This window comes from Bos indicus x Bos taurus, chromosome 2 (genome assembly GCF_003369695.1).
Source record: "Bos indicus x Bos taurus breed Angus x Brahman F1 hybrid chromosome 2, Bos_hybrid_MaternalHap_v2.0, whole genome shotgun sequence".
Classification (NCBI taxonomy): Eukaryota; Metazoa; Chordata; class Mammalia; order Artiodactyla; family Bovidae; genus Bos; species Bos indicus x Bos taurus.
The window spans coordinates 120,636,556-120,886,004 of NC_040077.1; the positions used below are offsets into that span (position 1 = coordinate 120,636,556).

A 249,449-nucleotide genomic window follows, 5' to 3' on the forward strand; every position below is an offset into this window, starting at 1 on the left:
GAGAAGATATGAGATGCCACCGAATAAATGGTTGACAAATATCAAGTTTTCCTCCCTTCCCTGGCTGTTTCAGTCCTCTGCGGCCACATATGATGTCATTCTGGGATGTTACTAAGGCTAAGGAACACACCTCTAGCTGGAGAAGTTAAAGGCAGTCAGTCCCAAGCTTTTCTGGAATTCCAGGGGAATAGAGGATGCTTGCTGCTAAGGTTCCAAATCTGGGAAATTGTAAGCATAGATCTTTCACTTCATGGACAGGGACAGCCTGATCTTGCCACCAGCACAGAGGAAGGCAGAGCTGAGAAATGGAGTGAGGACAAGAGACAGAGGCACCAGATGACACTGGGATTTTTTTGGTTATTGTTGTTGTTGTTTGACTGTGCTGTGCGGCTTGCAGAATTTCAGTTCCCCAGCCAGGGATTGAACCTGGGCTATAGTGGTGAAAACGAGATCCTAACCACTAGACCAGCAGAGAACTCCCTAGATGACATTGTTTTAATGCCAGGATCTAACTATGCTTAAGGCCTCCTGTAATCCAACAAATTCCTTCCTCCTACCCAAAGCCCGTTTCTGTCAAGATTCTGTCACCTGCAAGTGAAGTTCTGACTATTATAAGAAGTGGAGTGTTGCTAGTGATGTCCCTGACACGCAGAATTGACCGAGCTGAGGTGGGGTACAGATCAGATTTTCCAACTGTTGGGAATAACCTGGGATTTTCCATTCCCAGGAGGCTAGGAGGTAAGCATTCCTTGTAATGCAGCTGCAAAGCCAAGGGCCCCTGAATCTCAGACCATGTGTTTAACAAAGGCAGGAGTTCAGGAGACTTGGTAAAGAGATGTCAGGAGGTTGTGTGTGTTGGCTATTTTCCCAAGCCTTGAGCCAAAGAGATAAATTCTGCAGAAAGAATAATCAAGAATAAAAGCTAACATTTCTGAAGCATTCATCATGTGCCAGGCTCTAAGTGCTTCACACACATTAACTCATTTAATCTTCATAAGAACACAAAGAAATGGATACCATTGTTATTTCCCATTTTACATTTGAGGAACTGAGGTGCAAAGGATTTGCCCAAGATCATAAAGCTAGACAGGGCTAGAGCTCTGCCTTGAATCCAGGCAGCCTGACCTCTGAACTTAAGTGCCTACAGCTTTGCTGAGAAAGACAGCCTGTAGCCAGCGATCCAAGCTGATGCAGAGTCTGATGATCACATGCTTTGCAAGACTGAAAAAGCTCATCTATTCATGTCAAAGCTAAAGTGAGTGGGAATAAAGACAGGGAGGCAGGAAATACAACCCCTCCCAAGCCCTTCCTACCTGCCTACTAAAAAGACAGTCTCCCTATGTAAAGAGCCTTCCAATGGGATGCAGCCTAGGGATGGGGGCAGCCAGCTGTGCCAAGCCCCCATGCCGGGTGTTCAATGGCTCCAAGGCAGAGGTGAAGCTGGAGTCTCTGAGCTGAGGACTGGGAGCTCCTGTTGCTAAGACCCTGTATACCAAGATCAAAGTCTAGATTCAGGGGCTATAATTTATCATTCTTTTTTAAAAGATTATTTATTTGGCTGTTTGCTGGGTCATAGTGCCATGCAGAATCTTAGTTATGGCATGTGAGATCTAGTTGCCTGACCAGGGATCGAACCCCAGCCCCCTGCATTGGGAACCCATTGTGTTAGCCACTGGACCACCAGGAAAGGCCCTCATCATTCTTCTGACTTGGTTATTAACCCATGGAATTACCCAAATGCGAATACCCAGAAAACTTATACATCTTTTAAAGGAGTGGTTCTGTGAGAGAAACCCCAGTCCTGGTATAACTGAAAGTGGGGTTTAATTGCTCACCGTTCAGAAGCCAATAAAGAGGTAAGCCTGGTGGAAAGGAAAGTTTATTTCAGGCTGTCTTTCTCAGCAAAGCCAGCAATGGAGGGAGGGGGAGGGCAGATGCCTGTCCAAAGGCAGAACCCACCCCACTGACAATCGGGGGCAAAAGCTTTTATAGATGGAGGGAGGGGCTACATGTAGACACAGTACAGTCAGCTCTGACAGTCCTCTTGAAATTGGTCACGTGGTGGTCTGACCAGCGTCGTTTTGATTGTTTTAAGTACAGCTAATCTTCAGTTCCAGGCTCTCTTTTGTTTCCATTTTCTGAATGCCAACTGTCTGCATTGTGGCAGCTTTATGTCATGGCTGCAGTCTGGGCATCATGTAGTTAACTTCTTCCACCTGGTGGGAGTCTCAGTATTTACAAGACAGTTCACAGGATATGGCTCAGAATTTTATCTACAGTCCTTGAGAAGGAATAAAGGTCCTTGACTTTGCCTAATGACTAAACTATTATTATCTGGTCTCCCTTGATGGTTTTCCTTTCTTTCATTTTCTCACATCTCTGATTAAACTTACTCCTTTTCTAAGAAATTTAGATCGTATATAGTTTTATTTTTGTGTCCGACTCTTTGCGACCCAATGGACTGTGGCCTGCCAGGCTCCTCTGTCCATGGGGATTCTCCAGGCAAGAATACTGGAGTGGGTTGCCATGCCCTCCTCCAGGGGATCTTCCGCACCCAGGGATCAAACCCAGGTCTCCCGCATTGTGGGCAGATTCTTTATTGACTTAGCCACCAGGGAAGCCCATTTGTACTTACTTATTTTAATTCATTGGTTTTATTTGATTATGATTATTAATTTTTCTGTAGTTATATTAAACTCATTCTTAGGCCAAAGTTTTTCTACAGACAAAAGGCAGATGGAGGCCGTCGGGGGAAGGAACATAGTGTCCGGCTACATTTCATTGTCACATGGAATCCTGTAATTGATCAATCCCTGAGGCAGTGTCTTGGCTCCAAACAATACTAGAAATGCTCAAAATCCTCGTGAGATGTGTCCGCAGTTATGTTAGCCAGAGAGATCTCTCAGCATGGCAGAGCACCCAGTCTGCCTCATTCTACCAAGGCAGGGGATTCTGGCTGCTCTTTATCTGCAGGTTGCCACACCCAGTGCACACTGCAGACCAGTAGGTGTCATTGCCCCTCCTCTTCTGTTCAAAATGAGATTGTTTACTTATAATGACTTTGTTACCCCTTTGTCAATGTACCAAGGTGTTAGAGACTGATCAGATTTATTGCTCATCTATAGCAGTGTTTTCCAGCTTTTTGGTCTCAGGACCCCTATACACTCTGAAAAATTGAAGACTTGAAAGAGATTTTTGTTGATGTGGGTTACATTATTGATATTTATGATATTAGAAATTAAGAATTTTAAAAAATTATGTATCTGAAAGTAGGAAAATTATTTACATGAAAATAATAAACCCCTCAATGTTAACATAAATAATACCCTTTTCGATGAAAAGTAATTACATTTTGCAAATCAAAAAGATGAGTGAAATGAATGACATTGTTTGACATTTTTGCAAATCTCTTTAATGTCTGACTTAATAAAAGGCAGTTAGAATTCCCATAGCTGCTTCTTTATTCAATATATTGAGCTGTGTTGTTTTGGTTGAAATATATAAAAAATATTCAGCCTTGTTTGCTTGTCTATTCGTTTGTTGGAGGCTATTTGAGCTTCCCAGGTAACTCAGTGATAAAGAATATGCCTTCAATGCAGGAGATGTGGGTTCAACTCCTGGGTCAGGAAGATGCCCTTGAGTTAAAAAATGGCAACCCACTCCAGTATTCTTGCCTGGAAAATTCCATGGACAGAGGAGCCTGGTGGGTTACAGTCCATGGGATCGCAAAGAGTTGGACACGACTGAGTGACTGAGCACATTTGGGTTTTCAGTTTGGAGTTTTTCAAATAAAGCTGCTATGAACATTAAAAAATGAAATAAAATTCAACCTCACACAGGTATATAACTGGAAAAAGGAGGAGTATATTAAAAGGATATTCAGATAATTGTGGATATTCATCCTTGATCCTATACCTAAACTCGACAAATGACAGTTTTGTAAAATTTAGTTTCCATGTGGAATCTGAAACCATTATTGGTCAACTTTTCATTATATTAAAGTACATTGGTCTGGGACTTCCCTGGTGGCCTGGTGGTTAAGAATTCTTCAGCCAATGCAGGGGACATGGGTTCAGTCCCTGGTCTGGGAAGATCCCTAACGCCAGGGAACAAGGAAGCCCATGCACCACAACTACTGAAGCTTGTACGCTCTATGGCCCGTGTTCCACAACTTGCTGTCACGACAACGAGACGTCCATGCACCACACCCAAAGAGCAGCAGCCCCCCGGCTCACCACAACTAGAGAAAGCCCACCCTCCACAAAGAAGACCCAGCACAGCCAAAAAATTTTAAATGAATTTGAAAATGGGAAAAAAAATTGGTCTATCTTGCACTTTGAATTCATCCTCTACTTGTGCATGATTTTGTACCATCACATGTTAGTCACTTGCAAAGTATTGGTTCACTAAGTTACACAGATCTCCCAAATGTTGACACATTTTGTTTTACAACATAAAAATATCATATACGTTAGTGTCACCACTGAAAGTCTTGAAGTATTGGGAAGCTGCTAAGCTCACAGCAGTGGATACAAATTTTCCAAAAATCTAATTTTCACTCAAAAGCTCAAGTTTCTTCTTTGACAGCAAATATTGTCAATTTTTTCCTCTTGAATTGACAGCGCTCTTCCTTCATTTTAGAGAAAATGTCTGCAAAAAACTACATTTGCATAACCATAGTGTGTCTTTCAATCCTTCTCTCAAGTAGAAATGGTGCTCATGAAAAGAAGCAGCTAGTTCAGCTTGCAACTCAAACAGTTGCACAAGTGCTTTTCCTGGAGACAACCATGGTACTTAGGCAGGCAGCAGAATTCTTCCCATTCTGTCAAAATATTTAAAAGAGATATACTCAAGGGTGGAGAGTTAATAAAGTTAATAATTTTTACTGCTTCATCAAGTCGTTCTTAAGTGAATCTGGTATATTTACCTCTGTTGCTGTGCGTGCATGCCAGTTCGGGATACAGTGACTACAAGGGTGGCCTGAAGTCCTGCCTTGTTTAATGCTAAGGGGCCAGTTATTTGACCTGCCATTGCTTTTCCACCATCAAAACCACAAAATAACATCTTAGAATTATTATAAAAATAGTTTTGACTTCACAGACCCCATAATAAGGTCCTGAGGATCCTCAAAGGTTTGCAGGCCACGCTTGGAGAACCACAATCTTAACACTTTATTCATCAGTTAACAAATATGTATCATGACAGCATATTAAAAAACAGAGGCATCACTTGGCCAACAAAGGTCCATCTAGTCAAAGCTATGGTTTTTCCAGTAGTCATGTACGGACTGTGGTGCTGAAGAAGACTCTTGAGAGTCCCTTGGACTGCATGGAGATCCAACCAGTCAGCCCTAAAGGAAATCAACCCTGAATACGCATCGGAAGTACTGATACTGAAGCTGAAGCTCCAATACGTTGGCCACATGATGTGAAGAGCCCATTCTTTGGAAAAGACCCTGATGCTGGGAAAGATTGAGGGCAGGAAGAAAAGAGGGTGATAGAGGATGAGACGGTTGGATGGCATCACTGACTCAATGGGACTGAGTTTGAGCAAACTCAGGGAGATAGTGAAGGATGGGAAAGCCTGGTGTGCTGCAGTCCACGGGGTCGCAAAGAGTCAGACATGACTGAGGGCCAAAAAACAACAAATCACACACCTGCATTTCCCTGACACCAATCCGGGTCTTGAGCTCTTCGTTGATGTTGTCGTTTGTTTTGATTTCTGGCTAGGCGGGGTCTATGCACGGACTTCCTCTAGCTGCGAAGAGCGGGACTACTCCTCACTGCCGCGTATGGGCCTCTCATTGCAGTGGTTTCTCTCTTTTGTCGCGGAGCACAGGCTCCAGGGCAACAGACCTTAGTAGCTGGGCACTCTGGCTTAGTTGTGCCACAGCGCATGGCATCTTCCTGGACTAGGGATTGAACCAGTGTTCCCTGCATTGGAAAGGAGGATTCCTTTCTTTTTAAAAAATTATTTTAAATTGAGAGGAAATTGCCTTACAATGTTGTGTTGGTTTCTGCCATACACCAATGCAAATTAGCCATAATTATATACATATATCACCTGCCTCTTGAGCCTCGCACCCCTCTAGGTATCACAGAACACCAGGGTGGGCTCCCTGTGTTATACAGCAACTTGTCAACAGCTACCCATTTTACACATGAGAGTGTATTTATGTCGACGCCACTTTCCATTCGCCCCACTCTCTCCTTCCCCCACTGTGGACAGGAGGATTCTTATCCACTGTACCACCAGGGAAGTCCCCAGGCCCTGGATTTTGGGTGATGAGTTTTATATGAGATACCCAAGGCCTCTGCTCTCATATGGCCACATTCTCATAGAAAGAGCAGAAAATAAATCAATAAATGAATAAGGTTACTTCACCTAGAGAAAAGTGCCTTGGAGAAAGTAAAACTCTATAGTCCTTAAGCTTTATATAGTGATAGATGTGAATTATTTCCCATTAAAACTAAGGGCAAACATAAAAGAAAACTGGATAGTTTAACAGAAAGTGACTTGGGGTAATTTCCCTTCATGGTTAAATATGGTATCCACAAACCCCCTTGCTTGTTTCAATTTAAATTTTTTAATTAAGTAAATTAAATAGTTCAGTTTCTCAGTCACAATAGCCACATTTTAAGTGTTTGATAACCCTGTGTGGTTAGTGGCCACCATATTGGAGTGGATTGCCATTTTCTCTTCCAGGGAATCTTCTTGACCCAGGGATTCTTTACCGCTGAGCCACCAGGGAAACCCAGTGGCCACCGTATTGGACAGTACAGATATGGAGCCTTGCCATGATGGCAAAAGTTTCTCCTAGACAGCATTGATTTAGATGGTGAGACAGAGAAAACCTCCCTGAAGATTTGAGGAGAGAGTAATAGCAAAGATCCTGAGACAATCTACTTTGGCACCTTGAAAGAAAAAAAGAGAGGGACTTCTCTGGCAGTCCAGTGGTTAAGACTCAGTGATTTCAATGCAAGGTGCAGAGGTTTGATCCCTAGTTGGCGAACTAAGATCCATGTGCCACAGAGCGTGGCTGTGTGACTTCAGACAATGACTGCAGCCATGAAATTAAAAGATGCTTGCTCCTTGGAAAGAAAGCTATACAAACCTAGACTGCATATTAAAAAGCAGAGAAATCACTTTGCCAGCAAAGGTCTGTATAGTCAAAGCTATGTTTTTTCCAGTAGTCATGTAAAGTCATGAGGGTTGGACCACAAAGAAGGCTGAATGCCGAAGAATTGATGTTTTCAACCTGTGGTGCTGGAGAAGACTCCTGAGAGTCCCTTGGACAGCAAGGACATCAAACCAGTTAATCCTAAAGAAAATCAACTCTGAATATTCCCTGGAAGGACTGATGCTGAAGCTGAAGCTCCAATACTCTGACCACCTGATGTGAAGAGCCAACTCACGGGAAAAAATCCTAATGCTGGAAAAGATTAAAGGCGAAAGAAGGGGGCATAGAATGAGATGGATAGATAGCATCACCAACTCAATGGACGTGAATTTGAACAAACTCCAGAAGATAATAGAGGTCAGAGGAACTTGGCATACTGCAGTCCATGGGGTCACAAAGAGTCAGACATGACTTAGCAACTGAACAACAAAGCTGGAAAGATAGGAGAAGGATGTCAGAGTGCTGAAACATAAGGTCTTAGAGTTAGCATGGTAACTGAAAACGACGAGGTCAAGGGTTTGACCTCAGAATGGGGAATTGAAAACTAGACTTAGAGGTCCAAATCCAGGAGAGGGAAATCAACTAAAAGACCAGGGCTTCCCTGGTGGCTCAGTGGTAGAGAATCTGTCTGCCAATTCAAGGGACACGGGTTTGATCCTTGGTCAGGGAGGATCATGCCATGGGGCAACTGAGCCCCTGAGCAAAAACTGTCGAGCCTGTGCTCCAGAGCCAGCGGGCCACAATTACTGAAGCCAGCACACCCTAGAGCCCAAACTCCGCAGCAAGAGAAGCCAGCATGATAAGAAGCCCGTGCACTGCCCCCACCCACCGTAACTAGAGAAATGCCCTTGCAACAACAAAAACCCAACACAGCCCAAAATTAATAAATAAATAAAATCATATATAAACAAAAGAGACAAAGAATGAACAGCTACAGCAGTAGGAGGAAACTCTGAAGGGTGCAGAGTCACAGAAGCATGTTTTAAGCAAGACGTAGTAATGACCTTGCTTGACTATTACTGAGACATCTAAGATAAGAACAGAAGAGTGACTGCTGGCTCTGGCAACGTGGAAAACATGCATGTCCGCGGCAGGAGCAGGTTCAGTAGAGTGCTGAAGTTAGAAGCCCACAGAGAATGAATGGGTTGAAGAGTGATGAGATTTGAAAAAGTAGGAAGGGAGTGGAAAAATGAGTGGTAACTGGAAAGCAGGTAGAGTCCAGGAAGGTTTTGCTTTGTATTGTTTGAAGAGGGAGATACACAGCAGTTTGGGCATTGATTGGAGTGATCCATTGATAAGGAGAGGGTTCAGTCTTGGAAAGGAGCAAAAGTGGTCTTCCCTAATGGCCCAGCAGTGAAGAAGCCATCTGCCAATGCAGGGGACCTGGGTTCGATCCCTGGTCTGGGAAGATTCCACATACCATGGGGCAACTAAGCGCCTGAGCCCCAGCTACTGAAGCCCACCTGCCCTAGAGCCTGGGCTCCACAGCAAGAGAAGCCACCGCAGTGAGGGGCCCACGTGACGCAAGGCCTCTGCAACTAGACAGTAGCCCAGCTCTCTGCAGCCTGAGAAAGCTCAAGGGTAGCAACAAAGACTCAGCTCATCCAAAAATAAAATAAATAAATAAAATATTTTTTAAAAAGAAAGGAGCAAGAAGACTTCATTTATGATAATGGGGAAGAAGGCAGAGAGTGTGGGTTCCTATTCTGGATGTAGTGCTATAATTATGAGAAAAGCTGCTCTGAACATTCAAGTACAATTTTTTGTGTGAATATATGTCTTTATGTCTCTTGAGTACGTACGTAGGTTTTGCAAAATACCTGGACCATTTTACATTCCCACCAGCAGTACCTGAAGGCTCCAATGTCTCCACGACCTCAATTATCTAATTATAGATTTTATCTGAATTCTTCTACTGACCAATGATGATGAGTATCTTCATGTGCTTATTGGCCATCTGTATACCTTCTATTTAGGCTTCTCGGTGGCTCAGTGGTAAGGACTCTGCCTGCAAATGCAGGATACATAGGTTCAATCCCTGGGTCAGGAAGATTCCCTGGAGGAGGAAATGGCAACCCACTCCTGTATTCTTGCCTGGAGAAACCCATGGACAGAGGAGCCTGGCGAGCTCCTCATGGGGTCACAAAGAGTTGGACACTAAGCACACACACACACACACACACACACACACACGCAGACCTTCATTAGAGAAATGTCTCTTTGAATCCCTTGCCTACATTTCGGTTGCCTGTTTTTACTGTTGAGTTGTTAATAGTTCTTTAGTATGTTAATAGTATGCTGGATGCTAGACCCTTATCAGTCATATGCTTTGCAAATATTTCCTCTCAGTCAGTGGGTTGGCTTTCTTGATAATGTCCTTTGAAGTACGGAAGTTTGAAATTTTGATGAAGTCAAACTTCTCTATCTTTTCTTCGTGCTTTTGGTGTCATATCTAAGAAACCACTCTTAATCCAAGGTCACAAAGACTTATGCCTGAAGAGTTTTGTTGTTTTAGCACTGGTCTTTAGGTCTTTGATTCATGGAGTTCACTTTTGCGTGTGGTATAAGGTAAGAGACCAATTTTATTTGTACATGGATACACAGTTGTCCCAGCTTTATTTGTTGAAAACACATTTTTGTCTACCTTGAATCATCTTGGTACCCTTGTTAAACATTAGCCAACCATGTGTATTTTTATTTCTGTTTTATTTTTGGCATCTTTATTTTTGGTCTCCCAATTCTATTCCATTGAATTATTATGCCTTTTGCCAGCACTACATTGCGTTGATCACTCTAGCTTTATATAATAGTAAAATTTGAAATTGAAATATGTGATTCCTCCAATTTGTTTCCTTTTCAAGATATTTTGGCTTATTCTAGACTTCTGCATTTCCATATGAATTTTAGGATCAGCTTGTCAATATCTGCAAAAAAAAAAAAAAGCGGCAACTTTGATTTTGAGAGAGATTGCAGAGAATCTGTAGATCAGTTTGGAGAGAATTGCTATCCTAATAATATTAAGGCTTATAATCCATGAATGCGGGAAGTCTTTCCATTTATTTGTCTTAATTTCTTTTATGTTACTGAATTTAAGCAGAAGAGTGACATGATCAGGCTTCCCTGGTAGCTCAGTGGTAAAGAATCTGCCTGCCAATGCAGGAGACACGGGTTCGATCCCTGGTCAGGGAGGATCCCACATGCCGAGCAGCAACGAAGCCCGTGGGCCACAACTACTGAGCCGGTGTTCTAGAGCCTGGGAGCTGCAACTACTCAAGCCGCGAAAGCTAGAGCCCATGCTTGGAAACAGGAGAAGCCACTGCAATGAGAAGCCCGCCCACCACAACTGGAGAGTGGCCTCCCCAACCTTGCTACAACTAGAGAAAAAAAGCCCAAACAGCAACAAAGACCCAGCACAGCCAAAAATAAAATAAATAAGTAAAATCTACCAAGAAAAAAAAACCAGACTGGATCTTTCCAAATCCTAAAAAAATAAGAAGAGTGATATGATCTGATTTATACTTTAGGAAGATTACTCAGTAGTATGAAAAACCAGCTGGGGGGAAGAAATGCTGCATGAACGAGGACAGTAGTAGCAGAGACAAGGAGGAAGCACTAGTTACAGAAATATCTATGATGTAAACCGGCGGGACTTGACAATTGACTTATATAGAAAGAGAGGAAGGAGTAGAGAATGACTCCCAGGTTTTTGGCTTGCGTACATTGTGATGCCACCGACTCAAATGGAAAACACAAGAAGCAGTTTGGGGGAAAGTTGGTACATGTTCAGCATGAGGTGACTGGACACCCAGGCGGAGAGGCAAAATCACTGGATATTTATGTCTGATCCTCAAGGAAGCTCTCTAGTCTGGGAGAATCATTAAATAAAAGGGGAGCCATGAGACTGCATGAAATAACCAATGGGACCCATAGAGGAAGCAGAAAGGATACAAAAGAATACCAACATTCAAGAGTTGAGCTGATGACAAAAAGTCCAAAATGGAGACTGAGAAGGAATAACCAGAGGTAGGAGGAAATCCAGAAAGGAGGTGCGTAACAAGAGTGTGGAGAGTAAGTTAGGGACTGAAATGTGGCTTCAGCGTGGTCGGCAGTCGCTGGTGACCTAGATGAGGGCTCTTCCAGCGGAGGGCCGAATCGCACAGCTGTGGACTGGGGAGGAGATGGGAGTCGAGAAGATGGAAACAGCATGTAAAGATAATTCATTCCAGAAGTTTGGCGAGGAAGGGAGAGAAAGTTAAAAAGCAGTAACTAGAAACGTAAAGGGAGCCAAGGGAACGTGTGTTTTTTTAGAATAGAAGAGACTTGGGTATGTTTATTGGCTGATGGGAAAGACTTGGCAGAAATGAAGAGGATGAGAGATGAAGTGTGGTCCATGTGGAGCTGGAGGAGTGACTGAGAGCAGGAATGAGGCGAGTGGATTCAGAACAGGGCTTTTCAAATTGTAACATGCATCCGAATCATAAGTCTTACTTCTCCCCTCTTCTCTCCATCTTCACAGCCACCATCCTGGCCCAAGTCCAAGTCTCCTATACTTCTCACCAGATGCTCAACCTTGTGATGTAAGTTTGGTGTGAAGAGGCCAGGAGGGGGTAAGCTGAACAGAAGAAAGCAGAATAGGCCAGTGTCCTCTGGGAGGTCAGAGTACAAGGCCATGGGAGTCAAAAGACAGATATGCTGCCAGAGAGGCTTTTGTGGGATGCTCGAGGCTGAGATTTCAAAAGGGACCATTCAAAACCTAAACCCGGAGGGAATAACTGAGGTCATGATGAAGGTCAAGGGAGGGTATTAGAGGGTCCTTCACATGGATGAGCAGAACATGAGGAATGACTGCCAGATCTAGATCTGGAAACCCAAGTCCTTGATAGATAGAAGTCGGTGACACGGCGGGCAACAGACCAAGGCGATGAGAACGGGTGGCAGAGGAGGGGTGGCAGGAGTCACAGAGAAGCAGAAAATTACATAGGCACTTAGGAAAACATCCTCCAAAATGTGAACCATGGTTATCTGTGGGGCAGAGAAGGTTATGAGTAGCTCCAATTTTTTTCTTTATACTTTCCTGTTTTTCCTCTAAGTTTTCTACAATAAGCTTTTTAAAAAATCTCCAGTGGTTAGGACTCCACACATCCAGTGGTGGGGAGGGTAGGGTTGGGGGGTGATGTTTGATCCCTGATTGGGGAATTAAGATCCCACACAAACTCGGGATGGTCTAAAAATAAAAGAATACATAAGTAAAATAAATAGAAAGGTAAAAGGTGGAAAAAATACAAAGAATAACAAATTCCTCATTCACACCATGGAGACTTGGGCATTGTAAACAAGCCTCAGTCCCCTTCAACCACCTCCTCCTCTCAGACAAGCTTGATCACTTGGCTTTTTGTTTTGTGTGTGTGTGTATATACACACGCACAAAACTGAATATGGTAGGGTGTGTGTGTGATCGTTCTACTTACAGGCAGAACTGTTCTAATAATCAGGGAGGGAAAAGCCTTCCTAAGGTGAAGAGGACTCACTCAGGGACTGGAAGCCTGAACCCCTTCCCAGCTGAGCAGCCCTATGGGGAGGACCCAGAGTCCAATTTGAGTGTACTAGGCCACACCTGGTTGTTAAACGCTCTAGGAAGAGAGAGAATGTCTATTTGTATTTCTCTGGCTAGGTTTCAACCCACTCTCATATCTCTCAAGTCATTTTATCCCTCAGAAATCTGAGAAGGCTATCACTATCTCCATTTGACAGATAGGAAAACTGAGGCTTAGAGAAGGACAGTGAGCTCCCAGAGTGTCATAGTGAGTTGGTGGAGCACAGGGGGCTAGTTCTCTAGTCTAGGCTTCTTCCCAGAACCCCAGAAACCTAGGCCAGTGTGCAGAAGGGTGGGGCACAGGCAGGGGACACTGGGCAACTCAGATGAATGGACTTTGGCCACTTGGCAATAAGGAAGAGAAGTGGTGATAACTTCAGGCGGCTAAGGCTGGGCCGTGGCCAGGAAACTGGGTCAGAGGAGTAAAAGGTGGGTGGTTCCCTCCTCAGAGGTCCCAGAGAGCAGGCCTACTCCCTGGAGACTACGACCTCTCGTCCCCCCACCTCACTCAGAAGCAGCTTTCAGAGTTACATAGATCTGGATTCAAGTCTCAGTTCTACCATTTATACCCGCTGAATGCTATTTGAAAAGCCACTTTACCTTTCTAGGCCTCAATTTTCTCATTTGTAAAATGGAGTAATAATATTTAACTCTCAGTATTGGTCTAAGGTTAGAAAGAGAGAACTCTCTTTTATTCGTTTGTAAGCAATGACATTTAAAACGTCTGGGTCTCCAGCCCCATTCCAGAGTGCCCCAAATGTGCTCAGTGTCAAGGGGACTGCCTGACACGGATAGGGAAGCCACATACATGCACACGAGTGAGATCTGACATTGGCTTTGCAGTGACCACACGCACTCTCCAGGGCAGCCCCTGAGAGATGGACTTGGTCATCTGTAACTTGTGTGCCCTGCACACAAGGCACAGGCATCAGTGGATAGCTGGTGTTAGATGCATCAAGCCAGCTCCTGCCCTCAAGGCCACTGACCAGGGGGGTGCAGGGTGCAGACTGTGAACTGATGCTGCCTGGAGACCATAAAAGTGCTTCCCAGAGGCCTGCCCGAGGGCCAAGAGCACAGGCAGGCAGCCACAGCCCTGCCACATTAGAGAATGTGAGCACAGAGACCCTCTACTCCACCACTTCCCCTGGACACTCTTGCTTGCATCCATTTCTACATGTTGAGGATGAAACAAAGGAGGACTCAGGTCATGCTGGTACATTGAAGAGGCACAGTAACCAGCAGCCAGGAATAGTACAGCTCCTATTATGTGCTCCTGCTAGCTCTGCACTTTGTCTGTAAACATACTCTGGAGGGTTTGCAAAGTGCTTTCTCATCCCTTTTTTGTACTTCACCACAACTCGGGGCTTCCCTGGTGGCTCCCATGGTAAAGAATCTGCCTGCAGTGCAGGAGACCCAAGTTTGATCCCTGGGTAGGGAAGATCCCCTGAAGAAAGGAATGGCTACCCACTCCAGTACTCTTGCCTGGAAAATTCCATGGACAGAGGAGCCTGGCCGGCTGCACTCCATCAGGTCACAAAGAGTGGGACATTACTGAGCGACTTTCACGACTTTCAGATCAGTCGCTCAGTCGTGTCCGACTCTTTGTGACCCTATGAATCGCAGCACACCAGTCCTCCCTGTCCATCACCAACTCGCCGAGTTCGCTGAGACTCACGTGCATCAAGTCAGTGATGCCATCCAGCCATCTCATCCTCTGTTGTCCCCTTCTCCTCTTGCCCCCAATCCCTCCCAGCATCAGAGTCTTTTCCAATGAGTCAACTCTTCGCATGAGGTGGCCAAAGTACTGGAGTTTCGGCTTTAGCATCATTCCTTCCAAAGAAATCCCAGGGCTGATCTCCTTAGGGGACAAGAATTATTATCCTGGATTTTCTGAGAGAACAGAGACCGTCTCCAACCACACCCCACAAGTAAAGTGGCTTGTTCAGTGTGGGGCACAGAAGGATCCTGGGCCGGGGCAGCAGGAAATGTGATTTACCTGCGGTCATGCAGCAGGTCGAGGTCAGTCCCCAATTCTCTAGGTAGCTCTCTTTCATCACTCACCGTGGCATTTCCCCACCCTATAGAAAGAAGTGGATTCCCAGCCTTCACCCAGGGGCTTTCCTGTCATGTGCCCACCCGTCAGGACAACCAAGCACCAGGCCCCCATCTCACTCCCTAGCCAGGACGATCGCAGCTCCTCTGAGCCTGTTTCCATCTGTAAAATGGGCATCCCTGGAATGGGGTGGGCTGGAGGAGTCGGTGGCCGGGAGCTGGCCGGCATCCGAGGCCGGCGCAGGTGGGTGGGGCCAGCGCTGTGAATCAGCCGGGCGGGCTTTGGAGGGGTTGTCCAGCCGGTCGGACCGGCCCAGGATGTAAATGAGGTGCTAGGGCTCTCCCGGGGCCGGGTCGCCCGGGGAGTGACGGGAAGGGAGGCCGGCCGGGCGCCGGGAGCTCGGGGCTCCCGGCGGGAAGTGGGCGCGGCGCGGGCTCTGCAGGGCGCGCGGCGGCTGCGGCCCGGGATGGAGCCCCGCTGAAGCCGCCGCGGAGACGCGGCGCCGGAGCCAAGATGTGTCTCCGCCTGGGTGAGCGCCGGGGGTGGGGGTGGGGGTAGGGGTAGGGATCGGGGGGCGGCTCGGGAGGCCCGACGCCGCCCCAAGTCCTCCCGCAGGGGCGGAGCACTGTAGTGGGCGCCCGGAAACCCCCGCGGTCCAGGCCACCTTCTCTGCTGGTCACTTTCTGCTCTGGGCCTCAGTTTCCCCGCACTGAGCCGGCGAGAGGCGGGCTGCTGGTATCTTCCCGAGGTGGAGTCGCACCTTGCCCGCTTGCACTTTCCTTTCTTGCGGAGGAGGGACCCCTTCCCCCAGATGGGAGGAAAGCAGCGCCCGCTCCCCAGAAGCCAGAGCGGAGGGAGGGGTATCCAGAGCCCAGGGAGTTCTGAGCCTGAGGCTGCCTGCCCTTGGCTCCCTTAGCCTCGCAAAGGGCTCCGGTTTCCCTACCCTCTGCTCCCCAGATCCATACAGAGGAATGAGACAGACGGGTCCCCTCCCCTCACTCCCTGGACACAGTGATGCTGTTCGCCGTCACAGGACAGATCTGGGGAATCCCTACTCTCTAACCGAGAGAACTTTCAAGCCTCGGTTTCCTCATCTGTAAAGTGCTGAGGGCAGCAACCCCTCCTAGGACCTTCCTGAGCAGGACTGCCCCGAGACTCTGTCCAGTGCTCCAAGCACAGCCCCATGCTGGCGCTGTACCTCCGATTTGACCAAGTCTTGGTCCTGGGATGCTGCTGCTCATGAGCCCAGTTGGTGTGTCTGGGTGGCCAGGGAGGTGGGTGGACCGAGTGAAGTGGGTCAGGCTCCTGGGACAAGGCTGCCATGCCCCTTCCTGTTTGACCAGCACTTAATCTTCATGACGCCATCCAGTCCCGCGGTGGCTGTCCCGCCCTTCGTCTGCCCTCTCCTCCTAGATCTGGTATAGTTCCAGAGCATCCTGCAGGCTGCAGGGGTCTCAGAAACCGGCTAGGCCAACCCCTTCCCATTCTACCTCTGGGGAAAGAAACTGGGGCCCAGAAAGGAGAGAGGCTGGTGGGGGGTCAAAGAGGGGCTGTGACTGAGGAGCTCCAGCCCTCCCTGCTCCCTGGGGGCCTCCTCTTGGCATAGGGCCCCCAAGAACATCCAATCCAGGGATTCCTTCCTTCCTACCTCACACTCCCTTTTTTCCTTTCTTTCTGCAAAACCCCCATATATGAAATATGACCCAATCTGCCCTTCTGCCACCGATGGGGACATCGAGATCTGGAAAGGGACTCAGAGGCTCCACAAGGAGCAGCTAAAGGAAGAAGGGGGGGCTTGTTTAGTTCTAGGGGCCAGGCCAGTCTTTCAGTCTCACAGAGCTGGCTAGAGTGAAGGGGCTGGTGGGTCCAGGGGCCATCATATGCAGAGCCAGGCACCACAGGGTACATTCCAGCTATCTGGAACAGCTGCGAGGAGGACTCCCTGGTCCTGGGGGGTGTGCAGATGGGAGCTGAGCAGCCACCTGTGGGCGCTCAGATAGGATTTGCATACGACATTCTTTTGACCCCAGCCTCCCTACCTTGCTGTGTCCCTGCCCAGTGCCCTTGCACCCAGGGTATGCCCTCCTTTCCCGTCTATCTTCTCATGGGGACCCTCTTTCCCCACTGGGAAGCAAGGGTTATTCTTCCCATTTTGTAGATGGGGAAATGGAGACTCAGAAGCTTGAGTTTCTTACCCTGAGTCTGTTCAGCAGTTGTGAGCTGAGTCCCTACTATGTGCCAGGTCCTATCCACCAAACTGAGTCCTGCATAGTACCTGATCCCTGACCAGTGAACTGGGGGCTCCCTGGCGTTTAGACCAGTGACCATCAAGCTCTCTATGGTGCCTCAGGGCCTGGCATGGAACAGGCATTCAGTGAACACTGATGTAACAAATGTATGGATGAAAAAAATCAGGGGATGCAAAGCTTAGAGGATTATGGGTCTAGAGCTAGAGACCTGGGTTCAAATCCTGACTGTGCCACTCATGACCCTGAACACTAACAAAGACTATTACCCCTTATTATTAAGTACCACCTGTATGCTTTTCCAACCTTAGAGATCCAAGGATTCCCATGAAAGTAATGTGAACCCCTTTCCCTGATAAGGAAACTGAGACTCAGAGAAGACTGGCCCCGAATCATCCAGAAATAGATTTAGAACCTAATGTCCATCACTCCTGCCAGGGCCTCAGTTTCCTCCTCTGCCCAGCGGAATGAGTCCCACCCATGGCCCTGATGTGGCTGTCCCTCCCAGGTGGCCTGAGCGTGGGTGACTTCCGGAAGGTACTGATGAAGACCGGGCTGGTGCTGGTCGTGCTGGGCCACGTGAGCTTCATCACAGCCGCTCTCCTCCATGGCACCGTGCTGCGCTACGTGGCTGCCCCCAATGACGCTGTGGCTCTGCAGTACTGCGTGGTCGACATCCTTTCTGTCACTTCTGCCATCGTGGTATGGCCAGGCTGGGAGGATGACTGGCAGGAGGGGGCTGGCAGGGGCTGGCAGGGTCTTTGATGAGTCCCCACCCACAGCCTGGAGTGTGCAGGCAGAGAGCCCTGAGCACTCACCCCTATTCCACCACTACCAACCAGACCAGTCACTCAAGCTCTCTTTGCCTTAGCTTCCTCATCTATAAAATGGGGATGGTAACACTGTCCATCTGAGAGGGTCCTGATGAGTACTGAAGGCGATCATCCACATAAAGTGCTGAGCACAGTGCCTGGTACATAGTTAGCACTCACTACTGCGAGCAAGGATTATTACTGCAATAGGGAAATAGTCAAGGCACTGTTGGACAGAGGGAAGGAGCATCAGCTCAGCTTGGGAGTATTCACAGAGGTGGAGGCCCCCGAGGTGGGTCTTAATGGATGAATAGGAATTCAAAGATGATATGCTACAGTTACCATAACCCGGACAGGAAGCCTGCTGGGGCCAGCAGGTAGGAAAGGAAACTGGGATGGCATTTCAAGTATAGAGGATGGCAGATGCAAAGGTGTAGAGGTGGGAATGGATATGGTCTCCTCTGGAGACACTGAAAAAGCCAATTTGGCAGGAGCTTTAGCATTAGGCCCGGACTGTCATAAAATGGGCTTCCCTGGTGGCTCAGACAGTAAATCTGCCTGCAATGCAGGAGACCTGAGTTTGATCCCTGGATTGGGAAAATACCCTGAAGAAGAGAATAGCTACCCACTCCTTCATAATGAAGTGAAAATGAAAGTGTTAGTCTCGCTCAGTAGTGGCTGACTCTTTGTGACCCTGTGGATTGTAGCCTGACAGGCCTTCTGTCCATGGGATTCTCCAGGCAAGCATTATGGAGTGGGTTGCCATTCCCTTCTCCAGGGGATCTTCCCGACCTAGGGATTGAACCCAGGTCTCCGGAACTGCAGACAGATTCTGCAGGCATAGCCATCAGGGAAGCCCCGGACTATAATACGGGCTCAATAAATAGAAGCCGTGGGTATGACCGGATGTCAGTACCTGGTTGATGAATATAAGAATGAAGGGGTCTGGTATTCTCAAGTTCACAAAACCCTTTCCCAGCTGTCAGCAGCCTTTGGGGAACATTGTCACATCAGTGTCCGAGTTCCATCCCTGCCACCTCCTGGCTGAGGGACTTCTTTCTCCCTCTAAGCCTGCTCCCTCCCCTGCAAAGTGACGCTTAGATAGCTTGCTGCCCCAAGCCTTGGATAAGTGAGGATCAGAAGCCCCAGCAAGTAGAAGAGCCTCTGTCAGTGGGATAGAGCTAGGCCGTGCAGATACGTGTAGTGTGTTATTGTACTTTGTTCCTCTGACCAGCCTTGTGAGAAAGGCAGTGAGCCCAGGGTTGAAGGTCCACCAGAGATGGGCTCTGGGGTGGACCACTTCAGCTGTGCTCTTATTTCCTCAAGTAATCCCCACAGCTCCCTGCAACACGGGGCCGCTCTTATCCTCACTTTACAGATGAGGAAACTGAGACTCAGGGATTCACTCAACCTCCTGCTGATACAAAGAAGCCACCCTAGATGTGAAACAATGTGACCTACACCAAAGTCAGTGTCATTCTGACTGTCAAATGAGCTCATTCTGCTGAGCAGACTTAGTTTGCCCAGAGAGTCTGAGGCACTTTCTTGTGTCTGCACAGCAAATTATAGGCATTACTGGGCCCTCCAGAGTCTAAGCTGCCTCCTGTGGGTCCAGCCCAGGCCTGATAAAGTGAGGGGACTGAAGGAAGGAGTCTGGCTGAGTGGAACCCAAAAGATCCAGAAGGCAGCTGGTGGGCTTAATAGTGGAGTCACCCCACCTATTGGGACCAGGGCTGTTTAGGGAGGCCTGCAGGAGGAAGAACCCAAGCAGGTGAAGAGGAGCCGGAAAGGTGTTCCTGAGAAGGCGCTGTGTAGCTGGCATCAAGGCCAGGCCCTGCGTGGGTGTCCACATCCAGGGTGATGAGGGAAGAGCCTGGCCCAGGGTGGAGTTGAGAAACTGGTGGGACAGGGCCAGGTCACTGAGAGCCTGGGAGAGTTTAACATATTCTTGCTGCCACTAAGTTGCTTCAGTCGTGTCTGACTCTAGTGACCCCATGGACTGCAGCCCACCAGGCTCCTCCGTCCATGGGATTTTCCAGGCAAGAGTACTGGAGTGGGTTGCCATTGCCTTCTCCTAGGGATTTGGAATTCTACTCCATAAAGTGTCCTGCTGCTGCTGCTGCGTTGCTTCAGTCATGTCCGACTCTGTGCGACCCCATAGATGGCAGCCCACCAGGCTCCGCCGTCCCTGGGATTCTCCAGGCAAGAACACTGGAGTGGGTTGCCATTTCCTTCTCCAATGAGTGAAAGTGAAGTCGCTCAGTCGTGTCTGACTCTAGTGACCCCATGGACTGCAGCCTACCAGGCTCCTCAGTCCATGGGATTCTCCAGGCAAAAGTACTAGTCTATTTTAAAATAACAATTTTGTTTTTTTACTTCCTTGCCAGTCAAGTTACTTAGTTTCTTCCAAAACCTTTTCCACTCCAGGGAGACATGTCATGTATATCCTGTGACGTGCCTCTATGACCCTTGAGATACAGAGGTTTGAGAAATATAGCTGTAGGCAGTGGGGAGTCAGGGAAGGTTGTAGGCAGGGGGTGACAGTGTTTTAGAAGCGTCACTTCGGGGCTGGACCATGAAGAGACAGCGCCCCTAAACAGATGGAGGAAGTGAGATCAAAGCTAAGCAGGTGGTAGGGGTTTGAAGGGCTAGAGTTGGCGATGATGGACTCTTTACTGGAGAGCGGCCGGCCCCCCTGCCCATTCTCCCCCAGGAGGGGAGGGGGCAGAGCTGACTTGAGTCTCCCCCACAGGTCATCACCTCAGGCATTTCAGTCATCGTGTTGTCACGCTACCTCCCCAGCATCCCCCTGGTACGTGGTACCTCCTGGGACGGGTCTGCGGGGGTTGGGACAGCAGCTACCGCCAAGGGTCTGGCCTGCTTGGAGGGCGTAACCCCACGGGGGCTAGAGCTGCCCAGGGGGCCAGGCCTGATGTCCAATGACCAGTGGTCTTCTCCATCTAGCGCTGGACAGTGTTTAGCTCGAGTGTGGCCTGTGCCCTTCTCTCTCTGACCTGTGCTCTCGGCCTCTTGGCTTCGATCGCCATGACCTTTGCCACCCAGGGCCGGGCACTGCTGGCCGCCTGCACTTTTGGGGGCCCCGAACGCCTGGCACTGGCACCCGACTGTCCCTTCGACCCTACACGCATTTACGTAAGTGCTTAGGCCTGGGCTGGGGGAAGGGAGGGGGGCAACCAGGGGCTCATCAGAGGTGGGAAGGGTTCTTGGAGTCCCGCCCTTCACTCCCCAACCCCAGGTGACCATCTCTGCCCCTTTCCCCACCCTGCAGAGCTCCAGCCTGTGTCTCTGGGGCATCTCGTTACTGTTCTGTGTGGCAGAGAGTGTGTTTGCTGTCCGCAGCGCCCAGCTCGCCTACCAGGTGCTGGAACTGAGGCCCTGGTTGGGGAAAAGCAGCCATCGCATGGTAAGGCATGCTATCCAGCACCCTCCCCTCCAGCCCTAAAAACTCCCCCATATCCCCTGGGAGCCCCTGCTGGGGGGCTTAGGCTGATCTGCCCCCACCCCTCTGTAAAGGGCCCCCACCTTGAAAACTGGGGCAACAGTCTTCTCCCCCAGGACAAAAGGGAGAACACAGAGGCTCAGAGAACTCAGCTCTCCCAGGTAAGTCACACAGCTGACACTTGGCTCTCCCGAGCCCCAGGATGAGTCTTGAGCAGGGGGAGAGGTGTCTGGACAGGAACTGGGCGCACTGCAGGCATATGGCCTCGCTCTTGCATAGTAGAGAGTAATGGTATCCTTTCACCCCAAAGATCCTCTCAGGCCTCCCCTCCTCCCACTTCCTGGATGTCCTGACATCCAAACCCAGCCCCAGCCAGCCTGGCAGCCTCTGGTGTCTCCACAGATGCAGGAGAGTCCAGAGCCCGTGGAGGACCCTGACCTGCCAAGCCGCACTAGCTCCGGGCCCATGACTCTCTGACAGCTGATGCCTCATCCAGGCCCCGTGGCCGCTGGGGCCCTGCAACCAAGTCCACACTGCGATCAGGCCAGTATTCCTGGAACCAGCCAAGAGGGCTCAATGGCCACTACTCCAGGACCCGGGTGAGGTTTTCACCCCTCTCCTCCGGCCACCCAGCCCGCTGCACTGAAAGGAGACTTTATTCTGAAGTCATTAAAAAGAACAGAGATGCTCCACGTGGGTGCATGCAGCGGGGGAGGGGTGCGGCCAGGGGGGTCTGTTCTTTTCCATACAGGACGCTTTGGGGTTGGGGTGGGGGGTTTCCAATTGTGTCTGCCTGTCTGTCTGTAGGTCTGTGTGTGTATCTGAGAGATACAAAGAGGGGTCCATGGGTCTGTGTTCATCAGAATGCCAAAACGTAGGCGTAGGATCCTGGGCCTCACAGCTTGGGGGCCGGAAACAGGAGGTTTCCCTCTTGCATCAGGGCCTCCAGGCCAGCAAGGGCAGGAGCAGGCGGAGTTAAGGCCCTCCTGCCAGGAAGGATGGCTCAAAGATGGTTTCTCCTCAAGCCTCTAGGCCTCTGGAATCCTTCTCTCCCCTCCAAATAAAAAGACAAGCTCCTTACCTGGGTGCGATTCCCAGCTCCACCAAGGCTGAGATCTACAAGGGTCGGGGTGGAGGTGGGGGAGCCTGCCCCATGGTTGGGCGAGGGAAGTCTGGCCTCATGGCTGGGGGGTGGGGGTTACAGGGGAGGGGAGAGTGGCTTAAGTCCTGATATCTAGGTAAGGGAAGGCTGACTCTGAGGGGCAGACCAGGCCAGAACCCTTGTCTCGATCATTGCGGAAGGCTGATATTGCCTCTTGGATGGATAGGGTGGTGGGTTGGGACGAGGGTGCTAACCACTTGCTGGCTTGGGCCTCGGGGGGGACAGCAGGGTTCCATTCCCCATAGGCTCCCCACCAGAGTGCAGACCCTGGGGGTGGCCATCTGCCCCCCAGCCTGGATAGACACAAGGGCGAGGAAGCTGAGAGCCGGGAGAGGGTCAGTGAAGGCAGGGAGGGGAAACCTGGCTCCTCTCGCTCAGAACTGGGAGGCGCTGCTGGGGTCGCACTGCAGCAGACGCACGATGGACGGGTCGCTTTTGGCCCCGCGGATGAACTCCTCCAGGGACAGCTTGCCTGCGGGGCGAGGCGGGGAGCAATGAAGGGGGGAGAAGGCAACAGCAGCTAGGGGTGGCCGAGCAGAGCTGCGGCATAGGAAGTGGGAGTGGTGCCCGCCGCGCCCGCCCCTGCCTCCTCACCGTCGTTGTTTGTGTCCATTTGGCGGAAGATTTTCTCGGTCCTCTTTTCCGGGGTCGACTCGTCCTCCGGCATCTTCATCACGGACGAAACCATCTTGTAAATGGCCTGGGGGGCGGGTGGGGAAGGCAAAGCGTAAGGGGAGCCTGCCTGAGCTCTCCACCCCCAACTATGTCCAAAAACGCCCGCAGGTGCGCTGACGATCACCGCTCCCAACGAGGTGAGGCGGAGAGGGACCGGCGGAGGCGTGGGGAGCTGGGGGGTTCTGGAAGGAGTGACCGGGAAGGCTTCCCGGAAGAGGGGGCTATGGGAGCGGTCGGTCCCTGACCAAGTTCCTCTGGAGCGTTCGGTGGGAAACGAATTGCTGGCAGAGGAATTTTCATGCACAAAGGCCTCGCAGAGGGCAGCTCTGAGTGGGCACAGGGGCTGGCTGAAAGCAGGGGGTCAGGAGAGATGTTGGAGGACATCGGGGCCCAGATGGCGAAGGGTCCGGGACTCCCAGCTAAGGAGTTTGTGCCAGACGCCGAAGGTTCCCAGTTAAGCACCAGGTTAGAAGAGCCGCTTCTCAGAAACTTCGGGGCTCCGGGTGGCCCGCCCTCGATGGTCGACAGGGAGCGCTGGGCAGGAGCGGGTGGCACTGGACTGCGATGCGACTGTGGCTGGCAGGGGGCGCAGGGCCGCCCTAAGGGCTGGAGGGCGGGAGGCGACTAGGTCCACAGGGGGCGGGGCATGTTATGCAAATAAACGCACGGACCATCAGTCGGGGGCGGGGACAGCCTGGGCTGTGGCTGGGCGGAGGACCGCAGCCGCCAGGTACAGGAGCTACGGAGGCGACTCGAAGGAGGGGTTTTGCGCTAAATGTACACAGAGCACGTAGGACTTGGCCTGTGGGCTGGGTCCCGCAGTCCCGGAGCTCAGGGACCCAGATTGGTCGCCTCAGTCTGCCAGCTTTTTGCTACTGACACCTCCTCCGAGAAGCCTTCCTTCTTCTCCCAGACCATAAACTTCCCTAGCTTCAGATCCAGCTTTGGTCTCCGCAGTGGTCTCTTCCGGCCTCTCTCGGGTCTGTTCCCAGGGCCACCTCTGAAAACTCTTTCCAAACACAGATCTCCACTGCCACGTCCCCAGCCCAGGGCCGCCCCCACGTTCCCGTGATACACAGGCCTCCCTCCAGGCCTGCCGTGCACCCAGCTCCTTCTGGATGCTGCCCCACGCTCCTTCTGCTGCCTCCCACTCCTCCTTGGGACTCAGCTTACATGGTGCTTTCTTAGGGAGGCCTTCTCTGATGCATGCTGGGTCAGGGCCCATATGCTGCCCTAGCGCCTCCATTGGGGACCCCTCTCCAGAAGTACTTCTTTGCCTTTGCTCCTTACCCCCAGCATACAGATAAGAACAAAGTACCCAGACCTGCAGAATTTAGCAGGATGCCTGGCATCTGGCAGGGACTCCCCTCTTTAAAAGCCACTGGCACTTCCCACTGCCCTGTTACCAAGTCCAAACATTAGTCCCTTGGCATTCAAGGCACTTCACACTCTGGTCCCTGCTCTCCACCATCAGGCTTCCCCTAGTAGATGATTTTGCCATATCCAGATACCCCTCCACCTTTCAGGTTTTATAGCCTCTGCCTGGAACAATAATACTAGCTACCATTTACAGACACCCACTATGTGCAAGGTACTTTTACATACTTTATTCTCACCCTTGCAATAGCCCTGAAAAGCAGGTACTGAGATCCCCATTTTCCAGAAAAGAAATTGAGACTCAGAAAGGAAACTGATGGCAGAGACCAGATTAGAACCCTCTCCCTCTTAGTCATTGATAGATGATTTTGGAGGGCTAACGACCCCTCAAAACAGGGTCTTTGAAGTAAGGTTGACCAGGAATAGCATCTTGGTTCCACTAATCACTTGCTCTGTAGCCTTGGACAAGTATATAACCTCAGTTTCCTCATCTGTAAAACAGGGAGTAATCATATCTCCCTCATTTGTACCATCCAGAGTATTAAATGAGATAATGTACGTAGTTGGCTGCAGTCAGTGGTCAGTAAACAGCAGCTTATACTATAATCATTACTCACTCACCACATCCTCAGGTCTTCCCTGCCCTTTACTTCCCTGGACTCTCAAATCACCTTTGTACCCCTGTCCTGAGCTGGTCTGTGTGGCCTGCACAGTTGTCTCTCCCAGCAGAATGGGGGCTCCAAGAGACTGAGGCAAGATCTCTTCCCTTCTAGTATGCCCACCACCTGGCTCAGGGCTGGGTCCTGAGAAGGACTGAGTGAGTGACTTAGAGAGTGACTGCTCCCCGGTGACTGGCCTTCTCCTGGGCTTCCTAATTAATTGTCTGGAATTACTGCTCATTCATTGTTTCACTGGAGCCAACTTGTAATTAATCAGTCACTAGGGTTTGCAGAGTTCTGTCTGCACTGGCTGTCTGGGTCCCCTGGGCTGCTGTAAAAAAAACCAGGGTCTGTCTAAATAGCAGAGGCCAGTCTGGAAGGGATCCTGAGGATGTCCAGAGAATGGTGCTGGCTTGACCAATGCCCTGGGCTTGGAGCTTCCAGCAAGGCTGAGATTTACCAGTGTACACCAGTGCAACCACACTATGTGGTAAAACATGGACATTCATGTGGATTGGCTGGTATTGACCTGCTGCCCAATCCCTGAGAGATTGTCCACCACCCTGGCTACCCCAACCCTTCCACCAGGACCCTGAGAACTCCCCACTATCCATCAACTAGTGAGTTATTGCCTGGCCCAGGGGAGTTACTGACACTCATTAAGCCTTTTCCCTAGTAATAGACATAGGGAAGACACCACATCCCAAGGTAGCCCATCCTATTCTAGCTGGAGAGAGCAGACCCAGAAGCCAAAGTCAAAAGTCCAATAGAGACTGGATGAGTTGGGAGGGGGGCAGTCAGCAGTGCTGAGGGACCAGAAGGGAAGGGATTCAGAGAGACAGAAGGAAAAGGAACAAGAGCGTGTACAAAGTAGCACATTCTGAGGATGTTGGAAAGGCCATTCCAGCTGGAGTGGAGAATGTGCAGAAGAGAAAACAACAACTGACAATTACTAACGTTTACCGAGAACCAGATATCTGCCAGGCCCTCTGCTAGCTTTCCCATCTTGCTTTATACCCACAATAGCCTGGGGAGTAGGGGTTAACACCCTCATTTTACAGGTGAAGAAACAGAGGCTCAGGAAAAAAGTGAACAAGGAATTGACTAGGTAAAATAGAACCAGATCTCTGATGGACCTCAACGTGCTGAGGAGATGGGCACCCTAGAAGATTTTTGACATAAAGCTAACATGCTATACTTAAATTTGTACTAAGAAAGGACATTCCTAACAGGTCCTTAAGTTGCCCTGTGAGATATGCCTCACCATCCCCATTTTACAGATGAGCTATGTAAGAGTTGAAGCCAACTCCAGAATTGGAAGTCAGACTCCTTTAAAGAGGCAGCTCTGAGTGTTGGCCAACTTGAACCTGACTCCACTTATGTGCTGTGTGACGTTAGGCAAGCCACTTCACCTCTCTGAGCCTCATGGGGTTGTTGTAAGGATGTACTGAGCTTATGGGTGTAAGGATTTCACTCAGTACTAGGCTCTTAGTGGGCTCTCAATCAATTAGTTGGAAGATGGCTGGGGATCCAGATGGAATGTGGGCGACAGAGCCAGGTGGCCCATTCACAGTCTGTGTGATCTCAAGCAAATGTCTTTACCTCTCTGAGCATCTGTTTCCTCCTGAGTAAGTTGGGATCAATGAAACACAACTGGCCTGTACTCTGCAGAAATGTCAAGTCTTGAAAGACAAAGGAAGGCTGAGGAACTGTTACAGATTAAAGTGGCCTAAAGAGATGGGATGACTAAATGCAATGTGTGATCTTGGGGCAGAGGAAAAAAATGCTATAAAGAACATTATTGAGATAGCTGGCAGAATTCAATGTGGTCTGTAAGTTAGATAATAACATTGTTTCTATGTTAAACGTCCTGACTTTTGATAATCATATTATGGGTTATATAAGAGAATGTCCTTGTTCTTAGGAAATCTATCCTGATGTATTCAGGGGTAGAGGGTCATGTTTAGAACAACAGAACATCTCACACATACACACACACACACACACATATACACACACATAATGATAAAGCAAATGTGATAAAAATGTTCATTGGTGAAGTTGGGTAAGGGGTACATGGAAGTTTTCTCAACTTTTCTTTAAATCAGAAATTACTTCATATTAAAGACTTTTAAAAATAGGCTATAAGAAGAGCACCTGCCACTCGCCTACCCACAAGGACTGTTGGGAGGGTAAAGAGGGCTGGCGGGTGCAAGCTGCTGGGACCTGCGCCTGGTATTCTGAGGGGTCCAGGGGCCCACCTGCACGATCTCCAGCATCTCCTCGCGGCTGATGTAGCCGTTGCCGTCCAAGTCGTACATGCTGAAGGCCCACATGAGCTTCTGCTCCAGGCGGCCCCTCGAGGTCACGCTCAGCGCAATGATGAACTCCCGGAAGTCGATGGTGCCGTCGCTGTTGGTGTCGAAGGTGCGGAAGACATGCTCCGCGAACTTGGAGGCGTCACCATAGGGGAAGAAGTTGGCATAGATCTTCTTGAACTCATCCACGTTGAGAATGCCGGTGGGGCAGTCCTTGAGGAAGCCCTTGTACCACTCCTGCAGCTCCAACTCGGAGAACTCTGTGTTCTCCCGCAGGTCCTGCAGCATCTCCGGCCGCAGCTTGCTGTTTTGCTTGCCCATGGCCACGAGCCAAGTCCCACCTGGGTCCCCCAGGGGGGTCAAAGGACAAAGAGGAGAAGTCAGGCCCTCCTGGCCCTTTGACAACACTCCAAGAAAGTCCCAAGCCACCCCAGGCTCTCCTTTGACCCAGTGAGAGACAGAGGAGCTGGCCCAAGATCGCACAGCCTGCCAAGCACCCTGCCACTTTGTCAGCCCCACACCATTTCCCCAGACCTTCTACTTCTGCAGGGAACAGATCTGGAGAGAGAGGAAGAGAAGGGGCTCACCTTTCTGAAGCCCTTCTCAGTGCCAGCTACCAAGCCTTCCCAGGAGAACACCACTTCACCCTCACACAAGTGAAGCCTAGCGATTAGCCCATTTTACAGATGAAAAGGTAGGCTCAAGGAAATGAGGTGAGCTGGATCAGGTCACACAGCCATGGAGACACAGTGCTAACTCCCAGAGTTTCCAGCCAGGTTCAAAAAGGCCCTCTGATCTTCCTCCCTGCTGCCCACTGCCCCCCTATGGCATCATATACACCTGCTCACATAAAATACACCTGCAACCCAAACACTGACCTGTTCTCCCTCCCACACATGTGTGCTTGACAAGAGGCAGAACAAGATAGGTATTAGCCTGAGCTCCAGAGCCGGACCACGTGAATTTGAATTCCAGCTCTGCTTCTTACCACCTATGTAACCTTGAGCAAGTTCCTTAAACTGCCTTGTCTGTGAAGTGGGAGTAATAGTACCTACCTCATTATTGTTGTGAGGATTAAATTAGTTAATACATATGAAGAACTTAGATGCCTGCACATATAGTGCTACCTAAGTGTTAAATAAATAAAAGAGATTTACAGGTATCCAGATGCCAACAGTAAACAAATGAATACATACTGATGTCTATTAAGCCAAACAGCTCACCAAATCCACACACAGATTCCCCTGCCACTCACATGCCAGCACCCAGCACACACACACCCAGGGTCACCATGCCTCCACACACAGCAACATTCCCTCTGCTCCACAGCTCATACGTACTGACACAGCACCACACACACACAACTCCCATACCCTGTGCATCAAGACACACCAGCCCACGACCCCACATGTCTCATGAATGCATCATAAGCCAGCTCCCATGCCGACACCTCTCACATGGCCAGCTGCACGTGGGACCCTCAGACACCCTTGCCATCTTTCTTTACCCAGGGTGCCAGGTGCCAGGAGAGGGAGCTGCAACCCTTCTCAGACCTGTGAAGGTCCCCTCGTCCAGGGAGACCCCTAGCCATCAACCATCCCCCAACACTTAACCTTTCATCTAGTTCAGAAAGGCTCCCTCAGTGCAAGAGGTTAGACTGTGGAGGGCTAAGGGGAAGGTATTGGAGAGGAGGCAGCCAAGCAGTTCTGGGCAGGGATGCAGGGGTGTATGCAGGTGAATCTCGCCCCCCCCCCCAGCCTGGGGCTGTGAGATAGAGCAGAGGGGAGGGGGATTCCTTGTGTGTGCATGTGCACTTATGTATGAGCGTGTGTGAGTGCATGTGCTCATGCATGCATGTCTGTCCCTGGCTTCTGCATTGCATTTGTCTCCCTGCATGTTTCAATTCATATCTGTGCATGTGCATATATGTGCATGTGACTAGGTGTGCACCATCACAGTGTCAGGAGGATGTGCCTGTGTGGCCATTTGGAGGACCTCTGTGTGTCCTAAGCAGTGTGTCACACGCATGTTTCTGTAAGTTGGTGGCCCTCTTTTCTAAATCAGCCTTTCCTGCCCCAGGCTGTGGACCCACTGAACAAGTGTGTGGGAGGACACTGAGGAAATGCCAGGGGCCAGGGCGGCTGAGTGTGTCCCTTGGTCCCCTCCTCAAGGTCCAAGGAACTGGGTCATCTGGGCGGGGGCAGAGAGATGCGCTGGGCAGGAGAGATCTTCCAGTGCCCCCCTCCTCCCTGCCACCCTCAGAGTTGCCCCCCTCCCAGTTGGAAGACTTGGAAACGAGGGTGGCAGAAGGTTCTGCGGTCTCCGCGAAGACCCCCAGTCCCCAAAATGGGAAGGACCTAAGCTGAGTCTAAGAAACCCGCCTCGGAGACCCTCTCCAAACCTCTCCTCAGTTCTCGCCCTGGCCCTCGCCTCAATCCTTTCAGCTCTGGGAGAGCGCCAGGCGCGTGGCCCCTCCTAGAGGGGACGTCCCGAGGCGGCCCAAACGCCGCTCCCAGGCTGGCCACTCGGCGGTCAGGACCCTGGAGAGCGCCGCGCGTTTTCCTGGGGCAGCCCCACTCCCTGGGTCCCCGAAGGGAAAATACCTGGGAGGTCCGGGAGCGGCAGGATTGGGGAGTCCAGGACGTGGCCCCCCCGCCTCCGGGATGCCCCCTCCTCGCACCCTCTAGCCCCGGCCGAGCGGCCCCCACTCACCCAGCGACACGGAGACACCGACTGCGCAGGGAAGGCGGCGCTGCTGCGGCGCGCGGCGGCAGAGGCGGCCTGAGGGGCGGGCGGGGGGCGGGGGGCGGGCCTGCGAGGGAGACGCCCCGCAGCGTTCGCCCCGGGCCCCTCCCCTGGGGGGGTCCCCGTTCCTCCCCTTTCCCTCCAGCCCTGTGAGCGCGGGCAGCATTGGTCTAGGCTCCGCCCCCGCCCTGCGGGGGAGAGGGAAGGGGGCGCCCTCTCGAGGCAGCACCCGGCCGGGGGACGAAGACAAGAGGTCTCCATCTCAGCATCCGGACTCAGGTAGCCTGAATAGGGTGGGGATTGCGGGGAATTGGGGTGGGGGGGGGGGGCGGGCGGTCAGTGCCCAGAGACCTTTTTCTTAAGCCGAGAACAAGCCCCGACAGCCCCGCCCCTTGCCTTCCCAGTCCCTACCTGGCGTCCCTTCGAGGGCGGAATTTGGATCCTGGGCGGTTCGTTAGGCACTCTCCCTGCCCCTAATCCTCAACTCCAGAACTAACGGAGCTCTTCAGAGAAGGGGCAGCGCCCACTCCTCCAGTCTTTGAGGTCTGGGGTGGGGAGGGGGGAGCAGACACGCCCCCTACCTCACCTCTGCCTTAGAGAGCACCGCCCCCATTTCCTGCCTGCCACACCCGATCTCCTGCCCAGGACCCCATTCAGAATGAATCCCACCTCCTAACAACGACCTAAATTGCCCCTCCCATTTCCCCCCGACTCCAATCAAGAAATCCTCTCCCTCCCTCCCCAGCCAGTGCCTGCACTGGATTACACTAAGTGAAGGCTAGGGAGCGTCTCCAGCCTGGGGAATTCTGAGGTGTGTAGGCCCCCTGCCTGAAGACAGGAAAGCCCCTTTCCAGAGTCGCTAACCCTTATCAAAGCTTCTCCTGCCAAAACGGTGGCTGCATCCTCCTTCCCCCAGCCTGAGCAACAGTCCAACATCTTGGGCTCAAATTTTGCTTTTTCAGTATTTCCGGGGAAGGGGTGGTGATCCTTATTGTCCCACTTCACAGATGAGAAAACTGAGGTTCACAGAGGTTAAATGATATTTTCCAGTGTCTGACAGCGAACGAGTGGGCTTGGACTTGAATCCATGTGCCCTCATCCATTCATTGCACCAATATTTATCAAGCATTAGTTCTATGCCGAGCACTGTTCTAGGCAGTGGGGTCACAGGAGGGGACGGTAAGGCATGGATATAATATACAAGTCAATTCTATAGTGTATTAGATAAATGTTTTGGGGAAAGTTGAGATCAGTGTGTAGAGGTTGGGATAGTGGCAATGCAAGGACTTTAGGTGAGATGGGAAACTTGGGGTTTTGAGCAGATTGAGAGGGTTTGAGCTTACTCAGGCAGTCTGTCCTCAACTGACTTTGAGGAGTGGGGTGGGATCAGCAGGCCCTCGCAAGGTGAAAGATGAACAGGGTGGCAGAGATGGGTCTGCTCTCTGGACCTACTTTGAAGGTGAGCTGACGTCATTTGTCATCTGACCTCCGTGGCAGCAGCTGGGACCTTTCTGGCTCCCCAGGGCTCAGACCAAGCCTCTCGGGTCATCCAAGTCTAGCCGTGGTGTCTCCTGGAGGATGAATGAACAGAGTCTCAACCTCTCAACTGGAGGAGCTGGGGAGCCAGGCTGTGGGGGTTGGGGGCAGCTGGGCCCTTCAGAACATCAGCTCCTCCTCTGTGTGCCTTGGCTCTGGTGTTGGGACCCCCGTGGAGGTGCCAGACATGCGTGGGTGGTTCCCAGATGCCTCCTGCATGAGGACGTGGGGGTGGGGAGAGGCTTGCCACTCAGGATCCTTGAGTGACAAGCTCCCACCCCTCTCCCCACCCGGTCTGGAATCCTGGCTCTGCTTTGGGCTGGGAGAGGAACCTGCCCTTGGCTCCTCCTCTCTTTCCTCCTCTTTCCCCTCTCCCCTGCCTGAACCCTGAGAATCTTCCCAGCCAGGTCTGGATCCTCCTTTCCAGTGGGGTCTCAGTTTTCCCTCACCAGCGGCTGCCCTGCCACTCTGCTTCCTCCCACTCCCCCACCCCAGCTTCACCTCCTGTGGGCTGACTTTTCGGTTCAGCCTCTTGGGAGCCTACTTCCCCCACCCACTGTTTTTCTTATCTGTGCAGTTGACTCTGACGTCCTGCCCTCAGGACCTCCAGTCTGCAGCCTGACTCCCGAATAGATGGGGCTTCTGAAGACAAGGCTATGTCTTTTCCTCACCTCAGGTACCCCACATCCCTCTGACTTTCCAGTACCTCAAATGAGTAGGGTGGATGGTAGGGGGAGAGGGCAGTTTGAGCTCTAGTAGGCTCTGCTGATTGCTTCCCATTAGCCACCTCTCCCCTCCTGGAGTCCTGAGAAGTACTGGGAGATGCCTGAGCCAAAGGGAAGACTTGGGATTCCCCACACTGTCCACCAAGGCCACTGGCCCAGGACCGAGTGCCCCAAGATATAGTCTGGAAAAGGAGGGCAGAGGGGCAGCTTTCAGAAGGCCTGGGTCCCTCACTTCGGATGCCGTGGAGCAAGTCTCTTCCCCTTTGTGAGCAGAAAGGTGAAGTGACCTGCGTACGTTGACATCTATCAAAAACCCTAACCAGAGTACAAACAAGACCGGCTTCACTTATTGCCTCACTGGCTCCTGGGGGTTGGGGGTGGGTGATTCTGGACATGAGCTTAACACAGATGAGGCTCCAGCAACCCTGGAACCCTGTGGATTGGAAGGGTTCCACGAAAGCCTTTGGCAGGGGTGGAGGTGAGGGGTGTCCTTGCTGATGATACTCAGCCCCCTTCTATCCCAGACTGAGGCATCCAGAAGAGCGGACAATGCAGGAGGGAGTCATTGAGAGAATTAAGTGAGGGATGAATGAAAAGGGGACCTCATATCTCTTGAGCACCTACTGTATGCAGAGTGCTTTGCATATGTCACCTCCTTTGATCCAAATGGGTTTCCCTGGCGGCTCAGATGGTAAAGAATCTGCCTGCAATGCAGGAGACAGCGGTTCAATCCCTGGGTCAGGAAGATCCCCTGGAGAAGGGAATGGCTACCCACCCCAGTATCCTTGTCTGGAGAATTCTATGGACAGAAGAGCCTGGTGGGCTAACAGTCCCTGGGATCACAGAGAGTTGGACATGACTGAGTGGCTAACATTGATCCAAATTAACGCTGAGGAGTCAGTAATGTGACTGCCATTTTACAGATGTGAAGACTGAGGCTAGGACAAGTGAAGTCACCCGCCTGAGGTAAAAGAGCAAGAAAGTGACAAAGCCAGAGTTTGAACCCAGTTCCACGTGATTCAGGGGCCCAGGTCCCTCTCTGGAACCTCTTAGTGAGGCAGGTGGAGGGAGCCCCTCCCTAGCCCCCCTCAGAGGCACAGCCCCCACCCTCTCCTCTTGGGTCCCAAATGGTTTGGAAAATCCTGATGGGAGCAGATGGTGGGGACAGATGGAGGGAAAAGCATCTCAAGGGCTGAATTACACAAACAAACATTGATAAAGTGATTAAAACCTCAAGCCACCCCTTTCCAAAGGGCCCTGCCCACCCCAGTCTGGAGCACGGTAGACCTCAAGGTGGGAGCCTGGGGGGGCAGGTGGTCTCTGGATACCTTGCATCTCAGCCCATCTGATCTCAGCTTCTGCCTGCCCGCCTCACTGCCGGGGACCACCCCCGGACCAGAGCCCAGGGTGGCAGAGCTGCCAGGAGCACAGCCCGGGAGGGGGATGGGGTGGGCCTGGCTGTTCCCAGGGAGCTGGGTGAGCTGGGCTGAGAGGAACAGAAAGCAGAGAGGGTGGGGTGATGGGGAAGTCCTGCAACGCAGACCTGAAGTCAGTGGTGGGCGCAGGGGATTGTGGCGGGGTAGGAGGCTCTTGAGCCAGCCTCACTTTACAGGTAGGGCTCAGTTCCCATGGAGCAGGGCCAAACCTTATCCCACCACCCACCCCCACGGTGGAGCGGGGCAAGGCCCTTCACCTCTGGCAGATTTTTTTTAATTAATTTATTTATTTTAATTGGAGGATAATTACTTTACAATACTGTGGGTTTTGCCATACATCACATGAATCTGCCACGGGTCTGACGGGTTTCTTCATCTGTAAGATGGAAACAATAATATTAGCCCTTCCCTGGAAGGGGCCTATGAGGATTGAATGAGACGGAGCCTGTAAAGTTCAGGGCACTGAGCCTGACACAGGCGGCCTCCAGGCTGCTAACAGGGCCTCCCCGCTGACAGATGATCAGGAAGGCTGGGGCTGGTTGTAGACGGTCCCTCCCCAGAGCAGCAGGCAGAGCCCCTGAGGCTGCCGGCTTCTGAAACAGAGGCTCCTCATGGATAAGGCTGATCTCTCTACCAAGCCCAAAATCCAGGACCCCCAGGGAAAGGGAAGGGGCTGCGTCTCTGCTGGGCCCTCACTATGAAGGGACATACAAGGGACATACCCTAACTATGAAGGAGGGCAATAGACCCAGGCTCAGATCTTGAAGTGGCCCCTTCCCAGCCTTGATAAGTTGAACAAAAACAACTCTTCTGACCCTCTGGCTCCTTTTTTGTAAAACCTGCATTTCCAGCTGCTTTCTGGACTTGCTCCCAGAAACCCATAGACACACCTCAGACTCAAGCCAGCCAGTATCCAGTTCATCACCTCCCACCCCAGCCTGCCCTGTGCCTGGGTCCCCCTCCATCACCACACCAGGACCCCTTCCTGCTCTTAACTCCCACACCTGATTCCTTCCCAAGTCAGCCTGTCTACTAGGGACATCTCTCAGACCTGCCCTCCTCTCTCCTTGCCACCTCCTCTGCCCAACACCCTCGTCAGATTGGCCCTGTACGCTGGCTCTGGCTCTCTTACACTTCGTGCCTTCGGTTTCTCTAAATCTAATCCCGTTCCTCTCTGTTTAATAATCTTCCATGGCTTCCCACCGCCCACCAGAGTAGGTGGACATTTCAGGCCGAGACCCCTGTCTTGGCTCTTCTTCTTCACCTTCCTTTTACAGCTCCCCACCAGCCAGCTCCTCCTCTACCAGACGGTCAGGATCGCCCTAACACCTAGAAAAGGGATCTAGAGCCAAGGCAGGGGAAAAGGGGCTCCCTGACCCCCATATCCTGCATGTGAGTTTAACCTAGTTAGAGGTGGAGTTAGAGGCGAAGCAGTGACCTTGGGGTCAGGCCCCAGCCAACACTTGCCTGCACAATAATCCCTCTGCTGGTGTAAGCACCTCTTAGGTGGAAAGCCTTCCAGCTCTGCCAAGGAGGGACGGTGCCTTACCCGAGGTCACCTCTCCAGGTGCACCCTTTTGTCCCCTCCCCAAGTCATAAGTGACCCCTTCTGCAACAGCTTTCCTGACAGAGAAGCACTCAGATCTTTCTCAGGCATTTTCATTTCTGGCAGGTTTGCCCCTCCCGGTCCATCTCTGACTATCTGAAAATTGTTCCTGGGTTCACAGCAAATGGAATGTCACTCTTGAAAGTGGAACGAAGGGCAGGAGGCTGAGTGTCCACTTGTGACTTCAGAAGCAATTCTGCCTGGATGTATTAAAACCTGCAGATAGGACACTTGAGATTTGAGTTAAAATTAGAGTCAAGATTTTTAAAAGATGGTTCTTCCACTGGGACCTGCCTTCCAGAAGCCTTCTGGCAGCCCAGCTCTGCCCCAGGGGTTGCCTAAGCTGAAAGCTGCACCCAATACTCATGGCCAGTGACTCTCCTTCTGGGGGTCATGGGGACAGCAGACCTGACCCCACCCCTGGCCAGCGGTGTCTTCCTGGAGCCCCAGTTCCACTTCTGGGAACAGCCTCCATCCCAGAGTTGCTGGGAGGAGCCCACGAGACCCTGGGAGGGTTGTATACATGAAGGAGGCTGCTCTGTGGCATCCAGGGCTCTGCGGTGTACATTCATACAGCCCAGGGCCCCCAGCAAGAGAAAAGGTAACATCCCAGCTCAAGGCTTCTGCTGGCATGTGTGATTATTCCTATTTTATGGAAGAGGAAACAAAAAGACCACGTTCCCTGCCTGAGCCTGGGCACAGGGGTAGAGCCACATCCAGGATGGGACTCAGCTCTGTTTCCTGAGCTCTTTCCAGAAGGCTGGGATGCTGTGGGGGACTGGAATGCTGTGGAGAAGTGAGAGCTTCTAGAGGGTTCAAAAGAATGCAGAGTCCCAGAAGCCAACCAGCCCCCGGAGGCTGAGGTTGCCAAATCCCAAGGGCATCATGCTTTGGCTCTGTCTTTCTGGGAAGACAGGGTCAGCTCTCATTTCTGGTATCTTAGGCTCTTCCCGAGGCTGGGGATTGCCTCTTTGTTTCCATGGTAACAGCTCACAGAGGGGCCTCCCGAATCAGTGCAGGGGTACTGTACGGGTGCCCGCAGGTACGCATGTGCCCTGGGAACCCCTGGGATGGAGAGCCTGATGCACATGCATGCATACCCATGCACATCCTTGCATATGCTTGCACACCCAGTGCACGTGTGTGCATGCCCACACCCCCTGCACATTAAGTTACACGAACCATGTGCCCGCTAGCCGAGAAGTGGGTCAGGACACCACCCTGCCAGACATGATCCACTCTCACGGCCACCCTGACCCACTCAGGCTCAGGGAGGGACTTGGAGAAATGAAGCATTTCCACTTTGTAATGATATTTCGGGAAGATCCCTTGGATCAGGAAATGGCAACCCACTCTAGTAATCTTGCCTGGAGAATTCCATGGACAGCAGAGCCTGGCAGGCTACAGTCCATGGGGCTGCAAAGAGTCAGGCATGACTGAGCAACTTTCACTCACTTACACTATTTACTATGCGCCCAGTACTGCGTTTTCCTTTTCACATGTAACAGCTCCTATACTCCCCACAGCACCACTCTGAGAGGTGCCTGGTGAGAAAACAGGCTCAGAACAGGAAAGTGATTTGCCTGAGGTCACACAGTAGCCAAGATTTAGCCCAGGACTATTTGGCTCCTGCTCTCACCACCAGATCCCTTGGTGCCAGACCCAAGAGCACTCACACTGGGACCCACAAACACAGATGGGGTGCCTGGCAGCAGGTGGGACCGGAGCTGAGGCCTCCCACCTGGGATGCCAGGCTTCCTGAACTTACAGCTCTGAATTCCCGTTCCAGCCTCCAGCCATGGAGTGAAGGGAGGCCCAAAGGATGGCAAGGACTTGCCTTCTACTGATTTCTCCCAGTCAGTAGAAAAGAATACTGAACAGCCAGAGCAAGACCCACCGGGAATCTCCTGCTGGCAAAGCCACCTGGGTTCACTTGTCGGCTCCCTGCCCTTCCTGAGGAGGCAAGAATCCAGCTGCCAGCGTCCTGGTTCCCCAACCTCTTGAGCCTCTCAGGCAGAACTTGGGGAAACAAGGGGGCCTGAGGCCAGAGGCTAAGCCAGCCGGGTCATCCTGATAGGGAGCTGGCAGGTGAGCTGTCTTCCAGGAGCCAGCTTTCAGCAAAACGATGATGTGACCGTGAGAACAGGCTGCTGGGGAGGGAGTGAGCTCCCTGTCACTGGAGGCATCCCAGGTTGATAGGCACCGGATGCTCCCTGGTTAGGAAATTCAGGGACAGCATCATTCTCATCGTCACTGTCGTCATAGCACCAATGACTGGATACCCTTTGTGTCAGTCACTTTAAGGTACAGTAAGACTGCCACCACTGTTAATAAAAATAGCAGCTCCTGTGTATTCAGCCCTTATGTGGTTGATCATCACTGAATCCTGTGAGGCAGGCACTATTATTAGGCCCATTTACAAAGGAGGAAACTGAGGTTCCTCTGAGAGGTACGACAGCAAGGTTCAGGTTCTGCTTGGCTGGAGTCTGCGAGCTGGCCTCTTGGCACCCGGGCAGAGGAGCAAAGCAGGAGGCAGGGCGGCCTTCCCAGCTGGGGCTCTGGGTCCCCAGAGCTATTCCTATTCTGGGCCAGCACTGGCTTCCCTGTGGCCCTGGCTGGCACCCTCTGCTGGCCATGCCCTACTTCTGCAGAGTCGCTTTTTTTTTTTTTCCAGGCTGAGGGAGACCCTGAGATGTGGGAGGTGAGTGGGCTCTTGAACCTAGATCCTCACTTTAGATGGTGATACCTGAGGTCACCCAGCCAGTCAGGGGGCTGAGAGCTATCTTATTCTCAGGCTCTCACCCTTCCACCCCTCCCTGACGGGGAAGGAGTTTTATTCCTGCAGCCTTTGCTTCCCACCCCCTGCCACATCTGGAACCCCTAAAACAGAGCCTCCAGCCCCACTAGTCCTCGGGGATTTCAGTGACTGTGGCTTGTAAGCTGAGAATCTGTCTCCAAAGGCAAATCTGGGATCCAGGGTTTGAGGTAATTTAAGGCACGAAGATGATACTGACTGGCTGTGTGACGCTGGGCAAGATTCTCAACCTCTCTGAGCACTGTCAGATGGGAGTCAGTTCCTTTGTGGACTCTGAAGAATTGAAGAAATCTTTTTAAAAGAAGAGGTCTCTTTTACCCAATTCGAAGGCCTTCACTCAGACTTCTCCTCCAACTCCTCCCTTTTCCCCCTTGTCCCTCCCCACTCAACCCAGTCTTCCCTCTTCTTTATCTCTTCTCCCCACCCCCCACTATCTCTTCCACTGTTCTGCGGTGTGGATATTACCTTTCTTTTCAAGAGGAGGCATTTGAGGCTCAGAGCGGCAGAGTAACTGGCCCAGCAACACCCAGCCAGATGTTTCGGCTTAGAATCCAGACTTTGACAAGCTGCCCCCTGTCCCGTTCCCTCTCCATCTCCTCTCTCCTCACTCATCAGATCGCATCCATCAGCTTCTCCTACAAGGAGTGTCCCCAAATCCTCCATCAGCTCCTCTCCTTGTCCCTTGCCAAGACCCATCTGAGACCCATCATGATGGCTTGGCGACTGCAACAGCTTCCCTGCTTCCTCACAGGGCAGTGACTGTATGATGGTGGACTTCAGGATCATTTCCTACGTGGGTGAGCTGGTCACACAATTTTAAAAGCAGTAAGTGGGGCTTATGAAGAACTCCCAGGAGTGGGTGATTGGTGGAAGCCCCGGGACCTACCTCTCCGGAGCCTTGAGCAGGACCCACAGCTGAAAGAACAATGATAATTAAGGTAAACCTCCCGGGGGCCACCGAGGAAGATGGTTTCAGACGCACACATGAGCTTCTGCTCCATCCCAGCGTGACCATGAGGAACACTGTCTTGGTCCTGCCTTCTAGGATTTACAACCCAACCAGAGACAAGCCCTGCTATGCCTGCTGTCGGCATGCCTCGTGCCTTCCTCATGCAGGGACCCGGAGGGAAGCATCACTCTCCTATCTTAAAGGACAGGCTCAGGTTAAATACCCCCTTAAATACCCCCTGAAAGCTACAGAGTTAGCCAGGGGCCCAGCCAGGATGAAGACTCAGAGCTCCAACATCAAAGCTTGCTGCCGTACCCACTACTGCATGTGTGTGTGTGTGTGTGTGTGTGTGTGTGTGTGCGCGCGTGCGCGCGTGCGCGCACACGCTTAGTCACTATGTCTGACTCTTTACGAACTTTTGGACTGTTGTCTGCCAGGCTCCTCTATCTGTGGGATTTCCCAGGCAATCATGCTAGAGTGGGTTGCCATGCCCTCCTCCAGGGGATCTTCCTGACTCAGGGATCAGACTCGCGTCTCCTGTGTCTCCTACATTGCAGGGGAATTCTTTACCCGCTGAGCCATCAGGGAAGTCCAACCACTACATGGCCTCATCCAAATCTAAGGCAAAGCAGTACCAGACGATTTAAAAATCACCATCCCACGGTGATTTGGTCCTCGCACCGTCTGTCAGGCAGAGACCTGAATGTTCAGCAGGGCGAGGACCTGTCCGTCACATGAGAAAGTAACACTTTAAAAATGTCAATCAGATCACATCACATTTCTTCTAGAAGCTTTCCACTGCAGGCAGGATAAATCTAAGCTCTGTTCCACACCCCTGGTCCCTGTGCTACTGCTTCTAGCCACCTGCATGTCCTCCTTCCTCCTCACGAAGCCCCAGTCCCGTTGGCTTCTGTGAGTTTTCTGATGGTGCCAAACCTGTCATGTCTGTTGTACCTGCCTGCTTTTTCCTTCTTAGCTCAGATGTCACAGTCTCAGACCACACTTTGCAACATTTCCCCACCCATTTTCCCACTCTAAATCATGTTCCCCCATTTTTGCTACAGCCGTGTGAGTCTCTGAAGGTATTTTAGTTAGTCACTGGTATTGTCGTTCAGTCGCCAAGTCGTGTCCGACTCTTTGCGACCCCAAGGACTGCAGCACGCCAGGCTTCCCTGTCCATCATCAACTCCTGGAGCTTGCTCAAACTCATGACCATCGAGTTGGTGATGCCATCCAACCATCTCATCCTCTGTCGTCCCCTTCTCCTCCTGCCTTCAATCTTTCCCAGCATCAGGGTCTTTTCCATTGAGTCGGTTTGTCAATCAGGTGGTCAAAGTATTGGAGCTTCAGCTTCAGTATCAGTCCTTCCAATGAATATTCAGGGTTGATTTTCTTAAGGATTGACTGGTTTGATCTCCTTGCTGAGAGTCTAAAAGACTCTTAAGTCATTATCTCACTTGTTTATTGCCTGTCTCTCCCACTGGAACATGAGATTCATGGGGGCAGGGATGTTGTCATCCCCTTCACAGCTGTGTCCTCAGGACCTAGCAAGGAACCTGGCACTTAATAGGTGCACAATATATGCTTGTTGAATGCAGAAAGCCCTCCCCAGTCCCGACTTCTCTTGCAAGCTCAGAGCAGTCTTTCACACCAATCCTGTTTTTCCTGCTCCCACTGTCACAGCCCAGAGCTTATAGCGACCCCTCCCTGCTGCCCTACTCTGCCTCCGTGTTTCCCCTCCACGTGTTTCCCCTCCACATAGACGCTATGGCCTCAGGGCCAATGTTTCCTTTTTCCCCTCTGCCTCTTTCCCCTCATTTGACTAATTCCCACCTGACTGTCAGTACTAATTAAGATGCCCTCCCTGCTTTCCTTTTAAGTTTTATTTGTTTTTGGCTTTGCTGTGAGGCTGTGGGATCTTAGTTTCCCAACTGGGGATCGAACCCATACCTCTTGTGATGGAAGCACTGAGTCCTAACCACTGGACCACCAGGGAATTCCATCCTTTTACGTTAGTACTCTCTCCTGGCTCCTATAGATCTGTGGTCCCTCTTGGTCCAGAAGGCAGTCCTTTGTCTTTTAAGAGTGTCTGTCTCTTTAAGGAGTTCCTCAAGAACTTGGACCAATCTGGTTCATCATGATGTCTTTGGCACCCAGCCCCAGGCTGTCCTGGTGCAAACATTCAAGAAACATTAAGCTGGGTTGGCCTCATCATTGCTGCGATGGGGACTTTGGGAGATTAGACAGGCCAGACCATTGTCTCCCAGCTGTATGACCCATGGCAAGCTACCTCCTCTCTTTAAGACTCAGTTTCTACATCCGTAAATGAGTATAACATTCCCAACGTCTCAGGGTGGTGAGGACTCAGGAGAAGCTTCTAGAGTGTGTGTAATGCACGGGCACATAGAAACTGTTGGGTCAGTGGGGGGTCCCTTTCCCAGTATGGTCTTGGCATACTTAGCTTAGCAACTGCCTCTGTGAGCAACCAGCCTCCTCAAGCCCTCTAGGGAACGAAAATGTATATTCGCTGGTGGGACCTGGGCCCAGGACCCTTGAGGAGCCCCCAGAGCTGAAGGAAGGATATAGGCAGACCAGATCAAGCCCTGAACTGGAAGCCACATCACTGAATTTGAGCCATGGCTCCATAATTTACTGGCTGTGCAACCCAGAGTGAGTCCTCACACCTCTCTGAGCCTCAATTTCCTGATCTGGAACAGCAGCTAATAACACTTATCAGTCTAAGACTCAAAGTAACATGGACAGCCTTTCTGCCTCTGCAGCCACCATGGTGCCTGTGAAAAAGCTTGTGGTGAAGGTGGGCAAGAAAAAAAGAAGCAGGTCCTGAAGTTTCCTCTTGACTGTACCCATCCTGAGAAGACGGACTCATGGATGCTGCCAGTTTTGAGCAGTTACTTCAAGAGACAAAGTGAAAGGAAAAACTGGGAATCTTGGGGAAGGGTCAGTGACAATCAAAAGAAGAGTAAGCAAAATTACTGCAACTTCTGTGGTGCCTTTTTCCAAAGGTATTTGAAATATCTCACCAAAAAAATATTTGAAGAAGAATAATCCATGTGATTGGTTGCATGGAGTTGCTAACAGCAAAGAAAGTTACCAATTGAACTACTTCCAGATTAACCAAGATGAAGAAAAGGAGGAAGAGGAGGATGAAAACTCAGTTATCTTGGGGGGAGGGGCTTTCTTGGTGGCTCAGTGGTAAAGAATCCACCTTCCAATGCAGGGGATATGAGTTCAACCCCTGGTCCCAGAAGGTCTCACATGCCTCGGAGCAACTACTGAAGCCCACGCACCTAGAGCCCATGCTCCAAAAGCAGCCCATGCAACAAAAGAAGGCACCTCAATGAGAAGTCCACGCAGCAACCAGAGAGTAGCCCCCACGCACCACATCTAGAGAAAAGCCCACGCAGCAACAAAGACCCAGCACAGCCATAAATAAATAGATACAATTTTAAAGCCCTCCAAACTCAGTTATCTGGAATATTTTGTATGGGTTCTTGAATAAAACTCAGGAACCAAAATAAATAAATAAGATGGACAAAAAGCCAAGTTCTGGGTAGGTGCTTGATTACCCTCAAAGCAATCTCCTGTCCTTCTCCTAATTCTTCCTGTGATTTGAAGTGTGTGTACCCATGAGGCACCCTAGACAGGGCCATGACCATTCTAGGTGGCAAAGAGGAGACTTTCCATCCTAAATGTCTGCAGCCTGGGTTAGGCACTGGAACGCTGGAGAACTCGACACTCAGGAAGATCCAAGTGCTCATGACCTCACCAGGTGTGCCAATGTGTAAGTGATCAGTCAGCCCCCCAGGAGGTTTCTGTGGAGTCCTCCTCCAAATGGAGATCTGTGCAGTTTTGGGGGACAGAGGTACACCCCTCTCCCCCTCCCACCCACATCCCCATTCATGCATTCATTCATTCTTCCACTGCTGTATTTCCAGAATGTTGCACAGAGCCTGGGACATAAGTCTCAATAAATAAATGATAGAAGAACAAGTTTTTACATGCAACACACCCTTATTGATTGTCTGCTGCTCTTAGCCCTGTGCTAAGAGATAGTGTATGGTGCACATAAAGGAACTAGCCCTGACAGCTCTCTCCCAAGATCACCCAGGGGGCTTCTAAATCCTCCCAACTCTTCCCACCCCAGACCCAGCTTCCACTGGTTGCCACGCTTCAGGCATCAGGACTTTCCCCAGAACTGAGGTAATGCCCAAGCACCCCACGCATCATGGAACCCGGGAAGGCAGCATGCCCGCAGCCACAATTCTTCAAATCCTGTCTTTCATGCCCGGTCCATCCTCCAGCCACGCTTCCCCGTCTTCTCAAACCCTCAAACACAGCCATCTCCCGCCTCCCAATGCCCTACATCTACCTGGGGTTATACCCGACGCGGCCAGCAGGTGGCGCGGAGACTCCCTTTTCCCCTTCGCTGGACTGGACTCCGGACCCCACCAGGACCCCGTCCCTCCCTCCTCTTGTCCCCAGCAGGGACAGGCGTGGACTCTGTGACCTCTAACTGACCCCTCTCCTTCCTGCTGGCTCCTGCGATGAGGCCTGAGGAGACTCCAGTTGCTCCTGCAGGCCCCGGGTTTTCTTTTCCTGCCTGGTGGGTGAGGAGGGTCCCTAAGGGGCCAAGCTGCAGCTGGTGGGGCGGGGCTGGGCGGGGTTGGGCTGAAAGCAGCTGCCAGGGAGAGAGAAAGAGAAAGAAGAAAGGGGAGAGAGAGAAAAAAGAGAGAGAAGAGGGAAAGGAGAGGAAGGGCGAGGCGCTCTGGTTCCCGGCTCCTATCCCAAACAGGTGGAGATCCCAGCTGAAGCTCACCCCAGGATAAGGTATGTAGTTGAGTAAACAGAGGGGCGGGGGTGTCAGCTAGCCAAGCAGAGCAGGCCTGGGGGTACTGAGGGGCTGGTGCTCAGCCAGAACCCTTGAGCTCCCTCCCATCTCAGCCCTTCCAAGGTGACCAAATAGAGACTTGGGGGCAGTACAGGGAGTTGTAGGATGGGCATTAGGAGATGAGGGCTCTATTGCTGCTCTGGACTTGGCTCTGTGAATCTGCACCAAGCTCTTCTCCTCTCTGAACCTCAGGTTCAGAGAGACAGAGGCAGGGGGAATCCTGAATGTGTTGTGGGATAACTTTGCAAGATGTCCCCTTTTCAAAAAGAATTAGGTCTTCCAGGGGCTTCTGAAGACCAGAAGGCTTTTAAGACCCAAAGGGATGCTCATGGTGGGATTTCAAACAATGGGGGAGGGGGCTCATTGAGAGAGAAGGGTGGTCCCTCCCTGTCAGGGGCCCTAAGGCCCTGGTCTGTTCTTCGCTACTCAGCCTTGTTTCTCTGACTGGGACTCAGCGTGAAGAGTGACACAGGGTGGGGGGTGGGGGGGCTTTCCCAGGAGTCTGGTGCTCCAGAGATGCTCTCATTATTAGGGAGAGGGTGGTGGGTGCAGCGTGAGGGCGTTTCTCTGCCACTCCAAGATCAGAAGAGTGGATGAGACCGAAGGATGTGTGGGCCGAGGCAGGCAGTGGTAGGCATATGGATGTCCCCAGGGTGATGATGGAGGGGTACTCAAGCCCTTTCTGAACTGTGGCTGCCCTTTAGAGTCATTAGCTCATTCACTGCATTCAACCAGGGCCTGAAGGGCGGGGGTCGGGGGTTGCTGGAACAACTCCTCCCTCATCCCTGCTGTTGAGAAGAGATTGTTCCAGATTGTTCTCTCTCTGGGGAGAAGCTGGCGCAGGCAGTTCTAGGATCTCAGGGATCCCAAGTGGGGAGACAGTCCAGTCAGGCACAGGATGGGGAGTCAGATGGGCCTGTATTCCCATCCTGGCTCTGCTGTGGATCCTTGGGCAAGTCCAAGCTGCTGGCTCCTGTGCAAAATGGGGATAGCAGAGCGGGCCCTGACAGGGCCGCAGGCCCTCTCGTGCATCTGGCACCTCGGGGATGCTCACTGTGGAGAGAAAAACGGAGGCCCAAGAAGGGGAAGGACTGGCCTGGGGTCTCAGGCCCTGGCCCTCACTCTCCCTCTTCCCAGCCTCAGGGTAAACACTGAGCACCCTAGCACCTACTGAGCACTCTATAGAGTCACCCACATCCCTACTGGGATTGCTCCCCGCTGCTCCCTCCTGCCCCAGTCTGCAAAGCCTGCTTGTTCTGGGGCAGGGGCAGACTGAGGGTGGGGACCCCCAGGCGAGGGGGCACAGAGGAGAGTCTCCGTGGCACTCGCCCTCCCTCTCCCCGCCGACAAAGGGCAGCGGTGGCGGCCGGGTCAGGGCTGCGCGCGGCGGGCACAGGCGCTGCGAGGCCGGGGCTCACTCAGCACGGCGGGGCGCCTAGAGCCCGGCTCGGGCTCGGGCACGGGCACAGGCGAGAGGGTGGGAGCGCCAGCTGGCGCAGCCGCGCGGGCCGGGTCGGGGCCCTCGGGGTGGGGGTGGCTGGGGGGCGCCCTCCGGCCCTCACCCCGCCCCCGCGCCTCTCCCCGCAGCGGGGGCGCCCCGCCCCCCTGGGCGCCCGACGTGGACGCGGTCGCCGCCGCCGCCGCCGCCGCCGTGCGGGAGTCGCTGTCCGCGAAGCCGACATGCAGGCGGCGCGGGGCGGCGCGGGGCGGCCGGACCGGGCGGGCGGCGGGCCGGAGCGCCAGCGCGAGCGGCCGCCGGGCGCCGGAGCCGCGTCCGCCTGCGCCGCCCCGGGCCGGCCGGCCGGAGCCGCCGCCATGCACCCCGGCCCGCCCCGCGCCGCGCTCCGCCTGTGGCTGGGCTGCGTCTGCCTCGCGCTGGTGCAGGCGGGTAAGGGGGCCCCGGGCGGGGGCGCGGGTGGGCGTCCTCCGGTCCCTTCCGGGCTCCCTGGGGACCCCGTGTCTGGCCCGCTCACTGATCCCCCTTTGCCGCACCTCCAGCCCCTTTCCTGCCTACTTGACCCCCGACCCGACCTCCAGCTCTCAAACCCCCTCCCGCCACCCCTGGCCCTGGGATCTAGGGTCTTGGGATCCCCAGCCCCCTCCTCTGTTGCCCTGACCCCAGGCCTTTCCTTCAGGAGCCCTGGCTCCTTTCTGTGGCCCAGGGAGCAGCTGAGGACACGGTCCCCGCACCTCAGGCCTCTCTCCCTGTCCCCAAAGCCTTGCAGGCCAACTCTGCAGGTCGGAGTGGCCTGGGTCCTGCGGGGGAGAGTGGGGAGAGGATTGGCACCCTAGGGCACCGGGAGGTGGGGGGGTGGACCCCGAGCCTGGAGGCTGGTTGCCCCCTGGGGCCTGGCCTCCCGGGCACTCTGCCTCTCCTGATGCCCTGTGCCAGTCCCTTCTGGCTGCTGCCGCCTTGCTAGTATCCCTTCCTGCCCCCCTCCCTGGCCCAGTGCTGTCTCCCTGCTCCTGCCCTGTGTCTGTCCCCCGTCCCCCCTTGCCTCTTCTGGGGTGCAGTGTCTGCTGCCCCTGTCTGTGTATCTCTGTCTCTCTTGGACTCCACGTCTGGCTTTGTGTCCCCAGGCCCCATGCCTACGGGGCAAGGGGGGCGGCTCTAGGCTTAGGTCTTCTTCCCCTTTCAGCGCCTGCCCCTGGGGGATACAGAAGCTTCAGTGATTCTGCTGCCCCTCTCTTGGAAGGTTCTTGCTTCTCTAACCCCCACCATCCCCCTCACTCTCATTTCCTCTGGTCCTCTTTGTTCTGTCCCCACTTCCAAAAGGCCCTACCCTGTTCCCTTGACTCTCCTGTAGGGGCTCTGCTCTCAGTGACCCCGTCTTCCTCTGCTGCCTCCCCACCTGCTTCCTGGGGTTGGCAGGGTCTGGAGAAGGCCCTTCCCTGGGCTTCTCCTGCCTGGCCCTCCACAATCCTGGGGCTTCCTCTCTCAAGCCTCAGTCCCATCCCAGGGCTCGCCCAGCTAGACTCTTCTCGACCTCTGGGTCTTTCTCCTTCCCTCAAGGTCACTCACTTGACAGTGCTGTTTGTAGCAAGAGCCCTGGACTGGGAGGCCTTCTAACCGCTTTCACCAGACTCACCTTCAGCTCCTGCAACCCCGGCCACCTATGTGTCCTCCGTGCCTGTCCTCCACCCCACTCCCCACCTCCCACTGACCCTCCATGAGCCCTGGCCCTGGCCCAGGCTCATCAATTTTAGTTGGACTCTAGTGGGGCCAGTTGTGGCCAGCACGGGCCTCTGCCCTGGATTCAAGGAGCCTGGGGCTTCTCAGGCCTGGCTCTTCAGCCCCTAAGAAACTGAGACCACCCCGGGTGCCAGTCCCACCAGAGGCCTGGATTTCTTCCTTGTCACCACATAGCCACCTCAGGTTCGCCTTTCATACTTATGAGACGGTGGATCTGCACCTCACAGCAGGGGTGCTCAGACTCAGATGCCTCCCCACCCCCAGACAGCCCCTCGGCCCCAGTGAACGTCACCGTCAGGCACCTCAAGGCCAACTCTGCGGTGGTAAGCTGGGATGTCTTGGAGGACGAGGTTGTCATCGGATTTGCCATCTCTCAGCAGGTAACCCTCAAGGGGCCCTGGGAGGGAAGAACACATCCAGATACAAGTGATGGTTGGGAGAGGAGGGAAGCAGAAAGACAGAGGAACAAGGAGCAAGAGAGATGGGCAGAAAGCTGCATAGGGGGCTGGGAAAAGAGGCCCCAGAAGGGAAATCTATGGTTGGAACCTAGGAATTAGGGGCAGGATTTTGATCGTAAACAGACGTGAGTTTAGGACCTGGTTCCAGTCCATGGGGTCGCAAAGAGTTGGACACGACTGAGCAACTAACACACCAGTTCTCTTGGGTTTCCCTCGTGGCTGAGTGGTAAACAATCCACCTGCCAGTGCAGGCGACTCGGGTTCCATCCCTGGGTCAGGAGAACCCCTGGAGAAGGAAATGGCAACCCACTCCAGTATTCTTGTCTGGGAAATCCCATGGACAGAGGAGCCTGGCGGGCCACAGTCCATGGGGTCACAAAGAGCTGGGCATGATTTAGTAACTAAACAAAACAACCACCACCACCAGTTCTCTCAAGATATATGTCCTTGGACAGCTTTTGAAACCTCTCTGAGCCTATCTCCTGGCCTGTAAAATGGAGAGGTGGATACCTACCTGCAGAGGTGATGGGATGCTTGAGTCAGATTGTGGCTGTAGGGGGTTTAGCATGGTAGCCAGGGTGAAGCCTCATCACTGCTGGAGAGGTGGGCAGATGTGGCATGGTGGCCTGGGCACTGAAACCTGGGGCCCGGCTTTGCTCTCGGCAGAAGAAGGACGTGCGGATGCTGCGCTTCATCCAGGAGGTGAACACCACCACCCGCTCGTGCGCGCTCTGGGACCTGGAGGAGGACACGGAGTACATCGTGCACGTGCAGGCCATATCCATCCAGGGTCAGAGTCCCGCCAGCGAGCCCGTGCTCTTCAAGACGCCGCGCGAGGCTGAGAAGATGGCCTCGAAGAACAAAGGCAGGCCCAGGCCACCATCAGCACGGGATGGGGTGTGGGGAGGGGTGGTCCAGACTGGAAGGGTGCATGGCTGACAGAAAGCACAAAACCCGCCCCCCATCCCTCCTCAGGGCCCTGCCACCTAGTCAGACAGCCCCCTGAGAGAGGGAGGTCCACTCAGGTCCCCCAAACAATGGGACTCAAACTCGCAGCTTTAAGTCCAGTTACTGCCCCCTAAGTAGCCATCAGTATGTTCTCGAATCTCTTTTTGGGCACAAGTAGAAATAAGCCCTGATGCCGGGAGAGATTGAAGGCAGGAGGAGAAGGGGACAACAGAGGATGAGGTGGTTGGATGGCATCACCGACTCAATGGCATGAGTTTGAGTAAACTCTGGGGAGTTGGTGATGGACAGGGAGCCTGGTGTGCTGCAGTCCATGGAGTTGCAAAGAATCAGACACGACTGAGCGACTGAACTGAGAAATAGCACTTAAATTGGGGCTTGGCCCTCGATGGGTGGCTGTTGGAGGGGCAGGGAGTCCCAGACCTAGTGACCTAGCATCTCTATCCACGCAGATGAGGTGACCATGAAGGAGATGGGGAGGAACCAACAGCTGCGGACGGGCGAGGTGCTGATCATCGTCGTGGTCCTGTTCATGTGGGCCGGTGAGTCGGGCCCCGAGCTCCCCTTCACTTCACCTGGTGGGAGGGGGAAATGGGGGACCCTGACCAGACCCTTTTCTCATGGAAATGAAGGACGAGGGGCTTAGAGACAGTGAGAGAGGAGGATTTAGGAACCTAAGTTCTGCTCTGGTGGGCCAGATCTGATCCTTTCTGTAACTCACCCCTCACCAAAAAAAAAAAAAAAAACAATTCAGTAGCTGCCTGGGTGGGGTTGGCCAAAAGGTTCATTTGGTTTTTCCCAGAACGTTATATAGAAAACCCCGAACGAACTTTTTGGCCAACCCAATAGGATTCTGTGAGTGCTTGTCCTCCCTCGCCCTCAAAGCAGCCATGGCTACAGCAGCTTCTCCGTCCGAGCATCTCAGGCTTGGGCCCCCTCTTATCCCACTCATCTGTCTAGACACAGCTCTGAGACCGCCTGCATGAAGCCTCCCAATCCATGCATTAGAATGTTTCTCCTGCTTCCAGGCTCCCATGGCACACTGTGGTGCTCCTCTCTGAATGTAGCTCTTCCTAGCTAAGTTAGTTGGGCTCCTCCCTCTCTCTTTTCCCACTTGTCTGTGAGCTCCCTGAGGACAGAGACCCCTCAACCTAACCAGAATTTACTGAACAGCCACTCCATTCCAGAGAGAAGTGCTACAGCTGGGACCAAGAAGAGTCAGATGCTTGTAAGGATCTCAGCCTGGGCGATGCCAGGCCGATATTTAACTATAACTTGACGTGATGAGTGCGGTCAGAGCATCAGGCATGGGAGCAGAGGACAGGGACTTCATTCTGGGGCTTGGAGTAGAAATCAAGAAAAACCCAGAGAGGAGGTAAATGCGGATTGTGTTTTGAAGGATGAGTAGGAGTTCACCAAGCAGCCAAAAAAGAAACGGTGTTTGGGGCATAGCGTGTGTAAGAAATGAATTAAGCTCAGTCTGGCTCAGTGTAGCTGTGACCCTAGAGAAAAGGTAGAGAGTGAGAAGGAAAGGATGGTGAGGCTGTGGACTGAAGTCTTTTTGAAGGAATTAAATACCATGTCAAAGTTATATTAACATCCATGGTTGAGAGGGCATCCGTGGTCGTTGAGGCATATGGAAAAATATGTTCTATAGATGCAAAGAGAAGCAGACGCTTGAAAGAGAAAGGAAAAGCAAAGGATTGTACAAAAGGGGAGCTTTGCTTATGTGGCGTGCTATTAGACTTGGCACAGATAGTATTCACATAATTGAAACAATATAAAATAGTGAATTAACCCCAAATTGTGGTGTAATTCTGCTAGAATGATGGGGAAGGAAGTTGAGGGGGGTTGGTGGGCTTTGTCTCCCATGGAGGGGACATCAACAGATAATCTCTCAAACAGACCAAGAAGTAGCACTCTATTAGAGTTCCCTGGTTGCCTAATGGTTAGGATTCTGAGCTTTCACTGCTGTGACCTGGGTTCAGTCCCTGGTCAAGGAACTAAGATCCCGCAAGCCATGCCAAAAGAGAAAAATAAAAAGCACTGTAAATCAAGTATAGAGGTGAAAATAGGGAAGGCCTCTATGAGAGTTGGAAGTGGTTGCCTTAATATTACACTAATGGCCTTTCAAAAACTAAAAAAGTATTAGTTTAACAGCGTTAAACATTTAGGAGAGTGCAGGCCCCGGAGTGCACACCCCAGCTGGACCCTGTGACGGTGAGTGAGTTATCTGAGCTCTGCCTCAGGTCCTCCTTGGTAACCTGGGGAGGGTAATAACTGGTGCCCCCCGAGAGCTGTGAGGGCTCAGCGAGGTGGACTGTCAGGCCCTGGCACGTGCTAGATGGATGCTCTCATTGCTCTTTGCTCTAAAGGAAAGGGGAGCCCTCTGAGGTTTAGAAAAGGGAAGGGAGGAGACAGCCTCAGAAGGGTGTTGTGGGAAGGCCGGTGAGGTGAAGGGGTTTCGGGGCTAGGGACAGGTGGACATGGGAGCCAGAGGCAGCCTCCTGCAACGGAGCGGGTGAGAGGCCACCGCAGGAGAGCTCAGCCGGGTCTAGGGGGAATGAGGCGGAGGGGCAGGGACTGGGGCTCTGGCCTCTGACTCCTCCCCCTTGTCCCCTGCAGGTGTCATCGCCCTCTTCTGCCGCCAGTATGACATCATCAAGGACAACGAACCCAACAACAACAAGGAAAAAACCAAGAGTGCGTCAGAAACCAGCACACCAGAGCACCAAGGCGGGGGGCTTCTCCGTAGCAAGGTGAGGGCAAGGTCTGAACCCTGGGGCTGGCTCCCTGGTAGTCCCTGGGCTACCGAGGCGTCAGCTTGGGGCCTGGCGTGGCTGCCGCAGGACAGAGCCCAGCTTGGCCGCTGCCCGTGTGACCCAGGGCAAGCTGCAGATTGATTTTGGACCCTCTCCTTTTGCAGAGTGCCAGGGGCCAGGAGGGGTTTAACCAGAGTGCAGCAAATAGGGGGGGCAGAGTTCCTGGTTGACGCGGGATGACGAGAGTCGGGGTTCTGGGCTCCTTCTGCTCCTGCTCTGCTGTGTGACCTTGGGCAGGTGCTTCACCTCTTTGTACCTTCGTTTCCTCTCCTGTAAAACAGATATGAAAACCCTTTCAGTGCTTGCTCTGGGCAGCTCAGAAGGAAGACGTAGAGAATGGGAGAGAATCTCATGGTTCTGACGATGGTTGTCCAACAAACATCTGGCCCTCTCCACATTTCCTCCCCTCTCCGTCTCCTTACACCCTCTGGCTTCCTGTCCTCTCTCTCGGCTTCTATCTGGCACTTTCCTGAAGCCTCTTACTAACCCCCATCTCCAGAGGCACCTCAGCAATGTCAGTGGCTGAGGCTATGCTCAAGAGGCAGATCTGCAGGAGGTGAGAGAACCGGCCGGCGGGGCGGCTCTGCTGGGGCCCGTCCTGGCCATTCAGCTCAGTGAGGCCGGAGGCTGGGCGTGAGAAGGCAGAGACCAGGCACCCAGGCGGGGCTCCTGCTTGCCTTCCACCTGAGACAAGAGCCTGGCTTTTAGGCTGCAACCCTGCTGCTCCCTTCCTTCTGGCGTCTTCTCCCTGTTTCCAAACCTTGCAAGAACTCTGTTCAATTCAGCCCTGGCCGCTTCTCTCATTTCTTCCCTCCCAGTTTCCAAACAAGCCCTCGGTGAACATCATCGAAGCGTGACTGCCTGTCTGCAGGAAGAATGATTTTATTTTTCTTCTCTGCTGGTCCCTGGGTCCATGGTCTCAGGGAGAGAGGGGGCTGCCGAGGTTGGAGATGGGGAGGCCCCGCTAGCTGCAGTCTCCCTCTGGACTCCCATCCTGGTCTGATGACGAAGGCTAAACTACAGACCCCAACTCTGCAAAAAATAAAACAAGCCACCAAACTAAAAGGCCTGGCCCCATTCTGGAAAAGGCAAAGCTGCATGAGACACAGCCTTCTTTCTGCCTCCTCGCCTCTCCTGGACTGGCCTCCTCTCTGAGAAAATGCACAAAGCTCCTGGGAGCTGACACGCACCTGGACTGACAGAAGCTGTGTCTTTCAGGGAAGCTGTGGGGCTGCCTGCCGGGCAGAGTCCTGGCTGCCATCAAGCCTTCGCTGGATCCAGCCATCAAGGACTTGTTTGTGGTGCGATGCACAACTTTGCGAGTGTGTAAGATGTTTTCTGTTCTGTTTCTTTTGGAAAACACAATTGAAGGGCTTCACTCCAGAGGGCAGAGGGATTCCCCGACTAGTGGCCTGTATCTTCTACCTTCTTTGACCCTTGTTTTTGACTGTAAGATCATCAGTCTGGGGTCTGAAGAAGACAGAATGGGAAAGAGACCTTTGAAGGTATGGGCTCCATTTCTTTAGAAAAAAAATCTCTTGGAGTTGCAACAGTGCTGGCTTGCACAACTGAAAAGATACGTCCACATGGGATACCCTGGGGGCTGCTCATCACCCCCTCCGGGTTGGACTCTGCTGGAAGGCAGGCCCAAGCCATTCACCATGGACAGTCAGCAGTCCCAGCCTCTGGGGTCTCCATATCTTGCCATCTCATCCAGGGTTCTGTGAAAGCTCCCCAGGGTCCTCATGTCCTTCCCTAGAGCCTGAGTGGTGTGAGGTGATGGGTCCCTCCCTCCACTGCCTCTTTCTGGTTTAAAACACAAATGGTGCTTGCTAAGGGAGGGCAGAGCCTTCCCTGGGACTGACAAGTTACGGCTGCGGAGTGCCTGCGTGGGAAGAGACGGACCTCTGCGTCTTCCATCGGTGACTGAGGACGAGCGTGTGGGAGACCACGCTTGGCACAAGCCTGGCACACCATAGGCGCCCAGTGCATACCTGTGGAACTGAACGATAAGAGCAATGGCCCCCAAGCTAGAGAGCTGAAAGCCATTACCCCTGACCACCCCTTCCTTCCGGTCTACAAGAGCTCTCATGGCTGGGGCAGCCGCCCCTCTGCTTTGCCCAAGTGTGGAGCACAGGGAGGGAGGAGACACAGGGTAAAAGGCAGATGTCGACAACACTAAGGGCTTCCTCATGGGAGGGCATGAGGCTCTACTCATTGTCTTGTGACTTCCATCCCTGCTGAATGGGGCTGCAAGGCCAAGGCTCCTTAGGGCAGAGGTCCTTACCTCTGATCCAGTTAGAGCAATAACCACTTTTTAAATGTAAAATAAAAAGACAAATGAAAAGGCACATCCTCGTCTTCTGGTAAATGCCCAAATGTTGCCCTCTTTTTCTGGCAGTTGGCAGCAAGTCAGGATGTGTGGAGGAGGGAGGCAGTTCTCCGTTTTGGCCTGCAGCTTCTTTAGGGACAAGCCTGCCAGCCAAGCTGGAGTTGGAAGGGAAATCTCTAACAGATGGGGGTGCACGTGTAGGAGGAGAAAATAGCTGCTCTATCCTATGACTGAGCCCCTCCCCCCACCACCCCAACCGAGGTTGGGCTGCCTCATCACATAGGTATGCAGGCTGGAGCTCAGTTTTTAAAACAAAGGGTTTTCCCCTCTGGATGGGGTTGGTGCTTTCCCTGGCCAAAGGAATGCACACAGCCCTGCTTCTCCCAGCATGAGGGGGAAGTCAGGAAGAACTGCAGGAGCTGCTGGCTGCTGCAGCTCAGAATTCACAGCATGCTGTTAAGGCTGTTAAAGGAACATCATTCTGATCCCACAGCAGGCTGGAAGGTAGAGTAATGATGCCATTAGCCAATGAGCAGACCAGTAAATGGGGCACCTTGAACATTTCTGTCTAGAGCAGGGAGGAGCTTAGAAAACATCAAGTGAGTGGGGCTTAGAGTAGGCTATTCTGGAAGGTTTTGAGAGCAGAGGGAAGCAGGTCTTGGAGTCTGGGTAAGAAAGTGGGAAATTGATTAGCACACAGAACTCCAAGCCAGACCTCAAAGAGGTACTTCCCAGGCCCTCTGAGCCTGTCCAGCGCCAGAGGATGGAGAATGTCCAGGCTGGCATCCGGTATAGACGGCTATCCGTGGGGTCCTGGGAGTGCCGCTTGCAGTCTTCACCTTGTCAGTGCCTGAAGCACGTCATCTTAGGGCTTGAGGGGAGTGGCGCAAACCACACTCCTAACTCAGTTCCATTCCCTGTAGTCATCTCCCTAAACTCCCAAGTTCCCCAACAATTGAGCTGGTCTCCAGTTAACTGGAGTTGCGCAGTGGAACCCGACCACTGTGACTTGGGCTGTCCCCTTTCTTCAGCCCTCACTTCGATCTACAGATTCCCCACAGCTTGGGAAGGGCCCAGGCAAGCCTCCTGAGACTGAGACCCCTGCCCTGCAAGACCACAGCAGGCCTGCAGGCGGATTGCTGGACTGAGGCCGGAGACCTTCAGGCCAGTTACTTCTCTGAGGGGGTCCTGGTCTCCTCTGTCAAAAACAAGAGGGTAAGAACAGAGGATTCCCAGACCTCACCCCCGCTAGAGTAGGAGCCAAAGCACTTCCCTCTGAGAACAGCGGGGAGACCCCAGGGTCTGAGGAGAGGAAGAAGGACTGGTGAATCTCCACGGGGCAGGAGGCTTTCCTTTCTCCAGTCCAGTCCCCTCCCAAAGCTCCAGACCCCAGCTTTTCAGTGTGGGCCTTCCCTGACGCTGGGAAAGATTTAGAGCAAAAGGAGAAGGGGGCAGCAGAGGATTAGATGGTTGGATAGAATCACCAACTCAAAGGACATGAATTTGAGCTAACTCTGGGAGACAGTGGAGGACAGAGGAACCTGGCATGCTGCAGTCTGTGGGCTTGCAGAGTCAGACATGACTTAGCAACTGAGCAACAGCTCCTCTCAAATCCACTTTAAAGATGTCTAGTTCAGTCCTTTACAGAAATATGTGGGATCTCACCCCTCCAGTCATGTGATGTTTCAGACCTCTACTTTCTCATCCTCTTTAAATCTATTTGAGATTTTGGATTTTGCTTTTAAAAAGTGGCCTCCAAGAACAAAATGCTTCTGTAAACAGGACAACCCTCGCTCCCAAGCTCCATGGGTATAATATGCCCAAACCCTTGTTATTTGAAGATCTTTGTATACAAATAATTCCTTAATGATTCAGCATTTCAGGACTAGATGGCTTTAAAGATTATCCAAAAGATGACATTCCACTGCTTCCCAACAGGTGCTCGGATGGTCAGATTTTCTGTCTGTGGCACGTTCCAGTTGTCACAGGGTGAGGACAGGTGGGGAGGATTGACAAGGCGGGAGCTTTTAGTTAAGGAATTCCACTGTTAGCCAGCTGATACTTCCTGTGACAAATGGACATTTTTTTCCTGACAGGTGCTCTGGCCTACAAAGCAGGCATACCCTAGAATCAGCTTAGGAATAATTGCCTTCTCTTAGAAAAGCAGGACAGCACTAAGAAAAGCAGGGGACTCTGCTTTCTAGTTTTAGATGGTTGGGATTTTTTCTTCCTGTACAAGCTCACAAGAGGCTGGTTAGAAAATGAGCTTTTAGAGAAGGTCCACTTCTCCTCCTCCTTACTTCTCCACAACATAAACTGAGGGTAAGGGACATCACCAGCTCGGAGAACCCCGCCTGGTCTCTGAAACCTTTGATGCCTACAGTAACACACTGTTAAAAAGGAAATAAGCGGTTACTGGACAAAGGAACACCTACGCCTGCAAGGACAAAATGGGTATGTGTATATATGCGAGTCAAGAAACCCTTGGGTTCAGACAAGACTATCAAATAGCTGGGTATTTAGCAAATTAATATTGAGCCTTTCGCCTGCACTATAGAATACATGTTAGACAAAACTTACGGCACAGCAGGACAGAGACCCTGTCCAAACACGTTGCTCCTTATTTCCTCAGCACAAGCTGAGACGGTGAACGCAGGGGCAAATGCAGTGACAGCTTCTGCCTTCCCCTTCATCCTGCTCCTGAGGTGAGTCTAAGAAGCTTAGGTTCACAAAAGGGATCTAAGCAAGAAACGCTGTGTCTCCCGCACCTACCCACACTTATCTGACCTTCGCCCCAGGTTCTAGGAGCGGATTTCTGGAGAGGCTGGGTTAAGAACAACTATCAGTTCTGGTTTCTCACATCCCTTTCAAAGGAAGACGGCCCCAGGTAGCTTGGTTTCTTCCTCAGTCAGTGCTGGCGCTGGGGGCAGAGCCACAGGGGGCAGCTGTCCAGCCACAGGAAGGAATCACGGCAACGCCTGTGTGACGGGCCGAGCCCTCCCCCCACTCTGCAGAAACAGCAGCACAGGGATATTTCAGGCTCGCTCTGTGTCAGGCTCCTGACGTGCACTATATGTAGCTGCAAATCCCAATCAATCTCAACATTTCTTAACTGCTGGAACGCCTTTCTCAACACTGTAATTTACCCTCAGAAGAATTGGGAGCACACACCCTCGCCTCCCCAATGCCACGTTCTACTAACTGCCACCCCCTCCCACGCCCCACCAACCTACCTACGTAGAGAAGGAAGGAACCCTCCCTTAGAGGCCGCAACAGAAGGCCATAGTACATAAGCCACTGACAAGAACTTTTATTTCTTCTTAATGACATTAAACACAACTGCTACAGGGGAAAAACATGATACACAGGAGGCACCAAACTTCAGTTTCATAATTGATCCTGACAACAACCGAAGTAAACTGGGGTCGAATTAGATGCAAAACTACAGGTTATTTCAGGCTCTTTTAGTTACAAGTGAACTATGTAAACAGCACAAGTCTACTCTGCACTGTTAAGACCCCTGTGGTGAGAATGTCATCACAGATGAAGAAAGCTTGGTAGGCAGTTCAGTGCACAGAGCCCTTACTCAAATAAAACAATATGGCAAGAATTCTACACGAAAATTAGATTTAAGAGGCCAACACCAAATATGAGATACGTAGCGTTTAAAAACAAATTCAAACGCCAGATTCTAAGCACTACCATCTTTAAGGCGAACATGCCTGATAATGAGTTTTCTTTGGCTTTGTTTTTCTTCTTAAAGAATACCATGTTAACCGCTAGGGAACAGTTCTCTCCTCCCCCAGTCCAAGAGATTTAATTAAGCTGCTAAAGCTTTGGAAAAATAGAATTATTTGAGCAAAGAGGAAATGTGATTGTCACATTTTCAAGATAACCCATCACTCATTAGATTTGGCAAAGGCGATGCTCCCGTGACATGTCAGTCTTAGACCTTCCTGCACCAGGGAGGCAAGAGCGTGAGACTTCAGACTTCTGCCCAAGCCAACGGCCATCCCTTTACTCCCTGGTGATCGGTGGGCAATAAGACACTACAAGGCTAGATATTCCAGCAATACTTAGTTCTAACTATGCTATAGTTTCAAAGTTGGATGTTCGTCTGTCCCACTCCATCAAGCTGATTTACGCAAACTTGGAGAAGTGACTGACGTTGTAAATGCCAACTGAAATAACAGATTTTGACTCTTGCCTTTGAACAGAACTTCTCCTTTGCATTTTGGCCCCAGACTCGCAACCAAATTTCCAAGAAAAGAGACTCCTTGACTGGACAGAAATGGTAAACACTTAGGGACATCCATCTAAATTTACTGATAACAATGACTAAGTTTCTCCCAAGTCAGTTTCTAAAGCAGAGTAGGATGTTTATGTTAGATTACTTGCAGACAAAGATGGGGCTGATGGAGCAACAAAACCTGACAGGCAGCGAGCCCAGTATCACAGGCTGTGCCATAGCAACTAGGTACAACCTTCACAGAGAGTGAACAAGAGCACAGATGCCAAACTGCAAAATCTCCCAAGAGATGTCTAGAGCTGTCTGTAAAGAGAATAACAAACTCCAAAGACATTAAGGTAGCTGCACAAAGCTCGTCAACTTAGCTTAGAGTACTATTCCTTAAGATCAGGTAATGCTTTGTGCACCGGCTTCATCAAAACTATTTTTCATCAAAACTATTTTAAATCCACTTTAGTAGTTTTGTAAAACTGTACATCCTCTGACCAAGTGAGGAGGTGGTAACATCTGGATCAAAAGGCACCTCTTATTAACTAATAACGGAGACAAAGGACAGCTTCCCAAAGTCTCTTCCACAGGATGGAGGCTCACTAACTCGCCAACTCATACTCAAAGCTGGGTTCAGCAGATGAGACTGAAGACCAACTGACACCTCTCAATAGCACTGCCTTCTGGCCTGTCCTAGAGTCAAGACTCTGGGTGGGCAGCTCTTCAGTAAAGAGTGCAATGAGGCTGTTCTTAAGAGGCATCTCTATGTCAAACAGGATACAGGAATATGCCAGTAGAGCCCTAAGATCACTGGGGAAACAAGGAAGGAAGGAAAATCCTTGAAGAAAGACAGAGAAGGCAATCAGTCACAATACCACAAATCAAAAGAGGTTGTTAGTCACCAGTCTTCTGTTAAGAGTTAAGCTATCTAAGACTTAGAAACACTACTGTGCAAAATAAATTTAATGAAGAATGGAAAAAAAAAAAAAGCCAAAAAAGGCAGCCAGTAGGTACAAAAAGAAGAGAAGATTTACACTTTTAATTTGTCCTTTCAACTACTTCAGATGTCCTGGATTACCAACTTTAAAATACTGACAGGTATTCAGAGATGCAAATAAAAAAAGTAGAAGGGTTGTTAAAAGTGACTTGTATCCATTTATAAGTCATCAGCAATAATTAAAACTGGTTTGCAGCCTGATAAAGAACCTCTTCCTTCAAGAGATTAAAGAATGATTTCTTTTGGGCACCAGAAGTAGACTTCACCTCTGCACAGAGGTGGCTCTTTGCTTGAGCCGGGATGTTCTGACTTAATGCTGGCTTTCAGGAGGCAGCCACCTTTAATTTAAATTAAAAAATTAAAACTATGCCAACTCAACACTGCTTAAATGCACACACACACAAAAACAAAGGACCTTATACAAAAAATTTCAAGTCAGCAATATGCATTTCCAAAAGGTGACAAGTTCTTTAAATAAAAATATTGTGAAAAATAAAATTCGAAATCTACAAAGCATGGAACAGCAGAAGATGAGATGCTGCTCTGGACAGGACCCTGGGTAGGGCCCTTCACTGCTGATGGGAGGAGACAAATGGACCGTATGGGAAATCTGGTAGACGCTGGAACCGATGGTGGCTTCGCTTATTCCGGTCAACCCACTGGGTCAGACTGTATCTTTGCAGAGATTTCTGTCGGAACCGGGCGTAGTTTCTATCAGGAAAGGGGGAAAATAAAAAGAGGACAGATGAGGGTTTCGGCTGGAATGGCTATTTATACACAAAAAAAGGCCAAGATAACTATTTAAAGAATATTGTTATTTTAGAAAATTGGATATTCATATTTTGATTCTCACAATTTTAGAAATTTGTATTATCTTCCTGATATGAAAGTCATTCTGTAAGCATTTCCCTTCAATTTCCAAAGCCACCTAATTCCCATATAAGTATTATGGTAACATGGTCCACATACATGAATGTTCTAAGAAAAACCAGTGTGTAGTATATAGTAATGTTTAAGTGGGAAAAAACCATTTCTTTCCTCGGGAAACATTCAAGACAGGATTTATACTTTGTTGCTTGCATCAGATCCGTACCTCCAACAGGACCTCACTGTCTGACACAGCTCAAGGTTGCTCAGGACACAGCAGTTAAAATTAGAATAAAATTCCCAGAGAAGGTAAGGCATCACATGAGTATCACATTGTAAGTTAGGAGACTGAACAGACTCAAAGACTGAGAGCCTCCTTTAGTCTTATACTGGGCTAGGGCTTGGAGCAGGACCCTCTGAGTTAATTTCATCCCATTCTCAACTCAGCTGTTCCTAATAAACACCTGGGGAGCTTTTTATTTTTTTCTTTTTCAAGATACAGATTCTTGGCCCCTCTCTCCACCTTTAGACTTAATAACTTAAGAGTCCCTGGACATCTGTATTTCTAGGTATCTCCATAGGTAATTTTGTGGAAGAGCCAAAGTTGAAAGTAATTTTAGCAGCACTTAGCATTTATCTAGCCCTATATGCAAATACTTGCTGAATTCTTTAAACATGTCACCTCATTTAATCCTAATGACAATCCTACCAGCAAAGTTACTCCAATTTAAACTCCTTGTACAGATTTAGGAAACTGAGCCTCAGATAAAGTAACTTCCCCAAGGTTATATAGTTGAGTAAGTAGAAGGGCCTAGATTTGAATTCACATCTGACTGCATAATTTAATAACTATTACACAACACTGCTGTTCTAAGAACCGCTGTCATTTTGGTTACTATAGAGGAAATGCTGAGTGTAAAGGCCGGATGTGGGAGCACATCTGATATACTTGGAAAATAGCGGGGAAGCCAGTGTGACCAGAGCAGACTTGAGCAAAGTGAACAGTAGAGGAGAGGGCGTTGATGAGCTAACCAAGCCAGGTTAGACCATGCAGATAGGCACTTGCAGGGGATCATGGAGATGGGAAGCCACTGGAAAATTCTGAGCAAAGAGAATCTGACTTATGCTTATGGCCGACAATCTCTTTGGCTGCTCAAGTTGAGAACAGTACACAGGCAAGGGCAGAAGTAGGAAGATCATTTAGGAGACTTGCAACAACCCAAGTGAAAATGATTGGAAATGGTCAAGTTCTGGATAATATACATAAGAGCTTATAGGATCTGCTGATGCACCGACTATGGAGTAAGGACTTACAGGTGACTCCAAGGTTTCTGAGTAATTGGATCAAGTAACCGAATAGAACTGTAAAACAACAATGCATCAAGAAACCAGAAGATTTCAAGACTAGAAAGACCCTTTGAGGTCAATTAGTCTAATATCTTATTTTACTGTTGATAGGACCAGAGAAATGAAGTAACTGGATCACAATCATGTAGCTAGTTAAAAAGTGCAAAGCTAGGATCAAATCCCAAGTTTCCTGAATTGTAGTCCAATTCTTATTCCATTATACTATCTCACTTCTTTTCTACCTCTGTAGTTAAACAACAATTACAGCCCCATGCCCTACCACAATTCTCCCGCAGCAAAATTCTACCCTTTTCTTGCTTCTTCTAAATACCCACTTACCGCCTGGTGAGGTCTGAAGGGTGCTGCCATTTCTGGTTGTGCATGTGATGAACTTGATCCATCAAGGCACACAGCTCCCCCAAGGTACCTGTGACACAGAGAGATCAGTGGTGAGGAAGCAGCTCAGGGAACTACCATGTCAGCCTAGGTCAAAATATGTGCTTTTAGGAAAAGAGAAAATAGGCACTGGTTCTAAAACTATTTATGATTATCACAAGCACAAAAACTACAAGCCAGAGAGGAAACCTTGCTCTTGGATGATATGAAGATGAAGCAGCAATAATGACAGCCACCATTCGTTCATTCAACATTTATTAGCTCCTATAATATGTGAGAATCTTTACTGGGCCCCAGAATATGGTGCAGACGAGACACTGGACCTATCCAATGATGTTTATACAGGAGACAGGCAATTCCAAAGCTGTGCTAAGTGTAGTGTCAGGAGGAATACGTGATGCTATATGAACACAAAGACTGGAGAATGGGGGTTTAAAAAAGTCCCGTCCAGGGGAAGTAAATTATAAGCAGGGATCTAAAGGATGTATAGAAGTTAATGAGGTAAAGGGGTAGGAGGTAGGAGTAGCCAATAGAAATAGCTAATATAAAGGCCCAGAGACACAAGACAGTGAAACATTCAAGAAACAAGAGAAGTTGAGAATAGAAGGTGGGTGGGAGCTTTCTGCTTAACAAGAAAAATCACTGGAGGCAATTTCTCAAACACCTAGGATCCAGGCAAGGTCCTAGGCACTTTAGATATTATCTTACTAATTCTGAAAAAATACCTTGAATGGAGATAGATTTTATAAACATCATTTGAGAGATGGGAAACTGTGGCTCAGGGAGGTGAACCTGCCTTAAATGATTATTAAACTGGACTCAAAACCGGCTCCTGTTAGGTTCTATGCTTTTGTCACTTTGATAACACTTATTTTGCACTTAAGGGCTAAGACTTAGGCTGAAGCTCACAAAAGCAAAACTTATGGTTAGAATAAAATAATTACCCTTGACCAGTGGCTCTCAAATTTTAACACGCATCAAAATCAGCTGCAAATATAAAGCAGGTGCTGGGCCCCACCCCTAGCTTCTGTAGGTTTGGAGTGTGACAGGAGAATTTGCTTTTCTAACAAAGGCCCAAGTGATGTGCTGCTGCTGGTCTGGATATCACACTTTGAGAACCACTGTCCTAGACAGTGGAAACCTTTCTTCCAGCGGCTTTACATATTTCTCATTACCTTTCCTACTCTGCTCTCAGAAACCAAGAGCTGTCCAACTAGGCTACAGATCATCTTTTCAAGTTCTGGTGAAAGATATTTACTCAACTTTTACAACCCATTTAATTTATTTGAAGCCTCAAAAAGCCCAACTCTGTAGAAAAAGTATATACTTTGGAATTACGCATACTTGAGTTAAAATTCCAATCCAGCCACTAACTAGCTCGGTGACCCTGGGCAAATCATTTCACTTACCTATGAAATGTGGACAGTAGTAATATTTTGCTTGAAGTTGAATATTAGAGATATAGTACATAAAAGATCTAGCATACTTCCTGGCACACAGGCAGCGTGCAGTAAGTGGTAGCTATTATCATTATGTTACAGCCTCAGGACTGTTAGTTTGCAAAGACTCTTCCTATGATAGTCAATCACCTATTTACATGGAAAAATGCCTATTATATGCATCAGTCTACATATAAACTATGACGTTTTACAACACTCAGCTGAAATTCTCTAACCATAATGAGACGATACTTTTCAGGAAAAATTTAAGATTCATTACATTAAAAATTTCTATGCAGTTTAAAAAAGCACAACCAAGGGAAAAAGAAGGTAACTGACAAGATGAAAAGTATACTTGAAATGTATTTGCAAGGGTTTACTGTCCTTATTCTATAAAGATCAGTTTCCTCATGAAACAAGCAAAGGAGATCAAGGACATGAATAGGTAATTCACGAATGTAATATAGTAATCAAGGTTGTTGTTCAGCTGCTAAATCATGTCCAGTGCTTTGTGACCCAGTGAACTGCAGCACACCAGGCTTCCCTGTCCTTCACTATCCCAGAGCTTGCTCAAACTCATCCATGAGTAGATGATGCCATCCAACCATGTCCTTCTCCTCATGCCCTCAGTCTCTCCCAACATCAGGGTCTTTTTCAATCAATAAACACAACAAAAAGATGTTCAATTTCATTAATATAAAAATAAAACATATTAATCTCACTTCTTGAGAAGGAAATACAAATCAGAAATGAGTTTTCCCTTTAAGAGAGAGGTAGCTTTTGATTAGAAAATCCTTGGCCAATTTGATTTGTTAAGCTAAAATCAAAGTTTTCTATTCAAATTGCCTTTCCTTTATCATACTTTCACATCATTAGCGGCCCCCTTCTTCTACCCCCCACAAAAAGAACATTTCAATGTTCTTTGGCGAGGAAATCAGGTTTGTAAGAATTTCAAGATACATTTTTTTCTGACAAAGCATCATCAAAGGAGGGCTGGCAAGATATGAAAAGTCTAGTGTCCAATCTCAAAATGGAACATGATAATCTTCAAACCATGTCCTTCAGCTCACTCAACTCTTCCACCTAGACTCAACTGTCCTGATGATGGAGACTAAAGATACACCATAAACCTCCAACAAAGAAACTCATTCACTTTAAGAAAAGAAAATGGCTGATTGATTAGGCCCAAGTATTCCAAGTATTCAACTGCTAGCATTTACCATGTATCAGGCAGTATTCTACGTGCTTTACATATATTAGCTCATTTATTCCTTACAACAATCTTATAAGGTATTTCCTCCAATTTACAAATGAAGAAACTGAGGCACAGAGAGGAAATTCAAACAGCTAGTTACAGAGTCCGAATTCCAACAAAATAATACCATCACAGGGTTGAGTTTCCTTAAACATTTTCTAGGACTGACATTTCACTGTGGGGATTAGAAAACAAGAATCATATATTGCAAAATGTCTTGTATATCCAGTTGGTACCTAACACAGCACTGAATAAACAAAGGCCCAAAAATTAGCTTATGCATCAAGAAATGTTAATTTTCATTAGCACTATGAACTTATTGATGTACCAGGGTAAGCTTTATTATTAGTAAGACAATGATCTAGAGATACTGGGAACTAATATTTTTCAAGTATGTATTATGTACCAAGCACTCGGCTAACTGCTTTGCATTCTTGCTGTTGTTCAGTCACTCAGTCATGTCCGACTTCGCAACTCCATGGACTACAGCACACCAAGATTCCCTGTCCTTCATCATCTATCGGAGCTTGCTCAAACTCATGTCCAACGAGTCGGTGTATATATCCTATCATTTAATCCCAACACCTACATGAGGCAAATTACATAATCTCCATTTTATTCATGAATAAACTGAAACTTAGAAAAGATACTCATCTGTGTGTGCATGCTAAGTTGCTTCGTTTGTGCCTGACTCTTTGCATCCCTATAGACTGTAGCCTGCCAGGCTCCTCTGTCCATGGGATTCTCCAGGCAAGAATACTGGAGTGGGTTGCCATTTCCTACTCCAGGAGATCTTCCCAACCCAGGGATTGAACCTCCATCTCCTCCAGCTCCTGTGTTGCAGGTGGATTCTTTCCTGTTGAGCCACTGGGGAAGCCTGATACTCAACTATCATCAAGTAAATGGGAAAGCCAGCATTCAAACCCATATGGAGCTATTAATCCAAAAACCTTATTTCAGCTCATAGCTTCAGTCTCTTCTTCCTACAAATTTAGAGATGCTAACAAGAATGGAAACACTTTACTTTTCTCTTCTCTTCATAGTTTTTAACAGATGGGCTTTCTTGGACCAATAATCAGGACCACGGTTTTATTTTAAGTCGTGGCTAAAAGGTGGTGAAGACCGTCCTTTGTTTTGTGGCTAAGAATGAAATTCATCTAAGAATGAAATTAGGAGGAAAAAACCTCAACATTTCAAACATGGGATCAGCAGTTCACTGAAACCTTAATCTATAAATATGCAGCTGACTGATTTGAGGGAAAATCCAGTCTAGTAATTATCCTTAATAGGTTAAAAGTAAATCAATTATTGTAATATAATTGATAATGTTGAATGCTTGCTATGCCAATGGCCCTTCTGACAGGTCTTACACATCACCATACTTTGTACCATGTGACCAAGAACAAAGACTCTCTCTGCTGGCTAATGATCTAAGAGCTGGCCTAGCACCAGCAGATCATTAAGTGAATCAATCAGATCCTCTCCCTTGGAATGTGAACAAGAGCCTAAATAATAAGAAGACAGAGAACAGCACACACAGGCAGGGCTCTAGGACAGGATGGACACTTGAGATAGCTAGTAAAGAGCAGCAGAAGCACTAGTTATGGAGACAGATTAGAAGGATCAGGATCAATAACTCAGCAGGGAAAACCTATTATATAGGAAACAAAAGGCACTTGTTTTGAAGGGGCCTGGCTCTATGGCTGATTCTTCTTTAGTATGAGACAGAGCTACATTGTTGAGCCTCTAATCTTCCTCTTTTCCTATAAATCCTTAAATTCAGTTACTTAAAGGCAATCACAATGTCTCTATTTAATGTAATAAAAAAATACCTAGTACAGGGGAGGGAATGAAAAAGGAAAGGAAAAAAAACTGTGCTACAGGGTTACAGGCTACTGCTTTTCAGTTCATTTGCTCAGTCGTGTCTGACTCTTTGTGACCCCATGGCCTGCAATACGCCAGGCTTCCCTGTCCATCACCAACTCCTGGAGCTCGCTCAAACTCATGTCCATTGAGTTGGTGATGCCATCCAACCATCTCATCCTCTGTCGTCCCTTTCCCCTCCCGCCTTCAATCTTTCCCAGCATCAGGATCTTTTCCAATGAATCAGTTCTTTACATCAGGTGGCCAAAGTATTGGAGCTTCAGCTTCAGCATCAGTCCTTCTAATGAATATTCAGGATTGATTTCCTTTAGGATTGACTGGTTGATCTTCTTGCTGTCCAAGGGACTCTTTTACAAAGAGATTAATTAAATAGGAGTAGGGAATTCCCTGGCAGTCCAATGGTTAGGACTCTGAGCTCTCACTGCTGAGGGCCCTGGGTTCAATCCCTGGTAGGGGAATTAAGATCCCACATCCCACAAGTCATGTGGTACCATCAAAACAGAAAAAAGAAAAAAAAAAGATTAACCGGAAAGCAAGAATGCAAACATGTCACCTCCGGGTCAATGGAACTATGATAAGGGATTTTACTTGCAGTCCAGTGGTTAAGACTCCATGCTCCTAATGCAGGAGACACAGGTTCAGTCCCTGCGCTCAGAACTAACATCCCACATACCATGAAGTATGGCCAAAAAACCAGCAAACAAACAAAAAAAAACCCCTATGATGATTTAGTACAAATCTTGACTGGTTTTCCATGCACACAAGGCAAAAAGCGAAAAAAATAGAAGTTACATAATTCACTTCTGCAGTGATGTATTATATAGGGGATACTGAATGATGTATGAATGCCCTTAACAGTACTGGCAAATACAGAAACAGAATTTACATAACCACTGCTGCTTATGATCTTCAGCAAAAATCAAAGCAGAGACTTCTAATCATAACGAATGGGCATATCTCTACTGCAAGCAACTAGAGACTAGGCAAAATGTATGAAACAACTGTTTTCAGACTGCTCAGAATTGTGATCTGTAAGGGAAGGTAACAGATTCCTTTAGTCTTAAAGGAAATCAGTCCTGAATATTCATTGGAAGGACTGATGCTGAAGCGCCAATACTTTGGTCACCTGATGCAAAGAACTGACTCATTGGGAAACACCCTGACGCTGGGAAAGATTGAAGGCAGGAGGAGAAGGGGACTACAGAGGATGAGATGGTTGGATGGCATCACCGACTCGATGGACATGAGTTTGAGCAAGCTCCGGGAGTTGGTGATGGACAGGGAAGCCTGGCGTGCTTCGGTCCATGGGGTCGCAAAGAGTCGGACACAACTGAGCGACTGAACTGAAATGAAAGGAAGGGAAACAAGTGAGATGAGACTCGAAATTTCCTATGAGTCTAGGAGCTTATAATTTTTTAAAATTAAAATACTGTTTTTTAAATGAAGGCCCAACAAACATAAAATAAGTAAACAAAAGCAAAGAGACTTCATCACCAGCAGATCTGCACCATGGGAAACTAAAAGGAGTTCACCAGGAAAAAAGAAAATGTGAGACGGAAACAAATCAAGAGCACTGGAAATGGAAATATGTGAGTAAATATAAAAATCCTTTTCTCATTTAAAAAACATTTTAAAAAGATATCTGTCTTGGGACTTTCCTGGAGGTCCAATGGTTAAGACTTCTCACTTCCCGTGCAGAAGGTGTGGGTTTGATCCCTGCTTAGGGAACAAAGATTCTGCATGTCATGCAGCATGGCCAAGAAATTAAAAAAAATAACTACTTACATTAAAAGCAATAATATATTGAAGAGTTTATAATATATGTATATATGAAATCAATAGCAAAAAAGTGCAGATTTGGAAGGGTACTGCTGTCAGGGCCTTCCAGTATATGTTAAAGTGTTAGTCATTCAGTCCTGTCCAGCTCTTTGAGACCCATGGACTGTAGGCTGCCAGGCTCCTCTGTTCATGGAATTCTCCAGGCAAGAATACTCTAGTAAGTTGCCATTCCCTTCTTCAGAGGATCTTCCCGACCCAGGGATGGAACTCAGGTCTCCTGCATGGCAGGCATATTCTTTACCATCTGAGCCACTAGGGAAGCTTAACAGTATAAGTGGTAACTATCTGAAGGTAGAGTGATTAAAGATGTGTACTGTAATCTATAGAGCAACAGTTCTCAAAGTATGTCCTATGGTCCCCAGGAGTTCTCAGTTCTCTTCAAAGCCTTCACAAGATCAAAACTATTTTCATAACAATACTAAAATGTTATTTGCTTTTACTACTTGTAACTTACCAGTGTACTGGGGAGTTTTCAAGAGGCTACATGACATGATATGGAACCCAGAACCACATATGAGAATCTGGTAGTTTTCTATTAAGCCAGATATTAAATGTAATCATTGCATTCTTCTCCCTAAAATTTTTTTAAAATTCTTTTTATTTATTTAATGAATTTATTTGGCTGTACCAGGTCTTAGTTATGGCATATGGGATCTTAGTTTCCTGACCAGGGACTGAACCCAGGCCCCCTGCGTTGGGAGCATGGAGTCTTTTTAGTCACTGGACCACCAGGAAAGTCCCAAAATTTTGGCTTTGTTTTGAAAATTACAGTTATTTCTAATAAAAACACTATGTTAACATGCAATGAATTTGTTACCTTAAAATATATGAATAAACATTTTAATAATTTACCAGTTATCTGGTTGCATAAAGATAGATACAATGCACACAAACAAACACTTTGGGACTCTCAATTTTTAAGAGTATGAATAATCTGTAAAACTGCAAATGAGTCCTGAGACCAAAAACTTTGAAAACTACTATCCTAGAACCACCACTGAAAATAAAACAAAGAGGTATAGGTAGTAAGTCAAGCATGGAGATAAGAGAAAATACTTAAAAATACTCAAAAAAAGCAGGAAAAGATGAAAGAAGAAACAACTGGTAGACAAACAGAAAACAAGTGATAAATGTTAGATTTAAATCCAACCATGCTGATAATTATATTAAATATAACCGAAATAACACCTGAATTAAAAGACAGACTGTGAGACACTAGGGGAAAAAAGCAAGACCTAACTATATGTTGTCTATAAGACATCCATTTTAAACACAAAGATATAGCTAGGTTAAAAGGATGAAAAAAAACATACCATGCAAACACTAGTCAAAAGAAAGCTCAAATGGCAATATTAATATTAGACAAATAAGACTCCAAAACAAGAAATATTACTAAGAGTATAGAGAGTTCATAATGATAAAGGAATCAATTTTATGTCAATATTATGTCACAAGGACGTAATATTCCTAAACATATTACGCATCAAATTGCAGAGTTTCAAAATACATGAGGCAAAAATGACAGAACCGAAAAGAGAAATAAAAACATCTTCAACTAGGGTTAGAGATATGAACACTTCTTTTTTAATAAAAAAATCTGTAAGGATATAGAATTGAACACCACTATCAACCACCAAAACCTCATTGAAATTTATAGAACACTTTACCAAAATCAGAATATACATTTTCAAGTACACATGGAACATTCACCAAGATAGACCATATGCTGGCCTATAAAGTAAGCCACAGTTTATTTAAAAGGACTGAAATCACACCAAGTATATTCTCTAACCGTAAGAGAATTAAACTAGATATAATAGGAAGATAGCTGAAAATTCCTAAATATTTGGAAATAAAGCAACACACTTCAAGAAATCACAAAGGAAATTAGAAATTGCTTTGAAAGAAATGAAAATGAACACACATCAAATTTGTGAGATGCACCTAAGTAGCACTTAAGAGGGAAATCTGAGACTTTAAATGCTTACAGGAGTTAGAAGGTCTCAAACCAGTGCTCTAAGTTTCCACAATAAAAGCTACAGAACAAGAGCAAATTAAACCCAAAGTAAATGGAAAAGAAATAATAAAGTGAAGAAAAGAAAATAGCCAAAAATAATATAGAAATATGAAACTAAAGACTTACTTTTTAGGAAAAAATAAAATTAATAAAGCTTTAACTAGATTTAAGAAAAAAAATGACAAATTACCAATATTAGAAATGAAACAGTGAACATCACTACAGATCCTACAGTAAAGAAATAATAAGGAAATATTAAGAATAATTTTATGCCAATAAAGTAATCAACTTAGATAAAATGGACAAATTCCTTGTAAGAGAAATTACTAAAATGGACTCAAGACGATAAAGAAATTCTGAAAAGCCCTATACCCACTATTAATACATCTGTAGTTAGAAACCCTGCCAGTAAGAAAAGTCCAGGCTTTATGAGTAAATTCTACCAAACATATAAAGGAAGAAACAATACCAATCCTGCAACAAACTGAGAAACTGAGAAGAAAACAATTCCCAACTAATTTTATGAAGCCAGCATCACCATGATACTTGAACCAGAAGAGGACAATACATACAAGAAAAATTAAAGACCAATATTCGTTATGAACAAGACAAAAAAAAAACCTAAAAAGACTAGCATATTGACTAAAGATAATTCATCAAGACCTAGTGAGATTATCCCAGGAATGCACATTGGTCTAACAGACAAAAAAAGGTCAATAAATGTAATACACATTACAGAAAAAAGGAGAAACACCACGACTCAAGTAAAGTTCATTCGACAAAGTTCACTTATTCATGATAAAAACTCCCACAAAACTACTAATAAAAAGGGAACTTCCTTACCTGATAAAGAGCATCTATGATAAAGCTATATCTAATGTATCATACTTAATGTACTAGAGGTCCTAGAGGTCCTAATAATGTACTAATGTATGATAAAGGTGCTATCAGGCAAGAAATAAAAAGCTTACAGATCAGAAAGGAAGGAGTAAACTGTCCTTATTTGCAGATAAGGTCATGTTAACATAGTCTAAGGAGTCTATTAAAAAGTTACTAGAAGTTAACAGAAAAATTTAGCATGGTTGTAGGATGTTAAGTTCAACATAAAAAATCAATTGTAAAAAAACCCAACACAACCATCTCATCCTCTGTCATCCCCTTCTCCCAGAAAAGCCAAATAAATAAATACTAAATATATATATATATATATAGTCTGTATATGCTAGCAATGACCAGCTAGAAATTGAAATTTTATCAGTTACAATATCATAAAAAGCATAAATGCTTATGAATTAATTTAACAAAGTATGTACAAGACCTGCACAAAAAACTGCTAAGAAATTAAACACAGAAATAAATGGAGATATATCCTCATCCATGATCCTCATCATGCATTGGAAGCCTCAAAATCATTATAATATCAACTTTCCCCAAACTGCTCTACAGATGCAACACAATCCCAATGAAATACCCAACAGGTATTTTTTTTTAAACAAATTGACATGCTAAAACTGATTTTTTAAAATTATGGAAATTCAAAGGACCAAACAATTTTAAGACTTACTATAAAGTTATAGTAATATTGACATAAGAAAAGATTCATGTACCAATGGAACAGACAATTCAGAAATAAATCCATGGAAAATATAATCTTTTTAATGTTAGAACTAGATACTCATATTTAAAAACAAAACAATCACAACAAAAAGCCTAAGACTTTGCCTTACAAAAGCCATAAAATAGTATAATCACTTTGGAAAACAGTTTGAAAGTTTCTTATAGAGTTAAAAAAAGACAGATATTAAATGACTCAGTAATTCCACTAATTATTTACCTTAGAGAAATGAACACATTAACACAAAAATCCCATATATGTATGTTCATAGATGCTTTATTCATAATAACAAAAAACTAGAAACAGAAATGTCTATCAACAAATGACTAAACTGTGGTATATTTATACAAGGAAAAATTCAGCAGTGAAAAACTACTGATATAGACAACAATATGGAGTCATTTGTTGTTGTTTTAAAAAAACTATTTCAAGTAAAAAACCAAACACAAGAGCACATATTGCATGATTCCATTTATATGAAATCCTGCTGCTGCTGCTGCTAAGTCGCTTCAGTCGTGTCCGACTCTGTGCAGCCCCATAGACGGAAGCCCACTAGGCTCCCCCGTCCCTGGGATTCTCCAGGTAAGAACACTGGAGTGGGTTGCCATTTCCTTCTCCAATGCACGAAAGTGAAAAGTGAAGTCGCTCAGTCGTGTCTGACTCCTAGCGACCCCATGGACTGCAGCCTACCAGGCTCCTCCGTCCATGGGATTTTCCAGGCAAGAGTACTGGAGCGGGTTGCCATTGCCTTCTCCGATATGAAATCCTAGAAAAGACAAATCTAATCTACAGTGACCAAAAACAAATCAGTGCTTTCCCAAAGCTGGAGTTGGGGCAGGGACAGACTGACTGGGATGGAGCACAAGGGAAATTTTTAGGGTGATGGGAATCTTTTATCAATTGTGATTGCTATGATGATCTCACAAGTACATAAAACTGTCAAAACTCACCAAAGTGTACACTTAAAAGGGGCTCATTTTATTGCATTAAAACATACTATAATAAAGTTGATTTAAAAAAAGAAAAAGATAAGGCTTATTTCCAGATAAACATACCAGGTTGGCATGAGTTTATCTCCTCTTGCCCCTAACATCCTTCACTAAATTAGAAATGAAAGGTCTGAAATCAATGATCTTAGCAACCATCTAAAGAAAACTAGAAAAAGAAAAGCAAATGAAACTCAAAGTAATCAGAAAAAAGGAAGCAATAAATATCTATCAGAATAGAAATTAGTAAAACAAAAAAATAGAAAAAAATCAATGAAAAGGCTGTTTTTAAAAAAGAAAAAAAAAAGAGAATACTACTGTTTATAAAGTTTTAAACCAGACTGATTAGAAGACAGAAAACACAAATGATCAATACTAAAAATGGGAAAGATATCACTAGATAATATATAAAAGGCTTATAAGGGAATATTATTAACTGTGAGCCAATGAATTTAACAACTTAAATGAAATAAATTCCTTGAAAGATTACCCAAGTTCACCCCAAAAGGGATACCAGTTTTTCTATACAAATTCTTCCAGAGAATTCTCAATTCATTCTGTTAGGCCAACATTACTTTGCTACCAAGACCACACAAAGAGATTACAAGGAAAGTGCAGACCACATCCCTTGTGAAGATAGACTCATAACAAAATTCATGACAAAATTTTAGCAAATCAACCCAATGCTATTATTATAAAGATAATACTTTAAGACCAAGTACAGAATGCATAAGACCAGGAATGCATGATTGGTTTAACAATGGAAAATCAAAGAATATAATTCTCTAACACTGTATGATTATCTCAATAGATGCAGAAGGATTTAATAAAACCCAACACCCATTTCTAATAAGACCTCTCAAGAGATCTTAAATATGAGGGAACATTCTCAAGTTGATAAAGGGTATTAAAAGAAACATAAAGCTAACATAATAGTTAATGGTGAAATACTAAACGTTTTCCTCTTAAGAGCAGCAGCAAATTACTTGTATTACTTGTATTCAGCACTGTACTGGAGGTTCTAGCCAGCCTAATAAGTCCAAGAAAAATAAACGGCATCCAAATTGGAAATGAACAAGTAAAATGTATTTATTTGCTAATGACATGATTACATATGTAGAAGCTGATGGAATCTACAAAATAGGTACCAAAACTAATAAATTGATTTAGCAAGGTTGTCGGAGAAGGCAATGGCACCCCACTCCAGTACTCTTGCCTAGAAAATCCTATGGACGGAGGAGCCTGGTAGGCTGCAGTCCATGGGGTCTCGAAGAGTCGGACACGACTGAGCGACTTCCCTTTCACTTTCCACTCTCATGCATTGGAGAAGGAAATGGCAACCCGCTCCAGTGTTCTTGACTGGAGAATCCCAGGGACGGGGGAGCCTGGTGGGCTGCCGTCTATGGGGTTGCACAGAGTCAGACACGACTGAAGCGACTTAGCAGCAGCAAGGTTGTAGAATATAAGATCAATGTACAAAAATAAATTGAATTTCCATATACTGCTGCTGCTGCTAAGTCATATCTACCATATCTACCATATGACCCTGTCATTGACAGTATATCCATACAAAGATTTGTACATGAAAGTTTGTAACAGCTTTATTAAATAGCCAAAAACTGGAAACAATCCAAATGCCCATCAACAGAGGAATGGATGGATACACAAACTGTGGTATAGCTATTCAGGGAATACTACTCAGCAATAAAAAGGAGTAAACTACCAAGAATATGATGAATTTCAAAATAATTACTTTTTAAGAAAGAAGCTATGCTCAAAGAAGTGCATAAAATGACAGCAAACCAGTGATGGCCTGGGGAGTGGAGGGAACAAGAAAAGACAGAAAGGGAAGAATTACAAAGGGGCACAAAGAAATTTTGGGGTGTTACAGTAGTTTTATTTTGGTTGCAGTTAGTTTCAGGGTGTTTACATATGTCAAAATTTAACAAACTGTATTTAAATTTGTACAGTTTATTGTATTTCATCAATTATAACTCAAAAGAGAAAAAAATATCTGGAGATAAATAAATTAATTCATAAAATAAGAATATTCTAAGAAAAAAGGAAAGAAAAACAGGAAAGAATTCTTGGAAATCACAAATGTGAATGTAAAAATAAAGAAGTCAATACAAGAATAGGAAATATCCCAGAAAATATTAACAGAAAAAGAGACAGGTAGAAAAAAGGAAAGAAAAGATAAGAGACATAGAATCAGTTCCTGGAAATTCAATATCTAACTATTAGGAATTTCTTAGAGAACAGATTATACAAAGAAGAAACAATTATCAAAGAAATATAAGAACTTCTCAGAATTGAGAAATACATATCCAAATTAAAAAGGCCCACTTAGTGTCTATAAAGTACAAAGAATGGAAGAAAGAAGAAAAACAGCTACATGGACTTCCCTGGTGGTCCAGTGGGCTAAGACTCCGTGCTCCCAATTTAGGAGGCCTGGGGTTCGATCCTGGTCAGGGAACCAGATCCCACATGCTACAGCTAAGAATTCCCATGCCCCAACTAAAGAATCCCACATGCTGCAACTAGAAAGATCCCACAAGCCACAACAAAGATCCTGCATGCCACAACTAAGACCTGACACAACCAAATAAATAAATACTTAAAAAAAAATGTTAAAAAAAACTGCACCAAGATATCTCAATAATCAGTATAAATTATCAGATACAGTGGATAGAAAAGACTAAAAATTTTCAGAGAGAAAAAACAGGTCACATACAAAGAAATAAAAATTAAACTGAGGGACTTCCCTGGTGGTCCAGTGGTTGGAAATCTGCCTTTCAATGCAGGGGATGAGGGTTCGATCCCTGGTTCAGGAACTAAGATCCCACATGCCCAGGGTTACTGAGCCCCCAAGCTCTAGAGCCTGCAGGCCACAACTAGAGAGAAGCCCACGCCCACAACGAAAGATCCCGCAAGCTAAAACTAAGACCTAGTGTAGCCAAAAACAAATAAATGAATATTTTTTAAAAATTAAACTGAAACCAGATTTCTTAATAGCAACACTGGATGTATGCCTTCAAATTTCTAAGCAAAAATGACTTTTCAATTTAGAATTCTCTATCAAACCATCAATCAAATATGAGGACAAAGACATTTTCAGATATGAAGGAGCCCCACAAATTTATTTCCTATATGCCCTTACTTAGAAATTCTCAAAAAAGAAAAAAGAAATTCTCAAATGTGCTTCACTAAGACAAAGATCAAGAAAGAGGAAGAAATGGAATTTAGAAAACAGGATTTAACCCAAAAGGGCAGTAAAGGAAAATACTAAGATGACAGCTCTGCAGCAGGCCTAGAGAACAAGCAGTACAGATTAGAGCAGGAGAACAGAAGGCTCGAGGAAGAAAGTCTCCAAAAAATAATTAAAAATGAATTGATAATTATTGGGTATATCTGAGCATTTCCAGGGGAAGAAGTGAGTAAGTGTGAACAACAGTCGCTCAGTCGTGTCTGACTCTTTGCGACCCCATGCACTGTAGTCTGCCAGGCTCCTCTGTCCATGGAATTCTCCAGACAAGAGTACTGGAATGGATTGCCATTTCCTTCTCTAAGGGGAAGGGGAAATACTAATAATGTAAGTTGTACTTGTAAAAAAAATAAACTCATTTGTAATTTTTAAAAAGTGAGCTAATTAACAACTCGAGAAAAACAAATAAATTCAAGAAAAAAAAATGAAGCCATAGTACTATACCACTTGGCTTTGCAGTATACAGTATTTACTTAGTTGTAATACAAATAATGAATACTGATTTAAGACTCATTAGGAAAGCTACCACAGAAAACAGAAAATAACAAGCATTGGTGGGGATGTAGAAAAGCTGGAACTCATGTGCATTGTTGGTGAGATTCCAAAATACTATGGTACAATCACTGTGTTAAACACTATGGAAGTAAAAAATTAGAAACAGAACTACCATATGACCCAGCAACCCCACTTCTGGGGACATATCCAAAGAACTGAAAGCAGGGTCTCAAAGAGGTATGCACACCCATGTCCATAAGCAGCACTATTCACAATAGCCAAGAGGTGGAAGCAATCCAAATGTCCACAAAAGGGGGAATGGATAAACAAAATGTGGTATATTTTATACACACAATGGAATATTATTCATCCATAAGGAAGGAAATTCTGGAACATGCTATACCACAGATGAACCTTGAGGACATTATAATAAGTCAAATAAACCAGTCACAAAAAGTCCAGTATGGTATGATTCTATAAAGAATTAAAATTCATAGAAACAAAATGGTTACTAGGGGCTTTGGAGGAGTGTTGGGGGAAGTTAGTTATTTTTTAATGGGTACAGAGTTTAAGATTTGCAAGACAGAAATGTTTTAGAGATTTGTTTCACAACAACGTGAATAAACAACACTACTAAACTGTACACTTAAAAATGGCTAAAGATAAATTTCATGTTTTGTTGTTGTTCAGTCACTAAGCCATGTTCTACTTTTATGTTACTTTTTAAAAATCACAATTAAAAAAAAAGACTTACGGGGTCATGTCAGAAGACATAAGAGCTCACTTAAAGGATTTCTCATTAGTCAAAACCGGAACAAATGAAGCAACAAAAAGGGTCATGACTATAACTGATTAGAAGATACTGATTTTTTTAAAAAACCATAATAGTGATACTAAAAAAACATTAAATTCTTTATACAAGAATTAACAACTAGTAATTCTAGAAGAAATGATGTATTTAGGAAACAAACATTTCCTACACAACTCTCTGTGTAGTAGCTAATTCAGACCGAGATCACCAATGAATGTTCAAACCATTAGATGAATAACAGTTGTGCAAGGATTTTCAAATGGTACCAAAGCATCACCCCCAGATAATTTACTAATTACAAAGGGGAAAATGTACCTTCAAATGGAAAGATGTAGCAGTGAACATTTAACAAAGTGATCAAACTTAGCATCTCTATCAGTGGACCAATCTGTCATTAGATGGTGCCTCCTTACTTGATACAGGATGTATACACAACGGTATCTATGAATTATTCCAGCTTATTTTAAATGCTTAATCTGAATCTAATCCCTCCTCTAGGCCCAACTTCCAGTTTACAGGAAATACAGTGGATGGAGGAACAAGTTAAACAACACCACAAGGAAACAATCAGACACAATTCAGAAGGAGGGACAATCTACAAAACAAGTGACCTAGATTATGAGAGACTAAGGAGATGATAACCAAACACATGATCCTTGATTAGATTCTGTTTGAACACTTTACAAGACATTTTTGGGAAAACTGGATGGAATACAGACTAGATATTAGATAATTTTAAGGAATTATGATTAAATATAAATTACCAAAAAACATGTGAAAATGTTTAATCTCACTAATTATTAGAACAAAATGTTAAAATTTACTCTTAAATTGGTGGCAAAAATTAATACTAGTTTTTGGGGCAGGACAATCTGGTAACATTTAACAAAAGTTTTAAAAATGTTTATATACTTTACCCAGCAATTCCACTTCTAGGCATTCATCCTATAGAAATAAGAGTTGTACATAAACATTTATGAACCAGAATGTTCACTGCAGCATTACTAATGAAAATGGACATAACCTAATTTATCAAGATGGAATAATAATTATATGATTCTTTTAATCATTAAAAACACTTTGAGATATTTAATATGGAAAGGCCCTTAAATATATTAAGTAAATGGAAGAGAGTAGTTATTTTTTGTGATCCTAGAGGGCAGAACTAGGAACTACCACTGGAAATTATAAGGAAGCACAAGTTGGTCAATGTAAGGACTAATTTTCTAACAATTAGAATTTTCTGAAAAGCATCTGAAAAAGAATGAATATATGCACATGTGTAACTAAATCACTTTGCTGTACACCTGAAACTAATACAACATTGTATATCACATTAAATAAAAAAGAATTTTCCAAGCAATAAATGGCCTGCTTCATGAGGTAACGGGTTCTGCACTATTAGACGCTAAGCAAAGGCTTAATAATCTTTTTTGGCAAAGATATATGGCATAGATTTACATGGTAGGAGATTAAGGAGAAGATCTTAATGGTACTTTCCAACTCTAAGAATTTATAATCCAATATAAAGTTATCTGTTAGCGGGGATGACAGAAAGGAAGTGGTAGGTATTTCTCTGTAAATGCTATTAATGACCCATGTGGCACTAAACTAAACAGAGATTATACCTATAATAATGGAGTTGAAGGATGATTTAATTATTATATTCTGTATCAGTAATATACAAATTACTGATAAACTGAGAAAGATGATTTAACTTAATGCAGAGGGTTCAAATTGAATTGATAGGAACTAATTTTGAATCTGCCCCCTATTATTTTTCTGTGTCTAATAAAGAGCCTGCAGAGTTAAGCTCTTCCAAGGTAAACAGCACTAAACATCTCAAAAAGGACAAGGGGTGCTCTGCTCCTTCTGTTTGCTTCCGGCTGCCCAGAAATTCATATATAAAGAAAGGAGAGAAAGAATATGCCCATATCCCCCCTGCAATATGATATATAAAATCTTTAAATTCTTGAGATGTGGAAAGTGACACAGAATTTAGAATCACACTGGGTTTCTGGAAGGCAGAAGAAAACACTTGAGGCCTATGAAGATTTTAGAGTAGCTGGTAATGTTGAAAATTCTTAGATGTCAAAAAAGAAATTCCCTAAAAGATGCACTTAAAAAAACAAACACCTTTTATCATGGAAAATTTCAAATATACACAAAAGTAGAGAATAGCATATAATAAGCACCCTCACCCTCAATGACTCAGTCATTGAGCTTCATTTATCAACATTTTTGTAAAGCTGTTTTCTCTAATTTTTCAGATTGTTTTTTTATATTGTTTTGTTTTTAGATTTAAAAACAAATACCTGACATCACATTATTTTACCTATAAAAATTTCAGTATGAAAAGACACAATTTCTTGCTAATAATACTAAATATTCAATAAACTTGCTATGGCAATGTACTGTTCTATGTATTATACCACCACTTACACATATAATTTTCATGTCAGTTAGGCTTCACTGTTATCTTCATCTTATAAATGAGAAAACGGAGTTTTTACTGGCTCAAGGTCACAAAGTCAGTAAAGCAGTGGTGCTAGGGTATGAAACCAGATGTTAACTCTAGACCAGACTTTGTTCTCCCAACCATTAAAGCAACTGACTTTTCTCTTAGTTATTCTAGTTGTTCCTTATGGGATATAGATTGTTGTGATAAAATGGAAGAGGGATTGCTGAATGAGGAAGAGATTGGGAAAGATACAGTAATATGAGCAGCTACTCACTGCTCTTCCCATGAAATTTTCTTTTTAAATGCCCCAAATGAGAAAGGAAAATGTGACTGGATATGATCATTGTCAACTACCTAAGATATAAAAGAAAGTAAGTCACCTTAGAGAGGGGAGCAATGATCAAGTCTCTTCCACAAAGGTTGAATATACATGAACTACTTTTAATCTGCCCCTTTAATGACAGCAGGGGTGGGGTGATGGGGGTGGCGGTGGGGATGTCTTTAGTTTCACACATCCTTTTAGTTCAAGCAAAGGGATCTCACAAGTAGAGGGCCAAGCAATCAGTACAAGTGTACTTAATTGCTTAATGAAATCTGAGGAAAAACATAAAAACCTGGAGTAAAAATTCTTCTGGCTGATATCTCAGAGTTCTCAACCTTTAGCTCATAGCCTTATAAAACAAAAAAGAAAAAACTACCAAGTAATTCAAGATTTGTCAAAGAAAGGAGAGTTCTCCTTGGATCTTTGGCCAAAAATCCTTCTAAAATCCTCCCTACTGATTTACAATACATCTTAGAGTAACTGAACTAAATTATCTTCTGAATGGAGGCTGCTTAGAACATCCTTCTTTACCAAACACAAACTCCTTCCCTGTTCCTACTGCACTTCATTCATAGTTCTATTAGAACACTAATCAATATTGCAGGATAATTATGTTTTCTTTCTTTGGACTATCAATTTCCAGAGTCCAAGACCCACCTTACTCTTTACATTTTCAATCCCTTACCTTCAAACTGAGCACTACTGAAAGTACCTGAGAAAACTGTGCTGAATGAACAGAGAAAGAAGCTAAGATGATAGAATATGAACTGATCTTTCTGAGAAGCAATTCTTTCATCAGTATTTTCTAATCTCCATACCTTCAGTATAATTTACAAGCTTCCCTTTAGGAACTAATAGTTTAGGATGAACAAAAACATGAACATGAGGCCTGGAGAAAGAATCTAGCCATTTTGGTTTACAACAGCTTTTAATCAACTAGGAAAAACTCAGACTGAAGATTCTGAACGGTAGTCAACCCTTCCAAGAGCTTTTATTCAGATGCCAAGATGCAAGATGGTATCCAAAATACCTGTTTTTTACTTTTAAAGGCTGAAGGCAACAAGGATAAAAATTTCAAAAAACAAACAAACAAAAAACCCCAATGATTACTAAGCAGTGCCTCGTTGTTGTCATTTCTACTATCTTTCAGACCAAAAAAATCCGAAGCAAAAAAAATCCCAGACAAAAAATGTCTGGTTATAGACCTCAACCATGAGGGAGACTCTTTTCATGTACTGGTATGAGTTGCCTTGGATGCCTCTCTAATACCAGTTAGCCAAACAAGTTTGAGGATTATCTGGTTAGGCAATCCCTTAAAGTGAAAACCTTTGGATAAGGAAATTACCTTTCTCACCAACTTACAAAAATTCAAGATGATCTCCCAGTTTAAGCTATATCACACTGGAATAAAAAAGTCTCATCATATTTTTTACAGGCCATTCTTTGGTTACCATGTTACCTTGGTTTGAATCCACTGGGTCTTCTATATGAGCAATGACATTCCTGAGATAACTTTGCTTCTGCTTTTCCAGGTCTGACGGTGAAAATGTCGGAACATTAGTCCTTTAACAAAGCAAACCAGGAGGAAAAACAATTGGTTAGAACCATGAATATAGTGCTTTGTACAGAGAAGTCATATACTGTTGATGGGTTGTGTGTGCTTAGTTGCTCCGTTGTATCCAACTCTGCAACGCCATGGACTGTAGCCCACCAGGCTCCTTTGTCCATGGGGATTCTTGAGGCAAGAATACTGGAGTGGGTTGCCATGCCCACCTCTAGGGGATCTTCCCAAACCAGGGATCAAACCCAGGCCTCCGCATTGCATGTGGATTCTTTACCATCTGAGCCACCAAGGAAGCGATGGATTAGAACAACTAACTCTCAAAACACTAAGATGCAATGACAAAAGACAGTGTTAGTCACGTAATGCAAAGCTGCAATCAAGCATAGAGCTGAGGAAAAAAGATACAACCTCCTGTTAGCAAGGTATAGCAAAGTGAAGACTACCTACTCCACAGAGAGAGAAAGCATTTCGAGAAATTCAAGGTTAGTAAGGAAATAACTAACTTCATAGAGCCACACAAAAACTGAGTAAGCTAAAGACCAAAAAGAATCAGCTAGATCTGGCAATCTTTGCTCATGCTGATCACACTGTACTGAGTGTCTGTGGATGAGATCGTGAATTTATTATTGCTCCAAGTAGCCTGACTTGTGTACCTTGGTATAATTTTCATTGTATGCAATTCACAAAGCTCCTCGAAGTAACCCAAACAAAACAAAGAGAAAAAAACCAGAAAACTGGGATTAGGGGGTTATAGTCAATTTTAGCCTTATCTGTACTACTGAAAACATTTAATATCTGTAATCAAATTTTAAAAAAAAATCTCACTGTAAGGAAGCACATATGACACAACCTAAAAAAATAGCTTTGCTAATTGAAAAGGCCCATGGAAAGATACTGCCATCTCCTGGCAACAAGAGAATAGACTGAAAAGGTAACCCAAATCTGCAACCTCTATAAAATTTTTTCACCAAGGACAGATATATGCAAGTTGGGAGAAATGTTTAAATGACTTTCTATAGATGTATCTTAACATTTTTGTTAAAATTATTCTAACTTCCTATGCCTGTGACCAGGCTTCCCCACACATACGAAAAGAAATCTTACATTTATACAGTGCTTTCACTAAAGTCTTTTTCTTTCTTAAAAATAACCCTATGAGGCAGCAGAGAAGGCATCATTAGCCTCATTTTACTGACCAAAAAACTGAAGTCATTTGATTTGTCCAAGGTCACATAGTTATTGGTAGTTCCAGAACTTCAAGTATTCTTACTCAAGGTGCAGGGCTTTTTTCCCACACTAAGGAGAAACTCAGGAGAAGAAGAAAGCAACTGAATTGAACCAACAAAAAACAGAATATTTCACTATGTCCTTACCTCGTTTTGGCTTGCAGAACAGGAATGACTTTGCCTAGTCTTTTTTCATGGACCTTTAGCTTCCCAGAATCCTTGTCAAGAACATCCTGCTTTTTTCAGAGCAAGGAAAGATGGCCTTAGTTATAAGAAAATAACTGAAAATAGTACTTAGGGAAATATTCTTGAACTAAAGGTTATACAAGCATACTTGTGAACTTTACTGTACCAGGTACCAACACAGGTGCTTTAAATGAGATAATGATAGTAATCTCAAGAAAAAAGTAGAATAGTAAAATCATCTTATTCAATAAATGGTTAATTTTATATGTTACTATGATTATTTTATTAATTTTCAATATACTATAAAGTACTACTTAATCCAATTTACAGATAAGAAATTGTGAGGAAACAGAGAAGCTAAATAATTTGCCCAAGGACACAGTGCTAGTTAGGCTTCAAACCCCAATTTATCTGAATACAAAGCTCTATTACATAGTTTCATTCCTCTCTTCACCTTGAAAAACATACTTACCTTGCTGGATGAACTGGAAACTGGTAACTTCATTTCAAAACTTGATTTATATGATCCATTTCTCCGGGATGACCCTGTATTAGGAGTCTCTGAATGGTCCAAGATCTGAGAGAATACAGGCGTAGCTTTCTTACTGTCGGACATATTTTTATCAGAGACAGTATGCTGATAATTACTGTTTGAAGAAGGGAGTGGGGGCCCATCAGAGGCAGAGTTATCGGGGCTGATCCCTTCAGATTCTGTGCAAAGTGTGCTCTCGTTTGGGCTAAGATCATCTTCTCTCATCTCTTCCCCAAGGGAGGAGGGTTTTTCAGTAACTCTGGATGTAACTTCGGACACGTAAGTCTTGTCCTTATCAAGTGCAACATCACAAACTGTTGGATCAAATGGTGCAACTGTAACTTTTATAAGATTCTTTTCTAGTGCAAAGCGTCTGTTCAACGATTTAGCAGGAGTTGGTCCATGACCAACTGATGTAGTTAGTTGAGGTAGTTTGAATGTGTCAGGGGTCTCAGCTTCTGGTCCCATGTTGTACGGTGAATCTTTCTCTTGGGGAGTGTCAAGTGGAATTTGACTCCCTTTCTCTCCCTTCTCAACATTCCTGCTGTCATCACTAGGCAACCCTCCTCCCCAAGGAAAGTGCTCATTTGATAGGTCATCATCCTTCAAGAGTTCCTGAATCTGTTCCTCTGTGAAACTGAAATGGCCATCATCTTCTCCATCAGATAGCTCCAGCAAGGAGTCATCCAATTCATCCTCATCCAAGGAACTCCAAGAAAAAGGAGCATTGTCTTTAGGCAAGAGAGAGGTACCAGAAGACTGTTCAGAGGGCACTAGTGAGCACATCATATCTGGAGAAATAAGAGGCAGTTTCACTGAGAACAGGAAATACCCTTTTATCAACTCCAATCTGCTTTAGAGAGTTATGGTGTCTTAGTATTTCAAATTCTTTGCACTATGATTTGTAACATGAGAAAGTTTTAAGATATTTAACTTTACCAGAATCATGGAAATAGGTATCAGAACAATGAGATTTTTTTTTCCTATCAAAGTGGCAAAAATTAAAATGACAAGATAATCTATTTTGGTGAGAATGTGAGAAATAAGGATTCTCACATACTATCAGTGAGAGTGTAAGTCAGTACAATATTTTGTAGAGAGTAATTTGGCCATAGCATCTGACTCAGCAATTTCACTTCTGGAAATTTACCTTGCAGAAATACCTGTACAAAGACACACAGATACAGTTACAAAGGTGTTCAAAGCAGCATTATTCAGAACATCCAAATATTGGAAACAAGCTAGATGTCCATCCCCAGACTGTTCACTAAAATCATGGTGCATTCATCTTATGGAATACTTTACAATTATTTAAAAACAATGAAGTGGATCTGTATGTACTATCACTGGAATAATATTTATAACATACAACAAAACAAATACATACATATAAAATGTTTGGATTTTCACAGTGTATACTTTTTAGAAAACACACACGTATTACTTTTGAAATTTAAAAAGAAACAACTGTATGCATACAAGAAGAAAAAAAATTGTCTTTCATACTGTGTGGAGCTGCTGGTGTGATCTCTGCCTTTGCCACGAGACCAAATGGAAAAAGGGTTCAGCTCCTGCTAGCTGTTCCTTTCAGGAGACTTGTCAAAATGATTGACTCCCACCTTCCTGCAGGCACAAAGAAAATTAGAGGATCTTCTCATCACTTTCAACTCTGCTAATTACAAAGTCAACTGCATTATGCTTTAAGGCGCTCCATCTATTAATTTCGATCTTGATATTTTTTAAAATACCACAAAGTTGGATTCTGAGTCAAGAACATCAAAGAAAAATCTTTAGAGGAAAAATTATGCAACTTAAGGAACTAGTTTTCTTCCTCCCAACAATTTATACTTTCTTAATATCATTCACTCTAGTAGGATGAGCATGGTCTTGAGAGTCTAAAGACCTAGGCTACAGTCCTGGTTCTGTCACTAACTAGTTGTGATAATTTGGGCAAACCATTTAACCAGGGACTTGTTTCCTCATTTAAAAAATATAGAAGGGACAGAGAACTGGGATTAGGTGATGTCTAAGATTCCACCAAGATCCAAAAGTTGTAGTCATGACCATACATACAAAAACCTCATTTTCAATACATACATAAACACAAAGAACAGGTCTAGAAAAACACAACACAAAATTGATGATTATAATAACCTGCAGGGGCATCAAGAGAGGGACAAGGGGAGACTTCACTATTTTACTTGATATTTATATATACTTGTGTAATTAAAAATTAGGTCTTAAGTAGCTAATGACGGACCTGATCTCTCATTATTTTCTACATGGCAAAAGTGATAGAAAATTTGGAAAATTCTTATAGCCTTTTAACTGTAAATTCTTCCCCACTCCACTTCCCTCTCTAAATTTTAGTTTTGGCTCATGCATTCTTTCAGAAAACATTTTCTGAGCTACTATCAACACACATGACTGAGCTAGATAGTACGTCTCTACATGACTTCTAATAAATAAAGATATGGATTCCACCCTCAAGGAATGTATAATCTTCTAATAGAGACAACACTCAAGTTATGCACCAATATGAGAAAACACAAAATGGTTTGGGCAATAAAGCACTAGAGAACTACCTGAAGTAATGTATGTTAACTAAACTCATTGTTGCAATCATCTTGCATTATAGGCGTATGTCAAGTCATGTTGTAAACCTTAAACCAATACAATGTTAGTCAGTCGTGTCCAACTCTTTGCAACGACTCTTTGCAACTCCATGGATTGTAGCCCACCAGGCTCCTCTGTCCATGGGATTCTCCAGGCAAGAATACTGGAGTGGGTTTCCATTTCCTTCTCCAGGGGATCTTTCCAAACCAGGGATCGAACCTGGGTCTCCTGCATTACAGGCAGATTCTTTACTGACTGATCCACCAGGGAAGCCCCAAACTAATACATTGTTATATGGGAATTATATCTCAATAAAATAGGGGAAAATTTAAAAAAAAAAAAAGCCTTGCTCATCTTAGAAATTAGATAAATGGGACAAAAAGGGAAAAACTATTAAGCACCCATACTATAAACTACGCACCGAGAGACACATTTTACAACTCTAACTCATGTTAACTCTGTAACACAGGTCTTATCAAAGAAACTAAACTGTTATAGTTAAACTTAAGAATTGCTATGACTTTTTATCTTATTTTACCAATTTTTTAGCAATCGTGGAAGAGTTCTAGGCACCAGCCTTCCCAGGTGGCCCTAGGGGTAAAGAATCTGCCTGCCTATGCAGGAGATGCGAGAGAGAGATGCTGGTTGGATCCCTGAGTCAGGAAAATCCCCTGGAGTAGGAAATGGGAACCCACTCCAGTATTCTTGACTGGGAAATCTTATGAAGAAAGGAGCCTGGCGGGCTATAGACCATGGGGCCACAAACAGCTGGACACAGTTGAGTGACTGAACACACACTCTAGGCACTGAAGCAGGTGTCTCTATGAAGAAAAAAGTAATTTTTCTGCCCAGTGACTGGGTTATAGAGTAAAGTTATTTCTTCAGGCAGCAATAGAAAAAAGGTTTACTTTTGAAAAATGTTTCCTTTACTTAATAAAGTTTGTGCTTATCAAGCACAAGTATGACAGACACTGGGGTTAAGTAGCCATTTTCTGAGAAGTCACTACCACCGTCCTACTCCTTCCAAAAGTCTAGTTCTGGGAGTTCCCAGGCAGTCCAGTCAGGTAAGGATTCTGCGCTTCCACTGCAGGGGGCTTCCACTGCAGACGGCTTCCACTGGAGGGAGCATGGGATCCCACACATTGTGCGATGCAGCCAAAAAAACCAAAAAACAAAGGGTCTAGTCCAAGCACTTGCTTAACCAAATGAAGAATTCGATACATTTTCACTCTTGGGAAACTAAAGTTCAGAGGCATTTAAGGTACCGAGTATACAGAACTAATATGCTAGAACAAGGATCCAAACCCAAGTCTAACTTCAAAGGCAATGTTTTTTCTTGCTTTTTCTACCATCCTTGTGATAGACTTGCCTGGAGTCAGTCAGCAAATGGCAATCTTCTACATTCAGTAACTCTAATATACTATGAAGGATGCAGACATCAGAGGGCTTGTAGTCCCTTGGCAAAAATGATTTAAGCCACTGTATTACGCACAGGCTCTGCTTGATTTCCCAAGTGGAATGGAAGAATGTAGGAATGACCTGTGAATGTGGTCAAACCTCAATGGGAAAAAAAATCATTGCTTGCTAACTTTACTGTGCACACACAGGACCAACAGTCTCCATAGCCACCGAAAGCCTCAATTCCTTTGCCACATGACATCCAGAGGCACAGAGCCAGCTCTTCTGAGCTTTCCTCACAGAATGCTCCAATAGGTCTAACTTTGCTCTAAATTTGTATGCTCTTAAAAAAATAAATAAATAAATAAATTTGTATGCTCTTAGCATGCAAAACAATATCATAAACATATATTTAACTTGCACAAATCATTCTCTTCACAATTTTATTACCTCATTAAAATTTTTTTATAATAATTGAAAACATATGCAAAAACAACGTAATAATGAATACCCACATACCCATCGCCCAGCCCCAACAACTATCAACCCGTTGCTAATCTTGCCCCATCCACTTTCCCCTTTACCAGATTATTTTGAAGCAAATCCCAGGCATCACATCATTTCATCTGTAAATAACAAAAATTCCTTATCATAAAATATCCAGTTCATATTTCCAGCTATTTTTAAAATGTCAAATTTAAAAAAAAAACAAAAACAGTATCCAAGTAAGGTCCATACATTAAAGTCAGCTGATAAATCTTGTATTTTAATCTACAGATTCCCATCTTTTTTTTCTAGCAATTTGCTAAAGAAACAATAACGTAAACTGTGTATGGATACAAACATGGATATATTATAAAATTATAAAAACATGCCATTTCAAGATAGTGATTACTTCTGGTGGTGAGGAGGGAAGAGGAATGGTAAGGGGGCGTGAGTAGCTTCAATTCTTTTTGTAATGTTTTATTTCTTTAAAAATCACTAACAGGAAAAGACCTAAAACAATAAAGCTGAGTGGGGGTTTAATAGTACTCATTATTATGTTATATGGTGTAACTGTAACTTTTATATGCTTGAAATATTTACTAATAAAACCATTTTAAAATTAAGAAGCCAGTGGGGAAACAATGATTACATTTTGAAGTTTCAAATGTCCTCTCAAGTAAAATAGGGACCATCATAGTACCTACCTCATAAGGTTGTTGTAAGAATTATAAATGAGATTATGAATACAAAAGCACTTAGCATACTACAGGCACAATGTAAAAGATAATAAAGTGAAGTTCCACAAAGACGGCCTTAGTATTTGCCTGTCTGCCATTCTACCATCACCTGCCTTTCCTGGCACTTGCTTTGTAGTAATCTTAAATACGAAGATCCTGGGACTTCCTTAGCAATCCAGTGGTTAAGACTCCATGCTCCCAAAGCAGGGGGCTCGGGGTTCAAACCCTGGTTAGGAAACTAAGATCCCACATGCCACCACCAAAAAAAAAAAATTTTAATAAAATATGAAAATCGTATTTTTAAAGGAAAAATATATTTCCCATCTCCCGTTTCTCTCTTAATTCTCTGTGACCCTATTCTGTCCTTCCATGTCTCTCTCATCTGTCCACCCCCTTCTTCACACTTCAGTTTACCACCCCCTCGCTCTGTTCTCTAACCTGGTTGCAACCTCAGAAACTAGCTCCCTTTCTATTTTTATCGTACCTAAGAAAACCTATTGCCTTAAAACACAAAGCCTTATATTATTCAGGCCACTAAAACTGCAACACCAAACACAACCTCATACCCCTTTCAAGGCTCTAAAACCATTACCAAGCTGGATCTGACAGGTTTGGCCAAGGGCAAGGATTATTTCCAAAAGACCCATTGATCTTTGAGCTTTGATTTCCAACCTTTCCTATGTGCAATACGTGTGAGACATACAGCATTAAAGACACTCGGTAGCCTTTATCACTCCATGAAACGGGCATAAAGTTTAAGCGAAATTAAACTGAACTGCAATTATCTGTAAGAATTCTGCAGACACTGCAGGAAAGAAAAACAACTCGGGCTGCAAATCTCTGCTTTAGGTAACGGCTCACTTAGATAAGGGTGCCAGGACTTTCCTCCCACAGAAACCAAATACTACTCAGCCGGAGCAACAGGTTTCTTTTTAAAAAAGAAAATGTTTTTTAAATGATTTAGACAGGATTGCTAAAGCTTGAAGCCTCTAACAAACCCATCAAACTGGAAATTAGGTTGGGGCAGCAGATGGGCAATTCAATTACTTCCTCTCCCGAGCCCACCAGGCGGTGCCAAGTGCCCGCTCTCCTGCCCTGGAAGGAACTGGTGGCACCTCCGATCCTCGAGTGCTTGATCGCAGTTCGCCCAACGCAGGATACGGCTTGGCCGCCCCCAGCTCTTCCTAAGAAGCTCTATAGGCGCCGTACTGCACTGCCCTGCGGGCAGGGCCTTCGCACTCCCCTCCTCCCCCAAAGACCAAGAATTCCCGCCTCTCCACGGAAGGCGGGAGCAGCTCGGGGCTTGCTTCCCATTCCCCCAGCAGGAGCCAAAGCAGCCCCTCAGCAGAGCGGCGCGGTACACCCTCATCCTGCGGATGGCTGCCCGTCCCACACCTCCACTCTCCCCTGGGGCGGGCCACCCTCTCTCCGCTGCCTACCCGCCCGCAAGGCGCGGCCGGAAAGACAGCAATTTTTTGCCTAGCAACACCCTCCCCGCCTCGGGGCAGGGGACAGAGGCAACCCCCACCGCCACCTCCCCACCCCCACCGGGCACAGAAAACGGACGTCGTTCGCCCCTCTCGGGTAACCAGACGGCACCCTTTGCCTGGGCAGGGTGAGGGGCATCTACCGTCCGCCGACGTGAATGGGGGGGGCACAGACACTCCCCCCTCCCGCCGCCATCACCTCAGAAACGAAAACGAGCCCTTCTCCCAGCAGGGTGAAGGCCTCAACCCCTCAACGGGGCGGACGGCATGCGCGGCCCTCTGGAGATGCAACAGGCGCCCCCCTCCCCCTCCCAGCCGAGGCTCGCCGACCACCGCTCCTCCCTCAGCTGTTCACCTCCGGAAGCCGGGCCAAAGCCTAGGCGAACGACTGCGCATCACTCCGCCCCCTGCGCCATCTTATCGCCCCCTCCCCGACCTCCCCCACCCCGAGGGTGCCGGGCCAGCGCCAGGGGGAGGGCAAACAGGCAATGATTGGCAGGAAACCGCCCCGCCTCTCAGAGGGTTGCGCCCGGCGCAGGCGCCGAAACCCCGCCCTCCACACCGCCTACCCCCGCCTACGGGCTCCATCCCTTTTCGTTTCATCGACCCGCTCGACACTTGGCTGTTACTGGCTACTGGTAGGAGGAGAAGGGTGCAGGCGGATCAAGCCGAGCGACGAGTTGAGCTGATGCAACCTAACCTGGACCCGCGTGACAGTTTCCGGCACGCGGCAGCGGCGGCGGCTGCGACCGAGAAAGGGGCCTGGGTGCCGGGCTAACCGCTGGAGACTGCAGCGACAGAGCCATGGGGGACTCTCTGAGCCCTGAAGAGAAGCTAAGCCTTATCACCCGGAACCTGCAGGTCGGGCTTCGGGGTTGAAAGTGCGCGGTTGGGGGACTGGGGGCCGGAGGTCCAAGTGATCCTTAGCACCTCTTACGGGGTCCTAAGTAAGAGGTGGGGACCCGGGATTCCGCGCCGAGGCAGCTCGGAGAGAGATTGCAGTCCCTGCTGCCGGTCGGTCAGTCAATCCATCACTACAGAAATCACAGTAGTCACACCTCCTGAGTGCCATTACTTGTGTTGAGCCAGGCTTTGAATCCACGCCACCCACCCTATTATGTGCCAGGCGCGGTGCTAAGGTGCTGGGGGGTACGTCAGGACCCTACCCTCCCAGAGCATGTCTGGAGGAAATCAGACGTTTGCAAGGACCCAGGATCCAGACATTTAATTAAGTCGAAACTAGTGCTGAAAGGTGCTTTACGCGGAGATCTTTATTAAAAGGAAGTTAGGAGGAAGGCTGCGGAGAGTGTTCAGGGAAGGCTGAGAAATAACCTCTAAACTGCCCTGAGGGATACGGATCACCTCTTCACTTTACCTATGTTTTGCTGGTTCCAGAAACTGCAGTAGTAAAAGTTAACCAGGATAATGGGGGTTAAAAACGCATCAGGTAGAATAGAGGGAACCCAGGTCAAGAGCCAGAGGGGAGAAAGAACTCTGTGGTTCTGAGAGAAGGCTAAGTTGGAGTAAAGGAAGCAAAGTGCAGATCAAGCACTTAGAAAATATTTACATTGCTCATTCTCTTGACTCTCTCAGGCCTCTGTTGTCACATCATCTGTGGCCTTTATTTAAATAACAAACCCCTGCCACCAAAACTGCCTTATCCCTTGCTGCTGCTGCTGCTAAGTCGCTTCAGTCGTATCCGACTCTGTGCGACCCCATAGACGGCAGCCCACCAGGCTCTCTGTCCCTGGGATTCTCCAGGCAAGAACACTGGAGTGGGTTGCCATTTCCTTCTCCAGTGCATGAAAGTGAAAAGTGAAAGTGAAGTTGCTCAGTCGTGTCTGACTCCTAGTGACCTCATGGACTGCAGCCTACCAGGCCCCTCCGTCCATGGGATTTTCCAGGCAAGAGTACTGGAGTGGGTTGCCATTGCCTTCTCCAACTTTATTGTCTAGATATTTACTCTACCTTTTTTTGTTATTTCTCCATAGAACTGATCACAATCTGACAATATGGTACATTTTTCTAGTTTGTTTAGGAGGAGCAGGCAAAGACCAGGTCATGAGGGTGGTGTTGGCGATGTTTGACAGTGGGGTTTATTCTGAAGGCAGTTTTTCTCTTTTTATAAGATACAATTCACATACCATAAAATCCACCCTTTTAAAGTGTGTGGGTCAGTGAGTTTTGATGTAGTCACATGGTGTTCAATTACCATCATTATTTAATTCCAGAGCATTTTCTTCATCAAAAATAGCCTGTACTTATTACTAATCACTGTTCAGTCTTCGCCTCTCCCCAGTCCTATGGAACCACTGATCTGCTTTCTGTCTCTAATTTGCCTATTCTAGGCATTTCATATAAATGGAATCACAGTATGTGGACTTTTATGTCTAGCTTCTTTCACTAGGCTTAATGTTTCCATGTTTCATCCATGTTGTTACACTTACCAGAACTCTGTTCCTTATTACAGCTGAATAATATCCCATTATATATTGGATTCCTGGATCGGAAAGATCCCCTGGAGAAGGGTATGGCAACCCACTCCAGTATTCTTGCCTGGAGAATTCCATGGACAGAGGTGCCTGGCAAGCTACAGTCCATGGGGTCACAAAGAGTTGGACACAATTGAGCAACTAATACTACTTTTATATGAATATACTACATTTTATTTCTCCGTTTGTCAGTTTATGGACCTTTGAGTTATTTTCACTCATAACTTGATCTTTTTTTTTTGTCCACACCACACAGCATGTGGGATTTTTTTCCAACCAGATATTGAACCCACGTCCCTTGCAGTGGAAGCACGGGGTCTTAACCACTGAACCAGAGAAGTCCCATTCTCATAACTTCATCTTAACCAGAGATTCTTGCATGCTTCACCTTAGCCAGATTCTTTGTTTCCTAGCCTCTCTCCATAAGGAGAGGTTAGGGAGAAACAACACACAAAGCTAGTAGCATTGATTTACTCAGGTTTTAAAGATTAAGTGATACGACCTTTTTTGAGTAGTAAAAACTCCAAGTGTCTGCATAGTCAGGGGCTTGAAGGATGCAGGATCAGCCTCGCAACTGGCTTGGAACATACGATTTTAACAAGTCCTGCTAATAGATATTAAACCAGCAAAACAATTTTTGTCTTTCATGACTTCCAATAGTTTCCCCAAACCATCACCTGAAGAAACACTAAAATCTCTTGTCACAGCATACTAGCCTATTGGGCTTCCCTGGTGGCTCAGCAGTGAAGAATCTGCCTGCAATGCAGGAGACCTGGGTTCAGTCCCTGGGTTGGGAATATCCCCTGGAGAAGGGAAAGGCTAACCACTCCAGTATTCCGGCCTGGAGAATTCCATGGACTGTATAGTCCATGGGGTCTCAAAGAGTCGGACACGACTGAGCGAACTTTCACTTTCAGTAGCCTATTAGGATTTTTCTAATATTGTCTTAGGGCAAAGGAAATTATTAAATAAACCATTTAAATAGGCAAATGAGTTAATCGAATTTTGTTCTGAAGACCTCTCTGGCTTCCTTTTGCGGTGTGGATTGAAGAAAACGAATAGATTTGGGGGACCTGTTAAGCTATTACAGTTACCTTGGTGTGATCTAATGATGGCCAAGACTTCATTGGTTGTGTAAAGGTGGAAAGAAGTAGGAGGACTTAAGAGCTGTTTGAGAGTAACTTTTGCAACTCAGTACCATTTACTGCACTAGGGGTGAAACTGTAAGTCAAAAAGATGCCTGGGGAGTGAAGGAGAAAGGTGAAAGCGTGAGTTTAATTTTGAACATGTGATTGAATTAACTGGGTTGATAACAAGTACATGTTCTATATAGGTGTGAGCAGAAGATTTGGTAGTTACTGGGGAGACCTGGGTTCAATCCCTGAGTTGGGAAGATTCCCCTGGAGGAGGGCATGGCAACCCATTCCAGTATTCTTGCCTGGAGAATCCCCATGGACAGAGGAGCTTGGCGGGCTACAGTCCATGGGGTCGCGAAGACTCGGACACTGAGCAACTAAGCACAGCACACAGCACAGCTCATAAGTAGTAATTGAAGCAACTGAAGAGGATCAGTTACGGAGAATGTAGAGTAAAAAGAGATAGGCCCCAAGGATTGCTAACATTTAAATAATGAGGAAGACAAATAGCTGCAAAGAAATCTGAAAGACAGAAGCCAGAGAAGTAGGAGGAAAACTAAGAGTAAAATAGAGGAAACCCAAAGAGATTTCCATGAAGTGAGGACTAAAAAGTATTCATTCAATTTAGCAACTTGGAGGCCATCTATGATCTTACCAAGAGCATTTTCAGTTGTGTGATGCTGTGTGGAATTCAGACTGGAATGGGAGATAAGGAATGGAGAGCAGAAGAGACACCTTTCAAGAAACTGGCTGTGAAAGGAAGGAGCATGAGCTGAAGGTAGTTGGAGGGGAAGATACGGTTAGGGACAGTCTCCGTTTCCCTAAAGTCACTGTCATTACACCAGAGTGGTACTAGCACCAGCACCAGCTTCCTTTGGTTCTCACTCAGCGCTGAGAGCCTGGCTAGACCTCCCTGCTAACTCTGAGTCTGGACTCAGTGAAACGTACCTTTGTTTTCCTTGTCACAGGGTAAAGGATGAGCAGGTGTTGTTTGGTTACTCAGTTGTGGCTGACTCTTTGGGACCCCATAGACTGCAGCATGCCAGGCTTCCCTGTCTTCACTATCTCCCAGAATTTGCTCAAAGTCATGTCCTTTGAGTCGGTGATGCCATCCAACTATCTCCTCCTCTGTCGCCCCCTTCTCCTCCTGCCCTCAATCTTTCCTAGCATCAGGGTCTTTTCCAGGAATTGGCTCTTCGAATCAGGTGGCAAAGGATTGATTGGAGTTTCAGTATCAGTCCTTCCAATGAATACTCAGGATTGATTTCCTTTAGGATTGACTGGATCTCATTGCTGTACAAGGGACTCTGAAGAGTCTTTAGCACCACAGTTTGAAAGCCTCAGTTCTTCGGCACTCAGCCTTCTTTACGGTCTGACTCTCATGTTTGTATATGACTGCTGGAAAAGCCATAGCCTTGACTATGTCAGCAAAGTGATGTCTCTGCTTTTTAATACGCAGTCTAGGTTTGTCATAACTTTTCTTCCAAGGAGCATCTTTTAATTTCATGGCTGCAGTCACTTTGGAGTGATCACTGCAGTGATTTTGGAGCCCAAGGAAACAGAGTCTGTCACTGTTTCCATTTTTTTCCTCCATCTATTTGCCTTGAAGTAGTGGGACTGGACAACTGAAGCGACTTAGCAGCAGCAGCAGCAGTGGGACCGGATGCCATGATCTTCGTTTTTTGAATATTGGGTTTTAAGCCAACTTTTTTACTCTTCTTTCACCTTCATCAAGAAGTTCTTTAGTTCCTCTTTGCCTTCTGCCGTTAGGGTGGTATAATCCGCATATCTGAGGTTATTGGGTTGAGTGAGGTGGGACACTGCCATTAAAGCAGCTCTTCTGCTTCCACTACAGGAGGTTCTCGGGGAAGAGAAGCTGAAGGAGATACTGAAGGAGCGAGAACTTAAAGTTTACTGGGGGACAGCAACTACAGGCAAGCCACATGTGGCTTACTTTGTGCCCATGTCTAAGATCGCAGACTTCCTGAAAGCAGGATGTGAGGTAAGAACTAATATTATAAACCGAGCAGTTGCCCTTGAGCAACGGCCAAAAGAGAGACTTACTCGCTTGTTTGGAGGTACTTGAACAAATTCACATTTTGGTGACCCCTTTTATCTTTTCTGTCCAGGTAACGATTCTGTTTGCGGACCTGCACGCATACCTGGATAACATGAAGGCTCCGTGGGAGCTTCTAGAACTTCGAACCAGCTATTATGAGAATGTGATCAAGGCAATGCTGGAGAGCATTGGGGTGCCCTTAGAGAAGCTCAGGTTCATCAAAGGCACTGATTACCAGCTCAGCAAGTAAGTGCTCCACCCTCCTCGCGGGTCTGGTGCTTCTAGTTACCGCCTGGGGAGTCAAGGCACTCTAAATTTGGATTCGAAGGTGCTGGGCTCTCCTTGTTAAGAACCATTAAAAATTGTATACACTTTGTCCTTTTAATTCATCTATCAAAAATCTACTGACTAGTAAATGCCTAGGTACCATACTATTTGCTGGGAATATAAAAGTCACCACAACAAAGTCTTTGGCCTTGTAGACCTCACAGCATATGGGAAAGTGGCAGCCTCCCTTTCTCCTTCCAGACTCAGCAAATAGTAATAAAAGAAATGTGAAAAAAAATCACATTTGTAACATCAGCATTCATATAATTTTTTGCTCTAATTTTTAAAAAATTATTTATTAGGCTCTGCCAGGTCTTAGTTGCAGCATGCAGGATCTTTAGTTGTGGCATGCCGGATTTAGTTCCCCGATCAGAAATCGAAGCCAGGTCCCTCCATTGGGATTACGGAGTCTCAGCCACTGGACCGCCAGGAAAGTCCCTGTGCCCTAATTTTTTAGCTTCCAGTTTCCTAAGTAATCCTCCCTGCCCACTGCCTCATAGCCTCCACATTATTTTTTTAATCTTTCAAATAAGCCATGTATCTCTATAATGGTCACTTTTACATTTAAACCCTTAGACCAACTTTTTAAAAGGTAAGCATTGTTCTATCCTATTTCACAGATACGGAAAGGGATTCAGATTTAACTTTCCCAAGTTCATGCAGCTAGTAAGTGTAAAGGCCATGATGTGAACTCAGATCTCTTGCTTACAAGTTGATTTTTATTTCATCTAACGTAATTTTCTTTATATTCCCCACTGTTGGACATGTAGAGTTTTAAATAAAGCGTATACCTCAGAGATATTGCAGGTTTGGTTCTAGACCACCTCAGTAAAGGGAATGTCACAATAAAGTGAGTCACATGAATATTTTAATTTCCTAGTGCATATAAAAATATATGAAAATATGTGTTGGACTTCCCTGGTGGTCCAGTGGTTAATACTCCCTGCTTCCACTACAGGGGGCATGGGTTCAATCCCTGGTCAGGGAAGTTCTGCATGCTGCAACTACATGTGGACAAAAATAATAAATAAAAGTTATGTTTATGCAGTACTATAGTCTGTTAAGTGTGCAATAGCATTATGTCTAAAAAAGTAGTGTGTGTGCCTTAATTCAAAAATACTGTGTTGTTAAAAAATGCTAACCATCATCTGAGCCCTTGGTGAGTCATAATTTTTTAGCTGGTGGAGGGTCTCTCCTCAGTGTTGATGAATGGCAACCGATCAGGGTGGTGGTCGCCAAAGGTTGCGATGACTATGGCAGTTTCTTAAGACAACAATGGAGTTTGTCACATCAATTAAGTCTTTCACAAACAATTTCTCTGTAATTTGTGATGCCTTGTGATAGCATTTTACCCACAGCAGAACTTCTTTCAAAGTCGCAATTAGTCCCCTCAAACCCTGCCACTGCTTCATCAACTAAGTTGATACAATGTTCTAAATCTTTGGTTGTCTTTTCAACAGTCTCCGTTGCATCTCCACCAGGAGTAGTTTCTATCTCAAGAATCCACTTTCTCTGCTCATCCATAAGAAGCAACTTCTCATCCATTTAAGTTTTATCATGAGATTGCAGCAGTTTGGGTTCCACTTCTAATTCTAGTTCTCTTGCTCTTTCCATTATATCTACAGTTACTTCCTTCACTGAAGTTTTGAACCCTTCACTTCCACCTGTGAAAATTGGAAGCAATTTCTTCCAAATCCTTGTAATGTTGATATTTTGCCCACTTCCCATGAATGACAAGTTTTGTTGCATTTCTAAAATTATGAGACTTTAATGTTGAAATTACTGTTTGAGCCACAGGCTGCAGAATGGATATTGTGTTAGCAGGCATGAAAATAATGCCAATCTCATTGTACACCTCAATCAGAGCTCTTGGATGACCAGATGCATTGTCAATGAGCAGTAATGTTTTGAAAAGAATCTTTTTCTGAGTTTTTGTTGTTCAGTTGCTCAGTTGTATCCCACTCTTTGTGATCCCACAGACTGCAGCATGCCAGGCTTCCCTGTCCTTCACCATCTCCCAGAGCTCGCTCAAACTCATGTCCATTGAATCGGTGACACCATCCTACCATCCAAGCATCTCGTCTTCTGTCGTCCCCTTCTCCTCCTGCCTCAGTCTCTCCTAGTGTCAGGGTCTTTTCCAGTGAGTCAGTTCTTCACATCAGGTGGCCAAAGAATGGAGCTTCAGCTTCAGCATCAGTCCTTCCAGTGAGTATTCAGGACTGATTTCCTTTAGGCTTGACTGGTTTGATCTCCTTGCAGTCCAAGGGGCTCTCAAGAGTCTTCTCCAACACCACGGTTCACAAGGCTCAATTCTTCAGAGCTCAGCCTTCTTTATGGTCCAGCTCTCACATCCATACGTGACTATTGGAAAAACCATGGCTTTGACCATGCAGACCTTTGTCTACAAAATAATGTCTGTGCTTTTTAATATGCTGCCTAGGTTTGCCATAGCTTTTCTTCCAAGGAACAAGCGTCTTTTAATTTCGTGGCTGCAGTCACCATCTGCAGTGTTTTTGGAGCCCAAAAGAATAAAGTCCGTCATTGTTTCCCCATTTGCCATGAAATGGTGGGACTGGATGCCATGATCTTGGTTTTTTGAATGTTGAGTTTTAAGCCAGCTTTTTCACTCTCCTCTTTCACCTTCATCAAGAAGCTCTTTAGTTCCTCTTCACTTTCTGCCATAAGGATAGTATGGGCTTAAAATATTCAGTAAACCATGCTGTAAACAGATGTGCTTTCATCCAGGTTTTGTTGTTCCATTTATAGAGGACAGGCAAAATAGATTTAACATAATTCTTAAGGGCATTGGATTTTTGAAATGATGAATGAGCATTAGCTTCAACGTAAAGTTAACTGTATTCCCCCTAACAAGACAGTCACCCTGTCCTTGACGCTTTGCAGTCTGGCACTGACTTTTCTCTAGCTATGGAAGTCCTAGATGGCATCTTCTTCCAATATAAGGTGTTTCGTCTACACTGAAAACCTGTTGTTTGATGGAGCCACCTTCGCTAATTTTCTTATCTAGATCTTCTAGATGACTTGCTGCAGCTTCTGTATCAGCACCTGCTTCTTCACCTTGCACTTTAATGTTATGGCTTCTTTTCTCTTAAACCTCATGAAGTCTGAAGTTAACAAAACCCCTATTGATGTTACTGTTGCAAAAAAATTATAGTTTGATGAAGGCTCAGATGATGGTTAGCATTTTTTAGCATGTATTTACTAAGGCATGTACATTTTAGTTTTCAGGTATGTATAGTTTTTAGGCATAATGCTATTGCACACTTAATAGAATGCAGCATAGTATAAATATAACTTGAATATGCACTAGGGAACCAAAACTTTATATGACTTACTTTATTGCAATATTCATTTCCTTGTGGTCATCTGGAACTGAACCCACAGTATTCCCAAGGTATGCTTGTAACATGAAAGATCACGTATGACAATAGTGAAGAAATTTGAAATATTGCAAGAGTTAACCAAAATGTGACACAGACATGAAAGGAACAAACACTGTTGGAAAAATGGCACCAGTAGACTTGCTTCATGTGCCGAAAAGTTGCCACAGAAGAAACCCTTCAATTTTTAACAAACAGTATCTGAGGCACAATAAAGTGAAGTGCAGTAAAATGAGGTCTGCCTGTACTAGAAAATTCACCTAGAATGCAGCTCAGAAATGGACAAAAAAGCTTTAAGCATGATTAAGTTATGGATAAGAACTTTTGTTTCCAGCAATCTGACAGACTAGGTACTCTGATCAACCTTCCTGCTGAAAAGTGTTTTTTTAAATGCTGGATAATATATTTTTTAAGCCTTCTAAATGCTCAAATATGGGCTTCCCTAGTGGCTCAGACAGTAAAGAATCTGCCTGCAAGGCAGGAGACCCGGATTCAGTCCCTGGGTTGGGAAGATCCCCTGGAAAAGGGAATGGCTACCCAGTATTCTTTTTTTTTAAATCACACTTTAATCTGGTAACAATAGGTGTGCATGCATGCATGTGTGTGTGCAAAGTCACTTCAGTCATGTTCGACTGTTTGCAGCCCCATGGACTGTAGCCTGCCTGGCTCCTCCATCCATGGGATTCTCCAGGCAAGAGTACTGGAGCGGGTTGCCATTTCCTTCTCCAGGGGATCTTCCCAACCCAGGGATCAAACCCAGGTCTCCTGCTTTAGCAGGCAAGTTCTTTACCACTAGCGCCACCTGGGAAGCCCCACCTCCGGTATTCAGTCAGTCTATGGAGTCGCAAAGAGTCAGACACGGCTGAGCAATGAACACAAGTGTTCAAATAAATCGATTGACAAATTGGTCAAGAATACTCAGTGGCCGGGAACCAAGTGAAGGTGGGAGCACAAAGAGGTTTGTATTTCAGTTAATCTAAGATGTTTTTTTAAATGCTGCTGATTAATCTAATGTGCCTGAATTTTTAATAGTCATCTAGGTTTCAGAGATGCTAAATGTTTAAATAAATATGTCTTAAAATCTATAAAAGATGATAAGAGGAACACTGAAGACTACACGTACCTTGAGGAAACTCCTTGAATTGTATGTACTTGAACTGTAGTTTTCATGGCCTCACAGACCACAGTGGGAAAAAAGGAAAAGGTAAAACTAGAGTACTAGGCCAAGAGGCACAATATTTGAGTTAGTAAGTGTTCCAGAAAAACGAAAAACAGACTCAGAGGGAAGGAAGTCATCAATGAAACGATGTAAGGACAATTAAAGGACATGAATTTCCAGACTGAAAGGGCTCATTGAGTGCCTAATACAGTGAATGAAAATAAACCTACACTGAAGTGCATTATTTTGAAATTTTAAAGCACTGGGAACAAAAAAGTATATGCAAAGGGACAAAAGTCACATACAAAATAATAGCAATCATAATGGTTCTGCACTTCTCCAAAGGGACCCTGAAAACTAAAAGGGGATGAAACAGAGCCATTAAAATTCTGAGGGAAAGGAATTTCCAACCTAAAAATCTGTACCTACACAAACCACCATTCAAGTGTAAAGGCAAAATACCTGAAAATATTTATTGAAAAAAATTATTTTCAAGTTTTTGTTTGCCATTTGTATTTCCTTTTCTATCAATCAAGTGTCTATGCAAGTGTCTTGGCCCATTTTTTTTTCACTTTTTTTAATAAAGTTCCTTGTGTTTTCTAGATGCCAGGTCCTTTGTCATTTATATAGCATGGAGATAGGATAAACAACTGGAACAGAATAAACATAAACAACTGAAGCAGAGTTGAGAAATAGGTCCCCACAAATATCGAAACTTGATATGTGACAGAGCTGGCAGTGCAGGTCAGCAGAGCAAGAATAAACTTTTTAAGAAAAAAATGATGCAGAGATATTTAGCTATCCATATTGGGGGGAAAAACGATCCCTTCATTCCAAGTGGATTAAGGATTTAACTGTTAAGGCCAAACTATAAAACATTTAAAAGACAACATATAATAAGACTGTCCTATGATTGTGGTTTAGGGAGAATTAAACAAGACATACCAAAAACACAAATCACAGGAAAAGATTAATGGATTCACCTTTACTACAATCGAAGCCTTCACTACATCAAAAGTAAGATAAAAAGACAAGCCACCCACTAGGAGAAGATATTTATAACAATTTAAGTGGCAAAGGAGTATTATATGTCAAAAACGGCAAAACCAGTTGTCAAAAATTGGGCTTCCCTTGTACTCCAGTGGTTACGTGTCTAGCTGCCAATGCAAGGGACATGAGCTTGATCCCTCGTCCAGGAAGATTCCACATGCCTCGGGGCATCTAAGCCTATGCACCATAACTACTGAGCCTGCACACTCTAGGGCCCTTGAGCCACGAGTACTGAAACCCAAGCACCCTAGAGCCCTCAAGCAGCAACAAGAAAAACCACTGCAGTGAGCAGCCCACGCTCCACTAGAGAAAGCCCACAAGCAGCAACGAAGACCCAGTGCAACCAGAAATAAGTAATTTTTTAATATAAATGAATAATATTTTAATGGCAAAACTTTAAATAATGAGAATATTAAGTAATAAAATTGATTAAAAGCCACTTTGGAAAATAGTTTGACATTATCTTGAACTGAAGTTCAAGATGCAAATCACTTATCACACAGAAATTCTACTCCTAAGCATATATAAAGGAACTGCACATATGTACCAGGATACATGTATAAGAATATTTATAGCACATTGTTTAGAGATACAAACATACTATAAAACAGGACAGAAATACAAAAGTTCAGGCTAATGGTTACTCTGGAGAAGGAAGAAGTAGGATTGTGGAGGAGTGCACAGGAGCCTTAGAAGTAATTAAATCTTTTTTTTTTTTTGACTATACATGCGGGATCTAAGTTCTTCAACCAGGGACCGAACCCAAACCCTCTGCAGTGGAAGTGTGGGGTCTTAACCACTGGACCACCAAGGAATTCCCTAGGTCCCTTTTCTTAAACTGAGTGATGGGCAGTGTAGTCATAATATTGTTCATTATTCCTTACATGTATTTAAGTTAAAAAAAAAGACATGACGATAGACTGAGAAATTCTGGTGTTTATTTAATAGGCATCCAGAAGAAGAGAGTAGAGGGGAATGGCAGAGAAGCCCTTTTTTAGGAGTTAAGCAAAGAGAAAGATTAAAGATTAATTTAAATCCATTTTTAAAAAGGAAAAATATAAAAATTAAGTCGTATTTTCAGGAGAGGATGGACTGTTTACATTTAGAAACTAGCAGGCAGAGATGGTCGGATCGCATCACTGACTCGATGGACTTGAGTTTGAGCAAGCTCCAGGAGTTGTTGAAGGACAGGGAAGCCTGGCGTGCTGCAGTCCACAGGGTCGCAAAGAGTCAGACACAACTGAGCGACTGAACTGAACTGATTATTTCTGAATGTCTTAAGATCAGGAGAGTGAATTAACAACACACTTTTAGGGTTGCATTGAGACCTAGGCCCCATCTTAGCGTTGTCTCCTCTTGTCTCCTCTCAGAGAGTACACGCTGGATGTCTACCGCCTCTCTTCTGTGGTCACACAGCACGATGCCAAAAAAGCTGGAGCTGAGGTGGTAAAGCAGGTGGAGCACCCTCTGCTGAGTGGCCTGCTGTACCCCGGGCTGCAGGTATGTGGGAGGGGTGGAGTCACCTATGACCTTTTCTGCTCTGATTGTAACTACTAGTGACAAACCTCTCTTTCAGCCCCAGTTAGACCAATGTCCTAGCTGTTCCTTTAGCTTGCCGGAGGCCTTCCTTCCCCCGATAGCCCCTCCCCCAGACTTCTGGGCCACTCTTTGACTTCTTCCCCTACCTCTCTGTCCTTTAAAACGCTTCTCATCTCACATAACTTCTTACAGTAACCATGATCCCTTAATTGAAGAACATTAATTTCAGAGTGATGAGTGAAAATAAATTTAGGCATGATCCTATTTCCCATTAAGCAAAACAAACACATCATATTTCATGTGTGTGCATTTTTGTATGAGCATGGAGAAAGCATGGAAAAATTCAAACCAGCTATTGATACTGGTTATTAGCTCAGGAAGATGGGGTGAAAATGTTGATACTTTTCTCTTCCCTTGTATATTTCTCTAATGTTTGATATCAAGTCATACAAACTACTGTATATAAAATAAACAAGGTCCTTCTCTATAGCCCAGGGAACTATATTCAATATCTAGAATAACCTATAATAGAAAAGAATCTGAGAAAGAATATATGTATATATGCGTAAAACTGAATCACTTTGCTATATGTCAGAAACTATATTGTAAATCAACTGAACTTTAATGAAATACATTAAAATTTTAAAAATAAATAATTTTTTTTTTAAACTTGAAAGAAAAGAAAAGTCTTCTCTTGGTCAGGAACTCTAGATCTGTACTGTCCATTATGGTAGCCTCTTGTCATAGTCATACGTGGCTACTGAAGTAATTAAAATTTTAGTTTTCCAGTCCTACTGGCTATATTTTAGGTTGCTCACAAGCCACAAGAGGCTAAACTGTTGGACAGCACAAGTGTGGAACAGATTCACCCTCACCAAAAGTTCTATTAGACAGTGCTGTTCTGCGTCCTGTTTGCTTACCTTTCTCTTCCTCTCCTTCCTCTTCCCCCCACATCCAATCAGAAACTAAATTTTATTAATCCTACTTCTTAAAAATCTCTTGAATTCATTGTTGCTCTATATCACCACCAACTTGAAAATGAAAGTCGCTCCGTCGTGTCTGACTCTTTGCAACTCTGTGGACTATACAGTCCGTGGAATTCTCCAGGCCAGAATACTGAAGTAGATAGCCTTTCCCTTCTCCAGGGGATCTTCCCAACCCAGGGATCGAACCCAGGTCTCCTGCGTTGCAGGCGGATTCTTTACCAGCTGAGCCACAAGGGAAGCCCCCTCACCAACTTCGTTCATTGTTATTTCTTACCTGGACACTCACAGCAGCTTTCTAGCTTTTGTCTTTGTCTCCAGCCCTCAGGCCACAACTCTGCACTCTGCCGTCTCACTGGTGTGATTTTCTGCAGTACGTGAATTGTGGTTCTTCCTTCCTTAAAAATCATTCAGTGGCCAGTATGATGCTTGGTAGCCTCACATGACATTCAGTGTCCTGACCAACTTTTCTAACCTCATCACTCACCACTTCCCACATCCCTTGGAGTTTATGCTTTTTCAGACTGACTCAGTCATAGTTTCCTTAAATATTTCACACCCCTGTGCCTTCTCACATTCTGTTTCCTCTCCTTGGTGAAAAACATCTATATGTTCATCAGAACCAATCTCAGCCCACAGTCTGATTCTAGGAAGCCTTCACCACCACCAGGCTGAACAGATAGAGATAATCATTTCTTTGTGTTAGCATGTTCCTTAAATGAACATGTAAGTTAGCCCTTGTCATGCTGTATTGAAATGACCTGTTTATGTGTCTTTCTCCTGCCGGGGTCCAGCCCTAGCAGGATCCAAGGGTACCCTCAGGATGGATGGTGTCAGCGAATGAATGACACGAGGAGGCCAAGCTTTGGTGAGCGAGGCCCGTAACTTTATTTTCAAAAGGAGCTTTTATACCCTAATTTGTACATAGATGGAAATGAAAGATGCAAGGTCATGCAGAGTCAGCCCAAACACTCCAGCAGTTTTGCCCTTATTGAAACCAGGATTTTTTTCTGTATGCCTTTCCATAAACAAGGGTCTTATGCTATGTACATTATCTTCTGGCCTGGAGGCCTGTTGACATTTTATGACCCTTTTTTGATAAAGGTTGATCAACCAGAAAACTTGTTTTCCCTTGAAGTGTTTTTTCTTTATATTTCTAATCTGTGTCAGCCTCAGAAAGTACTAAACAGAGTTACATTCTCACAGAGCAAAGGTGCAATGGGTCACAACAAAGAAAGAACTTATTAGCTCAAAGGTCTGATGTGGTTAATACCAAGGCTACTACTTGTTTCTCTTACATTCCAACTACATTAACTAATGCACTCCCAGGTGCACAATGGATAAGAGATATGGGAACTTGGCAGCAAGCATTGGCCCAGTAATGAAGCCCTTTGCCAGTACTATTCTAATAATTTTTCACCCCTCAAAGGGCTCTATGCCCATTAGGACTTTTAGAATGCTTAGGCTTCCCGTGCCTTTCATGGTTGGGAAGTTGTGAACAATCTTGTGCGTTAGTTGTAAGAGTAAGGAAAAACCTGTCAAGCAAGCTAGAATGCCAACAGAGGGGTTAGAATAGAAATATTCCTTTCATGTCCAGGAGACTTATCAACTTAGAGCCATAAGTTGATTTTCTCCAGAGAAAGGTGGTCGGGGATAGCCCCCCTGCTAATATCAGAAGAGTGGTTGAAAGGCATAATTACTTAGTAAACAGTAGACAGACAGATTTTGGTTTCAGGGTAGATGCTCTAGCAGGTCCAGGGAATCCCTTGAGTCCTGATCCGCCTTTGCCTGTCAGGTCTTCTCCACATGACCTTTGTCATGGGTGGGATCTCCCGTGGTGGCTCCCAGCATTCTCCCCAGCTAGTTAATTGACTTTATGAAGGCAGAGTATGGGTCTGGGTCTGACTCACATCCACAGGGTTGGCACTAGGCCTGGCATATAATAAGTGATAGTAACTGTTTATTTACTAATTCAGTCTTGCCCCTTTTTTCTGAGCTCTCACAGCACTTGCTTCTTAATGCCAGTTATTTGACACTTGTCCCAGGCTGCCTCATTAATTGGGTACCTTTGATGTGAGTATAGTTTTGTCTTTTTCCTTTCCTTCCTTTCCCTACAGGATCATGAGCTTCCTGAGAGCAGAGACTCTTCTAATTTTTTAACCCTATAGTATCCACATGGAGTGGAGTTCACAGCAGGCACTCAGCAAATGTGTGTCCAGCTCTTGAAGCCAGCAGAAAGACTGAGTGCTGCTTATTTGCTTCCTGGTTTACTTTTTGAAAATTCTAATGGTTTTCAAAAGTTTCTGATTTCTTAGACCCATGTCGAAGAAATACAGTAGGAGTTTACGCTCGTGTATTTCTTTCCACAGGCCTTGGATGAAGAATACTTGAAAGTGGATGCCCAGTTTGGAGGTGTTGATCAGAGAAAGATTTTCACCTTTGCAGAGAAGGTTAGTGTCCTCTTTCTTGTCTTTTTTCTCTTGAGTTGCAGAGGTATATGTTAGAGTTTCTTTCTTTGTTTCTCTTTACTTTGTTTTATGTTTTATCTGGGTCGGGTCTTAGTTGTAGCTTGTGGGATCTTCGTTGCAGTGTGCAGGCTCCAGAGCACGTGGGCTCTCCAGTGGCACATGGGCTCAGTGGTTGCATCTCACAGGCTTATTTGCCCTGCAGCATGTGGGATCTTGGTTCCCCAATTAGGGATCAAACTCACATCTGCCGCATTGGAAGGCAAATTCTTAACCACTGGAACACCAGAGAAGTCCACATTAGAGTTTCTTGAATGTGCCAGTCCCAGCAATCATATGATATGGTAGGTATTATTCTCCTTATTTTGCAGATAAGAAAACTGAGTGTAGAAAATAAAAAAGATGTCCAGTATCACACAGTTAGTGACTGAGCAGGAACTAGCATTCACGTCTGTCTAACTAAAAAGCCTGTTCTCTTGCTGCCACCAAGAAGCTGCCCTCAGACCTGTTGGATTTTCTTCTTCTGTTATTTCCCACCCCCGCTTTTTTTTTCTTCTTGCCTAATAGCTCAGTTTCCAGGGAAAGGCACCACCAGATAGAACTACTGTTCTTTCCCAGAGCATTTGGTCCATATTTCTCTGAATCTTACATAAACCATTTGTCTCTGAAATGAGGTTTAACAGGGTTTAGAAGAGGAAATCAGCACAAACCCCTAATAGTTCTTTTCTGGGAAATAACTTGAATAAGTTGAAAAGGGCTTTTGAGAAGTGGTTGGTATTTTTGAAAGCTTCTCAAAACCTCATGTTGGCAAGGGAGTAGAGAAAATACTGCCAGTGAAAATGTAAATTCCTGATGGGTGATTTGATGCCTCTAAAGTGTTTCTACACTTTGTCCTAATAATAATTATACAAATGGGTCCTCAGGAAATAATTTTTAAAGTGCAACTTGGTTGGAGTGGGGACAGGGGGAGTGTGTAGCTTGGGAGTTCCCTGGTGGTTAGGATTTGGCACTTCCACTGCTGGGGCCCAGGTTTAATCCTTGGGTGGGGAACTGAGATCGTGCAAGCCATGCTGAGTGGCCAGAATCCTAAAATTTTTTAAAGTAAAAAATTTTTTTAATTAAAAAAATAAAAGTGAAACTTGAGTTCTGTATGGAAGTATTTATCATGTTATCAATTTAAAGCCCACTCTAGTATTCTTGCCTGGACAATTCCATGGACAGAGGAGCTTGGTGGGGTACAGTCCATGAGGTTGGAAAGAGTCAGACATGACTGAGCACACACACCACAATTTAGAGCACAACTTAGAAATAAATTAGTATTCAGTGGCAAGGGATTAGTTGAATATGTTAAGATAACCCTCCAGTGGGATAAAACATTTTTAAAAATATTTTATTTATTTATTTATTTGACTGCGCTGGGTCTAAGTACAGCATGTAGGGTCTAGTTCCCTGACTAGGGATTGAACCTGGGTCTCCTGAATTGGAAGTGCACTGTCTCAGCCGCTGGACCATCAAAGAAGTCCCTATATACCATTTTTTAATGGTTTTTGGATATATTTAATAAATGGGGAAATGTTTACAATGTAAGGTTTTTACTATTATTGAAGTATTTTCTATTCCATTTTATCTGTTAAATTTTTTTTTAAAGAAGAAAAAAGGGTTTTAATTGTAGCAAAATACAAAACAAAGCAGTGTTATAGCAATTAGTACATGTAAGAAGTATGCAAGGCACTTAGCATAGAAACAGCAAGAAGTCTTATCCATGTAAAGAAATTCTATATATATGTATAGACGGTCCCCTGGAGGAGGGCATGGCAGCCCACTCCAATATTCTTGCCTGGAGAATCCCATGGACAGATGAGTCTGGCAGGCTACAGATGGAGTCACAGAGTTGGACACGACTGAAGCGACTTAGCACAGCATAGCATGCATATATATACACACACATACAAAATAAATTAGCATATTGTTAGAAGTCAGCCATGTAAAAAATAGATATATGTGTGTGTATATATATATTTTCAAATATATTTTCTCTAAGAATATTTTTTTCTTCTCGACTTTTTTTTCTTAATATATATTTTATGAAGTATAGTTGGCTTACTTTTTAATCAAACCTTTTATTATTCCAACAGAGATACAGCTGATGGCCCATTTTTATATGACTTAGAAGCTCTAAGAATGGTTTTTGTATTTTTTTTAAGGGTTGTAAAAAAAATGAAAAAAGATAAGCAATAGAGACTATATATCACCCAGCAACCCTAAAATATTTACTGTCTGACCTTTTACAGTAAAGTTTTGCCCAGCCCTGTCCTAGAGATTACATGTCCTTGTAATTCATTATAGTTAGATGTTTTTACCACTTCCCAACAATGCAGTTGGGAACAGTTGGAACTTCCCAACAGTTTTACCTTATTCAATGCCCTGCTGCCCTTTGTGCTATTGTCATCTATTTTAGTTTTATGTATATTTTAAATCCCAAAGACCTGTTTATAATGGTTTTCTAAACAGTCAGTTTTCACGTATATTTACCACCACTTACCCTTCCTGATGGGCTTCCCTGGTGGCTTAGCCAGGTAAAGAACCCACCTGCTAATGCAGGAGACACTGGTTCGATCCCTGGGTCAGGAAGATCCCCTGGAGAAGGAAATGGCAACCCTCTTCAGTATTCTTGCCTGGGAAGTCCCATGAACAGAGGAGCTGTGATGGGCTACAGTCCTTGGGGTCTTGAAAGTCAGACATGACTTAGCGACTAAACAACAACAACCACCCTTTCTGATACTGTTGATTCCTTCTTTCGGTTTTGTGCTTCCATCCGAGATCAGTTTCCTTCAGCCTGAAGACTCCTTTGTATTTTGTGTCTGCAATGCAGGTCTCTCAGTAAGGAGTTCTTACAGCTTTCTATCTGAGAACATGTTTGTTTGTTTTTTGTTTTTTTTTTACTGTCTTATTTTGTTTGTTTGGTAGGTTTTTAAAGAATATTTATTTATTTGGCTGTATTGGGTCTTAATGGCTTCCCTGGTGGTTCAGCAGTAAAGAATCTGCCTGTAATGCAGAACACGCAGGTTCGATCCCTGGGTCAGGAAGTTTCCCTGGAGGAGCTCGTGGCAGCCCACTTCAGTACTCTTGCCTGGAGAATCCCATGGACTGAGGGAGGAGCCTGGCAGGCTATAGTCCACAGGGTTGCAAAGAGTTGAACATGACTGAAGTGACTAAGCACGCACACACGCACATTGGGTCTTAGTTTAAACATGTGGATCTTTGTTGTGGCAGGTGGGCAGGACATTGGTTTTCCATCCAGAGATCTAACTCTGAACTTGTATCCCCGTTTTTGTTCCTCTATGTTTTAGTTGGATATTATCTGTTGACTTTTCTTTGTGTTCAATAATCCTGTCTTTTGTTGAATCCATCCAGTATTGTACTGTGCCATTTTAGAACTTGCATTTGTTTGGTGTTTTTTTTAAATAGATGCCAGTTCTCTTTTATATTCCTCCATCTTTTATCCATTTCATTCATCTTTTCCTTTATTTCTTTTAACACACCAATTATAGTTATTCTGACATCCTGATCTGCTTGTTCTAGTATCTGGATTGTTCCTGTGTCTGGTTTTATTGACTCTTTCCTCTTGTCTGTCAGTCACTTTTTTTCTGCTTCCCATTTCTTGTAATTTTTTATTGTATCAGGGACACCATAAATATGCTATGGTTGCTCTCAGTGCTGTGTTTTCTGTAGGCTATTAAATTACTGACTCATCACTTTGATCCTGTCAAGGGTGGATTTTAGGCTTTGTAGAATAGGTCTATTTCAGTTTGCTCTTACTCCTATGAGGTAAACCTTATCTTAGGATGTGGTCTTTCTGGGGTCTCAAACTAAAATGAAACCTCAGGGTGTTCACAAAGCCCTCTGTGGTTTGATTGAACCTAAACTTCAACTTCTGCCTCCCCAGCACTGTACAGCCCCTAAAATTTGCTCAAGTCTCCAACCTCCCAGAGCCTGTTCTCTGCTGGGCTTCCCTATGTCTCTCTGAATTCTGGCACAGTTGTGATTCAATTAAGAAAGCAATGGAGGGGCTTCCCTGGTGGTCCAGTGGTTAAGAATCTGTCTTGCAACGCAAGGGACACTGGTTTGATCCCTGGTCCGGGAAGGTTCCACGTGCCATGGAGCAACTAAGTCTGTGTGCCACGACCCCTGAGCCCATGCACTGCAACTACTGAAGCCCATGTACCTAGAGCTTGTGCTCCACAGCAAGAGAAGCCACCACAATGAGAACCCCTTGCATCGCAACAAAAAGGAGCCCCCATGTGTTGCAACTAGAGAAGGCCTGCATGCAGCAACAAAGACCCACTACAGTCAAAAATAAATAAATAAAAAAATTTTTTAAAGAAAGCATTGGAGCACTTTGGGATTTTTGGAGGGCCTCTTCACTCTGGCTGCTGCTAAGTCGCTTCAGTCGTGTCCAACTCTGTGCGACCCCATAGACGGCAGCCTACCAGGCTCCTCCATCCCTGGGATTCTCCAGGCAAGAACACTGGAGCGGGTTGCCATTTCCTTCTCCAATGCATGAAAGTGAAAAGTGAAAATGAAGTTGTTCAGTCGTGTCCGACTCTTAACAACCCCATGGACTGCAGCCTACCAGGCTCCTCCGCCCATGGGATTTTCCAGGCAAGAGTACTGGAGTGGGGTGCCATTGCCTTCTCCCTTCACTCTGGAACCCTTTCCAAATCCTTAGCCTCCTTACATCCTCTGTCTCCTCTGCTTAGTCAAGACTGCTGCTCTCTGCTTGGTCTCTTTCTCAGCACTGTTTGAAAACAAAAATGCCCTCAAGGAGAAAGCCAGGGTGGGTATGGGCTCGCCTCGCTTCCCTACTCTCCCCATTTGTAGCCCCACACTGGTTGCTATCTAATAGAGTTGTTTATGGTGGGTAGAGCAAGTCCAGTAGGTTCATGATGTAATATTAATAGACAGTAGGGAAAAAAAGCTTTGTTCATATTAAGATCACCATTGAAAAGTTATATATTCAGTAGAAAAAAAGATTGGAAGGCATATATCAAACTGTTAAGTGAAAGGCCAGGTTAGATGAGATTGGAGCACTGAGGAGGAATTTATACTAACATCTGCTTTTGTGTGTTTCTTTCTAACTCCTTAGTACCTCCCTGCACTTGGTTACTCAAAACGAATCCATCTGATGAATCCTATGGTTCCAGGATTAACTGGCAGCAAAATGAGCTCTTCAGAAGAGGTAGGTTACGAGCTCTGACCTGAGTTGAGAAATCTTTAGCAAAAGATGAAGAAATTGAGGACTAGAAAGAAAAGTAACCTGGCTAACTAAAACACACAAATATTTAAGCTATAAGAAATCTTAAGTTATCCAGTTAATTCCACTGATTCTTGAGTATTGAAGCAGTCCTGATGGGATCCAATTATAATTTTAAGTTTTACTGCTACTAATAAGAAGTACAAGCAAAAGTAGTTTCTTCAGCCATACAACTATGACAGAGTACAGCCTTATTAATGAGAAGGCTACAGTTGCATTTCACCCAGTAACATATTTTTTTATTTAGTTTTTAATTTATTTTAGACTATAATTGATTCACAGTGTTGTGTTTCAGGTATACAGCAAAGTGATTTAGTTATATATATATATCCATTCTTTTTCAGATTTTTTTCCCACGTAAGTTATTACAGAATATTGGGAAGAGTTGCCTGTGCTATGCAGTAGGTCCTTGTTCATACCAGTTAGCACTTTGATTCTTACGGTGATATTTAATATGATGGTTTTGATAAATATGGTGTCTTAACATTTAAAAGTTCTGCTTGGGGAAGGTACACTTTTGTTCTGATCACTAAGGGCACAGAGTAGAAGAATTGGTAGAACCCAAAGATGTGGAAGTTTGGGTTCTGGGTTCACAAACATGGCTGATCTTTAGAATCACCTAGGGAACTTTTATAAAAGAGAGTATGTGTAGAGTAAGGCCCTGTCCTTAGAGATTCTTTTTTTTTTAATATTTATTTATCTATTTGGCAGTGCCAGGTCTTAGTTGCCGCACACGGGATCTTTGATCTTTGTTACAGCTTGTGAACTCTCAGTTGCAGCATGTGGGATCCAGTTCCCTGACCAGGGATTGAATCCAGCCCCGCCCTGCATTGGGCGCACTGATAAAGTGGTTCTGGGGAACAACTCAAGGAATCTTATTTTCTTTCACAGCCTACTAGTTGATTCAAATTGAAGTCATTTTTGGACATTCATCTAGTTCTTCAAGTCTGATTTCTGGATTATCCTATTGGCACCCCACTCCAGTACTCTTGCCTGGAATATCCCATGGATGGAGGAGCCTGGAAGGCTGCATGCAGTCCATGGGGTCGCTGAGGGTCAAACATGACTGAGCGACCTCACTTTCACTTTTCACTTTCATGCATTGGAGAAGGAAATGGCAACCCACTCCAGTGTTCTTGCCTGGAGAATCCCAGGGATGGGGAAGCCTGGTGGGCTGCCGTCTGTGGGGTCACACAGAGTCGGACATGACTGAAGTGACTTAGCAATTAGCAATAGCAACCATGTCTTCATCCTAGAAATAGCACCAGCATCAGTTCCAAAACGTGACTGCATCAGAACCACATGGAGAGCTTTTAAAAATGCAAATGCCTGGGTGAACCCCCAAGAAGTTTTGATTTATTAGCTTTGGGTGGGGCCCAGTAGTTTATGTTATTTTAAGCACCCCAGGTGATTCACATCCAGTCCTATGTTGATTGAGCTTGGTAACCACTGGACACAAAAGAGCATGAGCTCACTCACTCCAAAATAGGAAACAAAGCCTATTGCCCTATAAAGGACAAAGGCTTTAAATAATACCTGGTGTTGGTGACTGCCGGGAAACGTCTCCTCACACATGGCGGATGGCAATGTCACTTGGTGTATGCCTGTCGGAAAACAGTTTAGGGCCCAGCAGTGTTTGGTACCTTAAGGAAGTAATCCTAGAGAAGGCAAGAGGACCTCTGCAAAGAGGTTCGTTGTAGCATTGTAGTTTGTAAAGATGAGAGCAAATCTGACAGTTTAGAAACTGCTAAATAAATTATATTGTCACTAAAAATTAGGAATATAATACAAAATAAAATCTGCAATTGAAAACTAGGTAGCCACTCAGAAGTACTTATGATATAGTCCCAAGGACATTTATTCTCCAGATACAAATTTGCGACGATTCCGTATACTACAAACAAGGCCTGGGAAGAACAGAGAAAAATTAAAATATTTTTATGTATTATAGTGAGTGGTCCTTGACTCCAGTTAATTCTGCTCTTATTGAAGTCATTTAATGTTTACATCTTTGTCCAAAAAATTAAAATACAGATGAGTTGAGCGTATTCTCATTTTCAACCACAAGAGGTCCTCCTCTCCTCCCTGGCTTCTAGGAGTCCAAGATTGATCTGCTTGATCGGAAAGAGGATGTAAAGAAAAAACTGAAGAAGGCCTTCTGTGAGCCAGGGAATGTGGAGAACAACGGCGTTCTGGCCTTCATCAGACATGTCCTCTTTCCTCTCAAGTCTGGTAAGATACTCCCTGTTTTCTTCTCAGAGTTTAGGCTGAAATAGGAAAACCGGTGCTGGGTCATCCCTGTGGCTTGTCAGAGTCTTCCTCCGGAGACTGGCTTCTCTGATTCTCTGCTCTGATTTCTCATATGTTAATGTGTGATTGAAGTGGGGATATCATTGAGATGTCTGTGTGTTTGTTACCAGAGTACCTTCTAAGTGGGGTGTCATGGTGGGCATGAGTGGTAGAAATGAAGGGGGCAGGCATGGGGAGTAGAGAAATACAAAAGAGATGTAAGACACAATTGTTTCCCCTGAGCTTGGATGCTAGCTGGGTATACAACACTCCCACTCATCCAGTTTAAAAAACAATAAAATACTGTACAATTAAGTTTAAAATACATGGCAGGAACTACAAATACATGTTTGGGCCAGGGATGCTGACTCGCCATTGTCTGTGAGTTTGTTGGCATGGATTGTTTTTCTTACAGAGTTTGTGATCCTTCGAGATGAAAAATGGGGTGGAAACAAAACCTACACAGCTTACTTGGACCTGGAAAAGGACTTTGCTGATGAGGTAATACGAGAGGAGGATAATCCCCACTGAACTCATTCTGACAAACCCCTCCGTGTGGCCTCACCAAGTTTCTGTCTGCCATAGGGCTCTGTCAGGATGATCTTGAGGCTGTATATTATGTTAATGGCTCAGATGAGGATTCAGATGGCTCGTGGAGTAGATTAACAAATGGCAGAAAGCTAGTATGTTGGTGTCTTAATCACTCTGCAAAGGACTTAACCTGGAATGAAGGACCAAACCCGACAAGATGAAGCATTTCAGGTACCAAATCAAGGTTCAGAAAAGAGACACGACTATAAAAGAACAGAAGAGAGAATACTGTTCATTTTGACAGTTTAACAAAAGACCTACTAGGTGCCCATGTGTTTGGCACCATGCTAGAGGCTGACATTACAAAGAGGATTAAATCTTCGTGAAGCTCATAGTCCATAGGTGAGGATGACGTGTAAATAAATGTCATTTACTGCTTACTGTACCATGTATGCATGGTCCAGTAATAGAACGTGAGGAAGTGACTAACTGGCTGTCAGGGAAAGCTTTGTGGAGGGGATAATGTTCACACACCATCTCACTCATTAGGGGTTCTTCAGGAAACCCATGAGGGAATTCATTGTGTGAGACATGCTAAGAGGAAGCAGTGTGGTATCTAGAGACTCACAAGTGGTTTAGAGTCTGACTGGAGTCTGCAAGGCGAGGGGCCACTGTGGGAGAGGAAGACAGGGCCAGATGATAAAGGAAAGGAGTAATGACTGTATATAGTGGATGAAATGGGGGTCTTGACTGGCTCCGAACATGGGCCGAATCGGCAGTATGACAGGGCTGTCAGAAATGTTCATGAGGTCTTGGCCTCATCGTCAGAAATGCAGAGTTCAGACCGGGGGGTTGATCATCCAGTTCTCTGATGTTCTGAGTACCTTTGGTAAGATGCATGTGCTCATCTGCACTAACACAGTTGCCACTGGCCATTTTGGTTGTGTTGGACTTTTTGTGAGGTTTTTTGTCAAATAAACCTCACAAAAATAAATTTTGTAATGTTCATTTGACAATCTGGAGTGTATTGATGGGGAGAGGAAGGATGCCATGATAGGGAACAGGTTGCAAACCAGGTCATAAAGCACAAGCTGGAAGAACCAGGCATGTTGAACTGGGATGCAAGGATGTGTTCACCTGTCCTCAAACCCAAGGACTCTCCTGAGTTAGGGGTGAGTTTTCTTCCTGTGGCAACAGAAGGCTGAACCAGGACTGCAGATGCAGACTGCAGGGAGGCTTGCTTAAGCTTGAAGAACTTTGTAATGACCCCAGTTGTGTGGTGATGGACAGGACTGTCTTGCCTGACCTTACATTCCCCATCGCTGAGGTGTTCAGGCAAAGGCCAGAGGACCACTGGAAGCAATGTCATATGAGAGTTTGAGCATCCAGTGGAAGAAAAGACTTAGTGACCTCTGAGTTCTGAGGTTCCTTCAGGCCCATTTTTGGGATATTTGGCAGCTGTTGCTCTGAAACCCTCTGTCTGCAGCCTGAGTCAGGCCACAGAACCCACACTCAACTCTTCAATCTCATGAGCAGTCCTTTGTGGGAATGATAAGAAGGCTTCCCTGGCGGCTCAGATGGTAAAGAATCTGTCTACAAAGCAGGAGACCCAGGTTCAATCCCTGGGTCGGGAAGATCCCCTGGAGAAGGGAATGGCTACACATTGCAGTCTTCTTGCCTGGAGAGCCCCATGGACAGAGGAGCCTGGCAGGCTGCAGTCCACGGGGTCGCAGAGTCAGACACGACTGACTAACACTTTCATTTTGTTCACTAAGAAGTAATGGAAGAAGTGTTTCTGAGAAAGAGCCTGACAACATAACCAGCAGCACTTCCTATGACAGTGGACATGTTCTTATCTGCACTGACACAGTTGCCCCTGGCCACGTGTGACCAGTACAACAGAGGAACTGAATTCTAACTTAGATTTAAATATCTGCATGCGGCTTGTGGCCACCGTATTGGACAGTGCAGGTCTAAAGCTTTTCTTTTGTTAAAAAGGAAGGACTTCCCTGGTGGTCCAGTGGTTAGGACTTGGTTCTAGAACCAGGTTCAACCCCTCATCGGGAACTAGATCCCACATGCTACACGGTGTGGCCAACAGCAACAAAAACACCATTCCCGAGAAAATGAAGGAGTAACATCAGAAACAAAAACATAGGTGTTTTATTACATGTATTCATACCTGAGGGGCATCTGTCAGAATACCTTAGAAGATCCTTTCGGGCCAGATTTAGGATGTAAAGGTTCTAGTCATGGGACTCGAGAAAAAAAATGGAATTACTAAGCTCCTCCCATGTACTAGCACTACACATCATTTTCACCCACGTTAAGTGATTTCATCCTCATTCCGACGCTGGAAGATACAAGTATTATTATTTTCATTTATTTTTTAAAGTGAAGAATCCAAAGCTCAGAGCGGTTAAGTGCCTGGTTTGAGGTCACCCAGCTAGCTGGGACTCTCACCCCAGGTGATTTATCTACAGAGTCTTTGTTCTTCCTTCTCGCTCACTCATCTCCCCCCACCCCCCAGGCTGTCTGTAGCCCCCGGGTTCCCTGTGTGAATGTTTTCCCTGCATATAAATAATACCTGCTTTATGCCACTACTCAGCATATTGGAGGAATCTGAGTCATCCCAGGTGGCGCTAGTGGTAAAGAACCCACCTGCCAATGCAGGAGACTCAAAGTCTTGAGTTCAATCCCTGGCTCAGGAAGATCCCCTGGAGAAGGGGACAAAAACCCACTGCAGTATTCTTACCTAGAGAATCCCATGGACAGAGGAGCCTGGCGGGCTACAGTCCATGGGGTTGCAGAGAATTGGACATAGCTGAGCGACTTAGCACGCACAGTGAAATTTGACTAATTAGAAACATTTAGCCTCTACAAACTCTCAAGTTAGTATGGAATTCAGTGTCAGAAGACCTAGGTCTCTGACAAACTAGATAACCTTGTGAACCTGTGTCCCTGTCTCTGCTCTTCCGGCTTCACAAGGTTGTTCTAAGGTTCAAATAAGACTGCTGGGAAAACACCGTGCATTCCATCCGCACATTTTTCTTAGTAGATCCAGGTGTCCTGTGCGCCTTCTCACCCGGCCTTGCACACTTGCAGGTTGTCCACCCTGGAGACCTCAAGAATTCTGTTGAAGTTGCCCTGAACAAGTTGCTGGATCCCATCCGGGAGAAGTTTAATACTCCTGCTCTGAAGAAACTGTCCAGCGCTGCCTACCCAGATCCCTCAAAGCAGAGTAAGGCCAGCTGGGGAGGGGCCCGGGAAGGGGGGTCTGTGGGGGCTGCCTACATGAGAGAGCATGAGAGACATGTAGAGAGCCTGTCAGTGCCTCAGAAAAGGGTTTGTCTTCAGTTCAGGCCCAAGAAGCCAGGAGGGTCTGAAATGCAGGAATGTCATGCCCCATTGACTGCTGGAATGGAAAACTCCAGTCATCTTGACTTTGGTTTGGTCGGTACCACGAAGCAATTTTGCTGTTGTTTTAATCACTAAGTCATGACTGACTCTTTTGGGACACCATGGACTGTAGCCCCACCAGACTCCTCTGTCCACGGGATTTCCCAGGCAAGAATCCTGGAGGGGGATGCCATTCCCTCCTCCAGGGGATCGTCCCGACTCAGGGATCAAACCCGCGTCGCCTGCATTGGCAGTGGGTGCACCGCTGAGCCGCCTGAAGCGGTTACACCCTGCTGGCAGTGCTGCTGTGAGACGCATGCCCTGGTCCTTTGACGAAACCCACGTCTTCAGTTAGGGAAAGAGGCTGCATTAGACCCTGAGGCTGACGTAGCTGCTCAGGCAGGGCCTGCACAGCTCCTTAGGGAAGCCGATCTCTAGATTCGCCCAGTTCCCTTCTACGTTTCCCTGACTGGCTCTTAGTCAACCAGCCATGTAGCCACGAAGCTGAGATGTTAACAACAGTGTTAACATTGATAACACTTTCCTCCCAGAAAGGGCTCGGTACTTACATATGGAACATGGGAATGGCGGCAAAGCTACACCAACCCCTCCTCTTCCCTCCAGCCTAATACCTGAGGGGGAGAGTGGTAAAATCTGGTACTTCTCTTCTCAGCAGTGGCCGCCTCTGTTTCAATTCAGTGGGTGGATTCTGGGGATTCTGCACTAAGTCCTGCCCGTGTCCTCATTTGAGGGCATCAGCAGCTGACCTGTCGTGGGAAGGAGGAGAGCTCTGAGCCTTGGGTTCTTCTCATCTCCAGAGCCAGCTGTCAAAGGCCCTGCCAAGAATTCGGAGCCAGAGGAGGTCATCCCATCCCGGCTGGATATCCGTGTGGGGAAAGTCATTAGTGTGGACAAGGTACTCATTTTCCACCACGTCCTGGAGAGGCAGACACAGGTCAGGTTTGTCTGCTTCCATCTGGAGGAAACCTGGCCTGGGAGGGAGAGCAACATCCCTTAGGTCATACTGCAAGTCAGCGCCTAAGCATCTAGTTCCAGGCGTCAGGCTTTTCCCCTGGCCATCTCTGGACCTTATGCAACCAAACACAGCCAGGAACTCAGTAAAGAGCGGATGTTAGTCAGAAGGAACTTGTTTATCTATCACATCCAGTCTGATGGACTCACCTGGTGTCTCCCAGCTTGTCTGGACTAGTTGCAGGCCTTATCATTGATGAGCTACTTTGTCCTTCCCTGTCCCCACCCCAGAAAATGGTGAAGGGAGAAAGAAGGACTTCCTCTTTCCCAGAGGCAGAAAGCTTTGTAGCCAGTGGCCTAGGACCAGTGGTCTGGGTATTTTTTTCTCCCAGTATATATTTGCTTTTCACCATATAGACCAACCACCAAAATGATCTTCAAAGAGCTGCTGATGCTCTTGTTTCAGATGGTGAAGCCGGTAGCTGTCCCCCATCTTCCAGTCCCCCCCAGGATTGGGGTTGATTTCCAGTGCACATTTGGCCATAAGGATGGTCACCCAGCCACTCCAGGCCATTTTAATCTCTGTTAGAGACTCCTTTCACCTCTAACACACGTAATTAGCCTCATGTTACTCAAATCTGGCTCTTTGGGGCCCCTTCTCATGTCTGCTATCTGAGACCTGGAGAGTTAGCTCTAGAGGGTTCCTCTTGGGGCCCCTGTAGGGAGTGGATGCCCCTTTCTGGAGCCAGAGGACTCGCCAAGCCCCATGATCTGTTCCACTGGGATACTCTCCAAGACTTGACATCTCTTGTGGCAGCACCCAGATGCAGACAGCCTGTATGTGGAGAAGATTGATGTGGGGGAAGCTGAGCCACGGACTGTGGTGAGTGGCCTGGTGCAGTTTGTGCCCAAGGAGGAACTGCAGGACAGGCTGGTGGTGGTGCTGTGCAATCTGAAACCCCAGAAGATGAGAGGAGTCGAGTCCCAAGGCATGCTCCTGTGTGCTTCTGTGTGAGTGAGAACTGGGGGGCTAGAGGGCCTTGGGAGGCCAGGAAGAGGGGGGTGGCCCACTTGCTGCCCTTCCACATGCCAGGTGGAGGCCCTGAGAACACTCCCCAAAAGAGGAATTACTTATTGTACAGGAACCGTGGATGAAGCACTTTACTTGAAGTTAACTATATTAAAATGGAAATCGAAGATTCAGAGCTATGTGCATGCTCGAGTCTGTCTACTAGTAATGGGTGAAGCCAGGATTCAAACCCAGTTCATTGGCTGTTACGTCATATCCCTTAAAAGCCCAAATTTTGGAAACTCTCCTGACATAAGATTTCAGTTGAGCCCTGGTTGACCCAGTGCTGGTAATGTCCAGAGATGTGGTCCAGCAGTGAGGAGCTCCTGGGGCTCTGGCATTGAGGGTACCCTAAATCCTATTAGAGCCCCTGAGGTAAAGGCCCCAGTGCTTTGGCCTCCACGGCGGCCGGAGGCCATCCATGGCCTCACTGTCTCACTGTGCTCTGTGTCCTTCCAGAGAAGGGGTAAACCGCAAGGTTGAGCCTCTAGACCCTCCTGCAGGCTCTGCTCCTGGTGAGCGAGTGTTTGTGAAGGGCTATGAGAAGGGCCAACCAGACGAAGAGCTGAAGCCCAAGAAGAAAGTCTTTGAGAAATTGCAGGTAACACGCTGCACTTTCCCCAGCTGGGCCTTCCTGCATGTAAGCCCCTCTCTTCCTTCATCCCAGCCTCTCAAATGAGGTGCCTGAGAGCCCACGGGCCCTCACAGGCACTGCGCGCTGACAGGCTGTTAGAGGCAGCATGTGAGGGACTGCAGCTGTTTCCTCGGTAGACTTTCAGTCTGTGATGGGAGATGATCCCCAGTTTATCTGGCATGGCCACACAGGGTCACCGGAAGTGATAGAGCCAGGATCAGAGCCCTCCTGGAGTCCTTCCTGCCCAGCCTGGTGTGAGAGCACTGATTCTCAGAGCACTGACTCGCATCACCTGCCTGGAATTCATTCATTCGTTCAGCACCTATTGAGTCCCTAACATGTATGTCTGGCACTGTTCTAGGTGCTGGGGTTACATCACTGCATAAAGCAGCAGAGATTCACTCTCCTTATGCAGCTAAGTCACTGCATGTGTGGCTTTATCTAGTTAATACTTGGTTTCCTCAACAGACAAGTGTTTCTGGAGGGCTTTTAGAGTGGTTTCTACCTCTCCGTGCTCCTGCAAGTGACAACTGGCTTTGTCCACTCCCTCCTTTCCTAGTTTCCCAGGCTGGTTTTTTGAATCAACTTATTTTTTTCTGGCTATAAAATAAATTTTCATTGTAGAAATGTCTCAAATGTAGGGGGAACAAAACTAACATCTATAATTCTGCTGCCTACCGCTTCTGAAAAATGTCATTAGTGATTGGTTTCCTTCTGGACTTCTTTTATGTATAGTGATAATGTTTATATTGGTAGTTTGAGTCATACCATATTTTAATTCATTTTTTTTTAACTTTATGCCTCAAAAATTTACCCATCTTCTTAAATACTGAGGAGTGAGAATCATATATATATATAGTATAGTATCATAATGATCATTTCCAAAACCTTATTTGGACATTGAGGTTGTTCTCAGATTTTCACTTGGAATGCTACAGTAGATGTATTATACCAGTTGTTTGTACTTACTCATGATTGTTTTCTTAATCTAAATTCCTAAAGTGACCTTACCTTGGGCGAATGATAGGAGATGGAAGTTTTCACAAACTGCTCTCTTAGAGAAGTTGAGTCACCTTACACTCTAGTAGTATAAGAGTCTGTTTTCTTGCATTCCTGCCACCATCACTGTAATCACTTTTTTTTGTTATTTTTCTTGCCCAGGCTGACTTTAAAATTTCTGACGAGTACATTGCACAGTGGAAGCAAACCAACTTCATGACCAAGCTGGGGTCCGTCTCCTGTAAATCGCTGAAAGGGGGGAACATCAGCTAGCCAACCTGGCGGCTTCCTCCCTTCTCTCATCATCCTCAGTCATCTGCTCTCTCCTTAATTTGCTCCGTCCATCACCTGCTTATCCATCTCCCAGGACACTGAAGCAGGACGTTCAGGACTCTCTTAGACACAAGACTTGGTGAGGGGCAGCTCAGCCTCCCTAGGATCCAGGAGCACCCTGTCTGCAGGGAGAGGCTGACCTGGGGAGTGATGAGGGCAGGGCAGCACAGGGAGTCCAGCCCTACCTTCTTCCCTTGGCAGCTGATCTGACAAATCTGGTCTCAATATAACATAACTCAGAAAAAGTCTATGCCATAATCCTTCTAATTGGAAAAATATTGGTTTCCAGTTTTCCTAGAGTTATCACGGCAGTCATGTCTCTGGCTGGGATCTGGTGCCTGAACCGGGCTAATTACAGCCTCTCCCCAACAGGAAACTGTGGGATTTGAAAAGTGGAGGGAAGGGAAAACAGAGAACCTAGTGGTCTACCAAGTGGCTGGCAGCTTTCCCCCAGCATGCCAACTCTGAGGCTTGGCGCTGGGGGCAGGGCCTGCCCCGGGGCTCCTGGAATGTCCTTTGATCATGCTAGGTGGGGACAATCCCTGAACCAGCTGTGTGTTGTTGGATGGCACAGACTGGTTTTTTCTTCGGGGAGGGTGGGGTACTTCTCCATAAGCCATCTCAGAACCACTAAATGTCGCTGTCATAAATTCAAATAAAATATCTGAACAAGGGTGTGTGGATGGGACCTGTCTGTGAGCTGGACTAACTCAGGAGAGAACACAGTGTACAGCAGCTTCTGGGCTCCTCACCCTGCCTAGGGCTGCATGTATCTTGGACTTTTGAACCTGTAATGGGGCCATGGGTGGACTGGGCTGGACTGCAGATACCTTGACTTTCCCTTCAGCTGTGTTGAGCAGAAAAAGCTCACTTTGGGGTCCAGAACATTTTCCTTTCTAAATGTGGGGTGCAGACCACCACCCTGACCCTCCCCATTAAGAAGCAGCAGCCACAGCCAAGTTTTAATCATTTAATTAACACCTTCGAATGAAATCCACACAGAGTTTTTCCATGTGTCTCACTCCGGCTTCAGGGCAGAGGGAACAGATTGTATAGACATATCAAAGACTCAAAAATTTAAAGAAATATATATATATATATATATACTTCTCTCTCTAACATTTTTATGGAAATTAAAAATCAGAGGCTTTTGGTCTCCATGTGCACTAGGTCAAGTTCATTTACCCCAGAGGACAAAGAAGGATTGCCTCTTGGGAGATCCTCCCTTCTCCTTTCAACTCTGTCCCACCCAGTGGGGAAACAAGCTCAGAGGACTAACTGAAGATAAGGAGTAACAGAGAGAGGGGAGGCAAAGAGACAGAAGGTGGGCTCCCTCTCAGCTCCAGCAGCTCTGTGGCTGCTGCCTAGGCTTGATGTCATGGAAGCTTTGGCCTGGTCCTAGTCCCCCATTCCCAGGAGATTGGTCAAGAGCTCTGAGCAGAGCTGGTTTACCGACTGTCTTCCCCATCTTACCGGGCAGGGACAACACATACCCAGCGGGCACGGAAGAACACTGGTTTATAGCTGAAGAGAAGATGGTGGAGAAGGCCAGAGGAACCTGGGCTCTCCAACGACATCCCCTGTGTTCCCAGCTCTTGTTCTGGGAGAGGGTCAACCTGTCTCCTGGGTGGAGGAGAAGCAGCTAAAAAGGTTCCTTGTCCAGCTCAAGCCTGAGTCACTGTTGAAGAAAGAAGATCAATACAGAAGGGGTGACCCTGGTGACAGCCACCCTGCAGCGGGAGGAAGCACTAGGGTCACCCCCATGGAACCTTGGAGGAAACTAGCTTACCAACATAGGTGGCACTGGTTGAAAATGGAAAAATCGCTAAGATTCCTGGAGAGATCAGTAGCAAGAGACTGACATCTACGGCGGGGGGGAACCACCCAGCCTGCCCCTAGGAGCATCAAGTGCCCCCTCTTTGACTAGGGAAAAGTCTGGAATAGAATGCACCCTTGGCTTCCCATCCTGTCACTCAGCGTCAGCACCCTCCCCCAGTGGAACCACCTGCACTAACAGGCAGCTGCAGAAAGGACATGCACAGAGCAAAGGAAGGTCAGGATGAAATCCACAGGGCCAGGTCCCAGCCCACTGCCCAAAGAAGCTCTTCCCTGCCAGCCCCAGCCCCACCCTTTCATCCACGTCCTCAGTACTTCCTGCCAAGCTGAAAGGGACCCAGCTCTGCCATGGCCCATGGGCTCCTGCCTCTAAAGAGTCATGCTCGCGCACCCCAACCTGGTCAAGTGAAATGGGGCCAAGTGACCCATGACATGACTCCCTGCTCTGTTCTCGGAGGGCAGGGTGAGCCTGTGAACCTCCCCTCTGGTGTTCTCCACCACCCATTTGGACCTTGACAGGCTCCCACTTCCTGTCCCCTGCATGAAGCACCTGGCAGAACTAGAAGGCAGGAAGCTGGTTGGTGGTAAGTTGAGGCACAGGGGGACTAACCCCCGCTGCACCTTTTGTGCTTTGGAATGCCACAGCCCCAAGCCTGCCTCCAGCCTGGAGAAGCCTGTGGGAATACGACTTGCCTACCTCCAAGAACTAAGAAAAGGAGCAAACTGGATCAGAGGAGAGGGGGACAGGTTAGTCCCAGCCAAGGGCTGGCTGCTGGGGACTGATGCTGCTGCCATGTAAACAGGCCCTTGGAATGTGGCTTCACGGGCCCTGGGGAATGGACATGCAGCCACTTTTCAAAAGTGCTTTGATTCTGGACTACAGCATGTGCATGATTTGGATATGAACAAAAAGAAAAAGAGGTGCTGTGGTCCTCCATCTCTGTGGCCTTGAGGCCAGCAGGGGGCGCTGACATCCACTCCCACCAGCTACCTCCTCCAAGATGAGGCTAAGGCCAAGACTGAAGCAGCAGCTGCCAGAGGTGAGTCCATTCAGGAAAAGGCATGAGAGCTGGGTGACTTGGAGGACAGGATCCACACAGGCTTGCATAAATACCGAAGGCCGTGGAGGTTAAGGCTGCAGGCGTCCCCCCATTAGGTTAAGTGTCTGCCGTATCCTCTCATCCTCGGAGCCGCTCAGGTCCCTGAGAATGTATTCCTGGGATGGGTCAGCAGTACCAGCGAGGTGTCTGGTGGTCAGACCAGCTCTTTCTATGCGTCTGCAGAGGGCAAAGAAGGGACACTCAGCCAGGGGCTCCCGAGTTTGGTTCTGGCCACTAAGAGCCCAAGGCACATTCTCACCCCTTTGCTTTACTGACCATGCCAACAGCACAGGGCTCAACATTTTACAAATGCTCCCTCTGCCTCTATAAAGTATCACTCCTCACACTTCACAGTGAGGAACTCGAGGCCAGGATGGGTGGATAAAATGGCAGAGCTGGAATTCAAACTCAGTAGGTCTGACTCCAGAGACCCTCATACCAAACTCCTTCAGTGGAGCTCATCGGAGGTGACAGGTCACCTCCCCAGACACCCAAGACCAGAAAAACCTTCAAGATCAAGAGCAAGTCCCTAAGGGCAAAACTTCTGATACCTGTGTCCCGTGACCAGTGCTGGATTCCACACCCCACCCTTCCCAGCCCACTGTACCTGTACTAGGCGGGCCCAGCTTCTGCTCGTCCGGGCCCACCAGCTGCAAGACACTTCCATTCTCTGCCAGCTCCTCCTTAGTCCTGTCCTCGGCATGGGGGAGCCCGTTGGTGGGAGGCGCAGTAAGGGGCTCAGCTCGAGGGAAGCTGGGGGAGGTGGGAAGGGGAATGCCCCCAGAAGGCTTGCGAGCCACAGGCGGGGGGGCCTTAGGTGTCTTCTTTGGGGCCTGGGGTGGCCGTTGCTCTGAGACGCTCCTTAGTTCAGCTACCAGGTTCCGCTGGAGGTCAGCCTGGGTCTCCGGGGACACAGGCCGCTCCAGCTGCAGCTTCTTAGTGCCCTTGGAGAAGATGAAGCTGGCCGTAGAGGCAGGGGACCGTGGCTCTGCCTCAGGTGGTCCATTGGGCTGGGCACCCAGAGGGCCTGTGCTGACAACCAGGTTAGAGGCCTTGAGCCGAACAGCTGCATGGAGCCCTGAGGAGGCGGCAGACGCAGGACTAGCCCGCCCTGACAGGGCCCTTCGGAGTGGCTTCTGGGGGGGTGATGGCCCCGATGCTGGATTTGGAGTCACTGTGGGAGCGCCCACAGAGCGCAGCCGAACCGTCTGCAGGAGGGAGGGTGTGACCAGGGGCGCACTGGCATCCTCCCGGGGAAGGCCCCCACCCTTGCTGCAGCCCACTGGCTCCTTCCGAGGGGCCTTGGCCAGAAGCCCTGCGACAGAGCCGGCAGCAGGTGGGGCGGGCGGGGCGGGAGGAGGGTCTGGGGTACCAGAGGGCTGGTTCTGGAAGGAAACAGCAGGTAAGGAGGCCTCTGGGAGGGGTGAAGGGCCTGCGGGCTCAGGGCTAGCCACAGAGAAAAAGGCTTCCTCGGGTGGTGGGAAGTCGGCCATGGACAGGTCCTGCTCCTCTGGGGTAGGAGGCGGGGGAGGGGGCCAGTTGGGATCTTGGAGGAGCTCCTCAGCGGTCTCTGGGGCAGACAGGGCCCCCTCAACCACCTCTGGTTTCTTAGTGGGGGGTGGGGGTGGGTGATATGATGGGGGTGGGGACGGAGGGGGTGACTGGTCTTTGGAGGCAGCAGGAGATGCCTGAGGTGGGGTCAGGGATGTCTGGGGAGTGGGTGGGGACTCAGGACTGGCAGCAGTGGTAGAGACAGGCCCAGGGACTACAGCAGGAGCAAGGGCAGCTTGGTTTGGACTCTTGGGCTTAGAGGGAGGTGGGGAGAAGGGGGCAGCCACCTTGGGGTGAGGAGGTATGACAAACCTGTCGCCCAGGGCAGTCGACATGTGAGGACCAGAGCGGTCTGAAGGTGCTGGATCAGAGGAAGAGGAACACAGAGAAGTGAGGGAGGAGGAGACGGAGGCCCCGGGAGATCGAAGGGAAGTGACACGTTCTGGTTTGGGGGGCTGGGCCTTGCCTGGGGAAGCAGGGGCCCCTGCTAGACCCTTGGGGGGGAGGGTAGGGGTACCACTTTGGCTTGAGTATCCACTGGAGGGTGAGAGTGTCCGTTCCGGGGAACGTGGGGGGCGCCGGGAGCCACCCGGAGACAAGCCAGACACCCAGCCGCCTGCCGAGCTGGGTGGACAGTGCGGGGCCGCCATCCCTTCCGACCCTCCAGTGGTGGGCGGCCGGGGCGGCTGCAGCTGCTGCTTCCGCTCTGGCTTGGGAGGCAGCCCCAAAGGCCCATCAGGGACCGCCGAGCTGCGCTGATGGAGCGAGTGGGTCCGGCGGGGAGGCGGAGGGGGCCGCTTCAGCTTACGTAGGGACACGCTCCGGCCTGACAACTGGCCCCCGCTCCGAATGCTGACAGTGTCCGAGGCTTCAGCGGTGCTGCCCCCGCTGGGAGAGCCCCGCCCGCTGCCTCCCTGCGGAGGGGGCGCCACGCTACTGTTGGCCACGGAGCCCTCTGGCCGGCCCTCAGAGCCACCCTTAGAGGAGAGGGTGGAGCCATCAGACACAATGGTCTCGGAGGACTGAGAATGGCTCCAGGTGTCGCTGGAGGAGGAAGGGTGGCGGCTTCGGGGTCGCGGGCTGGAGACCGAGGAGAAGCGGCCCAGAGAGCGGACGGAGGCTGGGCTGGCTGAGAGCAGGCTGCAGCGGCTCAGGGTGCGCAAGCTGCAGCGGCCCAGGGCCACCACGTCCACGGTGGGCGGCAGCACGGCGTGTGGGATCAGCTTCGACAAGTAGGTGGCCTGGGGCGAGATGGACATGGCCGGGCTCAGGGGTTCTGGAGGCCCGGCCCCTCCCGTCAGTCCGGGCACTGCGAGGGACATGGGCCGGATTAGCGGCGGGGGCCGCGCCCCCGTGGACCGGCCGAAGAGCGTGTCATCGCGGTAGATGCGGTCGATGTGGCGCTGCAGCAGGGCCTCGGCCCCAGCTTCGGCCTCTGCCTCCAGCGCCTGCAGGGACACCCTGGCCCCCGGCCCCGCGGCCGGGCCTGCCGGACGGCCATCCACTGTGGGAATGCGTACAGCGTCCCGTGGACCCGGAGGCCGAGGCGTACCTGGTGGCTCACGTTCATTCCGCAGGCCTGGAATGGACCAAGGAGGACGTGGGAGTCAGTGGAGATGTGGGCGGGAGTCAGCGGAGGGCCAGGGCTCCCACCCACAGCCTCCCCAGTAGGGTGCTCACCGAGTTCCTTTTGCACGTGCTGCGGCAGTCCCAGCACCGTGCTCCGCCGCTCCCGCCGCCGGCGCCCCGGCTTTCCAGATGGTTTGGGAAACGAGTCGTGGGGCCGGAAGGTGGAGCCTGGGGGCCAGTCCAGGGGAGAGAAACTGTTAGAGCAGGTCTTGGGGCACATTCCGCCAAGCACGACTTTTACAGACTATTAACAACAGCTCTGTGAAAAAAGATTTCCACCGTCAAGTAGACATGGGCAAAACTGGGTTAAAGCTAGATGTTCTTCCGCAAGGTTCTACTAGGTCAATAAGGATAATTTCCATTTAGTGAACATTTACTATGTGTTCTAAACACTTGGCATTTGTTCCCATAAGGTAAGTATTCTTGTCTCCTTTTTATAGAACATCAAACAGAAACACAGAGAGGTAAAGGGTTGGCCCAAGATCACACAGCTGTATCAACACAAGGCTCAAATCCAGGTTTCTCAACTCTGAACTATCCTGCATTTCAGTTAATGTTCATCATGAATCTCCAAGAGGACATAGGGTACTATGTTTCCTGAATTCACTGAGTCACAGAGTCTTGGGAAACACTAGATTAGGAGGAAAAGGGAAAGCTGCAGGTGCTGGGTGCCCACCACTCCCCCTCCCTTGCCCAAGAATCCCCGGCTGGTGAGCAGACACCTTTGCGCTGGATCATCTCAGAGCGGATGGAGAGCGCGTCCTCTGCCGTGGAGCTCTCAGCTGTGTAGGACGTGGTCTGGCTGCAGAAGGAGATGCTATCATCATCTGGCCCAGTGCGGGAAGACTGTTGGGAGAAGAAGGATCAGCCCAGAGGCATGAGTGGGGATGACCCTTGCCTCTGCAGGCTCCCCCTTTTGAACTTCTCAGATTCACCCCTCCTAGCCTGCCCCAGCATCACCTAGCACTGAGCAGGCATCAACCAGAGCTACCCTGCACCAGCCCTCAACGGGCAACTAGTCTAGTTTTCACAATACATAAAGGAAACAGATCCAGAAAGGTTAAAGACATACTTGGCAGAGGTCAGTCAAAGCAGGGAGGGAGGAAGAGTCAGGACTGAGCTGGGGGCGGGGTGCACCTGTAAGCTCTGGGTGTCTCCATGGTCCCAGGCACTCTTGTTCAGTTTCTGTTTTTCTGAAAGATATCAGAGAGGCATGCTGAGCCAGGCCCCTGACTCTGTGAGCTGAAAGCATCGCTAGATGGGGAGGGAGGCAATTACCTTGCTGCTGGAGGGAACGGAGCCCCTCCTGGGCCTGCGTGTGTAACTCTTCCAGGTGAGGCGGTCGCCCAGTGGGGAAGAAGACATTGTCCTGGTGGTCATCCACTACAGACCCTGGCCCCTGGCCAGGCCCCACACTCAGTCGTTTGTCGCTCTCAGCCTTGGCAGAGCCTGGTGGGATGAGGAGGAAGGAAAGTGAGGCCCAAAGGCATCTGGGTCCTGCGAATGCACAGACACTGCAGCAAGGGCACCCACCGTCCCCAGGGTGCACAGGGCACCTGCCTGGCACCCTTCTGTACCAGCACCTGCCCGGTACAGACTTCTAGTCTGTACTCACAACCCACAGTCCCCCGGGTATATACTCCATACAAAAAAACCCCCAGAATTGGGTTGGCCAAAAAGTTCATTCTGGTTTTTCCATAACATCTTATGGAAACCCCCCAAATGAACTTTTTAGCCAACACGATACATACTCAAGCTGTATCCAAGTGTACATATATCTGAGTACCCACAAGACACAAAGGGCCCCATATAGGGGCATATATGCCCATTATATATGCACATAACACCCACAGGCTTCATTTAGTGTGTATACAAACAAATAGCATCCAAGTATAACAACATCTGCGTGCCCACACCACAGCACACCCAGCCCCCAGTCCCAGCACACCCAGCACACGAATCCCACAGTCCCCATTCTGTATCTACGCAAACAGTACCATATATACATACAACTGTCACTCAGAGCCCCATGTAAGACACTCCAGTGTACACACAGGCCAGAGCAAATTCATTTCTCTTGTCTCCAGATTCTGAGCTCCACTTTACAGAAAGACAAACCACCTTTCTGTACACCTCCTTGGCCCAGATCCAAAAAAAAGGCACACGGGACACTAGGAATGGGTGAGCACTAACACGGGTCATAACTGGATTCCCAGAAGTCCTGGGGTGTGGGCTAAACCAAGGATATGGCCTCCTGGGTCCCCAACTCCCCCATGCAGCTGTCCCTTAGTGAAAGGATAGGCAGGGGAGGGGAGAAGACGGACCCCGGCCCCTCCACTCCCAGATGAGGCAGCTCCAGCCTCTCTTGGGGATCAGTCCCAGGTATCCCCCTCTCCTCAGGGCCCAGGCCCTGATGCCAAGGACCCAGGGATCCATTACAAAGGATCTTGTTACAGGCCCCGCCCATGGAGGAGCTGGTCATCTAATCCTGGGAATAGGGGGCTGTGTCAGCAGTGTGCAGCCCCAGCTCCCCTTTAAATGGAACCCACAACATAAGCAAAAGCTCGGTGTGGGTCACGTGACCTTGGCAGCACCTTGTGGAGCAACAGGAACAAAACAAGCCCTTTAAAAGGCCATGCCCCAAGATCAGGGTCTTCAGTTCAGACATCTGACCTGTCCCTTCCTCGTTCCTCAGCCCAGTCCTCAACAGCTAAGCTCCTGCCCAGGGAATCCTCAGGAAACCCACAAGGTCAGAGCTGGGGGTGTCTCTCAGCAATCCTCTCCCTAATCTCCTGAGTTTACAAGTCCATAAACAAGCCCCAAGAGGAAAGGTCTTGCCTAAGGTCACCCAGCAAACTGCAGTCAGAGCCAAGACTAAACTACAGGTTCCCAGAGGGGCCTCCGGAATCACACGCCACACTTTGGCGCCCCCAGAAAGTCTAATAAGCTCTGGCCCCTACATCTTAATCCAGGCCTGAAAGCCCATATCCTAGAAGAAAGTGGGGAGAGGCCCCTCCCCTCAAAACAAACCCCCAGGCCTTCAAACAGGATTTCCCTGACCTGCTCCCCAACTTCCAGGGTCACTACTTTCCTCTCCACTCTGCTCCCCACCTGCCATCCTCCCACACACCTGAGCCCACCTGGGAGGGGGTGCCCTGCCTCTTGGAACTGAAGTACTGGGATGTACCCAGTAAAGTATGAGCACCCCTGGAGGAAGGCAATCCTGCCCGAGGGCTGCAGGCTTCAAGGTCAGAGACACCTAGAGCCGCCCTCGGAACAAGCGGAGAGCAGACAAAGGCAGTGCAAGAGCAGTGGACAAAGGCATCGCGGCCGACAGGGCAGTCTGGCCTCATTACCAGCCCCCAGGCCCCATCCCATGACCTTCCCCGGCCTCGATCCCCCAACCTACAGAAGAGTCTGGCAAATGGGGGTGTCGGGGATCCCTCATCTAAGCCCCCCAGCCACACCCACTCACCCTTCTTCTTAAAGAGTCCGAGGAGCGCCGGGAGGTGGCGGCCCAGGAACACCACCATGACTGCAGGCGCCACTGGGGCCGTCCCCTACGCTGACCTCTCCAGAACGCCCAGCGACGCCTTCTTCGCCAGAACCCAGCGCTGAGGGGACCAGTCTGCCAGAGCCCAGCTGCAGAGCGCCGGCTCCAGCCAGAGGGGGAGGGGCTGCTCCCCAGGTCCTCCTCCCACCTTCGCCACTGATCCCGCCCACCACCGACACCGCCCCCGAGTGCGGGGCTGGGATAGGAACCCTCCCACGCTCCGACAGGGAAACTGAGGCCCAGAGTCTCTGAATACCCCGCTCTTGTAGAGAGGATGACTAGGAGGGTCAGACAGTCAACTCCAGGGGCCGCCCAATGCCCACCCCCCACCCCCCCGCTCGCCACTTCCCAAGTCTTTTTCTAAACAGTCAGGAGCCAGAGCTAAGGAAAGGGTCCCAGCTGCCAGATGGGAGGTGGAAGAGCCACTAGACTAGACTTGGCACGATGCCCAGCCCCAAGTCCTCCTGGCTGGTGAGAGTGCTTCCCTGGGGAAGGATCTCAGAACAGGCAGCAGCCAGGCAGAGGCTCAGGACTGCCTGTGGGGATGGCAAAGCCACTGGCAGAGGTTCTGGAGGAGTGGGAGCCAGCCCAGGACACATGCTGGGAAGCCAGGGAGACACCCATCACGGTAGCAGGTGCTAACAGCCCCTCGTGTGTGTTCAGCCCCAGGTTTTCCAAAGGACTGTCTTCCCACTTGGGTGATGTGACATCAGCAACCCCAGAAGGAAGCACTGTGAACTCTGCAAGGCCACACGGCAGAGGCAGGCCTTCCACACAGACTTCTTGCTCCTCCTGCCCAGGATCCTTCCTGCTGGCCTCACTCTGTTGACTCAGTGACTCTGCTGGGTCACCAGGCAAGGAGAACAGAATTAGCCAAGAAACAGCTCATAGATGAGGTCAATACGAGTGGGGGCAGGAAGGCACTTGCCCGGAACTCAGGTCCAGGTTCAAATCCAGCTCCATCACATCCAAGTAATGACCCCTTATGGAAACAAGGCCAATAACTACTCTTTGTAATACATTTGTTTAATCAGCAAATATTTATTAAACTAGTACTAGGGGTTATAGCTGGAGAAGGAAGTGGCAACCCACTCCAGTGTTCTTGCCTGGAGAATCCCAGGGATGGGGGAGCCTGATGGGCTGCCGTCTATGGGGTCGCACAGAGTCGGACACGACTGAAGCGACTTAGCAGTAGCAGTAGCAGCAGGGGTTATAGCTAATGGAGAATTTTTACCTTGTTCACCAGTATATCCCTAGTGTCTGGCACATACAATGAGTTCAATAAATATTTGATGAATACATGAATGAGGTGAACTAGTAGAATACTTTCAGATAGTGAAGGCTGAGGAGCTGTGACAGGAAGTGTGTAACTTGAGGGGGCATCAAAGGAAAGCCGTTGGAAGCAAGACCTAAAGAATGAGAAGGAGCCGGCCAGGCCAAGTGCTGGGCACAGAAACTTCTAGAAAGAGGCAACAGCAAGCCTACAGCCTTGAGGCAGGAGTGGTGGGGTGGGTTTCCCAGAACAGAGCAGAGGCCAGTGTGGCTGGAATACAGTGAGCAAGGGAGAGAAAGCAGGTGAGAAGAGGCAGGAGCCAGGTCAGGGAGGGCCCCATTGGCGCTGGCAGAGTCTGGATTTTATTCAAAGAACCCCAAGAGGTCAGTACTGAAGGTTAAGCTGAGGATTGATGGTGTTAAAACAGATTGCCCCTGGCAACTCCAGAAAGAGTAGCTAGCTGAGGGACTTCCCTGGAGGTCCAGTGGTTAAGACTCTGTGCTTCCACTGCAAGAGGCACAGGTTCAATTCCTGCTTAGGGAACTAAGATCCTGGATGCCATGCCAGGCGGTTCAGCCAAAAAAAGAGTAGCTGAGACTGTGGAAGAGCAGGTCTGTGAACCATAAAGTGCAGTCCCCCAAACTCACCTGAGGACACCCCTCTCTCACAGCACCCTTCTCTCTCTCTGAGTCCCTAGAGATCTAAGACTTCACAGTGGCTCCCATGCCATAAGATCCGTCTCTGGTCCTTCACTTGCTGTGCCACTTCTTATGGACGACTCACGCAGACAGCTGAGCCTTCACTCTCGAGAGAACAAAATTCTGTGGGGCTACAGAGTATATATCCACAGATCACTGAAATCTAAACAACACTTTTAAGAAATGGGCTTTTTTTCCCCTTTGGCTGCACTGCATAGCTTGCAGGATCTTCATTCCCTGACCAGGAGTTGAACTCGGGCCCCAGCAGTGAAAGCCCAGAATCCTAACCTCTGGACCACCAGGGAATTCCCAAGAAGCAGGCACGTTTATCTCCATTTTACAGATGAGGATAATGGACACCACAGAGGGGAAGCATTATAATAAAGCTGGTAAATGACAGGGCAGCATTGGCACTCAAGACCACCTGAATCCAAAAGCCATGTTCTGCCTGCTGTGCCAGCTACAAACCTGATCTTCCCTCTGAAGCAGAGATCACCCCCACAGATGGGAGGTTTCTTGGCTACATCGTCCACTCTTCCCTCCCTCTTAGGCCAGACCCATCCACCCCTCTTATGAGTCCCACTCAAACAGAAAAGAGCAGTAGACTGACACTTGTAGGGTGATTAATTCATGCTAGGCACCATGCCAGACGCTGGCAGAAGGCAGTCTCTGCCCTCTCAGATCTGACAACAGTCCTTTGAGGTAGGTACTCAAAGGTACTCTCCTGGTAACTGACCTGTGAGGCTCAGAGAGCCAGGAGACTGCCCAAGCTCTGGCTGACCCCCAAACTGGAGCCTTCAACCCTGCTGGGTCATGCTCAGCTTCCCCCAACCAGGGAAACTAAGGGCTGAGCTCTGCTAAGTCAGGGGCGGGGGGAGCATCAAGGCCCCAGGCCTGCAGCCTGCGGTCAGGGCCACAGCTGCAAATTCCCCAGTCTGATCCAAGGCTCTCACACTTGATAACATCTGGTTCCCCCAGCAACACCCTGCCCCCAACCAACTGTGGCTTGGCCAGGGCCGAAGCCACTCTGAGCCACTTCAGGCACAGGTCGGCACACCTGTAGCTCCTCTGGTAAGAGGCTCAGTAAGCTGAGTCTTGGGTGGAGAGCATGCACCTCGCCAAGAAACTGAGGCCCAGAAGATTGAAGGACCTTGGCAAAGGCCACACTTGGAGTCCGTGTTCCAGGACCTTCTGCCCCGGCAGAGTTCAGAGGTGCAGCCGGGCTGAGGCACACCGTGCTGCCTCCTCCACCTACCTGCCCGGGGGAGGAGGCTTCCCAGATCTGAGAAGACACCTTGATCCCGGGCACACCTCCCAAGATGCAGGGCACATCAGGAAACACACCTGCAGATACTGTCCACCAGCAGAGGTGTGCAGCTCGCACCTCCAAAATGTCTCACTGGGGCCACCCCCACAGGCGGGCCCCTCACAAACACATCCACAAAGCACACCCACGCCTCCTTACGCCATGTGAGCACCACTGCACAGATTCGCGCAGGGCCCTGCTAGGTGGCTGCTTGTACACGAAGGCAGGTACACGTATCCATGGCTCTGGGGCCCTCCTGAGCCTGGGGACAGGGAGGAATGGAGCAGGGAGCCCCCGCCCCTCCAAGGCCACGTGCACCTGTGCGCAGGCGCACACACTGCCTTGGCAACATCCTCATGGGGTGAGGCCTCAACCTGCCCCATTCCAGAGCAAGGGGCGGGGGCTGTGGCGCACCCACAGCCAGGCCGGCCTGACTCAGGGGAGAGGAATGAAGGGGGAGGGCACAGCTGCCCAGGTGGCCTTGCTCTGGAGCCAGGATCCAGGGTGTTTGGAGGCCCCTGCGTCTCAACCCCTCCACAGCTGTACTGGTGGGCCACCCAAGGCCCAGAGGCCACCACGGCCTTCCTATGGGAGCAGCATCCAAAGCACGGGTAGATTTTATTCTCTTAGAGGCGAGGCAAGACAAAGGGAAGTAAATGTAATTCTCAGGTGGAGGTGCTTTACAGTTCTCGACACACTTTCTCTTCTACTGTCTCGAAGAACTTGAAGAACAAGAAACCTGAAAGGAAGGTGTGAGCTCCCCTCTTACAGATGAGTGCAAGGAGGCCTGTGGGAAAGTGACTTCCTCAAGGTCACCCAACCAGGAAGTGGCTGAGCCCAGAACCCAGGTCTCACTCCAAATGCCAGTTAAGGGGTCAGAGAGGGGGAAGGGGGCAGTAGCTTCATTCATGGCCCAAAGTAGGGGAACTCTGCACCCCACTTCTGCACAATGGGAATCCCCCTTCATTTTCTCAGTGCGAAGCTCCACCCCAGCCTGGGCAGAGCTGACAGGCCAGTTCTAAGGTAAATATTGGGGGCAGGGAGTGCCAGGGACAGGGAGAGGAGGATCCCATCCCACAGGCGCCTGGGGGAACAGACAGTAACACAGGGAGGAATTAGCTACCATAATATTAGTAAATGTCATAATGAGTTTCCGGGTCAGCATCTGTTGCTGACAATGACATAATAATCTCTTTCGGCCAGGGTGCGATTCTTACTTTCCCAAACCCTTTCCTTTGTTCCTTCGAGGCATGATTATCCTCATTATAGATGCCAGAGAGGCAGTCACCATGAAGCCAGGAGAGAAAAAGGCCGGGAGTCAGAAGGTCTGGATTCCAGGCCTTGAACAAACGAATCAGCCTCTCAGGGTAACTGCAAGGTGGGACTAATCCCCACTCATAGAGTGCCTGGGAAAGTTAAAGCCACGCAACCAAGTATAAAGGCAAAGTGTTATCATCAGAGGGACCCTCTGCCTCTCCAGGTGTGGGGCCTTTGTTTTGTGTGTGTGTGTGCACAGTCGCTCAGTCATGTCCGACTCTTTGCAACCCCAAAGACTGCAGCCTGCCAGGCTCCTCTGTCCGTGGAATTCTCCAAGCAAGAATACTGGAGTGGATAGCCATGCCCTACCCCAGGGAATCTTCCCGACCCAAGGATCGAACCCATGTCTCCTAGGAGTGTCTCCTGCATTGCAGGTGGATTCTTTACATACTGAGCCACCCAAGAAGCCCCGTGGGGACTTTTTACTTACAACAATAAATAAGCTAGCACTGACTGATGACTGAGACACACATGGTCTCACTAAATGCCCCTCATCATACAAAGGCACTCCCCTAGGGTTAGTGACCTGTCCAAGGTCACACAGCTAATAACGGCAGAGTCAGGATGTGAGGCCAGCTCAGACTGGCCGCTGCTCTTCCATGCCACCAGAGGCCTCCTCTCCCACCCACTTGCAGAGTGCTCTTCAAATCTCAAGTGGCGTTAAGAACCATTTTTAAGATAAAGTCTGATAAGGGACACTTAACATCAGCTTCCTATCAGCTCCTCAGTGACCTAGCCCCATCTGGTAGCCCTAACCCCCGTTTGGGAGGAAAGGGAGTTCGGATCCCACACCAGATATCCCACTGCCCTGGGAGTCAGAGGTCCTAGGCCAGAGCTCTCACTGCTCCTCCACTGCAGTCCGATCCTGAACCAGGCACTGCCTTCTTCTGGGCCTCAGTCTCTATAAGATGGGAGGGCTGGGGAGACAAGTTCTAAAGAGCCCTTGGCATGCATGACTCTGCCCCTAGAAAGAGGGTAGTGGTCCCTCACTTTGGGTCAGGGCCTGGGGCAGCAAGGGGGTTCAGCTTATCTCAGATCCCTCAGACCAGAGAGGGCTGGCCCAGCCCTTTATCTGGAAGCCCAGGGCTCCAACAAGCAAGTCTAGACTTACAGTTGATCACAGGTCGTCCCACCCTAGTCAAATGAAGGAGATGTAGAGGGAAGGGGGCAGGGGAGGTAACAGGAGCACCCCTTCTCCCAGCTGTGGCCCTGGGGCTCCAGGTCCAGAGGCAGGGGGAGTCTGACTCCACCAATGACTTGGTCCTGTCCCTCAGTTTCTCCATCTGCAACGTGGGAAAAATAAACCCTACCAGGAGGGGGGCCGTGTGTATAAACCTGACAGCATAATGCATGTGGGGACAGGAGGCGGGCAGGGTGCTGGGGTACTGCTCGAGCTCCCGGTTCACATCCTCCACCAGTCCCCCAAACTTCCCAGGACTAACTGCCCAGCTGGCCTGGGGCTGGGAGAATTGAGTTGGATTCCTGAGAACCAAGGTCAAACAATCCTAGCGGGTTCCAACGTCTTTCCAGCAATGAGGAGGCCTCTCCCCATCCATGCTCACCTTTCTCTATGGTTCAAGGACATTTGCAACACGGGGCCGACCCTTGCTTAAAACTCAGTTTCCCTTCCCACTGCCCACCAGCTCCCTCGCCGAGCCCTTGGAGTGTTCAATGCTTAGTCCTCAACCCCTGCCCTTCCTCCATAGTGTTTCCTCCACTTTGCTCCCCACAGAGGGCCTCAGGCTTTCTTCATCAGAGGACCTGCAGGCCCCTCCATCATAGGAGGAAATCCATCTATACCTAAAATAATTAAGAGCGCAGTCTTTGGAATCTGACAGGCTTGGGTGTGAATCCCCATTCAGCAACCTCCTTGCTGAGTAGCCTTGGACAAGTGACTTAACTTCTCTGAGCTCCAGCTTTCTCATCTGTAAAATGGGGAGAACAATAGCTTCTGGCTTGTAAAACGGCTGGAGGACACATGAATTAATTGATGTAAAGGGTTTAGCATAAAGGTTTATCTCTGCATAGGACTTCCCTGGTGGCTCAGACCGTAAAGCGTCTGCCTACAATGCTGGGGACCCGGGTTTGATCCCTGGGTCAGAAGATCTCTTGGAGGAGGAAATGGCAACCCACTCCAGTATTCTTGCCTGGAAAATCCCATGGATGGAGGAACCTGGTAGGCTACAGTCCATGGGGTCCCAAAGAGTTGGACATGACTAAGCGACTTCACTTTCTTTTTTATCTCTGCATTATCTCTGCTACCATCCCCCAGTCAAGCAGCCTCAGGCACAGAGCCTTCACAGCCCTCTCTGGCCCATACAGCTCAACATCTGATTAATCCTGGGTCCGATCTTTTCTGCCATCTCCTCCCAGTGTCTCTGCAGCTGCCACTCCTTTTCCACTCCCACAGCCCTCACCCTGCCCCAGCCCTCACTTCACCACCTCTCCCCTGGATTACTGCAACAGCCTCCAGACTGTTCTATGAGTCTCTACTCTCACCACCCCACCCCCCAACCTGTCCTGCCGGCACCTGCCATCCTCCTAACACACCCCTTTCATAGGCTCCTCTCTTGCTCAAACACCTTCATTGGCTCCCTGTGGCCTGTAGACTGCAGCCCTCTCTGTTTGCCTGGCATTCTTTCCCCCATCCTTTCACAGACCAATCCAATAAGTACTGAAGCCTCAGTCCCATACCTAGGCCTGTGTCAGCAGAGGCTGAGGCCAGGGAAGCCTCAGAATCCTCAGCAGAAGTAAAATTAAAGACTGAAGTTTACATTCACTTTTTCTCCTCCCAGGCACAAGGAAGAAGCCCCAACTATGTTTCTTTCCAACCTCCATACTCAATGTCAAAGCCTTTGTTCGTGACCATACCCACAGCTGAAGTGCAACCTTGGCCAGGTTCTCTCATCTAATCAACAGTTAACAATACAGTTAACTTTTTTCTTTTTTTTTTGCCATTCCACATGGGCATGTGGGATCTTAGTTCCCTGACCAGCAGTTGAACCTAGGCCCCTGCAGTGGAATCACAGAGTCTTAACCACTGGGCTGCCAGAGAAGTCCCAACAGTTAACTTCTTTAATACCAGCTCCCCAGTTTTCTAACAGACCCCAACCCAAAAGCCTTTTAATATAGCCTAGAATATTCCCTAGTCCCCACACTTACTTCTGTGTTGCTTTGACATCGCTTTCTGGGTTTTTAGGAACATCTTCAAAGCCTGGTTGACCCTTGAGTTGTAGCAGGAACTGAAAGAACACAAGGGCTACTAGAAGCCCCAGGCCTCTTCCTTAAGAGGTGGAGGGCAGAAGACTGTAAACACAGCCCTCTTAATCTCTCTCCCCCACCACAAACGGTCACAAGTCTGGACCCACAGTTGGTTCTCAGGAAACCATCAGATTAGAGTGGCCATCTGAGGGCAGATGAAGATCCCCAGCCCCAGCCCCACCCACTCGGTGCAGATTCCAAGAGGAGAGACAGGTGGGCACAGGCCAGATTTCAGGATTACTGGGACAGGGAGCCTGGAAGGTTCAGGAGTCTCTCATCAACCCAGCTTCTGAGGAACCTCAGAGAGCATACCAGAATTTAACTAACCTTCTTCCTAATAACCATGATTATTCTTCAGACCACTGCAGGCAGTGAACTTGGATAAGTCTACCTTCTCTAGACCTCAGTACCTTTCACCATGAAATAACCAGCTAGAAACTGCAAGGATCCCAAGAAGTCACCTAAGCTACGCTGCCCTAATTTGACAGACAGGCCTCCTCTAGGAGCCAGGGACGTCCAAAAAAGTGAAAGCAATTTGCTCAAGGTCACTGAGCCCATACCAGAGACAGCTGGAGAACCCAGACCCCCTAATTCCCAGGCTTGGTCCTTTCTGTCGCCCCCTGCCTGGAGGGATGAGATCATCAGGCTCAATTCAGAACCTCTAGGAATGTGGAACCTGGGAAGACATGAGTGTATTCTCCCACCACAACAGGGAGGCCTCCCTAAGCCATCTTCTCTGGGAGTCTCTCATTCCCAAAGAGCAGCAGACACCAGACTGTTGGAGACCCCTTATCTTGTAGGGTAGGGGGTGGCTCACTGTCCTGCCCCTACCCCATGTCTGGATTCACCAGGTGAGGGAACTAGGCACTCCGACAGCCCCTCCTCCACAACACCCCTTAGGACGCGGGGATACCCTGAACCGCCACACCCGCTGGGAGAAACCAGGAATTCCGGCTCCCAGCCCTAGAGCTGGAGGCCTTTCCAATTCTGCCCCCTCCCCCCGACTTGGAGGATGGAATGTGACACGCGGAGGGATCCCGCAGCACGCCGGGAAGGGCTGCGTTCCAGCTCGGTGGCTGCACTGAAAGGGGGAGATGCGGCAGCGACCACGGGGACCGCGGGTGGGAGGGGAAGGGGGACAGATAGAGGCAGCGGCGGTGCGGATGGGGGTGGGGAGGGAACCCAGAGAACCAGTCCGACTCCCGATCACGCCAGATGGAGGCGGCCCGCGTCTCCAGCCCCTGGTTTCCTGCTTCTCCCCTTCACCTTTGTCTCCCCCTCCCTCCTGCAAACTTTCAGCCTGTGGGGGCTAAAGCCTGGGGACCAAATGTGCGTGCGTGAATGTGTCTGTGTGTGTATAAGTGCTTTAGGGCCTGGATGGTTGTGCAGTTTTGAACCTGTGTGTACATATGTGTGCCTAAGATGTTGGGCAACTCTACCTACATGAATGATTGTGCCTGAATCTGTGCGTGTGGTGGTGTTTGTGTGGCTGTATAAGCCGTATACATAGGTAGGTGTCCCACTCAGGATCTGTGGGTCCCACGATGGTGTGGGTGTGAACGTGTGTATGTGATTTTGTGTCTGCATGGCCGTACGTCTCAGTGGGTGTTGTGTATGTGACCGTGTGGATTGTGAACATGTACGTGTGCCCGCCCGCGGGTATTCGTGCGTACATGTGTCTGTCTGCATGTGAGGGGTGGGGTCTGTGCGGGGGATTCCCGGCCCCCCCAAACTCACACCCGACAAGCCCCGGGAGAGGGCAGCAGCGGCGGCGGCGGCTGCGGCTGCGGCAGGCAGACCCTCCTCCCCGCCTGCCCCGCCCCCACCCCCAGCCCCTACCTGCCGGCCGCTTCGCCGACCGCCCGAACCGCCAGAAGCTGCGGGCCCGGGGGCCGCTGGGGGCCTTCCTCTTGTGGTGTGAGTTGCCCATGGTGGGCGCGGGAGCCGGCGCGGGAACCCTAGCGCAGCCCAACCAGCCCGGCCGCCGGGCCCGCAGCCACAGGAGGGAGGCAGAGAGAAGCGCGGGCGGCCACCGCAGGCGCCCCCAGCCCCGGCTCGGCCACGCCCCCAGGCTCTGCGGCCAATGACCGGGGAGGGGCGGGGCCGGTTGAGGGGCGGGGCCTGGCGCTGCTCCGTCAGGCTCCACCTCTCCGAGGACCTGGGAGACCTGCTGAGCCGCCCCGCCCAGTTGCTCTGGGAACGGCCGGGCCTGTCCAGGTGGGGCCGGCGGGTCGCTCGCTTTCCCAAGCCAGGGACTGCCTCTGAGGATTGCAGTGGAACCAAGAGAACTAGGGGCCCAGGCTCCAGATAGGCGGGGTCCGGAACCTTGCTGCTGCTAGGGACAATCAACCACTACCCCGTGAGTGTCACGTGTCTGCGTATCTCTTGTCTCTGTTTGTACAAATATATTTATCTGACTATATTTCCGTAGTAACTGTTTTCAAAATAATAACAAAACACTTTTATATAGCACTTATTGTGCCAGGCACTGTGATAACTGCTTTCATGCATTACTTCATTTCATCCACAATTCTATTAAGGTAGGTATACTTTTTATCATCTCCATTTTACAGACAGAAAAACTGAGGTTCCATGAAGTTAACTGATGAGTCCAAAGTCAAACAGCATTAAGCTACAGAGCCAGTACTCAAACCCAGACTGAGACCAGTACCCACTGCTTCAAGCTACCTACCCCTCCACTTTATCTGTGCCTCTCCATGACCTTGAAGGACATATACTTGGATATTTGTATTTGTGTGCTTGAATGTGGCTGTGTACTTGTGTATCTGTAACCCTGAACATGTGGGTTCCTCTTTGTGTAGTCATCTGAGTGTGACCGCATGCCTGTGTCCATATAATTGAGTCTGTTTACACTGGTTTGGATTTGTGCTTTTGCATATTTGCCTGTGTAATTCTGACTCTCAAGCTGGTGGAATATCACTGATTTTTGTGTATTTGAGTGTGTAACAGTCTGCTTCTGTGCATGTAAGTGAAAAGGTTTGTCTCTAAGACTGTAGAATTTGCATGTGCTTTTGTGGATCAGTATGACTGTGCAACTGTCTATTTGATACACCCATATCTGGGCTTCCCAGATGGTGCTAGTGGTAAAGAACCCTCTTGCCAATTCAGGAGACATAAGAGATGCAGGTTTGACCCCTGGCTCGGGAAGATCCCCTGGAGAAGGGCATGGCAATCCACTGCAGTATTTTTGCCTGGAGAATCCCATGGACAGAGGAGCCTGGTGTACAGTCCATAGGGTCACAAAGAGGTGGACACGACTGAAGCGACTTAGCATGCACACATATACCCATATCCACATTCGGGGGGGTGTATGTATAAGTAATGGAGCACATGGGTAAACATACATGAAACAATACATGTCTATGCATCTATCGCCCTCTCTCATCTCCCTTATACAAGTCTGTTTTTCAAAGCCCAGGCCAAGCTTTACGTTCTCTGAAAGCCTTCCAGGTTGCCTAAGGCATTTACTTCTCATGTTCTCACAAGTACCCTGTGTCCAGGGACCTGCCCAGGGCCCTGCATACTGAGCAGTGACTATCCTTTATGATCACTCTACCATCTCTCCAACCGAGGGCAGCCTGGTATAGAGAGAGCATCCGCTGGGCTGGGAGTCCACAGTCCTCAGTTCTAATCCCTTTATGGCTCCTCTTTCTGCCACCTGGGCAAGCCCCTCCACTACACCATACTGCCTCTTATGCCCAGTGGCTCTAAGACACCCTGTTCCTGCCCTGCAAGATGGGAGAATTAAAGCTGATCCACACCCTCCCTGAGGCCCCTCTCTTGCTAAGAGACTGAGGTTGACAACAGTGCAGTCCCTGGGGGCTGGTATTTTATTCATCCACCCAGAAGATACTTACTGAGCACACACTGTATACCACGCTGTGTGCACCAGACTCCTTGCTTTGCACAGAGAAAAGGGTCCCAGTGTCAGAGCTAGATGAGACCTCAGAGATCTGCTGGCCCAATTCCCTTAATTTACAGGTGGGGAACCTGAAGCCCATGAAGGGAAAAGGTGGTACGGGAGGGAGCAGAGAGAAAACACAAGGGTAAAATCCAAACCCCGTGGCATGAATGGAGTGAGGATGGGCACGCAGAGAGCTTAGACGATGCCATGGCCTTCACAGACCTTGCAGGAGCTAGTCCCGCCCACCAGTTCAGCCTCATCTCTGACCACACGCCTCTCATTCTCAGGGCCCCAGGACACAGAACTGCTTGTGGCTCCCCACTGCATACCTCCAGGCCTCACACATGCTCCTTCCTCTTCCACCTCTGCCTGTCTCCAGGGCCCTGCTAGCCAGTGTTCTTCTCCATGTCTTCTTTGCCCACCTCCTTCCTCAGCCCAGTTCTCGGGGCTCCCCTCTACTGATACAGTACTGATCACACCCATACCAGCACTCGTTTCAAAGCAACAACCAGAAAACAAGTTTCTCCAGGACAGTGATCCTCTCATTCCTCTTAGTAGCCCCAGGCTCAGATTGTGTCTGGCACACAGTAGGTGTGCCCCACATGCTGAACAGAAACTGGCGGAGGTGGTGGTGATGGCACCTTAAGTGCTGGTGGAGGTAAACAGGCATAGGCGGAAAAGGCTAAGGCACTTCCCCAGTCTTATATCCTTCCACTGCAAAGGCTGTGCTTTGCTCCTGGGTGCGGCGGGGAAGAGTACCACCAATGAGCCAAGTGCCCGGGAGAGCCTAGGGTATGACTGGTGGGAAGAAGTAGGTGATATGGAAGACAAATGGGCCAGAACTCCTGGAACCACAAGACAGGGCTTGAGTGTCTCTTGACCCTCGCCTGGCTAGGGACCTGGAGGAGAGGGTGTCTGTAAGCAGGCAGGAGATCCGACTTAGAAGAGGCCCCACCAGCAGCCTCCTGGGAAGCATGCACTTTGCCAGAAGATTCAGGGTTTGAGCCCTTGGCAGGCTGAGCTGTCTCTGTCTGTCCTTCCATGCCAGCACAGAACACCCTGCTGAGTGACCCTGCTTGATTAATGAAGGCCCCCAGGACAGTGGATGAAGCCCAGAGTCCTGGGGAGTGTAGTAATGGGGGGAGGTGGACAAGGAGGCTGCTTCCACCCACTTCCTTCCCCAAGGCAGCCACAGGGCTGGAGGTGGGGTCTTCGGATGGGGCAGAGGGGTGTACCTGCTCTCCCCACCCCAGCACATTCACTGCAGCCTCAACAATATACAATGCCTCCTCTCATTAGTTTTCTTCAGCATGTGACAGGCCAGGAGCAGCTGAGACAGCTTTGAAGGTTTGGGGAGAGGGGAATTTCCAAGGGGCAGGTGGGTGGAGGGAGGCTCCCCCTCTGCCCTCTGCAGACAACAGATTAAGAGATTTTTCTGGCCACAGGGTGTAGCCGCCCCAGAGCAGCAGATCTCACTGGCAGCCCTGCCTCAGGGGCAGAAAGTTGTAGGGTGGGGGGGCAGGCCCAGCCTGAGGGGGATTTCCAGGAGAACCTGGGCCCTGTGCCACGGGGGTGGGCGGGGAAGGGGGCCTCCGTGAGGAGGGAGGAGAGGCAGTTGAAACAGCCCCTGAAGGTGTCAGAGCTAAGGAAGGGGATGAATGAGGCCTTCTTGGCCTCACTTTCTGCTCCTCTCATCCCACCTCGGTAGAGGCCCCTCTCTGCGACGGGATTTTCCATCTGAAATCAAAACAAAGGAGTGGGGAAGCTGAGGTCAGCCTGGCAGGTGTGGGCTCCTGTTCTGCCTCCAAGACTGACTGGCGGTATGACCTTCAGCAAGCCACTTCCTCCTCTGGGCCTCAGATGCCCATCTGTATGTGCCATAAGGGCTCCCCATGACATCTCAGGCCATCAGCTCTGAGCACCTAGGATCTGGAGATGCCCATGCCCCCTATCAGACCACCCACTTATCACCTGAAGCCAATTTTTAGGGCCAGGCCCTGTGCTGGGCAGGGCAGAGGAAAAAGACAAGTCAGCCCAGCTCCTGCCCTCAGGGTGTTCAGAACAGTGATGTCTGGTGATGCCTATGCTCATGGAACCGGACAGCCAGCTGGCCCCAAACCCTTGCAGGAGCCTTGCCTGATTCCAGCTCTGCAAATGCCTCAACCCCAGCTTCCCCTCATCCTTCCATTATAGTTCCTATTACCTGGAGAAGCCGTCTTTGATTCCCCCGGGATCTCTCTGTCCCTTCCTTAGTTACCCTTCTTGACCCTTAATTACTTGCTCACTGTCTACCAACCCCCTCAAATCGAGAAGTTCATGAGGACTGGGACCTTGTCTTTCTTTCATCCCCAGGACAGAGTCTAACCCACAGTAGGTACTTAGTACCTAGTATTAAAAACTTAAGAAGTATTTGTGAAATAAATTAGCAAGCACCGTCTCCCATCTGGACCCAGGGTGGACAATGTTCATCCCTTCAGACGGGTCTGGAGGAGGCAGACCCAGACTCCTCTGGGGAAGCCACACCCCCATGGACGCATCCCAGCCCATATGACATTAGTCCAGGCCCCAGGCTGAGGACGCTGAGATGCCCCTCCCCACGAAGAAGGTGCCAGAAAAGCACATCCTGTCAAACTCCAAATCGTTTGAGCACCCTGCTCTGGAGTCCAGGGCAGTGATTTCCCCGGGAGTATCACAGAGTAGATGACACTGGATGAGGTCTTGAGGATGAATAGGAGTTCTGGATGGAAAAGAGGAGGGAACACATCCTCGGTGAGATCAGTGCATGCAGTGGCACCAAATGTGGAACTGCGTGAACTGTGTTTATCGACAGGCAAACAGGTATCACGCAGACCTCAGAGGGGCAAAGTGACCACTAACCAAAGTGCCTTTGGGTCCTCAGTTTGCTTTAGAGCCACACAGGCCCCTTCCTCAGCAGGAAGACTCGGCACCATTCACCCCACATTCTTCCCACCCACCTTCCTATGATATCCAGGCCACTGGGTCCTGATGTCACGTCCACCCGACTGACCAGAGATAGGCTCTTTTTCCCTTAACACAGCTCCCACCCCCAGCCTCCCTTCTAGCTTGCTCCTCCAGCCCATTCTCAAACCCACAGAATTCTAGAATGAGAAAGGGCCACTAACAGTGGAGGCCATTAAACCCCATCTTTATTAAGAGAGTGTCTTTGCCAAGAGTGGGGCAGGACTTGGCAAAGCAGAACTCACACTCAGGAGTCTCTCCATAACCCCATGCCAAGGACAGTTCGCCAGGAATGAGGGCCAGAGTTCATGGGGTCAAATCGGCTGAACCTGGCAGAGTACCTCCTAAGTTCTATCAGTACCCCCACCCCTAGCCACTGCCCTCTGCCTGAGAGAAACCTTCAGGAGGGCTGGCATACATCTCTCCCCAAAGGTGGTCCCAAGCTCTACAGTTACTCCCCACCAGAGTAAGAAACACTTCCAACCTCATATTACCTTGTGTGGGCAGTGAGGCCTCGGGAGGCCAACTGTTACTGCCACGCTGTGTTCATCACTCCCATGCAAGTGACAACCATGCCTGTCTTGTCTCAAGTATTTGCCTTAGCCTGACTTTTCACTTTTCACTCTCATGCATTGGAGAAGGAAGTGGCAACCCACTCCAGGGTTCTTGCCTGGAGAATCCCAGGGACGGGGGAGCCTGGTGGGCTGCCGTCTATGGGGTCGCACAGAGTTGGACACAACAAGCGACTTAGCAGCAGCAGCAGACCAGTGCCTGACACTATATGGTAAGGAATATGTCTCTTTCACCCTGGAGGAGGAAATGGTAACCCACTGCAGTATTCTTGCCTGGAGAGTCCCATAGACAGAAAGACAAGCAGGCTACAGTCCATAGGGTTGTGCAAAGAGTTGGACATGACTGAGTGACTGAGCACATGTCTTTCTCAAATGAATGAGGCTGAATGACCTTGACCAACTTACTTTTACCCTCTGAGTCTATTTTCTCACCTATAAACTACTTCCCAGGTTGTTGAGGACAACAGGGAAAACATTCATGAAAATGCTTGGCCAGGGTCTGGCACATAGCAGCCTTCATGTTCCCCTTCAAACTAGCCAACACCCTGCCTTCCTTCCACACCCTGCTTACCTCCTCCAGGAAGCCTCCCCCGATTATCTCCCGGGCTCCAGTCCTGGCCTCTGTCCCAGAAACACTTCCTCCCCACATACTTGTCTAGAGTCCAGGTGATATTTCTGAAAAATATGGATTCCTGCTTGTTTTGTTTTTATGTTTTCTGTGCCTGTGTCCTCCACTGAACAAAGGTAAGACTCCATCTTTTTTTTTTTTAAGACTCCACCTTCTGTGTAAGCAATGAATTGTTTTCCAAACACAAGTAAGAATAAACTCAGCCAACCCTCAAGTCCTCAGCATCACAACAGCAACAATTTCCTGCCGTCTGCACCACACTCCACAGTTCACAAGGCACTTGCATGTCTGTTATCTGATTTGATCTTTGAAACACCCCTGTAAAGCCAGAATTTATCATCTCTATTTTACAGATAAGGAAACTGAGGCTTGGAGGGGTTACTAACCTGCTGGTATTACATGGCCCAAGAGAGCAGCAGATCACGGCTCAGGCCAGAGTTGTCCTATCAACCTCAGAGCCCATTCCTTCCAGACTGGGTCCTTAAAACTCAGGCGAACAAATTCACAAACACAATAACAGCGACCCCTTACATTTCTATGGTGGCTTCCCTTGCATGTAATTTTCACATCCTCTTTTGTGAGAATCTTGGAGAGAAAGCTCACAGACCCATCAAGGATATAGGTCTACCTGGACGGATACCCCAGTGAGAGGGTCCTCTCTATTCGAAAGAGGGTAATGGAAACGATGAGACCACAGAGAAGTTGCGGGCCTGGTGACACCAAGCTTGCTAACTGCTGGGCCAGAATGTGAACTCTCATCCATTTGCCTGCCTCTGATACTATGCCTACTCTACCAAGTTCCCTCACTTTTCTCTGGGCCTCTTCCCATCTGTAGAATGGGTTGGATGAGGGGATTTTTAAGCCTTACCCCCTGGTCTGTGTCTTTGGGTAAATGAAGAAAGCAGGACCAGTTCTGGAGTCAGATGACTTGAGTTAAAATCCCAGGTGGGTAAATCAGTCACTCACTGTTCCTGAGACTCAGTTTTTTCATCTGCAAATGGGTATAAATGAGATCATGGATACGTGGCTTCTGGCACATTCAGAATAATAAATAAATGTCAGACTTCCTCTCTTTGCTTTTTAAGTGTGTGGCAGGGCAGTGAGGGGAGCAGGGAAGATACAGGCTCAGAATCTATACCAAGCTCAGTATAGATTTACTGGTATTTTCCCATTTACAGTGGGGGACTCAGATTAGGGAAAACAAGACCTGCATCTGTGGATCTTTGGTTCAGCACCTGGGAGGGGGGACCTCCTAGGAATTTTGTGTGTGTGCCTCTTCCCCCTCTCCCCAAATCTTCATTCTAAACATTTTCCCCAGAAAGAGTTAAGCGTTCTTTGGGCTTCCCCTTCCGGACCAGCGGTGCCAGTGGAGATTAGAGAGATCGGATTTATTTCTCTTAATAAACAGAAAAGAAGTTTGGCCAGGCAGGTGACAAAGAAACAATTGGAATAATAGGAGGTTGGAGCAAAAGGAAACAGGACTTCCTCCAGACATACCTGGGGCCACCCCCAGACCTGGGGAAACAACAGCCAGTGGCAGGGAGGTTTGGCCCACGCACGTGGGCCCAAATCAGGCCAACCTGCTGCCCAGAAAGCCCAGTGCTACCCAATACCAAACATAAGGCCGGGGGACGTCTGCCACTGACCCAATGACCTCTAACCAGGCTGTCAGAGCAGGGACCTACAGAGTCAGTTTTCCTGTCTCCCCTTCACCACCACCACCCCACCCCCACCCTAGGCTGGTCTCCCAGTGGACCTCCTAGCCCAGGTCCACTGGCCTAGGCCACACCATTAGCCTTCATTCTCTAACCCTGACAGTGGGACCACAACCCATCTTGTCCAGTTCTGCCCCAGGACTCTGTGAATGAGATGGGGATGACTTCAGGCTGAATCCTGGTGGCACAGCCCTGGGACAGGTTTCATGTATTGTGGGAGCTGCCCTTGGAAACATCCTCCTTGCAAACCTTCCCTCAGGGCCTGGCCCAGTGACCTGAGCCCCAGCACCCAACCTCCATTTGAGGCTGGGCTGCGGGGATGCAGGGCCCATTTCCAAAAGGAAGATCAGGCCGGATGCAATCACACAAGAGGCTTTTCACCCTCTTCCTGACCCCAGGAAGTGTTCTTTCTAATTCTCCTCCAGAGGAGGTGGTTAAAGGACACTGGGAGGGTAAACACAGCGGAATGGGATGGGCCTGCACACACCGCCATTTCCTCACCTCTGGCACTAACACTGCCAGCAGGAAAAGTAGACTTCCTAGGATGGCAGCCCCAAGGGAGCCCCACCCTCTGGCAGAGACTCATGCCCTCCCCCTCAATCAGGAGACACAAACAGAGGGGAAGATGAGGGGAGAACCAAGCAAGTGCAAGTGGCCAAAAGAAAAGTGACCCCGGTAGGCATGGGTCAGGTCAGCCACTCCTGCCCTCAGGCTGCCCAACCACCAGGCCAGAGGGAGCCTACAGGCAGAGAACTAGCTGTGGTAGTTCAGGTACCCACCGCTGTCACAGATACAGCTTCTCCATTAACTTGGGCCTCAGTTTCCCCCCTCTGCAAGCACACTTCCAACACAGGAACAACGTTGGGCTGGGGGAAGGAGTGGTGGGAGGGGCTGTTGGCTCAAATCCCGAGCTCACCACCCCAGGAGGTGGATGTTTGCGTTTGGCCCAGGTGAGTGGTAAGGGGGGGCCAGGTAGGAAAAGCTAACACTGCTAATAACGTAAAGCATGTCACTGCTCCGTGCGGGTCCAGTGTGGGGCTGGCAACCCAGATCCCCCTCCACAGCTGACACACCTTCTGAGTGCAGTTGACTTTCCAGACCCAGAGGAACCCCCACCAGACATGCAAGGCCACTTGCCTCTCCCATTGGCCCCAATCCAGAGTCAAGTCTCTGACCCCCTGACTCAGCAGCAGAGGGCAGAACCTGGGTGAGCCTGGGGGAGGGGGGTACTGCCTCACCGTCCCAAGAGCCGGGCGGCCAGCACTTCCAGACTAAGCCGGGGGATCCCTGCCCCAGTCGGGGGTCCCCCCACCCCTAGAGCGGGGCTGGGTTGAGTCTGGGACATCAGGAGCGGGGTGGCGCAGAGTCGGGGTGCTCGGACCGAGTCCCGGCTCTTCGCTCCCCCAGCACCAACGCCTAGGAAGTCAGCACCCTCCAGACACGCCGCGGACCCCAAACGGAGCCACTCGGGCCGCACCCCGGGCACCGCCCCGCGCCTCCCCAGGTGCCCGGCCGCCTTACCTCGGCCCTTACCCTTGGCCTTCCTGGCCTTGTCGTCCGCCTTCTTGGCCCGGGGGGCGGCCGGCTCGGCGCCCTCGGCCCCCGCCGCCTTCTTCTTGCGCCGCTTGCCCCGCAGCCAGCTGAAGGCGCGGCGGAGGCCGGACGCGCCCGAGCGAGACTTCTTCCTGCGCGGGGGGCCGCCGGGGCCCCCCGGCTCGTCGGCCGCAGGTGCGGCGGGGGACGCGCGGGCCGCCATAGCGCGGCGGGCAGACCTGGCGGCGGGGGTCAGGCCCCCTGAGGCGGGGCGCCCATGGGCCGGGGGCGAGCGGGCGGGCGGGCAGGCGGCCGCCGCGCCGAGACGCGCCCGGAGAAAAGTTTGGGCGGCGGAGGCAGAGCGGGCGAGGAGCGGGCGGGCGGCGGGAGCGGCGCAGGAGGGGCCGCGGGGCGGCGGGCGGGGCGCGGAGGCCGGCCGGGAGGGACGGGGCCGGGAGGGAGCGGCCACGGGGCGGGGGCGGCGCTGCCTGCGGCCCCTCCCGCCTCCTCCGGCCCGCCGGCCGGGGTCCCGGAGCTCGGGGGCTAGCGGAGGGAGAGGTCTGGTCCCGAGGGAGGGTGGTCACCGCGCCCCCGAGCCGCGGCGGGGGCCCGGGCCGAGAGGGCGGGGTCGCGGGGTGGGCGTGGAGGGGGCGGTACCGAGGTTCAGTCCCGGCGGGGCCATTGAAGAGAGCAAGGTTCGGACGGAGAAGTACTGGCGCTGGGGTGGGGGTGCTCAGAGAAAGCGGGGAGAAAAATGCTGGGGTTGGATCCCAAGAGAACTTCGTGTCCTGAGTTCGGTCCAGAAAGAGATGGGGGATTCTGGAATCCTCTTTCTGGAGTAAGGGGGTTCTGAGAATGCTTTCCAGGATCTGGGTGGTATTGGAGGTTTTGCTCTAGAGACAGACTTCAGACCCACCTGAGACCTGGAGCTTTCTTCTGCAGTCTGGCAACTCGGAGTCTCCTTTCCCTCCTTTCCCCTTCCTCACCACACCTTCCCCCAGCCCCCATCAATCCTCAGTGTGGAGCTGGGACCCATGCTTCCTGGGTTCCTGCTTCACCCTTGGGTGGCAGGTGACAGGATGAGGAGAGCCGTGCCTCAGTTTACCCTTGGGCCAGGTTGTGAGTCCCCAGAGCACTAGTGTCTGGGTCTGGATTTTCCACTGAGATGCTCAGTACTGATCAGAACTGATCTTGGACTTGAACTCACAGCTTTATAAGATGCTTTGAGATCCTCTGCAGGTGACAGGTGTGACCGAGGAAGCCGGTAGAGAAAGGAAGCCTTTAAGAATCACAAAAATGCAATGCTTTGTTTCCTCCAGGCCTCTGGCTCTTTATTGTAGCTGAGGGAGCCCTTTTGTATGATCTGATCCTACAAGAGGCTCTGAGGGGGCAGGCCAGGGAGTGATACCCATAGTACAGAAGAGAAACTGAGGCCAGAAGAAGACAGATTGCCCAGGAGCATGGAGGGGGTCATCAGCAGAGGAATTAAGATTGACAACGTAAGTCTTGTCTCTGCCTGGTTCCCAGGAGCTAGAAATTGCCCTAGGGACCAGCTGTGAGATCTTGGACTCCCTTTTGACTCAGAAGGGCATCATGATCACCCCACCGGTTAAAATTTGTCTTCATCATCCAGCCTGACCTTGGTAAAACAGCCTTCTCCTTGTCCTTACTCAGCCTAGTCAGCCCTGGTGTAGCGTCAACAACACTCACTATGATATTGTAGAAGGATTAGAGTGAGCAGTGTGACCTTTTGAACTTGCCTTAGCTCCCTGGGTAGGGGCTCAGCTGTGGCAAACCTGGGCCATCGGTGACAACTCCCCTCCCACACACACACACGTGGTGGGCCTGGGGCAGATCACTGTACTTACTGGGCCCCAGTTTCCCATCTAACCGTCGTCACTCATTTGCTTTCAGCCCATAATCCCAGAGCACCCATTCCGGATCAGTGTGCATCACTGGGCCATGCACAGGGATCACACTGGGCTTGTCCTCATGGTGCTCTCTGCCCCCTTCAGCACTAGGTACGTATCAGAGGAAAAGTGATACCGGAGGGACTGATGTTTTAAGAGCAATGCATAGAACCTCAGCCTGTTAGATAATATGGATGGACTAGAGAGGAGAGAGAAGGCAAACATACTCTGGCTTTTGGAAGGGGTGATCAGGAGAGGAATAGCTGGGCAGCCTTGCCCCCCACCCACCATTTCAGCACCTCTTTTTCCTGGTGGCCAGACTGGTTACACAGTTTCAGAGCCCAGTACAAAATGAAAATGCAGGGCCCCTGTTCAACATTTATTACAAATTTCAAGAAAGTAACAGCAGAGCATGATCAAGCATGGGGCCTTTCAGAGAGCAGGGCCAAGTGGACTATGCGCATGAAGTTGATCCTGCCAGTGGCTCATATCCTCAGCGAAGCCTTCCCCTCAAACCACAATCCCCAGGAGTCAACTCACAGATTAGGTCCCCTGATTTGGAAGTGGGGAGAGAAAAGGGAGTAGGGAGAGGTCAGGGCTGTATTCCCTTCACTGCTTCTAACTCCAACACCCAGACGCTCTCACCTCCCATCTCCAGCCACCCTTAATCCGGCAGCCCGGCTTTCCTATTTGTCCCCTGGCCTGATAGGCCTGATTCTGAACCCCTCAGGGCTAGCTGGAACAGGCTAGCCTGCAACACTGCTCTCTGGATTCACGATTCTCAGCTCAGCTACATTTCTTTGCCGTCCCTCTGGGCAGCTAAGGAAACTGACTTCCCAGCAGCCCCTGTCGGCAGAGCCCAAAGTCCATCCTAGAGCCAGGCTGTCACCTGACCAGGAAGGAAGCTGCCAGCCTGTCCCCAGGGAGGAAGGAGCCATAACCAAGCTTAGGGCTGTAGCCCCTGAGGTCATCCAGCTTTTCTCCCTCTGTTATTGTTTGTTATGTTGTTGCTCTCTGACTGTGCCCCATGGCTTGCAGGATTTTAGCTCCCCTACCAGGGATCAAACCCAGACCCTCAACAATAAAAGTTCAGAGTCCTAATCACTGTGCCAACAGGGAATTCTCTGTTCCCTCTGTTTGTGGAAAACTCAGGACCACCCCAGGTGGGCCTCACACCAATCCAACATTCCCTGATCCTCCGACCCTCGGGAGACCTGCCTTTCATAGGATCCAGCTTTGTCCTCTGCTAGGTCTGGCCCATGGACTTTATTCAGACTGGGCAGCCAGGCCAAGGTGTGGCTGAGCCACCCTCATTTTACAGAGAACACCAGGAAGGGTCTGTAAATCAAGCAGCCCCTGGTGGGAGCACCTGTGGCTTCCCTCCGTTCTTAGACCAATTGGAGGGTGGAGCAGTCCCGCAAAGTTGATGATTTTGAGAGATTAACAGTCCTATTCCATGGATAAGAAAGCCTAAAGAGAGGTGGAATGACTTGCCAAAAGACACACAGCTCCCTCTGGGCAGAGGTGAAATTTAAAACTGCTTTGTGTTCCTGTGTGTGTATTTTCTAATTGATCACTAGCTTTGTGCTCCTGCCTCACCCCTGCTGCTTTCAAAGGTTGGGAAAGCAAAGTATTTATTCTGGGGCCACATCTGGGCCTCTAGGAACTTCCAGAAATGTTCTGCTTAACTTCAGATGCACCTGTATGCATCTTTTCTTGGGAAAGAATGGGTCCACGGCTTTAGCAGACTCTCTAACCTTTGATCCTTTTCAGTGGGAGAAGATAGAAAGAGGCTCCTTGTGTTTGATGTCCTCCACCTCTTCCCTCCCTAACCTAGGAGTTGGGGGACCCTGCAGGTCTCATCCCCACCGTAGGCACTCCTGTGCCCCTACCCTGTGGCTCCTGGCATCTATGGCAGTGTGTCAACGTTTCCAACAACCTCCCTGCTGAGTTCTTCTTTGATACTCCCAGCATCTCTTAGAATCAGGCCCAAAGCCTAATTCCACCCATTTTCCCTGCTGGGTTGAGAGGTCCAAGGTGTTAGTGGCGTGTGTGGAAAGGAAATGGAGTTTTGTGGGCTCCCTCCCAGCTCCAAGTTGCTGCCAGCTCCTGGGAGGTTAAGGTAGGGAAGGGAAGGGAAGAGAGAGAAGGTGGGGGGCACCGAGAGAAAGAAGAGGTTGCTGCAGCCACTGCCCAGTCTCCACTGTGGAATGAACTCTGATTCCTCACATTCTTTCAGCCACTATCTCCTGAGCACCGGCTCTGTGCTCCAGGCCTCCAGATTGACCTGTTATTATTCTATGATCAGATCATCATTCTGAGCTGTCCACAGTATAGACAAGTGGGTTTCAATCTTTTTCTTTTAGGAGTGGAAAAGCCCGCAGAATTTTACCTGACAAATAAAAGTCAGTGCTTTTACATATGAATTTATTTTTGTCAATCAAAATGTATAACCTTTACTTACCACAAAATAATTCCGTGGGAACAATGCCGACATTTTGATGGACTAAAAATTTGAAACCCTGAATTACAGGTGATGGTTATGGTTTTAACTGAGAGCCAGCATTCAATTTATTTCTGCAGCAGTTTCTTTTAGTCAGTAATTAGAAAATACTGCACTTCATAGACATGCAGAGGCAAATGGTAAGTGTTTTAACATCTTGGTAGAAGTGTCAGGAGAAGCTTTATTCTGAGGTCTGCACAGAAATAAGTTATGCAGGACTTCCCTGGAAATCCAGTGGTTAAGAATCCATGCTTCCACTGCAGAGGGCATAGGTTCGATCCCTGGTTAGGGAAGTTTTGCATGCTGCAGAGAAAAGGAAAAGAAAAAAGTTGTACATGATGTGAAGGAAAAAAAAGTTCTGCATGCTGCGGCCAAAAAGCAAAAAAAAAAGAGTTATTCAACCAGCCCAGCCTAATGGCTTGTTTTTGGTTTGTTTGCTTTGGTTTTCTGCCTATGGTGATTTTATTATTGCTACAATGGCTTGTTAAAAGTTAGGGACTTCCTGGGCTTCCCTGATAGCTCAGTGGTAATGAATCTGCTTGCCAGTGCTGGAGATATGGGTTCAATCCCTAATCTGGGAAGATTCCCACGTGCTGCAAAGCAACCAGGCCCGTGAGCCACAACTACTGAGCCTGTTGTCTAGAGCTCAGAAGCCACAACTACTGAAGCCCACGTGCCCCAAAGCCTGTGCTGTACAATAGGAGAAGTCATGGCAATGAGAAGCTCACGCACTGCGACTAGAGAGTAGCCCCCTCTCACCACGACTAGAGAAAACCGAGCAGCAGTGAAGACCCAGCACAGCCAAAAATAAGGAAATAAAGATTGAAGGCAGGAGGAGAAGAGAACGACAGAGGACAAGATGGTTGATGGCATCACCAACTCCATGGACATGAGTTTGAGCAAGCTCCAGGAGATGGTGAAGGACAGGGAAGCCTAGCGTGCTGCAGTCCATGGGGTCTCAAAGGGTCAGACATGACTGAATGAACAACAAAAACATTAAAAGTAACATGTCACTTAAAAAAAATTAGGTTAGGAACTTCCCTGCAGTCCACTGGTTAAGACTTCGTGCTTCCACTGCAGGGGCATGAGTTCAATCCCAGGTCCAGGAACTAAAATCCCACATGCCATACGGTATGGGCAAAAAGTTTTAAAAACGGAAAAGTTAGCCTAGTCTGTTTCTCATCTCAGTCCTGCCACTAACTTGCTGAATGTCTTTGGATAAGACACATGTCCTCTCTGGGTACCAGTTTCCCCAATGGAACATCTGATTTCATCTAGAAAAGGAGGGTGTGTAGAGGTACTGGAGTGGGTTGGGGCGTGTGGGGTGATGCATGGAGCATATACGGAAGCTTCATTACTCATCCTCACCACCCATGCCCATCCAGTGCTGAGCCTAAAGAAGGGGCCACAAAACCACTGAACTGCCCAAGTTCAAAGGCAGAGGCGAGTTGCCATGGAGACATGCTTTGTTTCCTAACTGTCTGACTGCATCTGACAAGCAGAAAGCCAGCCAGATGGACACTGACCTAGGCGGGGAGAACCAGGATTTCCTGACCCCAAGATCCACAGGGCTCACTGCTCTCCAAGGAGAGCTGTCAGTTCTCAGTTCTCACCCCCAAATCAGGGGCATGACCAGCTTGGGCTGCCAGCTGATAAGGCTTCCTGTAGGGAGCTGCTGGGTGGGGGCCTCCAGGTGTTTGCAGACACCCACTCCACCAGTCCTAGGCAGGGAGGCTGGCCCTGTGCCCAAGGGCAGGGCTAGGAGGCAAGTGCCCACATTCAGGGCCTTCTGGAAGCTGGGGGAGGAGTCAAGATGTGTGGGCAGAGCTCCCTGCCCATGATCAGAAAGAAACATCTGGGTGTGGATTCTCAGCAGCACCCTCCACCCCCCAGCATCCTCACAGAACGAAAGAAAGTGAAGTCGCTCAGTTGTGTCCGACTCTTTGTGACCCATGGAGTGTAGCCTGCCAGACTCCTCCATCCATGGGATTTTCCAGGCAAGAATACTGAAGTGAGTTGCCATTTCCTTTTTCAGGGGATCCTCCTGACCCAGGGATCGAACCTGGGTCTCCCGCACTGCAGACAGAGTCTTTACCATCTGAGCCACCGGGGAAGCCCACCATCCATACAGGGGCCTACACAAACACACCAAGACACAAAGATAGGATGACAGACCCACATGCACATCAGTTCACACTGGCATACCCAAATACACAGATACACCAAAACACAAACCCAGATACACACAGACAATTCTGGGTACCCATAAACACCCAGGTACACTAAGATAGCCTGATGTCTAAACACACAGACACACAGATACAGAAATGTACCAAATTACACAGACATGCTGACACACACACACACATAGATATACAAATGCTCACACTCCCAGATGCACACTCATACAGACACCCACTGTACAAAAACAACACACACAGATACCCACTGGCCCATAAATCAGAGAGAGGTATACAGAAGGCCTTGTTACATAAATATAAACAAACGGTTACAAGGGGCAACATCGATACACAAAACCCAACACGGATGCAGGCAAGAGGAAGAGAGAGGAGTTAATACTTGGTGGGGGTCCATTCTGCACAGCCAGCATGAAAGGAGTTATATCTGTAGGATCTTTTTAAAATCCTTCCGACAATCTGTGAAGTTGGCAGTGTTATCCCCGCTTTTTACAGATGCGAAATGTAGGATATATGTGCTTATAAAAGGCCCAAACAATGCAGAAATAAATAGGGTAAAATGTGAAAATGCCTCTTCACACACATTCTCCACCCACTCCACACCACTGTTCATGTTAGTGGGCAGTATGCATATATTTTTCTATGCATTTACATACAAGCATTTCAAAATACTACAAATTTAGGGGGCTTCCCAGGTGGTCTAGTGGTGAAGACTGTGCTGCTAATGCAGGGGGCATGGCTTCACTCTCTGGTTGGGGAACTAGGATCCCACCTGCCTTGTGGTCCAAAAAAAAAGACAGAGAGAGACAGAGAGAGAGATCATAAACTGGAAAGTCTAAAAAATAATAAAAATACAAGTTTGAACATTTTCCAGGAAACCAACTCAGAGTGGTTAAGAAATGTGACCAAGGTCATAGAGCCAGTTAGCAGAATCAGGGTTTGGATTTAGCTCTGGCTCACTCCAAAATACTGTTTCTGCTGCCTCAGCCCACAGACAACCACAGAGACACAGATTCACAAAGGGGAGGCCCAGGGCAGGGGGAGGGGTGGCACCTCGGGGCTGGCCCAACAGGCTTTTTTCTGATTGCTCTGGGTCCCTTGGGTGGTTCCTCTGACTAAAGGCGTTGTCCCTGTAAATTCCTGTTAAGGGGCAGATATATTCCTGGGACGGGAACCTTTGAATCATTGACCCCGGGTGAGAACCAGGCAGGTGACTAAGTGATGCAGGCATGGCTCCAACTCTAGCTTCCCTGTCTCCTAACCTCTCAATCTCTTCACATGCCCTAAAGGGACCTTTTCTAAGGCTAACTCTGGACCTTGTCCCTCTCGCTGCTTAAATCCCTTCCTGTTGACTCCAGCATAAATCCCAGCCTCTTGGACACATGGAGTCCTTCGCTCTCTGGCTCACCTGCCTCTCCCCATTTTTCCTTTTGGTAAAGCACCTGTCCTTCAGGAGCAGCTCAAATGCTCCTTTTGTTGAGTCTTCCCTGACTCTTCTGTGCAAAATGCCCTCTGTTTCACCCCCTACCCTGCCGCATAGTGTGCTCACAGACACCCACCGTGACTTACAATCATCACCATCATGGCGTCTCTGCTGATGGACTGACCAGCTTCCAGAGCCTGCCCTATGTGTATTATATAACTGTTGTTGTGGTTTAGTCGCTAAGTCATGTCCAATTCTTTTGCGACCCCATGGACTATAGCCCGCTAGGCTCCTCTGTCCATGGGATTCTCCAGGCAAGAATACCAGAGTGGGTTACCATTTCCTTCTCCAGGGGATCTTCCCGACCCAGGGATTGAACCCATGTCTCCTGCATTGCAGGTGGATTCTTTACCGCCAAGCCACCAGGGAAGCCCCAATTATATAATTGCCTCCCTTAATCTTTACAACAGCCCTAAAGAGATAAAAAGTCTTTTCCCCATTTTGCAGATGGTTAAATGGAGTCACAGAGAATTTAAGTCCCTTCTTTAAGGTCTGATTTTCTCAAAAGTCAGTCCCTGGCCATATCATGTACCACCACGTTATTGCAAACATGTTTCCCTTGCCCTCCCAGCTAGACTAGAAGCCCCGGAGGACAAGGACTCAGCTCTTTCATCTCTGAATCTCTGGTGCCGGCACTGGACAGAGGCGAGGGGCTCAGTGAATGGTTGTTGAATGAGCACTCCATCCATCCCCCCGAGTGACAGAATAAGAGAGGATAGGAGAGGAGACATTTGGGGGACTTGGGCACCCTGGGAATGTCCCTGCTGGATGGGATTCCCCCAGGAAGTCGTTGAAAGCAAGAGTTCCCTCGAATCAGGATGTGGGTGCCCCTAGAGCCTGGAGATATCTGTGTAGACCCTGCTGGGAGAGTAGGTGTCCTCTGGCTCCTCCACATGTCCCTCCCATCAGGAAGCTCTCAGCCTATCTGTTATTAAATATTTACTGTTTCCCACTCTGCTTGGCTTGGTCCCAGGCGCTGGAGGAGGGGACGGACCAGAGAGCAGGAGACAGGGACATACACAGTTAATGACCACCTACTACGTGCCATGGAATCCTCTCAACAGCCCTGCAGTTGGATCCTCAGCCCTGTTTTTGCAGCCAGGGAAATGAGGCTCAGAGAGGGGAAGAAACTGGTTCCAAGTCACGCAGCCAGTGAGCCAAGATCCAGAGTCAGGTGTGTGCTCCTCGATTCCCCTGCATCTTACCGCCCACCCCAGAGCCAGGGAGGATGTGGGCTGACTCAGAGGAGACTCAAGGAGGCCATTTTTGAGGTGGGTCTGTGGCTGGAATACAGCCTGCCCTGGCGGATATCTGACAACAACAGCTTGCATTTATCCAGCACTTTCCCTTCCATTAGCTCATCCAGCCCTCCCTAACATCCCCTCGGGTGCCTATTAGTACCTCCATTTGACAGATGAGGGATGGAGGCTCCATGAGGTCAAATGACTTTCCCAAGGTTGTACAGCGACTGCAGACCCTCATCCTTCTCCTGCATTTCCCTGCTGCCTTCACTTCTGCCTCCTCCCAGCAGTCCTCCATGCTGCCCCAAGAGAGCTCCCTAAACCCAACCATGGGGAATTCCCTGGCCTTCTAGTGGTTAGGCCTCAGCTCTTTCACTGCTGAGCGCCTGGGTTCAATCCCTGGTCAGGAAACTAAGATCCCACAAGCCACCTGACGCAGCCAAAAGTAAAATTAATTAATTAATTAATGCGATTAAATGTTTAAAGTAAATAAATAACCCCAACCATGAGCCTCCACCGCTACGGGCCCGGCCAGTCTCTGCGCTCATACGGCACATGGACGCGCCTTTGCCTGTGGCTCGTGCCTCAGCACTCCCTGATTCAGTCACCTTTCAAGCTCCCACTCAGCCTACAAGTGCCAACTCAAATGCCCCTTCTCTCGAAAGATTTCCTAGACTGGCTTTCTCCATACAAACCTCTAAGAGAACAATTATCTTATTATATTAAATTGCTTGTCTCCATCCTCAGACTGTGAGCTCCTTAAGGGCAAAGACAATGATTTTTCAAGTCTGTCTTCCCTGCACATAGCTTTGCATTCTCAGTAAGAACTTGTTGAATTAATGGATGACATTCTGAAGGTTGGGCCCAGTGGAAGATGATGAGGCCTTAAAAGAAAAGGCACAAGAGTGTGGGTGTGGGGGGAACTTCCCTAGTGGTTCAGTGGTTAGGACTTCGCCTTCCAACGCAGATGGTGTGGGTTCAATCCCTGGTCAGGGAGCTAAGATCTCACATGGGGCAAAAAAAAAAACAAAGAAGAAAAAAATTAAAAATTCAAGATATAGGGATGTCAAGAAGAGAAACTAGTATTTGGGGTGGGGAGAAGGGCTGGGATTTTTCTTTTGGACATTTTGAGTCTGAAGTGTCACTAGGACATCCAGCTGTATGTGCCAAGCAGGTAGGAGTTGGGAGTGGGGTGGGGAGGAAAACTTACCAGGAAGAAAAGATACTAACAGCAACTGCCAGGAACTGACTGCTGGCTATATGTCAGACCCAGTGCTGAAGGCTTTACGTGCATTATCCCATGCTTTATGTATATTATCCCGTATAGCTCAGACAGTAAAGAATCTGCCTGCAATGCAAGAGACTCAGGTTCAGTCCCTGGGTCGGGAAGATCCTCTGGAGAAGGGAATGGCAATGCACTCCAGTATTCTTTCCTGGAGAATCCCATGGACAGAGGAGCCTGGTAGGGTACAGTCCAAGGGGTTGCAAAGAGTCAAGACACGATTGAGCAATTAACACTGCTACTACTATCCCATTTGATCCCCAGAAGATAGGTAATATCAACCCATTTGATGGAGGAGGAAGTTAAGGCTCAGAGAAGTAATTTATCCAAAGTTACATGGCTAGTAAAAGGCAGAGGCAGGATTTGAACCAGGTCCATTCGATGCCAAAGTCCAGACACTTAATTACTCCTCCATATGGTAGACTATGAAAGTTTATAGAACACATACCTTTAAGGGGCACGGTCGGAAGGTGAGATCAGAGAGGGAACCATTCAAGAGATAGAAGGAAAACCATCAGGGTGGTATCTGAGGCCAAGAAAAGAGCTCCAAGAAGGGCCAGGTCGGCAGTGCTTACCGTCCCTGAGAGATCAGGGTGGGGTAAGGGATTTAGCAACTAAGTTAAGGCAACCTTCCAGAGAGCTGCTTCCACGTGCTGCTTCGGGGAGTCCGTAATAGGACCTGCTGAGTGGGAGGTGAGAAAGTGGAGGCGGTTGGCTAGAAAGAGAAGGAGAGAGCAGGGAAGGAAGAGAGCACCCTGTGGGTATGTGGGCCTAGGAGGGCGGGGCAAACAGGTTTGGGCTGGCCCGGAAATACTGGGGAAGGGATGCTCGGCTGGTGGGAGGAGGGGGCAGTGAGCATTTGAGCATTTTAGGTTGAGTCAGCCTCAGCGACTAGACTCAAGGACACCCTCACTCTCTTCCCTGATGGCCCCTCCTCCTCCAAGCCATCCCCATCTCTCAGGCCAGGCCACATTAGCCTCATTCATGCTCCCCTCTCCCTCCCCCACCACTCCCCAGAGGTTGTTCAGGACCAGCCACCCCCACGTCCAGTCTGCTGTCTCACCGCCTGGCCCAGCCTGGTGAGGCAGGCGGGGAGGAGTGTCCAGGCAGGAAAGGGCTGAGTCACTCGGCCACGCATCTGGTCTCAGATCTCATCTCGATACCCAGATGAAAGGGGCAGGAAGGAAGAGGGCTCCGCCCCCCACAAGCTCTCCTGGCCTGTCCTCACTTTGCCAGGTTGGGAGAGGAGCCCCGTTGTCACGTTAGCAACCACCATTTGCTGCTTCACCCCCTCCGGCTGGGGTCCTTTGCTGCTCTGCTCGCCTTGAAAAAGTAGGGTCTGGCCGTCACCTTCATTTCACCAGTGAGGAAGTTCAGAGAGACACAGGGGCTTGGGCAAGGTCACACAGATTGGAAGGCTGGCCCGCTGGCGTCCTCATTCGGTATTCCGGGGAACACAGAATGGGGTGGTGTTTGGAGACAGTGGACCAAGGTGTGAGGGGCTCAGACATGCCAGTGGGTGATGCCTGCAGAAGCTGGGTGGCGGGAGGCACTGGGCTCCTGCTCCTGCCAAAATGGCCTCTCCTCCAGTCCCAGCGGAGGGCAGACCCTCCTTCCTCCACTCCTTGCTCCACCCTTGCTGTTGCTGGCTCAGCTCGGACCCACCCCCTACCTCATTCCTCAGCATCTCCCATCCTCTCTGCACTTTGCCACGCTGAGAGGAATAGCAGGGGCCTTGGCAGGCCATGCCTGCCATCCTGCACCCTGCCAGGGCACAGTGTTCCCATTGTCTTGAGCATCGAGAGGTGTCCAGGTCCTGGCAAGGGGTGGGGGATCATGCCAGGCTTCTCCTGTCTCCAGGGGCCGCTCAGCAGCTTTCTGTGGGGCCCAGGCTGTTTGTCCACACAACATCCAGAGTGCCATTGGGCAAGTCACAGAGGAGCAAGCAAATCAGCATTCTCCCATAGACCCGGACCATCCCTGATATTAACTTTTGATTGATTCAATTGCATTTAATGTGGTTAGAGTCACAGCTGTGCCACTTGCTGTATGACCTTGGGCAAATGTCTAGACTCCTCTTTCTTCCTCTTTAAAACAGGAATAGCAATGGTAACAACTCCCTACCAGAGTGGTTGTCAGAGTTGATTTAGATAATGCCTAAAGCAGGTAACAAAAATACACTTAGTATTATTGGGGGATATCTGATTACAGACTGAATTCAGGCTCAAAGAGAATCTGAGAAATGCAGAAAAGCCCTATGTTGTAAATCAAACTCACCTGTAATTCCACCCAGACGCACCTTCTTGTGATGACTTTCTTACCCAGAGTGGAGTTGCCCTCTCTCACCCTCCAAGAGAATGACCCCTGTGCTTCCCGGCTGGGCAGGTAGTGTTGGGGGTGGATATGGTCTGCATTTTCTGAATCCTCTCTGAGCCTCAGCTTCCCCGTCTGGAAAGGAAAGGGTTGAAGTAATCAGGGAAGATAAATAGATTTAATTTCCTATACAAACTGCTGCCTCAAATGGCTCTGGGTTCAGAGTGCCATGATCAATTAAGCATGTCTGCCATGGATGCAGCGGCTGCAGAATGGAGCAGTGGTGTATACACGTACCCTGAGTAGCCAGAGAAGAGCCTAAGAAATCCCTAAGAACCCCTTCAGTTTTTAATACTCTAAAAACCTTTCCCCCTTTTCATTCTATTAATACTCCCAGTTTTAGATCCTGGCTTCCTCTGGGAAATGGGGAGGGAATCCTTGCTTCTTCTCCCACTTCACACCTGTCTTCAGCAAGCTTCTGGGGTCTGGTACCCAAAATAGCTCCTACTTAACATTCTCCAAGTTGTACCTTCTCTGCAGAGGCCAACTTAAGGCTCTCGCCAAGTCAGGCTCCAAATGGGGGAACTGGAGAGGGAGGAGGATTTGGGTGTTTCCTTCACTAAAAATGAAACATGCAAACTGCAAGTCTGCTAGCAGCCATTCCTCACCAGCCCAAGCTCGGACATTTGAATATTAAATAACTCCGTGCAAATGAATACAAATGAGCACCTCTTCTCTCCTTGCCCCTGCAATTCTTTGGGCAGTAGGGCTTTCAGTCCAACCTGAGTGGATGGGTCTAGGGTCCAGATAACCCTCCCGGCAGGTGAGAAAGAACAGGGCCTAAAGGACTCCACTGAAAGATTTACCAGCTTCTGTTCTGGCATGAGGGCTCTGTGAAGGGGATCTGAGCTCAGTAAGGGGACGGAGGTCAAAGAGAGCTGGGGACTTTCAAGGGACAGGGGTGACCTCAATCAAGGGGGAGGCCCTCTGTAAAAGAGGAAGGACTCAGTGGTGAGGGGGCTGCTGAGGAAGGGGGAATAAATCTCAAGAATCTGAGGCATGGTCCCACTGCCCATCCCTTCTCCCTCTCCCAGTCCTGGAGGCCTGCCAAGGGCTATAACCTGAGGGGTAAGCGAGGTGGTCCCTGAGATCCCTGGCTAGGGCCATCCCAGGGTTCCAAATTGCCTTTCTGGACCTCCGAGGTGAGAGGAAACACCCAGGAAATGAGAAAACCTGGAGAGACTCTCAAGTCCACAGTGACCCCAGGCCAGACTACCCTCTCACTGGCTTCCAGGGCCTTGCTCTCAGCCCTGACTCCTGAGCCCCTAAGACCTCACAGTTTGCTGCTGAGGACTGTTTGGTGTTGCCTGCCTGAGCCCCCACCCCCCCACACTGGGCCCCACCCCCATCACTGAGCCCCCATTCCCTTCGCTGAGCCTCCAACCCCCTTCACTGAGCCCATCCTCTCACTGATTCCATATCTCCCTAATGGAACCTTCCACCCTGAGACCAATGCTGCATCCCCAGTCTGGTACACCCATTTCAGCATGTCCTTGTCTTTGTCATGGTCCAGGGCACAGGCCATGAGACAGAGGAGCCAGAGGCAAAGGGATCAATAATAGCCTGGAAGGAGAGCCCAGCTAAGGGCCTTCTTGGTCAGGTTCCATGATGGCTCTGGGCCCGCTCTGCCAGTGAGATGGATGTTGGGATGACACTGCAGGCAGAGAGGCAGCCCTCACCCGCTCACCCACAGCTTGCCAAGATTCAAGCCAGGGGCTGCAACACAAGAGCAGGCATCAGTTCCACCCTGATCCCCTGAACAAGCGCTGCGCTGTGCACATCCTTCCCATCCCCTCCACCGCTCCCCTCAGGCCCGCCCAGGGTTGGTCAGGGCCACACAGGAAGGCCGGAAACAGGACACCCAGGCAGCAAGGGAAAAAGGCTGTGAGCTGCAGGGTCAGGGACACAGAGTCAGACCTGCAGGCAGAGAGACTGTGGCTCACACTCCCAAGTCTGGAGTGGTGGGATGGCCACGGGGTGTTCCAGGCATCTCCAGGACACAGAGAAGCAAACCCACAGTAGGGAGACCCAAGTCAGGGAGGTGGGAGCCGATGGTGATCCTTAGTGCCCTGGACAGGGGCACGAGGGTCACAAGCCCCACGGCACAGCCCACCTTTGGACAGAGCCCCAAGGCTCCGTGGCTGACTTCACTTACTTCGGTCTCAGAAGAGCCACCACAGCTCAGCCCTGCCAGCCCTGTGTGGGGCACTGTCCCCAGCTTCATTGAAGCAGCTGAAATCAGGGTCTGGATTCAAGGGAGTTGTATATGCTCTAGATGCCTGGTTCACCCACAGTCCTGGGAGTTAGGAAGCTTTACTATGAGGAAAGCTAGTGGAGGTGATGGAATTCCAGCTGAGCTATTTCAAATCCTAAAAGATGATGCTGTGAAAGTGCTGCACTCAATATGTCAACAAATTTGGAAAACTCAGCAGTGGCCACAGGACTGGAAAAGGTCAGTTTTCATTCCAATCCCAAAGAAAGGCAATGCCAAAGAATGCTCAAACTACCGCACAATTGCACTCATTTCACATCCTAGCAACATAATGCTCAAAATCTTTCAAGCTAGGCTTCAACAGGACATAAATGGAGAACTTCCAGTACAAGCTGGGTTTAGAAAAGGCAGAGGAACCAGAGATCAAATTGCCAACATCCATTGGAAAAAGAAAAAGAATAGGCATAAGAAAAAAGCAAAAGAATAAAAAAAAAAAAAAACACTTCTGCTTCATTGACTAGGCTAAAGCCTTTGACTGTGTAAATCACAAAAAACTGGACAATTCTTAAAGAAATGAGAGTGCCAGACCACCTTACCCGTCTCCTGAGAAACCTGTATGCAAGCCAAGAAGCAACAGTTAGAAGCAGACATTGAACAATGGACTGGTTCCAAATTGGAAAAGGAGTACATCAAGGCTGTATATTGTCACCCTGCTTATTTAACTTCTATGCAGAGTACATCATGAGAAACGCCAGGTTGGATGAATCACAAGCTGGAATCAAAAGTGCCAGGAGAAACAACAACCTCAGATACGCAGATGATACCATTTTATGGCAGAAAGCCAAGGGGAGCCTCTTGATGAAGGTGAAAGAGGAGAGTTAAAAATCTGGTGTAAAACCCAATATTCAAAAAATGGCATCTGGTCCCATCGCTTCATGGCAAATAGATGGGGGAAAAATGGAAACAGTGACAGATTTTTTTCCTGGGCTGCAAAATCACATGGACAGTAACCACAGCCATGAAATTAAAAGACGCTTGCTTCTTGAAAGAAAAACTATGACAAACCTAGACAGCATATTAAAAGGCAGAGACATCACTTTGCCAACAAATGTCTGTATAGTCAAAGCTATGGTTTTTCCAGTAGTCATACAGATGTGAGAGCTGGACCATAAAGAAGGTTGAGCACCAAAGAATGATTCTTTCGAACTGTGGTGCCGCAGAAGACTCTTGAGAGTCCCTTGGACTACAGGGAGACCCAACCAGTCATTCCTAAAGGAAATCAACCCTAAATATTTATTGAAAGGATTGATGCTGAAGCTGATGCGCTAATACTTTGGCCACCTGATGTGAAGAGCCGACTCACTGGAAAAGACCCTGATGCTGGGAAAGATTGAGGGCAGGAAGAGAAGGGAGCAACAGAGGATGAGATGGTTGGATGGCATCACTGACTCAATGGGCATGACTTGGAGCAAACTCCAGGAGCTAGTGAAGGACGGGGAGCCTGGCATGCTGCAGTTCATGGGGTCATAAAGAGTCAGACACAACTTAGCGACTGAACGACAACAACATAATCTGAACCAAGTTGCCCAATTGCCCTGCCACTAACTGGACCAGAGGTGAGTCTGGATCTCACTCAGCTGGCCATAAATTGCCCTCCAGGAGTCAGATTCACTGAACAAAGCAGATCATCTCTTGGAGAATAAGGGAGCAGCCCAGAAAGAAGCATGGACAGGGTCACGAGATCATAGGAGCCAAGCTGAGCAAGGAGTCTAGGCATGCAGGACGTGCAGGAAGGACAGAAGTAAAGGCTCAGAATGACCGAGCCTCTGTGACACTAAAGGTCAGACTTGGGAGCCTGCAGCTGTGACCAACACAAGGCTCCAGGTCAGGGGAGCTGTTTGCTTCCTGAACACCTCTGGTGACCTGGGAGGCCTGGAGATGAGGGCCACCTCCCTGTCTTCCTTAAGCCCCATTTCCTGAAGCCCAGGGGCTTTCCTGGTGGCTCAGATGGTCAAGAATCCACCTGCAATTCAGGAGACCTGGGTTCGATCCTTGGGTTGGGAAGATTCCCCTGGAGAACGGCATGACAACCCACTCCAGTATTCTTGCCTGGAGAATCCCTGTGGACAGAGGAGCCTGGCGGGCTACAGTCCATAGGGTCGCAAAGACTGAGTCGCTCTTAGACTGAGTGACTAAGCACAGCACCTGAAGCCCAGGGTGAGTGTTTCCGTGGTCCTCATCTGAAGGAGACAAAGGGACACCGCTTCTCCGCTCCTGCCTCTCTGGCTCTTCCCAGCCCATCCAGAGGGGGCCACAAAGGGTAGTAAGAGTCCTGGACCTGAAGTCCAAGATGAGATTCGAGTCCTGTTTTGCCAGGTATCTGGCTCTCAGAATCTCAGTATTCTCCTTAGAAATACGGGGAGTAAGGCCTGCCCTGGGGGCTGTTGGGAGAGTGAAATGAGATTGCAGTGAAGAGCTTGTTCCAGCCTCTCCCTGGGGGTCCGCCGTCCATGCTCCTTCTGGCTCTTGGTCCTGTTTCATTTTTCCCATCCCTGTACCAGAAAGGCATCCAGGACTTCCATCAATATGAGACCCTCACTCCAATCAGACTCCCTTAGGCTGGGAGGCGGCTCCAGACACTTCCCCCAGAGTCTAGGGTTCTGATCTAAAAAAGGAGGCCTCCAGGGGACATAGGTCAGACGAACGGTGGAACGGTGGAATTTCAAAACTTGGGACCGCATAGCACAGAGAACTCTGCTCAATATTCTGTAATAACCTTACAGGGAAAAGAATTTGAAAAAAAAAAGATACATGTATATGTATAATTGAATCATTTTTCTGTACACTTGAAACTAACACAAAATTGTTAATCAACTATACTTTAATATAGAATATGTAAAGCAATTATCCTTCAATAAAAAATAAATTTAAAAATAGAGAGAGAGAATAAAAATTAAAACAAACAAAAAACTTGTGACCAGCTAGCACAGAGATTGCTCCATGTGGCTCCTTAGTCACATTTTCCCTCAACCCAGTGCCTCAGTCCATGGGAGGGGGCCCCCAGAAAGGAAGCCGGGCTTCGGTTAGAACAGCAAGTCTGCCAGGCCCTGGGGCACACGTGAGTCTGTATCACCTCCGTTCTGGGTATGACGCCCCATGGGAACTGCCTTGAGCCACCTTTCCTCATTTCTACTCTTACCTCATCACCTTTATGCCTTTTTCTCTGGGACCAGTGGCCAGTCAGCCCCAGACTAACCCCCCACCCCTCAACCCAGCCCCTATAAGCATGAGCTCCGGAGCTCAAGAGACTGGTGTTCAAATCCTGCCTCAGCTACTCCCCGACTGTGACCTGGGCAAGCTGTCTCACCTCTGAGCAAGACTGGAGTGAATGAAATGACAACACAGGAATAGCCAAGCCCTTCCTCCTTTCCTGAGCCCTGGACTGGGACCACTGATGGGGAGGAGGCCAGGGGTCTTACCCTGAGTGGTAGAAGTCATGGGATCAAATGCACGTGCCTACCATGGGAACTGCTGTGGTCACTGCGGTACTTTGAGCCCACGTTTTCATTTGTCAATTGGAGGTACAACTGCTGAGCTAATGTTAGGGCTCCTTCTCTGATCACAGAAGGCTACCTGGAGGAAGTGACAGAGACTCCGTTTGGGTGGAAAGAAGGCAAACTGCACAGAGGGGACTGCCCTTCAAGACAGGAGGCTGGTGGGGGAGGGGCAGGGATGGCAGGGAGGTGAGTCACCAGGAAGGGAGGGGGACACAGAGGCTGGGGTTTTTGAAGGCTCAGGGGTCAGTGGGTAGAGGTGGCTCGATGTGGACTCACAAACGTTCAAACCTGATCTCAGAAGACTGCTAGCAACACAGTTACACAAGCCCTTGTCCACCTGGTCCCACCAATGCACACTGGAAACACACTCAGAGACATTCACACACTCCTGTAGCTCAGGACATTCACGGAGTCACCCCCAGACACAAGCACACACTCAGGGACACTCACACACTCCTGTACGCTCAGGACATTCACGGAGTCACCCCCAGACACAAGCACACACTCAGGGACATCCACACACTCCTGTATGCTCAGGACACTCACGGAGTCACCCCCAGACACAAGCACACACTCAGAGACATTCACACACTCATCCATGCGTAACTATATCCACACCTTCAGACACCTTCATACAAGCTCCTGTCGACAACATCCACATGTACAAGGGCAAACACAAAGGCACACACTTGCACACTCAAGTGCACTCACAGAGACACAAAAAGGAACGCACTCAGGCCCAGGGATACTCTGGCACACTGAGAGGTATCTGTGCACTGTGCACGGGGGCACACCAAGACACCCTCAGTGACACACATTCTTGCACATTTGAGTACGTTCTCACAGTCAAAGCCACACACTTGTATGCACACGCCTGTAGGACTCTGGAACATTCACGGATGTTCGGTCAGGTATAGCACGGCCAGGTACACTCACACAGTCTCCCCAACCCACCGGTGCAGCCACCACCACCCCCTCCAGCCAACCGGGCTGAACTCTCTCTCCACCCACTTCCCACCATCCTCTGGGGCCTCGGGGGCCTCCCTCCGGAGCTGGGGGAGGGGATGGGGCGGGGTTTGCCCTGCTGATGTGGCAACTCCACTCACCTGCGGCTGGCCGCACCCTCTCCATGGAGAAAAGCTTAAAGGAGCAGGAATCCCCCGGGGCTATAAACCAACCCCCCCAAACCCAGGTCTCTGCCCTTGTTTCTCTGATGCAAAAAGCGAGCTCTAGCGATGGTTCAGACGATGAATGGGACTGGCAACCAGGACTCCAGTGCTAGGAGCCGGCTGGCGAGGGGACGCTGGTGCTGGGAACAGGAAGACTGGGTTCCAGGCTCAGCCCACCTCCACCAGTCCTGGCCGGCTGCCTGCGGAACCTGCTTCTCCTCACTGTTCCCCATCACCCTGCCAGGCACTCCCATCCCCTGGCAGTCCTGTCTCCTAGCCAGCTGCACAGGCCCGAGCCAGAAACACACACACAGTCACTGCAACCTGTTGACCCAACCTTCCCAGTTTCCCTCAAACCTAGGCTGGAAGGAGACAACCTGTGCCGTGGGAATCCCAGCTCTGCTACTTCCCAGCTCTGTGACTTAAGGCAGGCCACTGCTCTCCTCTGAGCCTCAGTTTCCTCATGTAGAAATGGGGTGATGGTCACACCTACCTCCCAGGATTGGATTGGTGAGCGAATTAAACAATAAAGGTGGAGGCTTCAGGGTCATGCCCAGGGACTCAGGACAGGCTTGGTGAATGAAGGGAAGACACATGAAGGACTTGTTGGATACACAGAGCTGGGCCATGTCTCCCCTGCTGAAGCCTCTCTGATCTCGTCACGTCTTGGGGGATCCTACAGGACCAGCTACTCCCAGATTTCCTGTTAGTTTTGCTGCTGCTTCCAAAGCCCCTGATCACTACCATGGTGAGAGGAAGGAAGGCCCAGCTGGTGGGCAGGTGACAGGTGTGGAGAGGGGTCAAGGGGGCACAGCCATGCCCGTGGGAGCCACCAGTCTGATGGGGAAGATACAGCTCAGCTCTGCTCCTGTTTAATCAGACCCAGTCTGTCCTGAGGCCAAGACTAGCTAGTGGGGGAGATATGGCCCTGCCCCAAGAGTTCCAAGTCTGATGTGGGAAACAGCCTAATCCAAGAGCACTCTGGTGGCTAGGGAAGACACTCCCTGGCCCAGCCCCGCAAACTACTTGGGGAGACATACACTTCCCCTGGGAGTCCCAGTCTGATGGGGACAATTCACCCTCTCTAGGGGTTCCCAGGCTGGGAAAGGAGACACAACTGTTCTCAAGGACCTTAAGTCACAACAGAAGAGAGAGCCTGCATACCTCGGACACAAAGGTACCTCAGACACTGAGAAGCAGAAGTGAGCACAGATGAATGCGGCTCTGTGCACGTGCCTCTTGCATATGACTGTGACTCTGTGCGTGCGTGTGACTCCGTATGTGACTGTTGCCTCTGATTCTGAGATTAGGCATGTGCCTCTGAGTTGAGGCCGTGCTTCCATTCAGTGAGTGGACCCAGTTGTGTCTAATCACTCTTCAAAGGCCATGCATTCACTGAACATTCACTGAACATTCACCAGTCCCAGTTGCTGGGCCCCGCCCAGGGATGCTATGCAGCCTTCAAGAGGTGCAGTTTCCGCTTTCAGAGGCATCACTACAAAAAGCGGTGGATGAAGCACTGAAAAAGCAATCTCCTGTGCTGCCATCTGTTTAGAAGCACAGGGGGCGGCAGGTGCATAGGGAAGGTGGACTTCCTGGAAGAGGTGATATTTAAGCTGTGCCCTATCAGGGTTTATAGCTGAGGGAAAGGCTGTTCTAATTAGAGGGAACAGGACTTCCCTGGCAGTCCAGTGGTTAAGAATCTGTGCTTCCACTCCAGGGGGCATGGGTTCAATCCCTGATCCAGAAACTAAGATCTCACATGCCCTGTGGTACTGACAACAACAACAACAACAAAAAAAACCACCAAAAAAAAACCCAACAACAACTAGAGGGAACAGCATGTGCAAAGGCCGTGTGGACCTGGGAAGAGAGCCCAGAAAAGGTTTTTCTGGAGGAAGTGACTGGGTGAGATTTTGGAAGAAGTAGGTAGACAAGCAGAGAAGGTAATGGCACCCCACCCCAGTACTCTTGCCTGGCAAATCCCATGGAGGGAGGAGCCTGGTAGGCTGCAGTCCATGGGGTCGCTGGGAGTCGGACACGACTGAGCAACTTCACTTTCACTTTTTACTTTCATGCATTGGAGAAGGAAATGGCAACCCACTCCAGTGTTCTTGCCTGGAGAATCCCAGGGACGAGGGAGCCTGGTGGGCTGCCGTCTATGGGGTGGCACAGAGTCGGACACGACTGAAGTGACTTAGCAGCAGCAGCAGCAGGTAGACAAGGAGAAGGCATAGCTTCAGTTTAGTGGGTGGAGGGTGTGGTATAGACTAGCCAGAGGAAGTCGGCTGGCCTGAGCCTGTCAGTCACTCCAGACCCTTTGTGACCCTTTGGACTGTAGCCCACCAGGCCACTCTGTCCATGGGATCTTTCAGGCAAGAATACTGGAGTGGGTTGCCATGCCCTCCTCCAGCGGATCTGATTTTCATGACCCAGGGATCGAACCCGTGTCTCTTGCATTGCAGGTGGATTCTTTACCCCCTGAGGTAACAGGGAAGCCGTACTGTACCTAGGGGTGGAAAGGCAGTATACAGAGGAACCTGAGGGTCTGAAGGGGAACCTGCACTTCCAGAGAGAGGAGACAGCTGCTGAGCGGTGGGTTTAGGGGGTGAGCTCCTCGACTAGCCTCTGGGCTCTCCTAGGAGAGAGACCCAGCCCAGGGAGCCTGGGGAAGGCCTCCCAAGTATCCTTAGCAGTAAAGGGAATTGAATAATAGCTCCCTCACAGGGCAGAGGGTAGAACTATCAATACAGTAAATGCACTTACTCAAGTCGCTTTCCGCTGAGCTCTGCAAGAGCGCCATTTATTCCTCTCAGTTCAGTTCAGTCGCTCATTTCGTGTCCGACTCTTTGCGACCCCATGAATTGCAGCACGCCAGGCCTCCCTGTTCATCACCAACTCCCGGAGTTCACTCAAACTCACGTCCATCGAGTCGGTGATGCCATCATCCTCTGTTGTCCCCTTCTCCTCCTGCCCCCAATCCCTCCCAGCATCAGTCTTTTCCAATGAGTCAACCCTTCGCTTGAGGTGGCCAAAGTACTGGAGTTTCAGCTTTAGCATTCCTCTCAAGAACTGTATTATTTGGTTTCCATTTTAATGCTGATGAAGCAGGCTCAGAGAGGCTCAAGGCTACAGAGCGCCCGGAACGCGAGAATGAGCGGTCTGGATTAGACTCAGCCTGGCTCCTTCCCTTGAGTCCCACCGCCTCTCAGCACGCGAATGCGCCTTTTAAATCGGTAACAGCTGGTTACTGCTGGAGCCGGTGCTGTTACTATTATTATGGTTTATTATTATCACTGTGATACCCGAAGAACCAACTTGATTCATCATCGCGGGCTCCACCTTCCCCGCCTCCCGCGCTCCCTCAGTCCCTGAAAACTCTAGGCCCAGGCGACCCCGCGCGGCCACGGTGGGAACAACAATCCCTGGGGCGAGGGGTCCTGGAGGGGGTGTCGGTGTGATGGCACCCCCTGGAGGCAGTGCTCGGTATTGCGCCAGAGTCCGACGGAAGAGTGCGGCGTCCTCTGCACCCTTCGTAGTGTGCAGACCGACAGTGGTCCTGGAGGGCTGGAAGGAAGGAGGAAAGAAAGGGAATAACACTTATCAAGCGACTCTGGTACACTGGGCAAGGTGCTGGGCATTTTCTCATTTAACCCCTCTATCAGTTCAGTCGCTCAGTCGTGTCTGATTCTTTGTGACCCCATGGACTGCAGCCCACGAGGCCTCCCTGTCCATCACCAACTCCCAGAGTTTACTCAAACTCATATCCATTGAGTCGGTGATGCCATCCAACCATCTCTTCCTCTGTGGTCCCCTTCTCCTCCTGCCTTCAATCTTTCCCAGCATCAGGGTCTTTTCCAATGAGTCAGTTCTTTGCATCATGTGGCCAAAGTATTGGAGTTTCAGCTTCAGCATCAGTCCTTCCAATGAACACCCAGGACTGATCTCCTTTAGGATGGACTAGTTGGATCTCCTTGCAGTTCAAGGAACTCTCAAGAGTCTTCTCCAACACCACAGTTCAAAACCATCCGTTCTTTGGCGCTCAGCTTTCTTTATAGTCCAACTCTCACATCCATACATGGCTACTGGAAAAACCATAGCTTTGACTAGACGGACCTTAGTTGGCAAAGTAATGTCTCTGTATGCTTTTTAATATGCTGTCTAGGTTGGTCTTAACTTTTCTTCCAAGGAGTAAGCGTCTTCTAATTTCATGGCTGCAGCCACCATCAGCAGTGATTTTGGAACCCCCCCAAAATGAAGTCTCTCACTGTTTCTCCATCTATTTGCCATGAAGTGATGGGACCAGATGCCATGATCTTAGTTTTCTGAATGTTGAGTTTTAAGCCAACTTTTTCACTCTCCTCTTTCACTTGCATCAAGAGGCTCTTCAGTTCTTTGCTTTCTGCCATAAGCGTAGTGTCATCTGCATATCTGAGGTTACTGATATTTCTCCCAGCATTCTTGATTCCAGCTTCATCCAGCCCAGCATGGATGTACTCTGCATATAAGTTAAATAAGCAGGGTGACAATATACAGCCTTGACATACCCCTTTCCCTATTTGGAACCAGTCTGTTGTTCCATGTCCAGTTCTAACTGTTGCTTCCTGACCTGCATACAGATTTCTCAGGAGGCAGGTCAGGTGGTCTGGTATTTCCGTTTCTTGAAGAATTGTCCACAGTTTGTTGTGATCCACACAGTCAAAGGCTTTGGTGTAGTCAATTAAGCAGAAGTAGATGTTTTTCTGGAACTCTCTTGCTTTTTCGATGATCCAGCAGATGTTGGCAATTTGATCTCTGGTTCCTCTGCCTTTTCTAAAACCAGCTTCCAATACATGTGGAAGTTCTCAGTTCACATACTGTCAAAGCCTGGCTTGGAGAATTTTGAGCATTACTTTACTAGTGTGTGAGATGAGTGCAATCGTGAGGTAGTTTGAGCAATCTTTGGCATTGCCTTTCTTTGGGATTGGAATGAAAATTGACTTTTTCCAGTCCTGTGACCACTGCTGAGTTTTCCAAATTTGCTGGCATATTGACTGCAGCACTTTCACAGCATCATCTTTTAGGATTTGAAATAACTCAACTGGAATTCCATCTCCTCCACTAGCTTTTTTCATAGTGCTGCTTCCTAAGGCCCACTTGACTTTGCATTACAGGATGTCTGGTTCTAGGTGAGCGATCACACCATCGTGATTATCTGGATCGTGAAGATCTTTTTTGTATAGTTCTGTATAGTTCTTCTGTATATTCTTGCTACCTCTTTTTAATATCTTCTGCTTCTGTTAGGTCCATACCGTTTCTGTCCTTTATTGTGCGCATTCTTGCATGAAATGGTCCTTTGATGCCTCTAATTTTCTTGAAGAGATCTCTAGTCTTTCCCATTCTATTGTTTTCCTCTATTTCTTTGCACTGATCACTGAGGAAGGCTTTATCTCTCCTTGCTATTCTTTGGAACTTTGCATTCAAATGGATATCTTTCCTTTTCTCCTTTGCCTTTCAATTCTCTTTTTTTCACAGCTATTTGTAAGGCCTCTTCAGACACCCATTTTCCTTTTTGCATTTCTTTTTTCTTGGGGATGGTTTTGATTCCTGTCTCCTGTACAATGTCACGAACCTTGAATCTTCGTCCATAGTTCTTCAGACACTACCAGATCTAATCCTTTGAATCTCTTTGTCCCTTCCACTGTATAATCGTAAGGGGTTTGATACCTTACCTGAATGGCCTAGTAGATTTCCCTACTTTCTTCAATTTAAATCTGAATTTGGCAATAAGGAGTTCCTGATCTGAGCCACAGTCAGCTCCCAGTCTTGTTTTTGCTGACTATATAGAGATTCCCCATCTTTGGATGCAAAGAATATAATCAATCTGATTTCAGTGTTGACCATCTGGTGATATCCATGTGTAGAGTCTTCTCTTGTGTTGTTGGAAGAGGGTGTTTGCTATGACCAGTGTGTTCTCTCGGCAAAACTCTATTAGGCTTTGGCCTGTTTCATTCTGTACTCCAAGGCCAAATTTGCCGTTACTCCAGGCAAATTTAACCCCTACTCAATCTCATTTCTCAGGAGTGGAACTGGAAGCTGAGGTTCTGGGAAGGCAGGTAACTCGCCAGCGATGAACTGGAATTGAACCCAAATCTGCCCAAGTGTGTAGCCATAGCAGCAGCCCGTATAGGGTAAGTCTGGGCAGGAAAAGGCCATCTGACCTTCAGTATAAGCCCCTGGAAATCAGGTATAATGATAGCAATGATAATAAAAAAAAATAATTCAGTCATTAGGAGAAGACTCTTGAGAGTCCCTTGGACTGCAAGGAGATCAAACCAGTCAATCCTAAAGGAAATCAACCCTGAATATTCATTGGAAAGATTGATGCGGAAGCTGAAGCTCCAATACTTTGGCCACCTGAAGCGAAGAACTGACTCTTTGGAAAAGACCCTGATGCTGGGAAAGATTGAAGGAAGGAGGAGAGGGGGAGGACAGAGGATGAGATGGTCGGATGGCATCACCAACTCGATGGACATGAGTTTGAGCAAGCTTTTGGAGTTGGTGATGGACAGGGAAGCCTGGTGTGCTGCAGTCCATGGGGTCACAAAGAGTTGGACACGACTGAGAGACTGAACTAAACTGATACTGATTAGAGGGTCTCCATTTCCTGCCTTTGTGACTTTGGTCAACTAAACTGCTTAACCACTCTGAGCCTCAGTTTTACATAAACATCAGCAAATGAGATTTTTACAGGTCTTATGCTCTAGGATTCTTCTGAGGATACATTGCACTAATGCAGACAAAATGCTTAGCTTAGGAATTCCCTGGCAGTCCAGTGGTTAGGATTACAAGCTTTTACTGCAGAGGCCCTGGGTTCAGTCCCTGGTGTGGGAACTGAGATTCCCTCAAACATCATGGAAGTGGCAAAAAAAAAAAAAAAACACACCTTCGCACCTGGCATGTAACATGTGCTCAAGAAAATAGATAATACTATTTGTTCATATGGCCATTATTTATTCAAAGCCTAACAGCTAGGGATACAGTAAAGGAGAAATACATGTATTTTTCTTGTTTTAATGATTTCCTAGTCTTGTGTTCTTAGGCTGTAGCACATTGTCTGGCTTAATAAATGTTGAAATGAATGAATGAAATATTAAAAGAGTGAATGAAGGAATGGACATACTGCAGTCAGTCAGTCCTTAGTTGCAGTTTCAGGAAGAGTAAGAGGGAGAAAAAAATTTTTAAATAATTGTCGCTATTTCTTGAACATTTACACTGTCAGGTACTTGACTAAATGCTTGCTTTTTGTATTCTCAGTTCATCCTCACAGCAAACTCATGAGATCAAAAGTAACATCTGATTTTACATAGAAGAAGAAAATAATCTCTGTGAGTTAAGAACGATTTTCCTAAGGTAACCCAATGAGTAAGCTCAGAGGCAGGTTTTGAGCATAATAAAGGACAGAATCCACATCCAGTTATGGATGTGACTGGAGATGGAAGTTAAGTCCGATCCTGTAAAGAGCAATATTGCATAGGAACCTGGAATGTTAGGCCATGAATCAAGGCAAATTGAAAGTGGTCAAACAGGAGATGGCAAGAATGAACATCAACATTTTAGGAATCAGCGAACTAAAATGGAAGGGAATAGGTGAATTCAATTCAGATGACCATTATATCCACTACTATGGGCAAGAATCCCTTAGAAGAAACGGAATAGCCATCACAGTCAACAAAAGAGTCTGAAATGCAGTACTTGGGTGCCATCTCAAAATGACAGAATGTTCTCAGCTTATTTCCAAGGCAAACCATTCAGCATCACAGGAATCTATGTCCAACCATTAATGCTGAGGAAGCTGAACAGTTCTATGAAGACCTACAAGATCTTCTGGAACTAATACACAAAAAAGATGTCCTTTTCATCATAGAGGACTGGAAGGCAAAAGTAGGAAGTCAAGAAATACCTGGAGTAACAGGCAAGTTTGGCCTTGGAGTACAAAATGAAGCAGGGCAAAGGCTAATAGAGTTGTGCTAAGAGAACACACTGGTCATAGCAAACACCCTCTTCCAACAACACAAGAGATGACTCTACACATGGACATCACCAGATGGTCAACACCGAAATCAGATTGATTATATTCTTTGCAGCCAAAGATGGAGAAGTTGTATACAGTCAGCAAAAACAAGACCGGGAGTTGACTGTGGCTCATAAAATGAACTCCTTAATGCAAAATTCAGACTTAAATCGAAAGTAGGGAAAACCACTAGGCTATTCAGATATGACCTAATTCAAATCCCTTATGATTATACAGTGGAAGTGACAAATAGATTAAAAGGATTAGATCTGATAGAGAGAGTGCTTGAAGAACTACGGACAGAAGTTAATAACTTTGTACAAAAGGTGATGATCAAAACCGTCTTCAAGAAAAAGAAATGCAAAATGGTTGTCTGAGGAAGGCTTACAAATAGTAGGGAAAAGAAAAAAAGTGAAAGTCAAAGGAGAAAAGGAAAGATATGTCCATCTGAATGCAGTGTTCCAAAGAACAGCAAGGAGAGATAAGAAAGCTTTCCTCAGTGATCAGTGCAAAGAAATAGAGGAAAACGGGGAAAGGAAGTGTAGGACCAGAAGAGTAGTTAGTAAGACTCCTAGCAGCACCATGTGGCTGCTAAGAGAGAGAGTATAAAAAAAAAAAAAGAAATAGAGGAAAACAATAGAATGGGAAAGACTAGAGATCTCTTCAAGAAAATTAGAGGCATCAAAGGACCATTTCATGCAAGAATGGGCACAATAAAGGACAGAAACGGTATGGACCTAACAGAAGCAGAAGATATTAAGAAGAGGTAGCAAGAATACACAGAAGAACTGTACAAAAAAGCTCTTAATAACCTGGATAACCACGATGGTGTGATCACTCACCTAGAGCCAGACATCCTGGAATTCGAAGTTAAGTGAGCCTTAGGAAGCATCACTACAAAAAAAGCTAGTGGAGGAGATGGAATTCCAGTTGAGCTATTTCAAATCCTAAAAGATGATGCTTTGAAAGTGCTGCACTCAATATGCCAGCAAATTTGGAAAACTCAGCAGTGGTCACAGGACTGGAAAAGGTCAGTTTTCATTCTAATCCCAAAGAAAGGCAATGCCAAAGAATGTTCAAACTACCACACAATTCTACTCATCTCACACGCTAGCGAAGTGTTGGTCAAAATTCTCCAAACTAGGCTTCAACAGTACGTGAACTGAGAACTTCCAGTACAAGCCGGGTTTAGAAAAGGCAGAGGAACCAGAGGTCAAATTTCCAATATCCACTGGATGATAGAAGAAGCAAATGTGTATTAGCCACTCAGTCATGTTCAACTCTTTGCAATCCCATGGACTATAGCCCATCAGGCTCCTTTGTCGATGGAATTCTCCAGGCAAGAATACTAGAGTGGGTAGCCATGTCCATCTCCAGGGGATCTTCCCAACCCAGTGATTGACCCAGCGTCTCCTGCATTGCAGGCAGATTCCTTACTGTCTGGGTCACCAGGGATGCCTGAAAAAGCAAGGGAATTCCAGAAAAACATCTACTTCTGCTTCATTGACTGCGCTAAAGCCTTGTGTGGATCCCAACAAACTGTGGAGTATTCTTAAAGAGATGGAAACACCAGACCACCTTACCTGTTTCTTGATAAACTGTATGCAGACCAACAAGCAACAGTTAGAACCAGACATGGAACAATGGACTGGTTCCAAATTGGGAAAGGAGTACATCAAGGCTGTATACTATCACCCTCCTTATTTAACTTCTGTGCAGAGCACATCATGCAAAATGCCAAGCTGGATGAAGCACAAGCTGGAATCAAGATTTCTGGGAGAAATACCAATAACCTCAGATATGCAGATGACACCACCCTAATGGCAGAAAACTAAGAGAAACTAAAGAGCCTCTTGATGAAGGTGAAAGAGGAGAGTGAAACAGCTGGCTTAGAACTCAACATTCAAAAAACTAAGATCACAGCATCTGGTCCCATCACTTCATGGCAAATAGATGGGTAAAAAATGAAAACAGTGACAGATTTTATTTTCTTGGGCTCCAAAATCACTGTGGACAATGACTGGAGCCATGAGATTAAAAGATGCTTGCTCCTTGGAAGAAAAGCTATGACAAACCAAGACTGCATATTAAAAAGCAGAGACCTCACTTTGCTGACAAAGGTCCATAGAGTCAAAGCTATGGGTTTTCCAGTAGTCATGTATGGATGTGAGAGTTGGACTATAAAGAAAGCTAAGTGCCAAAAAATTGATGCTTTTGTACTGTGGTGTTGGAGAAGACTCTTGAGAGTCCCTTGAACTGCAAGGAGATCAAACCAGTCCATCCTAAAGGAAATCAGTCCTGAATATTCATTGGAAGGACTGATGCTAAAGCTCAAGCTCCAATACTTTGGCCACCTGATGTGAAGAACTGACTCATTGGGAAAGACCCCGATGCTGGGAAAGATTGAAGGCAGGAGGAGAAGAGGATGACAAAGGATGAGATGGTTGGATGGCATCACCGACTCGATGGACATGAATTTGAGAAAACTCCAGGAGTTGGTGATGGACAGGGAAGCCTGGCATGCTGCAGTCCAAGAGTCTCAAGAGTTGGACACAACCGAGTGACTGAACAACAACAACAGGTTTTAGGCTCGGGTCTGCTGCCTCCAAAGCTTGGGTTTGTACCTGGCTCCCGTGAAACAGTGGGCTGGAGGGACCTACTAGGGCATCTCTAACCATCCTCCTCCCAGGTCTAGTTGGCTTGCTGGAGCTCTTGGCATATCAAAACTCAGCACCAGTAATAATGGGAAATGTACTACTTTGAGCTTCCAAGAAGCAAATTCACTTCCAGTCACTCCTGTGCCGAGCCTCATGTTTACTTTTCACAATCCTGCAAAGAGGGTATTGGTCGCCTATTTCACTGACAGGGAATTGAGGTTCAGGCTTGCCTTCTGGGGTGGAGACTGCTGCCAACACGCCCCTCCCTGCTGCCTCTCCCCGGAGCCTCTCTTCCCATCTCATCCCTCTGCCAGTCACCCCCCAACACACACACACTTTTGGCCTCTCCCTGACCCATTCTCATAAGCCCAGTCAGATGAGTTAAGATGGACCTTTTGGATTGGGACTTTGCTCAGAGTGGTGGCCAGGACGTCACTGTTCACCTAGGATGGGATTCTAATCAGTTCACAGCTTTTTTTTTTTCTGAGTAGAAAATGGTTTGTTTTTTTTAATCTTTTTAGAATTGAGATATAGTTGATGTACAATATCATGTAAGTTACTAGTGTACAACCTATCGATTCAGTTTTAAAGCTTACACTTCTTTTATAGTTATTCTAATATGCTGGCTATATTCCCCGTGTTGTACAATATATCCTTGTAGCTCATTTATTTTATACATAGCAGTTTGTATCTCTGAATCCCCTACCCATCTCTTGCCTCGCCCCCATTCCTTCTTCCCACTGACATTATTCTGTTCTCTGCCCCTGTGAGTTTCTTTCCATTTTGTTACAGTAACTGTGCTGTGTGCTATGCTTAGTTGCTCAGTCGTGTCCCACTCTTTGCGACCCCATGGACCATAGCTCGCCAGGCTCCTCTGTCCATGGGGATTCTCCAGGTAAGAATACTGGAGGAGGTTGCCATACCCTCCTCCAGGTTATAGTCACTAGTTTGTTTTAATTTTTAGATTCCACACATAGTATCATATATATCATATGTCTTCGGGCTTCCCTGGTGGCTCAGTGGTGAAAAATCCACTTGCAATGCAGGAAACAAAACGTGGATTTGATTCCTGAGTGGGGAAGATCCCCTGGAGAAGGAAATGGCAACCCACTCCAGCGTTCTTGTCTGGGAAATCCCATGGACAGAGGAGCCTAGCGGGCTACAGTCCATGTGTTTGCAAGAGTCAGACACGACTTAGCGACTAAATCACCACCACCACCATATGTCTATCTGTCTAATTATTTCACTTAGCCTAATGCCCTCCAAGTCCATCCATGTTGTTGCAAATGACAGAATTTAATTCTTTTTTATGGATGAGTAGTATCCCATTGTATGTGTGTGTGTGTGTGTGTTAGTCACTCAGTCGTGTCTGACTCTTTGCAATCCCATGGACTATAGCCAACCAGGCTCCTTTGTCCATGGAATTCTCCAGGCAAGAATACTGGAGTGGGTAGCCATGCCACTCCAATAAGGAGTTCTCCAGGGGATCTTTCCAACCCAGGGATCAAACCCAGGTCTCCCACATTGCAGGCAGATTCTTTACCATCTGAGCCAGCAGGGAAGCTCCATTGTATATATTTACCACATCTTCATCCATTCACCTGGTGATGAACACTTAGATTACTTCCATATCTTGGCAATCATAAATAATGCTGCTATGAACATTGGGGTGCATGTATCTTTTTGAATTAGTGCTTTCAGTTTTGTGTGTGTATGTTTTGGATATATAACCAGGAGTGGAATTGTTGCATCATATGGTAGTTCTTTGAGATTGGAATGAAAACTGACCTTTTCCAGTCCTGTGATCACTGCTGAGTTTTCCAAATTTGCTGGCATATTGAGTGCAGCACTTTCACAGCATTATCTTTTAGGATTTGAAATAGCTCAACTGGAATTCCATCACCTCCACTAGCTTTGTTTGTAGTGATGCTTCCTAAGGCCCACTTGACTTCACATTCCAGGATGTCTGGCTCTAGGTGAGTGATCACACCATCATGATTATCTGGGTCGTGAAGACCTTTTTTGTATAGTTCTTCTGTGTATTCTTGCCACCTTTTCTTAATATCTTCTGCTTCTGTTAGTGAAAAAAGTGAAGCTGCTCAGTCATGTCCGACTCTTTGTGACCCCATGGACTGTAGCCTACCAGGCTCCTTCATCCATGGGATTTTCCAGGCAAGAGTACTGGAGTGGGCTGCCATTGCCTTCTCCAGGGGATCTTCCTGACCCAGGGATTGAACCCAGGTCTCCCTTATTGCAGGTAGATTGCACGTCTGAGCCACCAGGGAAGTTCCCAATTCTGTCCTTTATTGTGCCCATCTTTGCATGAAATGTTCCCTTGTTATCTCTAATTTTCTTGAAGACATCTCTAGTCTTTCCCATTCTATTGTTTTCCTCTATTTCTTTGCATTGATTACTGAGGAAGACTTTCTTATCTCTCCATGCTATTCTTTGGAACTCTGCATGCAAATGGGTATATCTTTCCTTTTCTCCTTTGTCTTTTGCTTCTCTTCTTTTCTCAGCTATTTTAAACGTAAGTTCTCCTCAGACAACCATTTTGCCTTTTTGCATTTCTTTTTCTTGGGGATGGTCTTGATCATCCTGTACAATCCTGTACAATCATCCTGCCTCCTGTACAATGTTATGAACCTCCGCGCATAGTTCTTCAGGCACTCTGTCTATCAGATCCAATCCCTTGAATCTATTTGTCCCTTCCACTGTATAATCATAAAGGGTTTGATTTAGGTCATACCTGAATGGTCTAGTGGTTTCCCCTGCTTTCTTCAATTTAAGTCTGAATTTGGCAATAAGGAGTTCATGATCTGAGCCACAGTCAGCTCCCAGTCTTGTTTTTGCTAACTGTATAGAGCTTCCCCATCTTTGGCTGCAAAGAATATAATCAATCTGATTTAGGTATTGACCATCTGGTGATGTCCATGTGTAGAGTCATCTCTTGTGTTGTTGGAAGAGGGTGTTTGCTATGACCAGTGTGTTCTCTTGGCAAAAATCTATTAGCCTTTGCCCTGCTTCATTCTGTACGCCAAATTTGCCTGTTACTCCAGGTATTTCTTGACTTCCTACTTTTGCATTCCAGTCCCCTATAATGAAAAGGATATCTTTTTTGGGTGTTAGTTCTAGAAGGTCTTGTAGATCTTCATAGAATCATTCAACTTCAACTTCTTCAGCATTACTGGCTGGGGCATAGACTTGGATTACTGTGCTATTGAATGGTTTGCATTGGAAACGAACAGAGATCATTCTGTCGTTTTTGAGATTGCATCCAAGTACTGCATATTGGGCTCTCTTATTGACTATGACGGCTACTCCATTTCTTCTAAGGGATTCTTGCCACAGTAGTAGATATAATGGTCATCTGAGTTAAATTCACCTATTCCAGTCCATTTTAGTTCGCTGATTCCTAAACTATCGATGTTCACTCTTGCCATCTCCTGTTTGATCACTTCCAATTTGCCTTGATTCATGGACCTGACATTCCAGGTTCGTATTCAATATTGCTCTTTAAAGCATTGGACTTTACTTCCATCACCAGTCACATCTACAAATGGGTGTTGTTTTTGCTTTGGCTCCGTCTCAACATTCTTTCTGGAGCTATTTCTCCACTCTTCTCCAGTAGCATATTGGGCACCTACCAACCTGGGGAGTTCATCTTTCAGTATCCTATCTTTTTGCCTTTTCATACTGTTCATGGGGTTCTCAAGGCAAGAATACTGAAGTGCTTTGCCATTCCCTTCTCCAGTGGACCACGTTTTGTCAGAACTCTCCACCATGACCCATCTGTCTTGGGTGGCCCCACAGGGCATGGCTTAGTTTCATTGAGTTAGACAAGGCTGTGGCCCATGTGATCAGATTGGTTAGTGTTCTGTGATTGTGGTTGTGGTTTTCATTCTGTCTGCCCTCTGATGGAGAAGGATAAGAGGCTTATGGAAGCTTTCTGATGGGAGAGACTGACTGAGGGGGAAACTGGTCTTGTTCTGATGGGCAGGGCCATGCTCAGTAAATCTGCAATCCAATTTTCTGTTGATGGGCAGGGCTGTGTTCCCTCCCTATTGTTTGACCTGAGGCCAAACTATGGTGGAGGTAATGATGATGGCGACCTCCTTCAAAAGGTCCCATGCACGCACTGCTGCACACAGTGCCCCCAACCTTGCAGCAGGCCACCGCCAACCCACGCCTCCACCGGAGACTCCTGGACACTCATGGGCAAGCCTGGGTCAGTCTTTGTGGGGTCACTGCTCCTTTCTCCTGGGTCCTGGTGCACATAAAGTTTTGTTTGTGCCATCCAAGAGTCTGTTTCCCAGTCCTGTGTAAGTTCTGGTGGCTCTATGGTGTGTTAATGGTGACCTCTTCCAAGAGGGCTTATGCCATACCCAGATCTGCTGCACCCAGAGCCCCTGCCCCTGCAGCAATGCACTGCTGATCTGTACCTCCTCAAGAGATACTCAAACACAGTTCTGGCTCAGTCTCTGTGGGGTCTCTGGGTCCTGGTGCACATCAGGTTTGTTTGAGCCCTCTGAGCATCTCTGGCGGGTATGGGTTTGATTCTAAACGTGATTTTGCCCCTCTCATTTGCCCTTGGACATGGGGTATCTCCTCAAAGTTGCTCCATCACCACGCAGCCACCACGGCAATGCCAAAGAATCTCAAAAGGCAATGCTAAAGAATGCTCAAACTACCACATAATTGCACTCATCTCACATGCTAGCAAAGTAATGCTCAAAATTCTCCAAGCCAGGCTTCAACAGTACATGAACAGTGAACTTCCAGATGTTCAAGCTGGATTTAGAAAAGGCAGAGGAACCGAGATCAAATAGCCAGCATCCACTGGGCCATCAAAAAAGTGAGAGAGTGCCAGAAAAACATCTATTTCTGCTTTATTGACTATGCCAAAGCCTTTGAGTGTGTGGATCACAACAAACTGTGGAAAATTCTTCAAGAGATGGGAATACCAGACCACCTGGTATTCTTGCCTCCTGAGAAATCTGTATGCAGGTCAGGAAGCAATAGTTAGAACTGGACATGGAACAACAGACTGGCTCCAAATAGGGAAAGGGGTATGTCAAGGCTGTATATTGTCACCCTGTGTATTTAACTTCTCTGCAGAGTACATCATGAGAAATGCTGGGCTGGATGAAGCACAAGATGGAATCAAGATTGCTGGGAGAAATATCAATAACCTCAGATATACAAATGATACCACCCTTATGGCAGAAAGTGAAGAGGAACTAAAAAGCCTCTTGATGAAAGTGAAAGAGGAGAGTGAAACAGTTGGCTTAAAGCTCAACATTCAGAAAACGAAGATCATGGCATCTGGTCCCATCACTTCATGGTAAATAGATGGGGAAACAATGGAAATAGTGACAGACTTTATTTTGGGGGGCTCCAAGATCACTGCAGATGGTGGCTAAAGCCATAGAATTAAAGACACTTATTCCTTGGAAGAAAAGTTATGACCAACCTAGACAGCATATTAAAAAGCAAAGACATTATTTTGCCAACAAAGGTCCGTCTAGTCAAAGCTTTGGCTTTTCCAGTAGTCACGTATGGATGTGAGAGTTGGACTATAAAGAAAGCTGAGCACTGAAGAATTGATGCTTTTGAACTATGGTATTGGAGAGGACTTTTGAGAGTCCCTTGAACAGCAGGAAGATCCAACCAGTCCATCCTAGAAGAAATCAGTTCTGAATATTCATTGGAAGGACTGATGCTCAAGCTGAAATTCCAATAGTTTGGCCACCTGATGTGAAGAACTGACTCATTGGAAAAGACTCTGATGCTGGGAAAGATTGAAGGCAGCAGGAGAAGGGGACGACAGAGGATGAGATGGTTGGATGGCATCACCAACTGAATGGACATGAGTTTGAGTAAGCTCAGGAAGTTGGTGATGGACAGGGAAGCCTGGCGTGCTGCAGTCCATGGGGTTGCAAAGAGTCAGACACAACTGAGCGACTGAACTGAACTGATGGCAGTTCTATTTTTAGAGTTTTAAGACACCTCCACACCGTTTTCCTCAGTGGCTGCACCAATTTACATTTCCACTCACAGTGTATGAGGATTCCCTTCTTTTTAATTAATTTTTTTTTTTTTTTTTTGGCCACACTGTGTGGCTTGTGGGATCTTAGTTCCCTGATCAGGGATAAAAACTGGGCTGTTGGCAGTGAGAGCATGGAGCCCTAACCACTGGACCACCAAGGGAGTTCCCTGAGAGTTCCCTTCTTTCTACATCCTCACCAACATTTGTTACTTATGGTCTTTTTTTTTTTTAATGGACCAGTTATTTAATTAGGTTCTTTGTAAGAAGTTTAGAACACTATTTTGCGAGGATGAATTCTATTTGTGAGAGCAGACACAGAGCGGAGGTAGCCCTGGAGCTGAGGAACAGCTTTGACTCTTTGCAGAATCCGTGAGTCCACAGCTTTCTGATCACCCTGGCACTGCTCTGTAATTTTTTACTTCTTTCTCTCCCCATCAAAGATCTCACCTTCCCGGTGCCTGGCTTATGTAATTGTTTTTTTTTTTTTTTTGGCCACGCCACTGGGCTTGCAGGATCTTACTTTCCTGACCACAGATCAAACCAGTGCCCCCTGCAGGGGATGTGTGGAGTCCTAACCACCAGATAGCCAGGGAAGTCCCCTTCTTCTCGAAGTAAACATCAGTGAGATGTTCTGGGGCCTTCACACCCCTGATATCCGTTTTGGTGGAGGTGGCAATGACAAATTTTGTTCTATACCCAGGAACTCGATTGAGGGGAAAGACCGAGTCACAAGTAGCAAGCCAGTGCTCACCTGCTTTAGGGAAACAACCTCTCACCTTGGCGGCATTCAGTGAGGATGCTCGGAATGGGCCCAGGAGAGAGGCTAGTGTGCAGTTTTCTCACATGCTACTGAAGGGTTTTTGCCAAGACAACAGCTTTTGAGGCCCATCTTCAGTAAGATAATACCTAGCATTTTGCGAAGTTTAATCACTTGGGAAACACCATTCTTGGGCTTCCCTGGTGTCTCAGATGGTAAAGAATCTGCTTGCAATGCAGGAGATGTGGGTTCAATCCCTGGGGCAGGAAGATCCCCTGGAGAAGGGGATGGCAACCCATTCCAGTATTCTTGCCTGGAGAATCCTATGGACAGAGGAGCCTGGTGGGCCCCAGTCCATAGGGTCGCAAAGAGGCAGACAGGCCTGAAGCAATTTAGCATGCACACACATTCTTGTCACCACCAACTGGTTTTGTGACAGTAGCAAGAACCTTCAGCTTCTTTTTCTTTTCAGCTTGGATTTCGCTGCTGAATACTTCCTTTTGTACAAGGCCTTTCTGGAATACATAGCCGGTTGGGAGTATCTGCCAACTCCTCTGACCAGGACAGGATTTCAGCGGCACTTCTTAACCTTTTTAACTTTGCCACCAGAATCAGCCTTCTTTGTCTCAGCTTTTCCCTCCTTTGTATCGGCTTCTCAGCTTTTTTACCTGCCATCTTTCAAGACGTGAAAGAGCTACTTGTGGTCTTTTTGATGGTAGTTGTTCTGACAGCTGTGAAGTGATATCTCATTGTGGTTTTAATTTGCATTTCTCCAGTTATTAATGATGTTTAGCGTCTTTTTCACATGCCTGTTGGCCATCTGTAGGTCTTCCCTGGAAAAATGTCTATTTAGGTCTTCTGCCCATTTTCAATTTTTTTTTATGTTGAGTTGTATGGGTTATTTATATATTTTGGATATTAACTTCTTATTGATAATATCATTAGCAAATATTTCCTCTGATTCAGCTGATTGCCTTTCTGTTTTGTTGATAGTTTCCTTTGCTGTGTAAAAGCTTTTATGTCTAACTAGGTTCCATTTGTTTATTTCTGCCTTTATTTCCTTTGCTTTAGGAGACAGAATGACAATAATATTGCTATGATTTATGTCAAACAGTGTTCTGCCTATGTTTTCTTCAAGGAGTTTTCTGGCTTCCAGTCTTACATTTAGGTCTTTAATCCATTTTGAGTTTATTTTTGCATATGATGTGAGAAAATATTCTAATTTCATTCTTTTACATGTAACTGTTCAGTTTTTCCTATTTCCTATTTACTGAAGAGATTTCTTTCTTCCATTGTATTCCCTTGCCTCCTTTGTTATACGTTAATTGACTATAAATGTGTAGGTTTATGTCTAGGCTCTCTATACTGTTCTATTAACCTACGTCTCTGTTTTTATGCCAGTACCATGCTGTTTTGGTGACTGTGGCTTTGTAATAGTTCACCACATCTTCTGATTGCAGTTTTGAGTTGTGATTTAAAAAGAGGGTCTCCTCAGGACTTCCCTGGCTTGGGTTTGGTCACTGATCGGGGAACTAGGATCCCACATGCCATGTGGCACAGCCAAGAAAAGAAAGAAGGAATGTCTCCCCAAATTCTCTGCCAAGGACTTATCTTCCCCAGGTTTAGTTCTTACGTTAGTGGTCTCAGCAGGAAGCCGAGGACCACTCAAAGCATTTGCCAGAAGAAGGTTTTCTTTTTAATTAATTTTTTTTGAAGGATAGTTGCTTTACAGAATTTTGTTGTTTAGAAGAAGGTTTAATGAAGGAACTATTTACAGAGGTGTGGGCACAAACAGTGAGGCACCCTGTGGCTCACAACAGTGGAACAGAGTCACGTCTCAGGGCCTGAAGAGGTAAGGGAGGGAGCCTTGCTAACGAGCCTGGCTGGACTCATATCCATGGTCACTGGCCACCCAACAGGAGCTGTGACTTTTACTGGAGGAACATAGTACCTGCCAAAATCATATCATCACTGACTCAATGGACATGAGCAAACTCCGGGAGACAGTGAAGGACAGGGAAGCCTGGACTGCTGCAGTCCATGGGGTTGCAATGTGTTGGACACAACTTAGCAATTGAACAACAAAAAAAATCACAGTATTATAAATATCCTGGTCTCACTCTCCTCCTTCCCTCTGATCCCCCGGCAACGTCTCCTACTGGCCAAACTTCACCTGAAACCATAAGGCAAGGAGGCCAAGGTCAGCAAGAGTCAGCCCCTGGACACAGGGCAAAAGCACAGAGAATTCACGGTAGGCAAAGAGTAGGCAGCCAGGAGGTTTCTTCTGTCTTTGTGAACTCAGCTTTGTGGAGGGGCTGAGAGGCAGAGGGCTGTGCTTGTCTCTCCAAGCAGCCTGACACCGTAACACGCCTTCTCCTCTTCCAGGCCCAAGTTACTTCGACCAGGAGGCTGTTCCCAGGCCTGGAGTAAATCTCTCCCATCCCTGGCTTCCTCAGTTCCCAGGGCCTAGCCCATCACTCAGCTTAGTGATTTGGCATTATTCTCTGTAGGGGTTTGTCTCCCCAGGGGACAGTTCTAGCATCCTCTTCACTGTGAGCTCTTTGCAGGCAGGGCCCTGGGCCAAAGAAGGCCATTTGCTCTGACACAGGGCCCAGCCCAGGACAAGTGCCGATGTTTGCTGAGTGAATGGAGTCCTGCAGCCTCACCCACCTCCCTCTGCCTTGGTGTACACAGCCTGGGCACATGTGTATATCTGTTTCCTTGAGTTCAAAGGGACTCTTTGGTGGCGAGTGGCCCAGACCTGGCACACAACAGGCATCAAATGTTGCCTGAACTGGCCTAGGAAGGATTATCTTTCTTTCCTTCATTCATTCAATACGTTTTTGAGATTTTATGCATACCAGGCCCTGTGCTGGCCCCGGGGGCACAGAAGTGTTCTTCCTGCCTTCCATCCTAGTGGGGGAAGCAGAAAAGGCAGGAATGGAAAATGAACAATGTTATTAAAGCCTGCAGCACGTGTTTAGAAAATAAACAGGGTGACGGGACACACCGTACGTGGACGGACATTTCTGTGGGGGATGGACACATCAGAGAAGGCCTTTCTGAGGCGATGACATGTAAGCTGAGACCTGACGATGAGTGAATGTGAAGAGCTGGAAGGGTATTCCAGGCACAGGGAACAGCAAAAACAAAGAGCTAGAGGTGTTTCTGGGACCCCAGGGAATTCAGCGTTTCAGTCTGAAGAAGGGCTTAGAGGGGCGTTGAGAGAGGTTAAGGAATCAGTACCGGGGGCTGCCTGGGGCCAGGTCCTGGGCCGGGGCTGGAGGGAAAGGGACAGCCCTCAGCGCCACCCTTTCTGCCTGTTGCCTAGCACCACGCTAAACACTGCTGCTGGCAGGCCTTCCCCGGGCTCCCTCAGCTCCCCTCGGACTGGCAGTGGCTGTCAAACGACCAGCCCCAGAGGCCTTGCCAACCTCCTCCCCTGGAATATTTTTGAGGTAAGTCAGAAAATGACCAGCAGCCTCCAAAACCTGACTTTTTCTTGTGCATACCTTACAAGGGTATATTTGGCTGCCCTGGGTGTTAATCCCCCACCCCCTTGCACTAGACAGAGATATAAATATACCACACCAGGCAGCACACTCAGAAACATGGATTAATGACCATATACTCGGGGGCCCTAGTCACACTCAGAAGACACGCCATACAGCTGCTGTGAGCACCCCCGCCCACACCCACATACTTCAGCCCCCAGTCTCTCGCATGCATACAATCACACACACAACTATATAGATGTCCCACCACACAGTCACGACAGCCAGCCTCGCAGACACTCCACAACCAGCACCATCACCACTCGCATAATCCCTCCCCCTGATCACAGTCACCTACCCACATATCCCCTCACAGACGTGCACCCCACAGTCATCAGAGTCACATGTGGACACAACAGTTCCACAGTCTCCCTCTCCACACAGTGCACACACAACCATGTTGGGTGCACACGGCCAGCAGGCCCACAGATCACAACACACTGCCCCACAAGTGGTTCCACAGGGCTGCCCCACCCCCACCCTTGCTCAAGGCCTCTCTGATTAAACACATCCAGCCCCTCGGCTTGTTATAGTGCCTGGCATTCTTCTGCGATTGAGTCAAAGACCTCCCCAGACAGAGGGGCTAAGTGGAAAAAAAAGGCATCAGGAGGGAGCATGCCAGAGGCCCAGGTCTGGGAAGGGGCCTGGCCACTTCCCGCTCAGGGACCCAGACAGCCTTTAGTGTGGAGTTTGAGCTTGACCCTGGAGGGGCTAAGGACCTGGGGGAGGGGTCACGCCTAGGAGTGGACAGAAGCGGGGTGCGGGGAGGGGGGCGGTTGATGACAGGTGGAACAAGCGGAGAGACCCCTTAACCCTCGCGGCGTGGGAGGGGGGGACAGGAAGCGGGGTTACATATGGACTCAACCCTCCCACGTGGTCCTCGCACCGCCCTGCCCCAGGCTCCGGACTGTCCCCAAACGCACGGGGTGTGGCGTTGTCCCCCCTCCTCCCCCCAGCCCTGGGCGACAGCTGCGGGGGCACAGCGCTCAGGCGAGGGGGTTATCGCAGGGCGCCAGGCGGCGGCGGACACCCCAGGCCTCCTTGCGGGCGGCGCGCAGGGTGCCCACTGCCCCGAGGTCCTCAACCCACCCTGTCCCCATCCCGGGCCGGCCGGGCAGGAAGAGCGCCCTCCTAAGGCAGAGCCACCTTCCTCCCCGGGCCCTGCAACTGGGGACACTCGAAAGGGAAGGATGGGGAGAAAGAAGACTCGGGAAGACCCCGAGGTGGCGTTTTAGAGACGCCGACCTCCCCTCCCACACAATCCACCCACCCCCACCCCCAGCGCTGGTCCCGGGAGGGGCGGCCACTCCCCGCCCCCGGGCCGCGAGGCCCGCTCCCTCCTCCCGCGGAGCCCGGGCCAAGTGGGCGCGCCCGGCCCCGGGTCGGCGGATCCGGTGTCGGCTGCAGCTGGCAGTGCGGCTGGCGGGCGCGGGCGGCCCGCGGGGCCGACTATTAATACCGCGGCCGCCCAGCCCGGGTCGCGCAGCCATGGCCAGCCCGGAGCCCCGGCGCGGCGGGAACGGCTCCGCCCAGGCCGCGAGGTAGGAAAGGACCTTCTCAGGCCCGGGTCACCACCCCCTCCTGGGGAGTGGGTGCTAGGCGGATCCCTTCTCCCCAAGAGCGCCTTTCGCCAGACGGGGGCGGTGGTCCAGGCGGGGGTGGGGCACAGGGTGGAGCCACCCGCCAAGGGTGATAGGGGAGTCTGGCCCGGGGCGAGGCGGGGGTGGGGGGGGCCCGGGGTTCCGACACCTCCGCTGGTCTGGGGGCTTTTCATAATTCCCCCTCCCCCTCCCAGGGGTGATGTGAGGATTAACCGCTTCACACTAGCCGGCATCAACCATCAGATGCCGGATGGCCCATAGTGGCAAAAGACCCTCCCCATTTTCTTTCCTTCCTCACCCCAAATGCAGCTGGACATGGAACCCTCCAAGTCGCTGAATTTGCCGTGTGGAAGAGACTTGGTGCAAGGTTGGGCGGCTGCCAGCTTGGAGTTGAGTCTGTTCAGGCAGCTCATTCTCTCTGGTCTGGGGCCTAAGAGGGCGTGGGGGGAGGGTCCCCAATCCCAGACCAGCAGGAGGGCCTTGGCTGTCCGGAGCCTTGGAGGGGAAGCCCTCTCCATCACCCACACTATCAGCTTGCCCCCTGGAGGGGGAAGGGACCTGTGGCTGATGGATTTGGGGCGAGTAGGGAGCACTTCTGCCCCAGGTCAGCCTGTAGCCCTGGACTTCCTCTTGTACCAAGAGGTAGAAGTGCAGTCACACACACACCTGTCACCTCTTCCCTGTCACCACCGCACGAAGCTGAGCCTAGTTTTACACATGCACTCACCTGTACTGTTGTACACACAGAGCCAGCCACACGCCAACCCAGGGCTGCATGGTATCACAAACATGCCCAGGTGCAGCCCTGATGGCCGGGGTTGGGAGCTGCTGGGATCCTATAGGGACAGGGACAGAGTAGCAGAGGCAGGCTGCTTGGAGCCCAAGGAGGCCTGAGGTCAGGGGCCCCAGCCGAGCTGGCTGCCTTGCCCCTAGACTTCCTGTAGGCTACTTTAAAAAAGCACATTTATTTACTTATTGGGCTGCCTTGGGTCTTAGTCGCAGCGTGTGGGATCTTCATTGTGTCATGAGGGCTCCGTAGTTGTGGAGCTCTCTAGTTGTGGCACATGGGCTTAGTGCTCTATGGCATGTTTCATTAGGGGAGCTATAGTCCCCAGCCAGGGCTTCCAGTTGGCTCAGTGGTGACAATGCAGGAGATATGGCCTCAATCTCTGGGTCGGGAAGATCCCCTGGAGAAGGAAATGTCAAACCCACTTCAGTATTCTTGCCTGGGAAATCCCAAGGGCCAGGAAGCCTGGAGGGCTACAGTCCATGGGGTATCAAAAGAGTTGGACACAACTTAGCAACTAAACAGCAACAAAGTCCCCCAACCAGGGATCAAACCCTGGTCCCCATCATTGCAAGGCAGACACTTAACCACCAGACCACCAGGCAGGTCTCCCATAAGCTACTTTTCCCCAGCTCTTTAGAGAGAGGCAGTTGAGTGCGGGCAGCACCTAGCAGAGGCCTGGCACTGCACGTGAGGTGACAGAGGCAACACGGTGTGTGGGAACAGCACTGCCTGCAAGTCAGGAGACTGGACTCCACGTCCAGTCCTGCCACTTGACCTTGGGCAAGTTTCCTCCTTGGAGCTCAGCCAGTTGCCGCTGCCTACATCCACAGAGCCCCAAACCGGGATACAAAGAACAACTGTGCTTGTCGTCTGGAAACGGACTATCAGGGGAGACCGACAGATGCACTTCTGGAACGCAAAGCACTTAGTGCAAAGATGAGCTGCATATAGAGTGCCTTGAGAACACAAGAATGGGAGTTGGCTGGGACAGGCTTCACAGAGGAGGTGGGGTTCCAGCAGGATTTGAAAGATGAGCAGACATTTGTTAAGTAAATAGATATAAATATATTTTGAATGCTAGGGCCGAGCTCTGTTATACCTGCTGTATCTGTTAGGTCTTTTAGACCCAACACCTATTCTATCTAAGACGAGAGTGGTAAAAAGGAGCCCTGGCTCTAGAGCCAGACTGCCAGCCTTCAACAGGCTCTGCCACGTATAAATTGTAGAACTCTGAGTGAGTTCTTTACTTGGTGCTTTTTGGTTTCTTCATCTATAAATTGGGGATAAACCCTATAGCTCAGATGGTAAAGAATCTACCTGCAATGCAGGAGACCGGGGGTTCGATCCCTGGTTCTGGAAGATCCCCTGGAGAAGGAAATGGCAATCCACTCCAGTATTCTTGCCTAGAGAATTCCAAGGACAGAGGAGCCTGGCGGACTACAGTCCATGGGGTCACAAAGAGTCGGACACGACTAAGTGACTAACACACACAAGTGAGCGTTGTATAAATGAGTATTTATGGAGAATGCTTAGAATACTGCCTTGAACGCAATTACGTCATTCTAGGGTGGAGGACTCAGCTGGAACATAATGTGAGGGCGGTCTGCTGGCAAAGCAGGGACTCTGTTGAGGATCTGGGTGGGTCTGGCTGGCTGAGCAGTGCATCCTTTTTGGTGCGAGGAGCTCCAGGCAGTGTAGGACTGATCTCTAGACAGGCAGTATACAATGAACTATATGTTCCCAGCTGGACCCTTTAGACACTGCGGGATAGGAGTGGGAGATTTAAGTTAACACATGTTCTGAGGGACTTCCCTGGCGGTTCAGTGGCTAAGACTCCCAATGCAGGGGCCCTGGGGTTCAATCCCTGGTCGGGAAACTAGATCCCACATGCAGTAACTAAGAGTTCACATGCCACAACTAAAAGGCCCTGTGTACACAACTAAGACCCAGCGTAGTCAAATAAATAAAAATAAATATAAATAGATAAAGTTAATGTGTGTTCCAGAATGTCAAGCATTGGGTGGGCAGCAGGGAGTAATTCAAGATGAGGCTGAAAAGATATGTTGGGGCCACATCTTGAAGGGCCTGGAAACTGTGCAAAGCAGTTCACTATCTATGGGTGAAGTGGAGCGTGATGGTTTGTTTTATATTAGAGCAAGTGGCACCACTGTCAAAACTAGACTGGGATGGGAAAGAAGAAGGCTTATGGGAAGGCTGGTACAAGAGTGCAGGTGAGGGATGATGACTTGGATGAGGGTCCTGGCAGTGGGCTGAAGAGGAGGATGGAGACTGGAGACTTTCTGAGATAGAAATATCAGTTTTTAGTGAGGAGGCTGTTTAAAGACCACTGGTTTATCGACAGAAGAATGGATATAGAAGATGTGATACATTTATACAATGGAATATTACTCAGCCTTAAAAAAGAACGAAACAACGCCATTTGCAGCAACATGGACGGACCTAGAGGTTGTCATTCTGAGTGAAGTAAGTCAGACAGAGAAAGACAAGTATCATATGATATCTCTTATATGTGGATCTTAAAAGAATGGTACAAATGAACTTATTTACAAAATAGAAATAGAATCACAGATGTAAAAAACAAACTTATGGTTACGGTGGGAGGGAAAGAGGAGGGATAAATTGAAGATTGGGATTGATGAAGGACCTACTGTATAGCACAGGGAACTCTACTCTGTAATTGCCGGGGTCCAGCCCCGGCTGATCCAGGGTATTTGAAGGAGAGACGGCATAGGCAACCTATTTATTTAAATATTTTATCAAAGATATAAAGAGTAATAGGATGAGGATAGCTCAGTGAGGAAATTCAGTGGAGAAAAGCGGCTGAAATAAGGATAGCTCAGTAGGAAAATTCAGTGAAGAAAAGAGGCTGAGTAGCTTGGTTTACGCGGGAGACCAATAAAACTTCAAGACAAGAAGTTTGCACCACTTATGTAGGCCACAGGCGTCCTTCCGTTCTCCCGAAGGAGAGGCGACACTGAGGCCTCCCCGTTCGGATCTTAGAAGCCCAGGCATAATTAGCAAGCATGGCTGGTTCCGCGCTCCAGATGGAGACTCAGCCAGAATTTGGGAGAGAGAGCGATATGGGGAGACCAAGTTTTGGTGAACAAGGCCCGCACTTTATTTTCCAAAGTAGTTTTTATACCTTAAGTTATGCATAGAGGATAATGGGGGAAGGGGTGGAGTCATGCAAGGACAGCAGTTCCTGGTCCTAATCGAAGCCAGGCTTTCAAACTTCATGTGCAAAAGTTCAGGTGATTTACATCATCTTCTGGCCAGGAGGCCTGTTAACATTTTAAGAAACTTATATTTCTCTAAAGGTGATTATTCCAAAGTCAGGCACCAGCCTCCAAAAAAGCATTGGACAAAGCTGCATTCCTATAGGGCAAAGGTGAGGTGGGCTCAATCAAGAAAAGAATTAACTCAAGGGTCCAAGGTTACAAACATTGAGGCTACTACTTACATTTCTATACACCCATTATATCAATCAATACACTGCCAAGGACACAGTAGGTAAGGAGTATGGAGACTTAGCAGCAAACATTGGCCCAGTAAGTGAAAAACCCTTCACCAATACAATTTCTAATCAATCTTTTAACTACTCAAAAGAATCTGTGTTTAGACAGTTTAGAACATCTCCTGCCTCTCACAGTTGGGAGGCTCTGAACAATCACATGTGGCCGGAAAAACCTATTCAGGCAGGCTAGAGGATTTCCAAAGGAGTTTGTAGGTTAAACACTGTCACACCCAGGAATTATTAACTGGAGCTGTAAGCTATCTCTTTTTTCAGAGAGGTAGTGGGGGACAGCCCCCCGTAAAGTCAGAGGTGTAGGTGAAAGCACAAAGCAGAAAGTAGGCAGACTCTGGTTTTGGGTGTAAATGCTCGAGAATTTCCAGGGGGACTCCTGAGGCTCGATCCCGCTTTTGCGTATGCCGAGCCTCCTTCCTCATGACCTTTGTCATGGGTGGAGCTCCTCACACTGGCTCCCGGCAGTGATAGAATTCCAGTTGAGCTATTCCAGATCCTAAAAGATGATGCTGTGGGAAGTGCTGCACTCAATATGCAATATGCACTCAATATGCAATATGCACTCAATATGCAATATGCTGGCTCCCGGCATGTAATGGCCTGTATGAGAAAAGAATCTTCAAGTGGATATATATATATATATATATATATATGTATATACGTAAATAGATGTATAACTGACTCATTGTGCTGTACAGCAGAAAGTAACAACACTGTAAATCAACTATATCCAATAAAAAAAAAAAAAACACTGATATACAGCCTGATATACAGTGATATATTTCTCTGAGCTGGGAGAATACAGGTGTAACAAGCTCAGAGAGAAGGATAATTTGTTGGCAGTTGAGTCAAGTAACTGTGTTACTTGGCACCTGATGCTTGGCACTTTAGGTGAAAACAAAAACAAAAACAAAAACACTCCATGTCTGGTAAAGGGAAGTGAATGGACTAGGTGATCGTTGTCTTCAAGCTTTAGGTGTTGGCAGAGGTACTGGGGTTGAATGAGGCCAGTGATGTCTGGGGCCTGGTGAAGCCACACTTTTGTGGTTTCCCGAGAGCCATCAGGGGTTACAAAGGGGAAGCCAGGGATTCCTGGGGTGTAGAGAGGACTGAGGACACAATGATTTAGAATAAAAATAGTCTTTATTGGGAACCTGGAGCTAAGAAATAGAGCTTAAAACCTGGACACAAGTAAACCTTTCCAATACAAATCAAATTCTTTGTTTGATATGTGAGGCTTTTCATTTACACGTTCTATCCAAAAAAGTTTTTTATTCAAATTTAGTCTGTTTTATAACTGGCACTCTCTGAGTATCTGTTTCCTTGAACAAATTACTTAATCTCTTTAACCTCCATTTCCTGATCTGTAAAATGTTAATAATAAATGTAACCACCTCATAGAATTGTTATGAAGATTAAATGAATCAATATATGTAAAGCATTTAGAACAGGGCCTGGCACATATAACAGGACCTTTAAAAGTGTAATTTATTATTATTTCCAGAGTATTTTATATTTTCAAAGAATTGCTCAGAGATCCAACTGAAACAGAAAAGCCTAAAGCCACTTGAGAGCCAAAGCAGCAGGAGCGCATTCCTCAACAGGTACCAAGAAAGCTAGCAGGCAGCTGAAGCTGGGTTAAGGGGCTCATGTGTTAGAAGCACAGAGTCTGAATTCAAGAGCATCTGACAGGCTAGAAGGATGGGCCAGTTCTAAGATGAGGTTTTACAGGAACGAGAGATATGGTTTTAAAGCATTTGCTGTGAAAAAGTCTTAAGGATTTTACTCAAACTCAGCATTTATGAGGAATAAGAGGGACTTCCCTGGTGACCATTGGTTAAGATTCTGCACTTCCAATGCAGGAGGCACAGGTCTGATCCCTGGCCAGGGAACTAAGATGCCACATGCTGCATGGTGTGGTCAAAAAAAGAATATGATAGAGCTGCCCTTTATGTTAAGGGCATCTTGACTACATCAGTAGGAATATAGGGTCCAGAGATTCACTGCTCAGAGTACACCTGGATTCTGCTTCCTATACATATCCCCAAGAGATAATGAATCAACTTGGAACCTGTAAGAAGTAACCCAAATGAGGAGGGTACTGGAAACCTTGGCGGGCATGGAATAGTTAAGGATAAATCAGTTCTCTTTATTCATTTGTGGCTGTGCTGGGTGTTTGCTGCTGTGTGTAGGCTTTCTCTAGTTGCGGCAAGCGGGGGCTACTCTCCAGTTGAGGTGTGTGGGTTTCTCCTTGCAGCAGGTTTCAGTAGTTGTGGCACGGCATGTGGAATGTTCTAGGACCAGGGATTGAACCCACGTCGTCCCCTGCGTCGGCAGATGGATTCTTAACCACTGGACCACCAGTGGTTGTAGTCCCTTTGTTTTTTAAATGTTTTATTGAAGAGTAGTTGATTTGCATTGTTGTGTTAATTTCTACTGCACAGCCAAGTGATTCAGTTATACATATATATATATTTTCATATTCTTTTCCACTATAGTTTATCACAGGATATTGAATATAGTTCCCTGTGCTATACGGTAGGGCTAAATCAGCTCTCTTTAAGTGTTCAAAGAACTGACATGGAAAAGAAATTAGAGTATCTGATTCTAGAAAGAAGAATCAAGTCCAGGTGAAAACTGTGGGGAAGGTCTTACCTCAACACTAGAACTTTCTTATGATGGAACACAGAGTGGCTCAGGTGTGGGTTCCTGTCCTTTGATGGTACGGAAGCAGACTCAACACTTACCTCCTGGGGATGGTGTCAGAGCTAAGCCATAGGCTGTGTTGTGGTGATCAATGAAGGGAGGGGGCGGACGACTGCCCTCCGAGATGTGAGAATTTGCTATTGGCTAGGGTTGTGTCCTGGCAGCTGCAGTCACAAACCCTCCCAGGACTGTGACCACCCTCTCACCTTGTCATTTCTCTTGCAGGGCAACAAGGCCAGAGGTCATTTCTCCTCTTCAAGAGGAGAACTCTGCATCCCTGTATGAGCTGGGGACCTGGAACCCAGAAGTTACTCTGTCTTTGGAGGGGACCTTGAACTTAGAGGACATTCTCTACCTGGGGGACACAGGTGACCTTGATGAGGCTCTGTACGTGGAAGAAACTGAACCGCCAGAGGAGACGCTGCACATTGAGGAAACCAGGATGCCAGATGAAGCCCTGTACCTGGAGGAGCCAGTGAGGCCGGAGGCGGCTTTATATGTGGAAGAGCCGGTGAAGCTGGAGGGGGTGTTATATGTGGAAGAGCCCGTGAAGACCGCAAGCCCAGAGCAGATAGTTCATGGGGGAGACAGGGTCCTGAGTGAGGCGAAGTCTAAACCCAAGGAGAGCCTCCAAGCCGGGCCGAGTCCCAGCACAGAGGGGAGCCTGAGCATAGAGGACCTGGAATTGCTGGAGGGGCGTTTCCAGCAGTGCATTGAAGCCGTGGCCCAGCTGGAAGAGGAGAGGGATCAACTCATCCATGAGCTTGTGTTGCTCCGGGAGCCTGCCCTGCAGGAGGTGCAGCAGGTCCACCGGGATATCCTGGCTGCCTACAAACAGCACGCCCAGGCAGAGCTCGAGAGGGATGGGCTGAGGGAGGAGATCCGGCTGGTCAAGCAGAAGCTGTTTAAGGTGACCAAGGAGTGCGTGGCCTACCAGTACCAGCTGGAGTGCCGCCGGCAGGACGTGGCCCAGTTCGCCGATTTCCGGGAAGCGCTGACCACCCGGGCGGCCCAGCTCTCAGAGGAACTAACCCAGCTCCGGGAGGCCTATCAGAAGCAGAAGGAGCAGTTACGGCAACAGCTCGAAGCACCTCAGAGTCAGAGGGATGGGCATTTTCTCCAGGAGAGCCGGCGGCTCTCTGCCCAGTTCGAGAGCCTCATGGCAGAGAGCCGCCAGGGCCTGGAGGAGGAGTACGAGCCTCAGCTGCTGCGGCTCCTAGAGAGGAAAGAAGCTGCGGCCAAAGCTCTGCAGAAAACCCAGGCCGAGATCCAGGAGATGAAGGAGGCCCTGAGACCACTGCAGGCAGAAGCCCAGAAGCTCCACCTGCAAAACAGGAACCTGGAGGACCAGATCACCCTTGTGAGGCAAAAGCGGGATGAGGAGGTGCAGCAGTACCGGGTAGGCCCACTGGGCGTGGGAGGAAGGACAGTCTTTTAGTCTAGAGAGGAAAAGGGGACCTGGCCAAATGTCTTTGGACTGAATGCTAGCATATGTGAAGTGAAGTGAAGTTGCTCAGTCGTGTCTGACTCTTTGCGACCCCATGGACTGTAGCCTACAAGGCTCCTCTGTCCATGGACTTCACCAGGCAAGAGTACTGGAGTGGGTTGCCATTTCCTTCTCCAAGGGATCTTCCTGACCCAGGGATCGAACCTGTCTCCCACGTTGCAGGCAGATGCTTTACCACCTGAGCCACCAGGCTAGCATAGGTAGGAAAAGCAATTTGTTTCATGGGCCAGTCACTCACTTCTTTAAGCCATTTTCCATTTCATTCATTCAGGCCTGCTAGGGCTGAAAGTTAACCTGCACTCTTAGTTTCCACGACACTTTTACACCAGTGATCTTCCATTAATCCTCCAAGTCAACTATTATCATTTTTCTTAGATGAGGAAGCTGAGGCCCAGTGAGTCGGAGTAATTTGAACTCTAGTCTGACCAACCCCAAATATTTCAGTGCTCTTTCCACAGCACCGTTTTCCAACTCTGAGTGAATCGCCCTTGGGTTTAGATAGAACAGGAGGGAATGAGGCCAGATAGAATACATTCTTTCCCCTCCCCGGTATTCACTCTCATGTCCCACCTATCTGATCTCTGCTTTGAAGTTTTCCAGTCTTAAAAAGCTGGGATGAAATCTATAAACCTCTATCCCTCCTTTTCCTTTTTTGTGCATTTGTCACCATTTCAACCGTATTCAAGCTATTTCTGATTGTGAGCCAGTCCTAATCCCTTTTAGAACAAAATGGGATCTAAACACTAAGTGCATAAACAGTTCTCTCTCCCCCACAGACTGAGCTTTCAGAAGGTAGGGAGTATGTTTTACTTATCTCTGCCACCAGGCTCAGAGTCTGCATCAGTTAAGTGCTGACTTCTGTGCTGCTGGGCGCCATGAGAAGCCCACACTGTGGTGCTTTTCAGAGCAGTATTTTTGTCTTTTGAAACACACATTTTTTGGATGAACTTAAAAATCCCAGATTTTGACTTACCCATAAGGAAGATGTCCTCTGTTGAAAATGGCTGCATTCACTTCACTGAAGATTTTGTCAAACTTTCTATAGCTTATATTACGAAAAGAATAGGGTTTCGGGGTCATGGTATTGAATGCCTTCAAACTATACATATTTACTCACCAACACTGCCCCCCACCTCCACTGCACTATTTTTTTATTGGGTCATAATCTACTTAAAGGGTGCTAATTATTTTTGCATAAACAAATAACTTCTTAACACCTGATACTCAATCAGATGTTACTTTAATAACTGGAACCCAGGGTAGGAAGTAACATGTGATTTAAGAGAGGTACATATAAGAGTGCTATGGGATAATGAGATTATTTTTAGCCATGGATTAAATCAGAGAACCTGTAACAGAAGAGTTATTTAAGTACTGAAGTATAGGCAAGATCTAGACCAGTGCTGTCCAACAAAAATATAATGCAAGCCTCAAATATCATTTTAAATTTTCTAATAGCCACTTATGAGAAATAGGTGAAGGTAATTTTAATATATTATTTAATCCAATAGATATAAAAATATAATTAGTAACTTGGCTGCAGGTGAAAAACTGAGGTGAGTTGAACTGTGAAGGTAGGTCAGGGCGGATCCCATTAGACTTTAAATCCAGCCTAGGGAGTTTGGACTTTATTCAGTGGTCAGTTGGCTCTTTAAAGATATTTAATAGAGGGATTAACATGATCCTCGCTCTTTTTTCAGTTAAAAAATGTATTTTTGGCTACACTGGGTCTTTGGCTGCAGTATTTTGGCTGCACTTAGGCTTTCTCTAGTTGTAGTGAGCAGGGGCTACTCTAAACTGCAGTGCACGAGATTCTGGTGGTGGCTTCTCCTTGGGGAGCACAGGCTCTAGGCACAAGGGCTTCCGTAGTCACGGCTCTTGGGCTCCAGAGCAGGGGCTGAGTAGTTGTGGCCATGAGGACAGTCGCTCCCAGCATGTGGAATCTTCCTGGGCAACGGCAGGCAGATTCCTAACTACTTGACCACCAGAAGTCCCCCTTGCTCTCCTTTTAGAAACATTATTGGTGGCAGTGTGTAAAATGGGCTAGAGACCGAGAGGCAAGCCAGACTGATTAGGAAGCTACTACAGGTAAGAGGAAACAATGGTAGCAAAATAAAAGGAAGGGAAGCAAGAACAAACGTAGAAGAATTTTGACTACAGAATGAGTGGGGCAGAGGTGAGAAGTCAGAGGATGCTAAGATTTCAGACAAGGCTAACTCAGATGGTGATGCACTAAGTAGGGAATCCTTGGGATTAGAATTTCCTTATATAGTGTTAGAATTCTAGAACTGTTTCCCCAGTGATTTGCATCACTATACTGGATTTGTTTCAGATTTGATTATCTGTGCAGCTTTCCAAAGATCACTCTATGAGAAACAACCCTGATGAAAGTCTCCTATTTCTATACCACAATTAAAGTAGGAAAAAAGGTCTGAAAGAGAGAATTCTTTCTGAAATGACTTCTCCTAAACTGTTTGCCAAAGGCCATGTATGGCATCTGATTACTTTTCAAGGGTACACATCACCCTGGTGACTTTAAATTTGCTTTCATCACCATCACCCATTCATTCAACAAATATTTAGCCTACTTTTTTTGTGCCAGGCAATGAGCTATGTGGTGGCAAGAGATGAGAACTTGTGGTGAGGGGTAGGGGTGGCGGACAGTCACTGTCCTCAAAAAGTTTATACTTCAATTAAAAAATAATAAACAAAAAGAAATTAAAAAACAGAAAAACAATCAGAAAGAAAAAAATTAATGATAAAAGTTTATAGTACAGGAAGGATACAAGATAAAACTTCCTAAAATCGAAGACATCTGTGTCTAAGTATGTAAAGTGTGGTTTTAGAATCAATGAAATAACATGCTTCAATGTGATAGACAATGTAATAGTTGTAGGAATAAAACATTGTACTGATGAAGCAGGTATAATTACCCTTGGGGAAATAAGGGGGAAATTTCATAAAGGATTAAAAATAGCTCAGGTGTACTTGAAGTTCTTTACATGTAATAATTCATTTAATTCTTACCTCTGAGATATGTATAACTATTGTCACCATTTGAGAAACAAGTAAACAGGTGAGTCAGAGAAGTCATTTGTCCACGGTAACACAGCTAGGAGGGGTGAGGCGGGATGTAACCCTGGGAAATCCAGTTCAGGTCCATGCTACAAGGTTTTGAGCCAAGTCTTAAAAGCACACTCCAGCCATGGCCTCCTCCTGGGGTTTCATGGAAAACAGTTTGAAGACCATTTAAGTCTGCCTATCTATATGTATCTGGGCTTCCCAGATGGAGCTAGTGGTAAAGAATTTGCCTAGCAGTGTAGATGTTAAGAGATATGGGTTCAATCCCTGGGTCAGGAAAATCCCCTGGAGGAGGGCTTGGCAACCCACTCCAGTATTCTTGCATGGAGAATCCCATGGACAAAAAAAAAAAGAATCCCATGGACAGAGGAACCTGGCAGGCTACAATCCATAGGGTCGCACGCTATTGAAGCAACTTAGCACCCATGCATCTGTGTTATCTCTACTTTTATATCTATTTATGTGAAGGCAGTAAAGCAATTTGTTAGAGTATAAGCTCTAAGGTAATGGCAAATCCTGGGTCTACCACTAACTGTGAAACCTTGGACAACTTACTTAACCTGTGGTTCAGCTCCTTCACATGTAAAATGGGATTAATGGGTCTGCTGCAAGGAATATACTTCTTAATAGTATCTGTAAAGCACTTATAATGTGCCTGGCACATAAGTATGCACTCTAAGTGGCAGTGTAGAGGCTAGATTGAAAGAACCTGGAAAGACCATTTAGTGGGAGGAGAGAGATGTGAAGGAAAATGGGCAGAATTTGGGGACTGGTTGCAGTGGGTGGGGTGAGTTTGCTGAGAATGATCAAGCTTTTACCTTCAAATTGGAAGACTTCTAGTGCCAAAAGATGGAATATGCTTACTATCTGCATGCTTCACATCAATAAGCATTTTATGTGTAGGGTGCCAGACATACTAAGATCCAAGAACCTACGCGTGGCCACAAGAACAAAAAAGCCACATGTAGCTAGTGACTTCCATATTGGACAGTGTAGACTAAAGGAGTAATGGAGGTCCTAGTTAGAAGTGAGGGTCAAACTGCTGCTGCTGCTAAGTTGCTTCAGTCGTGTCCGACTCTGTGCGACCCCAGAGACAGCAGCCCACCAGGCTGTCCCTGGGATTCTCCAGGCAAGAACACTGGAGTGGGTTGCCATTTCCTTCTCCAATGCGTTAAAGTGAAAAGTCAAAGTGAAGTTGCTCAGTCGAGCCCGACTCTTAGCGACCCCATGGACTGCAGCCTACCAGGCTCCTCTGTCCATGGATTTTCCAGGCAAGAGTAGTGGAATGGGGTGCCATTGCCTTTTCCGGAGGGTCAAACTAGCAGGAGTCTAAATGCCAGACTAAACAAAGTGGAAAGCCTATCAAAGACTGAATGATAAAACACGTTTTCATGGCTGCACCATGTGGGATGTTAGTTTCCTGACCAAGGATTAAACTCGTGCCCTGCTGCAGTAGAAGCACAGTCTTAACCACTAGACCACCAGGGAAATCCTGATAAAGCAGTTTTTAAAATGTTAACCCAGTGATGCTACATAGGATAAAGAATGGAGATTGTCCTTCATTTCTGTCACTGTATTAATACTTCATTCTGTGACAGCTTCTCCCTGTCAAGAGCTTATCAGTACAGATTGTCTTCACAAGCATGTTCTTTTGTATACCCAGCAAATGACAGGTTTACTAGATAGCAAGGCTTGGGAAACTGGGGCACAGAGGTATGCAGACGCTTTTAGATAACACACTCTTAGATGGTAAGGCCACATTTCTGCATGGTGTCAAAGCATGGTTATGTGTTTGATGTTGCTCAGGCATATTCGACTCTTAGTGACCCCATGAACTATAGCCCGCCAAGCTCCTCTGTCCATGGGATTTCCCAGGCAAGAATACTGGAGTGAGTTGCTATTTCCTACTCCAGATCTTCCCAACCCAGGGATCAAACCCAAGTTTCTGAGTCTTCTGCACAGGCAGGTGGATTCTTTACCACTATGCCACCTGACTAGGCACTAAAAAATGACCTTTTGACAATGTATGATGAAAGCTGAGATTCAGCTACAATATCAAACACTGCAAACTGACATGCCTCAGGTATACCAAGGATGACTCAGAGAACAAATTATTTAGATCATTCTATTTAGAACATGCTTCCCTGTTGGCTCAGTTGGTAAAGAAACCCCCTGGAATGCAGGAGACCCAGGTTCAACCTGGATGGGGAAGATCCCTTGGAGAAGGAAATGGCAACACTCCAGTATTCTTGCCTGGAAAATCTCATGGACAGAGAAGCCTGGTGCGCTTAGAGCCCATGGGACTGCAAACAGTCGGACACAACTGAGCAACCACCATCCAGAGTATGCACCTGAACTGGATTCCAAGTTTATTATTCAAAATCTGAGATAGTCGTTGCCCCTTAAAAATATGCCTTCCAATTTCAGCACTCCCTTTCCTTCCCAACTCCCCCATGCTGAGGATCCATGCCAGCTAGCAGCCAAGCCACAGACTGACTTGCTGACATCTTTCTTACATCATTCCACAGACATTAATCCACAGAGAAAATCTGTAGAATGATCCTACCTGGTTTTGGCACAATGGGAAAGTTATCTGAGATGCAAGGGCCTCCAGGGCATAGCACCTTCATTTTCCAAATTAGCACTTTAGAACAAATTGCCCTGATATAATAAGTGAAGGATATAGGAAATTAACAACTATGATACCCTCATTAATTAAGCATCTGCTTGTATGTCATGTTGTGGTAAGTACTAAGTAAAGCTATGTCTGACTTCAAGGAGCTTCAAATACAGTTATTCAAATATACCTGCTTACATAAAGACTTGGTTTCTTTCAACTTCAGTTAAGTTATAGGGTAGTATAAAAACTGATTATCTTAATGGAAACAAACTTGCTCATTAAGGGTCTATAAAAATTCTTAGTTCACCAACTAAGTGATCAAAATCCTCCCCAATACTTCAGGCAAGACTGCTTTTGGGTCACCATTTTCAAAAACATCCCTGTCAAAACAGGTTCTCTGAATCTCATCTTCTCAATCTCAACACTGCTATGGAAATAAAACAATGTGTAAAGAAATGGTTTATAATAATAAGACGTCAGGTTTTTATTGTTTGGCTCATTAGAGATGTGCTTGGCCCTCATGCAGGAACAGCTGGAGGAAATGGAAGAACGACAGAGGCAGCTAAGAAGCGGGGTGCAACTCCAGCAACAGAAGAACAAAGAGATGGAGCAGCTAAGAGTCAGCCTTGCCGAAGAGCTCGCAACTTACAAGTCAGTTTTTGCTGTTCCCCAAATCTCAACCAACTCTGGCTGAGGGGATGGTGGGGAGGGCAGATGGTTGCTCATGAGAAATTTCTCAACAGTGAAAAGCAGACAAAAAAAATTGGGGGGAAACTCTCAAATTGTGCTCATCCATGAACAGAAGGCAAATGGTTTTTGTTTTTTTTTTTTAAAGGGCTATGCTACCTAAGAGCCTGGAACAGGCTAACGCTCCCACTTCTGAGGCAGGTGGAATCGAGACACCGTCTCAAGGTGATACTTACGGTTACAAGAGTGGTGTCTGCCTTGTTGCCGCTTTCCTAACAGGACTAATGCCTCAAAAAAAACCTGTGTGTCTAATAACAAATTACATCATTTAGGAGTTAACAGGATGACACATACCTCCAAGCTGCCTGGTTCAAGTATTCAGGCGTCCTTTGCAATGTTTCAGTTTCTAGTAGGACTTAAAACACGCCCTGATTGTCACCAGGAAATCTGGAACAGGATAAAACATCTAGGCTCTCTGCATTCTTACTTTCCTCACCCTACCTGACCCTATCTGCTATTCATAAACAGTTTCCTTAGAATAGCAGAGAGGGCAGTTAGGACATCTAATTCAGACTATCACTAAGGAGGCCAAGAAGGCTAAAGTAACCTGTTAACAGTCACTTAAAAAGCTGAAGAGGGTGTTGTTTATAGACCAAAGGACATTGATTATTGCTTAATTTGTGAAACAAGCAACACATCTATCTATCCAGTGATTTCTTTACATTCCAATGTTCTCATTCTTTATAAAATCCTAGATTCTCTTGGATAGACACTAAGGATTTAAAAAGATGAAATTGGGTATTAGATTAAGTCTATAAATCTTTATTAATTTCCTAGTTAACCCTACATCTTGGATACAAATTCATAAGTAACTATTGTAACTGATGCTTTTCCTGAATTACTAGGTTTTTTTTTTTTGGCTCCTCCGCAGTTTACAGGAGTTCCCCGACTAGAGATTGAACCCCTGCCATAGCAGTGAAAGCACCAAATCTTAACCACTAGACCACCAGGGAACTCCCATCCTATAATTGTCTTCTACTGTGTTTTATCTAGGCATAACAGACCATGCTTATTGTTTGAGAGATCACTAGAACGCTGTAATTGAAGAAAATGAGCTGCTAAACACCTTTGTGTGGATCAGATGAAAAGTACAACTGGGAGAAGACAATGATTAATCCAAAGAAATCAAAACTACAGAATTTCAGACCTTGTTATACCTCTGTAAAGTTAACGTGGGCAGATGAAATTTTTAGTGAGCCCCTACCAAAGTCATCCCTGATTAGATGCCAATCGCTCTAGCAAGCTCTCCCTAACATATCTGCACTAAGCTTCAGAAATTCATTGTTAAAAACCTTATAATGGGAATTCCCATCGTGGTCCAGTGGTTAGGACTCAATGCTTTGGGGCCTGGTCAATCCTTGGTCAGGGAACTGTGTGGCTTAATTGCAAGCCACACAGCACAGCCAAAAAAAAAAAAAAAAAAACACCCACAAAAATTGTATTATATACTGTATTATTTTAAGTTGCAAAATTTCAACTTATCCTTTTTTCTCTCAACCTTACAGGGGCTGTTTAGAAACATACGGCCGAATCTGTAACCAAGAAACAAAAAAAAACTTCTTAGCAAAGGATCACTAAGTACCCTTTGGACATACTTTTTTCTAAACAGAGAAGGGAGTGTCATGGATTTGGCAAGCAGTTCTCTCTGGGAAAGTTACAAATACTGGCTGACCTGTTTAAAAAGATTCTAGGGCTGGCTGGAGGCAGAACACTATCAGTCCACTCTTAGCTGTATTCTATTTCATACGTTACTGGTACTGATCTCAGTGCACTGAGGAACGGAAAAATGAGTCTCCTGTCAGCCATCAGCAACCTTCCACAGGCACACTGAGTAAAGGATGAATGTATGGACACACTCTAGTGAAAAATGTACCTTGCCTTGTGTTGACCCAAAACAAAGTTTTTCAGGAACACAGGTGAAGTAAAAAAGGCACCCTATTATCATTACAGTTGACCCTTGAACAATGTGGGGCTTAATCTGCACATAACTTAGTTGGCCCTTGGTATCAAAGATTCCTTCACCTCTGTGGATTCTGTTATTTACTATTGAAGAATATCTGTGTAAGTGGACCTGTGCACTTCAAATCCATGTTGTTCAAGGGTAAACTGTATATGGTTTACAATCTGGATCCTTTTGTGCCATGAGTGTTATACCTTAATTGAATTCCTTTACAAAGTTTTTAAGTCTATGATGATTCACGTAGGTTTACTCTAAAAGAACTACTCACTTAAAAACAAACAAACAAACAAGAAACAATCCAGATTTCCCAAAATATCTTACCTTATGAAAATGATTTTGGGTCAGAGTGATCTCTTCAGTTAGACTGGGTGTTTGGCAAAGAACCAAGCATTTTATCTGGTTATGGTACTTGGCTTTCAAGAGCCTACTTTTTTAACCTCTAAGTACAGGCCCCAGTGAAATACACTGGGGAGATTCAACCTCTATGAGAAAAGGTCAAACACCTTTTCAGAATTTAAATTTTGCCTTAAATTCTCTCTGCCACACTGCCTCTAACATTCTTAAAAGTTCATGTGGTTCTCTAGAGGTAAGACTTCAAAAAGATGTTATTTTACCAAAGCCTAATCTGTACACCTGATTCAGGGTTTTATGTCTTTCACTTCCCCTGGGAAGGAGTAAGCTCTTTTCTATACCTCTGGGTCTACTATATTTAATTCTGCTGTTGGTAGTCAAAGACCACAGAAAATAACTGTCATCTGAACAACTTTTCTAGAAGCCAGAGACTGGTGTTTGATGAATGTTATGCACTAAATAAAACCCATCAGCATGGGATTATGTAGAAAAGCAATTTATTCCATTATAAGCACTTAACACAGTTAGTCAAGGAGAGTAACAGGCCTGCTGGTGAAACAGGTCACCCAAAATAGAGATGGTATCAAACTAGTGGTCAAGGACTAACTCCTTAAAAAAAAAAAAGCAACTCTTATCCAGGATTAATTTAATTTTAAAAACAAATACAAGCTATTGGTTCACTCTTCTCAACTTAACTGGACAGTCTACCTGTGGTATAACTGTCAGGTAAAAACATACATCTTTACAACTTGGTGGTCCCAAGTTTTTTTAAAAAACCATTTCACAGAAAGGAAAGAAATAATATGAAAACAGCTCAAGAAATACACTAACAAGCAAAAATATATGGGGAAGGAGGAACACATTGTTTTGACTTAACTGAAGAAACTGAGAGGAGACTGGTCTATGTAAGGAAATGTGCATCCTGGAAAGTTCAGCGTGTAGGAATTTGTATGACTTGAATCTCCCCTATTTCCTGAATAAAAACAACATCTTGTAGTATTTATACTTCATGGCTCAGACACCTACCTCACTTAGCTCTATTTCTTACTCACTCTAGCCTTTACTTAAATGAGTCTGAAAAACTTGGGGATATAGCATAAGAAGAAAAATAACCACACACAATATTCCCCTTTTTGTGGCTACTTTTAGACCTCTGTTACTAGAAAATTCCTAAAGAAAATTTAAATATAAGTCTGTGGCTTTGCTGAATCAAGAAGCCCCCAGTTAATATTTAGAAAACACCTTCTGTTTGGACTAATAACATTGTTGCTAGAACTTATTATAGAGAGATAACCAAACAAAGTCTGTGTCTCAAAACCAGTGTTAAATCAATCTCAGAGTTGAGAGGAAGAAAAGGGGAGTCTAAAAATCACAAGTGCAGACATGATCTAAGATCCTTGTCCTTCTGGATCCACGCTTCCTTCAGGGTCTTCATCATTATAAATGTTCTCAGCCTGCCAAAAACAAAGAGAAAACGGTATTGAGTAGACAGGAAAGTTACTTCTTGAAGTTAAGGCTGAAAATAGATGAGGCCAGGAGGACATACAGTGGGGTATATAGTCTGTTTTAACTATTCAACTCTGCAGCAGTTTGCTAAAAGCAGACATAGTCACCTGCAAATGGATGGGTATCGTTGTGGGCTAATAAAAACAGGCAGTTGGCCATATGCCAACCGCCTCCCCATTAAGATATTCCCCCAAAACTGAAGTATGGTTACTGTTTGTCTTGATAATCAACCTTGAATCTTTTTTTTAACCTTGAATCTTTTAACCAGACACTAATCATAATAAGTAAAAACAACACAAATGTCCATCAACTGATGAATGGATAAATAAAAGTAGAGTGATGGCTGCCTAGTACTGGGTGGACTAGAGGTGAACAGGAGGAATGACTACTGGGTATGGGGTTGGTTTCTGGGGTAACTAACGGTAGTGATGGTTGCACAATTCTGTGACTATACTAAAATTTGCTGAATTGTACATGGAGGAAAAAAGAATCCCCAGGCCTCAACAAAACCATGTTTCAAAATCAAATCTCAATTTATAAATATTTTTAAAAGAGAAACCGTTCTTGCATAAGGTAAACTCTACATGTACTACTTTCTTGTTCTTAGTGTGAACTATGCACAAACCACTAGGACAGATGCTGTAGAGGATGGGATAGACATAACTTATAACCTGACTACAGGGACCAAGAATGTATACAACTGCGTGAGCAGTCTGACAACAGTTGTGTGGTATCTTTTCCCCTGACACCAATGGGGTGTCCAACAATTCAGTTCAATCCTGATGCTGACCACCTGGAGGCAAATCTGTGACCAAGGGCTCACACCCACAAGACTTCAGAGGCCAGTGTCAAGCCCTGATAGCTCAGGCTACCCAAGCACTTTTGTCCCACTTGGCTGTAAATTTTCTCACAACCTTGTCCCCCACCCTCTGGCCCAGTTTGGGCACAAGGGGCTACTTATAAATAGCAAGAGAGACTCCTACTACTCAGGAAATCTCAAGAGTATAAGCATTCCCTAAACATACCAACCACATTTTGGCAAATAGCCTTCTATCAAATAGTTACATATAATTAAACATAAGACTAGAAACCCAAATTTTAATATGAGGAAATTCTATCACGCTGTTCTACAATCTGCTTTTTCCCAGCTTATCAATGTATCATGAATAGCTTACAAAACTAGTGTACTTCTTTTTGATACGTAATATTCCAAAGTATGGATGCAGAACATGTGTTAATCTCATAAAACACAAATATTCCCATCTTACTTATTTTTGATTAATAGCATTATTCCATATGAAAGTTCTGAGTATCAAAATGTTTTTCCCTCATGCTAAGCCAAAATCTCACCTCTGGCACTTCTTCCTGGTTCTAGATCTACTCTGAGATAATAAAGGTTTATTTAGAATAATTTTCATTTATTCAGCCACTGTCATTTAAAAGTCATGCAATTGTTTTTTAAACTGTAGTCAAAGACACAGTTTATCATCGTAACCATTTTTAACTGTACAGTTCAGTGGCATTAAGTCCATCCATACTGTGTGTGCAAGTATCACCACCATCCATGTCCAGAAGGCAATCATTTCTTGGATTGCAACATGAGACATTGTTAATTATTTTTATTAAATCCCAAGTGCTCTGAAAACTCAAAGCAGGGCGATCACCTTCAACCAGGGCATAAAAAGGCAGGTAATGTTTTTGAAATCGAGGCAAGTTTCCTGGAGAAACAGTACTCTCTGATGCTGTGACACTGGGACAACCAGATAAGAGTAGACATTGACAATGGACAGGTAAGTCACATGGTGGGAGTAAACTAACAGAGCTGCCAGCTGTACTGAAGTATACATAAACAGAATAATACTAGGATTCATTTATCTAAACACTTACCATTTGCCACACTTGCATGATATTGTCTTCTGATACAGAACAAATCACCCAAGGTTCGTTGGGATTCCAGGAGAAATCAGATATCTTGGCAGTGTGACCACCATGAATAAACTGAAAGAGGGAGGAAAACAGAGATGAAAAGCAGACAGAGGACAATAAATCATGAACTATTTCAGTTGTGCTCAATATCTGTAACATACCAACAACTCTGGTGGCCCATCTTCTGCATCTTCTGGGGATTGTTCCTCTCCAATTTTACTAGCACAAAAAAGTTTTTAAGTTAAATTTACCTTGAGTATTCTGGAAAGTGTAAGAAAAGAACTTCACAAAAACTAATTTAACAAGACATACCTTAAATCCCAGACATTCAGTCTACGATCAGTACCACTGGAAGCCAAAATAGTCTCATTGTGAGGTGACCACTGAACCTATATGTAAGAAAAAAAATCCATCAATTAGAAAACTGAGGAGAGGGGAATTTCCTGGTGGTCCACTGCTTAAAAATCCACCCTACAATGTAGGGGAAAAATGTTTGATCCCTGATCAAGGAACTAAGATCCCAAATACCGCAGGGCAACAAAAACCCACAAGCCACACCTAGAGAAGCCTGTGCAATGCAACAAAAGATCCCTGCAGTGACGACCTGACGCAGCCAAAACAAACAGATAAATGCCAAATGTCATCCAACACTGACCTAAAAACTAAAGTACAGCTCATCCACACAATCTACCCAAGTACTTTCAGTATTACACACAGTGCCTTTGCATTCAGTTTTGAACATAATGTAACAAATATTTCTTGAACTGAGTCAGAGGGCTCTGCATATTAAGAAAGGAGCTTAATTAAATTGATTAGGCAGAAAACTTGGGAGTCAGTACTTTAGGACTGAACTGCGAAATTATGATAGATATGGCAAGTTACCAAGAAATGGAAATAAGAGAAGAGACACACGTCAGGCATAAAGTTGATTAAAAACACTAGAAGCATTAGTTTCTCCTACCTGGAATATTTCATCCTTATGTGATTCAAAGGAATGCAACTTAAGTTTCAGATTTCTCAGATCCCACAGGGCAACAGTCTATGTACAAAAAGGAAAGCCAGAGTAATCAATAAAATTTTTTTAATGAGAAAAAGAAAATTCACAACTAAAAGATCTCCGTGCATTCAAAAGAAGTCAGAGAAATCCACCCTTTGTCTTTTTGTAAAGATAAATCACACTAACCTTGTCAGCTGATCCTGTGGCAAGAATGAACTCACTATAAGGATTGAAAGAAAGGCAGTTCACTTCAGCAGTGTGAGCATCAACTGAGTGGCTTGGTTTGGAAGTATTGTTTGAACGAGTATCCCAGCTTCAGTGAAAGAAAAAAAACAGGGGGGAAAAAGAAGCTTAAAATGGATAATCAAATATTATACAACTTAGATAATATATTGAGAAAAAGATGGATTCAACTCACATCATGAGTTTCTGATCATCAGCAACCGACCCAAAGAGGGACTCATGGAGCAGATGCCAGGAGACATCCTCCACTACTGCCGTGTGCCCTGTGAAGATGGTCTTCGCATCCACAACTTTCCCTTCCTTTGGAACAGCACTTATGTCCCACAGGCAGATGGTCTTAAATGAGAAAAATGAGCTATTATATAAAAGAAAGAGTCTCACTTCCTCATATACCCCAGAGGAAAACGCTGATACAACTAGCCCAGATGTGCTTCACACTGGGAAGGATACGCACGTGGTCATCTGAAGCACTCAGTAAGTGCCCACTGAGATTTGGGTTCCAAGAAAGCCCATAGCCTTCCTTCTGATGTCCACGGAGACGCAAGTCTGGGTTGCACTCTCCAGAAGGGTCTACAAAGTAACAGACACATCAAGACTATCCAGTCCACTGCCTCGCTGGACCTACTTAGCATAATGGAATTTTTATCAAGAGGTCTAAAGCTCTTATTTTTTATGAGAAATACAGACTATGACCAAATAGATAACATTTAAAAGCGGCACATTCTGTTCTATGTAAAAAAGCAATTTCTTTTTCCAGATGTAGGCAAGAAGGTTGAAGGAGTAGTACCCACACATATCAACATAATTCACAAGATGTTAAGATACACAATGAATAAGTTAGCAATTAAAACTGAGAGAAGCAATGTATTCCTGTAGTGATACATCATTTGTATTTGAATAGAAGAGAGAAGATACCTGGTTTAGAAGGATGTTTTGTATAGTCAAAAACAAGAACATCACTGGATGGAGTCTTGGTTGCAATGATGCAAGGGTTCTGGGGCATATAGCGTGCCCTGTTTACCTCTCCTTCATGGTTGATCTTGATTTCTATTTCAATTTTTCCACTAACCGAGCCAAAACCTCCAAATTCTGTAAATAAGATGTTAATTGCAAATGAGGACAAAGCAAGAAGTACTCTATGTTACTCAAAGTTTGACACAGGCAAGGCTTTTAATAAATGAACTGGTATAATACTAGAAGCAGTATCAATATTTATTAGCAATATAAAGTGCACACTCCTTATTTCAATTATTTCTTACCATAACTGTACAGAGTAGGGAAGAATTATCTCCAAATATTTCACATGAGAAAAAGAGGAGCTGAGAAGACCTGTATTAATTTGCTCATGGTGACGTGACTACAGCAGAACCTAAAACGAATGCCCATTTTTCTGATCCCTTTCGGCTATGATACTCTTTCAGCTATGCCTAAAATGATTTTGGTAATTATATACCTAATAAATCTCAAATACATACACAGTGTGCTAGGTACTAAAGAGTCCCTCCTCTTGAGGGACTCTCTCTAGTCCCTTTCAATCTCTAGTTTGGGGTAACCTTCCTGAAATACTGACACCTTTCTTCGTATTAGTGAGGAAAAACAGAGCCACAACAGCTGGTTCAATTTTCCTGACCCCCCACTTACACTTGCCAACCAGAGTCCTTGGCTGAAATAAACCAGGTAGGCAAGGACTAGACAAAAACATATTTTATTCACATTTGACTACTGTATGCACTTACAGAGTTCTCCCAAGTACCATTATAAAATGTTTAAGAATATAATTTGTCATTATATAAATCTTGGCAAGGGTTTCCCTGGTGGCTCAATGGTAAAGAATCCACCTGCCAATGCAGGAGACACAGGTTTGATAAGTTGGGTAATATGATTAGCAGATAACATTCAACCTCAAAATAATTTTATACACTGCAAAGCAGTGGTTCAAACAAGCTAACAGCCTAAAAACAGTTCAAAACAGATTCTCAAAGAGGGGGCAAAGAAAAACATTGAACAAATCTCCCTCCAGAATTCTAGACCACAAATTTCTATAATGCAAAAAGAATGCATGATTAGGATATGTGATCTCAAAGAACTTTTATTCCAAACACAAGGAGATAAGCACACAATTTATCAGCTATATACTACTACTAGGGCTTTCCCGGTGCCTCAGTGGTAAAGAATCTGCCTGCCAATGCAGGAGACATAGGTTCGATCCCTGCATAGGGAAGATCCCCCAAAGAAGAAAATGGAAACCCACTCCAGTATTCTTGCCAGGGAAATCCCATGGATGGAGGATACTGGTGGGCTACAGTGCATGGGCTTGCAAAAGAGTCAAGATAAGACTTAGCAACTAAACAACAACATACTACTAATCAGAGGCACCCTCTCCCCCGCTACCTGCGGTTAAAGTACAATAGAACTTGGATTCAATCCCTGGTCCAGGAAGATTCCACACGCCACAGAGCAACAACTACTGAAGCCTGCACGCTCTAGGGCCTGCACGCTACAACTAATGAGCCCCTGTGGTGCAACTAAAGCCCATGCGCCTAGAGCCCGTGCTCTCAAACGAGAAAGCAGCCCCACTCTCTGCAACTGACAAAGCCCGCATGCAGCAATAAAGAACAAGTGCAGCCAGAAATAAACAAACGAGTAACTATATCAGTGTGTATGTGTTAAAAAAAAAAATCAGCTTAGAGGATTCACAACTGAGATTTATGAAGATGAGGATTCATCTATTTAACAAATAATCAGGGACTGCTCAAATTTAACGTGAGAGCAAAAACACCAAATCTAATGTAGGGAACAAAGACTGAGGTATCAATGTACAATACAGTGAATGACTATCAAGGTCTAACTACACTCCTATTTTGTTTGCTTCCCTCGTAAAATACTATTTAAAAAGACTGAAATATAATAATATGCTTAAACTGTGTAGCCTGATGAATTTTTACACATGCGTACATCAGGGGAGTTACTACCTGATAAAACATGGAACATCTCTAGCACTCTCATCCTCCCCGAAGGCACTTCTGTATCCCTCCCAACTAATACTGCTGGACAAACTAGATAACCAGCATTCTAATTTCTACCACTTTGCCATTTTTTTAGTCCATAAACATTTTGAAACTAAGAATAAGTTGCAACATCTTGAGTCAAATATTCCAATTACTTCATCATGACTTAATACTAGTTTATTACATATAACTGAAGTTAGAAGACTAAAGGTAACTCAAAAACAAACACTCCCCCTCAAAACCAATTCCCCAATAAGTTGCTAAAAATAAACTCGATATTTCAAGATCTTGGTAACAGAATCTGAAGTAAAATTTCAAACCTATTTTCAGGGCTTCAAATATGACCATAGCTGGGCTGAATGTAATACAAATACATAAATTCTTTTTAAATGTCAAAACAAGCCTAAGCCAATTTTTTGTTCTTTCATCTTGAAAGTTCAATGATCTTTTGAAGCTGTCACCAAGTACCTCAGATCAAATGCGGCTAAGCAGATGGTAATCAATTTTAATAGCTCGATCTCAGACTTTAGGACACTTCATCTAAGAGCAAGGAGGGACTAGGAATCTATCTGTGTAACAACCACTTAAGAAGCTTTAAGAGACATTGGTATGTATCTACTTCCACCATTGTTGAGACCATATGGAGAGAGCACCTGCTTTCCTTTAAGCACCAAGCTTGTCCAGCCATCTGAGTGATTTGAAGGAAGGAGGAGATGGAAAAGGAAGAGAAAAGGAAGGTATGTAACCTTAGGGAAGTTACCCAGTTTTCTTGTGAGGATTAAATAGGGAGATGTATTGCAGTCATACAATCATGTCATATACATTACTTTTATTTTCATAGTTTCTATAGTGTTAAGTATTAGGGGGATAAAGGTATCATCAGAAAAGCAAGTCAGCAAAAGCAAATTGGTTTGATGCCACTCAAAAAACAAAATAGATAATCAACAAGGATTTAGAACTTCCAGATGTACAAGCTAGGTTTAGAAAAGGTAGAGGAACCAGAGATCAAATTGGCAACATTTGCTGGATCATAGAGAAAGCAAGAGAATTTCAGGAAACCATTTAATTCTCTGCTTCACTGACTACACTAAAGCCTTTGACTGTGTGGCACAACAAACTGTGGAAAATTCTTAAAGAAATGGGAATACCAGACCACCTTATCTGTCTGAGAAACCTGTATGCAGGTCAAGAAGCAACAGTTAGAACCAGATATGGGAGAAGGAAATGGCAACCCACTCTAGTGTTCTTGCCTGGAGAATCCCAGGGATGGGGGATCCTGGTGGGCTGCTGTCTATGGGGTCGCACAGAGTCAGACATGACTGAAGCAACTTAGCAGCGGCAAAGTCCATACAAAGCATAGAAATACATTTTAATTATCATAAATTTAAATCACACTTGGGAAATCACTTGGGCTTTTGAAGATCAGTGAGGATCAGAATGCCTAACTCCTTTATTTTTTTTCAATTCAGTGTCTAGAATTTTCTGGTAAATTCTCACATTTTATTTTCCTTGGGAGACACAGGCCTCGTGGCTGTATTTCTAGCTTTTTTCCCTTAAACCAATGGGCATCAAATCTGTCTCCAGTGCTGGTAAATAAAGAAAAGCTTTTAAAGTAGGATGTATGCGGTAAAAAAAAAAGAACCAGATATGGAACAGTGGACTGACTCCAAATTGAGGAAGAAGTACGTCAAGGCTGTATATGGTCACCTTTCTTATTCAACTCATATGCAGAGTTCATTATGTGAAATGCCTAGCTAGATGAATCACAAGCTGGAATCAAGATTTCGGGAGAAATATCATCAACTTCAGATATGAAGATGCTGGGAAAGACTGAAGGCAAACGGAGAAGGGGGCTGCAGAGGATGAGATGGGTAGAGAGCATCACTGACTCAATGGACATGAGTTTGAGCAAACTCCGGGAGATAGTGAAGGACAGGGAAGCCTGGTTCGCTGCAGTCCACAGGCATGCAAAGAGTGGGGCAGACTTATCGATTAAACAACAACATAAGGAATTATACCCAATGTTGTGGTAGCCTTAATGAAATATGGGAAAAACAAAAACAAAACACCCAATGAATCATCATGTTGAACATCTGAAACACAACACTGTAAATCAACTATTTAAAATTTTAATGGTCAAAAGAGAGAAGTACCAGAAAACAGATAACTATTTTAAAACCTTGGAGTGATTTGAAAGGCCTTTCAAAGAATGACAAAATCTGAAGGATACCAAAGGAAAGGTGGGTAATTAAAAATTCACAGCTTCTAAAGTAAATAGGGAACTCAGTGGTAAAGAACACAACTAAATAGCTGTGGCTCAGTGGTCAAGAATCCACCTGCCAATGCAGGAGACATGGGTTCCAGCCTTGATCTGAGAAGATCCCACATGCTGCGAAGCAACTAGGCCCATGTGCCACAACTATTGAGCCTGTGCTCTGCAACAAGAGAACCCACTGCGATGAGAGAAGCCACTGCACCACAAGGAAGCCCTCCTTGCTGTAACTAGAGAAAAGCCTGCCCAGCAGCAAGGATCCAGCACAGTCATAAATAAATTTAAATAAATAGGATTCAAGATTATAAAATAAACAGGGGAAAAATTATCTATAACCTATTAGGGATAACTTACATTACATATATAGTTAACTCAAAAGAAAAAATGAGAAAAACACATAAATAGGCAGTTCAAGAGACTGACAAAAGATAAATATTTTAAAGTAAGTCCAACATCACAAATAACTTAAAAAGCAAGTTAGGGAATTCCTGGAGGTCCAGTGGTCAAGACTCTGTACTTTTGCTGTCAAGGGTGCTGATGCGATTCCTGGTGGGGGAACTAAGATTCTGTAAGCCCCGTGGAGCAGCCCTTAAAAACCAAATGACATGAAAACCAAAACCAAGAAAGAAAACACCCCTCCAACAACAACAAAGTAAAATGAGAGCGCAGCATTCAATGCTGGTAAAAGCATGCAGAAACAGACATCAATGTATCTGCTACTGGTGAAATTGAGAGTCTTATTTGGAGGGCAACTTAGCAGTACCAATATACTTGGAAATGTTCTTGCAAATTAATCAACATTCAATTTAGGTAATTGTTCTACAGCAAAACTATGCAAGATATATGCACAAAGACTATTTTTGAAGTCAAAAGATTGGAAACCACTTAAATGTTAATTGAGTAACCACAGCAGAGTATACAGGCATCAAAAGGAGGCACATGCCCATATGCTCAACAAAAAAGATGTCTGGGATACATGAGGCTGCGAAGTATTTTTTATCTTATATTCCCAGTACAAAGAAAAACTACCTATCCTTAGTACTTAATGTATCTGTTGAGTGAGTGATCCAATAATTGGGATAAATCATTTAGAAAACTATCAATTTAACAGTGATCCATAAACGACAGATTTATGTGGCGAGGGGTTCACATAGTTGCTTCAATTTTTTTTTTTTGTCTGCACTACATGGGCTTGTGAGATCTTATTTCCCAGACCAGGGAGCAAACAGCACCCGCCCCCCACCCCCCACCCCCCACTGAAAGCAGGAAGTCCTAACCACTGGACCACCAGGGAAAGCCCTGCTTCAATTTTTAAAGATGATTTATTATATTACCAATCAGAATATTTGCTTTATACCGAAATAACTAAAAATTCTATTTAAAGACAGTTTGTCTTAGTAAAAAGAAAACAGGCTCAGGGAGGCTAAAAGATTTATCCTCAAACTACACAGCTAGTGAGCAGCACAACAGGGTCCCAAGCCCTAGTCTTCTGATTCTTTTTTTCTTTCTAACAACAAAAAAATTTGCTATTTTTGGCTGTGCGGCATGTGGGATCTTAGTTCCCCAACCAGGGACTGAACCTATGCCCCTTGCAGTTTAAGCATAGACCCCTTCATCACTACTAATGCCTACCCAGAGAATATCTCTGCAGTAACCATACCCTACAGCTCACACACACAGGTCAGTGAAGCAAAATCATGTTTGCTGGCCCTTATCCTAAGAACTTATTTTGCATTCTGCTAAGCTAAATATGGAATGATCAAAAGAATAACTGCACATTACAATCTTGGCAAATAACTGGAAACCAAAATAACTTAAATAATGGAATGGATTCGATTAATCTGCAGAAATCTAAGATAAGATAACATTACACATTCATTTTTGGGGGCCACAAATCTCAATACTGAAAGTCTATCTTCTACCTTTGGTAATAATTTGAGTTCAAGGACAATAATAAAGGAAACCCACTCAATTCTATCTCTTCTGAAAGGGAAAAAAATAATTCATGAATAGTTAAGCCCTAACGTTATCACCTAAAAATAGGATATAATTAAACACTCATTTAATTTTTATATACTATACAGCAAATACCATAGTTAAGTCCTTTCTACCATTTAAACCTGGAAAGGGTAATTTATTTATTTATTTATTTATTTTTAATGGCTGCGTCAGGCAAGGCCCGGGCTGCAGCGGCGTAGGACGGAGAACGTGAAACGCGGCACCGAGCGCTCTCACCGCAAGCGCAGACAACACCGGCACCGGAAAGGGTAATTTAAAGCCAGTGCTTTTCAATCTTTTTTTTCCCCCATTATTGCCCCATAAGATATTTTGACACCTTAATGAAATTCTAATACCACAGATAATCTGTGTATTGTTTATGCATGCTATGTATATCTGTGCTTGAAACAGTTCAAAGAATAAGACTGTTTTCACACATGCCCCACTCTGAGAATCAATTTTCAATTCCCCAGGGGCAGTATCTTCCATGTTGAGAATGCAAGCATGCATGGCAATAATCTATGGTGGATTTTAACTTCTTGAAATTTGCCTACCACCAAATTTAGTTGAAGGAAGTTTATAGAAAAATTACAGAACCAAGTACATGTTACATGTCTTCTGACATCTAATATCTATACTGAAAATCAGGCTTTTCAAAGCTTAATATCTTGTTCTTGAGAGGCTACTTTATCAAACTGTACACACTTTTTAATGATAATTCAGAGATACAAAAATATAACCAAAATAAGTATCATTCCTCCCTTCACCTTTAATTAAGACTCCTACCTCCTTTTTCACTGTCGTAGTGTGAAGCATCAAACTGAGCGTCATCGTTAGGGAGCTGCACGCTGGCTATCACAAGGTGGTTTTGCTCATCTGATGTGTGTGTCCCCAGGACAAGTCGATGAATACTGAAATCTTTCCCTTCTGGTCTGTAATAGCAACATATGGTCAATAGTCAATTTAGTAAACTAAGAGAGACCACAAAGTCAGTGACATACATGTATATACAAGGCATTATTACAAACAGGTTTTGAGAGAAAGAAGTCATTAAGAGCCGTATTTCCTTACTTTTAACATATCTTCCACAGAGCTGAGGGCAGGTACCACATACCACTTAATTTCGTAATTATTTCTTAACTTGGCCAAATATTTACAATTACTTTTGAGGAAAAAGTCTGACAGAATAAAATAAAAATTAATTATTCATCCTTTACAAGTAGCTGGAGAGAAAAAAACCAATTATTGGGTATATGAACACTTCTGGTTACTTCATTAAAATGGAAAGGGACTGACATCAGGTAAGCTAATGTCTCAAAATGAGATAAAACCCAGAAGAGGGGGACAAGAGCTTTGAAAGACAGTATTCCAAGGGAGGTAAGCAAAGATGAAGGTTACAACACTATGAAGTAATATTCTAATTTAAAGATGGTTTGCGAAAACGGACTTCCTTGGTGGCTCAGACAGTTAAGAATCTGCCTGCAATGCAGGAGACCTGGGTTCAATCACTGAGTCAGGAAGATCAACTGGAGAAGGGAATGGCTACCCACTCCAGTATTCTTGCCTGGAGAATTCCATGGACAGAGGAGTCTGGCAGGCCACAGCCCATGGGGTGGCCTAAGATTAACTAAGTAACAGAACGAGGACTGAATCTAAATGACTTTGAATGTGGGAAAACAGTGGGAGAGAAGGTCAAAAGGCAGATTGAAATCAGACCCTAGGGTACTGAATGTTTGCTTAACATATGAACTCTCTACTAAAAGGAACAAAGAACCATGGAAAATTTATAAGGGATGTACCATAATTTGAGTTATGTCAGAAGGATTAATTCAGTGTAAAGCATAAAGCAGAGATTCTTCAAGTGTGGTATGGGGAACAAAAGCATCAACATTATCTGTGAACTCCCACATGCAAATTCTCAAATCCACTATAGACATACTCAATGAGAAACTTAGGGGGGGTGATTTGTAGTGCTTAACAGTCTGTTCTGGGAATTCCCTGGTGGTCCAGTGGCTAAGACTCTGTGCTCCTGATGCAGGGGGGCTGGGTTCCATCCCTGGTCAGGGAACTAGTTCCCACGTACCACAACTAAGACTCTATGCAGCCAAATAAATAAATATTTAAAAAAAAAGAAAAAAACCAGTCTGTTCTACAGGGAATTTCCTGGCAGTCCAGTGGTTAGGACTCAATGCTTTCTTAATTCCTCGTTGGTGATCTAAGATTCTGCAGCTTCAGGGCATGGCCAGTGTAAAAAGAAAAAAAAAGTTTTCCGATTCCTTCAGCTGATTATGATGCCTGTTAAAAGTTTGAGAACCCCAGTCTAGATGGGAAAGATGCTACACAAGAATTCATCAGGGCTTATAAACAGACTGCCAAGTCAAGAAAGGGCTGAGGGGAGGGGAGGGGGGGAACAGATCTAAGAAATGTCAAACCAAAGTCAACTATGATAAGGAGAAATAGAAACAATAGAAGAAAGCTGGGTTGGTATCGCCATAGAAAAAATACACTTAGTTTGGACCACATCATGTAGGGAAAGCTAATAAGATACTCTAGAGAAGACACCAATAATAACAGGCAGCTGGAAATTCAGGTAGAGCTCAGAAGCTGGGTGTTAAGATAACCAGCAGAAATTCCTCTGCACACTTTCAGATATCCTATGTGCAAAAAGAAGAGGAAATATAAGAGGGCTGCCAACATAAAGTTGGGGATACTTGTATTTACAAAGTTAAACAACTAAAGGAAGTGCGGGAGTGAAGAAGAGTATTATAAAACTACAACCGTATCATTCTTTCTAAGAAACAGAATATAAATAAACACCAAAACACACAGACACACATTAAACAGACATTAGGGAGAGTTGTTGTAAGTAATCCCATCCTAAAAAAATAAATAACACTGTTATACAAGTACAATACCAAAATAAAGGAAGGGTATTTGGACCAAAGTCTAATCCTGCAGAAAGACTTATTCATCTACATCTGTAAAGAAGAAAGCTACTAAGAACACAGATTTCAGCCTTGGGTTATTCAGTCTTAAGTCAAAGTGAAGTCGCTCAGTCGTGTCCAACTTTTTGCAACCCCATGGACTGTAGCCTACCAGGCTCCTCCCTCCATGAGATTCTCCATGGCAAGAGTACTGGAGAGGGTTGCCATTTCTTTCTCCAGGGGATCTTCCCAGACCCAGGGATCGAACCCGGGTCTCCTGCATTCCAAGCAGACGCTTTAACCTCTGAGCCATAGCAAGTGCTTGTGTTTTCCAAACCTAGTTAATCACATTACATGGAAAGCTTTTCCAGAATGATTTAGTAAGGACGGGGTGGCCAATATTTGGGATCCTTTGGTCCAATACAATTTACCACCTGACTATAGTAAATCTAGAATTACTGCTCAAACTATTTTTAAGTATCCTGCCACAAGTTCCTAAGTGGTCTGAACTACTGACAACTAACAGAAACAACTCCTCTTACCCTGAATTCAAATAATTCTGATAATCAACTGAATATGGGAACTCCTAATTAACATACTTAGGACAAGGAGGGAGGTTTAAAAGGGAGGGGACATAAGTATACTTATTGCTACTTCATCTAATGTATGGCAGAAACTAATATAATACTGTAAAGCAATTATCCTCCAATTAAAAATAAATTAATTAAAAAAAAAATCCTTAGGACAGATCCCCCCTTTTAAATGCCAACCGGAGGATAGTAGGCTCATATTGTTATTAATAATATTTGCATAAATTGTCAGTTTTTGAGCAAAAACATAGTCAAATAACCACAATTCACAAATATCCTGACTTCTAAAAGTCCTGAATTTTGAAGAAACGTACTTACTCAGTACACATGTAATTTTTAAAGATTGTTCTGAGTGGCAGGTTATCATGTCACAATCATCTCTGCATTAACCAGATAGTATAAACGACTGTGAGATTCAAAATTTTTTTTGTTGAAAGAACTGCATTTACCATAATCACTTTTTGAAAGCTGACAAATTTTACATTATTGTTTGGTCAACTACAGTTATAATACGCCTATTCAATTCAGTTATCAGAAAAAGAAGACATCAACATGTTTTCTCTTATCAAGTAAACTGCAAAGTAGTTTCACATTTTGTCTTTTTTGGCCTAGAAAAAAAATGTCCCCAATAGGTTCTGATCACGTGTCCGCTCCGGGTGACTGGAGAGAGGAAAACAGGGATAATCAATGTGAGAAATCTACACTGAGAACACAACAAAATAACATTCAACGGATTCTTATCACCTGGTTACATCTGGAAGCCACTGTGCAGTTAGGCTAGGCCACTCCAGAGCATGGGTCATCACCAAATCGTAAAGAAAAGGGGTGTTCTTTTTCCATATTTTGTATTCTTCGTTGATCACACGTTCCTCTACTGCGTCATCAAAGGCTGCTAAAAAATAAAAAACAAATTAAGTTAGCGACCACAAATGGAAACCGAGTAAACACTTCCAAAGCCACCGGCACTCCTAAATCCCGATTCTGAAATGGAGATCTGTCTAAATCTCCCCGAGGCACAGCCACCAACGCCGCTCTCCGGCCTCGCGGGGCTTTAACTGCTGGGCTCATCGCTGCCAAATGCCGTTAACCGCTCGGGCGACGGCGTCGGGAGGAGCACAGAACCGGCCTGGAGGCCGGAGCACCGGCCCTTGCGGGTAGTAAGCACTGCAGGGAGAACCCGGAGAGAGGCGAGCAGACCGACAGGGCGTGCGGAAAAAGACCAAACACCCGCCGGGGACCCAAATGCCTGCCTCAAGCCGCTGCGCCGGGGCCTCAGCTCTGGAGGAGCTGGAGCGCCGTTAACCCGCCCCGCGGAGCGATTCTCCTCACGCCTGCGATGGCGGGGACGACACTCAGCTGAGTCTGGCCTGTCCTCACTGTTAGGCCGTTTCGAGGCCGCTACGCAACCCCGGCACCCCCCACTCTCCTGGGGCCGCCCCGGAACCCTCACCTTCCTTGTCGGCCATGGCGGGTAGGCAAGCCGGCGGGGATCCCGGGGTTGAGCGTTGCGGGAGGGGCGGGGAGCCTGCGGGCGCTCGCTCTGCGCGCGCGGCCTCTATTGTTTCCTGCTGCCCCTGCGTGAGGGATGACTCGCGCACCTTCGCGCCAACACCGGCCAATCGGAGTGCGCCGAGCGGCGAAGTGGGCGGGGAAGTCGCATTCGTAACCTATCCAGACGCGTAGAGTCTCTTGCCGCGGGGCCGAGGCGCGCGCTCCGCCCCTGCCCCCACACGGACCCCAGCTGACTTCCTTCGCTTGCGCGCGCGCGGGTTGGTGAGAGTGAGCCGCCCGAGGTCACGTGAGCGGTTTAGGCCGCAAGCTCCGGGGGGGCAGCCATTTTCTTGAAGAGCGTTCAGCTAGCTACCCCTTGAAAGTAGGGCTTTGAATGAGAAATCTAGGATGTTTTCGGGTCTAGTTGGCCACGCTAGGGGTAAACTGGCAAGAAAGGCCTTTATTACACCTCGAGGTATCTTAATTCAAGTGTTGTCCTATTCCTAGATCCTCCAATATATTTGTTCCCTTACTTCTTAGGACTATTGATGAAGCACGTCCAGAAAATGGGTCCTTGGACTTTTAAAGAACTCCAAACGGCGAGACCTAGAACGGAAGTCGTAAGGGATTAAGGTTTAGGGGATTAAGTCCTCGAGGACGGCGTCCTAGCCCTTTAAGGGTGTCAGTCTAGGGGCGGAGTCTTGGGCGGATGTTGTAAGTCCGGGCTGAAGTCCGGCTGATGAAGGGCGGAAGTTGAGCTTGGGTCCAAACCCGCAATCATGGCGCAGGAAGGGGAAGATGTAAGAGATTACAATTTGACTGAGGAGCAGAAGGCGATCAAGGCCAAGTATCCTCCAGTCAGTCGGAAGTACGAGTGTGAGTAGGTGGCTCACTTCTCTCCTTGCGGGAGGGCTCTGGCTCCCTCTTCCACTTTGCGCCTTAGGGTGGTTCAGGCATTACCCCGTTTCGCCCTGTGTGAATGCTCTTCTGAACTAATCCCGGGAAAGCTGAAACGCTGAAGAATAAAAACGCCTGGTCTGAGAGTCGGGAAACCTGGGCTCCCACATATATAATATCTTGAACTCTCCTTGTATATGCCTAGTCACATTTATCTTATGGGAATTTTTGTTGTTTAGTTGCTAAGTCCTGTCAAATTCTGCTACCTCAAGGACTGCTGCTGTCCAGAGCTCCCTTCCCCCCTCCCCCCATCTCCTGGAATTTGTTCAAATTTATGTCCATTCAGTCGGTGATGCTATGGAACAATCTAATCCTTTGCCCCCACCCCCCGATTTCCTTTTGCCTTCAATTTTCCCATCATCAGTGAAAGTCGCTAAGTCGTGTCGGACTGTTTGTAACCCCATGGATTATACAGTCCATGAAGTTCTCCTGGCCAGAATACTGGAGTGGGTAGCCTTTCACTTCTCCAGGAAATCTTCAGAACCCAAGGATGGAACCCAGGTCTCCCTCAATGCAGCTTTACCAGCTGAACCAGCAGGAAGCATCAGGGTGGTTTCCAGTGAGTTGGCTGTTTGCACCAAGTGGCCAAAGTATTGGAACTTCAGCTTCAACTATAGTCCTTCCAATGAATATTCAGGGTTAATGTCGTTTAGAATTGACTGGTTTGATCTCCTTGCAGGCCAAGGGACTCCCAAGACCTTCTCCAGCACCACAATTCAAAAGCATCAATTCTCCTGCGCTCAGCCTTTATGGTCCAGCGCTCACATCCGTCCGTGTGTGTCCATAGTCGCTCAGTCTTGTCGACCCTTTAAAACCCCATGGACTGTAGTACACCACGTTCCTCTGTCCATGGGGATTCTCCAGGCAAGAGTTCTGGAGTGGGTTGCCATGCCCTCCTCCAGGGGATCTTCCCATCCCAGATCGAACCCAGGTCTCCCACATTGCAGGCAGGTTCTGAGCCACCAGGGAAGCCCCACATCCATAAAAGACTGCTGGAAAAACTATAGCTTTGTCTACACAGACCTTTGAGGGAGTTTTACTGGTGTGTTCATTGTGAAGATAGCTGTGTTTTCAAGTGTTTCATGTAACCACCCCCATCCCCACCTATCTTCAACAATCCTGTAGTTAGAATGTGGCTAGGGTGGAGGACTCAGAAAGTTATAAGTAGAGGACTACTAATGTCTTACTTGTATCCTGTGTTAGTAAAAGGACCTGGTTTTGCCATTTGTAGCTTAGTGACTTTAGGCAAATCACATAACCTCTTTTTGCATTCTGTTCCTTCCTGTGAGGGCAAAATGAGATAATAATAAATGTAAAAATATAGTGCAGACTCTAAAGTTAGTCTATATAAATGTTAAATTGTTAGCCCTAAAGGTGGATGTGGTTTGGAGAGCACAAATTTGGCTCTTATTTCCCCTCTGAAGTTCTTTAATTTCACATTGTTCTCTGTATGCTGCTGTTTAGTTGCTAAGTCCTGTCTAACTCTTTGTGACCCCATGGACTATAGCCCACCAGGCTTCTTTGTCCATGGGTTTCCCAAGGAAAAATACTGGAGTGGGTTGATATTTCCTTCTCCAGGGGATCTTCCCAGCCCGGGTCTGGGAAAACCGGCTCCTGCTTGGCAGGCAGATTCTCTTATCACTGAGCCACCTGGGAAGGTCCTCTGTGTAGAGTACAACTATTTATCATAGCATACTAGGCTCTGTACTTTCTAGATCCTGTGTGTCTCCGTAGCTCATTTTTCTGTTCAATCAATTCAGTTACTCACTCAGTTCCAACTCTGCGGCCTCATGGACTGCAGCACACCAGGTTTCCTTGTCCATCACCAACTCCCAGAACTTGCTCAAACTCGTCAATCGAGTTGGTAATGCCATCCAACCATCTCATCCTCTGTCCCCTTCTCCTCCTGCCTTCAATCTTTCCTAGCATCAGGGTCTTTTCAAATGACTCAATTCTTCACATCAGGTAGTCGAGTTTCAGCTTCAGCTCAGCCCTTCCAATGAACATTTAGGACTGATTTCCTTTAGGATGGACTGGTTGGATCTCCTTGCAGTCCAAGGGACTCTCAAGAGTCTTCTCCAACACCACAGTTCAAAAGCATCAATTCTTCAGCACTCAGCTTTCTTCACAGTCCAACTCTCACATCCATACATGACTACTAGAAAAACCATAGCCTTGACTAGACGGACCTTTGTTGGCAAAGTAACGTCTCTGCTTTTTAATATGCTGTCTAGGTTGGTCATAGCTTTTCTTCCAAGGAGCAAGTGTCTTTTAATTTCATGGCTGCAGTCACCATCTGCAGTAATTTTGGAGCCCAAGAAAATAAAGTCTGTCGTTTCCATTGTTTCCCCATCTAGTTGCCATGAAGAGATGGGATAGGGTGCTGTGATCTTTGTTTTTTGAATGTTAAGTTTTAAGCCAACTTTTTCACTCTTTCACTTTCATCAAGAGGCTCTTTAGTTCCTCTTCTCTTTCTGCCATAGGGTGGTGTCTGTCTGAGGTTTTTGATATTTCTCCCAGCAATCTTGATTCCAGCTTGTGCTTCATCCAGACTGGCATTTCTCATGATGTACTCTGCATATAAGTTAAATAAGCAGGGTGACAGCGTATAGCCTTGAAGTACTCCTCCCCCAATTTTGAACCAGTCTGTTGTTCCATGTCTGATTCTAATCATTGTTTCTTGACCTGCATACAGATTTTTCAGGAGGCTGGTAAGGTGGTCTGGTATTCCCATCATTTTTCTCTTAGTTTTTTAAGAATTACCTATGATTCAGAATTCAGAAAGTATGACAGGTATGCGGTGAAAAGTCAGCTCTGATCCCAGGCCCCTTAGTCTTGCTTTCTAGATCAGCCAGTCATAACATTTTTATATGTGTACATGCAAAGATGTACTTTAATTTACTCAATTTCTAGTTGGTGGACATTTACATTTGTGCCATCTATGGGGTCGCACAGAGTCGGACACGACTGAAGTGACTTAGCAGCAGCAGCAGCAGCAGCTATTAGAAATAATGCAGCAGTGAATATAGCCGTACATCCATTGTTTGGCACATGTGCAAGTGTATCTGTAGAATAAATTTCCAAAAGTTACATTACTTTGGTAAAGGGTATCTGCATTTTATCAGTATTTTTAAAAATTGGAGTATAGTTGATGTACTGTGGATGCTTTGCTCAGTTGCTGAATCATGTCTGACTCTGTAACACCATGGGATGTAGCCCACTAGGCTCCTCTGTCCATGGGATTCTCCAGGCAAGAATACTGGAGTGGGTTACCATTTCCTCCTCCACGTGACCTTCCTGACCCAGGGATCAAACCCACATCTCTTGGGTCTCCTGCACTGGTAGATGGGTTCTTTACCAGTGTGCCAGGTGGAAAGCCCCTAGGTGATTCACAGTGTTGGTTACTTTCTGCTGCACAGTCAAGTGATTCAGTTATATATACAGTCTTTTTGATACCTGCATTTTAAACTTCAATAATTATTGCAAACTCACTGTCTGTTGAAGTTTCACCAATTTATACTCTCACTAGCATTGTATGAGTATGCCTCTTTCCTCACACCCTGTGATATCATTCACTATAGTTTACTTTTGTTTGTTTGAGAGTTTTGTATAAATGGAATCACATAGTACACATTCTTTTATATCTGGTGTCTTCACTGAGTATCACTGATAAATGTTAGACATTAAAGTGGTGAGTGGACTTTATTCAGTAATTATGGACAGCAGGGGAAAGAGCTGAGATCCCTTTGGATTTGTGCAGAGGAGATTGGACTTTTTAAAAGAAGAATGAGAGATGGGGGAGAGCAGGGGTTTCAGTAGAGACTAGAAATGAAAAATTACAAAAGCTTGGTCAGTGTAAATGTCATTGGAGTAGCAGTGTTTGCTAGCTGGCAGTTACCAAGTTGGAATTCTCTCCCACGGAGCCTGGGAGTTCTTCCTGATGATTACATTTCGGAGGAATGGGAAAGATACTTCTGAGTTGTAAGAGATAAATATTCACAGTCGTAAGCCCTTTTTAGTGAATGCTCTGAGAAAGGGAGGTCAAGGACCTATTGTCCGGGGTTGTCTCGGGACAAACGATAAATTCTCCTACAGTGTATAGCTTTCTCAGGCAGGCATTGTAACGGTGGGGCCACGATGATCCTAGGTACACAGGCTTAAGCTGCTAGAAGCCACACTAAAGCTGATCAGGTCTCTTAGTGCAGGGGTTTGGATGGAGATAAGTGTGTGAGAGTTCTGCAGTTTTCACTTGATGTTTTTGAGACTCTTGTTAATGCACATATCACTAGTTCATGCTGCTTTATTGCTGAGCAGTGTGGCATAGTAATCCTCAGTTTATTTATTCATTTTCTTCATGAACATTGGGTTTTTAATTTGGGGGAATAAAGTTGCTGTGAACATTCTGCTATGTCCTTTTGTGGCCACATGCTTTCATTTCTCTAGCATTAAAATGTGTTGCTTTCCTTTAACTTGTTTGTCATCTCTGCTGGTCATTGAGCCCATTAGTGTCTAAAATGTACTGAGGCCTCAGTAGTATTTTGAGTAAATCAGAGGTGAGCTTAAACCCTGAGTGTTACCAGAAGAAGATGTGTTATGATGTAAAGGGCACTAAACTGGGAGTCAGAAAATCTCAATTCTAGTCCCAACTCTAATCAGCAGTATGGTCCTGAACAAGTTATACAATCTCTCAGGATTTCAGGTTTCTTCTTTAATTGAAGGATTTCTGTTAAATGGTCTCTGAGGTTTCATTCTAGCTTGAATATTCTATGATCCTAAGTAGGAAGAATTGATGGAAGTCAGGGTTAAGAGTGAAGAATAGACTCTGAAATATTAAAATAACAGATTCAGTGAGACTATCAGGAAAAAGCTTGTAATACATATTGTGGAATTTACTTTTCAAAACTATTTTACTGACCAAGGATATCATGAGGATTCCTTCAAATGCAAGAAAGTAACAAATATAAAACTTGACTCTTGTTAAAAATAAAAGCCTGTTTTGTCTGGGATTTGGCTAGCTGTTCATGAAAAGGTGAGACTGGGAAATCTGGAATTTTATATCTTTGATGATGTAGTTTCTAGAATTTTGGTCATTTATGAACAGAGGAGCCTGGCAGGCTACAGTTTATGGGGTTGCAAAGAGTCAGACTAAAATCATGGCATCCGGTCCCATCATTTCATGGCAAATAGATGGGGAAACAATGGCTGACTTTATTTTTCTGGGCTCCAAAATCACTGCAGATGGTGATTGCAGCCATGAAATTAAAAGACACTTGCTCCTTGGAAGGAAAGTTATGATCAACCTAGACAGCATATTAAAAAGCAGAGACATTACTTTGCCAACAAAGGTCTGTCTAGTCAAGGCTATGGTTTTTCCAGTAGTCATATATGGATGTGAGAGTTGGACTATGAAGAAAGCTGAGTGCTGAAGAATTGATGCTTTTGAACTGTGGTGTTAGAGAAGACTCTTGAGAGTCCCTTGGACTGCAAGGAGATCCAACCAGTCCATCCTAAAGGAGATCAGTCCTGGGTGTTCATTGGAAGGACTGATGCTGAAGCTGAAACTTGAATACTTTGGCCACCTGATGTGAAGAGTTGACTCATTTGAAAAGATCCTGATGCTGAGAAAGATTGAGGGCAGGAGGAGAAGGGGATGACAGAGGATGAGATGATTGGATGGTATCACCGACTCAATGGACACAGGTTCGAGTACACTCCAGGAGTTGGTGATAGACAGGGAGGCCTGGCATGCTGCGGTTCATGGGGTGGCAAAGAATTGGACACGACTGAGCGACTGAAATGAACTGAAAGAGTCAGACATGACTGAGCACTAACACACACACAAGTAGATATTAGGAAAGATATTGATTTGTTTTGTTGGGGAATGTAACTAATAACAGGAAATGGCATTTGTTTATTGAGAAACTATGAGGTATTAGTGAAGTAGGAAATGGCAACCCACTCCAGTATTCTTGCCTGGAAAATTCCATGGACATAGGAGCCTGGTGGGCTACAGTCCATGGAATTGCAGAGTCTAACATGACTGGGCACTTTTTAGATCACCTGGAAGACTGCAGGGCATGTGGGATCTTAGTTCCTCAACCAGAGATTGAACCTGTGTGTGGAGGCCTAATAACTACTGGACTGCCAGGGAATTCTCATCATTCATTTAAATATAAATCTTGGCTTTAAAAGAAATAACCCTTTATCATCAATATGCTAATGTTATATAACTATTCTATTATATTAGTTCATTTAATATTAATTGAATAATAACTAAAGGCTTAGAAATTTTTAAAAATAAACCTTAACAATGACAACTTTTGTGTAAATGATTGGTGGAAGGTGGATGGTCAACCTACATTTTCTTGTTCTTCAAGAATGATATTCTTAATAATAATCTAGAGTCATTTTCTTGTGATTTGCAAATCAAGTCTAGTTACTTATTATTGTTTTTTCCTCTCTCCCTCAGATTTGGATCATACAGCCGATGTCCAGTGAGTAGAGCTGGAGTTTATGCCTTTGAAATCGTGTGCCTAACACAGGAAGACTGATCTTTTAATCTTGCAGTCCCTAGTTTTAATTTTTCTCCTCTGTTTTGGTTTCTTTAGAACATGAAAATGGTGGTTCAAAAGCACCTGGTTTCAGTGTCATTAAATTGATTGAGGCCTTTGCTTTTGCATTTACAGTGTTGATTTTACTTTGCTGTCGAGTTTTCTGTCTTGCAGTGAATCATATTACACAAGGCACGAATGCATTTCTTTAGGTTACATGCTTGGGGAGACACTCTGGAGGAAGCTTTTGAACAATGTGCAATGGCTATGTTTGGTTACATGACAGATACTGGGACTGTGGAGCCCCTGCAAACAATAGAAGTAGAAACCCAAGGTAATCAATTTGTTCACAAGGAAGAAATTGTTATACAAGGATTCAGATGCTATATAATTTCAGTATACACTTAAGGAGGTACAAAAAGTTGATTGTGAGCTTGTTCTTTCAAGGAGCCTAAGAAATTTATTGCACTGTAAAATTCCAACAAGTTTTCAGAGATGAGAATTATTAAACACCGTTCTTTATGGTTCTTTCTGACCCTGGGTAGGCGATGACTTACAATCTCTTCTGTTTCACTTTCTGGATGAGTGGCTTTATAAATTCAGTGCTGATGAATTCTTCATACCCCGGGTAAGCAAGTTTTTCTTTTTTACTGAACAAATGCATTTTGAGTCCATATTTTAGAGTAAAACTAGTGGTTTAAAACAGAACATTCTATTTAAAATAGAATATATGATGTAAAATGAAACAATTCAGATATGTAAGATGATGTCATGCAGAAATTATGGTGACCATAGGCTCTTCTTGGTTAACCTGAGTTTGCCTATGTATGTGCGTCTTGTATTTAGATCTCATACACTGGTCACTCACTGTATCTTGAGTCAGAAGAATGCACATACTCTCTTCTCTGTCGGCATGTTTTATGTCTCTCAAGTTTGAGCTTTTTAAATGTTCGTCCATAAGTTCCTCTTGTCCCATTTGATATTTAGCAGGTCTGCTGTGTTATTATTGTTATTTAGTTGTTCAGTGGTGTCTGACTTTTTTCTCGAAAAAGTAACCTGCCAGCTCTTCTGTCCATGGGATTTCCCAGGCAAGAATACTGGAGTGTGTTGCCATTTCCTTTTTCAGGGGATCTTCCTGACCCAGGGATCAAACCTGTCTCCTGCATTGCAGGCTAATCTTTACCCCTGAGCCATTGGTGCTTTTAGGGAATTCCCTGGCAGTCCACTAGTTAGGACTCTGTACTCTCACTGCTGATGGCCCTGAGATCCTGCAAGCTGTGCGGTACAGCCAGAAGAAGAATAAAATAGTGCTTTTGGTTTCCTTAACGTGGAAAGGGAAAAACCTAATGGAGGTTACTTTTTGCCATCAGCCTCTAGAAGGGAACACCTCTCCAGCCTTATTGTTTCTAACACACCTGGCCTTCCTTGCTCCATAATTCCTCCATTCACTCCCTTACCAGCTCCACTACATATATTCTTCTAACTGGGTCATTTGTCCTACAGAGTTCAAGAGCCTATAATATTATATAAAAATAGGCGGAGCGTTTTATCACCTCTAAATACATAAAGCTGAAAAAAACCCCAGAATGATTGAAATCCTAGGTCATCCTCCACTACGTATCTTACAGAAAAATTCTCGTGACTTATACTTTAAATTGTACATTTTCAATAATACCTCCCTTGAATGGGTAAGAAAAAGCCTTATTTTCTTAAAATACATAGTTATTAACATTTTAATTTTCTTTGCTTCAAAGAAGTTATATGCTATTATCTTGGAAAAGTGATAACCTTGACATGTTTTAATAGATGGTCTATTATGAACGTCTATTAAAATTAAAAACACTTTTTCTTCTTTAGGAAGTCAAAGTACTTAATATCGACCAAAGAAATTTCAAAATACGGTCAATTGGGTAAGTTTTGAAAACCTTTTAAGTCACAGGTCATGTAAAATGTTAAGTTGCAGTCTTCAGTGTACTCAGTGAGCAGGAAGACAAACAGAAACATTAAATCAGGAGACCAGTTGCATCCCTATAGGGCTTTGCAGGTTAAGCTTGGTGAGCCACCTAGGAGCAAGGGTTCACCTCAGCTTTGGAGGACCAGAAACTTGTCAGAACACAGGTGATTTGGATTGGTAAACAATTCCCAATTTGTGATTTTTAACACACAAAAATATATCACTGATGGATGGCGCAGATATGTGCGTACAACCTAGCTTGGTGATGAGAAATGCTGATGTAGCCTTTCTTATAGATCCTCACACCTAGACTCCATTCAAACCAGTTCCTTCCATTAACAAGTTATACTTTTCCTTCCTGAGTTTGCAAACTCTTGATTAGGGCACTTTGATTGGATTTCGTGTTTTCCAAGTTTCTTCAGTCATCTAATGATATCTTTTAGGTTACTTTTATATAAAACTTAGCTTTTCCATTTTATGTTGAATTTTTTACATCTCTTTTGTAAAGTGAGATCTTTTATTATCTCCTACTCCCCCCCTTTTTTTTAATGAGTAAGAAAACAGAGTTGTCCAAGGGTAATTAGCTGATAAATAGTTGAACAGAGTTTTAAAACTGTGCTCTTTCTGGTACTGCTACTGCTTTTACTACTGTGAACTTCAGCTACTTTAGTGTTGAAGGGAGAGAGGATACTCATCTCAAGTTCTAGGAGCGTGAGTAGCCTTCTAGGGCCTACCAGGTACATACCATGGCCATTTTTTGAGAAGTCATAAAATACAAACTTAAGTTCAGATCGTATTATGAAATCTTGTATTTTGCCTTTATGGTGCTCAGACCTGCTTTTTACAATGGAAGATATTATTTAATCAGTTCTATAGCCCTGAGTACAGTGAAAATTTTGAACATGCTCCTCTATTATGAACCAGTATTCATTAAACAATGTTATTGAGAATCTACCTATGTACACTGTACTATGACATCAACCTTGTTGAAAGGGATATCGTACAAGTTCAGTAGCTATATCTGCTGACCATCAAACTGAAATTTATAGCTCCTTTCTCCCTCATCCCTTTGTGCTTTCTAGTATCTTATGTGTGTGTGCTCAGTTGTGCCCGATTCTTTGTGATCCCATGGTCCGCAGCCTGCCAGGCTCCTCTATCCATGGAATTTTCCATGTAAAATTACTGGGATGGGTTGCCACTTTGTCCTCCAGGGATCTTCCTGACCCAGGGATCGAATCCACATCTCCTGCATCACCTGCATCGGCAGCCGGTTTCTTTAACACTGAGCCACCCGGGAAGTCTGTATCTTAACCACATTTATAAGGCTTATCTTAAAACGTATAAAGAGAGAATAAATGTTGAATCCTGGAAATCTTAATCACGTTTTACTCCTTCTTCTCAAGGTGGGGAGAAGAATTCTCATTGTCTAAGCACCCTCAGGTATGTTTTAAAATCCAGCCATTTAAAAATATTTTATTTGACCTTTACCATAAAAAAGTCAGTGTATGTTACAGTTAACTTACTAGTTCTCATAAGTCAGTATAAACTCCTAAATTTTTCCCAGACTAATATGACCTGTCTGGACATGTTATGTTAAAACCCTGCAATTTCTGATTTGGAAGATTAGGAGTCTGCCTCGGGCTATAGGGTCAGGTTTGTTACAGAGTGTTTTGGGGCTGAAGAGTCCCTTTCCCTTTTTGAGCTTTCATGTCTTTCCCTGTAATGAAGGTGTTGGATTGGATGTTCTCTAAACATCCAATGTTTTGGATACTAGAAAGCCTGAGAAAAAGGAGTTCTCTTTTGTGCTTCTCCAGATTCAGTATTTGCCAGTGTATTTGGCTTCACTGTGTACTAGTCAAATCTCTTTGAATCGGGGTAGGCTGTTTTTTTCCTGTTTTCTGCTTTGTGGACTGATAACAATAGAAGAGCAACTACTTTACTCATATATAGCACTAAACAGCCATGGACAACACCTAAATGAATGAATGTGAATGTGTTCCAGTAAAGTGTTTTTTTTCACTCCCCTCCCCTGACTACCATTTAGAAATGTAAAAGCTGTTCTTACAATTGGGGCTTACATTTATGTGTGGAGCTATACAAAAATAGGTGGGAGGCCAATTTGACCTTTAATTTGTAGTTTGCTGACCCCTGTGCTTAGTCCAAGAAAACTTAAATTTGTTGGGGTTGACTGAGAAATCATTTAGTAGCTTCCAGCAGCTGCAGTAGCATTTCTTCAATGTAATAAAATGAAGCTTCGTGAGAGAGCCTCGGGGCAGAGAAACTTAAGAAGAATAGAAACCAGTAGAGGTGGAGCATGTGGATTGAAAACAAGTTATTTTTATAATATAAATTACAGTAGCATTTTCTTTTGAACATATTATGTTTAAGATGCCTGCTGCTGCTGCAAGTCGCTTCAGTCGTGTCCGACTCTGTGTGACCCCATATACGGCAGCCCACCAGGCTCCCCCGTCCCTGGGATTCTCCAGGCAAGAACACTGGAGTGGGTTGCCATTTCCTTCTCCAATGCATGAGAGTGAAAAGTGAAAGTGAAGTCGCTCAGTCGTGTCCGACTCCCAGCGACCCCATGGACTGCAGCCTACCAGGCTCCTCCATCCATGGGATTTTCCAGGCAAGAGTACTGGAGTGGGGTGCCATTGCCTTCTCCAAGATGCCTATTAGATATCTAAATAGAGATATTGGATAACAGTAGGCATTTGTCTGTAGGATGGCTGCTATTCAGAGAAGGGAATAGGCTGAGTTCCCAGGGCCCAGGCTAGACAGTACAGAAGAGGAAGCCCTAAGAAGGAGCCCTGACCCAAACAATAAAAAAGCTTTGTGTTCTTAGAGTCAACCCATTTGGTAAACGTAAAGGCTGGTGCCCAGAGGGGTGAGACAGCCTCTGGTCCAGGTACAAACAAGCCAGGACTATCGTGTGCTCCATCTCCTGAGTCTAGGCCAGTGCTTTCTCCTGTGCACATTTGTCTCTCATTTGTACTGGTTCAGTGGGTAATACTATACTCGTTTGATAACTGATTGTTTCATATGAGTTTTTCAGAATAACATTAAAAGTTTGACTTTCTGCCAATTGTTACTAGAGTTAATGGTTCTGATTTCAGTGTCTTTTTTTTTCTTTAACCCCAACTTTAGGGAACTGAAGTCAAAGCAATAACGTACTCAGCAATGCAAGTCTATAATGAAGAGAAGCCAGAAGTTTTTGTGATCATTGACATTTAAGATACCAAAAAAAAAAAGAGAGATTCCTATGAAGAACTGTTTTTTTCTCTTCCTTTTGACAAGATACCATGATATAAACTCTACATGGAGAATTTATATATGGAGTTTTGCAGAACAGAAATTTTTGACTTAAAGTGTGACTTTCAGAAATGGAAAATCAAGGTACAGCCTTGGTCTTTGTTACCCAAACAGTCAACTTTTAAATAAGTCTCTAAGTGGCAAGCATGGCTCCTCCTTCGTTGATTCCCCTTTGTAGCAGCAGGTGCTTTACACCTTTCCAACGGAATGCAAGTCCTCCAGCCTGGTCCCAAGAACGATCATTGACATAAGAGCAGCCCGAGAGACTCTGAAGCCCCTGTACTCTTACTGACTGCACCTTGGAGAAAACGTAATTTGAGAAATCCTACAGCCAGTATTTTGCTTTTCTTCCAAAGTGGTTAACACATATATTTTCTATATGTACATTAAAAGAGGTTGTGTTTTGGATTGCTATGGGACAGAGCCCAATCCTGTACTCCAGTTGGTTTTCTTAGATGAAATAATTATATTTGAACAATTGGAAGGCTTTTCTAGAAACAGTCCTGATTTACTTTCACTTTTTTTTTTTAGCACTGATATACTGACACTTTTTCCCGTAAGATAAAACCTGATTCATATACAAATGGGCCTTTCTTTCTAACATACAATTTTATATTAAAGCCAGTATATTTATACAGTTAGAGAAAAGAATTTTTTAAAGTTTCTTTGGTTTTTAAAAATTCCCTAAGCTCTTCATTTCTAAGAAGACAAGAGGCCAGGAAAACAACTTTAAAATGATCTGAACTTTTTGAAGTAGATAACTTTGAAAAAATCAAACTGCTTTCATTTGACTTGCAATATTATTCCATTCTCTGTTCATGGATTGAGGTATTCTTCCTTGCAAAGTTGCTATTTATTCACATGTTAGTGAGAAAAGATTACCACTGGGTGGTGTCAAATATCATTACAGTGTGCTGAACTTGATCTAAAAGAAGATGGTCTGTGAGCTTTCTAAGTGTTCTGTCTGAGCACCACCTTGTTTTTCTCCGGGGATTTAGCACAAAGACAAGGTCGAGAGCCTATGATTGGATAGTTAGCTTTTCAAGGATCACTGAGGTAGCACTCCTTCACCTTTCTTAGTTTCAGGCACATTTTGTATGTTTATTGATTGATTGGCGTCACCAAGCGGCTTTCAGGATCTTAGTTCATTCTAGCTCAAGTCACTTTTCCACACTGCCTCCCTAACTACTCAAGGTTCAGGGGTCTTTGAACTTAAGCCTCTCTACTTAGCTTTAAAGATTTAGGCTTCCCAGTTGGCTCAGTGGTTAAAAAAAAAAAAGTTGCCTGCCACTGCAGGTGAAGCAGGAAATTTGGGTTTGATCCCTGGAGAAGGAAATGGCAACCCACTCCAATATTCTTGCCTGGGAAATCCCAGAGGAGTCTGGCGGGCTACAGTCAATGAGGTCACAAAAGAGTCGGACACGACTTAGCGACTAAACAACAGCAACGAAAGATTTGCAGGCTTATTCAGTTTCACTTGTTTGATGTTCACTAGTCTAGATGACACATAATACACGTTACGACTCAGTGGTCAGTGGACTGAGTCTCTTAGAGCGCCGTCACTTTTAGCAGAGACCGAAGATGAGCTGCTTGAGCACGTCCATAAGAACGCTAGAACTGCAGGTCACAAGCTTCGATTCCTAGCCTTTGCTCTCCTGCTTGACCGTGAGCCCATGTCCTCATCTATGTATGAAAGGTGTGCATTAGTGATTCCTCCGTTTCTTTCCAGTTTTAAATGTCTGTGATCTAGTAATATATTTTAAACAACTGAGCTGAGGAAGAGAAGATACCTGGAACGGCTGGAACAGTTGTTTGCCTTTTGAAAGGTCCAAATCACGCCATCTAGGTCTGCTACTAGTCAGACAGCCATTGTCATGGTACAGTGGTGTGTAACGTGGCAGCAGCAACTTGAGGAAAGCAACGGTAGTGATGTCATGACTTTTTCTCACTGATGCCTTGGCTAAGTGGTTGCATGTGCCTACAACCACTCCTGTCAGTTCTCTTTCCACCTTGCTGTTACCATGTGGGCTCTGGCAAAGGATGTTCAAGAAGAAAAAGTGGGAAAATAGTTTATACCCTCCTGGAAGTTGGGGAAGTGCCCCTTGGAGACTAGAATTCTGCCCGTTTCTGCAGTCTGAGCTTCAGAAGGTTTGGGAAATTCCAGACAGACTGAGAATTGAGTTTCTTCATCTAAAAAATCAGGAAGTTGGAAAAGATACTCTCTGAAAGCTCCTTCCAGAATAAACTTATTCAGCACTTAGTGACTGTAGTAATTGATCAGTTATTAATATTTCCCATATAATACACTCTGTGTTTTGTTACCTGTGAAATGAACAAATACTTAATGTTGAATTCTGGACATGCAAGGAAGTCCTCTTAGGACTTTCTGTTGGCCCTCTTAGGGCCAACATATTTATTTTGTCATAAATACATATCCAGTTCTCTGTACAAACATTTTTCCAGATGCTTTTAGTATGTTACCCATTTGTCCTTTCAACAATTCTATGTGTAGTACAGTTGCCCTACACTTGACAAATAAGGAGATTAGTGACACCTAAACCCCCTGGCTAGTAGAGGCAGACTGGGGACTTCAGACACTATGCACTGTCATTATACAATATCCTTTAATATATAACAAATCACATTCATGTTCTATGCTTGTGATCCAGGTGATAACCCTGTGAGGTTAGTACAATAACTTTTACTTCTCACATTTTACATATAAGGAAACACTTCACACTTGGGCAGTGCTTGTAAGGTAGAACTCAAAAATAGATGATAGATCATGGCTATCTCATTTTCTTTGACACGTACTCTAAAAGTTCAAAAACCAATGTTATTTAGTAAAAATATTTTGACAGAAATCTAATATCAGAACAAGTCAGTAGAAAATAGTGGATTTATATTTTTTTTTCACACTGCCAAATAAATACACCGCTGTGTGTTCTATCTCTGGCTTGGGAAGATCCCCTGGAGAAGGGCATGGCAACCCATTCCAGTATTCTTGTCTGGAGAGTCCCATGGACAGAGGAGCCTGGTGGGGTTACAGTCCGTGGGGTCGCAGAGTTGGACACAAATGAAGTGACTTAGCACGCATGTGTGTTTTTTAAACTACCTCCAGATATAAGCTTTAACATTAGAGTCACGAGTTCACATCCTAACCCTGTCACTTGCTAGCTGTATGACTTTGGGAAATTTCTTGAACCTCTCCGAGGCTCAGTTTAACTCTGAAATGGAGATAGTAACCACTCATGGGCCAGGTGCCCTCAGCTTTGCTACCATAGTGAAGAATCCTGTTTTGTGGACTTCGCTGGTAGTCCAGTGGTTAAGAATCCACCTACCAGTGAAGGGGACACAGGTTCAGTCTCTGGTCTGGGAAGATTTCACATGCCGTGGGCCAGCTATGCCCATGAGCCACAGCTACTGAAGCCTGACCACTCTAGAGCCTGTGCTCCACAAGAGAAGCCACCGCAATGAGAAGCCCACGAACGGCAACTAGAGAGTAGCCCCCCTTACCACAACCAGAGAAAATTCTGCTCAGCAGCGAAGACCCAGTACAGCCAGAAATAAATATTTTTTAAAAAGAATCTTATTCTGTAAAAGAAGAGAAGGGGAGTCATTTTGGAATTATACTTGGAGCTCTGGAATTTAAACACTGCTGTGGTAACATTTTTATTTTGAGGATTTTGGGAGTGCAGTGGTTAACAGCACAAACTGGAGCCAAATCACAGGGGTGGAAGTGCTGTTTCCTCCGGTCACTGTCTAACTTGGGGCATGTTGGTGAACCTCTGTGTGCTTTAATTTCCAAACTGTAACTGGTGAAGGGTTGTTGAGAGAATTAAATGAATGTATACACATAAAGAAGAACTGACTTTTTTGAAGAGACCCTGATGCTGGGAAAGATTGAAGGCGGGAGGAGAAGGGGACGACAGAGGATGAGATGGTTGGATGGCATCACCGACTCAATGGACATGAGTTTGAGTCAACCCCGGGAGTTGGTGATGGACAGGGAGGCCTGGCGTGCTGTGGTTCATGGGGTCGCAAAGAGTCGGACACCACTGAGCAACTGAACTGAACTGAACTGATACATACAAAGCTCAAGACAGTGTCTGACACAGTAATGCTAAGTGAGGGCTAGTACTATTACTGGGACAAGCTTAAATGCTAACAGCCCCCTTACTTTTTCACCTTAATTTTTTTGGAAGTCCAGAACAGAAAAAAACAAACAAACAGTGCTTGGTTAGGGGGTGTGACCAGCCTAAGGACAACTCTGGCAGCCAGTGCCGTTCCAGAGTCTGTTAATTCAGAAGGGAAAACAAAGCCACTCCCTTCTGTCTTTCCTTCTGCCTTCTCTCTTCCGCTTTTTAGTTTTCTTTCTTCCATATCTGAGTTGAGCTGTTTTCAAAAGCTGTGCCTGTCCCTTTAAGCCAAGCTAGGTGCCTTCTACAGGACTCCCTTCCATTGATTGTCCCTTCCCGATTTCCTTGCAGGTTCCAGTATTAACCCTTCAAGGGCTGTGTCACAATGAGAAGAAAGATGAATCGATTACATGGTATCTTCCTTTTCTTTTTTATGGATGTTCCCAAGGGCCTGCCCAGTGTTCTCAGAACCAGTGCAGCCTATCCACCAAAGTTCATACCACACAACTCATCAGTTCCTACCTTTGAATTCTTGTCCAGATTCTTTTTCTCTTTGTTTTTATACACTTTTAAGATATTCACATACCATACAATTCATCCATTAAACCCAATTCAGTGGCTTTTAGTATAGTCACAGTTGTGCAGCCATCACCAAGATCAACTTTAGCACATTTTCCCCTAAAAAGAAAGTTGCTACCTTTTAAGCAGTAACCCCCCAGATCAGCCCTCCCAGTCCTAGGCAATCACCAAGTAATCTACTTTCTGTTCTGCAAATCCGTCTAACCTGTTGCCCAGATTCTTACCTACCAATCTTGTCCTTTTTTTTTTTTTTTTTTAATATAATTGGAAATTCACCTCTTAGAAGCTATTTGGACTCATCCCACCTGTTTGATCACCACTCTCTGAGTCCTCTTATTTCCAGTGAAATACTGAAAGTGAAAGTGGCTCAGTCGTGTCCGACTCTTTGCGACCTCATGGGCTATGAGTTCATGGAATTCTCCAGGCCAGAATACTGGAGTGAGTAGCCTCTCTCTTCTCCAGGAGATCTTCCCAACCCAGTTGTCCCACATTGGTGGGAGATTCTTTACAAACTAATCCACAAGGGAAGCCTAAGAATACTGGAGTGGGTGGTCTATCCCTTCCCCAACAGATCTTCCCAACCCAGGAATCAAACCGGGGTCTCCTGCATTGCGGGTGGATTCTTCACCAACTGAGCTACCAGGGAAGCCCAGTGAAATCTTCAGACATTTTAAACTATGAATACAAACTTCATAAAGTTCCTTAAGTCAGTTAATATATGTAGTAGTCAACTCCCTTTTCATGTTGCAAGCATCTTAAGGAGCAAGAGAACTGGCTTCTGTTTTTTTGTACCTTCCGGCTTTTAATGGTCTGTTTTAGTGATGCAATGGCACCCCACTCCAGTACTCTTGCCTGGAAAATCCCATGGACGGAGGAGCCTGGTAGGCTGCAGTCCATGGGGTCGCAAAGAGTCGGACACGACTGAGCGACTTCACTTTCACTTTTCACTGTCATGCATTGGAGAAGAAAATGGCAACCCACTCCACTGTTCTTGCCTGGAGAATCCCAGGGACGGGGGAGCCTGGTGGGCTGCCGTCTATGGGGTTGCACAGAGTCGGACACAACTGAAGTGACTTAGCAGTTAGTGATGCTTCCAGTTCTTCCTGATTCCAAAGCCGTTGGTGATATGCTTCTTAGGGAGAGATCTTTAGTGTGTTTTTATATCCAAATTCCAAGTTCTTGTTTCTATCAGCAGTACCCTTATCCCCCCACAGCTTACATTGGCATTTACTTGAACTCCTCTTAGATTTCTATCCCCTGTGCTCAGCTATTTGCTAGTTTTCCTTAGTTATAGGTCATTTCTCTTGTCCTTCCCTTGTATTTCCTAATTGGATGTTCTTTCCACTATTTAAAGTGTAGTTTCAAAGTCATCTTTTTTTTTCTTTCAAATATAAGTAGTGTTGCATGTTGGCGTTAAAGACCATTTTTGTTATCTATGTTTGTTTTTGAGTAAAAACAAAATTTAAAAATGTGATACTCTTCCTGCCTAAATTCTTTGTCTGAATTCCACCTAGGAATCTGAGAGCTTGGAAGAGACAGCAGATGGCAGATACTGAGACATTGGTTGAATAAATGGATGTACCTCTGGCACTTGGCACTTTCTACCACACACCATCATTGACCATATATATATATATATATGTCTCTCTGGAATGTAAAGTTACTCCAGGACTTTCCCTTGCATGTGACAGGGGTTCCCAAAGTCATTATAAATGCCTCATTTTCCAATATGTGGATATTTATATCTATGGCTTCCCAGGTAGCTCAGTGGTAAAGAATCCACCTGCAAATGCAGGAGAAGCCGGTTTGTTCCCCGGGTCAGGAAGATCTCCTGGAGAAAGAAATGGCAACCCACTCCAGTATTCTTGCCTGGAAAATTCCATGGACAGAGGAGCCTGGTGGGCTACAGTCCATGGGGTGGCAAAGGGTCAGACACGACTGAGTGACCGAGTTAACACACACAGTTACCTAAAGGTAGGACTCAAGGCCTCTGCTTCCAGTTTCCTTCTTGAAACATCCTAACTTTCTAAACTTGGCCAAGACTTTTCAGCACTCTAGACCTCAGTTTCTTCATCTACCATATTAACCTACCTCACCTGGCCGTCAGGCTAAAACATTTGTTGCTCAGTGTTTCTCTTTAAGAGTTATGATCCCACCTCTCCCAGCGGGGAGGCCAAGCACGCAGTCCCCTACCGGCGAGAGGAGGGTGGAGGGGTGCGGGTGGGGTGGGGTGGGGCGCGCGAGGGGCAGGGGAGCCCAAGGCACTGATGGGCTGTGATCCACAGACCCCATTAAGGGAACGGAAAGTGGGGGTAAAGCACACTAGCTCCCCCTGGCGGTATTGGGCCAAAACGACAGAAACGACATTTTGTTAAGCTTAAACACGACTGAATGATCTCTGTTGGTTTCCAAGGGAAACCATTCAATATCACAGTAATCCAAGTCAGTAATCCCCAGCCAGTAATGCTGAAGAAGCTCAGGTTGAACGGTACTATGAAGACCTACAGACCTTCTAGAACTACCACTCAAAAAGATGTCCTTTTCATTATAGGAGACTGGAATGTAAAAGTAGAAAGTCAAGAGATACCTGGATTAACAGGCAAATTAGCCTTGGAGTACAAAATGAAGCAGGGCAAAGACTAACAGAGTTTTGCCAAGAGAATGCACTGGTCATAGCAAATACCGTCTTTTAACAACACAAGAGATGACTCTACACATGGACATCACCAGAAGGTCAATACCAAAATCAGATTGATTATATTCTATATGGCTCTATATGGTCAGCAAAAACAAGACTGGGAGCTGACTGTGGCTCAGATCATGAACTCTTTATTGCCAAATTCAGACTTAAATGGAAGTAGGGAAAACCACCAGACCATTCAGGTATGACCTAAATCAAATCCCTTACGATTATACAGTAGAAATGACAAATAGATTCAAGGGATTAGATCTGATAGACAGAGTGCCTGAAGAACTATGGGAGGAGGTTCATGACATTGTACAGGAGGCAGTGATCAAGACCATCCCCAAGAAAAAGAAACATAACAAGGCAAAATGGTTGTCTGAAGAGGCCTTACAGATAGCTGAGAAAAGAAGAGTGCAAAAGGCAAAGGAGAAAAAGAAAGATATACCCATCTGAATGCAGAGTTCCAAAGAATAGCAAGGAGACGTAAGAAAGCCTTCCCCAGTGATCAGTGCAAAGAAATAGAGGAAAACAATAGAATGGGAAAGACTAGAGATTGCTTCAAGAAAATTAGAGATACCAAGGAAACATTTCATGCAAGTTCAGTTCAGTTCAGTTACTCGGTAGTGTCCGATTCTTTGGGACCCCCACGGACTGCAGCACGCCAGGTCTCCCTGTCCATCACCAACTCCTGGAGCCCACCCAAACCCATGTCCATCGAGTCGGTGATGCCTCCAACCATCTCATCCTCTGTTGTACCCTTCTCCTCCTGCCCTCAATCTTTCTGAGCATCAGGGTCTTTTCAAATAAGTCAGCTCTTCGCATCAGGTGGCCAAAGTATTGGAGTTTCAGCTTCAACATCAGTCCTTCCAATGAATATGCAGGACTGATGTCC

General features: G+C 46.8%; 9 protein-coding genes, 2 long non-coding RNA genes and 2 pseudogenes across 37 annotated transcripts; 6 read left to right on the top strand and 7 right to left on the bottom strand.

Moving 5' to 3' along the window:
* The first annotated feature begins 15,165 nt into the window (after window positions 1–15,165).
* TMEM54 (transmembrane protein 54) lies at window positions 15,166–22,430 on the top strand. Its single transcript, XM_027516755.1, has 6 exons — window positions 15,166–15,355; window positions 17,581–17,774; window positions 20,637–20,696; window positions 20,849–21,037; window positions 21,174–21,308; window positions 21,747–22,430. The coding sequence occupies exons 1-6, from the start codon at window positions 15,340–15,342 to the stop codon at window positions 21,819–21,821; spliced, it is 669 nt and encodes a 222-aa protein (XP_027372556.1). The 5' UTR covers window positions 15,166–15,339; the 3' UTR covers window positions 21,822–22,430.
* HPCA (hippocalcin) lies at window positions 21,983–30,789 on the bottom strand. 3 transcript variants are annotated; one of them, XM_027516776.1, is made up of 4 exons: window positions 30,692–30,789; window positions 27,479–27,876; window positions 23,101–23,206; window positions 21,983–22,978 (listed from the first exon to the last, which is right to left on the bottom strand). In XM_027516776.1, the coding sequence occupies exons 2-4, from the start codon at window positions 27,854–27,856 to the stop codon at window positions 22,881–22,883; spliced, it is 582 nt and encodes a 193-aa protein (XP_027372577.1). In that variant the 5' UTR covers window positions 27,857–27,876; window positions 30,692–30,789; the 3' UTR covers window positions 21,983–22,880. The 3 variants fall into 3 exon arrangements, with proteins under 3 accessions (XP_027372577.1, XP_027372569.1, XP_027372584.1); XM_027516768.1 differs by lacking the exon at window positions 30,692–30,789 and adding an exon at window positions 30,248–30,349; XM_027516783.1 differs by lacking the exon at window positions 30,692–30,789 and adding an exon at window positions 30,139–30,226.
* An 11,343-nt stretch (window positions 30,790–42,132) lies between these two features.
* Window positions 42,133–42,911, top strand: LOC113877063 (annotated as a pseudogene).
* Window positions 42,912–44,091: 1,180 nt separating this feature from the next.
* FNDC5 (fibronectin type III domain containing 5) lies at window positions 44,092–54,046 on the top strand. 5 transcript variants are annotated; one of them, XM_027516833.1, is made up of 6 exons: window positions 44,092–44,195; window positions 47,714–47,829; window positions 48,574–48,772; window positions 49,326–49,415; window positions 51,499–51,632; window positions 52,914–54,046. In XM_027516833.1, exons 3-6 carry the CDS (start codon window positions 48,589–48,591, stop codon window positions 53,127–53,129), a joined length of 624 nt encoding a protein of 207 aa, XP_027372634.1. In that variant the 5' UTR covers window positions 44,092–44,195; window positions 47,714–47,829; window positions 48,574–48,588; the 3' UTR covers window positions 53,130–54,046. The 5 variants fall into 5 exon arrangements, with proteins under 5 accessions (XP_027372634.1, XP_027372645.1, XP_027372616.1 ...); XM_027516844.1 differs by lacking the exon at window positions 44,092–44,195 and adding an exon at window positions 45,997–46,144 and having other exon boundaries at window positions 51,977–54,046; XM_027516815.1 differs by lacking the exon at window positions 44,092–44,195 and adding an exon at window positions 45,997–46,144 and having other exon boundaries at window positions 52,514–54,046.
* A 3,271-nt stretch (window positions 54,047–57,317) lies between these two features.
* S100PBP (S100P binding protein) lies at window positions 57,318–90,981 on the bottom strand. Of its 13 annotated transcripts, none has more exons than XM_027516985.1 (8): window positions 90,848–90,981; window positions 88,367–88,408; window positions 85,275–85,391; window positions 83,709–84,559; window positions 83,198–83,283; window positions 81,720–81,823; window positions 61,815–61,902; window positions 57,318–59,972 (listed from the first exon to the last, which is right to left on the bottom strand). In XM_027516985.1, the coding sequence occupies exons 4-8, from the start codon at window positions 84,555–84,557 to the stop codon at window positions 59,831–59,833; spliced, it is 1,269 nt and encodes a 422-aa protein (XP_027372786.1). In that variant the 5' UTR covers window positions 84,558–84,559; window positions 85,275–85,391; window positions 88,367–88,408; window positions 90,848–90,981; the 3' UTR covers window positions 57,318–59,830. The 13 variants fall into 13 exon arrangements, 12 of the variants coding, with proteins under 12 accessions (XP_027372786.1, XP_027372797.1, XP_027372733.1 ...); XM_027516996.1 differs by having other exon boundaries at window positions 90,692–90,865; XM_027516932.1 differs by lacking the exon at window positions 90,848–90,981 and adding an exon at window positions 90,692–90,828 and having other exon boundaries at window positions 83,198–83,286; window positions 85,248–85,391.
* A 185-nt stretch (window positions 90,982–91,166) lies between these two features.
* On the top strand, window positions 91,167–123,315 carry YARS (tyrosyl-tRNA synthetase). Its single transcript, XM_027516890.1, has 13 exons — window positions 91,167–91,353; window positions 95,976–96,122; window positions 96,250–96,425; window positions 103,484–103,613; window positions 107,005–107,085; window positions 112,247–112,339; window positions 114,511–114,646; window positions 115,119–115,204; window positions 118,340–118,475; window positions 119,452–119,549; window positions 120,423–120,616; window positions 121,134–121,275; window positions 122,470–123,315. Exons 1-13 carry the CDS (start codon window positions 91,297–91,299, stop codon window positions 122,578–122,580), a joined length of 1,587 nt encoding a protein of 528 aa, XP_027372691.1. The 5' UTR covers window positions 91,167–91,296; the 3' UTR covers window positions 122,581–123,315.
* Window positions 123,316–123,596: 281 nt separating this feature from the next.
* KIAA1522 (KIAA1522 ortholog) lies at window positions 123,597–151,754 on the bottom strand. Of its 4 annotated transcripts, XR_003506691.1 has the most exons (8): window positions 151,505–151,754; window positions 130,035–130,205; window positions 129,894–129,949; window positions 129,479–129,602; window positions 128,808–128,924; window positions 126,184–128,706; window positions 125,591–125,753; window positions 123,597–124,318 (listed from the first exon to the last, which is right to left on the bottom strand). XR_003506691.1 is itself a non-coding variant. In XM_027516869.1 (7 exons), exons 1-7 carry the CDS (start codon window positions 151,737–151,739, stop codon window positions 125,746–125,748), a joined length of 3,222 nt encoding a protein of 1,073 aa, XP_027372670.1. In that variant the 5' UTR covers window positions 151,740–151,754; the 3' UTR covers window positions 123,597–125,745. The 4 variants fall into 4 exon arrangements, 3 of the variants coding, with proteins under 3 accessions (XP_027372670.1, XP_027372656.1, XP_027372678.1); XM_027516869.1 differs by having other exon boundaries at window positions 123,597–125,753; window positions 151,517–151,754; XM_027516855.1 differs by having other exon boundaries at window positions 123,597–125,753.
* A 4,077-nt stretch (window positions 151,755–155,831) lies between these two features.
* On the bottom strand, window positions 155,832–174,309 carry LOC113877155. Its single transcript, XR_003506705.1, has 3 exons — window positions 174,211–174,309; window positions 164,411–164,581; window positions 155,832–156,232 (listed from the first exon to the last, which is right to left on the bottom strand). It is a non-coding gene; the product is annotated as an uncharacterized LOC113877155 (long non-coding RNA).
* A 403-nt stretch (window positions 174,310–174,712) lies between these two features.
* On the bottom strand, window positions 174,713–195,426 carry LOC113877214. Its single transcript, XR_003506713.1, has 2 exons — window positions 194,414–195,426; window positions 174,713–175,011 (listed from the first exon to the last, which is right to left on the bottom strand). It is a non-coding gene; the product is annotated as an uncharacterized LOC113877214 (long non-coding RNA).
* LOC113877188 lies at window positions 188,472–189,635 on the bottom strand (annotated as a pseudogene).
* SYNC (syncoilin, intermediate filament protein) lies at window positions 193,904–212,194 on the top strand. Of its 3 annotated transcripts, XM_027517029.1 has the most exons (5): window positions 193,904–194,055; window positions 201,384–202,557; window positions 208,893–209,017; window positions 209,202–209,278; window positions 210,619–212,194. In XM_027517029.1, the coding sequence occupies exons 1-5, from the start codon at window positions 194,003–194,005 to the stop codon at window positions 210,627–210,629; spliced, it is 1,440 nt and encodes a 479-aa protein (XP_027372830.1). In that variant the 5' UTR covers window positions 193,904–194,002; the 3' UTR covers window positions 210,630–212,194. The 3 variants fall into 3 exon arrangements, with proteins under 3 accessions (XP_027372830.1, XP_027372837.1, XP_027372824.1); XM_027517036.1 differs by lacking the exon at window positions 209,202–209,278 and having other exon boundaries at window positions 210,619–212,048; XM_027517023.1 differs by lacking the exon at window positions 210,619–212,194 and having other exon boundaries at window positions 209,202–209,512.
* RBBP4 (RB binding protein 4, chromatin remodeling factor) lies at window positions 211,905–228,487 on the bottom strand. Of its 2 annotated transcripts, none has more exons than XM_027517049.1 (12): window positions 228,339–228,487; window positions 227,633–227,780; window positions 224,161–224,306; window positions 217,012–217,185; window positions 216,551–216,666; window positions 216,272–216,432; window positions 216,040–216,166; window positions 215,818–215,895; window positions 215,169–215,245; window positions 215,018–215,075; window positions 214,818–214,928; window positions 211,905–212,878 (listed from the first exon to the last, which is right to left on the bottom strand). In XM_027517049.1, exons 1-12 carry the CDS (start codon window positions 228,352–228,354, stop codon window positions 212,813–212,815), a joined length of 1,278 nt encoding a protein of 425 aa, XP_027372850.1. In that variant the 5' UTR covers window positions 228,355–228,487; the 3' UTR covers window positions 211,905–212,812. The 2 variants fall into 2 exon arrangements, with proteins under 2 accessions (XP_027372850.1, XP_027372858.1); XM_027517057.1 differs by lacking the exon at window positions 228,339–228,487 and adding an exon at window positions 228,139–228,269.
* Window positions 228,488–228,706: 219 nt separating this feature from the next.
* ZBTB8OS (zinc finger and BTB domain containing 8 opposite strand) lies at window positions 228,707–241,788 on the top strand. 3 transcript variants are annotated; one of them, XM_027517081.1, is made up of 7 exons: window positions 228,707–229,255; window positions 235,806–235,830; window positions 236,100–236,221; window positions 236,433–236,515; window positions 237,745–237,797; window positions 239,245–239,281; window positions 240,989–241,788. In XM_027517081.1, the coding sequence occupies exons 1-7, from the start codon at window positions 229,159–229,161 to the stop codon at window positions 241,073–241,075; spliced, it is 504 nt and encodes a 167-aa protein (XP_027372882.1). In that variant the 5' UTR covers window positions 228,707–229,158; the 3' UTR covers window positions 241,076–241,788. The 3 variants fall into 3 exon arrangements, with proteins under 3 accessions (XP_027372882.1, XP_027372891.1, XP_027372898.1); XM_027517090.1 differs by having other exon boundaries at window positions 228,712–228,854; XM_027517097.1 differs by having other exon boundaries at window positions 229,170–229,259.
* Window positions 241,789–249,449: the final 7,661 nt, after the last annotated feature.

Coding starts and splice junctions, on each gene's coding strand:
- KIAA1522 (XM_027516855.1), bottom strand. CDS start 151,739: ATGGCGGCCCGCGCGTCCCCCGCCGCACCTGCGGCCGACGAGCCGGGG. Junction 130,206..151,504: donor GGCCAAGGGTAAGGGCCGAG/GTAAGGCGGCCG, acceptor TCATCCCACCAG/GCTCTGCCAAGGCTGAGAGC. Junction 128,707..128,807: donor GCACGTGCAAAAGGAACTCG/GTGAGCACCCTA, acceptor GGTCCATTCCAG/GCCTGCGGAATGAACGTGAG.
- SYNC (XM_027517023.1), top strand. CDS start 194,003: ATGGCCAGCCCGGAGCCCCGGCGCGGCGGGAACGGCTCCGCCCAGGCC. Junction 202,558..208,892: donor AGGAGGTGCAGCAGTACCGG/GTAGGCCCACTG, acceptor GCCCTCATGCAG/GAACAGCTGGAGGAAATGGA. Junction 209,018..209,201: donor GAAGAGCTCGCAACTTACAA/GTCAGTTTTTGC, acceptor TTTTTTTTAAAG/GGCTATGCTACCTAAGAGCC.
- HPCA (XM_027516776.1), bottom strand. CDS start 27,856: ATGGGCAAGCAAAACAGCAAGCTGCGGCCGGAGATGCTGCAGGACCTG. Junction 23,207..27,478: donor AGATGCTGGAGATCGTGCAG/GTGGGCCCCTGG, acceptor CCCGCCCCCCAG/GCCATTTACAAGATGGTTTC. Junction 22,979..23,100: donor AATGGACACAAACAACGACG/GTGAGGAGGCAG, acceptor CTCGCCCCGCAG/GCAAGCTGTCCCTGGAGGAG.
- TMEM54 (XM_027516755.1), top strand. Junction 21,038..21,173: donor TCGACCCTACACGCATTTAC/GTAAGTGCTTAG, acceptor CCCACCCTGCAG/AGCTCCAGCCTGTGTCTCTG. Junction 21,309..21,746: donor GGAAAAGCAGCCATCGCATG/GTAAGGCATGCT, acceptor GTGTCTCCACAG/ATGCAGGAGAGTCCAGAGCC.
- ZBTB8OS (XM_027517081.1), top strand. CDS start 229,159: ATGGCGCAGGAAGGGGAAGATGTAAGAGATTACAATTTGACTGAGGAG. Junction 237,798..239,244: donor TTCAAAATACGGTCAATTGG/GTAAGTTTTGAA, acceptor CTTCTTCTCAAG/GTGGGGAGAAGAATTCTCAT. Junction 239,282..240,988: donor CATTGTCTAAGCACCCTCAG/GTATGTTTTAAA, acceptor CCCCAACTTTAG/GGAACTGAAGTCAAAGCAAT.
- FNDC5 (XM_027516807.1), top strand. CDS start 46,072: ATGCACCCCGGCCCGCCCCGCGCCGCGCTCCGCCTGTGGCTGGGCTGC. Junction 47,830..48,573: donor GATTTGCCATCTCTCAGCAG/GTAACCCTCAAG, acceptor TGCTCTCGGCAG/AAGAAGGACGTGCGGATGCT. Junction 49,416..51,498: donor GGTCCTGTTCATGTGGGCCG/GTGAGTCGGGCC, acceptor TGTCCCCTGCAG/GTGTCATCGCCCTCTTCTGC.
- RBBP4 (XM_027517049.1), bottom strand. Junction 216,667..217,011: donor AAAACATCCTTCTAAACCAG/GTATCTTCTCTC, acceptor GTTACTTTGTAG/ACCCTTCTGGAGAGTGCAAC. Junction 214,929..215,017: donor ATGGGCCACCAGAGTTGTTG/GTATGTTACAGA, acceptor TCCCTCTTTCAG/TTTATTCATGGTGGTCACAC.
- S100PBP (XM_027516940.1), bottom strand. CDS start 85,272: ATGAAAGACAATTTTTTTTCTTCTT. Junction 81,824..83,197: donor GTTCTGCAAGCCAAAACGAG/GTAAGGACATAG, acceptor GCTTTGTTAAAG/GACTAATGTTCCGACATTTT. Junction 59,973..61,814: donor CCTTCAGACCTCACCAGGCG/GTAAGTGGGTAT, acceptor CTTTCCTGATAG/AAACTACGCCCGGTTCCGAC.
- YARS (XM_027516890.1), top strand. CDS start 91,297: ATGGGGGACTCTCTGAGCCCTGAAGAGAAGCTAAGCCTTATCACCCGG. Junction 96,426..103,483: donor ACTGATTACCAGCTCAGCAA/GTAAGTGCTCCA, acceptor GTCTCCTCTCAG/AGAGTACACGCTGGATGTCT. Junction 115,205..118,339: donor AAAAGGACTTTGCTGATGAG/GTAATACGAGAG, acceptor GCACACTTGCAG/GTTGTCCACCCTGGAGACCT.